We start from the raw sequence: 288,358 nt of genomic DNA, 5'->3' as shown, positions 1-288,358 counted from the left end.
GAGTACACCAATCAGAGCTGGCTTCATTCCATTCTTCACTCTGAAATGGTCAGAAATGGAGCTAACAAACTGCCCAGCCCAATGCTGGTTCCCATAAGATTATTGGACGTGACCATGGAGTTTTGTGTACCAACAATTTTTCACAATATTTCATACAACCCTACATTTCTGATGGCATTAAATGCATTAATAATGTCGACAAAAGTAAGATAAAGGGGGAAACCCTGCTCCTCGCACATCCCCCGCAACTGCCATAAGAAGAAGATCTGCCAGCACGGGGCCTGCACTGAGAGTCCACGTGCACTTCATTTGCAAATACATGGAGCGTTTTCTGTGTCACCCTTGTAAGGACTAATAAGGAGTGAAATGCTGCTGCTGTTGTTTTACTCTTCTCTATTGGCCTTGTTTTAGTACAGTGTAATAGTTTTGGCTTCATGAATCTCCTGTGGAATGGAGCCTTCCTTTACAGAAGAATAGAAGTCATAAAGATAAAAGTTGGTGGGTGGGATGTTCTAGTGTTCGAGCATTTGGATAGGCTTCATACCTTGCTGGGGGCCCTTCCATTTGTTAAGCGACCGATGACTTTTTTGTGTTCAAGCAATAGTAGTTGTATATCAAACTTATCCAAGACCGGAAGCTAGCAAGCACAACTGGGAGGCTTCCCAGGGGCACAGCTTACAGTCATGCCCAGCCTCATGGGTTACCTATTTGCTCCATTCGTGAGGACCTCACCATCTGCTGACTTCAGGGTTTTGGGCTTTGGTGATGGAAGGACAAATAACCTTTCAATCCCTTCGTACAGACCACATCAGTTTCCTTTGCCATTATTGATTCAGTGTTTATTTGCAAACTGTCTCCATGTCTTTTGTGTGGCTATTTTGTCTACTTTCAGACTTTTCAGTATTTTGCTGTTGGTTTAATATCACAAATCAAGTAAGCTTTGTTTGTTACATCAAGACAGGTGTCATCTGAAATGAGTAGAACTCAAACTAAACCTTGATGCAGGTGCCAACTTTATCAAATGGTCCTTCAACTACTTCATAGATGATTGAGCTGAGTGACTTCCAAATGCAATAGTTATTAACATTGGTACTTCCTTCTGGGCTGGGTAAGAATTGTTCTAACAAATTCCAAAGGGCTGGTATTTGGCTCACTTGCTACTGAACTGATCATCATTCCATGATATCAAACCTAACTATCACGAGCTATCCACCTTGAAGTCCCAGGGCATAAAAGTCTAATTTCTCAAGGCTCAATCAGGCAGTCAGCAAAGATTTTCTCCAGGAGAAACTCAAGATTCGACTACAGTCCAGCAATAAAGGACATTCATTGTAATGAGCATGACAGGGTGAACTTCAGGAATATGAAGGCTTCCACATCATTTGGTATTGATAAATTGAAACTGTTGTCTATTCTCTGAAATGCTAAACATTGGAATGTCTACTCCCGTCTTGGTGACATCAGCGACTTGGAGGTTCACTAGTTTTCTGTCCAGTTAATGAACTGTTGAATTTTCTGAGAATTCCAAACTGTCAAAAAAAATTGGAAGATTCTGGAAAGCTTCTAAATCAGTTCATATTTGCCAGAGATTTTAAGGTTAGTTATGCAGTTTGCCTGCGAACAACTCATTATCCAAGAAGTGCATGAAGACTTGGCATCCATCATTTGAAACTGTTCAATTGAACTGGCAGCATATAGTTCTTTTATTTTCCTTCTAGTTTATCGCTCAACTGAGTCTGTCTGTCTGTGAGTGGAGGGCTATGCTCAAAGAAGATTGGATTTAAATCATAGATATTAATTAGGCTATCTTCTTCTTTAGCATTGCTCTGCTAAATTTACAGTATTAACCATAAATGGTTAACTTTTTCTTTAAGTTCTAAGCTTGAATTCTAAGCTTTGTTATCCATAATGTCTGCTTAGGAACAATTGGGCAACTTTGAGGGTCATTGAATGTTGTACTTTTACTGTGCTACAAATCTAGTGACAGTGAAGCTGATTTGATTTGGTTTGCTATCCCTGGGCCATAACAGAGCATGATTCTGTAAATAAACCTGCTGACAATTTAAATGAAGAGAACTATTTTCACATTCATTCAAATGGCAGCATTAGAGCAAAGGCGCATTTCGACTTGAAGATAATCACCTGAACTTTGAGATACTCAGCCAGAAGGAGAATATGTGGGCTCCCTTTCTGACTGGTTTCTCACTGGGAGGTATGCGGATTCATTCACAGGTTTGGGCAATGCTTTCAAAGGAGCAATTGCTGAATTGTTGGAAGTGCACCTTTTATGTTGTATATGAATCTTAGTGTGCTCTAAAAATGTTTTCTTGGTTCTCGCTGAGATCAGGTGTCATTTTCAAATTTTAAAAGGAGGATCACTTTGGAAGTTATGTCTTAATTTTTACGCTTTTATTCTTTCATAGGATATTGGCATGGCTAGGTCAGCATTCTCTGCCTTTGAACTGAGTGACTTGCTATTTATGGTTAAGAATGAGAAACACTACAGTTCATTAGGAGTCATGGGGAGGCCAGAACAGCTAAGGATTAAAGACCATAAAACATCGGAGCAGAAGTAAGCAATTCAGCCCTTCCTCAAAAACATCATTGACCAGATGGGTTTTTATGTTAATTGATGGTCGTTTCATGGTTACCATCAGTAATTATTAGCTTTCAATCCCATTTTTATTCAATATTTCTCACCACCTTCCCAGGGAATAATTGAATCTACGTCCCAGAGCATTAGCCCATGCCCCTGGATTACTAGTCTAGGGAAACATAACATAACCTAAGCATTTTTTTCCCCACGTAGCTTCGAGTATCCTGTAGAGATCCCACTGGTGGAAATCCTGTTATTAACAAAACAATTATCAATGTAGAAACATTCTGGATGAGTCAGGAAGTGAAAATCCTGAAATCTTAAAATACCTGGATGTTTAAAGAGAACACATTCAAACCTTTCTGGATGAATGAACTAAAGTAGGTGGCTCATGTATCTTCTGTTACTAACTTAATGTGAAATCTGAAGTGGCAAAAAATGTAAAACATTCCCTGATATTCAAGAAGGACAACTTTAATTTATGCAGCACCCTTAACATAGTCAAAGATCTAAACATACTTTACAGAAGCCTTATCAAAGGAGATTTAACACTGAGCTACACAAACAGATATTAGATTCAATGATTGAAAACATGGCCTCAGATAATGTTGTAAGATATACCTTAAAGGTAGTATCATGGAGTGGTTCAGGAATGGAATTCTGGAGTGTAGAGCCCAGGAAATTTGAGCTTCTGGCATGACAGCACAATGATTAAAATTGGGTAGATGCAAGAAGCCAGAATTGGAGGAGAGTAGATACTTCAGACATTTGGACGCTGTAGGTTTTTAGAGTATTCAGTTAACCAATGACTATGAAGAATTTACAAACAAGGATGTTAGTGTCACATAGGAACAAATCACTGCAGATGCGGGAATCTGTACTGAAAACAAGAAAAAAATGCCGGAAATCACAGCAGGTCAGGCAGCTTCTGTAGAGAGAGCTTGCTAACTCTCTCTATGGGTGCTGCCTGATCTGCTGTGATTTCCAGAATATTTTGCATTTAGTATAGAATGCCCTATGTAAGCTCTCTCTGAGGTTTGTGATGAAGAGTCATCTAAACATGAAACATTAGCTTGCTCTCTCTCCATGGATGCAGCCCGACCCACTGTCATCTCCAGCGTTTTTTGTTTTCATGCGAATATTAAGATTGAGGTGTTGCTCAACCAAGAGCCGATGATCATCAGTAAGCACAGGAGTGATGGGCAAAGTAATTCAATACAGAGGATGAAGAAAAGCCTGATTCACAAATATCTTCTTCATTTACCAATACCTCGCTGGTTTGTGCTTAGCAGTGTAATACCATAATGAATGAATATAATAATGAAACAGGATTCTGACAGCTGGGTCTTTCCACAGGAATAATTTGTGCTGAATATTAAGCAATTACATTAATAACTTCTCATTTAATTTGTTAATTAAGTTATTAGGTTGTATAATTTTCATCATATTTTGTGTGGAGTGTCTAAGACCAATGTATAGTTTCTGATGTTAAAATGGAATGTTCAAACCACCAATACATCATTAATAATGTTTTCTGTATTTTACTGCTGTTTAAATGAAGCACAAATAGTGATAAGTTGAATACCGCTTGTTTTAGGGGTCTCTTTACTGTCCTCAAACTTGCCTGGGAGGCGACGTTGCTGTCAAAAGGCTGTTAAAAATAATATAAACTCAACTGGCACAATTATATCACCACTGTCAGAGTAGTTTAAACACAATGTCCTGTTTCATGGAATTTAAAAAGTCCCTTAAAGTGCCATTAAAATTTAATTTTGCTTTCATCATGTTTGCATGCTGGGAAATTGGATCACCCATTCTTCTTTGGTAGTCCTGATTCATTCACTTCTCCGCACCGATTTTAGTAGCTCCCATTAATTTACTCCCTACAGAAACAAAAGTCTGCTCCCAGGCCTTGGGAAATCTCACTTAGGAATTTGCAGATGGAATCATTCCTCTGCTTCTGCCTATTTCGACAAAGTGGCAAAATGTCAGGGGAATGCGCTCGAAGGTCTGTTTCAGGCAATTTTCTTCACAGTTTAGAATTTGATAAGCACCTTCTATTAGCTTTGTCAATTTTCCACACGTCTCTCCATTGAAAGCTTATGAATTAAACATTCCGTAAGAAATAGGAGCAGGGCTATTCTATTCAGACCACTGAACCTGGTCTGCCTTTCAAACTGACTGTAAGTAAGTTTCAGAGATAATGGGAACTGCAGATGCTGGAGAATTCCAAGATAATAAAATGTGAGGCTGGATGAACACAGCAGGCCAAGCAGCATCCCAGGAGCACAAAAGCTGATGTTTCAGGCCTAGACCCTTCATCAGATGATGAAGGGTCTAGGCCCGAAACGTCAGCTTTTGTGCTCCTGGGATGCTGCTTGGCCTGCTGTGTTCATCCAGCCTCACATTTTATTATCTTGTAAGTAAGTTTCTACTGCTATATAATTTTACCCTATGATCCCCACATTCCTTGTACCAATCTTTCCTTGGTGTCATCAATTGATGGCCATGGACAGGCCCTTTAGTTGAGTGTCCGTATGGTTGACTGTAGTCTAGCCTCTGAGGTAGATAATTCTAAATAGCCAACATCCTCTGAGTAAAGAACTTTCTACTTGCCTCAGTCTTTAAAAAATGGCACTCATCCTGAGACTGTGTCCTCTTATTCTAGACTTAGCAGCTGGGGGAAACACCCTATCCACACAGCGACCCTATCATGCCCTCTAAACATCTTGTTATTTTCAATTAGATCAGCTCTCTTTCTTCCCTCTGGAGATTACAAGCCCAGCCACCTCAATTTCTCTCGAGACCATAGTGCCACCTTCTCAGGGATATTTTTGGTTCAAGCCAACTGAGTTTTCAAATTTATTGAAGCATGTCATGTAATGGCAGAAAAGTAATTTTATTCAATTTTGTTTTTATTTATTCACAGGATGTGGGCATCACTGGCAAGGCCAACATTTATTGCCCATCTCTAATTGCTCAGAGGGCAGTTAAGAGACAATCACATTACTGTAGGTCTCAAATCACATATAGATCAGACCAGGTAAAGATGGCAATTTCCTTCCCTTCAATACATTAGTAAACCAAATGGGCTTTTGCCTGATAATTGACCAATGATCATTATTAGACACTTAATTCCAGATGCTTTTCTCGTTGAATTCAAACTCTGCTATCTGACATGTGGGATTCGAATCCAGGTCCCTGGACTATAATGTGGGTCTCTGGATTAACACTCCAGCAATAACACCATTAGGCTCTCACTTTCATTTAATAATCATTTATTACAAGTGATATGGTCCCCATTCTGCTGACGTGCAAGTCTGAATGAGCAACAATGCCTTCTCATACCTAATTGGCAGGATGGAATGATTATTTTCTCAACAAGGAAATTAGAGTTATTCTTGAGACTTTTGTTCTTATTCTTATTCTTGCAGTGATAATCCACGAGAACCATAGTGTTACACCATCGTTAGAGAGGGACAACCAGTGGTGAGCTTAATCTGAATGTCACCATACCTTAAACAATAGGTGAGATCAAGAAGGCAGGGTGACCTCAGCTGGTTTAAGCATTAAAACCATGGCTAACTGAGTTAGCCAACCTCCATGACACTAAAGAAATGGTGACATATTTCCAAGTCAGGATGGCAAGTGGCTCAGAGGAGAATTCGTAGATAGTGGTATTCCATAAATCTGCTGCCCTTGTCTTCGAGATTGACGTGTTTGCAGGTTTGGAAGGATCTCTCTCTGAAGCTGTGGTGATTTTCTGGTGTGCTTCTTGTAGATGATGCACTTTACTGCTGCTAAATGTCGGTGTTGGAGGGAGTAGATATTTGTAGACATGGTGCCAATTGAGCGGGCTGCTTTGTCCTCGATGGTGTCCAGCACGTTGAATGATGTTGGAGTTGCACTCATCCAGGCAAGTGGGGAGTATTCCTGCTTGTGTCTTGTAGATGGTGAAAAGATTTTGGGGAAACAGGAAATGATTAACTTGTCCAAGTCTCCAACCTGTTTTTATCAATTCCTTTGTGGTATGTGGGCTGCGCTGGCTGGCCAGCATTTCTTGCCCATCCCTAGTTGCCACAATGCCATTTGGGAAGGATTTCCAGCATTATGACTCAGTAACAGGATGGTGATACATTCCCAATTCAGGGTGGTGAGTGGCTTGGAGGGGAACCTGGAGGCAGTGGTGTTCCCATGTATCTGCTGCCATTGTCCTTCTAGATGGAAGTGATCATGGGTTTAGAAGGTGCTGTGTGAGGATCTTTGGTGAATTTCTACAGTGCATCTTGTAGATAGTACACACTGCTGCTACTGTGTGTTGGTGGTGTAGACAGTGGATATTTGTGGATGTAGTGCCAAACAAGCAGGCTGCTTTGTCATCATCATCATCATCATAGAATCTCTACAGTGTGGGAGCAGGCCTTTCGGCCCATCAAGTCCACACCGACCCTCCTAAGAGCATCCCACCCACTACCCTTTTTCTGCATTTCCCACCCTAGACACTATGGGAAATTTAGCATAGCCAATTCATCTAAACTGCACATCTTTGTACTGCGTGAGGAAACTGGAGCACCTGGAGGAAACCCATGCAGACACATGGAGAATGTGAAAAGTTCACTGGATGGTATCAAGCTTTTTGAGTATTGTTGGAGCTGCACGCATTTGGGCAAGTGGCAAGTATTCCATCACACTCCTGACTTGTGCATTGTAGAAGGTAGTGGTGAGCTGCTTTTGGGGATGTTGGAGAAATCAGGTGTTGAGTTACTTGCCACAGTACCTTTTGATCTCCTCTTGTAGCCACAGTGTTTATGTAGTGAGTCCAGTTGAGTTTCTAGTTAATGATAACTCCTAGGATGCTGATAGTGGGGTACTCAGTGATGGTAACACCATTGAATGTCAAGGGGCAGTGGTGAGATTGTCTCTTATTGGTGATGGTTATAGCCTGGCATGAGTGTGGCGTGAATGTTACTTGCCACTTGTTCGTGGAGTCATGGTATTTATATGGCAAAACCTGTCAGTTTCTGGTCAATTATAACACCTAGGATGCTGACAGTGAGGGATTTAATGACTTTAATACATTGAATGACAAGTGTCGATGGTCAGATGATCTGAAAATGGTCAATATCTGGCATTTGTGTGGCATTATTATCATTTGCCACTCATCAACCCAAGCCTGAACATTATCCATTTTATTGACCATGGGCTGTTTTAATATCTGAGAATTGAAAGGTGCTGAACTTTGTGCTTTCATCAGTGAACATCCCACTTCTAACTCTGTGATGGAGGGAATGGCATTGATGGAAGCAGCTGAAAATGGTTGGGCCTATGAGCCAATTATGGCTGAACAGGTGCTGGTTAATAGCACCATTGATGACACCTTCCATCACTTTACTGATGATCAAAGGTTGGAGCAGCAACTGCCTGGGTTGGATTTGTCCTGCTTTTTGTGTACAAGACATGCCTAGGCAATTGTCCACATTGTCAAGTAGATTCCAATATTATAGCTGTTTTGGAACAAGCTTAGCTGGGGGACTGGCAAATTCTGGAGACATAAGCCCCATTGTAGGAATGTTATCAAGGTCTATAGGCTTAGCAAAAATGCTGAATACTAGAGCTGAGGTGAGGCTGACAGTCCTTGATATCATTCAGTTGAGTTTGGCATCATGGAACCCAAAGAAAAGTGAAATCAATATGAATCAGAGGTCAAACTTTCCTATAGCTGAAATCATGCCTGGCACATAGAAAGATGGCTGTGGTTGTAGGAGGTCAGTCGTCTCAACTCCAGGACATCCTAGCAGGAGTCCTGCAGGGTAGTGTCCTATGCCCAGACATTTGCAGTTGAAGAACGCAGTTCATTACCACCTTGCCAAGGGCAACTGAGGATGGGCAATAAATGTTGGGCTAGCCACTGATGTCCATGTGGAATTAATCGAATTGGCTGAACACTGGCATCTGTAAGGTTGAGAACCTCTGGAAGTGCCTGAGATGGATTTTACACTTGGCACTTCTGACTGAAGACTGTAAATGTGTTTTACACTGAGGTTTTGGGCTCTCTCATCATCAAGGATGAGCATATTTGTAGACCCTCCCCTACCAGTGTGTCATTTAATTGTGGGCCACCATTCACAAGTAGATGAGGCAGGACTGCAGAACAATGTTCTCATTTGTTTTTCTGTGGAATCACTTAGCTATGTCTATCACAGATAACAAGGTGTACAGCTGGATGAACACAGCAGGCCAAGCAGCATCATAGGAGCAGGAAAGCTGACGTTTCAGGCCTGGACCCTTCTTCAGAAATGGCTTCACAGTGCTGTTAAAATTGTTTCAGAGATAGTAGGAACTGCAGATGCTGAAGAATCTGAGATAACAAGGTGTAGAGTTGGATGAACACAGCAAGCGAAGCAGCATCAGAGGAGCAGGAAAGCTGACGTTTTGGGCCTAGACCCTTCTTAAGAAGACCCTTTTTCTTGGTGTGCCCTCTTGTCCTCTCTGCTGAAAAAGAGTGAGGGAGTTCCAAACAACAAAATTGCAAGTAGTTGAAAAAGTCTGTGGTTCATGTTCAGGCAATGTGTAGATGCAAAGGAAGTGGTGAAGAAATTATTAGGAATTGAAGATGAGTCAGTCACTGTGGAATACCTACGTCATGGCCCACTCCAGACGTTTTGCACTCTGAAACACTGCTTTTACTGCTCTACAGGCTGTTCCAAGGTAAGCATCAACTTCAGCTGGACGATCATCAGCTCATTGAGAGTCTGCCTGCAATACATTAGCCTTCTAGTTTAAAGACCATGGCTGAGTGTTGCAGACCAGCATACTTTAAAGCCCAGGTTGAGATGTTGAGCAATGCACTATCATAGAAATGTGTGGAAACAGGCTATTTGGACCAACACGTCCACACCAACCCTCTCAAGAGCATCCCCCACGATCTCACATACCTAACATACACTTCTCTGCACACTATGGGCAATTTAGCATGGCCAATTCACTTAACCTGCGCATCTCTGGGCTGTGGGGGGAAACCGGAGTACCTGGCGCAAACCTCCACACAGACAGTCAGCCATGGGTAGAGCTGAGCTCAGGTTCCTGATGCTTGTGAAGCAGCAGTGCTAACCACTGAGCCATCATGCCAGCCCAAAACTAAAGCTTGTTGTGACCACTGCAAAATCTAACTGCAAAGACTACAATCTAATACCCCCACTATAGGACACTAAGTGGCTGGAACACCTGTAAAACCCTTCGGGGTGTATGTTTCACATGTATATTGTCAATATAATCAGTAATTTTTGGTTCATTTGTTCTTTGGAAATGCGCTTCTGTGGCTATGCCAGAATTGGCTACCCACCCCTAATTACCCAAAGACCAATTAAGAGTCAAACACATTATTGTGGGAATAGAATTATGTGTAGGCCAGACCAGGTGAGGACAGTAGATTTCCTTCCCTTATGGTCAATATAAACTAGATGGTTTTTAACAACAATGGTTACGAATAGCTTTTAATTTCAGATTTCCAGTGGGTATAACTTTCATCATTTGCCATAACGAGATTTTAACTCATGTCCCCAGACTGTTATCTTGGAGTTTTACGTTACTAGTATAGTGACGTTGTCACTATTCCACTGCACCCCAGTGGTGTAAGAACAGCGTTCCTTTAATTGCATACTTTTCTACAATTTATGTTACATTAAATTTGAGCTTATACACCATGCACTTTTACAAACAGTATAAATACACAGTCTAAGTTGGAGGAACAAAAACGGCTGATTCTGTCGTGTTCATATTTAATGGCGACCTAAGCATGGTGGCCTCAATGGAAGACTGTTTGCTGATTGTTGTCATTCCTCACTTAAATGAAGATGTTCATGGTTATTCATGGCTAAACATCCCAGGGCATCACTTTAGAAATGTCTCTTGGCAGTATCCTAACCTCATCGATCTTTAGCATTTTTATGACTGGCCCTTGTCTCATCACAAGGTCAGAAGTGGGGATGTTCTCTGTTGTTTACACAATGTTGAGCCTTGTTTATGACTCACCAGGAAGTGAAGCAGCACGAGTTCATATGCAACAGGTCCAGGCTTGGCCTACCAAGTGGTAAGTGACAGTTACAATAAAGAAGGTCCAGGCAGTAACTGTCTCCAACAACAGAGGATCTAACCAATGCCCCTTGATGACCAATGATATTACCAACACCAATCCTATACTATCAATGGCTTAGAGGTTACCATTGGCCAGAAACTGAATTTGACCAGCTATGAAAATACTGTGGTTACAAGAGCAGATCAGGGTCTGGAAAATCAGCAGTGAGATACTCACATCCTGACTATTCAAAGACTGCTAGCCATGTAATAGGTGCAAATCAAGAGTGTGCTAGAATACACCCCACTTTTTTGGATGGATGTGGTTCCAACAACACAGAGAAGCTCAGTGCTGCTGAGATGTAAGCAATCAATCTGTTTGGAAATCCATCCATCACCTTCAACATTCACTAACTGCACTGTCAAAACAATGGCAGTAATGTGTGTCATATACAGGATACACTATAGCTACCTTCCAAGGCTCTGTTGGCAGCACTGTACAAACCTGAGACCTCTATCAACTAAAAGGACAAGTGCAGCAACTGCATGGGAATGCTACCACTTACAAGTTCCCCTTCAAATCATACTCCACCCAGACTTGGAACTATATCACAGTTAATTCATTGTCACCTGTGCAAAATCATGACATCCTCTTCCTAATTCCCTTCCTGTACTCCATTGTCTGTAGTGGCTCAAAACGGCAGCTCACCACCACTTTCTGAAAGGCAATAAGAGATGAGTAACAAATGCTGGCCTGGGAAAGGAAACACATGTCGCATGGAAGAATAAATTGAAAGATGTTAGTAGTAGAAATTCAGAAGTATTCATAGCAGTGATCATCCTGAGATGTTTTTTATCTCTCTCATGGTATCTCTCTCTCCTGGTGTCTCTTGATCTCATCATTGTGCAGCACAGACATAATTTACCACATGGCAGGCCAGGCCTGGAAGTTGTCCAGATCTATCCACATGCAGGCACAGCCTTCCATATTAACTGATGAATTGTAAAATTTAGCAGCATGTCCCTTTGGTCACTGATCGTTCTTAAAATATGGCAATTGCCAAAAGGGCAACATTTTTCCACCTAATCAATAACAGATGTACCATATAATTATATAATTGATCAATTTAAAATATTTAAGACTCTTACAGCGTAAAATTCACCTCTTTGCACTTTTGCATTTTCTGTTTAAGTTTGCATCATTCCTGTTTGAGATATTCAAACCTCTGTTTGCAGGTTTCTTTCCCCGGAACACAACATTTTTAACCTAATTGTCATGAGGGTGAGGAATATTAACACTGTTCAGCAAGACTGATGTAACTGGAGAAGACAGATGGGACGTGGGAGTGTAACAGATTTATTCTCTGCGTTTGAAGGAGCTGTGATTTTTGGTTCAGCCAAATCCTTGCCAATCCTCTCACCTCTCCTCCTGTCGCAACAAATAGATAGAAAAGGGAGGAAAGAAATTCTGGGAAGCCAGTCTGAGCCAGAAATCTGTTGCTTCATATATACAGGTTGACAAAGGGAAGCTAAAACACAATAGCATTTTCAATGCATCATCTAAACTCTGCAACATTTGTTTTCATGACTTTATTTTAATCCTTGAGAAAACTTGATTAACCTTTCAAGAATGACAGCCAAGAAAAACTGTAGATGCTGAATATTAAGTGAAATTTAATTGGGAAATTGATTTACTGGTTTTAATCCTGTACGTTCCATGCTAGACATCGTAACGTTTTTTCAAATAAAATCCATGTGAGTTTTCTTTCTGTCCTTCAGAGGTATCAAAGCAGCAAGGTTCCCAAAGTTAAATCAGTTGCATTCAGTCACAGTCATCAATGCATACTCGTTTTAGCTTGTAAACACAATCATGATGGCACTGGAATAAGGAACAGGCTTTCAAAACGCGAGTTTGATCATTTAATCGTAGAATCATTGCAGCACACCCCATTGGGCTGAAGTCAGCTTTATGTAGAGCAATCCAGTCATCCCATTAACAAAGTGTGAAGCTGGATGAACACAGCAGGCCAAGCAGCATCTTAGGAGCACAAAATCATCAGATGAAGAGTCTAGGCCTGAAACGTCAGCTTTTGTGCTCCTGAGATGCTGCTTGGCCTGCTGTGTTCATCCAGCTTCACACTTTGTTATTTCGGATTCTCCAGCATCTGCAGTTCCCATTATCTCTCTCCAGTCATCCCATTACCCTGTTCCATCCATGCAGTCCTGCAATTTTATTATCCATAAGTGCCTTTTCAAACATTGATCATGCCCTCGTAGGCAGCAGACAATGGCCAGGCATTATATGAAAAGTTCTTCCTCACGTTCTCCCACTTCTCTTAACCAGAAGCTTATTCCTGTGTCCACTGCTTGTTCTAAATTGTTACTATTAAGAACAACTTTTCATTACCTACCTCTCACAAGAAGGATTCACCATCTCAACATCTCCCCTTGCCTGAGGCGTGGCAACTCTCAGGCTAAACCAGCTCATTTCTAATGAGAGAGCACCCCTATGGCCTGGTAAGATTTTACCTTTACACACCTGTAACAACTGTGTACAGCTCCATCTAAAGCTCCCTCAATTTCAAATAAAAACAAATCACTGCGGATGCTGAAAATCTGAAATAAAAACCAAAATGCTGGAGAACATTAGTATAATGGAGAGAGAAACAGAGTTAACATTACAAGTTCAAAGACTCTTCTTTGGAACTGATTTTCCAAACGAACCATTCTGAGCTCAAAATGTTAATTTTGTTTCTCTTGAACATACTTCAAAAGAAAATCTGTAAGTAAAAAGGTGGTGTCAGTAAAAATGAGTGTGGAGCAATCAGATTGCAATTAAAGCAAAAAGATTTTCACAGAGTCCTTCTAGAAAGGACAGCCGTAACTCTTACCTGCTCTGTCTTATATATGATTCCAACATAGATCCTAATTCTATTGAAATAGCTTCAGAGCCTGATCAACTTGATCAAACCCAGGGCAAGTAAGATTGGGCAATTTGTGCCATGTTTGTGGCATTATAACTTACTCGATGATGTGATGTGGACATCTCCAGCTTTGTTGCCCATCCCTGACTGTGTTTGAACTGAATGGTTGACTGGGCCACTTCAGAGCACAGTTAAGAGTTAACTACATTTCTGTGGTCTCGAGTCACATGTAGGCCAGACCAGGAAAGGATGGAAGATTTCCTTTCTTAACGGGTATTAGTGAACCAGATGACTTTCTATGACAGTTGACGATAGTTTTCATGGTCACCATTACTGCGAGTGGCTTTCGTTTCTAGATGTTTATTCATTTAATTTAAAGTCTACAATCTTACTGTAGTGTAAGGTTGATTCCATGTCTCTAGCTATTAGCCAGGGCCTCTTGATAACCATGCCATTACCACTGCTCAGTTGTCTCCAACTTTGTCAATGAATGCAGAAGAAACAAGGACAGTTGCGAAACTTTGCTTTTCGGATGTCATTTGTATAACAAATTACTGGACTGCTCAGCCATCACAATCTATTCCAACACATTACATGGAGTGGATGAGGAAGCATTACAATATTTTGGCTTGCAATTGGAATTCACTGTGACAGCTGTCATGAACTGCATCCAGCTCCACATCTGAAGCCATAAACATTTTGCTTTACAAATAAAGTTACATAACATCACCTGACATTGTGCTCATCACATTCCTCTCCTTATAAAACAAGATCACAAAAAGTTTCTGCTTCACCCTGTGACAATGCTGTGCCACTAAATTAATCTTCAATTGTGGGAGCTTGGTGTGTGCAATTTGGCAGCCACATTTCACAAATTACAATAAAGTCTACACATCAGATATTTATACTTATTGGTTATGAAGTGATTTGGATGTAATGTCATGTAAGATGTTATGTAAATGCAAATTTTTGATTTTGGCTAATAAATACAGAAAACATTCAGTGAATGAATGTAACAACTATACCTTACAGTAATGTGATTAACAGATAACCATAACATTATTCCCCAATAACATCCTTATAACTGTCTCCAGACTGAAGCAGTTGATAAGAAATTCAGCGACTGAGTTTCAACACTGCCAGAGCTTCTTCAGCATGGTATTGATTTTGCGATCGGTCAAGTAAGATCCTGAGAAGAAACCTAGACTAATGAATTCTAGAGATAACAAGGTGGAGAGCTGGTTGAACACAGCAGGCCAAGATGCATCAGAGGAGCAGGAAGGCTGATGCTTCAGATCTGGACTCTTCTTCACAAAATGAACTCTAACTTTTGACAGTGGAGGTAAAACGCTCCACACATCACCCAGTGCCTGCTGGTGTACTTTTAATGTAAAGAATAAAAGTTTATTAAACAGAGAGAAGAAGATTAATTATATTACAGTCGACAAAAAGACGGAAAAGATTACATTATAAACACATGAAAGCGATTCAAACTCACACCATTCCTTTCTATCCCAGAATCAACCTTAAAACCTCTAAAGTGTCAGTCATGGTTACTCAAACCCTACCCCAAGCCTTCTTGCCCAACTTGGCTTAGCTACAATCAGTTTCCTTCTGGTAAATATCTGTGCATTCGCTGGATACCTTTTCTTCAGCTGGAATCTCATCTTGAAACACTTAAAATAAACTGCAAAGAATATTCATTGCTTTCTTAACTTCAGAACAAGCACATAAGTTCCAGAAACTTAGTTTCTCGCAGTTTTTCTATGGCACGCACACCTACACTGATAACCTGTCTTCCACATTTTTATATTTCTCTGCAAGTGACTGTATCCCTGTCTCTAGGCAAGTACAGGTACTTTATTTTTGTATTCTTTCCCGTTTTGTCCCCATGTAGTCAACCACTAATCCTCATCTCTTGACTTCAACGGTTGTAAAATTTCAAAACTGCACGTAAAAGTTGAACTATCCAGGCTTCTCAGCAAGCTCCACAAGAACTTGTTCTCAGAAATGAAAGCAAAACCATGGAATCAATCTTAAATTTCATTGAGAAGGCCTCTTGGTCCAGAGAGTGGTTAAAGTGTGCAGTGCACCATCACAAGCATTAGTTGAGGTGAATAGCAAGGATGCAAAGGGAGGCTGTATAATATATGAGGGAGGAGGGAATCAAAGGGAATGATGAACAAGTAAGGTGAAGTGGGATAGGAAAATGCTCCCATGGATCAGATCTATTCGGCTGAATGGCCTACTTTCATCCTATCATTCCATGTCATGACCATTTAACAGTTACTATTAAACTCACCATTTTTTTCAGGAACTGCAAATATGATTTGTGATAAAGTGTTCAGTGATGAGGTGGATATTTTAATCAACCTGCTTGGACATGTTATAACACACCTCTAATGCAGGTGGAACTTTAATCCAGACCTTCTGGCTTAAAGGTAGGGGCATTACCACAGTGCCATAAGAGCCCTCAGGAGAAAACCATGCTAAATCAAAGAAATCCAACATTCAATCATTTTAACAAAGTGCAGTCCTCCACCATTGCCCCCACCACAGTCGGAGAATCATAGAATTGTACAGTATCGAATGGACCCTTCATTTCAACAAGTCTGCACTGTTGAAAACTGTCATAAGTCAACACTTTCCAGTGCTTTGCCCATGGCCTTGAATGTTATGCCATTTCATGTGCTCATTCACTTACTATTTAAAGATTGCAATGTTTCCCACCACGACAGTCCTTGAGGCAGTAGATTCCAGACCCATACCACCCTCTGGTTGAAAATAAACCTCCTGCTTTTCACCTTCAAATTATGCCTCCTCGCTCTCGGCCTTTCAACTATGGGCAATAGTTACTTCTATCCACCCTGCCCATGTCCCTCGTAATCTTGTACACCTCAAACATGTCTCCTGCCAACCCTCTTTGCAGTAAAGAAAACAACCCAAGCTTACCCAACCCCTCTTCATGACTGAAGTGCTCCATCCCAGGCATCATCCTGGTGAATCTCCTTTGCACTCTCTCTAGTGTAATCACATCCTTCCTTTGGTACGGTGACCAGAACTGCACACAGTACTATAGCCTAACCAAAACATTCAAATAAACACTGCATACTTTTCTTAACTTCCTTCAGCATCCCCCATGAAGTTATAACATTGAAAGATAAGAAAGAAGATAACAAAGTGTGAAGCTGGATGAACACAGCAGGCCAAGCAGCATCTCAGGAGCACAAGACGCTGCTTGGCCTGCTGTATTCATCCAGCTTCACACTTTGTTATCTTGGATTCTCCAGCATCTGCAGTTCCCATTATCTCGGATCACAAAGATAAGAAAGAATGTTGGATTCTGATTGCTACAAAGTGCTTACTACCATTATGGTGTAATCAAGTGCTCTGTTAACAGTATGGAGGTACCACATATGATTGTGACTTGAAACTTGTGGGAGTGACACTGGCGGATGTAGAGCTTCAAAAGTTACAGAAATTAACTTTTAGCAAACTGATGATTTTAGTTTCTTTCGTAACTGCCCCCAAAGCTATGTGGCCACAGCAGTTTTCAGCATTGTGTACTTATTAACAGGCCACTGACCAAATAATCTAGCAGAATTTATGGGAAGTGATTGTGGCCCGGTAGACAGTTCAATGACATGGACTGGTTGCCAGGATTCAGGGAAATGGACAGGGATGGAGTATTGGGTTGTTCATGCAGCAGAGAGCAGGGGAGTCCAGAGAAGGGGAAGCCTGGCCTCTCCCTGTGGGACTCTGAGAACTATCCTGACCTTCCAAAGCAAAATGCAAAAGCCTACCTGAAGGAGCCAGTTTTTCCAGCTTTTACGCGGAAATTAAAATGGTTGAGAGGGCCTATCATAGTCACTTGACCCCAGATGTAAATTAGGGTCCTGTTGGCCCTGCGTAGCTTTGCCATTTCTTGTCCAGAAATGCGTCTTGATCTTGCAGGTAGATTTCCTTTGGGTAAGAAACTAAGTGATTGAAGCTATCCATGTAACTAGTTCCCACTGGGCATAACAAATTGGAGAGGAATAGGTCTTTAGCCCTTTAAGTCTACTCTAATCAATAAGATCACCTTTTACCTTTCAGCTTTACTCCAACTCCCTTCACTTTCACCATTCACCTTGATTCCCTTAGAATCTAAAAAAAATTAACCTCTTTCTTGAATTTGAGGGAGAAAATTCCAAAGGTTAAATATGCCCTTATGTGAAGTAAATTTCTCGTCTCCATCTCACATTTAAATCAAAGATAGTCACTACAAGCAGCTATGGACTAAGTACCGAGTGTTGCAGAACTCCAATGGAAAGTGTCTTCCAGACATAAAGAACTGCCATCGGCCATAACCATCAACCATAGCCATCGACCATAGCCCGCTGCTTCCTGCCACAGAGCTGATATTGAACCAGTTAGTGACTTTCCCTTGGGCTGCATAATCTTTCCTTTTACACCAGTCTGCAACGTGAAAGGTGATTTTAAAAAAAAGACTTGTTAAAATCCATGCTACCCTCATCAACACTCCATGTAACCGACTTTTAAAAAATCTTAAACAAGTTAGTCAGATAACATCTTTCCTTAACCAAGCCATTCTATTGTAGTTCAATCTATTCCCTTCTAAATGACATTTTGTAATTCACTCCGATTGTTTTCCATGACTTAGTTCCTTCCTGAAGTTTGGCTGCTCAGCCCATTCTAGTGTTCACATTCTATCCCATCAGCCCGACCCAATCAATAGTATAGTTTTCAAAGCAACAAGTCTGTAACCATTTCTGAAGAAGGGTGTGACCCGAAGCATCAGCTTTCCTGCACCTCTGATGCTGCTTGGCCTGCTGTGTTCATCCGACTCTACACCTTGTTATCCAAAATCCAGCATCGGGAGTTCGTACTATCTGTAAGTCTATCACCAGAGTGGTGAAAATGATGATATAAGCCACAGTTATATCTCCCCTTAGTAGTCTGTGAATGATTTTCTCTGGGTCTATTGACTTCAAGGGTGTGAAACGCAGCAGTGTGTTTTTTTTTTGCATTATATTTATCACATTCAATCTTTCATATTCCTGCTTCTAACAACATCTGCTTAGTTCCTCTCCTCTTGTGAAAACCAACACAAAGCATCATTAAGAACCATGCCCACATTTTGTGCCTTTATCATTTGTAGCCTGTTATTCTCCCTAGTTTTTCCTTACTTACCTTCACCATTTTTATGCACTTATGATACATTATTGTAATTACCTTGTCAATATCTTTTTGTTCCCACTCTTTGCTTTCAATGTCATTCTTGCACCTTCAATACTCATTCACTACTGAGCTCCTGTTTGACATGCATAGGCAATTGCTGGGTATATAATTAGCTGTTTGGTGTGCTGTTAGTCAAGAGTAACCTAATGTAACACAAAAAAGTGATTTGACTTCCTACACTGGCTGTGATTATCATGTAGCTTCCTCCTACTCAGCCCCTTCCCTCACCTGAGGCAAGGTGACCCATGGTGTTCTCAGTTGTCACCCTCTAATAAGAGAGCCGCCCCACAGTCCTCTGAGACAATGGCAACTTCAATCAAGGCTCAGTGTTGTTACTGACAAAGTGGAGGAGGTGATGGCCTAGTGGTATTATTGCTGGACTATTAGTCCAGAGACCCAGATAATGTCCTGGGGACCTGGGTTTGAATCCTGTCTTGGCAGAGGATGGAATTTGAATTCACTAAATATCTGAAGTTAAGAGTCTGATGATGACCACAAATTCATTGTCAGGAAAAACCCATTTGGGCCACGAATGTCCTTCAAGGAAGGAATACTGGTCAGGCCTACATGTGACTCCAGACCCACAGCACTGTGATTGGATCCTTAACTGTCTTCTCGTCAGTAGGGGGTAGGCAAGTGATGTTGACTAGCCAGCCATGCTCGGAATCCCATGAATGAATAAAGGGGAAAAAGAACTTAAAATCAAGCAGTAGGCTTATGAGCTTTGACCCCAGACATTTTAAGGAGTATTTAATAAACTGCTAAAATAAAACTAATATAAACGCTGGAAATCTGAAACAAAAACCAAAATTGCTGGAGAAACCCAGCAGGTCTGGCATCATTTGTAAGAGAGAAAAAAGTTAATATTTCAAGTCCAGTGACCCTTCATCAGGACCTTCCAATCAAATATTTGGAATAACTTCGATCTCACCTATAAATGCCATCCTATAGGATTACAACTGCATGGTTGCAGAAGATTTTATTATCAAGAGAAAGAATGTAACTGAACAGCAGTTTTTTAAATAACAATCGAGATCCAGGTGGTGGGAACGAACGGGTCCTGTCACTCAACTGAAGAAACTTGAGTTAGAATCCCACTTAGATTGAATGACACGATGGCTCAGTGGTTAGCACTGCTACCTCACAGTGCTAGGGACCTGGGTTTGATCCCACCCTCGGGTAACTGTCTGTGCAGAGTTAGCACATTCTCCCCGTGGCTGTGTGAGTTTCCTCCGGGTGCTCGAGTTTCTTCCCACAGTCCAAAGATGTGCAGGCTAGGTGAACTGGCCATGTTAAATTGCCCCTAGTGTTCAGGGAGGTGTAGATTAGGTGGGTTATAGGGGGATAGGTCTGGGTGGAAAGCTCTGAGGTTCAGTGTGGACTTGTTGGACCAAAGGGCCTGTTTCCACACCGTAGGGATTCTATGATTCTATCATTTTCTTACCAGTAAATTGACAAAGAAATCCCTACAAAATGGCAAGTGAAACCACAAAATGCAGAGCACCACCTTGTCAATATCAACACCTATCTAGCGCTGTACATGAGACCCGATGACACAAGTCTTGTTATTCATAATTAAGCTTTCATGTGTGTCTTTTTAAATTAAAGCTGCATTCATTAATAAAGTAGCAGACATAAGCATAGACAGGATGACAAACAGATCTCCAGTACTTTCTTTTTAAATGAGAAAGTTCATTGTGTTGTTTTTTTCATTAGAGATTCTCAAATAGTTTTGGAGATTTGCCAACATAATGATACTCTTTGTGAGCATTTAAGCAGAATGCACATGCCCTCTTTAGGCTCTGTAATGAGCTCTAGTGAGGTTTGCACTTAGGTAATGTCTAGCTCTTTGTCTGTCTTGTTGAAAGCACCTTCACTAGAATACCGAGATTATTTACATCTTTCAAAACTGTTTCTCAATATGAAACAATTAGATCTGTGCTTCCGTGCTTTCATGTAGATGGCAGCAGAGTACAATGTTCCTGCCAGAGCTTCTCTGCTCCACCCGTGCTTTTTCTTTCTTTTTCCTCTTATTTCATTTTCTTTCTTCTTCTCTCCCCTTAGCACCGGAGGCGAATCCTAGAGGAGCAGCAGGCGCGGACAGCAGACCCCAGAGCTGTGAGCCCTGAAACAATGCTTGGGATGTGAGCGCTGGAACAGCATGAGCAGCGAGTCCTGGAACAGCGCTTGGGCTCAGTGCCCCACAATAGTGAGGGCAGCAGGTCCTGAAGGAGTGTTGTGTGCCCCAGATCAGTGCAGGGAAGTAACCATGGAGCAACATGTGAGGGCAGCGTGCAGGCTGCAATTCCTGGGTGGAGACTGGCGTGGGGACACAATCCTGGAGCTTACCTTGGTGCAGCTGAGTGCCTGGGGGCTTGGAGAAGATAAGGGACAGCTGTTGGACTGGAGTCTGACTTGGGAGGTCAGACCATGTGTTGAAGCCCTGTGCAGAGCTGCTACAATGTAATGTTTGTTTGGAATTTCCGACCTTACTGTAATTGTCAACACTCTAATGATGTCTGAAAGAGTTGCCGGTGCTGTAAATCAGGAACAAAAACAAAGTTGCTGGAAAAGTTCAGCGGGTCTGGCAGCATCTGTCAGCTAAAAACACAGTTAATGTTTCGAGTTGTGGGGAAGGGTCACCGGACCTGAAATGTTAACATTGTTTTCTCCTTCACAGATGCTGCCAGACCTGCTGAGCTTTTCCAGCAACTTTGTTTTGTTCCTTTAATGATGTCTTATTTTTAACTTATTTCTCAACTCTGTAAAATAATGCAACTACTTTTATTCCTCTGTTCAATCCACAATTTGTGACTAGGCATCTTTACCCAAGGGGTCGCTGTAAGAGGCAGACATTGTAAAAGTCTTTCACTGTACTCCGACAATAAAGTACACGTGACAATAAATGATATTCTATTCTAAAAGTATATTCTCTTCTATTCATTTGAGGCTAAATGGAATCATCCAATCTAATGGAAGACATACAGAACAAAGAACAAAACAGCACAGGAACAGGCCCTTCGGCCCTCCAAGCCTGCACTGGCACAATTTGCCCATCCATACTAAAACTGTCTGCTTACAGGATCATAAAATGTGAGGCTGGATGAACACAGCAGGCCAAGCAGCATCTCAGGAGCACAAAAGCTGATGTTTCGGGCCTAGACCCTTCATCAGAGAGGGGGATGGGGGGAGGGAACTGGAATAAATAGGGAGAGAGGGGGAGGCGGACCGAAGATGGAGAGTAAAGAAGATAGGTGGAGAGAGTGGAGGTGGGGAGGTAGGGAGGGGATAGGTCAGTCCAGGGAAGATGGACAGGTCAAGGAGGTGGGATGAGGTTAGTAGGTAGCGGGGGGTGCGGCTTGGGGTGGGAGGAAGGGATGGGTGAGAGGAAGAACCGGTTAGGGAGGCAGAGACAGGTTGGACTGGTTTTGGGATGCAGTGGGTGGGGGGGAAGAGCTGGGCTGGTTGTGTGGTGCAGTGGGGGGAGGGGACGAACTGGGCTGGTTGAGGGATGCAGTGGGGGAAGGGGAGATTTTGAAACTGGTGAAGTCCACATTGATGCCATATGGCTGCAGGGTTCCCAGGCGGAATATGAGTTGCTGTTCCTGCAACCTTCGGGTGGCATCATTGTGGCAGTGCAGGAGGCCCATGATGGACATGTCATCAAGAGAATGGGAGGGGGAGTGGAAATGGTTTGCGACTGGGAGGTGCAGTTGTTTTTTGCGAACTGAGCGGAGGTGTTCTGCAAAGCGGTCCCCAAGCCTCCGCTTGGTTTCCCCAATGTAGAGGAAGCCGCACCGGGTACAGAGGATGCAGTATACCACATTGGCAGATGTGCAGGTGAACCTCTGCTTGATGTGGAATGTCATCTTGGGGCCTGGGATGGGGGTGAGGGAGGAGGTGTGGGGACAAGTGTAGCATTTCCTGCGGTTGCAGGGGAAGGTGCTGGGTGTGGTGGGGTTGGAGGGCAGTGTGGAGCGAACAAGGGAGTCACGGAGAGAGTGGTCTCTCCGGAAAGCAGACAGGGGAGGGGATGGAAAAATGACTTGGGTGGTGGGGTCGGATTGTAAATGTGGACTTTACCAGTTTCAAATATGGCATCAATGTGGACTTCACCAGTTTCAAAAATGGCATCAATGTGGACTTCACCAGTTTCAAAATCTCCCCTTCCCCCACTGCATCCCTCAACCAGCCCAGTTCGTCCCCTTCCCCCACTGCACCACACAACCAGCCCAGCTCTTCCCCCCCACCCACTGCATCCCAAAACCAGTCCAACCTGTCTCTGCCTCCCTAACCGGTTCTTCCTCTCACCCATCCCTTCCTCCCACCCCAAGCCGCACCCCCCGCTACCTACTAACCTCATCCCACCTCCTTGACCTGTCCGTCTTCCCTGGACTGACCTATCCCCTCCCTACCTCCCCACCTCCACTCTCTCCACCTATCTTCTTTACTCTCCATCTTCGGTCCGCCTCCCCCTCTCTCCCTATTTATTCCAGTTCCCTCCCCCCATCCCCCTCTCTGATGAAGGGTCTAGGCCCGAAACGTCAGCTTTTGTGCTCCTGAGATGCTGCTTGGCCTGCTGTGTTCATCCAGCCTCACATTTTATTATCTTGGAATCTCCAGCATCTGCAGTTCCCATTATCTCTGCTTACAGGATCAGTTTCCCTCTGTTCCCTTCCTATTCATGTAATTGTGCTTACTGAATGCTGCTATTATGTCTGCTTCCATCACTTGCTCTGGCAGCGCATTCCAAGCACTCACCACCCTTTGTATCAAAAACTTGTCTCGCACATCTCTTTTAAACTTCCTCCCTTGCACCTTGAACCTGTACCCAGCTTCACACTTTGTTATCCCCCTAGTTATTGACACCTCTACCCTGGGAAAAAAAAAGCCTCATACTTTCCTCTCTATCCATGCTGTTCACAATCTTATAAACTTTTCTCAGTTCGCTCCTCAACCTCTTGCATTCCATTGAAAAAAGAACCCAGTCTATCCAAGAGATAATGGGAACTGCAGATGCTGGAGATTCCAAGATAATAAAATGTGAGGCTGGATGAACACAGCAGGCCAAGCAGCATCTCAGGAGCACAAAAGCTGACGTTTCGGGCCTAGACCCTTCATCAGAGAGGGGGATGGGGGGAGGGAACTGGAATAAATAGGGAGAGAGGGGGAGGCGGACCGAAGATGGAGAGTAAAGAAGATAGGTGGAGAGGGTGTAGGTGGGGAGGTAGGAAGGGGATAGGTCAGTCCAGGGAAGACGGACAGGTCAAGGAGGTGGGATGAGGTTAGTAGGTAGCTGGGGGTGCGGCTTGGGGTGGGAGGAAGGGATGGGTGAGAGGAAGAACCGGTTAGGGAGGCAGAGACAGGTTGGACTGGTTTTGGGATGCAGTGGGTGGGGGGGAAGAGCTGGGCTGGTTGTGTGGTGCAGTGGGGGGAGGGGATGCACTGGGCTGGTTTAGGGATGCAGTAGGGGAAGGGGAGATTTTGAAACTGGTGAAGTCCACATTGATACCATATGGCTGCAGGGTTCCCAGGCGGAATATGAGTTGCTGTTCCTGCAACCTTCGGGTGGCATCATTGTGGCAGTGCAGGAGGCCCATGATGGACATGTCATCAAGAGAATGGGAGGGGGAGTGGAACATTTCTTCATAGCTAAAATCCCCCGTACCAGACAACATCTTGGTAAACCTTTCCTGTACCCTCTCCAAAGCGTTCACATCCTTCTGATAGTGTGGTGACCAGAACTGTGTACAATATTCCAAGTGAAACCCTAACTAAGGTTCTGTAAAACTGTAGCATAACTTGTCTATCCCTTTAATCAATGCCCCTTCCAATGAAGGCAAACATGCCAAGGGTTCCATCGTTCACTGTATAATTTTCACCAGAACGTTACCTTCCAAAATTCATCACATCACATTGGTTCGGATTAAACTCAACCTGCCATTTTTCTGCCCATGCCTCCAACTGATCTACATCCTGCTCTATCCCCTGATAACCCTCCTCACTATCAGCAACTCTGCCAATTTTTGTATCATCCGCAAACTTACTAATTATACTAGCTACGTTTTCTCCCAAATCATTTAGATTAGATTAGATTCCCTCCAGTGTGGAAACAGGCCCTTTAGCCCAACAAGTCCACACCACCCCTTGAAGCATCCCACCCAGACCCATCCCCCATAACCCACACACCCCTGAACACTATGGGAAATTTAGCATGGCCAATCCACCTAACCTGCACATCTTTGGACTGTGGGAGGAAACCGGAGCACCCGAAGGAAACCCACACAGACACGGGGAGAATGTGCAAACTCTGCACAGTTACCCGAGGCTGGAATTGAACTCGGGTCCCTGGTGCTGTGAGGCTGCAGTGCTAACCACTGAGCCACTGTGCCACCCCTTACAAAGATCACAAACAGTAGAAACCCCAGCACCGATCCCTGTGGAACACCACTAGTCACAGCCCTCCATTTCAAAAAGGATCCTTCTACCGCGACCCATTTGATCTGATCCATTTAGTCACTGAGGAGTCTTTTTCTAACTGCAAGTCTATGCAATCCTGCCAATCTTGTTCACTTCTAGATCAGTGTCTTCAAGGATGGAGTCAATCATGTCAAATGCATAGCCATTTGTAGATTACATTTGTACTTTCAATGTCAATAAAAACAAGATTAATATTGCATTATTTTGTTGTGAATCCATAACAGGATAAAATGTTCAGTATCAGTCAAAAACTAACAGAATTTGGAGATTATCTCACTTGAGATTAAATGTGAAAGAGCTAAATGAGCTTCAATCTAACCAAAAGGATTTATGAAATTTTTTGTTCAAAAGAACAAAATACTGTTTGGATTCTAATTTGCTACATTTCCTACTTACAAACATAAAAACAACAGTGGAAAGACCATCTGGTTCATTGCACTCGTCCCAAACAGTGATGCAACACAGCATTGCATCTGTGAGTCGTCACTCCAACTGCTCATCATCATCTTCCTGTATACTCTTATGATGAGGAAAGGTAAAGGCTGCACCAAATTAAGGGTGGGAATGCAAGAAATTACTCTCTGTTTTGCTAAGGTGGTTGAAAATATATCCCAAGATATTACAATGACCGTGAGAGCAAGCTTTGGTCAAACCCCTCCACGTGCACTCACTGATATCAGTCACTGTGAGGAGCCTGGCCAGTTATTTTGTGAATTGGTAATTCACCATTTTACCTGACACTTTGTTCCAAATATCAATAACAGAGTCTAATCTAATCCAAGAATACAGGCATGACATTGCTGTCTCTAAACTAACTAACCCCCGTTAGTCAATGCACGCCAGCTCAATCTTTTCCCATCAAATGTTTCACTTTAATCTTTGCGAATGAGCAGATTTAGTGCAAAAAGGCTTTGGTTTTCCAAGTCCATCATGATAACCAATGATAGTTAGACTTGAGGTTATGACAGTAACCATCCTTTAAAAGCTTCTTGGGGTCTCAATATAGCGTAATGGGATTGTCGGACAATAATGTAAGATTGGCGCTGACAAAGTAAATAGAGAATTTAAGAGAAAAATCGTTATATATAAATTGGTGGGAATTTGAAACTTATTGCAGTTTTGAGTGGCTGAAGCATTGATGCCTACAGAAGCAAGAAGGAAATAGATACAGGAGGAGGATAGGTAATAGGAGTGACAGGAGTCCCATATCGAGCATAAACATAAACACATTGAGCTCAGTGCTCTCCTTTTGTGCAGTATCCTTCAAAATCACAGCACCAACAACTTAGAAGGATAAGGTCAGCCAGTCGCATCTCCAAAATTCCCCTCCAAATTACATTGCATCCTTCAATGTCACTGGACCAAAATTCTAGAACTCCTGAGCAAGAAACATTATGCCAGCACCTTCATCACATGAATTGCAGTCAGTCAATAAGAAAGCCTACCCTCACTTTCTCCGGGCCAACTAGGAATGGACAATAAATACTGCATTACAAACTATTAACTCTGCAATGTACAACTTAACCTCACCTAATCTTCAGCTCACCATTGGCATTTTGAAACTTAAATGGGCATGCACTGGCACTGTGAAAAGAAAATTCTAATAGAGGTAGGTTTTAACAAGGAGATACTGGTACAGAAGCAGTGAGGTTTAGCAAGTTTAGAGTACAAGAAGCTAAAATTGGACTTGATTGATTGATTGTCAATTGTACCATAATACAGTGAAAAGCTTTGTTTACGTGTGGTACAGGCAGATCATTGTAAGCAACGGATGTACAGATTAAAAAGACAGAGGCATACAGGTTACATTGCACAGAGTATGCACCAGGCAAGATCCACTTTAGCAAGATCAGTGTTATTTGAGACCAGAGAGTCCATTCATCAGTCTCATTATGACTGGGAAGAAGCTGTTCCTGAACCTGCTCGTGTGTGTGTGTTCAGACTTCTGTATCTTCTGCCTGGTGGAAGAACTTGCAGGCAATGCCTCTTTGATGATGTTGGCAGCCTTTCCACAGCAACAAGCCATGTAAATGGAGTCCATGGATGGAAGGTTGGCTTCTGTGATGGTCTGGGTTGTGCACACCACCTTCTGTAGTTTCTTACGGTCCTGGGTAGAGTAGCTGCCATACCAGGCCATTATGCAGCCAGACAGCATGCTTTCAGTGGTGCATCTGTAGAAGTTGGTAAGTGTTGTAATGGACATGCCAAATTTCCGGAGCTGCCTGAGGAAGAAAACATGTTGTTGTGCCTTCTTGACTGATGCATTTTCATGGGAAGCCCAAGACAGGTTGTCAGTTATCATTGCTCCGAGGAACTTGGTGCCCTTCACCCTCTTATCTTCAGTTCCATTTGTGAAGTATGCAAGAAATGGAGAAGAATAATGGCTTCAAAGGTTTGCAGGGCTAAAGAAGGCTACAGTGATTGAGAGGGGAGAGGACCTGGAGGAATCTTATAACATTAATATTTAAAACTTTACTGAGGACCAAGGTTGGTCAAAAATGTGTGGTTTAAGGAACAATTTGAAAGGAGTGAGAAGTGAAGAGGTTTTGCAAGGGTATTTCGGAGCTTTGGAGGCTGCAAGACCGGTCACCCATGGTAAACAATAAAAATTGAGGACGTTCAAGAAGCCAGAAGCGAATGAGTGAAGTTAACCCAGAGAATTCTGGAGCTGCCTGTAGTTGTCCATTTTATGGTGATAGGTACACAGGCCACAAAGTGGGGTAAGTGGCCGCATCTGTAAATCTGACTGCTGGATACTCACAGCGACGCAGAGTAAATATAAAGCGATTGAATGTTATTCTCTTACAAAGACAACAGCAGAACAGGGCTTAGTGTTTTATCTGTCCCAAAACAATGCTGCAATTTGTGACCAATAAGCCCCAGAGATGTGCTTCCAGGGTGTAATCATTTTGCAAGATCTCCTGAACATTCGCTGATATCAACAAGAGAGGATCACAGTGGGTGAATGCCCACATTCATTTCAGAGGAGGATATCTTATCCCAGTCTTTGCAGCCCGAACTGGCAGATATAATAATTGCTGAAAAGAAAAAGGTCCACAGAAAAAGAAAATAGAAATGTACATTTCCAAAACATCTTTCACTACCTCAAGACAACCTACATTGTTTCACAGCTCAAGAAATGTAGACACCGTTATAATGTTGGCAAACACAACAGCATAGGCAACAACATGATAAAGTGACTGAGTAAAATGTTCTTAACAGTGCTAGTTCCTTATTCCTTTAGAAACAGTCCTGGTCATGCACCAGTAGATAGCATAATTGCCTCCAAGTCAGAAAATGATTTGAGTTCAGAATCCAGCCCGTCACTGAAATGCAGCAAGCCAGTTGGCACTGTTGGAAGATCCAACTTCCTGATGAATCAGCGCTCTTTGCTGGATCTCATTGGTTGCATGACAATATGAGAAAGAAGGATGTTTTGCCTGGTACCAGCTCTTCAGAATAATCTGAAGTTGGGAAGGATCCTATGTAAATGCAAACCCATTCTTTGTTCCTCTTGCTTTTTTCAGTAGTCAACTGAACAGGCTTCAGTATTCACTCTCTCCACCACTGCTGACCATAGGACTGCTGTCTCATTAGAGTGGAGTGACTGAAACTCAGGTTTAGGCTGAGGGTCATTACTCCTCAGGCAAGGGTATAGGTTGAGAAAGATGATCCTTTGTGGTAGCTTCAGTCAGTGTGGGAATTGAGTCCATGTTGTTAACATTTGCTCTGCATTGCAAAACCATCTGTCCAGCCAACTGAGCTAGGCAGCCCCTGGGTAGCGAACACTATGTGGCATTGTGTGTTTGCTTAATTATCATGGATCCAGGTCAAAAATTAATTATCATTTTAAAATTCTCATCACTCTTTTAAAATTTCTTCCATGTCCTAGCATCTCCTTAACTCTGTAATCTCACTGAACACTACAACCTTTGGAGATGTCATCCCTCATCATAGAATCCTTGCAGTGTGGAAGCAGTCCATTCAGCCCAGCCACACTGACCCTCTGAAGAGCATCCCAGCCATACCCAACCCTCTACCCTCTCCCTGTAACCCCATATCTAGCATGGCCAATCCTATGCATCTTTGCTCTGTGAGAGGAAACCAGAGCACCCGGAGGAAACCCAAACAGACACTGGGTAATGTGAAAACTCTACACAAACAGTCACCTGAGGTTGGAATCGAACCTGGTTCCCTGGCACTATGAGGTAGCAGTGCTAACCACTGAGTCACTATGCTGCCCCAATTTAGGCTTTTCATGCGTTCCCAATTTTCTGTTCTATGTGGGAGACAGAGGAGTCGTGTTATTGTCACTAGATAAATGATGCAGGCTAATACTTGGTGGCTATAGATTTAACACTTTTTTAAAAAATTCACTTTTGGGATTTGGACATCACTGGCTGGGACAGCATTTGCCCATCCTGAGTTGAAATTGAGAACCAATGTGCAGGTAATGTCTTGTAGCTACAACCACAATTCTGTTATGGAGGGAGTTCCAGGATTTTAACCTAGCAACACTGCAGGAATTGTGATACAAAGTCAAAATAGTCAGTGGCTTCCAGAGGAACTTGCAGGTGATGATGTTCCCATGGATCTGATGTTCTCGTTCTTCTAGGTTGTAGCGGTCATGGGTTTCGAAGAAGCTGCCAAAGCAGCCTTCGTGAATTTCTGCAGTGCATCTTATAGATGGTACACTCTGCTGATATTGATCATTGGTAATGGAGGTAGTGGATGGCTGTGGATGTGGTGCCAATCCAGCTGCTGCTTTGTACTAGTTGGTGTCAAGCTACTAGAGTGTTGAAGCTACACCCATGCAGGCAAGTGGGGAGCATTCCATCACACTCCTGGTCTTGTGCCTTATAGATGGTGGACAGGCTATGAGGAGTCAGGAGGTGAGATACTCACCCTCTCCCATACAACATTTTGGCGGGAAACAAGGACCCATCTTTAAAGTTTGAGGTGTTGCCAGCCTGGCAACTAATCAATAATTAGAGAGTGAAGGGTGAACAGCAATGGAGAAAGAGAAGAATTACTGCATTTAATGGAGCAGGAAGAAACCTTGTATATTTTTGAGTGTTTGTGGCACTGTGGGGCTCATTTCCAGTTTCACAGCAGAGCCTGCTCTCTGTGCTGCTCAGCTGTTCATTAACACAGCTCTGTAGAACTTGCCAGTTTCAGCTTGATAACTAGATACCTTGCAGTTTGCCTCAGGATCTTCACCTTCTTTGCTAGAATTGGCACCTTCTGGTCTGAATTTTTAACACAAACCAATCAGCCTGACTGAACTGGATTCCGCCAAGATGGATCTGTTAGCTGCATCACTTTAATTGCTGATAGCTACGGGTGGACTTCATCTCAAACTGTGGAGCCAGTCCTGATACCTACAGTAACCCTTTCAACTTCTCTGCCATCTCCTTTCATCCCCGGAACTGAGCTCCCTTACTTCCACATTGTCCATCGGCCTGTAGGTTGAGCCAGGAACTCCTGTAACTGAACATCAGCAAAGTGCCATTACCAGCTCCCAGTGAAAAGCTCTGTGTCTATCCCACGGACACCGTTCTAGGCTGGCATGGTAGTTCAGCGGTTAGCACTGCTGCCTCACAGTGCCAAGGACTTGGGTTCAATTCCACCCTTGGGTGACTGTGTGGAGTTTGTGTTTGTGAAGATTTCCTCCGGGTGCTCTGGTTTCCTCCCACAGCCCAAAGCAGTGCAGGTTAGGTAGACTGGTCATGCTAAATTGCCTGCAGTGTGCAGTTTATGTGGATTGACCATGGCAAATACGTGGTTACAGTGATGGGGTTGGGGGGTGGGATCTGGGTGGAGTGCTTTTTGGAAGGTTGGTATGGACTGGATGGGAGGAATGGCCTGTTTTCACACTTTAGGGAATCTATGGGCATCTGCTCATTCAGTCTGAAGCAGGCCTTACTGAACACAAAATCCAGATGCTATAGGTACAGAAATCTGAAATTAAATACTTGGCATTCTTTTTGGGTCAAGCAACTTCTATGAGGGAGAGTGATAATGGCAACTGCAGATGTTGGAGAATTCAAGATGCAAAGTGTGAAGCTGGATGAACACAGCAGGCCAAGCAGCATCTCAGGAGCGCAAAAGCTTTTGTGCTCCTGAGACGCTGCTTGGCCTGCTGTGTTCATCCAGCTTCACACTTTGTTATCTATGAGGGAGAGTGGTTGCTTTTGTGCTCCCTGATTCTGTGAGGCAGCAGTGATAACCTCTGAGCCACCAAGCCAGCGTAAAATGATATCAATGGGATGTACACAGAGTTTTTCACTGGGAGCTGGGTAACAGCACTTTTCCGACACTTGGTTGCAAGATACCTGGCTCAACCTTTGATCTTCATTCTGAAAACAGTTGGAGACCTCAGATGTAAATCGCATTTCCCCATAGCTACTGCAGACCTGCTGAACACTTCCAACACTTTCTGCTGTTATTTTTTATTTAAACCCCTTGCAATATTTTACTTCAGTATTTATCCTTCAATCCGAAGAAGAGGCATGACATACTTGAGTCATTAACTCTGCCTCCCTCTCTTCAGATGCAGCCAGACCTGCTGAGTTTCACTAGCACTCTCAGTGTTGGTTTCAGATTTCTAGCATCCATAGTATGAAATGTTGAAGTATTTGGTCAGCAGCCCTCAGAATTCCTTATGTGGTTGGTGTTTTCATCACATATAAGGGTTAAAGAAAATCTGATGCAGTAGCACGTTCAAACATTTCCCTTTGTACTCTATTGTTCCCACTCCACAAAAACTGTATGTCACAATACGAGGTTCCTCCAGCAATATTAACAGAAATAAAAATCGTAAGTGAATATAAGTTTATTCTTGCTAGTAGTTATATCCCTTTTAATCAAAAAAATTTGCTGATAATCTGACTGGCTGTAATTACTGTATATATTAATTATTCAATCATTATCTACAATTTCAGCGCCCCTTGTGCTTTGAAATGGATGGAACCTAGCTTTTAATAACTCCAGTTTAGGCAGACAGTGTGAGCTGATGAATGATTTAATCACGCAGTCTAAATAGTTTCAACTGTCATTACTAATTCAACAATTGCTGATGTTCCAAATATTGACTTTGATAGATTCAATCGGAGGGATTTTCACTTAAAGCTCCACTTAAATATTAACAATTAGCAAGACGTTTGCCACTAACATTGAGACTTGCTTTCTTTGGAAAGGGAAAATGGAGAGCACTCCGCATTGTCATACCAAACTGCCTCCGTCCGTGATAACTTGTATAATTTAATCTGTCCTGCAGCCTGTAGAGTCATTAACAGAATAGCCACTAGCTCTTTGTGAGGAGCAGCAACTGTTTAACACTGCAGGCAAACAATGTACAAATGAGCAGACATTATGAGCAGTTCTATTGCATTACTTGCAATATTTGGGGCATTCTGTTTCTGATGTACAACTAGCAGAAATAACTGCAAACACTAATTTATTTTTAAAGGCTGTCTTGTATCGAGAATCATTCACAATGTCAAGACATCCCAAGATGCTCTACAGCCAACTGAACACTTCAGAATTACCATGTCCATTGTGCCAGAAACCAAATTGTCCACTGCAAGCTCTCATTAATAGCCAGGATCTGATCACTGATTTATCGGCATTAATCAACATAAACTATGGTAGATTTCAAGTAACATTATGACTTAGCATTTGAAATGTGGAAAAATGTTGTCTTTTTGGATTCTGAGCGTACTCGTCAGTGAGAACAAAACTTGTGTTGTGCTCCATCTAGTGACTCAGCAGAGAAATTGTAAACATTGTGAAATCATAAAATTCAGTCAACTGAAGAAAGGAAACACAGTTGAGACGTACGAGTTCAGTTTTGCCCTTCCCTTGAAGAGTTTTAGCTTGTTGTTTTGGTTGACACAGATTCCATTGCCCTCTGCATCTCATCCAGGTTGCCACCATTTTCAACGTGTAACAGAACGAAAACGTCTCATGTTTACACAACAATTTGTATTTATATTTAGATTGACATGGCATCTTTAATGGAATGAGACATCCCAAGCTGCACAAGACTACATGTACTTAACGTGAAATTTTATATAGCTCAGAATGTCCTTACAATTAATGAGTTAATTTTGAAGTGCCTTCGCTGCCTTAATGTAGGAAATGTAGCTGGCAACTTGTGTACAGCAAGATCCCACAAACAGTGAAAATGGTGATCAGATGTGAGCCCTGAATTTGAGCTGTAAGCAATGGCTTTATTTGACTGTGCCTATTCCTTACTTGAGGACAACGCTGAAATAAAGTTCGCGTGTTACAGTTCACTCACAAGAGTGTGAATTATCATGGCAACTTGCACATTTATTTGTACATTGTAACTGAGAGCTATGGGTAGCAGTTCTGTCAATATTATCATTATAGGGCTGGCCATACAGGACAAAGCAGCCCGCTTGATTAGCACCACATCCACAAGTATCCACTCCCTCCACTACACGCAATTGGTAGCAGCAGTGTGCACTATCTACAAATTGCACTGCAGAAATTCACCCAAGATCCTGAGACAACACCTTCCAAACGCTCAATCACTTTCATCTAGAAGGACAAGGGCAGCAGATAAATGGGAACACCACCACCTTCAAGGTCCCCTCCAAGCCACTTACCATCCTGACTTGGAATTATATTGCTGTTCCTTCAGTGTCACTGGTTTGAAATCCTGCAATTCCCGCCCCAACAGTGTTGCGGCTTGACCCATAGCACATGAACTGCAATGGTTCAAGAAGGCAGCTCAAAGGGCAATGTGGGACGGGCAATAAATGCAGGCCCAGTCAGTGATGTCTATGTCCCATGGGTGAATAAAAACAAAGTCATCTCTCTGTCCTGCCACTAGCATGAGTTAGAAGATTAAATAGAGCCAAAGGCCCACACAGATGTACAGCATGAACACAGACCCTTCGGTCCATGCTAACCAGATATCCTAGATAAATCTAGTCCCATTTGCCAGCATTTAGCCCATATCCTTCTAAACATTTCCTACTCATGTGCCCATCCAGACACTGTAGGTAATATAATGGCAGCATCCTGCGCTATGTTCCTCTGGCAGCTCGTTCCATACACACACCACCCTGTGCATGAAGAAGTTACCCCTTAGGTCCCTTTTAAACCTATTCCCTCTCACCTTAAACCAATATTCTCTAGTTTTAGATGCCCTTACCCAGGAGAAAAGACCTTGGCTATTCCAGATCCTAGTCCTTAATCTCTGCCACATACTGCTCGTACCCACCACAACCCCTGTTCTCTCCCCCTTTGTAATCGCAGTCTTCTACTTTCAATGAAAACACATCAAAGCCACACTTCCATTGCTGAGGGTTTCGTTTTATTACAGATGAAAATTTATGGAATTGTATAAAAATGACAAACATGTTTTTATATGTGGAAATGTGAATGGCTATTCACATTGTGTTCACTGTGTATTCCTGTGCGTTTATATGTGCAATGGATTGCTGCTCTTCAAAACAGTAAAGGCTTCCTGCATTCACGATTTTGATCTCAGATTTTGATCTCAGATAGTTCAATCTTATGGATTTACATTCTCCCTCTTACCCTCCAGATATTTTGTGCTAAGTCACAAGAGCTGGGGAAGGATCTGGCTTTATACACTGGCAAGTCAGTTTAAAATCTCCCACATTTGCAAATGTAGATCAATGACAAATACAGTTTAGCATAAAGCCACATAACTTGGGAACAATGCATTTCTTATACCTGTGAGGTCCATTTTTATAGAAGTGGCTGCTGTTTCTTCAACAGACAACACATAAGCAAGAAAGAGATAAAATGTCTCTACATTTCTCAGTTTTTCTTCTGCCCAGCCTACCTATCTCAATTCCCTACTCACGTATCCTCTCCAAATAAGTTTGGGTCCATAGTTTAATTCCTGAGAATATTATGGACCTGAACAGAGCAATGAAGATCGGTCCTTGGCAAACCAGCCCAAGTTGTCGTGAGGAGGTGGCAGAGTGTGTATATTCTGATGCAGGGTCACTAGACCCAAAACATTAACTTTGCTTTCTGTCTACAGATGCTGCAGACCTGCTGAGCTTCTCCAGCAATTTCTATATATCATTTCAGATCTCCAACATCCACAGCTCTTTGTTTTATTTTATATTAATGTGTGTGCATTGTTCCTTTTGCTTGTTTGACAAGTGTTGCTCTTTATATAAAGCCTGTCTAATTGTGTGATTTCGGTTTACAACAAAATGACTTTCAAATTCTTAAATGAGTAATTAGCATTGCCGTTGCATCCTTATTTTTCTTAGTTGCCCAAAAGCCTACCCTCTCCCCCCAGAAAAGCTTTTATATTGAGTTCCTTTCATTCGTCCTGGGAAAATGTGGAAAATCTCTCTGGAAAAGCAGCATCACCAGCCAGTCCATGCAGACTGGTGCCATTATGCCACAGGATCAAAGTAAAGAGATGAAAATTGAAGTGTTTTGTTTTGGCAGCTTCGGCCATTCACATCAAGTCCTCCCAGCAATCAAAATGGTCAGAGGAGAAGTGGGAGAACAGTTAGACTGTGGTCTCAAAACTACTTTCCAGCCATATCTCTCATGACCACTGACTCTCTCACCAGTCCAGGATCAATCTACTATCCACACAAAGAATAGAAAAGAACAGAATAGAACAGAACTGAATAGAATAACTTAGAATAGAATGGCATAGCATAGAATAGAACGGAATAGAATAGAATAGCATAGAAGAGTAGAATCGAATAGCATATAGTAGAGCAAAATAGAATAGCATAGAATAGTATAGAATACAATAGAATTGAATGGAAATTTATTGTCACATATACTTCGATGTAAAGAAAGCTAAATGTTTAAGTCGCCCCACTGCAGCACCAAGAAGTCATATCTAATAATTTTCAGAAAAGTAAAATTAAGACAAAGTTCATCACAGTTCAGTTAACGGCTTCTGGGCTCCAGTCTTGAGTAACGATGGAATATTGTGAAGATGCAGATGGGCCAAGATTGCCTGCCAGGCTGCTAGAATACGTGGAAGCTGAAGACAAAGAAGATATCCACATCAAGGCAAGGCTGCAGCACCAGGACAGGACTGCCACACCGTCAGATTGACACATGGGGAAGAGCCCCATACCGGGCTGAGGACCCATTTCTCCTCGTTCCGGCGCCTAGGCCTAGCCGCGGACCTGGAGCCTAAGCTTATCCCGCGAGTCTGGGCTGGAAAAGTCAGCCTGTGAACTGCTCCTTGCTCGCCAGGAGTCTCTGGGCTGGGGTGGAGCTGTATCTGGCTCATCTCAGTTTTGCAACTGCCACTGGAAGCCTCCTCCCTCAACTACCACTCTCCAAGCCCAAAGGGAAAGAATATGAAGAGAAATGAAAAAGACGCAAAGGACAAAAGTGAAATAGCCGATGAGCCACAGGCTCAGCCCTCTGGAAATCTGAAATGGAACACAGTGCTGGAGGAGCTCAGCAACCTCTCTCTTGACAGACAAAAACAGAGTCAAAATATGAACTGTTTTTCTTTCAACAGATGCTGCAAAACCCCCTACATTTCTCCAGCATTCTCTGTGTTTGTTAAGCATCTATGTACCTCGTCCTTATAATTATGAAATGACTGCATTCACCACATTCCAATTTGTTAAGCTCATGTATCAATAGTGCATAAGAGGAGACTGTGATGCAGTAGCACTGTCACGAACAAGTTATCCAGAACTACAGGCTAATCTTCTGGTTTAAATCCCACTATGAGTTTTTTAACAATGGGTAAAGAAAATTTCCCTTTCATAAAACCCTGTTGAATCTGTTTCATTAATTCCAGAACCCAGGGTCATAGTTTAAAGAAAGAAAAACAGAAGTGGCTGGCAAAACTCAGCAGGTCTGGAAGCATCTGTGAAGAAAATATCAGTGTTAACATTTCGGGTCTGCGGACACTTCCTCAGAACTGGAAACGTTAACTCTGATCTTTTCTTAACAGATGTTTCCAGACCTGTGATAATGGGAACTGCAGATGCTGGAGAATCCAAGATAACAAAGTATGAAGCTGGAGAAACAGCAGGCCAAGCAGCACCTCAGGAGCACAAAAGCTGACGTTTCGGGCCTAGACCCTTCATCAGAGAGGGGAATGGGGAGAGGGGTCTGGAATAAATAGGGAGAGAAGGGGGAGGCGGACTGAAGATGGAGAGAAAAGAAGATAGGTGGAGAGGAGAGTATAGGTGGGAAGGTAGGGAGGGGATAGGTCAGTCCAGGGAAGACGGGCAGGTCAAGGAGGCGGGATGAGGTAGTAGGTAGGAAATGGACTTGCTGCTTGAGGTGGGAGGAAGGGATGGGTGAGAGGAAAAACAGGTTAGGGAAGCGGAGACAGGCTGGGCTGGTTTTGGGATGCAGTGGGGGAAGGGGAGATTTTGAAGTTTGTGAAGTCCACATTGATACCATTGGGCTGCAGGGTTCCTAAGCAGAATATGAGTTGCTGTTCTTGCAGCCTTCGGGTGGCATCATTGTGGCACTGCAGGAGGCCCATGATGGACATGTCGTCTGAGGAATGGGAGGGGGAGTTAAAATGGTTCGCGACTGGGAGGTGCAGTTGTTTACTGCGAACCGAGCTGAGGTGTTCTGCAAAGTGGTCCCCAACCCTCCGCTTGGTTTCCCCAATGTAGAGGAAGCCACACCGGGTACAGTGGATGCAGTATACCACATTGGCAGATGTGCAGGTGAACATCTGCTTAATATAGAACGTCATCTTGGGGCCTGGGATGGGGGTGAGGGAGGAGGTGTGGGGGCAAGTGTAGCATTTCCTGCGGTTGTAGGGGAAGGTGCCGGGTGTGGTGGGGTTGGAGGGGAGTGAGGAGTGGACAAGGGAGTCGCGGAGATGGTGGTCTCTCTGGAAGGCAGACAAGGGTGGGGATGGAAAAATGGCTTGGGTGGTGGGGTCGGATTGAAAATGGCGGAAGTGTCGGAGGATGATGAGTTGTATCCGGAGGTTGGTGGGGTGGTATGTGAGAACAAGGCGGATCTTCTTGGGGCGATTATGGCGGGGGCGGGGTGTGAGGGATGTGTTGCGGGAAATGCGGGAGACACGGTCAAGGGTGTTCTCGACCACTGTGGGGGAAAAGTTGCGGTCCTTGAAGAACGTGGACATCTGGGATATGCGGAAGTGGAATGCCTCATCCTTGGAGCAGATGCGGCAGAGGCAGAGGAATTGGGAATAGGGGATGGAATTTTTGCAGGAGGGTGGTTGGGAGAAGGTGTATTCTAGGTAGTTGTGGGAGTCGGTGGGCTTGAAATGGACGTCAGTTTCTAACTGGTTACCTGAGATGGAGACTGAGAGGTCCAGGAAGGTGAGGGATGTGCTGGAGATGGCCCAGGTGAACCTGCAGTTGGGGTGGAAGGTGTCGGTGAAGTGGATGAACTGTTCGAGCACCTCTGGGGAGCAAGAGGTGGTTCCGATACAGTCAAAAAATGTGACGGAGGAAGAGGTGGAGTTTGGGGCCCATGTAGGTGCGGAAGAGGGAACTGTTCCACGTAACCTACAAAGAGGCAGGCATAGCTTGGGCCCATGCGGGTACCCATGGCCACCCCCTTTGTCTGTAGGAAGTGGGAGGAATCGAAAGAGAAGTTGTTGAGGGTGAGGATGAGTTCGGCTAGGCGGATGAGGGTGTTTGTGCAGGGGGATTGGTCTGGCCTGTGGGACAGGAGGAAGAGGAGGGCCTTGAGGCCATCTGCATGAGGAATACAGGCGTATGGGGACTGGACGTCCATGGTGAAAATGAGGTGTTGGGGGCCAGGGAATTGGAAGTTCTGGAGGAGGTGGAGGGCGTGGGTGGTGTCACGGACGTAGGAGGGGAGTTCCTGGACCAAAGGGGAGAAAATGGAGTCCATATAGGTGGAGATGAGTTCGGTGGGGCAGGAATAGGCTGAGACAATAGGTCGGCCAGGGCAGGTGGGTTTGTGGATTTTGGGAAGGAGATAGAAATGGGCCATGCAGGGTTGGGGAATAATGAGGTTGGAGGCAGTGGGTGGGAGGTCCCCTGAGGTGATGAGGTCACGGATGGTGTTGGAGATGATGGTTTGGTGCTCAAGGTGGGGTCATGATCAAGGGGGCGGTAGGAGGAGGTGTCGGAGAGTTAGCGTTTGGACTTAGCAATGTAGAGGTCAGTGCGCCATACTACCACTGTGCCTCCAGGCCTGCTCGCCTTTTCCAGCAACTTCTGTTTTTGTTCCTGATTTATAGCATCTGCAGTTCTTTTGGTTTTCATTCAAAGTTTAAAAGTAAGGAGTAAACCTTTTAGGGCAGAGGTGAGGGGCAATGTCTTAATCCAGAGAGTGATGAGCCTGTAAAATTCTGGAAAGTGCTTGAGGCTGAAACATTATGTATTTTTTCAGGAAGAAGATAGATACAGCTCTTGTGGCTGGAGGTTTAAAGGGATATGGGGGGAAGGGGAGGATTAGGGTTTTGAGCTTGATGATCAGCCATGATCATAATGAATGACAGAACAAGCTCCACAGATTAAATGGCCTACTTCAGTCCCTATCTTCTATATTTCTATGTTTTCACCCAACATTAGCAATTTTGTTTGTAGAAAATGAGCAAATCCTCTCAGAATGTCCTTTATTATACTGAGGACAGCCATTAGGTGGAGACAGTGCACTAAACTTGACACAAATCTATGTACAATGATGAAAAAACTGCACCTATTACAGAAGTGGAATTCATTCTAACATTACAATAGTGTGCTTTCTCATATTCCCCAAATTCCTCTTCCTCACACCAGTGTTTCCAAGCATATTCCACCTGTTAAGAATGTGAATAAGCTTGTGTCACCTTATTTTTCAGTATCGGCTATCAGAGGAAAAGATCGACTCGCAACCCACCCATCATTAACCTCACTGCCATTTCCGAGCCGATACCACCACTCATGCATAGTGGCTGTAACCTATACCATTTACCTGCACAGAGGGAGCTCAGTCAGACTCCTTTGGCATTGTCTTCCAAACCAATATTAACAAAGGGCAGTAGAACATCAAGTTTCCCTCCAAGTCACAAACTACCCTGACTTGGAGCTTTATTATCATTGCTGGGTTAAAATTTTAGAACACCCTAATATCACTACAGTTACACCAGAAGAACACAAACTGCTGCAGTTTAAGAATGTGGCTCACCGTCTTCTGAATGGCAATTATCGACAAGCAGTAAATGTAATCAACATGACAAAAAGGTACAGTTTTAAAGCGACTGCAGGGTTCAGAGGAATCTGGGTGTAGATTTTCCTAAGCATTAAAAATGACAGAACAAGTTGAGGATATCGTTAGTAAAACATACAGTACCTAAACTTTAATAGGCTAATAATAGCACTGGTACGCTAGCACTGGAGGGTATGTACAGGAGATTCGCTCGGTTGATTCCAGAGTTGACAGGATTGGATTATGAGGAGAGACTGAGTAGGCTGGGATTATACTCATTGGAATTCAGAAGAATGAGGGGAGATCTTACAGAAGCATATCAGATTATGCAGGGAATAGATAAGGTGGAGGCAGGGAGGTTGTTTCCATGAGCAGGTGAAACTAGGACTAGAGGGCATCGCCTCAAAGTAAAGGGAAGCAGATGTTGGACTGAGGTCCGGAGGAACTTCTTTGTGAATCTGTGGAATTCCCTGCCCAGTGAAGTGGTTGAAGCTACCTCACTGAATGTGTTAATGCAAGGTGAGATAAATTTTTGAACAGTAAATGAGTTAAGGGTTATGGGGAGATGAGGGGTAAGTGGTGCTGAGTCTCAAAAAGATCAACCACGATTTTATTAAATGGCGGGACAGGCTCGAGGGGCCAGATGGCCTACTCCTGCTCCCAGCTCTTATGTTCTTATAATGTACTGAAGCAAGGAGATTATTTGAAAATTGTATAAGACACTCATGCTCATTTGCAGCATTATTTAGAGTCCTGGAAGCTGAACTTTCAGAAGGATGTGAAGGTATTGAAGAGGGTGCATTAGAGGTTTACGAGAATGATTCTAGGGAGGAGGAATTTCAGTTAGAACTTGGAATGGATAGCTGGGGATGTTTCACTCAGGCAAAGATCAAGAATGAGACAGCAAAAAATTAAAGTAAACAGATAAAGATAAGAAAATGATGTGAGGAAATACTTGTTTCACACAGCAAATAAGAGAATGCCTGTAAATATGGTATACCTGCCTTTATCAGTTGAGGCATTGAGTTTAAGAGCAGGATGGTTATGCTGGAATTGTACTAAACATCAGTTAGGCCACTGCTAGAGCATTGTGTGCATTATAGAGGGATGAGATAGCACTGGAGAGAGTTCAGAGGAGATTTACCAGGATGTTGCTTGGCCTGAAAAGTTTCAGTTTTGAAAGGCAATTGGACAGAGTTTTCCTTAAAGCACAAGAGGTTGAAAAGGGGCATGATTGAGGTGTGTAAATGATGAGGAACATAGATAGGATAGACAGGAAGAAACCTTTCACCTTGGTGGAAGGATCAATGACCAGAGGCACAGATTTAAGATAAGGAGTGGAACATTTAGAGATGTGAGGAAACATTTTTTTACCCAAAGTGTGTTGAACATCTGGAACTCACTGTAAGGGTGGTAGAGGCGGAAACTCTTGTAAATTTAGGAAGTATTTAAATGTGCAGTTGTAATGTCAGGACATACAAAGCCATTGGCCAAGTGATGGAAAATGGGATGAGAATAGTTCTTACTATTCTAAGAATAGTCAGGTGGCTGTTTCTGACCAGCATGGAAACAGTGGACCAGAAATCCTTTTTCAATGCTGCAGATCTCCAGCTCTATGAGACTATGGTGGTTTAATTGAGACATTCAAAACAAAATTAGATGTTTATTTGCAAAAGAAGGACGTGCAGTGTTATGGCAAGAAGGCTGAAGAATCATATTAAACCTTCCCACAGCCATGAGGGGCCAAAAGGTCTCCTCCTGCCCTGCCATGAATTTGTGATGAGCTGTGAAAGGAGGCCAGGGACCCTCATGGGTGCACAACCCACCTCACTCCCCTACCCCCAAAATCAGTCAAAATTGGTGCATTGCAGCCACCTTTCCGTCCCTTCCACCAGCAAGCACAGTAACGTACAGAGGAGATCTCCCAGTCCAAGTTTGCAGCCGGCGTAGACACACAGAGGCATCTGCCAGTCGGCCCTCACTCTCCCTCCCAAAGGGACTGATTGTTGTTGCAGAGAACCAGTCAACCGAACTTGAAACGGGCTCGCCGCCGATGGACGGCACCCTCAACCAATGGGAGCCGGCGTCCCGCTGCCCCGCTGCCGGGCGGACCAATCGGTGCGGCGGATAAACAGGTTTGCACCGCCCTTCCGCCAGGCAGGAGTGGTTGGCCCTTGCAAGCTTTCAGCACCACTCGCTGTCCAGTTTTAGCAAGTAAGTGAGACACGCACACACTTCCCGCTGCGTCCGTCTGACATGCTTTTAAAATGACAGCAATGTTCCCTTCGACAGAGGCAGCAGCAGGAACCACCCTTCTTGCTAATGCAATGTTGGCTTGTGTGCTTACTTAACTTTGTCGCTGCTGTGCACTGGGAATAAGCAAATGACAAGTTAACAGGAAGAGACCCTGAATGTGAATGCAGAAAAGGGATGGGAAAGAGGGAAGGGGTGGAGAAGAGGGAAGGGGAAAGAGGGAAAGGGTGGCTAGGGAGGGGTTCTGAAATGTCAATACGTTTGAGTGGAGGGAACACACAGTCGTTGTCTGCTCTAGTCGACATGTCATTTCTGACTTCACAGCAGCACTTACTCTGAACTGCCCTCTGAAATGGCCCAACAAACTGCTGAGTTCAGGGGCAGTTAGGGTTGAGCAACAAATGCCAACTTTGTTTTCCTTTATTCATTCACAAGATGAGGGTGTTGCTGGCCAGGCGATATTTATAGCCCATCCCTAATTGTCCAGAGGGCAGTTAAGAGTCAACCACATTGCTGTGGGTCAGGGGTCACATGTAGGCCAGACCAGGTAAGGATGGCATTTTCCATCCCTAAAGGACATCAGTGAGCCAGATAGGTTTTTCCTGGCAATTGACAATGGATTTACGGTCATCATTAAACTCTTAATTCCAGATATTTATTGAATTCAAATTCCACCAACTGCCATGGTGGGATTCGAACCTGGGTCTGCAGAACATTATCTGCGTCTCTGGATTAACAGTCCAGTCCTTTGGCAGCAACGTGAAAGAATAAATAAAAGAGAATGTCGACTGACACCACCACCCCCTCCAGAGAATTCTCAATATGCGTGAATCTGTATCCCACCAGTGCTGCCAGTGACATCATTCCACCCCATTCACTCACATTTGTCGTGTATATTTGGGCGACGCCATGTTTTTTACTGGCAAAACCTTACAGCAAAGTGGGCACATGCAGAAATCTTTGGGGCTCAGGAGACACATCCGAAAGAGTCATAAAGCTGGAAATGCTCAGCAACATTAGAACTGATGAAAAGAGTGATGAGAGGCAAGTAGTTTTTTTAAACACAGAAGGTGTTAGATGCCTGGAATACACTGCCAGACGAGGTGGTAGAAGCAGACACAAAACAAAATTTGAGAGGTATTAACACAAACACTTGAATGCAGAGAATGGAGGGATGCAAACAATGTGCAGCAGATGGGCTCAGCTTGGTCGACTCAGAAATGGTGGGCTAAAGTGCCTGTTCCTGCATTGTGCAGTTTTAATTTCTATGTAACTGAAGCATTAACTTTGTTTGTGTCTCCACAGATGCTACTTGTACCCATCGAATACTTGCAGGCATTTTCTGTTTTGGCTTCAGATTTCCTGTAAGTGACCGCACTTAAATTACATTGATTAGTTTTTTTTAATGCCCAAGTAAAGATAGATTATTGTATTTCATTAGGCTGGTGATTGTGCTGGTTCAGGGAAGATTTTGTGTTTGCAGGTATACAAATGCGTTGTAGGGGAAACCCGAATCTTAACCTGACCAGCAAAATTTCAAGCAGAATTTGTTCACTATTTCTTGATTGCACCCAAAGAGGCTATTCTATTCCCAGATTACAGAAGGAAGTTATGTCATAATGTTTCCTGAAATGTGGCTGTGCCTCAGTATAAAATTTTAAGGAGGGATACAGAAGAGAGAAAGTGAGGAATGACAGCCAATATAAGTGCCCCAAACTAAATTATTTTGGATGGACTGATACATTTCAAGGTGCTGGTTGGATTTCTTTGAACTTATTGTAGATCCCTTGGACGTAGAAGCTTTCTGCGTTTGGTGATGTACAATGCAGACGAAACTCTTTTGTTCCTGTTTCTGCAATCACTTTCTCTTTGAACAAGTCACCAGAGACTGTATTTCAATTGATGCCATACCGTATCAAGCCTGGTTGACCAGGAGACAATCCTATAGTTAACACCAACTCACGAGAACATTGGAAGATTTTTGAGGTTAATAACCAACAGATTATTAGGAACATATAGACCTTAAACTCTTGCTATCATGCTTTTAAAGGCTCCCCACTTGCCAGAGTTCCCTTTGCCTGCAAACAAACAACTCGAATTAACCCCTGCAAGCTCCTCGCTACTTCCATCAAAATTTTTCTTTCCTCAATTTAGAACTTGAACCTGTGGACCAGTCTTGTCCCTCTCCAAAACTATTTCAAAATTAATAGAACTATAGTCACTGTGCTCCCCCACTGTCACCTCAGTCACTTGTCCTGCTTTATTTTCCAAGAGTAGTCAAGTTTTGCCCCTTCCCGAGTATAGGGTCCTCTGTATACTGTTTGTGGAAACCTTCCTGAACATATTTAACAAATTCCACCCCATCTAAGCCTTTAACACTTTGGCAGTCCCAGTGTTTGTTAGGAAGATTAAAATCCCCTACTATGACAACACTTTTGCTCCTGCAAGTCTCCCCAGTCTCCCCACATATTTGCTCCTCTAATTCTCGTTGACTGTTTGAGGGCCTATAGCACCATTTGGAGAGCCTATATACCACAGTTAGTGCACTTTTTATGGTGTACCATAAGTCAGAGAATTCAGGTCTTTCTGTCATTTGTCTCTTTTGTGTACTTTTTTTTGGTCTCCCTTTCTCTTCTGCCACATTCCTCCTCTACCTAGCTTCCTATGCTTTGTCACCTTTTCCTTCACTCTTTTTTTTCCAGGGAGCAGAATACGTGGCAGGAAAGGATCTGCCAAGGACTGTACTTCCTGGTTAGAAATTTAAGATTAATGAGGTCTGCAGTTCTCGGTGGTTGGATGCTCACCATCAAATACAAAAATGATTGGAATGTAAGCTTGCAACTAAGTTGAAATAACTCCACAGAGACAAGTATCCTGTCACCTTTTATTTACCCGTGGAGAGTCCTTGACGCTGATCCAGCTCCATCAGAGCCAGCTCTCAGAATGAATAGGATGTCTGACACTCCTGTTCTTACCTTTCAGCCGGGCTCCCTGATTGGACCAGGTTAACTCCTAATCAAACCCTGTCTTTCCAAATGCATTTATGTCTTATCCCTCGGAATCTTTTCAAATAACTTACCTACCACAGTTGTTACTGGTCTTTACTTCCCAGATTTTTCTTTGCAACCCTTCTTAATTGAAGCTCAATATTCGCTGCCCTCCAGTCTTCTGGGACCTTACCAGTGGCTAACAATGATGCAACTATATCAGCCAGGGCCCCCATAATTTCTTCTCAAACCTCGTGCTGGGTTCTTGGATATATCTGGTCAGGACCAGGAGATTTATCCACCTTCATGCATTCAAGTACTTGCAACACTTCCTCTACTGTGATATGGACTGCCCCAAGATATCGCTACTAACTTCCCCAAGTTCTCAATTCTTCATGTTTTCCTCCATGGTAAACATAGAGGAGAAATATTCATTGAGGACCTCGCCCATCTCCTGCGGTTCCACACATACCTGTCCACTTTGATCCTTGAAGGGGCCTATTCTCTCTAGTTATTCTTCTTCCTTTAATATATTTAAAGAATTTCTTTGGATTCACCCTAATCTTCACAGCCAAAGCTATCTCATGCCCCCTTTTTGCCTTCCTGATTTCCTTCTTCAGTAAACTCTTGTATCCCCTATATACCTCCAGGGATCCCAGCTGCTGTACCTGAGCCATGCTTCCTTCTCTTTTCTGGTCAATGCTGCAATATTTCTTGTCATCCAGGGTTTCCTATACCTGCCAACATTACCCTTAGTACATAGAACATAGAACAACACAGTGCTGTACAGGCCCTTCGGCCCTCGATGTTGCACGGACCTGTGAACCAATCTAAGCCCCTCCCCCTACACTATCCCATCAATATCCATATACCAACCTCTACCACTTCCTCTGGCAGCTCATTCCATACACACACCACCCTCTGCAAGAAGATCTTTCCCCTTAGGTCCCTTTTAAATCTTTCCCCTCTCACCTTAAGCCGATGCCCTCTGGTTTTAGACTCCCAAATCCTGGGGAAAAAGCCTTGACTGTTCTTTCCATTCATTGAGAACTCATTGAGGGCAATTCTGGAATTCTGCTGGCAACTCGTGGGTTGGTTATATCAAGTCTACTGAGATGACAACACAGCAGGGAACTCACTAGGCTAAAGCTTCAACTCAGCACAGCCCCCAGCAGGCAGCACAGCCAAGAGAGACAAACTGACTGGCAGCCCCATCATCGCAGAGACATATGGTGTTAGTATGTAATAGATTCTGTTGATGGATGTTGAATACCTGGTAGACGAAGGTAGTGTGTGTATTGACTAGTTAAGCAGGGATGTACTGCTGAGGCAGTGTAAGGCTATGGTCAGATCACATTTGGAATATTGTGAGCAGTTTTGGGTTCCATATCAAAGGAAAGATGCAGTGGAGTTTGAGGGGGCCCAGTGGAGGTTCGTAAGAATGATCCTGAGGAGAAAGGGCTTGTCGTATGAAGCATAGTTGTGGACTCTAGTCCTGTCCTCGATGGAGTTTAGAAAGTTGAGGGGGGATCTGATTGAAACTTGCAGAATACTGAGAGACCTGGATACAATGGACGTGGAGAAAATGTTTCAACTTGTAGGAGAAGCTTGGACCCAAGGGCACTGCCGCATAGCAAAGGGAAACCCTTTAGAACTGAGATGGAGAGGAATTTCTTCAGCCAGAGGGTGGCGAATCTGAGGAACTCATTGTCATAGAGGGCTGTGGAGACCAAGTCATTGACTGTCTTTAAGACAGACATAGATGGTTTCTTGATTTGTAAAAGGATCAAGAATTTCATGGAGAAGGGAGGAGCATGGGCTTTGTAAACGTATTAGCCATGATTGAATGACAGAGCAGACTTGATAGACTGAATAGCCTAATTCTGCTCCTGTATCTCATGGTCTTCTGGTCTTAATGGTATGGAGACATAGATGGGAGCACATGGTTCCCCATGTGAGCTGAAAGCTTTCTCTGGCTGGTAGGCAGCAGAGGGGCTGGGGTCCATTGTTTTCCCATCCAGTAATTTGATTCAGTTTGTTTTTGTGAAAGAGTTCAGAGATCTGAGAATAAAGATGAGCCAACTGGTACTGATGGGGATCATTTAAAGTGTTAGCTCTGTGGCAACCAATAAACAGTTTCTACCAAAACTCAGTATATTCCTCCCAGGTTGGAGGATCCCTAGCACAATGGGAGATGGTAAGGTGTCCATACCTAATAAGGAATCGAATTGAGCACAAGGAAGGCAATAAATTGTCAGTGAGAGCGTTGCTCCCAGGTTTCTGATGTAGTGAGCTTGAAGAAGGTAGCAATGAGAGACGAGGGGTGGGAAGGCTATGGAAAGTGCACTGCGATGTGAGTCTCCTACTGCTGAAGACAGAGCTAGCTGGATCTGTTGGAGATTCTGTGCCAAGCCAACCAGGCACTTTCTGAGATTCATGCCAGAAGCCAACAAAATCTCTATGACCTTTAACCACTTCATTACTGGCGGATCATCTGTGGACCATTGCATCTCACAGATCACTCATACCCTTTTGGAAGAGCTAGACACTACACTTTAACTCAGACAGCTCATTGCTAGCCTTACATCTGTTATGGAGGGCAAACAATGCTGTGATAGAAGTCCCTGCCTCTCACCAGAACTTCTGAGGCTAAGTTTCACTCTAAGATCTGACATGCATTGATACCATGTTCGAGCAAATTAAGTACCAATGTGCAACACATGCCAGTGGCAGGCAGCAAGAGGGGAGGAGATTGCTGGTTAGCCCGATGATGGAATGAAAATTGGAACTTCTTCCAACGCTAATCCAGGGCTTCAAGATACATGCAAAACGTGCATGTTAGCACAGTGACCCCGACTCCTCAGGGTTGAGTAGGTGACTCATTTGGCTGAATGACTAATGTGAATCAGACTGGTGCCGACAACACAAGATTGAATCCCCGCAGGGTAACTGTGGAGCCTGTCCCCTTTTGCTGCTCGGCTGTTTTGAAGGATAGAGACCGTGACACCGTAGATCATACCTGCCTTCCAGCAAAGGACTCAAGAAGAAGAAAGAAATGTCTACGATGAGCTTAGTTCATATCCATACCATGCAATCACAACATCTCCCATAACAGTAGATGCAGTTCAGTCATGAGGAGATATGAGGCAGATAGCAGAAAACATTTTTGTAAAGCTAACAGCAGAACAACACTAATAGTATCTCATAATTGTTTGAGTTGATTACCTGATGCCCTGTTTGGAACAACTGGCCACAACAATGAAATTTTGTTTGGAATTGCCTAACATGAGCCTGCTGTGCCATTGAAATATAACACTACAGGCCTCAGCCTTACTCTGACAGTGAAATCTTGCACCATTGCAAAACTGTGCTCACAGCAGCACGCACAGCCCTAGCAAAGCAAACAAGTATAGATCATATAGATTATACTGTCCCTGTTTTTTACCATCCAATTTACATTCATTAAAAAACTATCAAATGCAGCCACCACCAAATTATTATGGTATAAATAGAGATGAACAAGATATGCAGTGTAAATAGTACCATTGATGTAAGCCACCTGAGCCATGCTGCTTTTGTATCATTCAGATCTAAATTGACAAGTGTGTAACTATTCATCTCAGCCAAGCAAGGAAAGAAGTGCTGTAGGATCACTTTCTGCATCAATCAGAAACATTTTTTTAGTTTTCTAGGATGGTGCTGAAATTGTCGTTGCAAATGTTGGCACTGGTGCTGTGAATGACAAGTATGGTTTTTGACTCCAGTCTGCTGGTGGAGAGACAATTTGAATAGAAATTGTCCTGAAACATGACTGACTGACTGACTGCTTCATAGGAAATAAATTAAAAAAGAAAGTTTTGTATTTTCATAGTGTTTTTTATGACCTCTGGAAATCTCAAAGCTTTAGCCAATGAGGTGCTTTGTGAAGTGTAACTACTAACATTGCACAGGAATGCAGCAATTAATTTGTGCTCACTAAATTCACAAAACAGTATTTGAAATGAAACCAAAGTTTTCAACACAACAGAAATGTAGATCACAGGGAATAAACCAAAGTATTTATGTGTAAAACAAATTCAAAGATTTGCCAACTCACAGTAAAGATAGAAACTCATTAACGTCAAAAGCTCCACTTTGCATAACTTACACTGGCCAGTATTCCCCATGAACATGAAATTGGTGGGTTAAAAGGTGGTTTGGTGTAACAACCATGTAGATGTATATTTAAGGAACAGAAATCAATAAGTGTGATATAAAGTGTGTAATTTATATGTTATATATCTTATATATACTGTATAACATCTTTATTGCCTAATTTGAACCAGTGTCATAAGTGTGTCTGTGTGCCTGAAGAGGTTTGATGATTAACTTGGAAGTATTTCTGTAGCTATGGTGATTTCTTTTAAAGCAGAGTAAGAGAAAAAGACTTCTTGGAGAGCAATGCACTTTTGCTTAAATTTACAAAAGTGAATAAGGAAGCCAGGTGTTCATTAGCTTCCAGTATGAAACATTAGGGATGATTTGTTTTTCTTTTTAATGAGACAGAAGTGTTTTACTAAAACCTGAATGAGTTATTTGAAGCTGAGAACATTTAAGCTTAGTTATACAAAAGTTCCATGAAGAGGGTGTGAGATTTGTAAAACTGATAGAAGGCACTATTGAATTCAGTGACATTGTGGATCAGCAAATCTCATTGAAAGTTCACAAGCAATTCCAAGTATTCACTTTTGATTATTTGATCTTAAAACACACTCAAAAGCTCCTCACATTCTGGAGGCTCACCTTCCTTTCCTGGGACTGAGCTCTTCTGGACCAGGCGCTTAGTCACAGGTACAATGCTAGATTTATTTCCACAGTTTGATAGCTTCACTAAGTTAGTTCTGCCCCTGGATTTTATTTTCCTTGAGCCTAATCTTGCTGAGTTGCACAAGGCAAATACTGCTTGTGAATTTCCTTCACTCTTGCTCAGTGCTGCACCCAATTATAATGCCTCATGTCTTCTGTTTAGCTCCCAGAGCTAAATAGAATCTCCCTCAGTCCGAATTCCTATACTTCACTTGTCCTGATCGTAAAAACGTTTTCATGAGTACTGACTGTATGGAGCTATGCAACTTCTCTTGATTTCTCACTGAGTCCTGACTTAATTATGCACCTACTAATGCCTCAAACCTCTTTCTGAGTTCTGTCTGTACAGAGCTTTAGGCTTATCTTTCCACCTCAGCAGTGCAGCTTAATAGCCATTTTTAAAAATCTGTCTTAATCCATCTTTTGACACGGTTTTTGACTTGCTTGCCAAACTGGTAAGTTTGCAGGCATTTCATCACCATACTAGGGAACATCATCAGTCTACCTCCGGTGAAGTGTCGGTGTTCTGTCCTGCTTGTTATTTATGTGTCTCAGTTTTCTGGGGTGGGTGGAATTACTTGCAGGTTTGTTTCTTAGTGGTTGGTATACAGGGTCCAGCTCTATGTGTTTGTAAATGGATTTCCCGTTCGAGTGCCAGGCCTCCAAGAATTCTTGTGCATGCCTTTGGTTGGCTTATCCTAGGTTCGCTACATTGTCCCAATCGAATTGGTGTCCCCCTTTGTCCATGTGTATTGAAATGAGTGGTAGTTGGCCGTGTCTCTTGGCAGCTAGTTGGTGCTTGTGAATCCTGTTGGCTAGTTTCCTTCCAGTTTGCGGTATGTAATGTTTTTGGAAATCTTTGCATGGTATCTTATAAGTGACATTGTACCACAGCAACTGATGAAAATATAGGATCCAACAACCACAACTAACAGAACTAATGTTATTTACAAGACATAATTTGTCAACTCGAAGAATGAAGATAAAGATCATCATGATCTAACTAAATAGATCTGAATGGACTCTTGCGACATTTTTACTTTTTTCTCCGCAAGCATAGCACAGCTTGGCCCAAACATTGAAGCATGACTTTAGCCGAGAAATGGCAGTGTGCACCAGTGATATTGTGAAAGCAGTTGCCCTGACATCTTGGTCAAGCGACAACGTATAGTTCATGCCCAAAAATGACATCTTGCTCCAGCTGTAGTCACATCTGGGCTTCATTATCGACTCTTTTGGAGTACAGAGCTTTCATCTTATCTTTCCGCCTCAGCAGTGCAGCTTAGTAGTTATTTTCTGTATCTATCTTAATCTATCTTTTGACATGTTCTTTGACTTTCTTGCCAAGCTGGTAAGTTTGCAGACATTTCGTCACCATACTAGGTAACATCGTCCGTTTACCTCTGGCACTCTTTCTTTTATAGAGAATCAGAATAATTGAATTTTAGGAACAATCTTTGCATGGGAATTACTTCAAAGTTACCAAGGCTGCTGAAGAAGTGGTATCTGCACAGTTTTACGTCAAATTTGATAACCACAACTGCTGCTGTTTGTGTTCTAGGGCTCTTCTATAACATCATGTGCAAGAGCATACGTTTCTATTTTCTGAGTCTGGTTTTCCTGAGGGGTGGAAATGACTGCTTTGAACTGTCTTAGAGCATATATTCCAGTGCAACATGAGTGTTTGTACTGTATAAAGCATTGCTCAGTACTGTGTTAGAATTCAGTATCAACAAATTCAAATTTTCATGCAACCTGGTGAGTAATTTTTTATCCAGATATTAAAGATCATTGTGTGGGTGTGTTTTAATGGCAAGCTTAAAGTGTAAGTAAGCTAGAGTGATTAATTTTCCATGGAACAAAAGATAAACAAATGCATTCCAAAGAAGCAGAATACATTTTAAAATTCAAAGCTGAAAGGTCATGAGATTTAGTGGAAGCTCTGTTGTGTTTTTGCCAGGATTCCAGCCCAGACATCTACCTTCAGTCACCCTTTATGTATAGTGGAGCAAGTGTAGTCATTCAGCTATGTATGCAATATACCATAGCATAAGGAAGTTCAGACTGGTGAGGCGATGGCCTACGGGTATTATTGCTGGATTGTTAATCCAGAGACCCAGGTGATGTCCTGGGAACCTAGGTTCAAATCCCACCACAGCAGATGGTAGAATTTGAATTCAATAAATATCTGGAATTAAGAACCTAATGATGACCAAGAATCTATTGCTGATAGTCAGAAAAACCCATCTGGTTCACCAATGTCCTTTGAAGGAAACTGCCATCCTTACCTGATCTGGCCTACATGTGACTCCAGACCTACAGCAATGTGGTTGACTCTTAACTGCCCTCTGGGCAATTAGGGACGGACAATAAATGCTGCCTAGCCAGCGACATCCTCATCCCATGAATGAATAAAGGAAAAAAAACCCAGACCAAGTGTTAAGTGCTTCATATTGTTGCATTGTAAATAGTTAATGTCGCAAGTGAGCTTCAAGCTACCTTACTCAATAGAACCCGACTATCTGAATTATGTTTTATGTGGGCTAACATATACAGAAAACTATAATAGGCATCAAATACTACTGTAGATATAAATCAGAGTTGAGTTAATTACTGCTGTCAAACCTTTATTCCAAGCACTTGTGTAGGATTCCTCCCTTTGATACCTGCAATAGTACTGAGAAAGTGCTGCACTGACGGAGGTGCCAGCTTTCAGATTTGATGTTAAACTGATGACATAACTTTCCTCTCAAACAAAAATAAAATTAACCAAGGCTCAATTTCAAAAGAAGCACAGACTGGTTATTGTGATGGTCCTGGCCAACATTTGTTCCTAAATCAGCAACCTAAAAACAGACCATCTGATCGTTGTAATGTTTGTCAGAGCCTTTTGCACACAAATTGTTTGCCATTTCTAAAGAAAAATATTTTCTGTGGTGTGGGTATCACTGGGAAGGCTTGCATTCATTCTTCATTGTCAGTTGCATTGGAGAAGTTGGTGGGAGGGCACTTTCTTGAATTGTTGTGTCCCACGTGCTAAAGCTGCACCCACAGTGCTGTTCAGAAAGGAATTCCAGCTAGGATAAGACCCAATGAAGGAACAGGAATCATAGTGTGGTTCCAAATCAGGATGGTGTATGACTCCATTACAATGGTGACATCATTTCAGTATTACTTCATTGGTCGTTTTGGGACATCCTTGAAACAGTAGGCTTTTATTCAGTTGGAGATATTGGGAAAGGATCATGTGGGGAAGATTGAGTAAATTAACTGGCAACAGCAAAATAGTGATAAAGATAATTATACTCAGAGTCTGGCAGGAAGGGACAATGATTGCACAGTTTAAGATTGCGCCAGCAGATAGGGCCAGAGTTTACAAAAGTAGTGAAAAAAATGTGAATAAGTATTCTGCACCTAAATGGATCTAAATCTCATTTACAATAAAGTGGACAAATTTTCGGCTCAAGTGTAACTTCATCTATATGGTTCGGTATCCATCAGACTGGTTACAGGGAAACCAAAGATGAGACCTGATGATCAGAAATTTGATATTCAGGAAGGCTAGGAAGGTGAGAAGAGGAGGTCGGAACAGTTCAGTTAATTAAAGAGTAAAGTGCTGCAGTGAGAAATGATCATTGTTGTAAAGTTCAAAATGAATGCTCAGTTTGGGTGGAACTAAAACACAGTACAGGCTAAAAAAACTCGGTGGGTAGCCACCAATCAGCAGTGATAATACTGTGCAAATTAAGACTTTGGAAGTGCATGTAATAAGGCTAATATGTTAATGATAGATTACTTCAATTTATGTATAGGCTAGGTAAACCTCAAGTGAACTAATGCTGTGAAGGATTAATTGTTGGAATGTACACAAGAGTGTTTACCTGAGGTGTACATTCAGGAACAAACAGTGGAATGGTCAATTATTGATCACGTATTGTGAACTGAAAAAGGGCTAATTGACGATTGTGCTGTAAAGGACCCTTCAGGAAAGAGTGATCAGAGTGTAATAGCAATTCATCTTGAATTCATCTTTGGAATTATATTCAGGAAGATCACAAAAAAGATTAAGAAAGGGAAAATGGAACATGCGATGAAACAAGAAAGAAAGAAAAAAATACTGTAGAAGCTTCTGTAGATACTTAAAATGAAAAAATTAACAAAAACAAAAGTAGATCCATTACAAGCAAGGTTGAAACAATTTACAATGGGAAATAATGAATCGGCAGAGAAATTTAGAAAATACTTCACTCAGAAAAATACTTCCAAAAATCTTCTCAGAGATATCGGAGCATCTAGGGACAAGTAGAATTGAGGCAATACAAGCTATTAAAATTGTTAGTAAAGTGACACACAGGAAATTAATGGATCTTAAAACAGATAAATCTCCTGGAACCGATGTTCTGCACTCAATAGACAGTAGGGATTCTATATCATTGATAAGGATAGAATTATGTCACTGCAGTACTGCCATGCATATAAGCAAAAGTTACAGTTCAGTGAATTAAAAAGGGCAGTAGCAAAGTGGGAACAAAATTGGCTGAGTGATAGGAGACAAAGAGTAACAGCCAAGAGATATCTTTTCAGGTTGGAGGCATGTGAAATAACTCCATAGAGGCTAGCATCCCATCAGCAAGTCACCTTTTATTTATATACGATCAGACCTTCACTTTAGTACTACCTCTAAAGTTAGCTGTCAGAGTGGCAGCCAGGGCTTCCTGATTGGCCCAAATTAACAGCCCCAATCAGGGAATTCATATTCTATGATGTCCAGCTGGCTGACCTCACTGTAATATCTGCAGAAGGTTTGAAGTGAAGTTCCCCAGGAGCCAGTAATGGGACCTTGGGTTTTCTTGATTCACACAAATGATCTAGATCTTGGTGGACAGGAGACAATTTCAAAGTTTGTAGACAATATGAAGCATGGAATCATTGTAAACTGTGAAGACAATATGTAGAACACTAAAAAGACAAACATTGAAGCACAGAAACATAGAAAATGGAAGCAGGAGAAAGGGTGAGTCAGCCCTTCAAGCATGCTAAATATGATCATGAATGATCAACCAACTCAGTCCCCTCTTTCTGTTTTTTTCCCCATACCCTTTTATCCTTTTAAACTGAAGCTACATCAAACTTCTTCTCGAAAACATTCAATGTTTTGACCTCAGTTAAATTCTGTGGCAGAGAATTCCACAGTTTGACCACTCTCAGAGGGCAAAATTTCCCCTTAATTCAGACCCACATGGCTAAAGTCTTATCCTCAGACTATGGCCCCTGGTTGCAGAAGAACATAAGAACCAGGAGTGGGAGTAGGCCATCTGGCCCCTCGAGCCTGCTCTGCCATTCAATAAGATCATGGCTGATCTTTTCATGGATACTGCTCCACTTGCCCGCAGTCTCACCATAACCCTTAATTTGTTCACTGTTCAAAAATCTATCCATCCGTACCTGAAAATCATTCAAGGAGGAAGCCTCAACTGCTTCATTGGGCAGAGAATTCCACAGATTCACAAGCTTTGAGTGAAGAAGTTCCTCCTCAGTCCTGAGTCTACTCCAACTCGTTTTGAGGCTATGCCCCTAGTTCTAGTTTCACCAGTAGAAACAACCTCCCTGCTTCTATCTTAATTATTCCCTTCATAATTTTATGTTTTTATTAGACCCCCCCTCATTTTTCTAAATTCCAATGAGTTTAGTCCCAGTCTTCTCAATCTCTCCTCAAAAGCCAATATCCTCAACTCCGGAATCAAGCTAGGAAACCTCATTCTGGAATCATAAGGACATAAGAACTAGGAGCAGGAGTAGGCCATCCGGCCCCTCGAGCCTGCCCCGCTGTTTATAAGATCATGGCTGATCTTTTTGAGACTCAGCTCCATTTAGCCGCCCACTCCCTATAACCCTTAATTCCTTTTTTGTTCAAAAATTTATCTAGCCTTGCCTTAAAAACATTCAGCGAGGTAGCTTCAACCACTTCACTGGGCAGGGAATTCCACAGATTCACAACCCTTTGGGTGAAGAAGTTCCTCCTGACCTCAGTCCTACATCTGCTTCCCTTTATTCTGAGGCAATGCCCTCTAGTCCTAGTTTCACCTGCTAGCCGAAATAACCTCCTTGCCTCCACCTTTTCTATTCCCTTCATAATCTTACACGTTTCTATAAGATCCCCCCTCATTCTTCTGAATTCCAATGAGTATAATCCCAGCCTACTCAGTCTATCCTCATAATCCAACCCTCTCAACTCTGGAATCAACCAAGTGAATCTCCTCTGTACTCCCTCCAGTGCTAGTATATTTCTTCTCAAGTAAGGAGACCAAAACTGCACAAGGTACTCCAGGTGTGGCCTCACCAGGACCCAATACAGCTGTTGAATAGCCTCCCTGTTTTTAAACTCCATCCCTTGAGCAATGGCAGACAAAATTCCATTTGCCTTTTTAATTAACTGCTGCACCTGAAATCCTACTTTTAGCGATTCATGCACAAGGACATCCGCGTCCCTCTGCACAGCAGTGTGCTACATTTTTTTACCGTTTAAAAAAAATGCCTATTTTGCAGCTATTCCTACCAAAGTAGATGACCTCACACTTATCAACATTGTACTCCATCTGCCAGACCTTTTCCCACTCACTTGGACTATCTATATCCCTCTGCAAACTTTCAGTGTCTTCTGCACACTTTGTTATACCACTCACTTTGGTGTCATTTGCAAATTTTGACATACCACACTTTGTCCCCGACTCCAAATCATCTGTGTAAATTGTAAACAACTGCGGTCCCAACACTGATCCCTGAGGCACACCACTAACCACTGACCGCCAACCAGAAAAACGCCCATTTGCCTCTACTCTCTGCTTTCTACTGGCCTACCAATCCTCTATCCATGCCAATACATAACCTGTAATATCGTGCAACTTTATCTGATGTAGCAGCCTTTGGTGTGGCACCTTGCCAAATGCCTTCTGGAAATCCAGATACACCACATCCACAAGTTCCCCATTGTTCACCATGCAAGTAATGTCCTCAAAGAATTCCACCAAATTATTTAAACATGACTTACCCTTCATGAACCCATACTGGGTGTTCCCAATGGGACAATTTATATCCGGATGTCTTGCTATTTCTTCCTTAATGATAGATTCAAGCATTTTCCCCACTTAGTGAAGTTCAGCAAAATAGCCTATAGTTACCTGTTTTTTGTCTACTTCCTTTTTAAACAGTGGTGTCACATTGGCTGTTTTCCAGTCTGCGGGAACCACCCTAGAGTCCGGTGAATTTTGGTAAATAATTACTAGTGCATTTGCTATTTCTCCCATCACCTCTTTTAGTACCCTGGGATGCATTTCATCAGGGCCAGGAGACTTGCCTACCTTTAGCCCTCATTAGTTTGCCCAGCACTGCCTCCATAGTGATAATGATAGTTTCTAGGTCCTCACCTGCTATAACCTTCTTGCCATTAGTTTTAGGCATGTTATTTGTGTCTTCCACAGAGAAGACCGACGTGAAATAACTGTTTAATGTCTTGGCTATTTCCTCATTCCCAGTTATTAAATTGGCCTTCTCATCCTCTGAAGGACCAATATTTACCTTCACCACTCTTTTACGATTTACATATTTATAGAAAATTTTGCAGCCTATTTATGTATTCTGAGCTAGTTTACTCTCATAATCTATCTTACTTTTCTTTGCAACTGTTTTTGTGGCTTTTTGTTGGCCTTTAAAGATTTCCCAATCTACTAGTTTCCCACTACTCTTTGCTTTTTTGTAATGTGTTTTTTTTAACTGATACTTTCCTTCATTTCCTTAGACATCCCTGGCTGGCTCTCTCTTTTCCTAAAGTTCTTCCTTATCACTGGAATATACTTCTGCTCAGCACTATGAAGCATCGTTTTAAAAGTCCTCCACTGCTCCTCAATTGACCCACCATAAAGTTTTTGCTCCCATTCTACCTGAGCTAACTCCTTTCTCATTCCTTCATAGTTTCCTTTGTTTAAGCGCAGGACATAGTACTGGATTTAACCTTCTCACGCTCCATCTGTATTTTAAATTCGACCATAATCTGTTCGCTCCTCCTGAGAGGATCCCTAACTGTGAGATCATTATTAACCCTGTCTCATTACACAGGACTAGATCTAGGATAGCTTGCTCCCTCGTAGGTTCCATTACATATTGGTCAAAGAAATTATCGCAGACGCATTCTCTGAACCCTCCTCAAGGCTGCCACGACCGACCTGGTTTGACCAATTGATATGTAGATTAAAATCCCTCATGATAATTTCTGTACCATTTTTACATGCATTAGCTATTTCTATGTTTATTGCCTGCCCCACCACGATGTCATTATTTGGTGGCCTACAGACCACACCTGTCAGTGACTTCTTCTCCCGGCTATTCCTAATTTCCACCCAAACGGATTCAACGTTTTGTTCAGTTGAACCTATATCATCTCTCACTACCGCCCTGATATCATCCTTAAAAATCAGAGCAACACCACGTCCCTTACCTTCCTGAAGGATCTCGGCCTGAAACATCAGCTTTTCTGCTCCTAAGATGCTGCTTGGCCTTCTGTGTTCATCCAGCTTCACACTTTGTTATCTCTGTCCTTCCGAACAGTTTGATACCCCTGGATATTTAACCCCCAGTCATGACCATCCTGTAACCGTGTCTCTGTAATGGCCACGAAATCATACCCATTTGCCATGATTTGCACCGTCAACTCATCCACCTTGTTTCGAATGCTCCGAGCATTCAGATAAAGTGCCCTTATGCCAGTTTTTGCACCTTCTTTTTGGGTCCTATCACCATTACTAACAGCTCTTGAGTTCTCCTTCCCTTTAACTTTTTTCCTAATTTTCAGTGGAGTTGGAACTTCCTCGTCACCTGCTATTCTGCTGCCTTGCCTTTCATTAATTGTTATTCTCTCTCTAAGCTCACTTCTCCCTTCCCCTCTACTGTCCTTAGCCATCAAGAACATCATCCTGCATTTAGTCCAGTCTTGTTAGAATTGTACAGGTTTCTAAGAGATCCTACCTCATTCTTTGAAACTCCAGTAAATATAGTCCTAACCAATCTGTCTCACTTCATACGTCATTCCTCCCATCTAAGGAACCGGTCTAATAAACCCTCATTGCAGTCCCTCCATAACCGGATCATCCTTCCTCGGATAAGGAGACTAAAACTGTGCACGATATTGAGGTATGGTCTCACCGCGGTAGGACAACCCTGTTCCTGTACTCAAATCTTGTCACTATGAAGGCCAAAATACTGTTTGCCTTCCTCACTGCCTGCTGCACCTAGGGTCATAGAGTCGTAGCATAGAGTCAATAGCATCAAACCAGACCCTTCGGTCCAACTTGTCCATCCGACCAGATAGCCCAGATAAATCTAGTCCCATTTGCCAGCATGTGGCCCATAATCCTCCAAACCTTTCTTAATCATATCCCAATCCAGATGCCTCTTAAATTTTGTAATTGTACCACCTCCACCTCTTCCTCTGGCAGCTCATTCCATACACGGCATCACCCTCTGTATGAAAAAGTTGCCCCTTAGGTCCCTTTTAAATCTTTCTGGTCTCACCTTAAACCTGCACCGTCTAGTTTTGTACTGTACCCCCCCAGGGAAAAGACCTTGGCTATTTCCCTCGTCCATGACTCTCATGATTTTATAAACCTCTCGGACATCACCCATCAGGCCCCGATACTTCAGAGAAAATAGCCCCAGCCTATTTATCTGCTTCCTATGCATTCTTACTTTCAGTGAGTGGTGTACAGTGACACCCATGGCTCCTTGCACGAACCCCCACCCTGGACAATCTATAATCATTTGGGTAATATTCCACCTTTCTGTTTTTGCTATCTATATGAATAACCTCACATTTGTCTACTTGATACTTCATCTGCCATGCATTTGCTCAATCATTTACTTAACTTGTCCAAATCATATGGAAACACCTCTGCATCCTCTTCATAGTTAACCCTCACACTCAGATGGGTGGATGGGTGGAAGATAGGATTCAATATGTAAAGAATGAGATGAGGGACTTTGTAAGGAGCATGTGGACAAACGTAATAAATTAAAGCGTACTATTCTCAATGGTGTGCAGGAACATAGAGATCAGTGTGAAAGTGTGCATAAGTCAGTAGAAGTGTCAGGGCAAGTGGAGAGAATATTTAATAAACCTGACAGCATCCTAGGCTTCATCAATGATTGTTTTAAGTACAAGAGTAGGGAGGTTACGCTGAAAGTATGGAAGACACTTGTTATACAAGTATATAAGCCTCAGCTGGAATATTATGTACAGTTCTATGTGCCACATTGTTAAAAAGATGTGAACTCATGGAGAATGTGCAGAAGTGCTTTATAAGAATGTTTCCATGGCTGAGAAATCACAGGAAAGATTTCTTATTTGTTATGGGATGTCATAGTGGCTTGGTGGTCAGCACTGCTGCCCCACAGTGCCAGGGATCTCGGTTTGATTCCACCCATGGGTTACTCTTTATATGGAGTTTGCACATTCTTCATGTCTGGGTGTTCCAGTTTCTCCCCACTGTCCAACGATGTGCAGGTTAGGCGGATTGGCCATGATAAATTGCTTGTAGTTCTTAAGGATGTGCAAGTTAGGTGGATTAGCCGTGGGAAATGCAGGGTTACAGAGTAGGTGGGGTGGGTCTGGGTGGGATGTTGTTCAGAGAGTGGGCTCAATGTGCCTGATGGCCTGCTCCACACTGTAGGGATCCTATGATTTGGTATTCCTTATCAGGAAAGATTGACTAAGTAGTGATTGTTTACCTTAGATGGCTAAGAAGAAATTTGATAGATGTTTGCAAAATCATGATGGGGTTGGTGGGAGGGTAACCTGTTCCCTCTCATAAAAGGATCAAGAACAAATGGGCACAGATTTAAAGGGATTTGTGGAAAAAAATTAAATGCGATTTGGAAAAAACTTTTCCCCACAGTAAGTGGTTCATTTCTGGAATGCACTGCCTGGGAGTGTGGGAAAAATTGGCTCGATCGAGGCATTCAAGAAGGTATTTAATGATTATTGAAATAAGAAGCAATGTGCCGGGGTTGGGTGGGGCAATGGTACAAAGTCATTTTTTTAATTTGGAGAGACAGTACAGACTCAATATTTCTTCTATGGCATGACAATTCTGGGATTTAAAGATCTTAATCTGAGTAAATGTCTCTGTGAAAATCAAAGTTTGTGATAGTCATGAGTTGATCTTAACCTTTCCAACCTAGAGCAAGGACTAGTGTTTTTAAAATGACATTGCTATTTATGTTCATTTTTTTAGCCCCTGGAGGGCTATGGGATTGAATAGAGGACTGGGACTGACGGGGCCAGCCCTAGTCTGCAGTAAATGACTTTGTGACTCTGATTTACATACTAAGTGCAGTGGTTCAGCAATTACCGAATCCTGTGAGCACTAATGTGAAACAACAAAATCATTTACTTTCCAGCTGGACAGTAAATGAAGAGGCACTCTAACACTTAGAGTCACAGTGCTACAGTCAGCTAGAGGAATACAATTTTTACCAAACTAACTGCTGAGTACTGTCTACCTAATGGAGTTCCACAGGGATCTGTGCTGGGACCACTGTTGTTTGTGATATATGTAAATGATCTGGAGGAAGGCGTAGGTGGTCTGATCAGCAAGTTTGTAGATGACACTAAGATTGGTGGAGTAGCTGATAGTGAAGGGGACTGTCAGAGATTACAGCAGAATATAGACAGACTGGAGAGTTGGGCAGATAAATGGCAGATGGAGTTCAATCCGGGCAAATGCGAGGTGATGCATTTTGGAAGATCAAATTCAAGGGCGAACTATACAGTAAATGGAAAAGTCCTAGGGAAAATTGATGAACAGAGAGATCTGGGTGTTCAGGTCCATTGTTCCCTGAAGGTGACAACGCAGGTCAATAGCGTGGTCAAAAAGGCATATGGCATGCTTTCCTTCATTGGGCGGGGTGTTGAGTACAAGAGTTGTCAGGTCATGTTGCAGTTGTATAGGACTTTAGTTCGGCCACATTTGGAGTACTGTGTACAGTTCTGGTCGCCACATTACCAAAAGGACGTGGATGCTTTGGAGAGGGTGCAGAGGAGGTTCACCAGGATGTTGCCTGGTATGGAGGGTGCTAGCTATGAAGAGAGGTTGAGTAGATTAGGATTATTTTCATTAGAAAGACGGAGATTGAGGGGGGGCCTGATTGAGGCCTACAAAATCATGAGGGGTATAGACAGGGTGGATAGCAAAAAGCTTTTTCCCAGAGTGGGGGACTCAGTTACTAGGGTTCATGAGTTCAAAGTGAGAGGAGGAAAGTTTGAGGGAGATATGAGTGGAAAGTTCTTTACACAGAGGGTGGTGGGCGCCTGGAACGCGTTGCCAGCGGAGGTGGTAGACGCAGACACGTTAACGTCTTTTAAGATATATCTGGACAGGTACATGGATGGGCGGGGAGCAAATGGACACAGACCCTTAGAAAATAGATGATAGGCTTAGACAGAGGATCTTGATCGGCGCAGGCTTGGAGGGCCGAAGTGCCTGTTCCTGTGCAGTAGGTTTCTTTGTTCTTTTGTTCTTTGTAATGGTCTGCTGTGAATGACTTGAGCAATAATTTCTCTGTCCATGGGCAGCACGGTGGCACAGTAGTTAGCACTGCTGCCTCACAGTGCCAGGCAGCCGGGTCTGATTTCAGCCTTAACTGGAGTTTGCACATTCATAACAACCCAACAGTGTGGAAATAGGACATTCGGCCCAACAAGTCCATGCAGCCCCTCCAAAAAGCATCCCATCCAGACCCATTCCCCTACCTCTGCATTTCCCATGTCTAACCCTCTGCACCTAAACATCCCTGGACACTATGGGAAATTTAGTGTGGCCAATCCACCTACCCAACACATCTTTGGACTGTGGGAGGAAACCAGAGCACCTGGAGGTAACTCCCACAGACACAGGGAGAATGTGCAAACTGCACTCAGTTACTTGCCTGAGGGTGGGATTGAACCTGGGTCCTTAGTACTGTCAGGCGGCAGTGCTAACCTCTGAGCCACTGTGCTGCAATGCCCTGCCCATCCACTGAGTATGCATGGGTTTCCACAGGGTGCTCTGGATTCCTCCCACAGTCCAAAGATGTGCAGGTTAGGTGGATTAGCCATGCTAAATGCAGGATTACAGGGATAGCGTAAGGGCCTGGGTGGAATGCTGTTTGGAGGGTTGGTGCAGATTGGATAGACCGAATGGTCTCTTTCCTCACGTCTGGGATTTAAAGATATATCCTTCCTGACCTTGTCCTATGCTGATCTCATGGTAGGCTGTTGACACCCTGCTGTCAGCCCTTTATAATGGGCATTCATTTACCTTGGCCCTAACTGGGCTTAGATAATACAAACCATTTGATTACGAGGGAGTGCAGCCTGTTTCTGTCATCCAGATGTAATATTTATAAAGACAAACAGGAGGAGCATGATAGCGATCAGAAGCAGGAAGTTGGACAGATTCCTGCCTCACCCTTGCAAGTTAAAGGCTGTTAGGGCCATTTTTTAGTAGCTACAATGTTTTCAGGGTCAGTTTAGCATCAGTGACTGGGCAGGAAATCCATAGTATCAGTGGCATTGCCAGATATGCACCAGTCACACCATCATCAGTCTGTATGGGCTCCCTTGTGTTCTCCCAATAGTTTCCCAGGCACTTTGCTAACAAACCGTTCGCACAGAGATCAGGAAGGATACGTTTAAGTCCAGTGAATGAGCTATAGCCGGGCCTTGATAAGTTGTTTCCATAAGTGGTAAGGAATGTATTGTTTGTAAACCTCTTCATGGTTGAGTTATGACAAACCATTTCCTTCTGCGGGTTTAAATTTGATGCTATTTGGAAGACATGTTTAAAGTAGTTCTCCTACGTAGAGATAAACGAGGGACTACAGCCTGACAAGCCGAAGGAATAGGGACTGTTGATTCATAGAGCTGGGGTATTACAGAGAGGTAAGAGATTTAAAGACAAGGGTATGTGGAAGTAATTGAGGTTTTTGTAAATGTTATTTGTCCCACATTTTGGTGAGAGAGCTGAATATTGAACCCTCTTTGAGATCTAGTGACTCTAACAAATACTCCCAGGTCATGAGTCTCCTTTTCCCGTTTGAGCTTTGATTTGAAAACTTTGTCTTCAAAAAACTGAGTATTGGCAGAGAAGTTTAAATAAGATGTCTTCAAATTACGATTGTTAAACTTGATTTAGGTAAATATTATTCTTTATTTTTCACTCAGAAAATTTAATAGTGTTGTTTGATTTTATGTATTGATTTAACTCGATGTTCTTTACTATCCACATGATGTGGATGCAGAATGGCCATGATATCTGCTGTGCCCAACCAAAATCGATTGCATGAGATTCGAACTAGTTTGAGGGACAGGTCTTATTTCCGTTGGAGCAGCATTCAGCCTTCCTTGAGCTTGTAATTGGCTTTCCCATTGAGGCTCTGCAGTCTGCTGCCAGTCAATAATCACAGAATTGTACAGGAAAGAAGTGGCCCTTTGGCCCATCAAGTCTGTTTCAACGCTGGTTTCGCCAGTCATATATCACTCCTGCCCTCACCATCTCAGGTGGCGTTGTAGAGGGTCTTTTGGAGTACTCTGTATGATAGAAGAGTGGGCTCATCCCTATTATCAGACACATACTTCAATAAAAGACAGAGATGGGAATGCCTGTGGCCTATGTGGCATGGTGGCTCACTGGTTAGGGACCTAGATTTGATTCCAGCTGAGTGGAGTTTTCATATTCAATTCGTATCAAAGAACAAGGAACAAAGGAAACTACAGCACAGGAACAGGCCCTTCGGCCCTGCAAGTCTGCACCGATCAAGATCCTCTGTCTAAAACTGTCATCTGTTTTCTAAGGGTCTGTATCCCTTTCCTCCCTGCCCATCCATGTACTTGTCGAGATACATCTGAAAGACACTATCTTGTCTGCATCTACCGCCTCCACTGGCAACGCGTTCCAGGCACCACCACCCTCTGTGTAAAGAATTTGCCATGCATATCTCCCTTAAACCTTCCTCTTCTCACTTTGAACTCATGACCCCTAGTAACTGAGTCCCCCGTTCTGCGAAAAAGCTTCTTGCTATCCACCCTGTCTGTACCACTCATGATTTTGTAGACCTCAATCAGGTCCACCCTCAATCTCTGTCTTTCTAATGAAAAATCCTAATCTACTCAACCTCTCTTCATAGCTAGCACCCTCCATACCAGGCAACATCCTGGTGAGCCTCCTCTGCACTCTCTCCAAAGCATCCACATCCTTTTGGTAATGTGGCGACCAGAACTGTACACAGTACTCCAAATGTGGCCGAGCCAAAGTCTTATACAACTGTAACATGACCTGCCAACTCTTGTACTCGATACCCCGTCTGATGAAGGAAAGCATGCCATATGCCTTCTTGACCACCCGGTTGACCTGCGTTGCCACCTTCAGAGAACAATGGACCTGAACACCAAGATCTTTCTGTTCATCAAATTTCCCAGGACTTTTCCATTTACTGTATAGTTCGCCCTTGAATTAGATCTTCCAAAATGCATCACCTCGCATTTGCCCGGATTGAACTCCATCTGCCATTTATCTGCCCAACTCTCCAGTCTATCTATATTCTGCTGTAATCTCTGACAGTCCCCTTCACTATCAGCTACTCCACCAATCTTAGTGTCATCTGCAAACTTGCTGATCAGACCACCGACACCTTCCTCCAGATCATTTACATATATCACAAACAACAGTGATCCCAGCACAGATCCCAGTGGAACACCAGTGGTCACACGTCTCCAATTTGAGACACCCCTTCCACTACTACCCTCTGTCTCCTGTTTCCTAGCCAGTTTTTTATCCATCTAGCTAGCACAACCTGGACCCCATGTGGCTTCACTTACTCCATCAGCCTGCCATGGGGAACCTTATCAAATGCCTTACTGAAGTCCATGTATATGACATCTACAACCTTTCCCTTGTCAATCAACTTTGTCACGTCCTCAAAGAATTCCAATAAGTTGGTAAGACATGACCTTCCCTGCACAAAATCATATTACCTCTCACTGATAAGCCTATTTTCTTCCAACTGGGAATAGATCCTATCCCTCAGTATCTTCTCCAGCAGCTTCCCTACCATTGACATCAGGCTCACCTGTTGATAATTACCTGGATTATCCTTGCTACCCTTCTTCAGCAAGGGGACAACATTAGTAAGTCTCCAGTCCTCCGGGACCTCACCCATGTCTGAGGATGCTGCAAAGATATCTGTTAAGGCCCCAGCTATTTCCTTTCTCACTCCCCTCAAAACCTGGGATAGATCCTATCCGGACCTGGGGACTTGTCCACCTTAATGTCTTTTAGGATACCCAATACTTCCTCCCTCCTTATGCCAACATGATCTAGAGTAAGAAAACATCTATCCCTAACCTCAAAATCTGTCATGTTCCTCTCCTTGGTGAAGTTCTGAGGAAGGCTCACCAGACCCGAAACGTTAACTCTGATTTTTTCATCACAGACATTGCAAGACCTGCTGAGCTTTTCCAGTAACTTCTGTTTTTGTTCCTGATTGACAGCATCCCCAGCTCTTCCGATTTTTATTGATTCATTGCTCAAACCCAGTTTTCTGCAGAAAGTAACAATAAGTCACTTTCTTAAACAGTTGCATCCTAAGCAGTGAATATACTTCCTCCAGCACCGTTATTTAAGGCATTCCAAAATATTGTTCCATTCACCCTGAAGAAACAGTGACAAACATGTCCAAATCAGGATGATTTGTGATTTAACGTGATGATGTTCCCATAACATTGCTGCCTTTGTTCTTGCAAGCTGTGACTTTCCCAGCTCTGGGAGGTCCTACCAATGGAACCCTCAGCAGTCACATTCATCCAGTGCAGAGTACATAATTAAGCTGTAGTCTGCCGCTGATGGAGAGAATTTTTTTTTTAAGCCTGATGGATGCAGAATATCCCATGGTAAAAGATAGAAATAACAAACTTGCATTTAAATAGCACCTTTCACGACTTCAGGATTTTAAAGCAGTTTGTAATCAACTAAATGTAGTTGAAAGAACAAAGAACAAAGAAAGTTGTAGCACAGGAACAGGCCCTTCAGCCTTGCAAGCCTGCACTGATCCAGATCCTGTATCTAAACCTGTAGACTATCTGTATCCCTCTGCTCCCTGCCCGTTCATGTATCTGTCTACGTACATCAGAACTGTGCTATCATGCCCGCTTCTACCACATCCGCTGGCAACGCGTTCCAGGCACCCACCACCTTCTGCGTAAAGAATTTTCCATGCATATCTCCCTTCAACTTTTCCTCTCTCACCCTGAATTCGTGATCCCTAGTAATTGAGTCCCCGACTCCGGGAAAAAGCTTCTTGCTATCCACCCTGTTTTTGATTTTGTAGACCTCAGTCAAGTCCCCCCTCAACCTCTGTCTTTCTAATGTACATTATCCTAATCTACTCAACCTCTCTTCATAGCTAGCACCCTCCATACTGGTGAAATCCTGGTGAACCTCCTCTGCACCCACTCCAAGGCATCCACGTCCTTTTGGTAATGTGGTCACCAGGATGGTACACAGTATTCCAAATGTAATCGAACCAAAGTCCTATACAGTTATAAGTTACAGCTATAAAGTCCGATAGTTATTGTAGGAAAGGCAACAGACAATTCGCAAACAGCAAACTTCCTCAAAAATCAATACAGTTATGACCAGACCATCTGTACAGTGGAATTGTTATTGATCATAGCAGCTGAGATAACTGTACTTCAGAAGATTGCCATTGGATTTGTTTTTCCATTTACTGGAGGCATCAGGCAGAGCTTTAAATCAATATCTTATTTGGAAGATGATATCAGCAACCGTGCAACCTATCTTCAGAACTACACTGGCGTGTTATTCTCTATTTGAGTTACTGAGTAAGATTTGAGCTTCCAGCCATGGTAAAGTAGACCTGAATCAGCATGCCTTCCACAAGAGAAGGTTATACTTGACAAATCTGTGAGAATTGTGAGGAAGTAATGAACAGGTTAGACAAAGGTGAGCCAGTGGACGTGATCTATTTGGATTCCCAGTGGTTCTTTGACAAGGTGATGCACAGGAGGCTGCTATATAAGATCAGAGCCCATGGTGTTAAGGGCAATCTATTGGCATGGATGGAGGATTGGTCAATGGAGGACAGTGGGAATAAAGTGGTCTTTTTCAGGATAGCAGCTGGTGACTAGTGGAGCTCTGCAGGCATAAGTATTGGGACCACAACTATTCACATCATACATTAATAATCTAGTCAAAGGAACTGGGAGCATTGTTGCTCAGTTTGCAGGTGATACAATGACAGGTGGGGTGACAGGTAGTGTTGGGGATGCGGGAGGCTGCAGAAGGACTTGAACAGGGTAGGAGAGTGCACATTGCAGTGGCAGATGGAACACAATGTGCGAAAGTGTTAAGTACTCTGGTAGAAGAATAGAGATGCAGGCTATTTTCTGAACAGGGAAAGGCTTCAGAAGTTGGAAACACAAAGGGATTTGGGAGCCCTGGTTCAGGATTGCCTGGTTCAGGATTGCCTTAAGATTAACAGTGCTAGCATTCATTAACAGAAGACTACAAGACAAGGGCAGAGATGTACTGCTGATCTCCATAAAGCTCGCGTCATTTATGACATCGTGAGCAGTTTGGGGCATGTACCTAAGGAAGGATGTGCTGGCTTTGGTGGTGTTCGAGAGCAGGTTCACAAGAATGATCCTGGGGATGAAGTACGAGTGGCTGAGATCTCTGCATCTTTACTCGATGGCGTTAGAAGGGAGAGGGGGCATCTGATTGAAACTTGCAGAATACTGAGAAGCCTGGATAGAGTGGACATGGAGAAGATGTTTCCACTGGTAGGACAGACTACGACAGAGAACAGAGACTCAGAGTGAAAGGACAACCCTTCAGAACTAAGATGGGCTTGGGAACTTTCCTTCCTACTTACTTAAGTTTTTGTAACTTTTGATGCTGGAATTGTTTCGTTTTCGGCAAGTTGGCCGCAGGGTCCATCACTCCATTCGGAGCTTTCTTTCTCTTTCTCTTCTTCTTCTCTCGCCTCTTTCCTGTCTGTTGTAATTCTACCCCACCACCCCACAGCACCCGCCATTGCACTTACCTACCTGAGGAGTTGAGAAGGAGTCGGTACATGACCAGGAGCCTCATGACGGGAGCTGAATGCACAGGCCATGTCCTGCAGCGATGGCAGATCGAGCGTGGGGTGGAGCGCTGTCGGCAGTGAGAGCAGGGCCGGTGTCGCAGTTACGGTGAGAGTGGGGACAGTGAGGTAGTGACGGTGAGAGCGAGGATGGTGAGGCAGTGACAGTGAGACCGGAGACGGTGAGGCAGTGATGGTGAGCATGAGGACGGTGAGGCAGTGACAGTGAGAGCGACGACAGTAAGGCAGTGACAGTGAGAGCGACGACAGTAAGGCAGTAACAGTGAGAGCGGGGACTGTGAGGCAGTGACAGTGAGAGTGGGGACGGTGAGGCAGTGACGGTGAGAGCGGAGATGGTGAGGCAGTGACGGTGAGAGCGAGGATGGTGAGGCAGTGACTGTGAGAGTGGGGACGGTGAGTCAGTAACAGTGAGAGCGGGGCCAGTGAGGCAGTAACAGTGAGAGTGGGGATGGTGAGTCGGTGACAGTGAGAGCGGGGCCAGTGAGGCAGTGACAGTGAGAGCGGGGCCAGTGAGGCAGTAACAGTGAGAGCGGGGATGGCGAGGCAGTGACAGTGAGAGCGGGGTCGGTGAGGCTTGGAGCGGAGCCTGCATAGTTGTGGAGATGGGACTTGGGACACTGAGATCTTGATGTTTTGTTTTCATGCTTACCCTTTGGCTGTGTTCAATCTTTTAATTCTGGTTTTTGTAACCAAATGGATGTCTGTGAGTGGCGATGTTGTACACTTTTTGCTGTAATTATATATTCCTATACTTTGTGCATGTGACATATAAAAAAATCTAAATTTAATTCCCAATGCCTTTGGTCACAATTCGTATTGTTCAAAGATGTCTGTGTAAATTTGTACTCTCATTGAAAGACAACATTCTACAGCAAGTGAAATTTTGGGAAAAGCAAAATAAGGTCTAATGTGGCTTTTGGAAAGTTTAGTCAGGAGCTCCTTTAGCATCTGAAATGAGATATGCGATACTTCTGTTTTAACCTTCCTGACTGAATTTATTTATCATCCTATGTTCAGGAGTTCCAGTTGAAACCACTGAATGTTGAGGCAAAAAGAAACCCTACTGCATGATGAGTTTTTGAAGCTCATTCAGTAATAATGTGCAGATATTAATCTCATCTTGAGCTGTAGGTTAGTTCACGTTTCACTTATGCTGGCCTTCAACTCCAAAAAGACGCTTCTGTCTTGCGGTTGTTTAACCACATCAAAAAAGAAAAGACAGAAGAGAAAGTTTTGAAAGGCACACGCAATGAAATCTAAGCTCTGATGAAAATGAGTGCCTTTGCTCGGTAACATTACACCATGATGGGATGTAAAGATTGGGTCGCACAAAGGTGTTGAGGTTGTTGATCAGCCATGATCTAGAATTGTGAGACAGGATTCTTGGGCTGAGTAGCTTGCTCCTGTGCCTACACTGGTAGGAAATATTCCTCGTAGTGGCTGTTTGGATTTCCGATGCCATGCGGAGGTTTGAACTGATGGACAGGGGATGTGTCGACGAGCTGTCATTAGCATTGAGGAGGAAAAGAAAAATAATCCTACGCGGCCAGCCTTCACCTTTAATCATGTTGATCCTGTTTAGTCCTCTTAATGCATTGCAGGTCAGCAGAAAGGGTTGGTAATAGTTGAGGACATTACACTAACGTTTGCTCATGTCTCACTGCAGCTTGACAACATTCGTGATTTTTCTTATCATTATGGAATAATGGGCGGTGAGGATTCAGATGCTCCACACTCTGCCAGCACCAAGATATATTCAGCAAAGTTTCCAAACTTAGCCAAGCTGCGTTGCTGTGGCAAAGGTAAAATTGTTTCTTCTTTTAGTATTCCCGTCATTGTAATTCAGGTCTGAACAGCTCAGTGGTTTGCTTGTTAACACAAAGCATTGCAGATTCATTTCAATGCGGTTCGCTTAGTATCCTGAATGTTTCCTGCTCAAGTTCGCTGTACAGGTATGTGTGCAATTAAAAACCAGTACAGGGAAGCTTTTGTGCTCCTGAGATGCTGCTGGGCCTGCTGTGTTCATCCAGCCTCACATTTTATTATCTTGGATTCTCCAGCATCTGCAGCTCCCATTATCACAGGGAAGTGCTACACTGATGGAGTAACTGAGCTCAATGTGAGAGATTAAAGTGATATCTTTCCTGTTTTTAAGGCGGGGATCAAAGCACCAGGACACTATTTTTAAGTAAAGAAGCTTTGAGCCTTGTTGTCCTGGCAGGTACAAAAGTGTAGTGAATGTTGAACTGGGCTAACAAGCCAAAGGCCTGGACCAATCCAACTTCGGGGGTTGCTGTGTTTGAACTGAGTGAATTAACTAATCAGAAATAAAACTGTTTTCTCAGTTATGGTGAACATGAAATGATTGGATTATCATTAAAACCCACCTGGTTTACAAATCCTCTTTGGGACCGGGAATCTGCCCGGTCTACAGATTCACGTCAGTATGCTTGACTTTTAATTGGCCTTTAAAATGGCACAGTATTAACACTCAGTTCCCACATCCTTTGAATGATTGAAATCAGCAGCACACCACTAAACTATTTGGTTATTGCCATATTTTCCACGCATATCTCCCTTCAACTTTTCCCCTCTCACCCTGAATTCGTGATCCCTAGTAATTGAGTCCCCGACTCTGGGAAAAAGCTTCTTGCTATCCACCCTGTTTTTGATTTTGTAGACCTCAATCAAGTCCCCCCTCAACCTCTGTCTTTCTAATGTACATTATCCTAATCTACTCAACCTCTCTTCATAGCTAGCACCCTCCATACTGGTGAACATCCTGGTGAACCTCCTCTGCACCCTGTCCAAGGCATCCACGTCCTTTTAGTAATGTGGTCACCAGGACGGTACACAGTATTCCAAATGTAATCGAACCAAAGTCCTATACAGTTATGTTACAGCTATAAAGTCCGATAGTTATTGTAGGAAAGGCAACAGACAATTCGCAAACAGCAAACTTCCTCAAAAATCAATACAGTTATTATTAGCAGTGAGATCTTGCTGTGAACATGCCGATTGCTATGTTTCCTGACCACAGTTCCAAAGCGTTTTGCCAGATTTAAAGCAGCTTGGGGCACCCCAAGGCCATGAAAGATGGTCTACAGTCTCTGATTTGCCCATGGACAACGCTATTTTTCTTAACACTGACTGTGGTGTCTTGCAGGACATTATGAAGACATCACCCAGCAGTGACACATAAATCAGAGAATTGTTCTGATGCAGAAGGAGGGCATTCAGCTCATTGTGCCTGCACCAGTTCTTCAAATAAGCATTACCTAGTTACAACCTCCTGTCTTTCCCCCAACCCCCTGGTGTGATATTTCTGTCCAAATAATCATTCAGGGCCCCTCTTGAATACCTCAATTGAACCTGCCTCCACTACACTGCCATATAGTGCATTCCATACCCTAACTACTCACTGAGTGAAAAATTTTTTATCACATCGCCCTTGTTTCTTTAGCACATTGCTTTAAATTTATACCCTCTTGTTCTTGCCCCTTTGGTGAAGGGGAGCAGCTTCTCACTATCATGGGACTGTTCTTGGAGAGAAGAGATCTCGGAGGAGAACTGATTAAGGTTTTCAAAATTATAAGTGGCCGGGACAGAGGAGAAATGGAAAAGCTGTCCCCAAAAACAGAATGAGATGATTGTTTTGACAAACGCATGACAGGGTAGATGTGGAAAAAAATGTTTCCCGGAATTGAAAAGACTAGAAGCGGAGTGAATAATCTCAGAGCAAGAGTTTGGACATAGATGAGAAGAAATTTCTTCTCTCAGAGGATATTAATCTGCACAATTCATTGCCACAGAGGGCTGTTGGGGTTGGGTCATTGATAATGTTCAAGGCTGAGATAGATAGATTTTAATCGGTAAGAGAATCAAGGGTTTTGGGGAAAAGGCAGGAAAGTGGACGCGAGGATTATTAGATCAGCCATGATCTCATTGACTGGTGGTTGGTGATCTCTGACCAGTTTGGCACAATCTGGTGGTGTGACCTCCTCTCCCAGTCCTCTAAGTCCTGTCCTCTTCACTACCCAATGGACAAGGTGCTTCAGAGCCCTTTTTGAGAACTGTGATGCCAGTTTCCCCTTCTGTGCCATATCTCCTGAAGTCCTAACAAAGCCAAAATGCACAGCTTGGAGACCACAGCAGTTCTGGGAAGGAAATAGCCTGGTGGTGTTATCATTAGACTATTAATCCGGACACTCAGCTGACATCCTGGGGACCTGGGTTCAAATGCCACTAAAAATAAAGAATATGGAATTAAGGCTCTAATGATGACCATGAAACCCTTGTCAATTGTCAGGAAAAGCCCATATGGTTCACGAATGTCATGCTTACCTGGTCTGGCCTACATGTCACTCCAGATCCACAGCAACGTAATTAACTCTTAACTGCCCTCTGGGAAATTAGGATGGGTAATAAATGTAGGCCTAGCCAGTGATACCCACATTCCCGAACAAATTTATAAAAAAAAGTTGTCTGGCCAGTTTCAAAAGCTCCTGCAGACTTATGCTGGTTTTCCAGAGTGACCCTGCTGAGTGGCCTGCTGTGTTCATCCAGCCTCACATTTTGTTGTCTTGGATTCTCCAGCATCTGCAGTTCCCATTATCTCTGCTGCATGGTGACTTCTTCTGTGCATGCCACAGGGCGAGATGGAATGGAGACAGGATATGATGCATACCGCGAGGGCTGGAACAGCAATGAACGTGACAGGCTTGGTAAGATCATTCTTGCAGCATGAATTACTCTACAAGACTCAATGTGATTTGCACATAGCCAAAAAATTTCAGTGTTTAACACTCAGTCTCTCTTCACCATTGTGCCGTGGACTCTGAAATCCCATCCCATCATCATGTTCAAGAGAGGGCACTGAGTGTATACCGCACATTGAAGACTGTCGCTCAAACTGGACAAGCACTAACAGCACATCGTAATAGCAAAGCAGAGCTCTGTGCCTGCTATCTGGCAATTGGTACATTTGGTAATATCCGCCCTGGCAAAGATCGTTCAATTCAATCAGGAGATCAAAGGCCAATCTCCAATGGTGGACAAAGTGATGAATTCAACATTCAGAGAGCAAATGATTCGGGTCAGGGTGCAGTACGTCTTGAGGTGCAGTGGTAATGTCCCTGCCTCTGAGTCAGGAGGGCCGTGTTCTAGCCTCACCTCCCTAAACTTGTTTCGGACCATCCCTGAGCATTTGCATTCGATGGGTTGACCTTTGGATGCTGATTGAGTGGAGCGAGCTGGCCCAGGCACTCAGTAAACCCCCGCTGGAGACCCGGGCACTCCAAACCACAGACCTCATTGCATTTTGGCAGGTGTCAAGACATTGAGCTTGATGGTTCTTGGTAAAACAATCTTAGGGGTTCTAGCCGGAGCAGGGCTTAGTCTCTAAGCTGGAGGCGGATCAGCCCAAAGGGCTGGAGTAGGAAGATGTGGAGGAGAGGGAGATGGGAGGAGATGTTGGATCAGCAGAAACAGGATGTGGCAGGAGAGTTTGGAGGTTCCAGATCACAATCCCGACCTGTCAGTTTCGCGTTCGATGGACTGTCAGCTGATGCTTCTTCGAATGGGCATAGCCCATCCGGTGCTCTCCTTAAATGGCGAACAGCGCTCCCACATGCGATCATCAAATAAAACAATTCACCGAGGCTAACCCTCTCACCCGATGCCCCAGCTTGCGCTGGTGCAGTGCTCAATTCATGGTCAGCCTGGCGAATGATTGTGTCTGCCTTGGTGAGAGTGGTAAAGGGACTTGAAGTCGATCCCCTTGTGATTGGCACACTGTCGAACAATTTCCACTCGGCAGGAGGCTTCCAGATCACCTGCAGGAGCAGAGCATGAAAGTTTGTAACTTTTTTGGCAGACCAAACATTAATCTGTGTCATAAATGCATGAGACCAAAATTGCCATCTATTTAACCTTCGTTGAGATGCCTTCTTCTGCAAATGAATTGCTGCAGCTGTGTATATTTTATATACATATAATATCCATATATGCAGCACTTTCTGAGTTTACTCCTGAATTTTCTGCACTTTTTACCTTTTAAACCTTACTTATGTTGGCCCATTTAAGAACATGAAAATATTGGTAAGAATCTCGCCTCTGGATTTGACCACTTCCAGCGTGAGCCAGAAGGTCAAGTGTTCAAACCCCACTCCTGGACAAGGAATACACGAAGCAGGCTTGCCCTACCAATGTAGACCCGAGGGAGGTCTAGGCTGCTGAGTCATCAGGGGAATGAGTGAACTGAAGCTGTTTGGATGGTTGTAAAATGTTTCAGAACGCTACACAAGGAAGACTGGGAATTTCCTTCAAGGAGAAGAAGGGCATTGGATGATTATACATTGGATGATTATACCCATTGGGTAGAAATGGCTCTTGATAGTAGAACTGTACAAGCATGATGGGCTGAATGGCATCTATCTACACCCTAATGGGTCTGTGTCCCAACTCATGTATCTCATTACAAAAATACAGTGAAAATAAGCCGCGAGGTAATCAAATTCACCACAACGCCACCACCACGAGTCCACACTGTTGGGCCTACTTGAGTCTGCACGCTGTGCCTACTTGCGTCCAGACTGCTGGGCCTACTCGAGTCCACATCGCTAGGCCTACTCAAGTCTACACCGCTAGGCCTACTAGAGTCCGTGCTGCTGAGCCTACTGCGTCCACACTGCTAGGCCTACTTGAGTCCATGCTGCTAGGCCTACTCGAGTCTGCACTGCTGGGCCTGCCGGGGTCCACACTCCTGGGCCTACTTGGGTCGTGCTGCTGGGCCCACAGGTCGCCCCTCTCTGATGATGTTGCAGCGTCCAAGCTCTTCACCAAGGAGTAAGTAAAATTAAATAGAAGGGAAGGGATTAAAAAAATGGGAGAAGAGAGAAAAAGAAGAAAAGAAACAAAAAGTGGATGGAGCGGGCTCTGAAGCCCTACTCTACCACCATCTTACCGGAATTAAAAATTAGTGTGGGTGAAATAGATTATCACACTGCTGTGTGTGGGGGCTGGCTCTGTTCAAATTCTCTGCCTCATTTTCGACAATACAGCAGTCAGTACCCTTCAAAAGTACTTCACCGGCTGTAAATATCGCACTGGGGGTGGATCTGCAGCCATAAGAGGCAACACATTTTTGAAAGCCTCCCTTCCTCCCCTGCTTCCTCAACTTGGACTGGAGCCTGTGAGGGTTGAGTTTCAAATGACCGCCTCCTCTAGGCAGGAGACAGGAAGTTAACTCGCCGGTGGGCAGCTCAGCAATCAGAAGCAGCAAGGAAACCAGCGACTGCACCATGAAGCCCAGTCTGTCACAGTGAGTAAAATGGAAATGAGCAGGATGATTATGCGGGAGACATAAGTCAAGAACGCTGCTCCACCTAGCTGCACAAGAATCATCCACATTTTTCTGCCCACAAGTGTCTTCCCGTAAATGTACATGTGCTAGCTCCCTGCACCGCGGGGAAGCTAATACAAATGCCTGAAGTCTAGTTAGTTATTCAGTCGTCAGCTGGCGATTGGGAACAGCAGGATTCCCTGACTAAGCCACCTATTGTATGTGCAATTTGATACACCTTACACAGTCTTGACGAAGCCAATGCAGTTGAACTATTGTTCCTGTTATTTTTGCAGCCACTAGTTAAACCGGAATTATAATCGGCTGCTGTAATTCTTGATGTTAGGTCAGTTAAGAATTAGCTACTGAACTTCAATCTCCTCATGCACAAGCAATCTGTAAACGCTGGATAATTGTTACTGAGCTGCATTACATTAACTAGCTGCAGCCTTGTTACATTCAGCAACTTTTGCTTCCTGCTCGTGTTTCTCAGGGACAGCTGCAAACATCCTCAATGCTTCACCAAATAGTGTTTCTTCAGTTCAGGCCCAATTCCTGACACATTTAGATGTGTGAATTGGGGAAGAAGTCGGCCACTTGGCCCTTTGAGCTTGTTCCATTATTCAATAAGATCATGGCTGCTCTGTTTATGTTTCAAATCCAACATTCTGTTCTACCCTTGATAATCTTTGATTCCTTTGCCTATCTTATAGAGTCATAGGACTGTGCGTTATAGAAACAGACCCTTTGATCCAACTCTTCCATGCTGACCAGATATCTGAAATTAATCTAGTTCCATTTGCTAGCCTTTGGTGCACATCCATACAAACTCTTCCTCTTCATATACCCATCCAGATGCCTTTCAAATGTTGTAATTGTACCAGCCTCCACCACCTCCTCCTCCGGCTCATTCCATACATGCAGCACCCTCTGTGTGAAAATCTTGCCCCATAGATCCCTTTTAAATCTTTCCCCTCTCATCTTAAACCTTTGCCCTGTACTTCTGGTCTCCCCCACCCTGGGGGAAAAGACCTTGACTATTCATTCTATCCATGCCCTTCATGATTGTATAAACCTCGATAACATCACCCCTCAGGAAAAATAGTCCCAGCCTATTCAGCCTCTACCTATATCTCAAGCCCTCCAACCCTGACAATGTCCTTGTAAATCTTTTCTGCATGTTTTCAAGTTTCGCAACATCTTTCCTATAGCAGAGACACCAGAATTGAATGCAACATTCAAAACGTGGTCTAACAGATATCATGTACAACTGCAGCATGACCTCCCAACGTCTGTACGCAATGCACTGACCAAACACCTTCTTCACTACTCTGTCTACCCACGACTCCACATTCAAGGAGCAATGAACCTTCAACCTAAGGTCAACATCTGCCTTAAAAATGTATAAGGACTCCACTTTGACCATTTTCTGAGCCAAAGAGTCGCAGCTGTCTATAAAACATCCTCATTTCTGTCTTAAATAGGTAATTCTTCATTTGGAAACAATGGATTTATGCATAAGAGTAAATATTGTTTATATATATATATATATATATACCTTATCAAGACCCCTCAGGATCTAGTCACGCCTCATCTTTGTAAATTTCCAGCTGGATAAACCCAGTCTGCCCAACCTCTTGTAATAAAAACATAAGATGTAGGAGCAGCCCATTCGCCCCATGTATGGACGGAAGGAATCCTTGCAAAATTCAAATAAATGAGAATCGGGGGCAAGTTTGTTGATGGTTGGAGTCATTCAGGGCAGCAAGATGGCTCAGTGTTTGGCATTGCTGCCTCATAGTGCCAGGGACCTGGGTTCGATTCCAGCCTTCGGGGACTGTCTGTGTAGAGTTTGCACACTCTCCTTGCTTGAGCACATAGGTTTCCTCCAGGTGCCCCAGTTTTGTCACACAGTCCGAAGATGGTCAAGACAGGTAGATGGGCCATGCTAAATTACCCAGTAGTGTTGAGGGATGTGTATTCTTGGTGGATTAGACATGGTCTTAGGGCTAAATAGATCAAAGGATAAAGGGAGAAAGTGGAAACAGGGGACTGAATTGGATGATTATCATGTAGAATGGTAGACTAGGCTCAAAGATTTATGGATGTATACAGAACAGAAAAGGCTCTTCAACCCATCGAGCCTACACCAACATAACTACCACTTACAACTAACAATTTCCATCTCTTGTCTTATATCCTTCAATGTTATTAGTATTTAAGTGCTCGCCCAAATACAGTTTAAAGATTGTAAGGTTTCCAGCCTCCACTACCTTCCCAGGCAGTGCATTCTAGGTTCCAGAATCCCACCACCCACTGAGTGAAAAGGTGTTTTTTTTTCTCAAATCCCCTCTGAATCTCCAGCCCTTTACTCTAAAACTGTGCATCCTCATGATCGACCCCTCAGCTAAGGGAACAGCTGCTCCCTACTCATGCTATCCATACCTGTCATAATCTTATACACCTCAATCATGTCCCCCCTCAGTCATCTCTGCTTGAAGGAAAACAATCCCAGTCTCTCCTTACAGCTCAATTTCTCCATCCCAGGCAGCATCCTGGTGAATGTCCTCTGTACTCCCTCTAGTGCTATCACATCCTCCCTGTAATGAGGCTACCAGAACTACACTCAGTACTCCAGCTCTAGCCTGACCAATGCTCTGTACAACTCCAACGTTAATTCCTTGCTCTTACTGTCTGTAACACGACTGATATAAGCAAGTATCCCATATGCCTTCTTTGCATGCTCTGCTGGCTTCAGGGATCTTTGTGTAGTTACCCCAAGATCCCTCCATTCCTTGAAGCTACCCAGTGCCCTGCCATTCATTAAATACTCCCTCATCTTGATTCTTCTTTCAAAGTGCATCACCTTGCACTTATCAGGGTTATAGACCATCTGCCACTAGTCTGCCCATCTGACCAACCCATCCATATCTTCCTGTAACCTACGTCCATCTTCTTCGTTATTAATCACTCAAACAATCTTGGTGTCATCTGCAAACTTGCTTAACAAGGGCCAACATCCAACTGGCCAACTCCTGTTCCTATTTTCTGTGTTTTTTTGTTAAAATAGCGCCTTAAGTGGCTTAGGACTAAGTTGCATGAAAATTCTCATTTGAACCATCTTGGGCTGCTATCTTAATATAAGCTGTTGTTGATTAAATCCATCACTTTCTGAATCAGTATGCCTGATTTGCCCACCTAGATGCGTGGAGAATCTATTTCTTGGCATTACGGTGTGAATTTGGATTTTCATTTGGAGTCTATGTGATGGGTTCCATCCCAGACTTTAGTACCACAAAAATGCATGAGTTAAATAAGTGACTTGGCTAAGCAAATTCCATTTAATCAGGAAACAACAACTGAAATTGCTGGAAAATCTCATCAGGTCTGGTGGCATCTATGGAGAGAAATAAGAGTTAATGTTTCAGATTCCGAAACGTTAACTGATTTCTCTCCACAGCAGCTGCCGAACCTGCTGAAACTTTCCAGCAATTTCTGTTGTTGTTTCAGATTTCCAGCAACCGCAGTTCTTTTGGGTTTTTTTAATTTAAATGAGTAATAAAGCTGAATTATTCAAATCCAAACCACTTCTATTGCAGATAATTACTTCCAAGTTTGCAAATTTTGACACAGAATTTTGAAACAAGCTTTGGTGAGTTATAGGAGGAATAAAACACACTTTGCAGCAGAAGTTCTGCTTCTAATTTACAAAGACTGTTGGTGATCAATTCTGTGGCTAAATTAGGATCACAGCTAATTTGACATTGAAAGTTATGGATGAGCAGTTTATAATGCAGCAATGCACATTTCTATGTGTGCAGGTCTAGCTCCCAACTTCATGCACTCTGTAAACATGATTTATAAACATCATCTAGTTCTACTAAAAAAGGATTGTTCTCTTTCACACACCCTCCCAAAATCCAGCACAGTGTCTCTATTTCTGGATCAAAATTAGTTCTCAATTAATGTAGCTAACAATATTGAAACAATACAGACTGTAGCACACACAGACATTAAGCAACCTCTCACTCGTCTACACTCCACTGAAGCTAGTTTATTCAGCCAATCCTCATAGACAACACACTTCGCAGGAACCAACCTACTCTAAGGGTGGCAGATTGAAAGCAGACATGAGGAGTAATTACTGCTCTCAAATGGTTGTGAATCTGTAGAATTTATTACCTTGGAATGTGATGGATGCTGGGATGCTGTGTAAATTTTGGGAGGATATGGACAGATTTTTAATTAATAATGGGGTGAAAGGGTTTGGGGAATGGCCAGGAGTTGAGGCATGATTACATTGAATGGCGAGGCAGGCTCAATTGCCTACTCCTGCTGCAGGTACCTTTGATCAAAGACCAAGACTGTGCTCTTACATGTATGACTTGAAATGTTTCCTTGTGGCTACAAAGAGCAGAAGCTGAAGAATGATAAATTAACAGGCACTTCTTTAACAACATTCACTTCCCAACAGACTTCTGGCCTCAGTCATGTCTGACGCTGTTTGCACTTTGAAAAGAATGAACTCCCAATCCGTGAATATTTCCTTTTTTGGGAGGGGAGATCGAGACAGTATGAATATTGTTTGTAAATATTTCAATGTGGATTCTTACAGGGCCAGAGCAACACATCAAAAATAAAGTGAGATAGGTACAATAAAGCCTTGATAGCATCTACAAGGGATTTGTTATTGACCTGATCCATACAGAGGATGCGCAGTCCAAAAATTCTTCACAGTTGTCCTCCTCATGCAACAAATTGGAAATGGGTTAAATTCTTGAGGGAAGAAAACAATGTACCATGGGCAGGACTGGGAATAATTAGCTTGATTATGCGCAAAGCTAGCATTGGAGCAACAGGCCAAATAGCCACAAGTGGCACTGTCGCCACGGTAAGATTCTATAATTCTAATGATAAGCATTAAGTAGAAAAAATATGGGATTTATTTTGTAAAATGAACATGCCAATAATAAATAGCAGAGCAGGCTCAAAGGGCCAAATGACTTACTCCTGCTCCTAATTTCTATGAAAAGATGAATGGTAATGCATTGGTGATGTAGATATATAAAAGGAGTGAGGTAATGGGAGAACATTTTGGTGTCAAGTGAGTGGTGTCTCTGCCTGACAGTTGCCATTATAGAGCAGACTGCACTGTTTCAAGACTCAGGCCTCACTTGCATCAATGCATCAAGCTGTGTGTGCCAAAACAATGCTTTTCTACAAATTAGGGAGCGCAGGAAACTGAGTGAACCCTGCAGTTGCTGGTTGTACAAAACAAAAGGGTGAGAATGATTTGAGTTCCTGTTGGAGGATTACTGATTAGGTTGGTACAATTAGGAACATCCCAAGACCAATCACTTCCTGCTTTCCCTCAAAATTTTCTGCACAGTGCATTAATTCAGAGTGAGTGTAAAACTGTTTCATCATTGATTTTGTATACATTTTCGATTCACTGCAGCTTTTCACAGTTGAACCATTTGCTGTGTTGTTGTTTACACAATAATTACTCAGTTTACATGCAAACTTTCATAGAAAGTTGAACATTACAGCATTTGTCTGAAGTATTGTTCTGCTGGAATCATTTTAGAGCTTATCTATGCAGGGATTGGATTTCCTGATTGACACCAGCCTGAGGTATTAAACCTTTCCCCATTTTCTGACCTGTAGCAAAATTTCCCAGGTGTTACCTTTATAAAGTGTGATGCTGCATAGGTCTTGGGACAATTAAGAATTTATTTTCTGCTGAGTGTAATCTTGGTAACCTGAGATACTAGGTTATAATCCAACAGGTTTATTTGAAAACACAAGCTCTCAGAGTCTCACTCCTTCTTCAGGCATCAGTGAGACGGGTGGCATCAGATACAGAATTTATAAGCAAAAGATCAAATGGTCATAGAATTGATGCAAATGTACTAAAAAAAAACCTAAGATAGCTGTTAAATCTTTAATCAGTTAGAAAAGAGATGCAGGTTTCAATCGATTAATATGCAAATCCAAGAATTTCTTTCAAGTCACTACCCTGAGATAACTACAGGTTTTATTTGTATACCAGAGGTGACATCTCAGGTCAGGCAATGCATTTCAGGTGTGAGGCCTTGTTTAGAACCTGACCATGATTTAACTTGGAGTCAGGCTGGTTTTATTTCAAAAGCAGGAATTTATAAAATGTCAAATTGACTGTTTATTAGTGGTGTGCTTTTTGAACAAAATAGCTGGGTAACCGCTTAGGTGTACCGTTGATCTGTTGGTATATTTGAACATTAAAGACAAAGTGTGTGGTGAGGCCGAGGTCTGGTAAATTAAGTATGTTGCCCCTGCTGATGGAGTTGCTGGTCTGCATTGCTGTTTCCTCTAGTAATATGGTCACTGTTTCTTTGTCTCGTGGGATGTCAGTTGATTTGAATAAAGTTGTGACGTCAAAGGATACCATAATCTTGTTGTCGCTGATTTTTACGTTCGTAAGGGTATCAAGGAAATCTTGGGTTGAGTGTATAGAATAGGGTGACCTGTCTCCTAGGTGTTTCAAGCTCTGTAGTAGGTCCTTGATCAGTTTATGTGAAGATGTGCCTGGTAGTGAAACAATAGGCCTGAGGTGGCTCAGTGGTTAGCACTGATGCCTCACTGAGCCAGGCATCCTGGTTCATTTCAGCCTCTAGCAACTGTCTGTGTGGAGTTTGCACATTCTCTCCGTGTCTACATGGGTTTCCTCCAGGTGCTGCTGCCCAAAGGTGTGCAGGGGAGGTGGATCAGCCATGCTAAAGTGACCCATAGTGCCCGGGAATGTTTAGGTCAGGTCGGTTAGACATGGGAAACGTAGGGGTATGGGAATGGGTCTGGATGGAATGCTCTTCGGAGGGGCAGTCTGGGCTTGTTGGGCCGAATGGCCTGTTTCCACATTGAGGGATTCTATTCTATGAAATGTCCCAAATATCACTTTGATGTATTCAAGAGATCTGGTATGAAAGACAAAAAGGACTGTGTATGACTTTTCATTAATATTTACTTAAATTTTGGAGAAGCAATGTAGTAGATTGTAAGAGAGAAAATATTAATATGTCTAATGCTTTGCACAATCTGGCAATGGATTTACATTTCTTCATTTGGAAAAACGCTTCATCTTCCACTTCATGAGAAAACCAGGCTGTGCGTGGAGATAAACTTGAAAAAAACCAAGAAACTTTGACTTGTAATTATGCTTAATTGAATTTAATGCCGACTCAACATGTGTACTGTCTAGACAGTGAGAATCAATGAATATTGTTACATTACTATAATCTACCAGCAGATGAAGTAGAAACAAAATGCCTATTTTTTTCAGCAGTGTTACCTGTGGACACGATTGATCAGGTGTGGAAAAACTGCAGGGAGGGAAAGAATGTAGGAGTGTTTGTCGACTCACCACCCCCCCCACCCCGCCAGATTTCAGTTTTATTCTCTATATCCATAAAGTGTTTGTTTGTGTTCCTAATACCTTTCTTTTGAATGTGCTGATAATTTGCATCTGTGTTAACTTTGTGCAGTTTATTTGACAAGCAATTTATTCGGGCTCAATACAGTTTGGAGCTGGAGGAACACAGCAGGTCAGGCAGCATCAGAGGAGCAGGACAGTCGACTTGACAAAGGATCTAGGCCCGATATGTCGGCTCTCCTGCTCCTCTGATGCTGCCTGACCTGTTGTGCTCCTCCCACTCCACACTATTGACTCTGACTCCAGCATCTGCAGTTCTTGCTCTCTCTAAATTTATTAGACCTTAGCTGAATACAATAACAAATGTTGAAACAAGCTCCCTTAATTCTCCCTTCTTCTACTGTCAAAAATTCCAGCTTTCTTCATCTTTCTGTGCTGTCTAGAAGCTAAATCACCATGAGGCATTTCATTTTTCTACATTGTGGCTTATTGTTAAACCAGGAGTATCCATTGTAGAACAGTGACCAGAATTTCCCACAGTCCCTCAGGTAGTACTAAGCCTACCTTATAAAAGAATGATCCGGTTGATGTTGAGATTTATAATCTTACACTCTGCTTACATATTTTAAACTGTTCAAGATCTTGCTAGGTTTTCTGTTAATCAGTGTTGAATTAAACTGTAATATTTTCAGCAAACTCTGCACCAGATTTCTCACAATGCTTATGTGTGTTTTGCCTGTCATTCATACTGTCCTTTATTTCATATTATTCTCTGTTCCCAGGCACACACTGCACTTGTTCACTTATTTATTCATTTATCCATCAAATCTCTCGGTCCATCCAAATTTTTCTGTATTTCATAGATCATTGGATCCCTACAAATATGGAAGCAAGCTGGCCTATCAAGTCCACGTTAACCTTTTGAAGAACATCCCACCCACATCCATTCCCGCCTACCCTATGCCAGTAACCCTGCATTTTCCATGGCTAATCCACCTAGCCTGAACATCCCTGAAGACTATGGTCAATTTAAAATGGCCAATCCACCTAACCTGCGCATGTTTGGACTGATTTGATTTGCATGTTCTCTTCTCCTTCTTCCAGTTTTGTGTATCAGCAGTCCACTTGGTTACTTTCTCCAAAAAAAATCAAATCAGCATATTATCTGCTTCATGTCTTTGAAAAATGGGCCAAACACCTTATGTTTTGGTTCAATGCCAACAAAAGGAACAGGCACACCAACCTTTGTTCCGAAACCACACTTCATCGATGAAAACTGAGCCCTATGTTCTGTAAGTTTTAGCTTTTCAGAGCCCATCAAGTTGTGGTTTTACTGGTGAATCATCTGTCAATTCGTTCAAACTCTTTGGTGTATATCTGGCTTACTATGTTTTAAAAACAGCTGGAAAATAACTGATTGAGCTCATGGGCCCTCAAGAGAAGAGGGTAATTTTTGTGAAACTCACAGTCACATTACAGTTGGTGTTTTAGGTCTTAAGCCTCATTTGGGTCCTGTTAGTTCCAGTTCAAAAGAGACAGCATATATTCCAGGTGACAGGAAATTTTGGGCAGACTGGAACCACCAATGTTAGCCAATTATCTGGGGATAAATCAAATTAAACTCAGTCGTTCTGCACATTTCAATTGAGCAAGAGGCCATGCAGAAATAATCCACATCAGAAGGAAAGAACTGATGTTTACCAAGCACCTTTATCCTCAGGATGCTCTATAGTACCTTACAGTCATTGAAATAATTTTGTAATAGAATCACTGTTGTAACGTAAGGATCATGGTACCTAATTTGTGTATAGCAAGCTCCCATGTAAACAGCAATGTGATAATGATGAGATACTGTTTTATGAGTGAAATTAATTAACAGCAATGTGATAATGGTGAAATTTGGTTTTATCAGTGAAATTAATTAACAGATAAATAAATGCCCAGATACAGGGGAAACTTCAGTTGTGCCATGGGATATTTTGTGTCCATTTGAGTTGCAGAAAGAGACATTAGCTTAAAGCGTCATCTGAAAGGAGCTTGATCTATGTCGGACTTCCTCAGCACTGAATTGTCAGCCTGGTCTTTTCTAAAAAAAATTGTTCAGGGGATGTGGATGTCTTTGGCTAGTATAGCATTTAGTCCCTATCCCTAAATATCCTTGGGAAGCCTTCTTGACCTTCTGCTGTTGGTAAACCCACAATACTCTAAAGAATGAGCTCCAGGATTCTGACCCAGTGACAGTGAAGGAACGGCAATATATTTCCAAGTCAGTATGGTGACTGGCTTGGAGGAGAACTTGCTGGTGTTCCCATGTATCTACTGCCTTTGTCCTTCTAGATGGCAAGAGTTGCGGCTTTGAAAGGTGCTGTCTGAGGATCTTTAGTGAATTCCTAAAGTATACTTTGTAAATGTTACACACTGCTGCTACTGAGTGTTCATGCTGAAGGGGGTAAATGTTTCTGGATGTGGTACCATTCAAGCGGGCTACTTTGAACAGGATAGTATTGAGTTTCTCAAGTGTTGTTGGGGCTGCACCCATCCAGGCAAATGGGGAGTATTCCATCACACTCCTGACTTGTAGATCGTGGATAGTCTTCAGAAAGCCAGAGGCAAAGTACACCTCCCAGCACCCTTCCTGATTCTGGCTCCTTCAAGCAATCATGGAGTTTCTAACTACCAGGGACACCCTGGAAGCATACTGGAATATCTAACATAGTTTGCAAGCTGTGTCCCAAGGAAAACCAAGCATGGAGCTTTGTTAACTATCTGAGCCACCACTGAATTTCATGAATATTGGTTGTCACCTGGTTCATGAAAGAGCCTGATTAACACTGCCTGTGGCAGGCAGGGAATCCTACATCAACCTCGTCTATCCTCCTGTCTCTGTCTTCTTCCTTGCTACCTCTGGGAGATTGATGCAGGACCTCTCTCCTGGTTAACTCAGCCCAGTCCCTGTGGATCCCACCATGCTGGTCTGCATTAAGTCTAGCCTCTCACCTTTCATTTGAAGCTGCTTTTTCCCCCTACATGATCTATTCCCTGAGCCTCTCTTATCTCTTAGAGGCACAGAATAGGGTAGTAGGAGTAGGCTGTTCGGACCTTCAACAGTGCTTCTTTATTCAACATGATCAGAGCTGATCATCCAATGCATTGAGAACTCCTTTCCTTTGTTTACTTTGTCTAGTTCAATTAGAATTTTATAGGTTTCTATGGGATTCCGCTCTCATTTTTATAAATCCCAGTGAATACAGTCCTAAGTGACATAATCTTTCTCTAAACATCATTGCTGCTATCTCTCTCTCTTGCTCGCTCTGGCTAGAGGTAGTTTTCACTACTACCTGCCTGACCACCAAAATAAAAAAGGAATTGGACTGCATGGAATGATTGTATAACAAATGTAATACACATTACACGATGCATTGCGCTGTTTACTGAAGCAGAATAAATACTATATTCGTTTAGTAAACAATATAGCACTTGCCAGAAAGAGAGACTGTTACTGCAGAGAGAAGCTTTCTTTACACAAAATGGATTGTAACCAGAATATCTGGTCCTGCATCATCAGGAATTTTTCCTTTGGTCATGTCTTTGTTGGACTGTGATTGTTCTGAGAGACATCATGAAAATTACTGCACAGATTGTTCCACAAATCATGTTGGTGTTGTTATTCACTGTTCAACAACAGTTAATGCAAAGGAAATATTTTAAATAAACAGAAAATACTGGAAATACTAAGTAGGCTAGGCAGTAACTGGAGGGAGAAGCAGAATCTAAGATTTCAGGTTGACAAAAGTACCCTGACTACAGGATACTCCCAGGATTTTTCTGTTCTGTCTTCAACAAGGTCTACCTGTCCTAAACCCATTGCCATTCTCTGGAGAGTTGGGTCCTCAGCCAATTACAAAGTTTGAACATTTCTGCCAACTACATTCAGGAGTTGAAGATCAGGCCGGGTGATCGCTTTGCAGAATATTTACATTCTGTTCACAAAAACGATCCTGAGCTTCCAGTTGCCTGCCATTTCATCATACCACCCTGTTCCCCAGCCAACATCTCTGTCCCAGACTTGCTGCAGTGCTCCAGCGAAGCTCAGCACAAGCTGAAATAGCAGCATAGATAACAAAGTGTGGAGCTGGATGAACACAGCAGGCCAAGCAGCATCTTAGGAGCACAAAAGCTCACATTCGGGCCTAGACCCTTCATCAGAAAAGGGGTATGGGGAGAGGGTTCTGAAATAAATAGGGAGAGAGGGGGAGGCAGACTGAAGATGGATAGGGGAGAAGATAGGTGGAGAGGAGAATATAGGTGGGGAGGTGGGGAGGGGATAGGTCAGTCCAGGGAGGATAGGTCAAGGGATGAGGTTAGTAGGCAGGAAATGGAGGTGCGGCTTGAGGTGGGAGGAGGGGATAGGTGAGAGGAAGAACAGGTGAGGGAGGCGGGGACGAGCTGGGCTGATTTTGGGATACAGTGGTGGAAGGGGAGATTTTGAAGCTGGTGAAATCCACATTGATGCCATTGGGCTGCAGGGTTCCCAAGCAGAATATGAGTTGCGATTCCTGCAACCTTCGGGTGGCATCATTGTGGCACAACAGGAGGCCCAGGATGGATATGTCGTCTAAGGAATGGGAGGGGGAGTTGAAATGGTTCATGACTGGGAGGTGCAGTTGTTTATTGCGAACTGAGCATAGGTGTTCTGCAAAGCAGTCTCCTAGGCGTCCGCTTGGTTGCCCCAATGTAGAGGAAGCCACAACGGGTACAATGGATACAATATACCAATTGGTAGGTGTGCTTGATGTGGAAAGTCAACTTGGGGCCTGGGATGTGGGTTAGGGAGGAGGTGTGGGGGCAAGTGTAGCACCTCCTCCGGTTGCAGGGGAAGATGCCAGGTGTGGTGGGGTTGGGAGGGAGTGTGGAGCGGACAAGGCAGTCTCGGAGAGAGTGGTCTCTCCGGAAGGTAGACAAGGGTGGTGATGGAAAAATGTCTTTTGTGGTGGGCTCGGATTGTATATGGCGGAAGTGTCGGAGGATGATGCGTTGTATCCAGAGGTTGATGGGGTGGTATGTGAGAACGAGGGGGATTCTCTTTTGGCGGTTATTGCGGGGACGGGGTGTGAGGGATGAGTTGCGGGAAATGCGGGAGACACAGTCGAGGGTGTTCTCGACCACTGCCGGGGCGGGGGAAGAGTGGTTTTGGGGGAGTGTCAAGCCGCACCTCCATTTCCTACCTACTAACCTCATCCCACGCCCTTGAACTGTCCGTCGCCCCCGGACTGACCTATCCCCTCCCTCCCTCCCCACCTATACTCTCCTCTCCACCTATCTTCTCCTCTATCCATCTTCGATCTGATTCCCCCTCTCTCCCTATTTATTTCAGAACCCTCTCCCTGCCCCCCTTTTCTGATAAAGGGTCTAGGCCTGAAACGTCAGCTTTTGTGCTCCTAAGATGCTGCTTGGCCTGCTGTGTTCATCCAGCTCCACACTTTGTTATCTCGGATTCTCTAGCATCTGCAGTTCCCATTATTTCGGAAATAACAGCACCTTATTTTCCACTTGGGAGCTCTGCAATCATTTTTAGGATCAGAGCACCTTCCCCCATGTCCTTGCACCAACCTTATACCTAAAATGGCAGCATAAGTGGTGACTTGTAATCTTTCCACTATACTCATTTGAGTATGTGACAATAAAGCCAACTCAATTCAATTCAACCCCCACACACCAGGCCTTGACATTACATGGACTACTTCTGACATACAACCCATTGTCATCCATTACTGGCTCCATTACAGCTATTGATTCTCCCCAGCTGACCTTTACGAACTTCTTTCTCTGCCCAACAGTTTTTCTCTCTCTCTTTCTTTGGGCTCCATCTCCACCCATTGTTTATTCAACTTCCTACCCCCACCCCATTCTCAGCATATAAAATAACCTTTTTCCAGCTACAATCAATTCTGAAGAAGGGCCACTGGACCTGAAACATTAACTCTGCTTTCTCCCTACGATGCTGTCAGATCCATTGAGTTTTTCGAGCATATCCTGTTTTTGTCACAGGTTTAAGATGATTGGGGAAAGAACCAGTGGGCACAGGAAGAGAATTTTGAGTAACACAAGAAGTTATTATTGGCAGAGCAGGCTCAAAAGGCCAAGCAGCTCACTCTTGTCCCTTCCGAAACATCAGCCTTCCTGCTCCTCTGATGCTGCCTGGCCTGCTGTGTTCACTCAGCTCTACACCTTGTTATTTCAGATTGTCCAGCAACTGCAGCTCCCACTATCTCTGGCTGTTTGAAGATCTGCTTTTAGCACAGACTGAATTGCTGCTACTGCAACGATGTAAAAATCTCTTCGAGATTCCTATCTTAAAGGCAAAACAGAATCAGTTTACTTCACAGTCCAGGTGCCCAGCTCTATTTGTAACGGCTGCAATTGTAAAATTATTAATTCCCCCTCCAATGTAGTGAATTTTCTCCAGCAAAGCACCTCAAACTCATAAACTAATCTTGCTATTTGTATTCCAGAATATGTTACAAAATGTTCCATCTCAGTTTCAATCAGTTTGATCACAGCAGTACTGTCCAGCCTTTGCTATGTGTTTGAGAGAGCAGGGCCTGAAACTGTTCATCTCTTGTACAACAGTAAGATTCTGTTTTGATCCCTGCTGTTGACCAATGATCTGACATCCTCTTTATGATCTGTGTCACATCACACATACATTACAGCAAACATTACCTAAGGATAATTTGCAGTAAATGAGTAATAAATGCCACTGTTTGCCTGTTTGCAACATTTGTGTGTATGAGGCAAAAGAAAAGCATTCAGTTGATTAATAATTTCCCTCATTTCCTCTTTTGTATGTCACATTTCCATTGTCCTCTTGGGAGTCTCCTGCCACCTCTGAGTTGTAAGTAGAGCAGGAGCTTCGAGAGTTTGGTTTTACACATTAAAATTCTGCACCCTGCCCCAGTGGAGATGGTTTTGCATGATCAGCTCATCAATATTGGATATATTGACCTGGAAGAGGATGTTGCAGCAGTGCCTTGAAAAACCTGCTGTAGGTTGCCCAAGTCACCAAAGCATATGTGAGTGATGGAACCATTATTACCCTGTAAAGCAAGCCTGAAATCTCAGGTTTGATATACCAGTCCTCAAATACACTTTCCATCAGTCAGCTGATTTGGCCTATTTTTGTGTAAAATTCTATGTCTACAAAACCCAGTTGTCTGGTATGTGTCTCTTCAGCGCCGGGATTCTGTTCAGACTGGTTTTGGGGCCATATATACATACACACACACACACACACACACACACACACACACACACACACACTCTTGTGGTGTGGCCAAGATTTAGGGAGGTTATTACTGCAGGGCTGTGAGGGTTTGCTGGACTTCTGCAGGTTCCACAGCTTGTAACCAGCTTAAAAGCCTTTTGTTCTCAATAGATCACTTAGGCCAGTGTGTTAAAATCCTTGGGCTTACACTGTTGGCATGGGCAATGGTTATTTATCTTTGCAACGAATGTGGGCATTTGGAGCGCTCTCCTCTGACTCATCAGATCCCTGTTGCAGAAAAACTCCTGATGTTTGGTCTTTTATTTTATATGCAGAGGTGCTGGATGTTTGGTCTTACATTCAAGACTGAGATATACAGACTTTTAAACAGGAAGGGAATCGGGGATTATCCGGAAAAGGCAGGAATGTGGATGTGAGGTTTAGCAATGATCTCATTGAACAAAGAACAAAGAACAAGAACAAAGAAAATTATAGCACAGGAACAGGCCCTTCAGCCCTCCAAGCCTGTGCCGATCGAGATCCTCTGTCTAAGCATGTCATCTATTTTCTAAGGGTCTGTATCCATTTGCTCCATGCCCATCCATGTACCTGTCCAGATACATCTTAAAAGACACTAATGTGTCTGCGTCCACCACCTCCACTGGCAACGCGTTCCAGGCGCCCACCACCCTCTGCGTAAAGAACTTTCCGCGCATATCCCTCTTAAACTTTCCTCCTCTCACTTTGAACTCATGACCCCTAGTAACTGAGTCCCCCACTCTGGGAAAAAGCTTCTTGCTATACACCCTGTCTATACCACTCATGATTTTGTAGACCTCAATCAGGTCCCCCCTAAATCTCTGTCTTTCTAATGAAAATAATCTTAATCTACTCAACTTCTCTTCGTAGTTAGCACCCTCCATACCAGGCAACATCCTGGTGAACCTTCTTTGCACCTTCTCCAAAGCATCCACATCCTTTTGGTAATGTGGCGACCTCAGAACTATACACAGTACTCTAAATGTGGCCGAACCAAAGTCCTATACAACTGCAACATAACCTGCCAACTCTTGTACTCAATACCCCGTACGATAAAGGAAAGCATGCCGTATGCCTTCTTGACCACCCGATTGACCTGCGTTGCAACCTTCAGGGAACAATGGACCTGAACATCCAGATCTCTCTGTTCATCAATTTTCCCTAGGACTTTTCCATTTACTGTATAGTTCGCTCTTGAATTAGATCTTCCAAAATGCATCACCTCACATTTGCCCAGATTGAACTCCATCTGCCATTTATCTGCCCAACTCGCCAATCTATCTATATTCTGCTGTAATCTCTGACAGTTCCCTTCACTGTCTGGTACTCCATCAATCTTAGTGTCATCTGCAAACTTGCTGATCAGACCACTTACACCTTCCTCCAGATCATTTACGTATATCACAAACAACAGTGGTCCCAGCACAGATCCCTGTGGAACACCAGTGGTCACACGTCTCCAATTTGAGAAACTCCCTTCTACTACTACCCTCTGTCTCCTGTTACCTAGCCAGGCTTTTTATCCATCTAGCTAGCACACCCTGGACCCCATGTGACTTCACTTTCTCCATCAGCCTGCCTTGGGGAACCTTATCAAACGCCTTACTGAAGTCCATGCATATGTCTATAGCCTTTCCCTCATCAATCAACTTTGTCAGGTCCTCAAAGAATTCTATTAAGTTGGTAAGACATGATGCTCCCTGCACAAAACCATGCTGCCTATCACTGATAACCCCATTTTCTTCCAAATGGGAATAGATCCTATCCCTCAGTATCTTCTCCAGCAGCTTCCCTACCACTGACGTCAGGCTCACCTGTTGATAATTACCTGGATTATCCTTGCTACCCTTCTTCAGCAAGGGGACAACATTAGCAATTGAATAGTGGGGTGGACCCGGTGGGTTGAATAGCCTACTTCTTGTGGTTTTGTATGAGTCCCTTGCAATTAGGCCACCATGTTCCTAATTCCTTATTGTACCACCGCTCAAATGTTTTGATACATTTTCATACAAATCTTCAGCACTCTGTCACCTCAGCACCTCAACAATACTTTGCTATTCTCTCCACCCAGGTGGGCACTGTCACATTTCCCATGCTAGACTCTGCCTGTTAAAGTTGAGTTGGGTAAATTTGGAACTTTAAACTGAAGAGAAGCTGCCCCTTTAAACTCATAAATGGAGCTAGAGTTTGACACTCACTTCCCAGACAGTATTTGAATCTGAAGAAGACGTGTGCTGGCAGATAGCCAGGGACCTTAGAAGTTCATATCTGGATGGGACATTCAAAGCACACTTTGTCTTTGCAACATGAGGAGGCTGATTATCATACAAAACACTATAGGATTGGATTTTTTTAATCGTCCATTTTAAAGTGGCAGATGAACTACAACAGTGGTCATATGACCAGAAGCTCTGAGGCTGGCATGACATTGCACCAATGGACTAATGGTGCGAGTGGAAGAATAGGTACATCATTGAAGACGAGGGAAACACAAGAAAGATTATTTAAATAAAGAAATCTCCGGTTGCTAGGCTATTGACAGTCCCGTTCTATGAACAGCGTGACCGGCTCCCTGGCTTCTCTCTCTGTCTCTCTCTCTCTCTGTAGTATCATTTGGTAAAAGAGGCTCCACTGCTTTTATGGTCAGCTCAGCTCAGGCAGGCTAGCAGGTAGGGGAAGGCAGGTAGAGTCGTTCTGTTGCTCCTTCTCTGCTGATGGATCCCGAAATGGATGCTGCAGTCCTCAAGTGGTTCACAGGAAACGAGGACGAGTTGAAGGTAGGAGAGTTAAATGTTCAGGAGGGATGAAATGACTGCACTGCATAGCCACATTTCTGCTGGAGACCGACATTAGCCTCTTGTGGGAAAGGACTGAGGCAGCAGAAATGTGTGTGTGTTTTAATTAATTTGGTTGTGTATGTGGGTCGGGATTTGATGAGGAAAAATTTGAATTCTGTTAAGTATGCTACATTACACCTGCGTGCGAGGAACAGTAGGATCGAAAGGTCCTTTGATATTATTTTATTTTCCTCCTCCAGCATCTCCGTGGTAACCTAAGACCTGCTTTTAGCTCAGACTAAATTGCTGCTGCTGTGGCGGTGTTAAAATCTATTTCAGGGGCAAAACAGAAGCGGGCTCCCTTACACTCTGTAAGTCCCACTCTATTTAGAACGGCTGCAATTGCTAAGCCGTCGAGTCTCGTGAATTTTCTCCAGGGAGAAAAAAAAACCCACCTCAAACTCATGAACTAATCTTGCTATTTGTATTTCAGAATGTGTTGTAAAATGTTCCCTCGCTATTTCAGTCAGGTTGATCACAGCAGTACAGTCTCCAGCCTTTGCTGTGTGTTTGAGAGAGCAGGGCCTAAAACTGTTGATCTCTTGTACAACAGTAAGATTCTGTTTTGATCCCTGCTGTTGGCCAATGATCTAACATTTTTTTTATGATCTGTAGCACACATACATATAAACAAACACTACCAAGGGATAACTTGCAGGAAACAAGTCATAAATGTCACTGGTTGCCTGATGGCAGTGCTTGTGTGTTTGAGGCAAAAAAAATTCAGGCGATTAATAATTTCCTTCTTCTGTATGTCGTCTCCTATCTGTGCTGTTCCTGCCCAAGAGGGTAGGTGGGGATCCATACATTAATATGGCTGTAGCTGTGAGCAACCTTGCTATAGCAAAAGAAAACTAACATTTGCAGAGTAGGTGAAATAACATTGGCACAGCACAGTGACTGCCCACAGCAGATGTATTCACTCACAGTCTGCATCAGTGTCCAAACATCACCAAGCGACACAAGATCCAGCTGAAGTTTGGCCACTTTTTCATTTGAGTAAAGGTTGACCTGTTCTACCACCTACCAATCAGGTCAGGGAGAAGTGGTTATGGTAATGTTCGCTCTAACTTTCCTTCTCTCTTTTGATACTAGTGGGAAGGTGGATGTTAGGAATGGCTTCCTGGCTCCCTGAAGTATCAGCCATGACTCAGCAGGTTATGCTTGGACCTATGAGTCACAAGGTTTTATGTTTCAATCCCACTCTGAGTTGGGGTACAGATGACCTGTGCTGACAGCCAGTGTGATGCTAAGGGATTGCCTCACTGTTGCTTGTAAATGCTGTCATTCAGAGGAAATATTAAACAGTAACCCACTTGCTTATTTGGAGGAATGTGAAAGGTCTGATGGCGCTATTTTTATGAAGTCTGAGAAGTTATCTGCAGTATCCTAGCCAATGTTTATCTCTTAATCAACAACAGATAGAGGGGAAAAAAAACACACACAAATGATCTGGACAGTGTCATCTTGCTGTCGGTGGCAGTTGCTGGGGGCTTATTATCTGCAGCAGTTACCACATCAAACAGTCACTTTTGTTTGACTCGCTCATGGAATGTGGCTGATGCTGGCTGGCCAAGCATTGATTGCCTGTTCCATGTCGAGAATGTGGCGCTGAGCTGCTGCCTTGATTTGCGACAAACGTGCTTGATTGGCTGTTTTCAGAAACCCCATCTGTGCTTGGCTTGGGAGTAGATCAAATCCTGAAGAACAAAGCTGCCAAATTTAAATCTACGACAGGCCCTGAGGTACCAATAAAAGGGAAAAGCATAACTATGCTCGATCTCAACTTTACCCGTCTACTTATTGCAGACGTGTGCATCCTTGACCACATTCGTCAGCGAAATCACTGCACAGCTATTGTGGAGAGGAGACCCCCCCCTCACATTGAGGATACCCTGCATCATATTGTGTGCACTGCCACTGAGCTGAATAGGATGGATGTTGAACAAATCTAGCAACCCAGTGCTGGGCAATTATGAAGTTCTGTGGTCCATCAGCAGCAACAGAACTGTACTCCAACACGATCTGTAACCTGATGGAACAGCATATTCCCCATTCTACCATTACCATTAAGCCAGGGGATGAATTCTGGTTTAATAAAGAGTGAAAGAAAATTCACCTGGAGCAGCACCAGGAAAACCTAAAAATGAGGTGTCAACTGATATGGCTACAATGCAAGACTACTTGCATGCCAAATAGCATATGCAGCATGCAATCAACAGGACTAAGCAACCCCACGTCTAACAGATCGGATTTCAGCACTGCAGCCCTATCACCATCCAATTGAGAATGGTGATAGGCAATTAAATAACAAAAAAAAGAGGAGGCTACATAAGTTATTTTTATAGAACATAGAACATAGAACATAGAAGAGTACAGCACAGAACAGGCCCTTCAGCCCACAATGTTGTGCCGACCATTGATCCTCATGTATGCACCCTCAAATTTCTGTGACCATATACATGTCCAGCAGTCTCTTAAATGACCCCAATGACCTTGCTTCCACAACTGCTGCTGGCAACGCATTCCATGCTCTCACAACTCTCTGCGTAAAGAACCTGCCTCTGACATCCCCTCGATACTTTCCACCAACCAGCTTAAAACTATGACCCCTCGTGCTAGCCATTATCTTCAACAATGGGTTGACCAGCAAATTGGTGCAAAATTGAGGGTACATATTTGTATCTGCTTTCAGCCAGAAGTGATAAATGGATGATCTATCTCAGCCTCCTCCACAGATACTAGTTGTCAACCAATTGATTCACTCGAAGTGATATAAAGAAACAGCTGGAGGCACTGGATACTGCAAAGGATATGGGCTGTGATAACATTGTGGCAGTAATAGTGAAGATTTGTTGTTCAGATCTAGCCTGATCCTGACCAAACTGTTCCAGTGCAGCTACAACTCTCTGGCAATGCTCAGGCCTATCCCACAAAAATCAGAACAAAGCCTTTCTGGCCAATTTCCACCCCACCAATCTACTCTCAACACTAACAAAATAGAAATTGCTGGAAATGCTCAGCAGATCTGGCAGCATCTGTGGAGAGAAATCAGAGTTAATGTTTTGGGTTGAGTGACCCTTCCTCAGAGCCCCGACCTGAAACGTTAACTCTGATTTCTCTCCACAGATGCAGTCAAACCTGCTGAGTTTTTCCAACAATCTCTATTTCTAGTTCTGATTGACAGCATCCTCAGGTCTTTCGGCTTTTACTTTCAACACTAGTTAAGTGACAGAAAGGGTCATCAACAGTGCTATCTTGAGCGCATGCTTGGCAATAATCTGCTTAGTGATGCTTGATTTGGGTTCCAACTGAGCTCATTACAGCCATAATCCAAACATGGACAGAAGACCCGAACATCAGCGAGGACGGGAAAGCTGTCTGCTGGGTAGAGTCATATCGAACATGAAAAATAATGTTTAATGATTTTGGAGGCAAAACTCCTCAATCCCAAGGTATCTTTGCATGAGCACCTCAGGGTAGTGCCCAAGGCCCAATCAACTCCAGTTGCTTCCTTAATGATTTTCCTGCTGTTTTTGGTTGGACATGGGCATGTTTGTTCATAATTATTATTGTGACTGAGGCTGGAAGAGTGCATGGGTCACAATGTAAAATAAAAATAGATTTCCCTCCTATGAGGTCACCAGTTACATACCATATTTACATTAGGTTTTGAATAAAGTTGTCACCTAGCTTTTTTAAAATAATCACAATTATTTGATTATTACCATAACAAAACTTATTGCATCATGTTGCACTAATTAGTTAACATGAAATGTCATTAATTTAGGAATATAAATTCATATATTTCTAAATATTTGCAAAACATCTAAATATTGCCAAAACATACTAGGGTCATTACCACACAAAACTTATTCAATAATAGTGTAATAATTAGTTAACATTCATAGTTAGTAATAGAGGAATATGAATGCTTATCTGTCTAAATATTGCCAAACCATATCATCAGAAATAGAAGAAGAAAACTCTTTTTTTGCAGAGATTGGCTTTCTGGTGAAAAGAAAATGCCCAATGAATTATTCTTGACGTCAAATGTATAAAGTGTAAAATAAGGGACCCCTGTGATGCAGTGGTAGTGACCCGACTTCTGAGATAGGAGACCTGGGTTCAAGTCCCACCTGCACCAGCAGTGTCAGTGTGTAATAACACCTCTGATCAGGTTGATTAGAAAATGTCTAAACTCATTCTAAAGTTTATTGCTATGATGTTTTGGTATGTCTGCACAACTTATTATTCATGCATAATTGTCTCTAAAGCTTTTGCAGACATAGTCTGCTCAGGACACACAAAAATGTGATGCTCATTCAATCACTCTGTCAGAAGAACAGATCGTTTTCACCCTGAATTCAACAAGCAGATTTTCTTTTCAGAAATGGCAGAAATCAGCTGGGCAGTTCATCCTCACAGTTTCCGCAACTGAAGGCTAGTTAAACAAGAAATCCTTTAAATCATTCACTATTCAGACTGCCTCATCAGGCTGTACAGCAGAATAAGCAGTCATCCCAAGTCATGTGATTTCAGGAAGCCTCTAAATATAAACATCCACTGTTTACAGTAGTTTTTCATTGATATATTTTAAAGAAACTACTCCACAGGTATCTGTTCAAAACTTGGAATAATTCCAAAATTTCACAAGCTTTCAAAATGCAAATCCTTCAAGAGATATTAAATATGAAGCACCTTTGTAATATTCGCAGCGTTGGAGGAAAGAATTGCTGCTTTAAAATACATTTCATTGTAATATATGGACAAAACCAAATACTTTTTTAAAAACATTAAGACTCATTCAAATCCTCATTCACTTTGCACGTTATAGTTATCTCTCATAACTTTTTGGTACTTAGATAATTCAAACCAAGTTACATTCTTGACAAAGCATTAGTGATTGAATTGCTTTTTGCCACAGCACGAACATATTTAACAGACAAGGCTACAATAGCAAGCTCTATTGAAAAGGGTTAGCATTTTGGTTTTTATTTTTTTTCACAAAGCTTAGGGGGTTATGATCTATAATAAATTCTCTCAGTATCTGTGATGGATACATATTTTGAAATGTTTAGTAGCTAGTAGCAATTTAGAAGTTCCACCGTAGTGTGTCTCTTCTGTGTCAAGTCAGTGTATTACCCCCACAGTGGGACCCTGAGTCTGAATGGACGGACGGGGAAGGGGACGCTCCACCTCCGAAGCCGTCCTCAGAGAAGGGACTAATAGGCACGACCCCTAAAAACAAATAAGGCATAACAGGTAGAAGGACAGAACCCACAAAACGTAAGAACAGTGAGAGATTACTCCATGCTTGAATTGTCAGATCTGGGGTCAGGCTTTAAGTAGAAGCCCGGCGAACCCTTAGCTGACGCGGCCGTAGGAGCAGGGTGCTGCCCATGTTACGCTGAGTGCCACAGGGCAAAGGAATCCAGGAGCACTAAGTGTTGACCCACACGTGAACAGTGTCTTTACAAACACAAGACACACTGGATCGTTGTGGAATGCACTGACACTAGCAGTAGGAAGCAAGTACCTTCCCTGGTAGATTGTGAAGGTGATATTGAAAAATGAGAGAGCATACCAGAAGGTATAAAATGGTTGAGGGATGTGGCTACGCGAGCAGTTATGTATCCGAGATAACAAAGTGTGAAGCTGGATGAACACAGCAGGCCAAGCAGCATCTTAGGAGCACAAAAGCTGACGTTCCGGGCCTAGACCCTTCATCAGAAAAGAGGGATGGTGTAAGGGTTCTGAAATAAATAGGGAGAGAGGGGGAGGCGGACCGAAGATGGATAGAGGAGAAGATAGGTGGAGAGGAGAATATAGGTGGGGAGGCGGGGAGGGGATAGGTCAGTCTGGGGAGGACGGACAGGTCAAGGAGGCGGGATGAGGTTAGTAGGAAGGAAATGGAGGTGCAGCTTGAGGTGGGAGGAGGGAATAGGTGAGAGGAAGAACAGGTTAGGGAGGCGGGGACGAGACGGGGTATCCACCACAGTTTCAGGGTCTAGACCAGGAAGCTTTCACAGCTGGAATGTGGGGCCGGCTAATGCAAGGTGGTCCGGGCCGGATAAGAGGTGCCCTGTTAGCCCTAGTAGGGCCAACCCCGGGACAGGTAGTGGGGCAGGTATGTTTGTTGTTGGGACAGTTAGGGGATGTAGGGGCTGGGTAAGCGAAGAGGGAGCCCCCATCCCCCCGCCGAGCGTGTGACAAACAGGGACAACAAGGTGCAGTTGGGGTGGGTTTAAAGTTGAAACAAAAGATAGCTGGAAGGGAAATAAATCGCAGCTTTACTGATAACAGGAATAGAGCGGAGTAAAATACACAGAATACCCATGGGAGGCACACACAACACGTGGAGGACGCACTGCTCTCCTATGTGTAAGGAATGAAAAGAGACCAAATCAACCATGAAGGGAGGGAAGGAAAACCGACATAAGACAGGCTTTGTACTCCACTCCAATGGAAATGTTGAAAACATGATAATATATAAGGAAGCTAAAGCTGTTCCAAATCGCAATTCGTTCATTAAAGGTGTGTATTCCTTTCCTACTGGCAAGCAATGTCCCACTGCAAATAGGGACATTGCTTGTCAGTAGGAAAGGAATACACATCTTTAATGAATGATTTCTGATTTGGAACAGCTTTAGCAGGCTAGGTGGATCGGCCATGCTAAATTGCCCATAGTGTTCAGGGGTGTGTGGCTTATAGGGGGATGGGTCTGGGTGGGATGCTCCAAGAGGCACTCGTTGGGCCGAAGGGCCTGTTTCCACACTGTAGGGAATCTAATCTAATTCCACCAAGTAAAATGCATTCACCTTGTATGAAAGATGTTGTGATTTCCGGTGCTCCATGTGAACAGTCAGTTAACCTTTGAAATCAATCCAAATTCAGCTTTACTTTCAGATTCTTTTAGCAGGCATGTTACTGCAATGAATCAAGGCGAATGTATCTCACATAATATATGCACGTCAAACCTGCCTACAATATCTACTGTATCCTGTCCAGTTACCAAAACAGTACTTGTGATGCAGTCAGAACCTTTGCCTCCCTTTCACATAGGTTGCTTCAGTATCAAACCCAATATCAACAAGGAACAAAAACAGAAGTTGCTGGAAAAGCTCAGCAGGTCTGGTAGCATCTGTAAAGAAAGAATCAGAGTTAACATTTTGGATCTGGTGACCTTTCCTCAGAACCAACAGCTTCTGTGCTCCTAAGATACTGCTTGGCCTGCTGTGTTCATCCAGCTCTACACTTTGTTATCTTGGATTCTCCAGCATCTACAGTTCCCATTATCTCTAACATGTTTGGGTCTGTCAAGAAATTCAAGCCTGTCCTTCAGAAGCCTGTACAGAAAGATGAGTGCTTACTTAGTTCTCTAAAGGAAGCTACCCATTTTGGACAAAGCAAAGTACAGCTTAGAAAGATTTCTGATACAGTGATAAATGGTAACTTTAAAAAAGATGAAATTATTGCACCAGAGAATTAACACTTTTGGCATCTAGTGGAACACACAGTGGAATTACAAAACTGAAGCAGACAACTTCTACAGTATCAAAAGTGCTACAGGATAAAGGGATACAGGAGAACCAGCCACTGCATCTTGTGCTCATCCTCCTCCTCCTCCAGATTTTCCAAAAACTGAGAAATTTACCACCAAAACTGTTGCGAATATAGATCCTGCTTTCTCCCCATGACCTTTGATCCCATTTGCCTCAAGTGCTACATCTGGTAACCTTGAATACATTCAATATTTTAGCATCAACTACTTTCTGTGGTAATGAATTCCACAGGCTCACCACTTGTAGGGTGAAGAAATGTCTCCTCATCTCTGTACTAAATCCCCTACGTAGAATCTTCATTCTGTGACCAGAGAAATTTACCACCAAAACTCTTGCGAATATAGAAGAGGCACAAACTGCATTGTTAGAAGCGATTCAGTGGGGCACCTGTGCAGCTCACTTTCGACACCCTGACAGGATGGGAGACAGTTATAAGTGGGACAAAAGGGAAAACTGGAGGCCAGGCTTCTGTGCTGTGCAAGTGCACCGAACCTTGTCGAAGTGTTAACTCTTTATCATCTGGTATGAATGCGGCTTTGTTTGTTGGCTGCTAAATGTCACCCTGTATAATTTGTATCTTTTTATTCCTTGGAACTCGAGATCTGGGGATACTTTGAAGTTTTGGTTAGCATTTTGGAAATGTGTGGTGAGTTGAGAGTGTGTGGTGTGCCTGTATCTGTGTGGACCGTGTATGGTTTTAAGAAACCATCAGCGATTGTGTAAATTGAAAATTTGCAAAATGTTGATTCAAAAATTTGGTTCGTAAAGCCTGGTAAAATTCCAGGGATGGCTGGTCTGACATATGAGGAGAGATTGACTAGGTTGGGATTGTTTTCACTGGAGTTCAGATGAATAAATGGGGGATCTCATGGAGGCTAAGAAAGTTCTAACAGGACTGGACAGGGTAGAGACAGGGAGGATGTTCCCGATGTTGGGTGTGTCCAGAACCAGGGGTCACAGAATGAAGATTCTAGGTAGACAATTTAGGATGGAGGTGAGGAGACATTTCTTCACCCTACAAGTGGTGAGCCTGTGGAATTCATTATCACAGAAAGTAGTTGATGCTAAAATATTGAATGTATTCAAGAGGTGACCAGATGTAGCACTTGAGGCAAATGGGATCAAAGGTTATGGGGAGAAAGCAGGATCAGGCTATTGGGTTGGGCAATCAGGCATGATCATGAAGAATGGTGGAGCAGGCTCGAAGGGCCAAATAGCCTGCTCCTGTTCCCCTATCTGCTATGTTTCTGTGTATCTGTGAACTGACTCCGTGTTGTGTTTGCAGTGGGTGAACTTTAATCCCAGAAATTACCATGTTTGGAATTTCATTTACTGGCCAGAATGAACTTCCAAATGTTGTTTTGACACGAGTGAATCTTTAATTCCCGATGATAAGATATTCAAGCAATAGGGACATTGGAATGTTGAAAATGCAATTCCTTGCATGTGAGGGGTTTAGGCAAGGCAAATTTAACAATGCGGTGGGCTTTTCCTTCCTTCAAGGAAGAGAAAAGATGGATGATGTGATTATGTGAAAGAGTTTGCACTCCACCCCTTTTTGAATCCTTAGTAGATTCATGCTAATTAACCCATTCTGCTTGACATGGAATGGATGGAGCTTGTTTTATTTAGAAATTGGAAACACTGAAGGCTGAACCTATTTGCAGAATTCTTTTGCAATATAGTGATGGATGAGGTATCCTCGATCCATCAAGCAATTCAGCAATAACACATTCCAGTGTTGAGGAAGTACTGTGGAAATATCAATTATAATGAGTGCCAGGAATCTTGAAACCATTGAGTCTGGGTACGCTTAAGCATATCATGACAAAAACTATATTAAGACTCACATGACCTGGTATTCTAAAACATTTAAATGGAATAGTTACCTGATGATTTAGAGGAATTCGAGAAAATGATAAAGTGCATTCAGACACAGTCCTCTGATGAATGGTCTAGGCCCGAAACGTCAGCTTTTGCGCTCCTAAGATGCTGCTTGGCCTGCTGTGTTCATCCAGCTCCACACTTTGTTATCTTACATACACAGTCTCAATGGTTCAATACATTAAAATATGGTTAGCAACTTCACAAGAGTAAACAGAATGTTGAATTTGGACAAATTTACATAGCGATAGATCAAATCTCTAGAATAAGTTATCAAGTAGCTTTAAAAAATGTGGGTCATCTTAGAAAAAGAACAAACAAAGTATGTTGTGCCTGAATCAAACAGAAATGATTGAGAAGATTTGTAGCTCAGGTTGAGGTTCTGGATGTGAGTTTGCTCGCTGAGCTGGAAGGTTAGCTTTCAGATGTTTCGTCACCTTTTTTTTCATTTGAAAAAATATACTTTATTCATAAGATGTACAAAAAATAAAACATATTTATACACCTACCCAGTCATGCAAGCTGCTCTGGGTTACCCAGGGGGTACGTACACCAACTCAAGGAAAAAAACAAAACAAAGAAGAAAAACAAAGCAAAGAAAATACCCCGGCAGTCGTCTCCCCGCACAGTCCCAGTTGGCCCCCTGACCAGTTGGGGAAGGCGCCAGCTGGGCCCAGTTACCAGATAGGGCCCTTTTTTCTATTCTGGACGAGGGGTTTCATACGGTGGTCTTTCCCCACCGTGCCTTGGCGGCGGCTGCTCCAAGCTTTAGTGCGTCCCTCAGCACGTAGTCCTGGACCTTGGAGTGCGCAAGTCTGCAACACTCGGTCGGGGTCAGTTCTTTCAGCTGGCAGACCAGCAAGTTGCGGGCAGACCAAAGAGCGTCTTTCACCGCATTGATGGTCCTCCAGGTGCAGTTGATGTTGGTCTCAGTGTGCATCCCGGGAAACAGGCCGTAGAGCACGGAGTCCTGCGTCACAGAGCTGCTCGGGACGAACCTCGACAAATACCACTGTATCCCCTTCCAGACCTCCTGCACATAGGCACACTCCAGAAGGAGGTGATCGACAGTCTCATCCCCTCCGCAGCCGCCTCGAGGGCAGCGTGCAGTGGCGCAGAGATTCCGGGCATGCATAAAGGATCTCACTGGCAGACCCCCGCTCACCACCAGCCAAGCAATGTCCTTGTGCTTGTTTGAAAGTTCTGGCGATGAGGCATTCTGCCAAACGACTTTGGCAGTCTGCGTGGGGAACGACACAACAGGATCCACCCTTTCCATTTCCTGAAGGGTCTCGAGGATACTACGTGCTGACCACTGCCTGATGGCCTTGTGGTCAAAGGTGTTTCCCTTCAAAAATTTCTCCACGAAGGACAGGTGGTACGGGACGGTCCAACTACTCGGAGCGTTCCGCGCAACGAGGCCAGGCCCATCCTTCGCAACACCGGGGACAGGTAGAACCTCAGTAAGTAGTGACACTTAGTGTTTGCGTTCTGAGGATCTACGCACAGCTTGATGCAGCCGCACACAAAGGTAGCTATCAGGGCGAGGGTGGCATTCGGTACGCCCTTTTCCCCATTTTCCAGGTCTTTGTACATGGTGTCCCTGCGGACCCGGTCCATCCTCGACCCCCAAATGAAGTGGAAGATGGCCCGGGTGACCGCAGCGGCGCAGGTCCAGGGAATAGGCCAGGTCTGCGCCACGTACAACAGTACCGAAAGCCCCTCGCACCTGACAACCAGGTTCTTACCCGCGATGGAGAGGGACTGGAGCATCCACCTGCCCAGCTTCTGCTTCAGTTTGATGATACGCTCCTCCCAAGTCTTAGTGTACGCCCCAGCTCCACCGAACCAAACGCCCAGCACCTTCAGGTAGTCTGTCCTGACGGTGAAGGGGATGAAGGAGCGGTCGTCCCAGTTCCCGAAGAACATGACCTCGCTCTTACCCCGACTGACTTTGGCACCCGAGGCCAGTTCAAACCGGCCGCAGATGTCCAACAGCCTACTCACCGACCGATGATCGGTGCAGAAGACGGCGACGTCGTCCATGTACAGGGAGGTCTTGACCTGAAGGCCTCCGCTGCCTGGGATAGTCACGCCCTTCAGGCTCATGTCCTTCCTGATGGATGCGTCGAAGGGCTCCACACAGCACATGAACAAGGCAGGAGAGAGCGGGCAGCCCTGCTTGACTCCAGATCTGACGGGAAAACTGTCCAATTCCCAACTGTTGATCAAGACTGCGCTAACAATGTTGGTGTAGAGCAGCCGGATCCAATTGCGGATGCCCTCCCCGAACCCCAATTTGGAGAGGACGTCCCTCACGTAAGCATGAGAGACCCTGTCGAAGGCCTTCTCCTGGTCCAGGCTGACGAGGCAGGTGTCCACTCATCTGTCCTGCATGTAGGCGATCGTATCCCTGATGAGCGCGAGGCTCTCAGCGATCTTCCTGCCCAGCACAGCACAGGTTTGGCCAGGGTGAATCACCGACTCCAGGACAGACCTGACCCGGTTGGCTATGATCTTGGCCAAGATTTTGTAGTCCATATTCAATAGTGAAATGGGACGCCAATTCTTAATTTCTTCCCTCTCCCTCTTGTAAATGAGGGTGATGATGCCCTTCCTCATGGACTTGCACATTTCCCCTGCCCGAAGCGCACTATCGTACACTTCCAGCAGGTCCTGGCTGACCAGGTCCCACAGAGCGGAATACAGCTCGACCAGTAAGCCGTCGCTCCCGGGAGTCTTATTCCTCTCCAAGGACTTGAGGGCTCTGGTCAGCTCGTCCAGGGATATCGGCCGGTCCAGCCACTCCCTCGTGGCGTCGTCTAAGGCCTCCGTGATAGACGACAGGAACAACTCAGAGGCCGTGCTGTCCGTGGGCTTCATGTCGTACAGTCCGGCATAGAAGGATCTGTTGATCTTCAAAATGTCGGGCCGAGACGACGTCACCGAGCCGTCGTCCTCCTTCAGCCGACGAAGCACAGAGCTCTCTTTGTGCACCTTCTGAAAGAAGAAACGCGAGCACGTGTCGTCCTGCTCCACGGAGCGGACCCTGGACCGGAAGATTATCCTGGAGGCCTCCGCGGCGAAGAGCGAGGCTTGCTGGCCCCTCACCTTGCGGATGTCCTCTGTGACATCGACCCCCATCAACTGCAGAAGGAGCAGGTTCTGCACCCTTGTCTGGAGTCGCAACAGCTTTCCACGCCTCTCTCTCGCCTTCCGAACACCCTTGAGGACAAAGAACCTCTTGATGTTCTCCTTCACCGTCTCCCACCAGTTGCCCGGAGACTCAAAGAGGGGTTTCACGGTTCTCCAACCGGCGTACTCCCTCTTAAGCTCCTCGACGTTCTCTGGGGTCAACAGAGTCGTGTTGAGCTTCCACGTCCCCTTGCCGGCCGGCTGGTCGTCCTGTAAGTGACAGTCGGCCAGCAGGAGGCAGTGGTCAGAGAAGAACACCGGCTCGACGCCAGTGGACGTGACCGAGAACGTCCGTGACACAAACAGGAAGTCTACCCTTGAGCGAATAGACCCGTCTGGCCACGACCAGGTGTACCTACGCTGCGCTCCGTCTGCAGGGGTGCTGAAGACGTCGAGCAGCTTGGCGTCCTTCACCGTGCCCATCAGGAATCTGGACATCACATCCAGTTGACTCCCCCCACCCGCTGTCTCCACACCAGATCTTCCATCTGCATCGATGATGCAGTTGAAGTCTCCGCCTAGGATGACTAGCCTGGACGTAGCCAGCAGGGGTGGAAGCCGCTGCAGGATGGCCAACCGCTCACTCCGTACCGCTGGGGCGAACACATTGATCAGCCTCAGGGGAGCGTTCCTGTAGGTGACGTCAGCCACTAGGAGGCCCCCCCCACCACCTCCTGAACTTGAGAGATGGTGAAGTTGCGCCCCTGCAGCAGAATAGCCAGGCCTGAGGAGCGACAGTCATTACCCCCCCAACCAGTTTGAAGGCCCACAGGTCCAGGCGCCGGACCATTTCCCGTACCTGCTGAGGTACGGTATCCCGCACTCCTGCAGAAACAGGAGGTCCGCCTTGATGGTGGTCAGGTAGGCCAACGTGGACACACATCTCGCGGTTGACTTGACGCTGTGCACATTAATGCTCGCAATTCGTACCCCCATTGTGGGCAGTGACCGCAGTACCCTCCCCAAGTCCAAGGTCCAGCCCCTCCATCTGTCCCTTCATGCCCATTGCCCGGGCTAACTGCTGGATGCTCTCCGGGCTCAGGAAACCGTCCGTGCTGCCTTCCAGGTGGCATCCCCCCATCGGGGATACGGAGGCAGCAGAGTCCGGCTCTGGGTCAGGCTGAGGACGCGCTGTTTCCTCCTTCCTGCCTGGAAGTTCCGGGGGGCCCTCCAGGGCCCCAGCGGCACGTGACTGGGTGTCGGAGGGAGCCTCAGGACACCTCCCCTCACCTGGAAGCGGGGTGCCGCTTTCCTTCTCCCTTGAGATCTCTAGCTTCTGCTTTGGGCGGGCCCTCTCCGAATCCCCCTCGTCAGAGGAGCTCTTATAGCCCCCCTGTAGCTGCCTCTTCCTGCCTGATGGCTGCGGTTCCTGGGCCCACCGACGCACCTTCCTCCTCGCTTTCCGGACCATCGCCCACTCCCCTGGGTCACCTGTCGCCGCCTCCATCGACTCCGGGTTGTCGGAGGGGGAGCGGAGCCTGGAGGGGCGCTTTGCTGGCCTCGGGCCCATCCTGCGGGGCTGGGCCCTCCTGCAAGACCTGGCCCTTCTGCACATTAGTGGGGTCCTTGCAGGGCGCTGGTGCCTTCCTCTCCTCCGGGGGGGCAGGCCCCGCATTGCCCCTACCAGCAACCTGGGCATAGGTGGTCCTCCGCCGCGGGCATGCCCTATAGTGGTGGCTCACTTCCCCGCAAAGGTTGCAGCTTTTCTCTTGTGGGCAATCCTTTGCAAGGTGTCCCTCCTCCCTGCAGTTCCTGCAGATGGTGACTTTGCAGTCAGCCGCCATGTGACCTGACCTACCACAGGCATGGAAGACTTTAGGTTGCCCTGCGTAGGTCAGGTAGCCCTTGCTCCCGCCGATCGCGAAGCTGGACGGTGGGTGTACGATGTTCCCGTCCGCGCCCATCGTCAGCATCACCTTGACCTGCCTCTTACTAGTCCAGATGCCAAAGGGGTCCACGATGTCAGTTAGGTCCCCTTCCACCTTCACGTACCTTCCAAGGAAGTCAGGACATCAACTGCTGGCACATGAGGGTTGTACATGTGTACAGTCACCGTACGGCTCCTCTGCGCTGGCATCACGAACAGCGGGACAGCGGTCAATACAGAGAGGGGGCCCTCACCTCCTTTCTCCTTGAAAACCTCCAGGAAGCGCTCGCAAACCTTGGCACTCCTGAAGATTACATCGTAAAAACCTCCTCTGGCGAAATCCTGCAGGCAGTAAATGTCCGCAGCAGCGAACCCACAACAGTCCAACAGGACCCTCTTCACGAAGAAAGTGCAGTCCACAGGTGCACCTTCATCTACCTTCTTCACGGAAACACGGATGGTGTTCCGGACCCCCTGACCTGGGGCGCGAGCACTTGCCGCAGTCATCGTTGCAGGTTGGCTGCACCCCTGAACCAGCGTTAGGCTGAAGCCAGCATTAAGATCCACCGGTTGCAAGGATGCACAGCCAACCCGACGTCTTCCTTCCACCTCCAACACAGCGCTGTCCTCCTCTCGGTCCACCGAAGAGTGGGTCTTTATTTTGTTCCAGATGTAAGCTAGTTCACTGAGCTGGAAGGTTTTTTCCCAGATATTTTGTCACCATTCTAGGTAACATCAACAGTGAGCCTCCGATGAAGTGCTGGTGTTATGTCCCGCTTTCTGTTTATCTGTTGGGTTGGTGATGTCATTTCCTGTTCTTTTTCTCAGTGGATGGTAGATTGGCTCCAAATCAATGTGTTTGTTGATGGAGTTCCGGTTGGAATACCATGCTTCTAGGAATTCTTGTGCGTGTCTCTGTTTGGCTTGTCCTAGGATGGATGTATTGTCCCAATGGTATCAATGTCGACTTCACAAGCTTCAAAATCTCCCCTCCCCCTACCGCATCCCAAAACCAGCCCAGCTTGTCTCCACCTCCCTAACCTGTCGTTCCTCACACCTCAAGCCCCATCCCCATCTCCTCCCTACTGACCATCCCTCCCCCTTGACCTATCCGCCCTCCCTGGACTGACCTATCCCCTCCCTAACTCCCCACCTACATTCACCTTTACTGGCTCCATCCCCACCTCTTTGACCTGTCTGTCTCTTCTCTGCCTATCTTCTCCTCTGTCCGTCTTCTATTTGCCTCCCCCACTCTCCCTATTTATTTCAGAACCCCCTGCCCCTCCCCATTTCTGAAGAAGGGCCTAGGCCTGAAACGTCAGCTTTCTTGCGCCTCCGATGCTGATTGGCCCGCTGTGTTCATCCAGCTCTAACCCTTGTTATCTCAGCTTTCTTTTGGTGATGTTTATGTCCTTGTCTTTGTGTTTAAGAAGGATTGAATTGTTCATCAAGCCACTACCCAAGGCATTGAGACCATAGGTGGAGACACTAGTAAGATCTCATAGAATATTTGATAAAATCACCTGGGAGTCAAGAATGCATGCCATGGTCTTAGGGCACCGAAGCAAGTGTGTAAAAGTGAATATTACCTCAGAGGTAACAAACATGCCACTGAAGAACGGGTCTCAGACACGTACACCTACTTGACAAAAGGATTAATGTGGCTTGGAAGAGCATGAAAACCTAGCTTAAACAATCAGATATGGACACAAAATCCATAAAGAAACTAACTTTTAAAACAATGAAAGTAATATTTGTGAAAGGGATGTAAAAAGAATTCCAATAAAACTGAACAGTGTGATTGGCTATTGTGCCAAAATGTTACAGAAATGAAAGAGTACAGATTCTGGGAGGAGTAATAGTGGACTGAGAGAAAGGGGTTATCAGATGACACACAGATGTCCCACCTTGAGCATTTGTATGTCTAAACTTTCAGGTGAATCTGTGATGTGTTGGGGCACTTAGCGTATGTGAAAAAAGGCTGAGCTAACTCTCAGGTGGTGTAGAAAGCTGTGAAAGGGAATTGAAAACAAAAACAAATCAAGGAACCTGAATCTAGAAAATGCTGAATTTTCGAGCAAATTATGTAAATAGATTAACTGAAAACAAATGTGTGTGATAGTCTTGTCACCTCAGTCAGATGACTTGACTTGGTTCGGGGGTGATATGTATACCTGTGTGTGTGTGTGTGTGTGTGTGTGTGTGTGTGTATATAAGAGCCATCCCCCAAAGGCCACTACAATCATTAATTTGATGATACATCCTATTATTGTATTCTTTGTATTGATGCTAGCTATTTTCATTGTAGTTTTAATCTTCTAGCGTAGGTTACATTGTCTTCTTATACATTCTTGTACGGCTGTCGCTGATTTGTGTCTGCGTCTGCAATTGTATTTTGCGCTGTCAAATATCATTGGGGTGGATTGTATAGGATGGGCTGAATGTTAATGATGGTATTCGGCAGCTGCATGAGAAGATAGGATGTACAGGATGGGCTGAAGGGCTCAGACTCAATAAGCTGTATGAACTTGGATGAGTCCTGTGAGCATTCCTGTACGTGCAGCAAACAGCACAATTAAAAAAGACCTGTTTCCTGTACAAGCCAGCAGTTTTGCATGTTGTTTCAGTTGTTTTCTGTACTGGTTGTTTGTGATACCGTGTAACAGAGAGAGAGAGCTTCGTTCCAAGTTACTGCTACTGCTAGACTTCTCCACAGCTCGGAATTGCGAGCAGTGCCAGGAATGAACCTAAGCCGCCAGACTAGCCATCGATCAAGGGGTCCCTGAAGGACAGAAGGATTTGAGATTTGTTGCTTGTTTTTATTTCTTTTTCTCTTCCATTTATTATTATTTGGGGCGGCACAGTGTTTCAGTGGTTAGCACTGCAGCCTCACAGCGCCAGGGAGCCAGGTTTGATTTCAGCCTCAGGCAACTGTCTGTGTGGAGTTTGCACATTCTCCCCGTGTCTGCGTGGGTTTCCTCCGGGTGCTCCGGTTTCCTCCCACAGTCCAAAGATGTGCAGGTTAGGTGGATTAGCTGTGCTAAATTGCCCATAGTGTTCAGGGGTGTGTGGATTATAGGAGGATAGGTCTGGGTGGACTCAAGGGGCAGTGTGGACTTGTTGGGCCGAAGGGCCTGTTTCCACACTGTAGGGAACCCAGTCTAATCTAATTACCACTATAATCATTTATCTGACTCTCATGATCATTTATTCTTACTTAATGAATATTCATATTTAAGCAAATTGCTGTTGACAAACCTTCTCTTACTTACATTTAACCAAATCTGAAAAGAACTGCTTAGATACACACTATGATCCAAGACAGGTCCCCAAGTGGAAAATGAGGTACTGATGAATTTTATCAGAGATAATGGGAACTGCAGATGCTGGAGAATTCCAAGATAATAAAATGTGAGGCTGGATGAACACAGCAGGCCAAGCAGCATCTCAGGAGCACAAAAGCTGACGTTTCGGGCCTAGACCCTTCATCAGAGAGGGGGATGGGGAGAGGGAACTGGAATAAATAGGGAGAGAGGGGGAGGCGGACCGAAGATGGAGAGTAAAGAAGATAGGTGGAGAGAGTGTAGGTGGGGAGGTAGGGAGGGGATAGGTCAGTCAAGGAGGTGGGATGAGGTTAGTAGGTAGATGGGGGTGCGGCTTGGGGTGGGAGGAAGGGATGGGTGAGAGGAAGAACCGGTTAGGGAGGCAGAGACAGGTTGGACTGGTTTTGGGATGCAGTGGGTGGGGGGGAAGAGCTGGGCTGGTTGTGTGGTGCAGTGGGGGGAGGGGACGAACTGGGCTGGTTTAGGGATGCAGTAGGAGAAGGGGAGATTTTGAAACTGGTGAAGTCCACATTGATACCATATGGTTGCAGGGTTCCCAGGCGGAATATGAGTTGCTGTTCCTGCAACCTTCGGGTGGCATCATTGTGGCACTGCAGGATGCCCATGATGGACATGTCATCTAGAGAATGGGAGGGGTAGTGGAAATGGTTTGCGACTGGGAGGTGCAGTTGTTTGTTGCGGACTGAGCGGAGGTGTTCTGCAAAGCGGTCCCCAAGCCTCCGCTTGGTTTCCCCAATGTAGAGGAAGCCGCACCGGGTACAGTGGATGCAGTATACCACATTGGCAGATGTGCAGGTGAACCTCTGCTTAATGTGGAATGTCATCTTGGGGCCTGGGATGGGGGTGAGGGAAGAGGTGTGGGGACAAGTGTAGCATTTCCTGCGGTTGCAGGGGAAGGTGCCGGGTGTGGTGGGGTTGGAGGGCAGTGTCGAGCGAACAAGGGAGTCACGGAGAGAGTGGTCTCTCCGGAAAGCTGACAGGGGAGGGGATGGAAAAATGTCTTGGGTCGTGGGGTCGGATTGTAAATGGCGGAAGTGTCGGAGGATAATGCGTTGTATCCGGAGGTTGGTAGGGTGGTGTGTGAGAACGAGGGGGATCCTCTTGGGGCGGTTGTGGCGGGGGCGGGGTGTGAGGGATGTGTTGCGGGAAATACGGGAGACGCGGTCAAGGGCGTTCTCGATCACTGTGGGGGGAAAGTTGCGGTCCTTGAAGAACTTGGACATCTGGGATGTGCGGGAGTGGAATGTCTTATCGTGGGAGCAGATGCGGCGGAGGCGGAGGAATTGGGAATAGGGGATGGAATTTTTGCAGGAGGGTGGGTGGGAGGAGGTGTATTCCAGGTAGCTGTGGGAGTCGGTGGGCTTGAAATGGACATCAGTTACAAGCTGGTTGCCTGAGATGGAGACTGAGAGGTCCAGGAAGGTGAGGGAAGTGCTGGAGATGGCCCAATTTTGCCGAGCACTGCAGCAAGCCTGAGACAAGGATATTGGCCAGGGAACAAGGTGGTCTGTTGAAGTTGAAGTGACAGGCAACCAGAAGCGCAAGATCATTTTTGAACTAGAATGTAGGTGTTCTGCAAAACAGCCACTCAGTCTACGTTTCATTTCCCCAGTGTAGAGGAGACCACATTGTGAGCAGCACTTTTTATACATCTTTCTCATTTCCCTGTCCTTGGAGGCCATTCCACATGGTTGATGAAGCGTGAACTGAGTTGGCGTTCCTGATTTCCTTTGATCCTGTTCAATAAACATCGCACACACTGTGGGAATTATTTTTCAATCCGATGGCCAACGTCAGATATTTGCCACCAATTACCGAGTAAGATATTCTAATCTTTGTTAACACTTGAATCATGTGTTGCACGGTGTTATGTGTTCACAGGTGAAGATGTCTCAGGTTAAACAAGTTGGACTTCTTGTTGCTGGCTGTCAACCTTGGAACAAAGATGTTTGTGTTGCCAGTGGAGACAGATTTGCATATTGTGCTACACTGGCGATATATGTTTATCAGGTAAGCCAAATGCTATGAGTAAGCAGGCAAGGAAACATACCCATCAATCAGCTTGTACAGATTTCTTTACACTACTAAGAAGAGAATATTTTTGAGGGTTTTAAGGATTTGTCCTTAATTTTCCAGTTGGAATTCACACATCTGGAACTTCAAACTGGGCAGACACGAAGTAAAGTAACATAGAGTTATGAATTCTTGAAAGAAGGTTGGCCCTGACATTTTTCACATTTATTGGCTTATTATGACCACACCGTATATGAAGGATAACTTTGTTTAATAAATGAGGATTTGGTCACTGCAGAGGTAGTTTATTTTCCAGCTTCCAAATCAGATCCATGATAGGATCCTCCTACATATCATGCCCTGGGAACGAGCGTCTCGAACAGGAGGGGTATATGTTATTCCTCTTCGACTTTTCGGCCTGTTGCATTACAGTTCAGTGACAGGTAAAGATTACAGAGAAGCTCGTAAGCTTTTGGAGCTTCTGTGAAGAGAGAAACAGAGTTAATATTTTGTGGTGATTCGCAAGTTTAGCAACCAAATGTTCCACCTCTTCATCCAAGCCATTTATATAAATTGTAAAAGTGGTCCCTGTGACGTGCTATAACTTGCCAGCCAGAAATAGAGCCATTTATACCTACACTTTTTAGGTTTGCTTTTCAGAGACCCCCGACGGACTTGACACAAGAGTAAGACACTGACCTGGTTACAGAAACACAATCCTTTATTATTAAGCAAGTACAAACTGCGGAGGATCACTGTACGCAACCCGGCACAGAATGCTGAGTATCATGAGCGATTCTCCCTGAACAGTGGACAGTCCCTGCTTTTACACCCTTGGAATTGGCAGATACATAAAACAAGTACTACATCTGAGAACAGGATACAGCTTTGATCGTCACGAAGTGTATGATAGCGACAGGATGCGATTTCAAGTGGTGACAACTGCCTGGCTTGATCAAAGGTCACTGACCTGCCATCTCTGCAGAAACAGGGGTAGGCAGCAGTGTAGGTAGAGCCATAAAGATTACAGAGCTTAATGCCATTTGTTTTTGCAAATGTCTCACACCCCTCCAGATGTTTCACACTCAGTCCTATTCAGGCAGGAAATTGAGACAGTGTTCACATACCCCTGTATGAGGAGCATAAAAATTCATGGGATGTTAACCCATTAACACTGTTTCTTGTTTGTTTTATTTATATTACCCGACATCATGAGCCTTTTATTTTCTGAAGTGAACTTCGGAAGGCAAATTATCAGATGCTTGCTGGAAATCTAAGTACAGTACATCCAGCAGTTCCCCTTTATCTCTTTCACAGATTGTGTTGACACTGCCTGATTACCTGAAACTTTTGTAAGTGCCCTTGCTATAACTTCTCCAATAATAGCAACTAACACATTCCCTTTGACAGATGTTAAAATAACTGCCCGGTAATACCGTGTTTACTTATTCTGTTCATTTGTTTGAAGAAAGTAATTACATCAACCATTGTCCAATCAAATGGAAGTTTCCTGTGTGTCTAGGTAATTTTAGAAAACTAAAAATGATACACCAACTATCTCATTAGTCATTCCTTTTAAGACCCTAGGATAAAATCCATTAGGACCAGTCTGTGAGCCAACTGATTTGCTGGAATTGAGACAGCGGTTCTTCAGTTGCAACCCTTTCATTGCTGGATCCAAAGTTTGCCTTTACCTAAGTATTTACTCTGCAAAAAATAAACAACAAAATGAGATTGTGAAATTCTAAATGAGGTCACAATAGCGAACTATTAAAAATTGCATTCTAATTTTCCCTTGTTGCCTGACTCAGCTTGATCACAGGTACAGTGAATTCAAACTTTATGCAATTATGTCTGAACACAAGAAGACCATCACAGCTATCTCCTGGTGTCCTCACAACCCTGACATGTTTGCCAGCGCAAGTGCTGACAACCTCATTATCATCTGGAATGTGGCTGAACAAAAGGTGATAGCAAGACTGGACAACACAAAAGGTACAGTCCCGTTTAGGCACTGCTTATACTTGCTGGTGATTGATAGGTACAGTCCTTGTCCTTACCTTGCCAGGATACTGAATAATATTTGGAGAAATGAAGTGAAGATTTCGAGGTTAACGTTTTAATCTGACCCTACACTGTAAACTGCCTTTTGCCACAGGTTGACAAACATCAGCATATAAATGTATGAGCAAGTGATTAAAGAACAGGCGTAAGCCATTTAGCTCCTTGAACCTGCTTGCCATTTTTAATTGCTGGAAAAGCTCACAGGGTCCGGCAGCATCTGCTGAGAGAATTCAGAGTTAATGTTTCAGGTTGAATGCTCCTTCCTCAGAGCTGATGGTAGCTAAGACAATGTTGGTTTATATGCAGAAGGTAGTGGGGTAAGGTATAAACATTAAGTGGGTATACAGCCCAAAGAGAGAGGAGAACAGTTATACTGACAAAGTTCTGAGTAAGGGGCATTTGACCTGAAACATTAACCCTGATTTCTCTCCTGGGATGCTGCCAGACCTGCTGAGCTTTTCCAGTAATCTCTATTTTGTTTTGTCATTGCCAGTAATGTGTGCAGTGACCTCCAGCCGCTCACACTTCCCTTTGAGAATTTGCTGCAACTACTTCAAGGCAGGTAGGTACCACACCGTTCTGACTCTCACTTGTGGCTGCAGAAACTTCTGTCTATACCACTGACTAGAGAGCCCCCTATCAGAATTGCTCGCTTGGACTTTGCTAGACCCTACTTTACAGGAGAGCCACTCGTGGTACCATAGACCTGGCTACCATTGCTATTTTCTCCTGAGAAGCTATTCCCCCCAACAGTATGCAAAACATTGTAGTTGTCTGAGAGGCGCATAGCCACAAAAGACTTATGCAGTACCTGCCGACCTTACCGCGCATTCACCCATCTACCTGACTGATGGGTTTTTACAACTGTCAACAGTTACAGAGTCGTCATTAGCCTAAACTTTTATTCCGTATCTTTTTAAATGCAAATTACACCATTTCCCATTGTGGCACATGATCCCATGTATCATACTCTGTATGATCTATAAATTTCACAACAGTACCTTTCATCCCCATTTATATAAATTGAAAATAGCTAAGCTCCCATTATGGATCCCTGTGGCACATGACTTCTTACATCCAGCCAAACTGAAAAAGGCCAATTTATGCCTGCACTCTGTTTCTTGTTGGCCAGGTAATCTACTATCCAAACCAGATGCTATCATTTCCACAATAAATATTGATGTGGCAATGCCTTCTAGAAATCCAAGTACAGTACTTCTACTGGTTCCCCTTTATCTAAAGCACATGTCAGTTCATCAAAGTACTCTGGTAGATCAGTTAAATCTGACTTCTCTTTCACAAAACCACTTTGACTCTGCCTGATTATTTTGAATTTATCAAGTGCCCTGAGCTTCTTCAACAATGTTTAGTAACATTTTCTCTCTGACATATGTTATGCCAGTACGCTTGTAGTTTTTGTCTCCCTTTTTGGCTAATTTTGTATTTTCTAAGCTTATGGGGCCTTCTGTAAAATCTGGGCAGTTTTAGAAAGTTAAAGCCAACTCATCAACAGTCAGACCCTACAGCCATCCAACCACCTGATGATTTTCTGTACCCCTCCTCACCCTTTCAGGGATTCCTGCTTCACTCAGTTGGTGCTGGAATTCTGGTGAGGCAGTGGCATTTGTCTCTCATCGGGGCCCACTCTACATCTGGACAATCTCAGGAGCAGACTGCGGGGTAGCAGTACACAAGGAAGCACACAGTTTCCTCTCAGACATCTGCCTATTCAGATGGCATCCGAGGAAGAAAGGCAAGGTGGTCTTTGGACACACAGATGGCAGCCTGTCCATCTTCCAGCCTGGTAAGTCTCTATGATTCTTCAAAGTTGAAGAGGTATCGTTACATCTGGGTTAATAAGATAACTAGGTTGCTAATTGGTAGTATTAAAATGTGAGAACTGGTCTTTCCTTTTATGGAAGTCCATCTGAACCAAATCCATAGACGTTGCCGTGAGAACTATCTTAGTTACTTAAGAAGTGTACATTGATTTGTTCCCAGGGGTCCATTGCTGCCATCACCATGGAGACCGGCGTCCCTGTGCCAACGAAAGCATCTCAAGATACACGTGTAGCACTGGGTAGAGATAGGGACCAGCAGCCAGGCAGCATTGTGTTGGGTGGACAGGGTGACAGTTCCTGTCAGAATCGAGAGACACCGGCATTTCTCACTTTGATCGTATTGTTGTTCATCAATAACCTGTCCAATCTCAGTGTGGATAAAAGGGGGAAAAGATATCACCCTGATATTGCTATGTAGAAGTAGACATTAACAAAGAGGTGGGTGAGTATGTTTACCTTTCCATGTGTGCTTGAGAGACGTGCGGAATAACATGCATCAGAGGATTTTTACCATTGAGACGTTTTGGCACATACCTTTCAGCCTGTAGCGGTCATGCTGCCTTTCCAAAGAGTAATTCAATCAGCTACACAGCCCCTGCTTCATCCTCGAGCAGAGCAAGTTTATTCCTCACATAATGTACGCAATTTCCTTTTCAGATCAGTGCCAGGGTTATTAACAGTCACCGTGTTAAAGCACTTTTCCTCCCTCCTTACCAGCAACCATGCAATACTTTTTGCCCAAAGTCTTCAATCTGTGTCCGCTAATTCTGTTTTATCAGCCAGTAATAGGTCCGACAGTGGCATAAGGATAATGCCACTGATTTAGGTGTCTGGAGACCCAGTGAAAGACTCAGGGGATATAGAGTCAACTCTCACTACAGTAACTCATGGAATTGCAATTCAGTTAATAAAAGCCTGGAATGAAAATTTAGTCTTAGTAATTGTTACAAAGTTGTGTTGAGTAATTCCAAATTGGAAGGCAGGAAACGAGAATTTGTTCATAGAAAAATGATAAGGGTGAGAGAGTGTGACCACTTTAAGAGTTAATGTGCTTTTCTCAGCTGAGAGATTTATACAAAAAATGTGTCAAAGCAGCTGAAGGGCAACAGACAGTTCTGAAATTGAAGCATGGATGAATCAGCTGTGCAATTGGATACCTTAGGCTTGTTTTGATGTTTTGGCAATGGGCTGGAATCTGACAAATAATTTAAACCATGCACTTAGCGATTGGAAGCCAATTCATTTTATATCTGTCGGTTTTGACAACCTCAGACCCAATGCCATTGTAAGAAAATTGGTATGTCATCCAAGGTCTGTAAGGAGACAGTTTTTGAAAATTGGTGTGAGAACGAACTGCCATCTGAGAAATAAGTATTTAGCTCTCACAAGAAATTACTAAGTTCTTTAAGAAAGCACCGTCTATCCATAAAATGTACCACAGCACTTATAGCTAGGTGTCCTTATAGAAGACTTAACAGAAAAAACACCCCTGGCCGCCAGATCAGCGCAAGAAAGGTGTTTATGACTTGAGAACAATAGAAGAAAGGCATATGGACTTTGAGAGACTAAGTTTTAATTTATATTCATATTACTTGAGTTTATATAATTGGGACTTGTGTTTATTGGAACAGCATGCAAGTAGAATTTAGAATATTAGTAGTTAAGGGGGAATTATTCAGTTTGTTCATAATTCTGTTCACTGTTAGGGTTAAATAAATAATTTGTTGCTTGTAACTTATAAAGTGAATTGCAGGGATTTTCTTTCATTTAACCTCCCCTTCTCTAACAATTTAACAGATTAGGTAAGGTGAGGTGAGCTTCTCTGGGTGTTTGGGGTTTAATTATTAGAAGGGAACCTCAACTCCCACCATAACAGATTGGGGGCTGGTGTTTCTTTTTTAATTATCAGTGGAGTTCGGCCTCGCCTTCCTAATATAGTGGTGATCCTGAAGCTACCATTGACTGTTGTAAAATTCTCGTCTGATTTCACTAATGTTCTTCAGAGAAGAAAGTCTGCTGCCCTCAGCTGGTCTGGCCCACATATCACTCCAGATCTGCAGCAGTGTGGTTGCCTCTTAAATGACCCAATAAGCCACTCAGTTCAGAGGCAATTAGGGATGGGCAGTAAATGTTGGCTTTGCCGGTGACACGTATGTCCCAGAAAAGAATAAATAGTATTTTTTACTTTTGTCTAACCCTGTCATAATCTTGTGCATCTCTATTAAATCAAACACCTTTGCTTTGTGGACAACAATCCAATTTCTCCAACCTCTCCTTGTTGCTAAAATCCATTGTTCCAGGGACCATGCTAGGCAATAAACTCTCAAGGACCCTCACCTCCTCCCTTAGGTGCTGACAGTCTTTTTGTGACATTGAAATTATATAAAGAAAATGTCAACCTCAAGCTAATTAATCTAGTTGAAATGGCCGTTGGTCAATGTTAGGAGTAATTACTTAGACTTTCTCTGTGATATGTACGCAGGTGCCAAGGGTCAGAAGCATGTTCTGAGACCAGAATCATTGGAAGGAACAGATGAAGAAGATCCAATCACAGCCCTGGAATGGGATCCACTCTCCACTGACTACCTTCTGGTGGCCAACCTACACAATGGAATTCGATTAGTTGATTCCGAATCACTTTCCTGTATCACAACCTTCAGTTTTCCCAGCGCTGCAGCATCGGTACAGTGCCTGGCCTGGGTCGCCAGTGCTCCAGGGATGTTCATAACTGGAGGTAAGGCTAACATCATCAGCAGCTAAAACAGAAACCCCAAACGGCACTTGTTTTCTCATTTATAGCAAGGGCGTGTCATGATTTACTTATTTTTGAAAAGAGAAACATCTAGCTGAAGCATTTTATCTCACACACATCAGGACGATTGCAAGAATGCCAAATTTCAAAGAGATGCAACAATTTACATTATAAGAGTCTCGCTGCTAAGGGGACTCTGACTGGATGAGGCAGAGTCATGGGGATAGCAAAGGGAACTGTAGGCTCCCAATTTTTATTTTGCACCATTTTTCCATTACCCAGGCGGAGAGATAGAAATTCCAGGCAAGATTTTCTCTCAAGTCTTTTTTTCTAAAGTTACACTTGAATTGCGTTTTGTGCAAATAAGAGCTCACCACTGCACTTCAGAACAAACCGAGAACAGAAATAAATGTTTTAAATGAGGAAATCAGCAAGGGAGTGGTTCGATTAGACATGTGGGGCTTGAGATTTCAAAATGCAGCTAGGCAAATAACAACAACAACTTGCGTTTGTAAAGTGCATCTAACTTAACGTGCTCCAAGGCATTTAACAGGAGCGTTATCAAAGAAATTTGACACCAAGGTAATATAGATGGCTGGCCGAAAAGGTAGTTTTTGAGGAGCGTTTTAAAGAAGGAAAGAGGTGAGGATGTTAAGGAAGCAGATTTGCGACATGAGAATCTAGACAGCAAAAGCCCTGGTCAGTAGTCGTGAATTGACCAATATAGGGATGTACAAGATCCAGAAATTTTAGCAGCACGAAGACCATTAATTTTTGTAGACCTCCAAATGATCACAGAAGTAAGGAGAGGCAAGGCTATGGCAAACAACAACAACAACTTGCATTTGTGGAGTATAGGCCATGGAGGAATTTCAAACCAAAGATGAGAAGTTTACAATTGAGATGTCACCAGGCTAGGGAACAACATAGGTCAGTGGACACAGGGCTAGGGGGGAATAGGACTTGGTGTGTATTTAGATATAGGCTACAGAGGCTTGGTTGAGCTTAAGTTTATGCAGGGTGGAACAGAGAAAGCAGACCAAGAGGTCATTGGATCGTCAAGCATCCAAGTAATAAAATCACCAGTGAGGGATTCAACAGCAGACAAGCTGTGCAAAGGTGGAGTCAGGTGATGTTGTGCTGGAAAAAGTAGGCGGTTTTGGCAGGAGGGAGAAAATGAGGTCTTGAACCCATCTTGGCAAAGTAGTTTTGTAAGAGTGTACCAGAAGAAAGAGCAAAGTAGCTCTTGTAGTCTTAGCATCATACATGAAATATGCTGTTTGATCAAGTGCTATCGGCTTATATTCCTGGTTCTCCCTGTTTAATTATGCAGATATTTACATCCCTTTCAAGTAAATAAGCATTAGTTAAGCATTAGAAAAGCGAAAACCATGAGGACCGCGTGTCAGTTACCAGATGTCAACCATGACTTGATCATCTGAGAGTTCAAAGATTGCGAGTCCCAGTCACAATACAAAACCTTGATCATGGGATCTCAGCTGAATCTCCAGTGTATTACTGAAGCAGTACTGGTTTGTGAGAGACGCTGTCTTTCAGATATGTAATGCCACTGCAGTAGTAACCCAAAGGCTCAAGCTAATGCTCTGGGATCAGCATTTCAAATTCCTCCACAGCAGCTGGTGAAATATATATTCCATGACTAAACCTGGACTTGAAAGTGAGTTGATCTCAGTGATGGGAATTATTGATTGTTTGAAGGACCCATCTGGTTGATAACGCCCTTTAAGAGAAGCAACTCTGCCGTCTTTATCTGGCCTGGCCTACATGTGTTTGCAGACCCACAGTCATGAAATTGATACTTAATAATGCTCTGAGATGACCTAGCAAGCACTCGCTGAAGGACATTTAGGGATAGGCAACAAATGCTGACTTTGCAATCCATCAGTTCAGAAAATGCATCACTGTAAAACCTTTTGAGATGCCCTGAGGTTGTGAAAGGTGCTAAATAAATACAAGCTTTTTGTCGATTCAGAGATAGTACGAACTGCTGATGCTGGAGAACCTGAGATAACAAGGTAAAGAGCTGGATGAACACAGCAGGCCAAATTTGTCCTTTGTTCAGACTCTCAGCTATTTTGTATGAAGGATATCAGTAGGATTATATCAGCAGTCCCTTGCATTTGTCTTGCTCCTTTCTAGTCGAGAGGTTTCTTTGAAACTAAAGCTGGTAGAAGCGAATACTACATTGGTAACTGGCTCATTGTCTAAACATCGTGGTTTACTGGTGGGCTGACCCTGCTGCCTGCTTGCTATTTTTCTTATATTCCAATACCCTTCACCTAATTTTCAGATTCTCAAGTTGGTGTTTTGCGTGTTTGGAATGTTTCAAGAACAACACCGATTGATAACTTCAAGTTGAAGAAGACAGGATTTCATGCTTTACATGTACTGAATTCGTCACCAAAGGAAAAATGTGGGTAGCCCATTTGAAATAAAATCTCACAGTCGGGCTTGATTAGTTAGTCGATAAGCACTGTACAGCTTATTCATGTCCAAAATATTACTGGGTCAAACTTCTGTATTTTTTTCGATACTTGTATCAGAGAAAGAGAGAGAGAGAATGGCCGGCAAGTGATTAAAACCCTCATAATTCAGATTCTGAGAAATTCAATCAAGAAAATTTCGACATTTTGCTTGAGGGCCTTATTTCAGATGTCAGACAAGAGCAAAGAAAATCAACTTGAGCCTATGGGAGTAAGGCCCCAGTGAACACATTCCAAAAGATCAAGATTAGACACGCGGATGCCCAAATGGCCTGCAATTCAATAGGCCTCAGAGCCAATAATTAATGCTATTATTGACAGGATCTTCAATTCTTGCAAGGCAGCAGAAGAAATGACCATCACCTAGTTGTCAGGGTTGTTTCAAAGTAAAGCCAATAATTTGTCAATATTTTGGTTCCTCTTTTTTAGACAAGTTACATCCTCAGTGAACCAGAATTTTTCTCTGCATATATATTGCAGAATACTGCAATGGATACTTCTGAGAACAAAACTCTCTGAAACCGTTAATGAACGCCCATCAGTATCTGTTGATGGGGATGAGATGATTGATTAAGCTGGCAAGTTGATCAGGGGTTGTAGGGTAAATAGAGGTAGGTGGAAATGTGCGAAAATGTTAGAAGTGAACTTCAGTGCTGACTTTTTCAGGCTATTCAACACATTCCCCATCTAAGAACCACCATACATCGTCGACCAGTGAAGCCATCCCCCCTCCAACCCTCTCTCAAAATCAAGCATTTTCTCTTCCGCCTGGACATGCTGTGTGTTGTTTCATGGATGGTGGAGTTGGGCTGTATGACATGGGAGAGAAGAAGTGGAACTTCCTGCGAGATTTGGTAGGTTCCATTCTTTCCCTGTTTTGCCTCTCTAGTTGTATTTCAAGCTCTGCCTTTACTATCACTGTATCCTTTATGCTGTCTGAATTGAAGAGCAAATAGTTATGGATGCGACATCATTAGAAAAAGGCGAACAGCAGATCCAAAAGTGTGTCTTGTTTTCCTTCTGTATTCTAGGGCCACGTAGAAACAATCTTTGACTGTAAATTTAAACCAGATGATCCCAACCTCCTAGCCACGGCATCATTTGATGGGACAATAAAGGTGTGGGATATAAACACATTGACAGCAGTCTTCACATCCCCGGGAAATGAGGGAGTAATCTACTCCTTGTCCTGGGCTCCAGGTAAGCTATCACTGAGCAGGTTCTCAGTCAGTACTGCTAAATAATGAATGCACACCATCCCAATGTGTCGGTGGGCAACACCTTTGAAGCTTCATCATTTTGTCCTCACTTGGAGTGCTCCCTGAAAAACTCAGGTGAATTGTTTAAGCGATGAGGGCATAACTCTTATGTCATGATAACAAAGTGTGAAGCTGGATGAACACAGCAGGCCAAGCAGCATCTCAGGAGCACAAAAGCTGACGTTTCGGAAGGGTCTAGGCCTAAAACGGCAGCTTTTGTGCTCCTGAGATACTGCTTGGCCTGCTGTGTTCATCCAGCTCCATACCTTGTTATCTCGGATTCTGCAGCATCTGCAGTTCCCATTATCTCTTATTTCATGAGTTTCACTGGTAAGGCCAGAATTTGTTAACCCTCTTTCATTGCTGTCAGGAAAGTGGTGCTTCTAACTGAAAGGCTCACCAAACCATTTCAGATGCAGTTAAGAAGTCATCTAAGAGTCAACCACATCAGGGAGGAGATTTACCGGGATATTGCCTGATTTAGTTACGAAGACAGATTGGACAGACCAGGGTTGCTTTCCTTGGCACAGAGGAGACTGAGTGGGGATATGACTGAGATGTGTAAAATAATGGGGTGTATGGATAGTGTAGAAAGGAAGAAGCTTTTCTGTTTGGTAGGGGATCGGTGACCAGAGGCATAGATTTAAGGTAGGGAGCAGGAGGTTTAGAAAAGATATGAGGATCAGTTTTGTGTTTGTGTCGGAGCCTGGAACTCACTGCCTGAAAGGCTGGTAGAGCTAGAAATCCTCATAACGTTGAAGAAGTATTTAGACATGGACTTGCGATGCCAAGGTATACAGGAACAAGTGCTGGAAAATGGGATTATAGTTTTGACTGGCACAGACTTGATGGACTGAAGGGGCCTTTTCAGGGCTTTGTGCCTCAGTGACTCTATTGATGTGGGTCTGGTTTCACATGTTGGCCAGATGAAACCAGGAAGGCAGATTTCCTCCAGTGAGGGACATTAGTGAACCTGCCACCAGATGCCATTGTAGAATTTGAGCTGATGTCCAAGGCTTCTGGATTACGAGCCCAATAACATTATCACTGTACAACAAACCATGCCCTCGCTCTCTCCTGCACCTCCTCAGGAAAGACAAGCCAAGTTCAGGAAATTGTGAGTCAGTGATATCTGGGCCCTCAGCAGCTGTAAAGGAGGAGATCAGGAGTTGTTGCAAAAATAAGCAGAGATCAAGGGAAAATGACACTCAGCCCCCTTCAAATAAATCAAAGGTGGCCCTTCTGGTGTCATGGAGATAGTAGAGATACTCAGGTGGCACTCCTTAGGACTCCAATAGAAGTGTTCAAGATCACTGCAGCAAATAAAGGGAAGCCCCCTCCAGGGGCAGAGAATGTATACCTGGAGAATACAGATTTAAAGTGATTGGCAGAAGAACCAAAAGTGACAGGAGGGAAGAAAATAAAAAGCATTGACTCGTTGTGATCTGAAATGTATTGCCCAATAAATGTAAGCAGAGTCAATAGATGGACCGAGGAATGCACCTGCTTAATTCTTTGACGTTTGCATCACATATACACAGCGTGGTTAAAAATATGTTTGACATGCTTGTCTTCATCGCTCAGTTCTTTGAGTACAGGAGTTGGGAAATTATGTTGAGGTGGTACAGGACATTGGTGAGGCCTTTTCTGGAGTACTGTGTATAGTTCTGGTCACCCTGTTATAGGAAGGATGTTATTAAGCTGGAAAAGGTTCAGAAGAGATTATCAGGATGTTGCCAATTATGGAAGGTTTGAGTTGAGGGAAAGGTTGGATAGGCTGGGACATTTTAAGTGTAGGAGGTTTAGCAGTGACCTGATTGAAGTGTATAAAATAATGAGGGGTTTTGATACAGTTAATGGTAGTTGTCTTTCCCCTAGGATTGGTGCTTTCAAGACTTGGGGGTATACATTTAAGATGAGAGGAGAATGATTTTAAAAAGACGTGGGGCATTTTTTTTTATACAGTTGATGTGTGGAATGAGGAAGTGATAGATTTTGGCACAATTACAATGTTTAAAAGACACTTATACAAGTACATGAGTAGGAAAGGTTAAGAGAGATGTGGGCCAGGAGCAGGCAGGTGGGACTAGTTTACTTTGTGATTATATGTGGCATGGACTGGTTGGAGTAAAGGGTCTGTTTCCGTTCTGTATGAATCTATAACATGCACATGGGAAAAACAAGTTTGAGGAATAGTTCAAGTGAGGAGGACTCCTTGGGTAGATCTTTCAAAGCACGAGCATGGGAATTGACGGGCTGCCAATGTAGCACCGTTCTAACTTGTCCTACTGACTGTCTAGTGCTGTGCTGGCAATGGCTGAATTTTAATCGATCAAAAATAATGCTCAACTTGTTCCAGTGTACAATCTGCTAAGCATGCAGTGCAATTTTAATTTACGCGTTTTTGTTTTGCATCCCCCAAAATAAACCTGACCTGTGCCCCTTCAGTACATCCTCACAGCCATGTCAGATTCAGTCTTAATACTACGTTACCATATTTGCACTTTGCAGAAAATGTGGTTTCTTTATGTCTGCAGTTACTAGAACAAGAGCAGTTTCCTCATTTAAGTGCCGAAATGTGTAGGTGTTCAACACTTCATAATGCATATTAATGTCCTTATTACTTGAAGGTGACCTAAACTGTATCGCAGGTGCAACCTCACGCAATGGAGCCTTTATATGGGATGTAAAAAAAGGCAAAACAGTTACTAGGTTTAATGAGGTAAGTTACATTTCAACAACATTTCCATAAAGCATACAAGAAGCTAACTTTGTTGTAACTGGAGAGTCAGGACTTATATGAGGTTAAAAACTGAAAAAGCGGTACGCACCCAGCATATCAAACAACAACTAAAGAAAGAAGGACTGAACTAATGTTTCAGGTCAATGATCTTACATCCAAATTGGAAGAGATGAATGACAAACTATTTGCTTCCTCATAAGTGCTTTAGATGTTTCATTATGATTGTCATTCAGGGAACTACAGTAGAAAATTTGTACACTGCAAGATGCCAAGGAACCAGCTAATGTATATATAATAGTCACTTGGTAGTACGGAACTTGAATGTTTGTGCAAAAATACATTTCATCGAAGTTTTTTATCTTGCACGTATCAAGACAATTCACAAATACCAAAGTAAAGGGCCAGCAGAATTTATACCATGTAAGAGGACACTGCTGATTGGTTGGCAAGTGGACAGTGTTTGATAAAGCAGTTGCCATAGAATGTGAAGCAGCTGATGATGATTGACAGCTAACTGCCAAGCTTTGTTCAAATTTTAAACCAGGCAAGTTGATCCTAGTTAATCAGAAAAGCGACCTGAGAATTGAACCACAGATTGGCTGTCATTTGTTATATTGAGGTGGAATATGTGTACATGTCCTTTCTGTAATACTTCTTTTTATTATCAGTTAGAGTTCTTAAGCATGAAGGATTGTAGAAAACAGAAATTTGTGGACATACCTGGAATGTTTTTTTCTAAAGGAGATCATTGATAGTTCAATGTGGACACTGGAGAACGGTTTTTAACAAGGCTTCCTAAAAATTACATAACCGAAGGTCGCACGACACCAGGTCATGGTCCAACAGGTTTATTTGGAACCACAAGCTTTTAGGCCATAGGGTGCAATGCTCCTAAGGTTTGTGATTCTCAATAAACCTGTTGGACACTCAAGCTGGTGTCGTGTGACTTCTGCCTTTGTCCACCCCAGCCCAAATCAGGCACTTCCACATATAGAAATTACAGAACTGGCTTGACCAATTCTTCCACCATGCAATATAAATGTTACTTTACCTTTTTATTTCTTGAAAGTGCCCTGATGAGTCCAAGTACAATTATAAAACGTTTTGACTGGATGCATCTTCATATGGCAGTAATTGCTACAGTGCAATTGATTGTAGGACAAATGCTGATTAGGAGAATACTAGAGAATCTTTTGTATCTATCTGAAGTAGTAGCGGATACAAATTACCTGAAATCAGTATCAAAAATGCAGCATTTCTGGTGAATGATGTTCAAGGGTTGGCTGAGTTTTCATGCTCAAAATCTGTAATGTTGAACTTGAACCCTCTTTTTTGGCCACACGGATGCTCCCTGTCAAGCTGAAGTTCAAACAAATTTAGTGCTGGCTTGTCTTTCATGGAGGAACATCTCACCCCCAAGCCACAGATATTCAACTAATGGTGGGCAGGGACTGGACTTCTGAGGAGGCCATTCATATAACAAGGTTGGCTTAGCCAGCTGTGGGAGTGTCTCTCATTAGCAAGCATTCAGTCTCCGATCAAGAGTCTTTGCATTAGGGAACCACTCCGTTATCATCTCCCACTTCCTCCCCAGTAAACCCTTCCTTCCCTCCCTGTGAACCTCCACCCAGCCCACACTCATGCCCTGCTATGAATCCAATAGGGATCATCGTGGTAGTTACAGCTGTAGTACCAGATATGGCCAATGCTGCTCATGGTGTTGCTGGCCTCTGACTGCTTTGGGGAGAGGTAGCTGCGTTATTGGCAGTTATCAGATAGAAGGACCTGATTGAAATGATGTGTTGGGCCTCCTGACAGAAAGTACCCAGAGAACTTCCAGCAGATCTGCACCCCGTGGGGAAGTCCCACATTAAGTAATGCTTCTCAAGGTCTCTGATTTCCCTCATGCCTTTGCACATTTCCTCAGCTCCTTTCATCTCTTCTAATCAAAACCAGAGGCCAGTTATGCGTTTAATGCCAACACCGAAATTTCTGGGAAAAAAATCAGCTGGTGTGGCAGCATCTGTGGAGAGAAAACAGTGATAACGTTTCAAGTCCAGTGACCCTTCTTCAGAACTGATTGTAGGTAAGAAAAGGCGGGATTTATGCTGATGAAAGTGGGTGGAGTGTCGGGTGAGAGGGTCGAGTCAGCGAATAGGGGGAGAATGCCCATCAAGAGAAAGGAGGATAGGCATACAAAAGGATTGTTGATAGTCAGCCAGGGAAGAAAAAAAAAGGCTGATAATGGTGACCAAGAGTAGGTGAAAATGGGTTGGCTTTTATGTGATGACAGGGCCTGTGATGTAGGGGTTGGGGTAAGGATATGAAGGATGTGGTCAGGCTCTAAAATTATGATTCTTGATATTGAGTTGTGAAAGCTGCTGAGTTCTCAAGTAGAAAATGAGGTGTTGTTCTTCCAGCTTGTGCTGAGCTTCACTGGAGCAATGCTGCAAGCTTAAGGTGGAGATGCTGGTCAGGGAACATGGTGGTGTGTTGAAGTGGCAGCTCACAGAAAGTTCAGTCATTTTTACAGACTGAACATAGGTGTTCTGCGAGTGGGTCCCCAGTGCAGAGGAGATTATAGCGAGCAGCGATTATATTAGACTCACGTCTTCCACAGCCTTATGGGATATTTTCCTTTCTGACCCCTCCACAGCTTCTGCTTCTCACGTTTTCATCTAAACAATTCAGTCTTTCTACACCCTACCCATTGCCCTCGCTGATTTGGAGACTGCTACTGACCGATCCTTTGCTGTTCTGGAGCTCTCCGAATGAAACTTGGTTCTGTGCTCTGTCACTCAGAGTTGCAAAATTCAAATTGGCAAATATCATAGCAATTATCTCCCAGGGGCAGAGGAGCTGCTCATCGGCCATTTAACTGGAATTACGCGATGACTTGGAAGTGCTGTTTTTTAACACATTGTTCAAAATGCTGTTTAATCTTTTAAAAATACAAATCAGATCTTCATGGAACTGGGAACTAAAATCAATTATTCCTCAACTTTAACCCCAAACGATAATATAATCCTTCATCTAACAGCCCAATGTAAAAAGAAAGAAGTACTCATTGAGTATCATCCACTTACCATTCCTTGACTGTTCTGTGCAACAGAGAGTTGACAAAAACTGTACAACCGAGGATAAAAATTAGCCTCTGTATAAAATTTGATCTACAAAAGATATTGCCATTGTTCTAAATTGCCGAGTCAGAGTGAAGAGTTTCATTGAATGATAGAAAGTTGAGATGAAAAAATGGCTTTATAGAAGTTTTTTTTAAGGAAAGGAAAGAAGTAGAAAATAGATATGTCGTGAGTGAGAGAGTTCAAGAAAGTAGGGTCCAGAGATCTCAATCACTGCACTAATCTCAGAACAAAGTGAAAAGGAGATGCTCAGGGGACCAAAGATGGAAAATCAACAGGTATTGAGAATGATATGTAAACTGTTAAGAATCCAGCTAGTGTTATCTGATTAAGTCAGATCCTAGACTGAAACCTCGTTAGATTGATAGGTTCTAATTTTGTTTCTTTATAAGGAGGAGGAGGCCAGTTACTAAACGCATTTGTAAACATCTGTCAATGTACTTTTAATGAAAAAATGTTTATCAAACAAGAAAAATGTGAACTGTATCACACTAAATGTTGTAAAGTCTTAATTACAAGCATTAGAAAAGGTTTCTAACTCACACTGTTTCTTTTATTCCAGTAATACCCATAAAAAACCATTAAAAAAACTCTTCAAAAACTTGTCATCGACTCCAAGCAAAAGCTCTTTGCTAAGGCTGGCACGGTTATAACCAGGGACTTGCTTTGCATTCACTGTACACTTTCTTCCCTTAAACAGATATCTTTCCTTAAAATTTGCCGATGAATAATCTAACGCTTATGCCTCCACACACCGACTAACAGCTGTCTGGATTTCTCTGCATCTCTTAACATGCAACAGCACAATTTTTTTCTATTTTCTTGAATGCACTAAACTGTTAACCCCATCTCTTCATTTCAAGGGTTAGAAAATCTAATTAAAATGCAAGTAAACAAATTAAGAAGCCTTCAAACTTTTTCCATAAGACTAAGCAACAACAAGAACAGAGAACCTTGGTATAGCAGCAGAATTAGGCCATTCAGCTAATCAAGTCTGCTCTGCCATTCAATCATGGCCGAAATGATTCTCAGTGCCATTCCCCTGCTTTCTCCCCATAACCTTTCATTCCCTTACTGATGAAGAATTTATCTACCTCTGCCTTAAATACACTCAATGACTTGACCTCCACAGCCTTCTGTGATAAGGAATTCAACAGATTAACCACCCTCTGGCTGAAGAAATTCCCTCTCACCTCAGGCCGTTCCCTTCATTCTGAGGCTGAGCCCTTGGATCCCAATCTATCCGACTAGTGGAAAAATCTCCTGCACACCCACTCTAGTCCAACCTCAATACACCCGTATGGGCCCCAGCTATGCCTGCCTCTTTGTAGGTTACGTGGAACAGTCCCTCTTCCGCACCTACACAGGCCCCAATCCCCACCTCTTCCTCCGGTACATTGATGACTGTATCGGCGCCGCTTCTTGCTCCCCAGAGGAGCTTGAACAGTTCATCCACTTCACCAACACCTTCCACCCCAACCTTCAGTTCACCTGGGCCATCTCCAGCACATCCCTCACCTTCCTGGACCTCTCAGTCTCCATCTCAGGCAACCAGCTTGTAACTGATGTCCATTTCAAGCCCACCGACTCCCACAGCTACCTAGAATACACCTCCTCCCACCCTCCTGCAAAAATTCCATCCCCTATTCCCAATTCCTCCGCCTCCGCCGCATCTGCTCCCACGATGAGGCATTCCACTCCCGCACATCCCAGATGTCCAAGTTCTTCAAGGACCGCAACTTTCCCCCCACAGTGATCGAGAACGCCCGTGATCGCGTCTCCCGCATTTCCTGCAACACATCCCTCACACCCCGCCCCCGCCACAACCGCCCCAAGAGGATCTCCCTCGTTCTCACACACCACCCCAACAACCTCCGGATACAACGCATCATCCTCCGACACTTCCGCCATCTACAATCCGACCCCACCACCCAAGACATTTTTCCATCCCCACCCTTGTCTGCCTTCTGGAGAGACCACTCTCTCCGTGACTCCCTTGTTCGCTCGACACTGCCCTCCAACCCCACCATTCCCGGCACCTTCCCCTGCAACCGCAGGAAGTGCTACACCTGCCCCCACACCTCCTCCCTCACCCCTATCCCAGGCCCCAAGATGACTTTCCATATTAAGCAGAGGTTCACCTGCACATCTGCCAATGTGGTATACTGTATCCATTGTACCCGGTGTGTCTTCCTTTACATTGGGGAAACTAAGCGGAGGCTTGGGGACTGCTTTGCAGAACACCTCCGCTCGGTTCGCAATAAACAACTGCACCTCCCAGTGGCAAACCATTTCCGCTCCCCCTCCCATTCTTTAGATGACATGTCCATCATGGGCCTCCTGCAGTGCCACAATGATGCCACCCGAAGGTTGCAGGATCAGCAACTGATATTCCGCTTGGGAACCCTGCAGCCCAATGGTATCAATGTGGACTTCACCAGCTTCAAAATCTCCCCTTCCCGCACCGCACCACACAACCAGCCCAGCTCTTCCCCTCCACCCACTGCATCCCAAAACCAGTCCAACCTGTCTCTGTCTCCCTAACCTGTTCTTCCTCTCATCCATCCCTTCTTCCCACCCCAAGCCGCACCTCCATCTCCTACCTACTAACCTCATCCCACCTCGTTGACCTGTCTGTCTTCCCTGGACTGACCTATCCTCTCCCTACCCCCCCCACCTATACTCTCCTCTCCACCTACCTTCTTTCCTCTCCATCTTTGGCCCGTCTCCCCCTCTCTCCCTATTTATTCCAGAACCCTCACCCCATCCCCCTCTCTGATGAAGGGTCTAGGCCCGAAACATCAGCTTTTGTGCTCCTGAGATGCTGCTGGGCCTGCTGTGTTCATCCATCCTCACATTTTATTATCTCGGATTCTCCAGCATCTGCAGTTCCCATTATCACTATCACCTCTCAATATCCTGTAAGTTTCAATCAAGTCAGCTGTGATTCTTCTAAACTCTGTTGAATTCAGACTCAGAGTCATCAACTGTTTCTCATATGACAAGCTCATCATTTCCAGGATCAGTGTTGTAAACTTCCTCAAGAACCCTCCCCCCCACCCCCAACATAATCTGATCTTCCCTAGGTACAGGGCTCAAAACTGCTCAAAATATTTTGACTGCGTTCTGACCTGACCCATAGACAGCTTCAGCAGTACCTCCATGCTCATGTATTTTAGCCCTTTTGAAATGAATGCTAACATTGCATTTGCTTTCCTAACTGCCAACTCTACCTCCTATGTTAAACTTAAGAGTGTCCTAAATTAGGATTCCTAAACTGCTGTCTGCTTCAGATTTCCAAAGCCTTTTCATATTTAGAAATAGCCTTCTCACCTTGTATTCCATTTGCCACTTCTTTGCCCACTTTCCTAGCCTGTCCAAGTCTTTCAGAAGGCTCCCTGGTTCCTCAACACTCTCCATCTGCCAACTACCTTTGTGTCTGTCATCTGCAAACTTTATCAACAATGCCCTCAGTTCTTTCATCCACATTCTTCATGGAGAACATGAACAGCTGTGGTCCGAAAACTCCTGCAGAATTCTCTAGTCACTGGCTGTCATCCTGAAAAAGACCCTTCAATTCTTACTGTATGCCTTTGCCAGTCAGCCAATCCTCAGTCTTAGCCAGTGCCTTGCCCTGAACACCATGGGCTCTTAACTAACTTCACAGCCTCTTGAATGACATCTTGTCAAAGGCCTTCTGGGAATTAAAATAGATCGTGTCCATTGGTTTGTCTTTGCCTAACTTGCTCATTACCTCCTCAAGGAATTCTAACAGATTTTTCCAGGCATGGCCTCCCCATAATGAAGCCTTGCTGACTCAGCCATATTTTGCCATGCATTACTCAGCAAACCTATTTTTAAGAATGGACTTCAAATCTTACCAACGACCAAGATCAGTCTTCCTGGCTTGCAGTTTTCCCTCTTTTGCCTCCTTCCCTTCTTAAACAGGGTTGATACATTCACCACTTTCCAGTCCTCTGGGAGTATCCTTGACTCCAGTCATTCATGTAAGATCTCCACCAATGTCTCTATAACCTGCTCAGCTATCCCCTTCAGAATTCTGGGGTGTGTTCCATCTGGTCCATGAGATTTTTTCCACTATAAGACCTCTCAGCTTTCCAGAAGCTTCTCCTTCGTGATGATTTGTGCACTCACTTCTGCCTCTGACTCTTAAAATTCTGCTATGCTGCTAGAGTCTTCCATTGTGAAACTGATGCAGAGTACCTATTCAGTTCCTCACTTTCCAGCAGTCCAATGTCCATTCTTGCCTTTCTCTTACCTTTTAGATATCTGTATCAACTCTTGATTTTTTTTTAATATTACTCACCGGCTTACTCTCCTATTTCATCTCGTCACCCTATTGTTTTTTTTAAGTTATCTTCTGCTGGTAATCAAAGACTTTCTAATCTTCTGGCTTCCCACTAATGTTCACTACATTGCATGTTTTTCTATTGTACTGTCTCTGACTTCCCTTGTCAGCCATGGTTGCCTTATCCTCCCCTTAATATGTTGTTTCTTCCTTGCATTGAATTTCTGCTGTGCCTCCCAAATTACCCCCAGCAACTCCTGCCATTGCTCCTCTACTGCCTTCCCTGCCAGGCTCCCCTTCCAGTCAACTCTGGCCAGGTCCTCCTTCATGTCTTTGTAATTACCTTAATTCCATCGTGATACCATTCCATCTGATTCCAGGTTCTCCTTCTCAAACTGCAGGCCGAATTCTATCGTATTATGGCCACTGCCCCCCGCAGGGTGCTTCACCTTTGGCTCCCTAATCAAGTCTGCCTCATTACACATCACCAAATCCAGAATTTTCTGTTGCGTAGTGGAGTCTACCACATTTTGCTTCAAAAAAAACACTTCTCAAGTTTCTTTTCTTGAGATTGGCTATCAACCTGATTTTCCCAGTCTGCCTGCATACTGAAGTCCCCTATCATTATTTTAAAGTTGCTTTCTGTCATGACTTTTCTATAGCCTGAGTTTTTTTCTTCACTACATGCTAACTATTGTTAGGAGGCCTGTTCACAATTCCCAACAGGATCTTTCTTCCCTTGCAGTTCCATAACATTACCCACACAAATTCTACACCTTCTCTCTGTATCCTCTTCTTGTTATTGATTTAATTTCTTTTTTTTACTGACAATGTCCCAGGAATTTGAACCCATTTCTCCCACAACAATCCTCAAACCACATGTTTGCCTATTTAATCTTGTTGGCCCTCTGCCAATTTACCTGTGACTCATGTAGCAATCCAGAGATTATGACCTTTCTCGTCCTGCTTTTTCATTGAGCCCCAAGCTGCTTATATTCCTTCAGCAGAACCTGTTTCCCCTTTCTACCTAACTCAGCCCAACTTACAATAAAAACTGGCCTCTGTCTAAAATGTAAATGTATAAAAGATATCAGAGCACTGTCCAGCACTGCCAAATCAGAGGTGCAAATGGGTAACTGAAGGTTTAAATAAAAAGATCAATTTTGAGAAAACTCCCAGAATCCTTGGCACCAGACTCAGGAGCACAACTATAGAAATGAAGTTAAAACCGTGTATCACACAAAATATAGAATAAGAATTAAACTTAAAGCTGTACTTTGTGCTAGATAATAGGTGGAAGTGGTTGCAGGGCTCGGCTGCAGTAAGGCCGCTGAGTGATTTGAAGATAAGTCTGAGTGCTGTAGATTTATGGGACTGAAGGTCAGGAACGGCTGGGAGAAATGGGTGAGAGCAGCATAAGCGATGGGTGGCTTTGAACAAGTTACAGCTGTAGACAATGGAGAAAGGCATGCAGAAGTGACTTACTCTCATTGTGGTGACCTACATCAGGTCCGTCATATAGGAAGGACAGGCCTGTCTGCTTGTCAGGAAAATGGTCTCCTTGTTTGAGGCCCTTTGCCTCGTTTCTGATAGCATCAGTTTGTGGACGTCATCCACTCACAGTGTCAAAGGGTACTTTATTGTTTGGCACAGCCTTGCATCAGTAATTTCACATGAAGTTCACAGTGTCTGCCAAAGTTGTTTGAACACTCCAGAAAGTCATTGAAATAGGACAATGAAAGATTAAAGTGGATATGACTCACTCTGCATGTGTTTTTTGAGCACATGCCAAGAAAATGGGAAAATAAATCTGAGCCATTATGTGGATCAGTTGTTTGGAGAGTAAAGTGTAGAGCACCCTTAAATAGCCTGCGGGATACTTTATCGTGAGCACCGAATTTGTCCTCGTTGTTTGTTTATCCGAAAATGAATAATAAATCTAATTCAGTGACACCAACCAAATTATAAGTTAATGTAGAGACAATATTTATAAGTTGAAGATTTTTGGCTGTTGAGGGCATCAAATTCAACTCCCAAGATAGCCTGCCTAAGCCTTGGACGAAGAGATAACCTGACATGGAATGTTTTCCTTGCAGGTTACATAATAATGTACTGGTGACACTCTAGAAAGGATTATAAACCAACACATCAAGGGATTTCGATGATACAAATCTATGACAACGGGTGCAAGCAATTTGTCAACCTCAACATTTCCTTGCTTCTTCCAAGAAATACAGTAGCAATATGAATGAAATGTAAGGACTTAAACATCTCTGAGATATTCTCCCTCAACCTGGACCCCTCCCTCTAGCCTCACAGTTCCCCAAATATATTCACTTACGAAAGGAAGGCATAACATCAACCTTCTGAATTTCACTTGCTGTCGCCTGATTCTTTTTCTGAACTTGCTGCAGTCCATTCTCCCAGGTCCAGCTCAAGTGTTGATATCAAACAAGCTGATAAGGGAGGAGCTGTTGTCAGATAAACTAGCCTCGATCCAGCTCAGGTCAATTATCAAATTTCTAACAATTTTACTTGCTTCTCTTTGACCATGTGCTTGCTGCGGAACATCGAGAAATGTTTTCTGTAGATCTTCTTCATGTATAATCCAAATTCTTGGCCCCCGCCACCCCATTCCTACCTCCTGCCAAGATCCAAAAATAGCACTGTCCTTGTAGACTTATTGTTTCAGTCTGTTCCTGCCCACCTAAGGTGATTTCATCCGATCTCAACTCTGTTTCTTTTCCCACATCCAGTGTCTTCCAAGTCTACATCCATGATTCTTCTGATGGCGTCCATCACTTTGAGCTTCCGAATTTCTGGCCGTAACGGTCTCCTCTTCAGGTGAATCCCAATCTCCCTACACTCATTCACCACTCCGAAGAGTATCCCAACCACACTCGCACCACCACCCTATCCTAGTAAACCTGCATTTCCCATGGCTAATCCACCTAATCTGCGCAACCTTGCATACTACAGTACAATTTTGCACAGTCAATCCACCTAAACAGCACATCTTTGGACTGTGCCGAGGAAACCAGGGCAACCAGAGAGAAACCACACAGACACAGAGAGAATGTGCAAACTCCACACAGAGAGCTTCCAAACGTAGGGAATGAATGTGGGCCCCTGGCACTGTGAGGCAGCAGTGCTAACTGTTGAGCCTCCATGCCACCTGACATTCATTCCCTCCAAATGGAAGGTGCCACTACAAGTGCCTATATGGCTAATTGCTTCACTTTGCCAGCCTTTTTTATGGAGTTACTTTGCTCTGGTGCCACTCAGGCTCCTTGCCTCATTTCTAGAACACAGTTCACTGAACTGGTAATAATTACCACTCAGGATCTTTGCCTCTTTTCTGGAACACCAATCACTGAGCTGGTGATAATTTCTGCTGTCAGCCTGAACTGGAAAATTTCATTCATATTGCTTCCCCCTACCCTCCTCTACATGCACCATAGTCTATTTCTAACCTTTCAGTTCCCTCCCTTGTCCTCACTGTTTCCATTTCTGGAGCTAGGCTGTAAAATAATATCTACTATAAGCCCACGATCAACCATAGCTACCTTGACTTTATTTCCTTCCATGCTGTTTCCTATAAGGACTCCATTCTATTCTCCCAGTTTCTCCATCTCCATTGCATCTATTCAAATGAAGCTGCCTTCGACACCATTTTTTCCATTGTACAACCATCCAAATTAGAAACCAGTGGGGGCAACTCAACTCTTCAAACTTCTTCCGCCATTCAATTAAATCATTGTTGATCTGAAACGTATCCCGATAAATTTTCATGTCCCTTGTTTATCAAGAATCTGTCTAATCCCACCCTAAAAACGTCCTGTATGTCTGTCTTTCTCCTCAACCTGAGATTGCACTGTGCCTCTGTTCTGTCTGTTCGCTCCAATTCTGTTCTCAGCTCTTCCCCGCACTCTCTGAGCCACAGTAAGTTTCCCCTGACCTCGCCATCCTCTCACACTGCAGTGCTTTTATGATGATAAAATCTGAGGCTGGATGAACACAGCAGGCCCAGCAGCATCTCAGGAGCACAAAAGCTGACGTTTCGGGCCTAGACCCTTCATCAGAGAATTTATGATGATTGTCTGCAATTTGCAGCAATGTGCCTTCCACAGATGTACCCTTCCCTTTCTGCATTCCAAAGTGGCTGCTTCCTCCATGACACCCTGGTCCACTTCTCAGTCACCTCTTCCCTCCTTTGCACTGAATCACCTTTCCTTGCAAGCACAGGAATGCAACATTCTTGAGCTCTTCCCTTCTCACCATTCAAGGCCCCAACCCCTACCATCCAGGTCAAACAGCACTTCTCTCAGACTTTCATTTCCGTATTCACTGGTTATGATGTGATGCTCTTATGTGATCGTGGTGTGAAATCCTTCCATTCCATCTGTGAGTGTGATCTTGAGTTACCGTCTCTGTCTTTTTAATGCCCCACCTTGCTCCCATTTTGACCTGTCTGTCCTCTATCTCTTGCCGTATTCCAATGAGATGCAACATGAAGATGTGGAACGGCAGCACATCTTTTGATTTGGTACCTTATAGCTTATTGAGCATTCAAAATTACGTGTGAAACTTTTAAACCATAACCTCTGCCTCCACATTGTTACATTATTCCCTGATGCATTTCATTCTCCCTCTCTCAATCCTATTCTTTTGCTTTTGGAAGGCTTTTTTTTTAATTCGTTCATGGGATGTGGGCATTACTGACTAGACCAGCATTTATTGTCCATCCCTACTTGCCCAGACGGCAGTCAAGAGCCAAACACAATGTTGTGGCCCTGCAGTCACATGTAGGTCAGATCTGGTAAGGATGGCAGATTTCCTTTTACCAGATGGGATTCTCCAATAAATCAACAGTGTTCTCATGGTCATCATTAGACTCTAAGTTCCAGATTCGTTATTGAATTCAACTTCCGCCATCTGCAAGGGCAGTTTCGAACCTATGTCCCCAGGAGTTTAAAAACCAAAAGAACTATGGATGCAGTAAATCAGCAACAAAAACTGAAGTTGCTGGAAAATCTCAGAAGGCCTGGCAGCATCTGTGAAGAAAATGTCAGAGTTAACATTTCAGGTCCGGTGACCCTTCAGTTCTGAGGAAGGGTCACCAGACCCAAAATGGTAACTGATTTTTTTCTTCATGTGCTGCCAGACCTGCTGAGCTTTTCCAGCAACTTCAGTTTTTGCCCCAGAACATTAGCGGGGTCTCTCAATTAACAGTCCAGTGGTAATACCACGAGGTAATCACCTGCTTTTCTAGACCCATCTTGTGTTTCTTTTGTTGTCCTTTCCATCATATCATATGAAACATTTTGTCATTCCATCTTTCCTATACTTTCCACCTTATCAGAGATCCTTCATTTTGTTCTTACCTTACCTCTCCGCCTCTTCTTCCACATGCCCCAGCCCCCGCCCGCCGGCCCAGTGTTCCATTTGCTCATAAGCTGATATGTTTCTAACTTCTCCCAGTTCTGAAAAAGAAAGTCAACCAAACATTGACTGAGACAGAGGCAGGTTTGGAAGTAGGTGATCCAGTGAAGTGTGGCCATTGGGTGGCCTGGAAATTTTCCACTGGTTTCCAACTGTGGCCCATCATCAGGGGTGCAGCTCGTGAGGGGGATGATCATGAATCCCCACCCACCAATCGTGGGTAGTCATTTGGACCAATTAGGGTGCCAGTGGACAGCATTCTTTACAGACCGTCTGGATGCCATGGAACATGGGGTGGCACATTGACCAAAAACTCAACTGGACTCACCACATAAACACAGAGGCAGTAAGAGCAGGTCAGAGGATAGGAATACTGTGGTGAGTAACTTATCTCCTGACTCCTCAAAGCCTTTCCACCAGCTACAAGGCACAAGCCAGGAGTGTGTTGGAATATTTCCCATTTGCCTGGATGGGTGCAGCCCCAACAACACTCGAAGCTTGACACCATCCAAGACAAAGCAGCCCACTTGATTAACCCTACATCCACAAGCATGCAGTCCCCCCACTGCAGCTGTGTGTACTATCTACAACTTGCACTGCAGAAATTCACCAAAGGTCCTCAGACAACAACTTCCAAACCCACAACCACTTCCATCTAGAAGGACAAGGGCAGCAGATATAGGGGAATGCCATCTCCTCAAGAGATAACGGGGTGTAGAGCTGGATGAACACAGCAGGCCAAGCAGTGTCGGAGGAGCAGGAAAGTTGACTTTTCCAGCCTAGACTCTTCTTCAGAAATCCCTACAGGGGATTGAATCACCTTCAAGTTCCCCTCCAAGCCACTCACCATCCTGACCTGAAAATCTGTCATTGTTCCTTCACCGCGTCCGGGTCAAAATCCTGGAATTCCCTCCCTAAATGGCATTGTGGGTCAACCCACAGCAGGAAAAATGCAGCGGTTCAAGAAGGCAGCTCACCACCTTCTCAAGGACAACTAGGGATGGCCAGTAAACTCTGGCCAGCAAGCGAAGCCCACATCCCATAAAGAAAGATGAAAAAAAGTCCCACAAAGTGATGTGGTATGAATCTGCTCAGTTCCCAAGGCCATAGCATTGCAGATTGTAAGGAGGATCTGCCCCTCTGCGATAGTTGCCTGGCTGTGGTTGCCACAGTCTATGTAATAATACCTTGTACAAGTCTTCAGAGAGCACTTCCATCTTGAGATGCCCTCCTCATGGTTGTCCACCGTGTACAGCATCAGCTGTCACTCCAGGTGTGAGTGCTAACTACCCAGGGCCTTGGCCATTTTCACTGGCCCTCTCATTGAAAGAAGCCTTTCAGTTTCCTGATTTAGCCAAGTCTCCCTGAGGTAACTGGCCACTTTCTTGAAATCCTCACCCATTTATCGATGAGAATTCAGCCTAGGATTGAGATCAGAACACCGGATCTAATGTTAAGCCATTAACTCTGTTTTGTCTCCATGGATGTTGTCAAACCTGCTGAGATTCTCCAGCACCTTCAGTTTTTAATGATTTTACATTCTTGCCAAAATGAAGCAGTCAGCATGTTTAATGTAATGGAGTTTATAATCAGTGTTTATTTTATTTCTCCTTGAAGCATGGTAAAAATGGAATCTTCTGCATTGCTTGGAGCCATAAGGATTCCAAAAGGATAGCGACATGTGGTGGTGACGGATTTTGGTGAGTTGCTTTTGCATCATTTTTCTCACCCTTCAGCATTGCTGCGAGTAACCAAGAATATTAGGAGGCATGCATATTTTCCAGATGTTTGCATGCTTTGCATTGACTGGAGCAATCCATTTTCCATCTTCCCATAGTCAGCAAATCTCCTGCTTTCTCAATCTCTCCATCACTGCTCCCTTGCTTTCGGACTTCGCTGGTTTTTGGCATTTTACCTCCTGTCTACTTTGCTGTTATCAGATTTTTGAACTGACCTCTCAAATGTTAATGTTGCCATCTCTCTGTGAACCTTCTCTGTGGCTGTAACACCAGAGTCTGCACTCGGTCACCCAGATTCACTTTGTCTGGCACGATCTGCCTGTATCACACGCAAAACAATGCTTTTCGCTGTATTTTGGAACATGTGACAGCAGTAAATCAATGAATTAATCAATCCTTTTCTTCTGGTCGCCTCCAATCAAAGAGAGTGCAGGAATGCTTTTTGGAGACATGCACGAATGACACCAAAGGCATAAAGGACTTCCAGTAGACAATGCTAGGGCAGAGGGGTTATGTCTGACAGTAAAGACCAAACAGACATTTTTCTCTTGGAAAGGGAAGGTTGAGGTCTGACTAAATGAAACGATAAAAGATTTGTCTGGGGGGCAATCGAGAATGAGAGAGCATAGTTTTAGGATATGGGGTGACAGATTTAAAACAGTGACAAGGAGGAATTACTATTCTGAACCTGTGAAATTGACTACCCCAGAGTGTGGTTCATACCAGGACACTGAATAAATGTAACAAGGAGATAGATGTTTTGAATTAGTAACGCGTTAACAGGTTATGAGGAGTTGGAAGCCAAGATGTGATCTGTCATAATGGTAAGGAATGGTGGAGAAAGCTTGAAAGGCTGAATTGCTACTTCTGACCCTCATTCTTATGAAAAGGATCTCCGATAGCAGGAGTTCACTCTCTTGTTTTTCGTAGATTTGTGCGATGTGGATGTTGCTGGCTAGGCCAGTATTTATTGCCCAAACCATATTGCAAGCAATGGTTTGTCATAAGACCATAAGAGGAGCAGAATCAGGCCATTTAGCCCATCTAGTCTGCTCCGCCATGCAACAAGGTCATGACCTTGGATAGCCATAGTCTCAATTTGAGCTGCAGTCCTTGTACCATGAGGGCAGCGCATTGTCCAAAGGTCATTCCCAAGTGGTTGAAGGTTGTGCAGATCCTCTGTGGAAGGCTGAAACCTCAGAGTTGCTGCTCGATTGCAGTTGGTGCAGTTTGCAGTGAACTAGGAGAAGTGCCATTGAGAGGTAGAGCTGTTACCTGTTTGTAGTGTTTGGAGTGTAGTCCAGTAGGAACCACAGGGTTTTTGATGCATGTCTGCATTGATCCTGAGGCCCTGTGCTGAGCAGAATGGCTCATTAGATGCCCACCAGTCATGTTCTTTGAGGAGGATGTCTACCCTGTAGACATCAGGAGGTTAAAAGGGTGCTACTTGGGATGTGTTAATCTGGATAATCCAGAAATGATCCTCATTATATTCCTGAGATGGATACCTGTTTTTGTGTGATAGCTCCTGAGCCAGGTTGAATAGCAGTATTCTACTGCTAGGTGGACCACCATAAGTGGAGCAGAGCCAAGTGTGTCACCCCAGATGGTACCCACTGGTTTGCATCCAGAATTCAGTCTTATCTTGAGCTTGGCTGCAGTATTCTGGCGCTATCAGCAATTCAGCAATATACGAGCGCCATGTCAAGATATTTTAGTATTGCATTGTGGGTAAGTGGCCAGGCCTCAGAGCTGTTCGGGTGGAGAGCTGAAACAACAATCTAGAAAATGGAGGTTTGAACCAAATACCGCATTTAAAGTCAAGGACAGTAAAGTAGATGTAGAGCAGATATTTCCTTTTAGGGGAGTTTGAAATGAGAACATAAGACAGTCACTAACAAACAAAATTAGAAATTCAAGGAAAACGTTTTTACCAAGACGGTGATTAGAATGTGCGACGTGCTTACATAGATGATTTGGAGTTGGGGATTAAGTGTGGTATGTCAAAATTTGCAGATGATGCTAAGGTGAGTGGTAGAGCAAAGTGTGCAGAAGACACTGAAAGTCTGCAGTGGGATGTAGATAGTCCAAGTGAGTGGGCAAAGGTCTGGCAGATGGAGTACAAGGTTGATAAGTGTGAGGTCATCCATTTTGGTAGGAATAACAGCAAAATGGAATGTTTTAAATAGTAAAAACTTGCAGCATGCTGCAGTGCAGAGGGACTTGGGTGTCCTTGTGCATGAATCACTAAAAGTAGGATTGCGGGTGCAGCAGGTAATTGAAAAGGAAAATGGAGCTTTGCCTGCTGTTGCTCGAGGGATGGAGTTTAAAAACAGGGAAACCATGCTGCAGCTGTACAGGGTCCTGGTGAGGCCACAGCTGGAGTACTGTGTGCAGTTTTGGTCTCCTTACTTGAGAAGAAATATACTAGCACTGGAGGGGGTGCAGAGGAGATTCACTCGGTTGATTCCAGAGTTGAGAGGGTTGGATTATGAGGAGAGACTGAGTAGGCTGGGATTATACTCATTGGAATTCAGAAGAATGAGGGGAGATCTTATAGAAACATATAAGATTATGAAGGGAATAGATAAGGTGGAGGCAGGAAGGTTGTCTCCGCTAGCAGGTGAAACTAGGACTAGAGGGCATTGCCTCAGAATAAAGGGAAGCAGATGTAGGACTGAGGTCAGGAGGAACTTCTTCACCCAAAGGGTTGTGAATCTGTGGAATTCCCTGCCCAGTGAAGCATTTGAAGCTACCTCACTGAATGTTTTTAAGGCAACGCTAGATGAATTTTAGAACAGTAAAGGAATTAAGGGTTATGGGGATGGGCGGGTAAGTGGAGCTGAGTCTCAAAAAGATCAGCCATGATCTTAAGTAGCGGGGCAGGCTCGAGGGGCCAGATGGCCAACTCCGGCTCCTAATTCTTATGTTCTTGTGTTTATGTTCTTATGCTACTCTAACTTTTATTTGGGGCATTTAGTTTAGATGCCTTTAAAGGGAGTCTCGGTAACTGCATAGGGAGAGAAGAAAGTAATTGAATGTAATAATGATAGTGTGAGAGAAGTGGGAGGAGACAGCAAAGAAATCAGCTTGGATCAATTTAATTGAATGGCGTGCTTCTCTATTGTACTCCCTACGTAACAGGCTATGCTTTCTGACATTGGGGATATTGGAATAGCCCAACTTCACAATGATGTTTTTCTTTGGAGGAGAATGAGAGAATTAGTAGTCCTGCCATTTGTGTTTTCTGTACGTTAGCCCAAGTAGCACATACCATAAAGAGTAAGTTTCCTGTGACGTATTTATTTACAATGCTAGCTATTTGCTTGGTTATGATATCATAGACTGACACATGTCGGTTGCATTCTGTGTTTGCTGACATTACTGTGCATTACATATACATATACATAACTGATTGCGAGTACAACACTGACTCCATTGCATAGATAGAATGACTAAGGTGAGACAGAAACCTTTGTACCAGAATATTGCATGGCGTGGTATAATCTAACTGCCTTATAGATGCAGACCTGTCCATTCTGGAATATATACCATAATACAGCAGCATTGTTCTTGGTCGACTGCAGTAGGAGCAGGGTTTCTGGTCAAAGACTGGTCAACTATCTGATGTCAAAATAAATTTTGCATCCTGACCTTACACTTTAGATGCCTTAGTAGTGAAACATAAAGATGCTAATTGGTTTGAGTATCCCCGAGTTGCCACTTGGTGGTAAACCTCAGACAGCAGACATGTTGGGGCGTGCTGCTGCTTTGCCAATTCAGGGCAATTTCTTTTTAATTTGTTCAGGAGATGCAGGCGTTGCCGGCTCAGCCAGAGTTTATTGCCCATCCCTAATTGCTCAGAGGGCAATTGAGACTCAACCACATTGGGCGTGGGGACATATGTAAAGAAAGCTTCGCTAAAACTATTCACCCTCAAAGCCTGCTCATTGTTGACTGTGCAGCTGTACTTCTCTCTCTTTGGGCTCTATCTCAAACTATCATTTACTCCTTAATCCTTCCACCACCCTATCTTCTGCACAAAAACCAACATTTTCCTACCTGCCATCATGGATGATAGTAAAGTAGTAAACTGCAGGGTATGCAGGGTAAATGATAATGGGAACTGCAGATGCTGGAGAATCTGAGATAACAAAGTGTGGAGCTGGATGAACACAGCAGGCCAAGCAGCATCTCAGGAGCACAAAAGCTGACGTTTCGGGCCTAGACCCTTCATCAGAGGTATGCAGGGTAGTTTGATCTTAAAGTTAATAGGTTGGCCCAAAATCGTCGGTTGAAGGGCCTGTACTGTTCTATGTTCAGTTCCGAGGAAAGGTCACTGGCCCTGAAACACGAACTCTGATTTCTCTCCGCAGCTGCTGCCAGACCTGCTGAGCTTTTCCAGCAATTTCTGTTTTTGCTACTGAGTTCTAGCATCGACAGTACTTTCGGTTTTTTAACTTACTGTTTGTTTGCAGTATTATCCGAACAATCGATGGAAAACTCCTGCACAAGTACAAGCATCCGGCTGCTGTCTTTGGCTGCGATTGGAGCCAGAACAATAAGTGAGTCAGCTCATTCTCTGACCCGTTTGGAATTGCACCTGTAGAATCTGAGGCAACATATTTGTTGTGCTTCTCTCTTGTTCAACTGGGTCAAAGTTGGTCCATCACAAACAAAAGCTGAAGTTCCTTTTCAGGTCTTGCTTTCCTTCAGTGGAGAATGAGAGAATTAGAGTAAAGTCACTCATGGTTCACTATATGTAGCCCATGGAACATGAAACATAAAGAGTCAGGTTCCAATGAGAGAGCAAGAACCCCTCACACCTCTAATATCTACATCACAATATTGATCACGAAGGTGTAGATGTTGAAACAACCTCATATATTTTCTCTGAATGCAGTTCTTTGATTATTCCACTGTCAGATTTTTGGGCATTGGAGTCAAAAGGAGGGAGAAAGCAAGAGAAAAGGACTTAAGTTAATACAGTTGACTATCGCCATTTATGGGACTCATGTTCAAAATGAGTCCAGCCAGAGGACATTCCCTCTGCTACTCGTGAGACATAGTTCTTCAAGAAGCAACCACAATGCACTTGCTAGTTGACATAGGTTCAGTCACAGCACTAACACTGATCGTCACAAAACAGGACTCTCACCTATTGACCCTATCCCATCAGTGTTGGCCAGAAAATAAAAACCAGGGTGAACCTGACCAAGTGGTTCATTGGAATATCACTGGGTGTGTACAGATAGGATACCTGGTATCACAGGGCTAGCTGTAGTCTACTGTGCCTTTCTCTGCCACACCATCATGCCCTGTCAATCATGAACAACATTGCCCTTTCCATTCTTGAAGACTTGAGGAGGCTGCCCTGAAAGTATTTCCAAATGCACCAGCATTTCAAAAAACCAGCAGCTTCACAGAGCTAGTGGTAACCTATTGTCCACATAGATAAGTAATTGGATTGTGAAATCATGCAGCATAAAAATCAATGTCTCCTCACTGAACCAACACCAGAGGACTTTGTCCATGAGGACAATGTGTCCACCTACTCCATAATTTGGAGGTGCTAGTGTTGGACTGGGATGGACAAGGCGGATTTCGGGATACACAACAGCGCAGAGTCGCTGAGAAGAGACTGATAGCCAAGTTCCGTACCCATGAGAATGGTCTTAAATAGGATCTTGGGTTCGTGTCACACTACAGGTGACTCCACCCAGAATGCACCCTCACACATGCTCACACACACACACACACACACACACACACGCATAGTCTGTCTCTTGCTCCCACACACACTCACACACACGTGAATCTATGGGGTGAATTTGTATTTGCAGATACATTCTATTTTGTTCAAAAAGCACACAGTTTATAGATAGTTAGTCAATGTGCCATTTTATAAATTCCTACTTTAGAAACAAAACCGGTCTGATTCCAAACCAAAACACAAACAGGTTCTAAACAAGGCCTCACACCTAACATTCATTATCTGACCTAAAATGTCACCTCTTCTGTACACTGATAAAACCTTCAGTTTTCTCAGGACAGTGACTTGAAAGGAATTTGGGAATTTACATATACATATTAATCAATTAAAACCTAATTGATTGAAGATTTAACAGCATCTCGGGTTTGTATCATATATCCTCATCAGTGGTGTGACTCTTTGATCTTTTACTTATAATGTCTGCCTCTCTCACTAACACCTGAAGAAGGAGTGATGCTCCAAAAGCTTGTGTTTTCACATAAACCTGTTGGTCCACAACCTGTGGCGTTGTGTGATTTCTGACCTGCTCCATAATTGGAAGAATTCTTCCAAAGTGCAGTTGAGACCATGAATCACAGGCCATGGACCTTGTTACATCAACCTGCCCATTCAGATCTGCTATAGGAAGCACACTGATCCTCCACAAAGTACCTCATTGAATGGATGGACAATTCAGCCATCCCATTGTAAACTTTTCCTCAACACCGTAGCCATAGTACTAAGCTGATAGTGTCTCTTAGCGGTTCAAGAACTCAAGAGCCTTAGATTTGAGGTAATGCACATTTTTTCAGGCAAAATTGAAGGAAATCTCTTCAGTACTTTACCTGAACTGAGGGTCTTCATTATATCCCTGGATATCACCTGTGTAAAGTCTTCCACTCTCACACTGTACCTTCTGCTACTATGAAGAGAACACATCAAACAAATCTCAATAAGATAATTTTTAAAAATGTTTCTTCATGTCTGTTGCATATGAATTTAGTTAAATGTCCTCTTTGCTTTGCAGGGATATGATTGCTACTGGCTGTGAGGATAAGAGTGTTCGAGTTTACTATTTAGCAACCAGCTCTGACCAGCCCCTCAAAGTTTTCACTGGGCACACTGCCAAAGTGTTCCACGTTAGATGGTCTCCCCTGAGAGAAGGCATCCTTTGTAGTGGTTCTGATGACAGGTACTGTTTCTTCAGCACAATGAAATAATTGGTGACAAAAGGTTTTCTTCCACTGAGTCAATGCACAAAACTACTTTGAAAGGTCATTACAGAAGATTAAATAAAACTGCCTCTCCACTTGCAATCATCGTGTATTTAAGTGGTGCTATTAGTCATCCAAGATTAGAATCTCAACCTTACTAATGTGGCGAATGTTTACAATACATTCTTATCCTGTACAGAACATTTGGTAAGGCCGCTTTTGGAAAATTGCATTCAATTTTCATCTCCCTGCTGTAGGAAAGCTGTTGTGAAACTTGAAAGGGTTCAGAAAAGATCTATAAGCATGTTGCAAGGGTTGGAGGCTTTGAACCATAGGGAGAGGCTGGATAAGCTGGGGCTATTTTCCCTGGAGCATCAGAGGCAGGGTGGTGACCTTATAGAGATTTATAAAATCATAAGGGACATTGATAGGGTGAACAGCCAAGGCCTTTTCCCCAGGGTGGGGAAGTCAAAAACTAGAGGTCATAAGTTTAAGGTGACAGGGGAAAGATTTAAAAGGGACCTAGGGGACAACATTTTCACTCGGGGGTGGTGCATGTATGCAATGAGCTGCCAGAGGAAGTAGTGAAGTCTGGTACAATTACAATATTTCAAAGGCATCTGGATGGGTACATTAATAGGAAGGGTTTAGAGGATCATGGGCCAAACATTGGCAAATGGGACCAGATTTATTTAGAGTATCTGGTCGGCATGGACACGTTGGACCGAAGGGTCTATTTCCATGCTGTACACCTCTATAACTATGACTTTATTATTATTTAGGAACTTAGGTGTTAAAATAGAGGTGTGCAGATTTTTGGTTTCAGTGCTGTATTCTACATAGCTATGGAGAAGGAGAGGATTAGGCAAAATGGGAGGACATTTAATTGGGGAAGAGGAAACTATGACGCGATTAGACATGAGTTAGGAAGCATGGACTGGGAGCAATTGTTCCATGGTAAGGGAACTATACACATGTGGAGACTGTTTAAGGAACAGTTGTTGTGAGTGATGAGTAAATATGTCCCTCTGAGACAGGCAAGAAGCGGTAAGATAAAGGAACCTTGGATGACGAGAGCGGTGGAGCTTCTTGTGAAAAGGAAGAAGGTAGCTTACATAAGGTGGAGGAAGCTAGGGTCAAGTTCAGCTAGAGAGGATTACATGCAGGCAAGGAAGGAGCTCAAAAATGATCTGAGGAGAGCCAAGAGGGGGCACGAGAAAGGCTTGGCAGAAGGAATCAGGGAAAACACAAAGGCATTTTACACTTACGTGAGGAATAAGAGAATGGTCAAAGAAAGAATAGGGCCGATCAGGGATAGCATAGGGAACTTGTGTGTGGAGTCTGAGGAGGTAGGGGAAGCCCTAAATGAGTTTTTTGCTTCTGTCTTTACGAAAGAAACGAACTTTGTAGTGAATGAAACCTTTGAAGAGCAGGTGTGCATGCTGGAATGGATAGGGATAGAGGAAGCTGATGTGCTGAAAATTTTGTCAAACATTAAGATTGACAAGTCGCCAGGCCCGGACCAGATTTGTCCTCAGCTGCTTTGGGAAGCGAGAAATGAAATTGCTTCGCCACTTGCAAAGATCTTTGCATCCTCGCTCTCCACTGGAGTCGTACCTGAGGACTGGAGAGAGGCAAATGTAATTCCTCTCTTCAAGAAAGGAAATAGGGAAATCCCCGGCAATTATAGACCAGTAAGTCTCACGTCTGTCGTCTGCAAGGTGTTAGAAAGGATTCTGAGGGATAAGATTTATGACCATCTGGAAGAGCATGGCTAGATCAAATACAGTCAACACGGCTTTGTGAGGGGTAGGTCATGCCTCACAAACCTTATCGAGTCTTTTGAGGATGTGACTAGAAACGTTGATGAGGGTCGAGCTGTGGATGTGGTGTATATGGACTTCAGCAAGGCATTTGATAAGGTTCCCCATGGTAGGCTCATTCAGAAGGTCAGGAGGAATGGGATACAGGGGAACTTAGCTGCTTGGATACAGAATTGGCTGGCCAACAGAAGACAGCGAGTGGTAGTAGAAGGAAAATATTCTGCCTGGAAGTCAGTGGTGAGTGGGGTTCCACAGGGCTCTGTCCTTGGGCCTCTACTGTTTGTAATTTTTATTAATGACTTGGATGAGGGGATTGAAGGATGGGTCAGCAAGTTTGCAGACGACACAAAGGTCGGAGATGTCGTTGACAGTATAGAGGGCTGTTGTAGGCTGCAGCGGGACATTGACAGGATGCAGAGATGGGCTGAGAGGTGGCAGATGGAGTTCAACCTGGATAAATGCGAGGTGATGCATTTTGGAAGGTCGAATTTGAAACCTGAGTACAGGATTAAGGATAGGATTCTTGGCAGTGTGGAGGAACAGAGGGATCTTGGTGTGCAGATACATTGATCCCTTAAAATGGCCACCCAAGTGGACAGGGTTGTTAAGAAAGCATATAGTGTTTTGGCTTTCATTAACAGGGGGATTGAGTTTAAGAGTCGTGAGAACTTGTTGCAGCTCTATAAAACTTTGGTTAGACCGCACTTGGAATACTGCGTCCAGTTCTGGTCGCCGTATTATAGGAAAGATGTGGATGCTTTGGAGAGGGTTCAGAGGAGGTTTACCAGGATGCTGCCTGGACTGGAGGGCTTATCTTATGAAGAGAGGTTGACTGAGCTCGGTCTCTTTTCATTGGAGAAAAGGAGGAGGAGAGGGGACCTAATTGAGGTATACAAGATAATGAGAGGCATAGATAGAGTTGATAGCCAGAGACTATTTCCCAGGGCTGAAATGGCTAGCACGAGGGGTCATAGTTTTAAGCTGGTTGGTGGAAAGTATAGAGGGGATGTCAGAGGCGGGTTCTTCACACAGAGAGTTGTGAGAGCATGGAATGCGTTGCCAGCAGCAATTGTGGAAGCAAGGTCATTGGGGTCATTTAAGAGACTGCTGGACATGCATATGGTCACAAATTTGAGGGTGCATACATGAGGATCAATGGTCGGCACAACATTGTGGGCTGAAGGGCCTGTTCTGTGCTGTACTGTTCTATGTTCTATGTTCTAAGGTCTGATGTGTGTTTTTAAAGAAAGGGTCAGAAGGTAATTTGGAATAATTGGCTAAAAACATGTTTCCAAAAATGTGCATGCAACTTAAGCTAAATGACTCAACATACATGTGTAAGATGCGAAAGGAGATTGACAAAGTAGATGTAGAAAGAATGTTTCCTCGTGGGGCAATCTAGAATGAGAAGTTGTAGTTTCATGATAAGGAATAGCATATTTAAAACAGGGATTAGAGGAAATTACTTCCCTCAAAGTGTCATGAATCTGTGGACTTCTTACACCTGAGTGCAGTAAATGCTGGGACATTGAGTAAGTTTGAAGAGGAGATTGACTAGGATAATAAAATGTGAGGCTGGATGAACACAGCAGGCCAAGCAGCATCTCAGGAGCACAAAAGCTGACGTTTCGGGCCTAGACCCTTCATCAGAGAGAGGAGATTGACTGACAGGTTTTTAATTAGTAACAGCTTGAAGGGTTTTGGCTCGTGGGCAGGAAAGTGGAGTTGAGGGGCTGAACTGCCTACTCCTCCTTCTAGCTCTTGCACTATGTTCTTATGTTGACAAGCTACTCAGTGAGGTCATTACTGCCAGTAGTTGGGCTGAGCTTTTATGACTTATGAAAGGGGAGGCCAGGAGTAGGTGGAGTTCAGCAGAAAAGCTCAATATCAGCAGATGTGCTGTTTAGCAACTTCAGAGCAGTCTAAATCTGGAGTTTATATTCAGTCTGAAGATTTCAGTCAGAAAAACTGTTGAGTTAGCTTGGACAGCTGTATGTCTCAGGGCAAGAAAGTAATTGAGAGAATCACTTCTGGTGAATGTGTAGAAAGTTGCCCTAACAAAGTTGTTGCAACCTCTTCAGTTTAAAGTTGAAACTGGAGTTGACTGGAAAGGATGTTGCTGAGAAAATTGGTTCAATCTTTCATATTGTCTTCTATATATACAGATATATGTCTTTCATTTTTTGCATTTCTTCTATAGCCTGAGGCTTTTCTGTCGAAAGTACATTGACAGAATTACACAGATATGTTCAGTGATTGACCAACAAGGTAACCATACTGCATAAGCCAGTCATCACTCCGGAATATGAGTTGTCCCATATAGCTATCAACGGGGACCACAGCACAAATTACAATTCCCGTCACTCGTAGCTAGCACACTAATGTCAACACAACATGCCATGCATGCAGGTGGACTGGAAAATCAAACATAACCAACATATTTTGTTAAACGGAGCAAAAATACAATAATCACGGACAGTTGTGCCACATTGTAGCAAAGCCTCAGAAACAAACTGAGCACCAGTGTTTTTTTTATCAGAGGGATGGAATTGAACTACAGGTCAGTTAGGCTAACCAGTATCATAAAAAGGGTATAGAGGTGTTGAAGATGGTGCAGAGAAGGTGGTTTTATTTTGATTCATTTAGGGGATGTGAGTTTTGTCAGGTAGGCCAGCATTTATTGCCCATCCCTAGTCGTCCTTGAAAAGGTAGTGGCAAGCTGCATTCTTGAACCGTTGCATGTGCTAGGGGTGTAGGGAATCCCAGGATTTTGACGCAGCAACAGTGAAGGAAAGGCGATATATTTCCAAATTTGGATTTTAAGAGGCGTGGAGGGGAATTTGCAAGTGATGGTGTTCTCCTTAATCCCGGCAAGTGGAAAATAATCCATCACACGCTTTGAAGATGATTGACAGGCTTTGGGGAGTCAGGGGATGAGTTACTCACTGAAGTATCCCTAGCCTCTGCCCTTCTCTTGCAGCCATTGTTTTTATATGGCAAGTCCAGCTCTGTTTCTGGTCACCGGTAACCCCTCGGATGTTGAAAGTTGGGGACTCAGTGAAAGTAGTGCCACTGAATGTCAATGGCCGATGGTTAGATTTTCTCTTGTTGGAGATATATCTGTCTAGTGCAAATGTATTTTATGACAACTTTGAATTTCTGACATCAGAAATCGTTCGCCGCTTTCTGTAATCTCTCTGCAGTACTGTGAGGATATGGGATTACACACAGGACGCCTGTATCAATATTCTAAGTGGACACAAAGCGCCAGTACGAGGTTTACTGTGGAACACAGAAGTCCCCTACCTCTTGATATCGGGCAGTTGGGATTACACTATTCGTGTCTGGGACACTAGGGATGGAACCTGCCTGGACACAGTGTATGACCATGGTGCTGATGTCTATGGTAATGGTACACCTTACTATTAATTGATAAGAACACTCTAAAGGAATATAACTTGCAACAAATAATGAGATTGGAAAACTGTGGTTGGGGTGGGGGTGTTATTAATCATGTTGACACACCTGCTGCAGTCTATTGCTATCTTGATCCAGACCCAGTTGGTAAATGTCGAAAGTGGACACAGGTACTTTTGTAAATAGAGAGAATGGGAACTGCAGATGCTGGAGAATCCAAGATAACAAAGTGTGGAGCTGGATGAACACAGCAGGCCAAGCAGCATCTTAGGAGCACAAAAGCTGACGTTTCGGGCCTAGACCTTTCAACAGAGAGGGGAATGGGGAGAGGGTTCTGGAATAAATAGGGAGAGAGGGGGAGGTGGACCGAAGATGGAGAGAAAAGAAGATAGGTGGAGAGGAGAGTATAGGTGAGGAGGTAGGGAGGGGATAGATCAGTCCAGGGAAGACAGACAGGTCAAGGAGGTGGGATGAGGTTAGTAGGTAGGAAATGGAGGTGCGGCTTGAGGTGGGAGGAAGGGATAGGTGAGAGGAAGAACAGGTTAGGGAGGCGGTGACCAGCTGGGCTGGTTTTGGGATGCAGTGGGGGGGGGAGACGAGCTGGGCTGGTTTTGGGATACAGTGGCGGGAGGGGAGATTTTGTAAATAGTTTTCTTTCAAAGTTGAATGCTTTCCACTGACCAACACATTGTAAATTTTTAAAGAGAAGTAGTTATTCATGTTTTAAATATTTACCTTAGATAATAATCATTGTCAGTGGCTGCAATGTTAAAAAAAGTGTTAAATACTCAAAGCTTATGAATAATGTTGAGAGCCTAGCATTGAGAGAAAAGATATAGTTGTTTTAAAACTAGATGTATATTGACCAATTAACCAAGTAAAACTAAGTTAATAAGTGATTGTTCCTGAATGGGGCACTGTAGCTAATTTCAAAATATCAAAGAAAACTTATAATTTAAGTCTAATTGTTAAGTAATCACCCTCTCAATTAAAGTGGTTGCGTCAGGAAACTGACGGGTGCAGACAAAAATCACCAAACAAAATCTTCAATTGGTCCTAGATTATTGTGGTATCAAACTGAATGAAGGACAGGGGAGGGGTGGAATTTTATTGTGAAAGGATGAAAACTTTATGATTCAAGACAATTTTTTTTCTCTGCTTCAGAATATCACTAAAAACTTTACATGACTTCAAGTTCGGTCACATAGCAATTACCTGGCATTTTTGCTATTACTAAATATTCCTATGTGTTTTATAAAAGTCATATTTATTTCACTTTCTGAACATTTGGTAAATAGAAAGCACAAAATCTTGCTCTCTGAAATCTATGACCTCTTGCAAAGTACTTTGAAACACCAACATTAAAATGATCCGTCTCTCTTAAAATTCCCATCCTATATTTTGAATTCAACTTATTCTTGTTCCCCCATGAAAGACATTTTAAATTCATTGCCACAGTTTGTTTCCTGAAGATGTTGCTCATGGGATCAGTTTAAAGAGCTGATTATTTATTTATTTGCTGAATTCATTCAATTAATCTAAAATTGACAGGATTCAATTGAGACCTTTACCCAATGAAATAATCTAGGAGTACATTTATTTAGTGAAAAGCAAGTGACATATGCACTTTAATTGTCAGATTCAAGTAAATTATTAATAATATGCATATACGCACAGAGCAAACATATTCTGGAGCACTGTTTGCTGACTGCTTCCCTTAAATGGTTGAAGTGATAAGTGTTGTTCGTTACCATGTTCTCATAGCTTTAATGATACTAACTATTAGTTCCACCAAGATAATGTAAAACTCTTAATAAGTGCTGACAGTGTCAATTTGGAAACAGCTGTTAAAAGTCCTATGAATGTTTCATTCAAAAGAGATTAGAGCTGTAACAGCAAAGTGTCAAATGTTTAACAAAGGCTGGTCATCAATCAGTCAACATCCGAAAGTAGTGTCACAATTTGTTGTCAGCTTTCCCCTCTTTGCCATGTATTACCCGATACGAGGGCAAAGCAAGATCAGACAAATGGAGAAAGTGAGCCTATGAATCACTTAAACTGCACCTGGATAAATATTGTATCTCATACAATCCCTTTGGATTATTTTTCATCAAACGTCCTCTATCTGTCATGCTCCCAAGACTGTTTTTTAAATGAAGGCTTTTACCTCAGTTTCTATTGGCCATCTTTGGATTTATTTTCTCCAGTTTATCTCATTTGAAGATCCTCTTTGGAGTATCTTGAGCATTCCCGATTTTCGCCAGTGGTGGCTTTTCCTTCAGTTGTCTAAGTCCTAAACTCTGGAATTTTCACTCTCTGTCTCTCTGCTTCTATGCCTGCCTTTCCTCCTTTAAGACATGTTTCAAAGCTTTTGGTCATCTATCCTAACACTGTGATATACAAATATATAAATTAGGTTAGGAGTCTTAAGTACAGCACATTCACAAGCTCCCTTTTATCCTTGTTGCTCATCACTTCCCCAGAAACCTCTAATAAGTAAGCCAAACACAAATTTCTGATCACAAACTCATGTTGACTGTCCCTGACTACGTTTAGACTTTCTAATTATCCCACTATATCTTAACAAAAGATTCCAGCAATTTTGCCAATGATAGATGTTAAGTGGCCTGAAATATCGCTGTTTGTCTCTTTCTTGAAGAGAAAAGTCAAATTTGGTATTGTCCAAACTAGTAGAAACTTGCATTCAGGTTTCAAACTCAGATAAATCCTAAATCATAAGCCATTTCTCTTAAAACCTCGGATGAAATCCTTTGGGACCTGGGGGCTTGTCAACTTTCAATGCTAATAATTTTCCAAGTCCCTTCTCTGTTGTGACTGTAATAAGTTAACGGTTTCAAATGGCACTCTTTCTTTCACCAGTTGACTTACACATTTTTAGATGTAATTTATATTCTGTACAGTTGAAGATGGACAGGGAATATCTAAACATCCGTCAGCTCCTTATTTTCTGTTGTTAATTCTGGAGGCTCACTCTATAAAAGACCAAGACTCGCTTTTTCTGTTTTCCTTTTTAAGTATCATTACTGTTTTAACTTTATTTTGGATTTCTTTGAAAAAGGTCGTTCAACTCAGCGTACTTGATAGTAGGCTATGATTTTTTTTCTCGGTGTATAATGCTCGACCCTTGCCTTTTTGAATTTTACAGTAAATAACAGGAACTTAATTCCATCACCCCAGGTTTGACCTGTCATCCCAACAGGCCCTTCACCATGGCATCGTGTTCGAGAGACTCCACTGTGAGGCTCTGGTCATTAACACCTCTGATTTCTCCTCTCCAAATGAACATTCTGGCTGAGCAACAGTGGGAGGAAATAATTGGAAATACAGGTAGGTGAGTCACTTGATCACATCCTGATTCACCCCAGTGACCTTAGGGGTTTTAAATAAAAATTCAAGGGTGTCCTCCTTGAGCTGTTTTCATGAGAAACCAAGCTCTGGGTCTGTACTTGATGGAGTTTAAAGGATGAGGGGGTGTGGGGGGATATGATTGGAACTTACTGAATACCCAAAGGTCTGGATAGATTGAGGTAGATGTTTCTGCGAGTGGCCACCCCAGGGCACAGCCTCAGAGGGAGGCGATGACCCTTTAGAACTGAAATGAGGAAGACTTTCTTCAGCCAGAGAGTGGCAAGTCTGTGGATCTCGTTGCTGCAGAAGGCTGTGGAGGCCAGATCATTGAGAGTATTTAAGTCAGAGATAGAGAGATTCTTATTTAGGAAGGCGATCAAGTGTAGGAGAATGTGTTTCAGAAACCTGTCAGCCATGACTGAATGGCAGAATGGACTGAAAAGGTTTACAGAGGCCGGAAGGTTTGAGCTAGACAGGGAGGCTGGATAGACTGGAACTTTTTTCCCTGGAGTGTAGGAGGCTGAGGGGTGACCTTATAGAGGTTTATAGAACTGTGAGGCGAGTGGATTAGGTAAATTACCAAGCTGTTCTCCCCAGGGTAGGGTAGTCCAAAAACTAGAGGGCATAGGTTTAAGCTGAGAGGGTATATATTTAAAAGGGACCTAAGGGACAACTTTTTCGCGCAGCGGGTAGTGTGTGTTAACTACCAGAGGAAGTGGTAGAGGCAGGTACAATTGCAACATATAAAAAACAGTTGGACAAGTACATGGACAGGAAAGGCTTAGAGAGGTATGGGCCAAACGCAGGCAAATGGGACTAATTCAGTTTAGGAATTGGTTGGCATGGACTAGTTGGGCTGAAGGGCCTTTTCCATGCTGTATGACTCTGCAAATGCACTAATTCTGCTCCTGTATCTTGTGGTCTTATTGTCTAAATACATTCAGATCCATCAGCTGCTATATCTTGTTCAGACAACATAGAATCACACAGTACAACTTCCAAGTAGCACATTGGAACTTAGTAAAATCGAATAGGGATCCTGCTTGGAACTCTGGGATTCACTTGCTCAGTCCAGCTAAGGATTGCAATGAATGATTTTCATAACAGCATAAGACATAAGAGCTGGAGCAGGCCATTCAGCCTTTCGAGTCTGGTTTGTCTGAGGTCTCTACCACAGCCACACCTACCCACAGTATTCCACTTACCCCTTAGTTATTCTTCTAGAGAGGTCGATTGACCTCTGTTGTGAAAAAAAATACAGCTCCAGAGCAAACTAGTGTCCTTTGGGGTACAGAAATGTAAGGAATCCCAACCCTTCAATGTAATGAATTTCTCCTTATCCTAGTTCTAAATGGCCAGTGTCTTGTTCTGAGACTCTGACGCATGTTCTATCCCTAACCATTGGAAACCTAATCTCAGCCACTAGCACGTAAGAACCTTTTATGCTTCAATCTGTTTGAAAGATATTGGATCTATTGCCCCCAGATGGTCATCCTATTGCTGGGAGTGGAGGGTTTGAGTTATAAGGAGAGACTGGATAGGTTGGGACATTTTTCACTGGAGCATAGGAGGTTGAGTGGTGACTTTATAGAGGTTTACAAGAACATGAGAGGTATAGATAGGGTGAATGGTAGGTGTTTTTTCTCTAGAGTGGGGGAGATTTCAAGACACGGGGCATATTTTTAAATATAGAGAAGGAAGATTTATAAAAGGGCAACTGTTTTACACAGAGCAGTTGGTGTGTTGAATACACTTCTACGGGACGTGGTGGATGGGGGTATAGTTACAATGTTTAACAGGCATTTGGTTAAATACATGAATAAGAAACATTTCAAGGTAAATGGGCCAAGTGCAAATGGAGTGGGACTAGTTTAGTTTAGGATAATGGTTGGCATGGACTGGTTGGACTGAAGGGTCTGTTTCCATGCTGTATGACTCTCTGAGCTCTTCTGAAACATGCTAACAGTGGTTTTCCATGTTTATCCCCATCACCTGACCTCCATCCTTAAAGGATGCTCTTAAACTGTTGAACATAGAAGCACAGAATGTCAACCCCAGATCTCTGTAAGAAAACAAAAATGCTTCTATCACTGAAAGCCATAATGAGCACAAATTAATCAATTAATTAAGAAATAATCATGACAATAAATTTTAAGTGGAGATGCTGTCGGGGATGGCTCCTGAACATGTTCATGTGCCTGGAGCACTTTCCCAAGGGCAAGCTGCTTTACACCATGAGGCTGTGTATCAATTAGGGTAATACAGATGCCACTTCATGGCCATTTTGTGGCGATAGTGGTATTTTTGCATTTTTGAAGCAGCACCTCGCCTTGTAGGCCTTAGAAAGTAGGAGAAGAGGAGGAGTAGGTCATTCATCCTTGCAGGCCTCCATCTCAATGGAGATGGCACATCAATACCTCCACTAAATCTCCCCTACCTCTCCCAGAGCTGTGACGATCATCAACCCACACTTCCTTATGTGAAGAGGCCTGATCAGAAAGATGGCCTGACGAGAGCAGTGTGGAGAATGGGAATGCAATGGGAATGTATGAATGAGTCTGACTAGTGGGGCGTATCACAGAGGGAGACCTGGCCTCACCTTCACTATCACTTGTTCTTCAACCAGCTTTGAAAATCTGACCCTCCACATACATTAATGTCACTTTTGGACTGATAGCTAGCATATTGGTGCCTGTATGAGAATGGTGGCAAGCTAGGAGAAAATTTGCTGGGTTAATTCACACTGAAATTCCTTTACTGTGTTTCAGATCGTGCAATGTCCCCAGGTGCTCCCCCTTTGCTGTGTGGGAAAGTGTCCCGGGATATCAAGCAGGAGCTGGATAAGCTCACCAGTAATGTGCGGATTAAGAAGCTGAGATGGTTCTCAGAGTGTTTATCAGTAAGTCTTTCTGTTGTCACCATTTGATAACATGATGGCGCAGAATTAATGTCTAATTCAGCAGTTTGACCTGTTCTTTAATTCATTGAATCCTGAACACCTTGATTTCAAAATTCTGGTCCTTGATTTCAAATCATCTTGCCCCTCCATATTTTGTAAATCCAATATCCAAAATATTTGTACTCCTCCAATTCAAGTAACCTTCCTGCTTTTCTGCACATTCAGTGGACGTGTCTTCAGTTGCATGGTCCCTAACCTCAGGATTTCCCTCTATTCCTTGCTTTAGGTCCTTTTGACTGGCATGGTGCCTTTAAAACACGAGCTGATTTGTGATCGTAAAGGGGCTATATAAATCCAGGTTCTTGTTGTCCCAACTTACTGAGGACGATGCTAAGCTGTTACTTGTGAGTGATCAAATGCCAACTGCCCACACAACTCAATATATTTCTGACCAATGCCTGTCTCTCCAATGGATACAGCCATAGCGGGGTTTCACCTCACTATGCACTCTCCTCACAGAGAAATGGAGGAGAAACAAATGCACCAGGAAGCCCAGAAACAACTGCAACCTGCAGTGGCTACCAAACAGCCTTCAGACAAAGGGGTTGCAGTGGAGAGTTTGTGTCAGGACGTGGAGGAGGTACAGAAGGCCCAGGGTCTATTGTCCCCTCTGCTGTTTCCTGAGTACCATTACAAACTCTGGATGTCCTGGGACACTGTCACCGGGAACAGTGCCACCCGCTGGACTGAGGGTTTGTGACATGAAAGAGCAGATGGGCATCAACGTTCTCTGTGTGAGCTGTACAGCCCCCAAGCTTTCCGGGAGCTCTCTGTGCTCCGATGCTCACAGAAGCTGCTGCTGCAGCTCATCAAGGGCCGCGCAGCAGTGGGAAATATTCCAAGGAATGTGGGTGGCCATCCTATATCGGTGACAACTGCATTGAATTTCACCCAGCTGGCCGTTTTCAGGGATTCACTGGGGAGTTGTTACTGAGACAGTGTGTGCCAGCTCATGGTAAGCAAACAAAAGGCTGGAAAAAAAAAAGCAGCAAGCGAGGCAGCATCTGGAGGAAAGGAGAAGTCAACATTTTGGTTCGGTTCGGCTCTCCGTGACTCCCTTGTTCGCTCCACACTGCCCTCCAAACCCACCACACCCGGCACCTTCCCCTGCAACCGCAGGAAATGCTACACTTGCCCCCACACCTCCTCCCTCACCCCTATCGCAGGCCCCAAGATGACTTTCCACATTAAGCAGAGGTTCACCTGCACATCTGCCAATGTGGTATACTGCATCCACTGTACCCGGTGTGGCTTCCTCTACATTGGGGAAACTAAGCAGAGGCTTGGGGACCGCTTTGCAGAACACCTCCGCTCGGTTCGCAATAAACAACTGCACCTCCCAGTGGCAAACCATTTCCACTCCCCCTCCCATTCTTTAGATGACATGTCCATCATGGGCCTCCTGCACTGCCACAATGATGCCACCCGTAGGTTGCAGGAACAGCAACTCATATTCCGCTTTGGAACCCTGCAGCCCAATGGTATCAATGTGGACTTCACCAGCTTCAAAATCTCCCCTTCCCCCACCGCATCCCAAAACCAGCCCAGCTCGTCCCCTCCCCCCACTGCATCCCCAAACCAGTCCAACCTGTCTCTGCCTCCCTAACCTGTTCTTCCTCTCACCCATCCCTTCCTCCCACCCCAGGCCGCACCTCCATCTCCTACCTACTAACCTCATCCACCTCGTTGACCTGTCCGTCTTCCCTGGACTGACCTATCCCCTCCCTACCTCCCCACCTATACTCTCCTCTCCACCTACCTTCTTTTCTCTCCATCTTCGGTCCGCCTCCCCCTCTCTCCCTATTTATTCCAGAACCCTCACCCCATCCCCCTCTCTGATGAAGGGTCTAGGCCCGAAACATCAGCTTTTGTGCTCCTGAGATGCTGCTGGGCCTGCTGTGTTCATCCAGCCTCACATTTCATTATCAACATTTTGGTTATTATTTGGAGTAGAGGGAGCTGCAGATAAAAAGGGGTTAGGGGTAGGGGTAGTGGAAGGTGGTGATAGGTGGACACCAATAGTAGGTGCGATCTGGTCAGTCAATGGGAGGGATAAATCCGGTTGGAAGCTGGGATAGAAGGGAGGAAGCAGGGCTGGAATGGGAGCTGGGGATTGGGTGGGAAGATTATTGGAAATTAGAGTTCAGTTCACACTGTTTTGTCTTGTTTCTTTGTGCCATGATGCAGCCAGATAGTAGGTGTTGCCCACTTAACTGGTTTGCCCCCGGGGGCTATATATTGTACGTGTGTTACACTGAGAGCACCTTGTCTTAATGCTGGCTGTCATCATCAAAGCAGCCCGTATCCTTTCCATCAACGTACAAGCCCACTTGATCTTTGGGTACCATATTTTAAAAGTTTATTTTATTCATTCATGAGATGCAGGCGTCGCTGGCTGGCCAGAATTTCTTGCTCATCCCTAGGTGCCCTTGAGAAGGTGGTGGTGAGCTGCCTTTTTGAACCGCTACAGTCCTCCTGCTGTGTGTTGACTCATAATGCCCTTAGGGAGGGAATTCCCAGTCTTGATCCAGTGACAGGTAAAGAACAACAATATACTTCCAAGCCAGGATATTGAGTGGCTACGAGGAGAACTTGCAGTTGGTGGTGTTCCCATCTGCCTTCTGCCCTTGTCCTTTCAGACAGAAGTGGTTTGAAAGATGTAAGGGTAGTTGGTGAATGTCTGCAGTACATCTTGTAGAATTTACACACTGCTGCTACTGAGTCTAGGTGGTAGGGGGAGTGGATCTTCTTGGATGTGGTGCTAATCCAGCGGCTGCTTTGTCCTGGATGGTATCACGCTTCTTGAGTGCTGTTGGAGCTGCACCCATGCAGGAAAGTGAAGAGCATTTCATCACACTCTTGACTTATGCATTGTAGATGGTGGACAGGCTTTGGGAGAGTCAGGAGGTGAGTTACTCACTGCGGTATTCCTAGCCCCTGACCTGCTGTTGTAGCCATTGTGTTTATGCGGTGAGCCCAGTTGAATTTCTGAGCAATAGACAATAGACAATAGGTGCTGGAGTAGACCATTCGGCCCTTCGAGCCAGCACCACCATTCATTATGATCATGGCTGATCATCCACAATCAGTATCTTGTTCCTGCCTTATCCCCGTAACCCTTGATTCCACTACCTTTAAGAGCAATAATAATTCCCAGATGTTGATGGTGGTGGGTTCAATGATGGTAACACCATTCAATGTCAATGGGCAGTGGTTAAATTGTTTCTCATTAGAGGTGGTCATTGCCTGAAATTTGTGCGCCACTCATCAGCCCAAGCCTGGAAATTGTCCGGATCTTGTCGCATTTGAACATGCACCGCTTCAGTACCTGAGCTCTGGAGTTCTTGGGAGCTCACAGAGAGAAACTGTCTGTGAAACTCTCCCCAAAATTGACATGGCCCATTTTTGGCAAAAATGATGCCCGAGCTTTGGCTTTTATTAAAATTAATCTGTCCTTGGAGTTATGGACTCACAGGCTATTACAAGGTGGAGGATGTGGGACAGATTAATACCTTTCATACCGTGAAAATATACCACAATGTCATTTTTGTGTTGGCATTTAGAACATTACCAAACATGTTTCAATTTTGTTGTCAGCTTTTCTCCCCAGCATCAGTTTGCATTTGAGACAAGAAAAGTTAAGGGACTTAAAATTGTAGTCCTGTTACTATATGTTGTTGGTTTGGGATGTGTTTAGTAGTCTATTTAACATTTATCCTCTACTGCAGAATAACCTCTGTTTTCATTTTGAGTTTCTGTACTTTGATCCATAACTAATGTGTGATTGGTCCATAAAAGGTCAGAGCAGATACAGAACGTAGTACATTAGAGCGTAGTACAGGCCTTTCGGCCCTCGATGTTGCGCCGACCTGTGAATCCAATCTGAAACCCATCTAACCTACACTATTCCATTATCATCTTAGGATACTGCAGGAAATCCTGTTCTGTTCCGGGGGTTACACTCAAGGGAGACTCAAGGAAGTGGCCTGGGGGATTTCAAGCTCACTGAACGACCAGAAAAGCTCAGGTTTAAGTTTGGGAGGCAATTTGAAGGAGGTCTGCCAAGTTGAGGCAAACATTATGGAAGCATTCAGGAGATTTGGTTGGGGGGGGCACGTGTGTGGGGTGTGGGTGAAAGTTAGATTGTCATTTTACGGGGCAAGGGAAGTGAGAATTATCATCAAAGGATTTAGATGAGAAAAGAGGGTCAAGCAGAATGTAAAGACCAGCAGGGACTAGTAGGGTTGAATGGCCGGCTCCTGGTCTGTTTCTCGATTTGGATGAGAATATACGAAGCATGGTTCGTAAGTTTGTGGATGACACCAAAATAGATGGTATAGTAGACAGTGAAGAAGTTTACCTAAGAATACAATGGAATCTTGATCAGCTGGGCCAATGGGCAGAGGAGTGGTAGATGGAGTTGAATTGAGATAAATGTGACATGTTGCATTTTGTTAAGACAAACCGGGGCAGGACTTATACGCTTAACAGCAAGGTCCTGGGGAGTGTTGCCGAACAGAGACCTGGGGTATAGATACATATTCCTCAAAATTGGCATCACAGGTAGACAACATTGTGAAGTGCTTGGCACGCTTGCCTTCATTGGTCAGAGCCCTGAGCATGGGATTTGGGATGTCATGTTGCAGCTGTGCAGGACATTGGTGAGGCCACTTTTGGAATACTGTGTACAGTTCTGGTCACCCTGCTTTGGAAGGACGTTATAAAATTGAGTCCGGATGAAGGGTGTAAACCCGACACATCGACTTTACTGCTCCTCTGATGCTGCCTGACCTGCTGTGTTCCTCTAGCTCCACACTATATTGACCTATTATAAATTTGGAAAAGATGCAGAAAAGATTTTCAAGGATGTTGCGAAGGCTGGAGAATTTGAGCTAATAGGAGAGCCTGGAACAAAAAATGGAGTGGATGATCTTGAGACCGACATGGGCCTCACTGGACATGTTCCCCAATTCTGCCACAACATATTGCAACAGCCCATATCACTTAGAGTTCTATAAGATTCCACCCAATAGTTTTGCCCAATTAAACTTCCAAGAATAATAACAACTTAATTACTCAAGGAGTGATTACAAACCAGGGATAAGTACTGCTAGACCCTGTTAGGAAGCCACAAATCAAAACAACTAAATTTACCAAACAGCACTCACTTGAAGAATTAACCAGCAAGATTTCACTTTTGTAATATTTTACAAATCACACCAAGTGTAAAATTAAACATCAATTAATAAATGATACTTGAAATAAAAAGGTAAATTTCAAGTCACATTGTCAGCCCAACAATGTTATATCTTGTACAACTGCAAGGAGCTGCAAAAGTGAAAAAGTTTTGAATTCCATCTGCTCTAATGTCGTCTTTGGGTTTCTATCCTTTAAGATGCATGACCAACATTGAATTAGGAGCAGACGTAGGCTGCTCAGCATGTCAGGTTTGATTTAATGAGAACAGGCTGATCTGCTAACTCCACATTTCCATCCCTCCCTCCCCACAAACACTTTCACTGGCATACTTTTCAAAAATCTATCTCCCACAGCCTAAACGTGTTCAAAGGCTCTGCTTCCAACATCTTCCAACAACTTTCCCCCCACAGTGGTCGAGAACGCCCTTGACCACGTCTCCCGCATTTCCCGCAACACATCCCTCACACCCCGCCCTCGCCACAACCGCCCAAAGAGGATCCCCCTCGTTCTCACACACCACCCCACCAACCTCCGGATACAACGCATCATCCACCGACACTTCCGCCATCTACAATCCGACCGCACCACCCAAGACATTTTTCCATCCCCACCCCTGTCTGCTTTCCGGAGAGACCACTCTCTCCGTGACTCCCTTGTTCGCTCCACACTGCCCTCCAACTCCACCACACCCGGCACCTTCCCCTGCAACCGCAGGAAATGCTACACTTGCCCCCACACCTCCTCCCTCACCCCTATCCCAGGCCCCAAGATGACTTTCCATATTAAGCAGAGGTTCACCTGCACATCTGCCAATGTGGTATACTGCATCCATTGTACCCAGTGTGGCTTCCTCTACATTGGGGAAATCAAGCGGAGGCTTGGGGACTGCTTTGCAGAACACCTCCGCTCGGTTCGCAATAAACAACTGCACCTCCCAGTGGCAAACCATTTCCACTCCCCCTCCCATTCTTTAGATGACATGTCCATCATGGGCCTCCTGCAGTGCCACAATGATGCCACCCGAAGATTGCAGGAACAGCAACTCATATTCGGCTTGGGAACCCTGCAGCCCAATGGTATCAATGTGGACTTCAACAGCTTCAAAATCTCCCCTTCCCCCACCACATCCCAAAACCAGCCCAGTTCGTCCCCTTCCCCCACTGCACCACACAACCAACCCAACTCTTCCCCTCCACCCACTGCATCCCAAAACCAGTCCAACCTGTCTCTGCCTCCCTAACCTGTTCTTCCTCTCACCCATCCCTTCCTCCCACCCCAAGCCGCACCTCCATTTTCTACCTACTAACCTCATCCCACCTCCTTGACCTGTCCGTCTTCCCTAGACTGACCTATCCCCTCCCTACCTCCCCACCTATACTCTCCTCTCCACCTATCTTCTTTTCTCTCCATCTTCGGTCCGCCTCCCCCTCTCTCCCTATTTATTCCAGAACCCTCTCCCCATCTCCCTCTGTGATGAAGGGTCTAGGCCTGAAACATCAGCTTTTGTGCTCCTGAGATGCTGCTTGGCCTGCTGTGTTCATCCAGCTTCACACTTTATTATCTTGGATTCTCTAGCATCTGCAGTTCCCATTATCGCTTCCAACATCTATTGTGCAGAAAAGTTCCAAAAACTCTCTGCGAACTTTAGTTGTGATGTAGTCCATAAATAGCCCCTGTTTTTCAATCTTTTACAACTTGCTCTTTGTCTGCAGATCTGATTTGTCTCTGACCACACAACAATTGAATCTTAATATGTAACATGTTGATACTGCTTCCTTGTCAAGGGCTGCTATGTCACATTTCATTAGTCTTATTAATCAAGAAAATACAGTTGATCAATTTTGCAGTTTATGTAGAATCTTATGCAAAAAGGCTTTCCATTTGCAAACAATACTGATTTTACAAATACATTAAAGAAATTCCATTTCTTTTCTTGCTATGCTGCATCCAAGTTATTGCAGTGTAAATTCCAACTGTTCAAAATATGAGCAGAACAGACAGAACAGACTTGGTTTAAGGGAAATAATTCAAAAGTTAGAACCAGAAAGTTCAGATGTAAGATTAGAAAGTAAATCTGGACACAAAGGATAATAGTAATCTAGAACTTGATCCAAAGATGGTAACCGATGCTGGATACATTGGGAGTTTTAAATAACTGACAGTCTTTTGACAACCAGAGCTATTAAGCAATATGGACTAAAAGTGGTTATATGGAGCCAGGTCGCAGGTCAGTCACAATCTTATTAAATGATGAAACAGGCTCCAGGGGACAGATAACTCTCATTTTACTAATTCCCTAAATGCTTACCTGTGTTCTTTGTAGCCCCCAGGCGGCAGTAAAAATCTCTGGGACTTGGTGGCCGTTTTAAAAGACCAGGATGACAGTCTGCTTCCACAGAACTACTGCAAAGGGATAATGCACATTAAACATCTGGTCAGGTTCAAAACTGTAAGTAACGAAGGTTTGTCACACAAGTCTCAAATGAAACTTGGTATCTTGAATTGGTAAAATATGTTCCTTTATGAAACTATGTAAAAGTGGTTTCACGATGAAAGGATATTGAACTGTGACTCAAATATCAGCAATGTCAAATGTCACATGGATAATGGGAACTGCAGATGCTGGAGAATCCGAGATAACAGAGTGAGGAGCTGGATGAACACAGAGGGCCTAGGCCCGAAACATCAGCTTTTGTGCTCCTAAGATGCTGCTTGGCCTACTGTGTTCATCCAGCTCCACACTTTGTTATCTCAAATGTAACACATGTGGGCTGATGCTATCCTGCCTTCTTACTAATAATGAACAGTCTGTCGAAGGTTTACAACATACCATTTGGGAATTTGGATTATTAATTAGTGATAAATGGACTTTGATTATCAGTTTTATTAAGATGACTTTTTCTTCTTCGAGAGTCAGAAATTGTTTTCTAACTGTGAGTCAGAACAGCATTTAAAATTAACCATATGAATTAAGTTAATGTCTGGATAATCTATTTAATGAGATAATTGCTGAAGTGCTTAATAATTTAAGTGTTATAACCCAGAGAGAGATAGATAGAGGGGCCATAAGCAGGTTCATTTCAGGAGAAAGGATCCATGCCAGCAGACGTATGTTTAGTGGCCTTAAAGTCATGAAAATCAGTGAAAAGTGCGTTTGCCTGTGGTTTTGGGGAGAGACGGAGAGAATCAATTCCAATGGATACACAGAAAGTTGCTATAAATTTACAACCTCATCCATTGCCATTTGTCTTCTCATTGTGATTGCAAAGCTATCAGCTTTGACGGTGGGAGAGAAGCAATCTATGCTTGGAATTGCTGGGTGACCTTCAGAGGCACCAGAAAGCCTTGAGACTCCATCTTAACACCTGAACCACTTCTGAATTGTGCTGAGCTCAGAGATAGTGTGTATCAACTGGTTTATGAATAGGTGTAAATGCCATTCTCCCACTGGTGGTAACCAGCAATCCCACTTCATCCCCTTCACACCCTGCTACTTAATCAAAGAAGGCTTTTTTTGCCACTGCCAGATGGTTGACCGCAGGAGCCTTTCCCATAATGGCATGGCTGTGGCCAACATAGTTGCCACTACACTGGGCTGCTTTAAAATCCATGCCAATTCTCATTGATCCCCCTTGCTTTTCTTAAGTGAATCACTACTTAGTGAAGCCATCCAAAGCTCACACAGAATCCTCAACTCCATCCTCCTGCTTGACCTGAAACCTTTTCAGTCATCCCATAGAGTGGGCCTGAGGGAGCTCAGGGGAACCTCCAATGCAGATGACAACAGTTCTCCTACACAGAGGTTTGTCAAATGTGACATTGGTGGGAATAAATGAAGAGCAGAATGTCTAAAACAAGCTTGTTCTTTAGAATCAGTTCAGGGGAAGGTCACCTTTGCCTTACGAGACCACAGGTCTGTTCTGTCATTGGAGAGAGACAGCTGGTGGTTTAACCTGGGGGCTACCATGATCCAAGTGATGGGAAAGATTGAGAAAATGGGATTTCCAAGGGTAACTCCAGCTGGTAAGAAAAATGAACCCAAACTGTCACTCTGCATCACAAACCAGCCATCCAACCAGCTGAGCTAACCCACTCAATTAAAGAGGTACATGAAAAGAAAGTTAAAATATTAAAAGTGGAATTTTATATAAAACCATCCCTCTTCTTACATTTAGCCTTGACTCACAAACAAACATTGACTGGCATGTATAAATTGTTCAACACTGAATTTGTTTTTGGTTAGTCCAAAGCTCAAGAGTTAACAACTGTGAAGATGTCCAAGTTTGGAGGTGGAATCGGTGCACCGACAAAAGAGGAGAGACTGAAGGAGGCGGCTGGGATTCATCTGCGACTGGGTCAGATCCAGAGATACTGCGAGCTAATGGTGGAACTTGGAGAGGTTAAGTATTTAATAGTGATAATCAGTCAGGCATGTAAAGAATAGAATAGTGGCAAAACTCATTTTTTTTGCTCTTTCTGTCGTTTAAGAGTCAAAAAGTCAGGGAACCTTTGTGCCATCTATACCGTGTAGCCTGCATGTCTGTGGTGCTTGAGTTTACATTCATCCAGTAGGTGCAAGATAAATGTGCCCTTTGTCTGCAAAGCTGGGTTTGAATATAACTGACGTGGACCATTTATTATTGGTCCCTATGGATCCAAATCACAAACTACTCATCATTTGGCACAAATTGACATGAATTACATCACATTAATGCAATTAATGCAGATCATGTAACTAAATGCCAGTGTCATGTTTAATGCAGTAGGAGCACCCTACTAGGATTGAAACAATTCTCTAATTGTACATTAGCGGATTTGATTCCATTTAAAACTTCCTTGACTGTGTGTCATGTTCTCTGTGGCTGCGACGATAAGTTCTTTTCTATTTTTGACATCCAGTGGGTTCTGATTCACTCAGAATGTCTTAACAGTCAATGGTAGGAAGGTCCATTTGGCAAATGCAGTGAACTGAATCCAGAACTGTATATCAACAGGTCCAATAGCGGCTAAGTTTACAAGCAATGTTTGAATTGCCTTGATCTTGGGGAGGAGAGAATCAGCCACCAAGTGAGGTGGCAGGCGAAACTGTGTAGATTCAGGGTCATGACACTGTTGTCTTTCACAATCAAATCGCAACACCACATGAATTAGCTTGGCACTGGCTTACAGAATAGCCTCTTGGTTCAGTTAATACAGATTGCCAGGCAGGAGCCAGTTGAACAACATGGAACATAACGAAAAGGGATAGAGGCATTTTCAGATGGAGATAAATCTTACATTAGATAAAAATGATCCCATCTGCTGCCCTTCAGGCTTCACACCTTTTTGTGACAGATGCAAACAAATCTTCTGGAAAATTATTGTATTTTTTTTAAAGTGGAACATATCCTGGTGCTGCTGTATCAGTGCCTTCGGTGGGGATAGCACCTTGATTTATCTCATCGCTGTAATGATTGCCTTCTCCTCCCTTAATACGTACAGGATTTCTGAGCCAACCCCTTCATAGAATCCCTATTGTGCAGAAAGAGACCATTTGGCCCGTCAAGCCTGCACTGACCTTCTGAAGAGCATCCCATCCAGATCCATCTTTCCCCCACCCCAATCCCTATAACCCCACATTTCCCATGGCCAATCCACCTAACCTGCACATCTTTGGACAATGGGAGGAAACCGGAGTACCTGGAGGAAACCCACACAGACACGGGGAGAATGTGCAAACTCCACACAGCCAGTTACCCGAGGCTGAACTGAACCCCAGTGCTAACTATTGAGCTATCATGCTGCAGTTGGGGAAGCTGTAGTTTGAGCAGAGACCTTAATGTGCATCCATTTCCTGAGGAAGGTGCTTTCAAAAGAAAGTGTTTTCTGAGGAACGATGTGGAAAATCTGACCTAGCTTTGCAGTTTACCTACCAAAGTCAACTTTTCTGAATTTTGTGAACCATTCTTAATGAAGGAAACATTGTCATCACGAAGGATATGTTTGGCAAGTGCTTTTCAAGTGCCATCTGAGTGATATTTTGGGCAAGTGAGAGTATAATAGGATTCTCTGTGTATGTGCTTGTAAACCCAACAAAGAAAAGCTGGCCAAATTGCTTTCCATGCACAAGGTCCCCTCTTCTGTTTATATCGATGTAACAAAAGGAGGTGTCTTTAGCACGAAACACCAGTCTGAAAGTTCTCAAGTTGGGGTTCAAAGGCCAAAGAGAGCGGGACAACAGGAGAATGAACTGACAGTTTCCCCATGTGACCTTCAGTCAGATTGATCAAAAGATTCCTTCTTTGCAATAAAAGATAATGTGCCTTCAGTGCAAAAAGACCAATGTATTTTTTTTATGTGAGTGTTTGGAAGTAGGATATAAATAGCCAAAAATAGCATGACTTCTTTAAATTATGCATGAGGCTGTTTTTGTAGGGAGATGAACCAAAGGGTAGTAACACAGCAGTGCAGAATTGCCATGGCTACCGCTAAACGTAGTACTTTACCTTGACTTCTTCTGACATTGTAATCACAACTGAAGTAGATGACAGTGAGCCAAGGCTGTTAACTTTCATTGGTGTTTCAGTGGGATAAAGCACTTTCGGTGGCACCTGGGGTATCAATGAAGTACTGGAAGAAGCTGATGCAACGGTGAGGAACCTCTTATTTTGGTGAGATGCGCAATGATTTAAAACGCTGCCACATGACCGAATGTCTCACTCATCTGTTGCCTCAGTGTCCTGGCCAACACTCCTCCCTCATTCAAGCACAGAGCAGACATCCTATTTGCTGAAACTAACAGCAGTTGCTAGAATTTATGGTGCAAAGTACAGTTTGGGCCTATGATGCAAATCCACTCCTCTGAGACCTTTTGATGCGACAAGGCAACAGATAGATAGAGTCATTGAGTAATACAGAATGGTAACAGGCCCTTTGGGTCAAACTGGTCCATGCTGGTTACGGACCACTCAACTAGTTATAATTGCCTGCATTTGGTCCGTATCATTCTAAACACTTCCAAACCATGAACCTGTCCAAATGTTTTTTAAATGTTGCTAATTTACCTGCTTCAACCACTTTCTCTGGCAGCCCATTCAATATACACACCACCCTCTGTGTGAAACAGTTACAACTCAGGTTATAGTCCAGCAGGTTTATTTGAAGACACAAGCTTTCGGAGTCTTGCTCCTTCTTCAGGTGTCAGTGAGACAGATGGCATCAGACACAACTTATAAGCCAAAGATCAAAGGGTCATAGAACTGCTGCAAATGTGTTGAGCAAACCTAAGATGGCTGACAAATCTTTAATCAGTTAAAAAGGATTAATATGCAAATCCCAGAATTTGTTTCAAGCCACTGCCCCATGATAGCTAAAGGTTTTATCAGTGTACCAGAGGTGAGATCCCAGGTCAGACAATGCATTTTAAGTGTGAGAATCTGGATTCAGACTGACAATTAAAACTCAAACAGATTCTAAACAAGGCCTCACACCTAAAATGCATTGTCTGAACCGGGATCTCACCTCTGGCACACTGATAAAACCTTCAGTTATCTCGGGACCGTGGCTTGAAAGAAATTTTGAAATTTGCAAATTAATCCTTTCGAAATGATTAAAGATTTGTCAGCCATCTTAGGTTTGTTCAACGCATTCATATTCATTCTATAACCCTTTGATCTTTAGCTTATAAGTTCTGTATCTGATGCCACCCCTCTCAGTGACACCTGAAGAAAGAGCAAGACTCCAAAAGCTTGTGTTTTCAAATAAACCTGTTGGACAATAATCTGGTGTTATGTGATTTTTGACCTTGTCCACCCCAGCCTAGCATCGGCACCTCCACATCATGAAGAAGTTGCCCCTCAGCTCCTTCTTAAACTTTTCCCCTCTCACCTTAAACCTGTACATTGTGTTTTCAATTCCCCATCCCTGGGAAAAAGACTTTATGCATTCATCCTATCTATGCCACTCATGATTTTATACACCTCAAAAAGGCCACCCCTTATCCTCCTACATTCCAAGGAATAAAGTCCTATCCTGGCCAACCTGTCCCTATAACTCAGGCCTACTAGCTCTGGCAACATTGTTGTAAACCTTCTTTGCACACTTTCCAGTTTAACTATGTCTCTCCTATAATAGGGTGACCAAAACTGCACACAATATTGCCAAGTGCGGCCTCATCAGTGGCTTATACAGCTGTGACAAAGAATTCCTACAGTGTGGAGACAGGCCCTTTGGCCCAACAAGTCCATACTGACCCTTGGAGCATCCCACCCAGACCCATCCCCTATAACCCACCGAATCTACACATCCCTGAACACTACGGGAAATTTAGCACAGCCAATCCACCTAGCCCACTCATCTTTGGACTGTGGGAGGAAGCTGGAGTACCCAGAGGAAACCCACACAATCATGGGAAAAAAATGCAAACTCCACACAGACCGTCACCTGAGGGTGAATTCGAACCCAGGTTGCTGGCTCTGTGAAGCAGTACTGAGCCACCGTGCCGTCCCTATACAAAGCTATATTCTTAGGGATCACTTCTATAGTAATATAACATCCCGACTCCTATATTCAATGTCTCCACTGATGAGGGCCAGCATGCAAAATGCCTTCTTCAACACCCTGTCCACCTGCAAGGATTCATGCCAACAATTTGCACATTTCCAACTAAAAACAAGTAGATTGATCGTTCATGCATAATGAAGGTCTTTAACTTGTGATGGTTCATGCTGGTTGGTGAGTTTAGAACCACAGGGCCTAAGAGGGAAGTAATTTAGGAGTGAAATTAAGAGAATTTTTTTTGCAAAATGGGGTGAATCTTTGGAATGCTGTATCCTATGGTGCTGTCAAAACCCAGTGGTGAATGTGGGTACGAACACAATGTTTAAAAGACATTTAGATAAATAAATGAATATAAAAATTTTGGAGGGATATGGGCTAGGAGTATGGTCCTAGTCTAGTTTTGGGATTATGGTCGACATGGACTGATTGGATCAAAGGGCTGTTTCCATGCTTTATGACTATATGACTATCTGACTCAATTACTAGCATCTTTGAAATAGGGATTAACAATGGTGGTAAGGGATTGGGGGTAGTTGTATGGGGAAAAAGGCATTGAAGAAGGACTGATCATGGTGAATAGCAGAGCAATCTCACTGAGCTGAATTGCCTTCTCCTGCGCTTGTGTTCCTGTGAAACGTCTTAAAGATGAACTGCATAATGTAATTGTAGGAATTCCTTTTGCTTACGGGTAAACATATTGTCAAATCTACTTGTACTGAATATATTATTGATCTGTTGACACAGAACCTTGTTGCAATGCAATTAGCAATCAATAGTTGCTTGCTGTGAACCTTAGTTTGATACTTAACTCCATTGCATATTCTCTTTAAGCTACCCAAGTGTTCTTCCATTCAATACACTACCACCATCAAGGTGAGAATAATGAAAGCGAAATTAGTGAGACAAGAACCCCATTGTAAATTTCTTTGCCATTCTGCAAACAGCATTAAATAATATTCCCAGAGTATTCCAATACAGTTGTATCAGAGATGCAATTTTCTTTTTCATGTCAGTAAACAGGTCACCCTGTAATATCCCAGAGACAGAAAATAAATTCACATGATTAATTAAAATGTTACGGAACATGAGAAATATTTAAAGCCACTTTCTCTCAGGTCCAAAATGGCTCAATCAAAAGGCTACAAATTGTTAAAATACTTCACCAGGTTTAGAAATTGGAACAGTAATGAAGTAGCAAAAGAACAAATTGAAGAAAAATAATTTGGCACGGTGGAAGAGAGGGAACAGAGTCCAAAGGTGCTCAGGTTAGGTGGTTTGGCCATGCTGAATTGCCCTGTGGTGTCCAGTGATGTGCAGGCTACGTGGGATGGCCATTGGGAAATGTGGGATTGCAGGGATAGGGTGTGTGTCTGCGTTTGGATGGGAGCCTGTTTGGAGAATCGATATGGACTCATTGGGCCAAATGGCATGCTTCCACACTGTTGGGATTCTACAATTCTATGATTCTAAAGCTTTAATATTTCCCACTCTGTGGAGTTTCCGAACTCCACTTTGTTTCCAGGGTATAGGTCAGAGGAGGATAACATAAATCTAAATGCTTGTTCATCAGTTGTACAATTACCCATGCATCTTAGTCTGTGTCCTACTTACATCTCCCAATAAAGGACCAGAAAATAGGGGGAAATTTGGCCTCAAAGGAAACAAATTGCAACTTCAATATTGGATTAGTCCATCAGAGTCATCAATGACAGGAAAGTGTTGAGTGTTGTGAAGCATTCAGGATGTTACTGTTTCCTCAGGAGAACTGACCAGCTGATTCAGGAAGGGAATGATGAAGTGATTCCATACTGTGTTGCCACCGGGGATGTGAGGAAACTGGTAACCTTCTTCACCTCTCGAGGCCAGCTGAATGAAGCACTCCTAGTTACTCAGGTAAGCTATAGTTGCCAGTTGCTGGTCTTCTTACTCGTGAGCGTTAATCTTGCCATTTTAGCAGGGAAGCCAGTTTCAAAGGGATCTGATTCACTGACCCTCTGTCCATAACGGTTCCACAATCCTGCCTTCACAGTATCTGAAGAAGAGATCTATAAAACTGATTCTCCAAGTTAAGCTAGAAAGGAGCCTGGCTTCCTGCTAAAGATGAATTTGGTGTGTATTGATCAGGAGCAGAAATCTTCAGTAATTGCGTTCTGGTTCCCCAACACAGGGGAGCTGAGGCCAATTATGAGGTCCTATCGTTAGCCTTGCTTACCCTTCAGACCAGAAACTGAAACACGGCCATCCACCCTTGGTTTTCCTTTGCTGCCAGCTCATGTGTGATCTCCTGGCTGCTGATGGGAAACAACTGAAAAAGATACTCAGTTACTAGACAGTCAACCTTTCTAAGATATTAAAATGCGGTCAGAATAAATTGTGATCCAACAAGACTGCCAGCGAGCGTTATCAACCACAAAGTGCATCCCGTCAGTTCAAGTGGAATGACATCAGCTTTTCTTTCAGTCTGTGTAAAGCACAGTTTGTTCCTGTATCTACAGAAGTGTTTTTAAAATCGAACAAGTTTGGTCAATTTCCTCTGTGATGTAAACGTTGGGATTTGCATGTATAGTTTTTAATGTTCTTTGGAGTGAGATTGTGTTCCTGATTTTTGAATTCAGGCAGCACAGTTGTTTTGCACTGCTGCCTCACAGCGCCAGGGACGCAGGCTCAATTCCTGCCTTGGGTGGAGTTTGCTTGTTTTTGCTGTGCCTGTGTGGATTTCCTCCGGGTGCTCAGGTTTCCTCCCACAGTCCAAAGATGTGCAGGTTGGGCAGATTGGCTGTACTAAATCGTCCCGTAGTGACCAGGGATGTACAGACAAAGTGGATTGGCCATTGGAAATGCAGGGTTATGGAGACAGAATGGGGTGCTCTCCAGAAAGTCATTGCAGACTCAATAGGCTGAATGGCCTGTATCTGCACTGTGGGGATTCTATGACTTAGTAACCAGTGGGTTTTTCTGTGTGGTCTTAAGTTAACAATTAACTTGTAAGTATTTCTGTAACCATGATTTGCTTTCAGAACGGTTTCTGACTCTGAAGCTGTCGACTGAATAGATGTGCATTGCTCATGTACCTTTGTTCATTTTCGAGTGCTTGAGACCTGGCATGGTAAATAATGGGCTGTCACAAATTTGTTAGAGAATTTTATAGTTTTTTTTTATTAGAATTAAAGGAAATCTCTATAAGTAAGAGAGAGATGTTTAGTTTCATTTTGACTTTGTACAGGGAAGTCCTGTGAAATCCTTGAAAAAGGACAACTGTATAGAGCAGTGTTCCTGAGAAAGGTATGATAATACAGTGAATTCAATTAAAAAGGAAAGTCACCATCAATCCAGAAGGAAAGTCTCCCATTTGGGAGACAACTGATGGTGAGTTTAATCTGAGGGTCACCATGCCTCAGATGAGGGGCAGGATTGAGAAGGCAGGGTCTTCATGGAACAGTCAGAGGTCATTGTGCACTTCAGTACAAATGACATAAGTAGACAAAGGAATGGGGTCCTGCGAAATGAGTGCAGGGAGTTCGGTAAGAAGTTAAAAATCAGGACCTGAAATGTAGAGATAAACCGGATTATTCTCAGTGACGCACGCCGTGAGGATGTAAATTGAAAGATAGGCCAGATGAATACGTGGCTGAGGAACTGGTGTAGGGGGCAGGGTTCTCAGTTCTTGGATCATTGGGATCTCTTCTGGGGGAGAGGTGACCTGTACAGGAGGAATGTATTGCACTTGAACTGGAGAGGGTCCAGCATCATTGTGGGGAGATTTGCTCATGTTGCTTGGGAGGGTTTAAACTATTTTGGCAGGGGTTGGGACTCTGAATAAGAAAGGCTGTCAAAAAGTCAGGGGAAAATACATTGAGAGCAAGTTAACTATTCAGGATAACCAGGGGCACAGTGAAGGGAGGGAAAAGATTTCTGGTTTAAAGTCCATTAGTTCAATGCACAAGGCTTGACCGGTAAGGCAGATGAGCTCAGAGCATGGATTGTTTGTGGGGACTGGGATATTATAGCCATAACAGAAACATGGCTAAGAGAAGGGCTGGACTGGCAGCTGGATATTGCAGGATACAGAAGCTATGGGCGTGACAGAAGTACAAGAACGTGAGGACAGGGAGTTGCTCTTTTGATAAGGGAAAGACCTAACAACAGTGCTTACAGAGGATGTTCTTAAGAGGTCATCAAATGAAGGCATATGGTTAGAATCTAGAATCAAGAACGGGATGGCCACTCTTTTGGGACTGCATTGTAGACCCCCAAAATGGCCAGCGGGTACTACAGGAGCAGATGTATAAAGAGATTGCAGACACCTGGGAATAATAGACTAGTAATGGTTGGAGGTTTTAGTTTCCCCTGTATTGACTGGGCCACCCAGAGTGTAAAGGCCCTGGATGAGGTTGAATTTGTCAAATAGGTCCAAGAAAGTTTCCTAAATCAATATGTAGAGGGCCCTACTTGGGAGGGTGCAACACTGGACGTCCTGTTAGGAAACGAGGTCGGGGAAGTGACTGAAGTGTCACTCAGAGAGCACTTTGGGTCCATTGACCTGAACTCCATTTTAACATAGTTATGGAAAAAGATAAGACAGGTCCACAGGTTAAGGTGCTGAACTGGAGCAGGGCCAATTTTGAGGCCATTAGGCAGGATCTAGCAGGTTGGCTGGTTGGGTCAGTTTGAAGGAAAAGGAATGATTGGCAAATGAGAGGCTTTAAAAAGTGTGATATCAAGAGTCCTGGGACCGTATGTCCCTGTTAGGAAGAACAGAAAAGCTGGCAGGTTTAGGGATCCCTGGCTGACGAGGGATATTGAGGCTCTAATCAGAAAAAGGAAGAAGGCACACATTAGGATTAAGCTCTCAGGCTCAAGTGAATCCCTAGGTGACAATAAAAAGTGTAGGAACACACTTAAGTGTGAAATCAGAAGGGCAAACAGAGTGTCTGAGATGGATCTGGGAGATAACGTTAGAGAAAATCTCAGAGGTTCTATAGCTATATTGAGATTAAGAGGGTGGTGAGGTAGAGAACAGCTGTCTATAAAGATCTGCGTGGCTGTCTATATGTGGAGCCACAGGAGATTCGGGAGATTTTTAATAAAGATTTCTCCTCAGTGTTTACTGAGGAGAGAATCATGGATGCTAAGGAAATTCGGTAAACAAGCGGGGATGTTTTGGACTGCACACATATTACCAGAGAGGAGTTTGCAGCCTTAGAACACATTAGGGTGGATAAGCCCCCTGGGCCTGATCACATCCATCCTTGGATGTTGTGGGGGGCTAGGGAAAAAATTGCAGAGGCCCTTTGCAGATATTTTTACTTCAGTTTAGCTACTGGTGAAGTTCCAGAAGACTGGAGGGTGGCTAATGTTGTTACATTATTTAAGAAAGGTAGCAAAGACACAGCAGGGAGCTACAGGCCAGTGAGCCTGACATCAGTGGGAGTCAAGTTAACAGAGAGGATACTGATAGACAGGATCAAACAACACTTGGATAGTCAAGTGACAATGGGAACTGCAGATGCTGGAGAATCCAAGATAATAAAATGTGAGGCTGGATGAACACAGCAGGCCCAGCAACATCTCAGGAGCACAAAAGCTGACGTTTCGGGCGTAGACCCTTCATCAGAGAGGGGGATGGGATGAGGGTTCTGGAATAAATAGGGAGAGAGGGGGAGGCGGACCGAAGATGGAGAGAAAAGAAGATAGGTGGAGAGAGTATAGGTGGGGAGGTAGGGAGGGGATAAGTCAGTCCAGGGAAGATGGACAGGTCAAGGAGGTTGGATGAGGTTAGTAGGTAGGAGATGGAGGTGCGGCTTGGGGTGGGAGGAAGGAATGGGTGAGAGGAAGAACAGGTTAGGGAGGCAGAGACAGGTTGGACTGGTTTTGGGATGCAGTGGGTGGAGGGGAAGAGCTGGGCTGGTTGTGTGGTGCAGTGGGGGGAGGGGACGAACTGGGCTGGTTTTGGGATGCGGTGGGGGAAGGGGAGATTTTGAAGCTGTTGAAGTCCACATTGATACCATTGGGCTTCAGGGTTCCCAAGCGGAATAAGAGTTGCTGTTCCTGCAACCTTCGGGTGGCATCCCAAAACCAGCCCAGTTCGTCCCCTCCCCCCACTGCATCACACAACCAGCGCAGCTCTTCCCCTCCACCCACTGCATCCCAAAACCAGTCCAACCTGTCTCTGCCTCCCTAACCTGTTCTTCCTCTCACCCATCCCTTCCTCCCACCCCAAGCCACACCTCCATCTCCTACCTACTAGCCTCATCCCACCTCCTTGACCTGTCCGTCTTCCCTGGACTGACCTATCCCCTCCCTACCTCCCCACCTATACTCTCTCCACCTATCTTCTTTACTCTCCATCTTTGGTCTGCCTCCCCCTCTCTCCCTATTTATTCCAGTTCCCTCTCCCCATCCCCCTCTCTGATGAAGGGTCTAGGCCCGAAACGTCAGCTTTTGTGCTCCTGAGATGCTGCTGGGCCTGCTGTGTTCATCCAGCCTCACATTTTATTAACTTGGATAGTCAAGGCCTGATTAGGGATAGTCATTAGGGATTTGTGCATAGGAAGTCATGTCTGATAAATCTTTTAGAGTTTTTCAAAGAGATTACCAAGAGGATACATGTGAGTAGGGCAGTGGATGTTGTCTGTATTGACTTTAGTAAGACCTTTGACAAGTTCCCGCGCAACAGGCTAGTTATAAAAGTTAGGTTGCATGGGATCCTCATTGGATTCAAAATTGGTTCATCTGTCGGAAATAGAAGGTGACAGTTGAAGGTTGTTTCTCGGACCAGAGGCCTGTGACTGTGGGTGTGCCAAAGGGGTTGTGCTGGGACCTTTGTAGTTTACAGAAATGATCTAGATGTGAATGTACAAGGCATGATTAGTAAGTTTGTGGACATTACAAAATTAAGAAGTATCATTGATTTTGAGGAAGGTTATCAAAAATCACAGAGGGAACAGATGGGGATGTGGACTGAGGATTGACAAATGCCATTCAATGCAGATAAGTGTGAGGTGTTGCTCTTTGGAAAGTCAAACCAAAGTAGGACTTATATACAGTAAATGGCAAGGTCCTGAGGAGTGTTGTGGAACAGAGGGACCTAGGAGTATAAGTCAGTCATTCATTGAAAGCAGCATCACAGGTGGACAGGGTAATGCAGAAGGCAGTTAGTATGCTGGTCTTCATCGGTCAAGATGTTGAGTATCGGAGTTGGGATGTTACATCATAATTGTATGGTGAGGCCGCAGTTGGAGTATTAGGTGCAGTTTTGGTCACCTTGTTATGGGAAAGACATAGTTAAATTGTAAAGTGTGCAAAGAAAATTTATGAGAATGTTGCCAGGACTACTAGGCCTGAGCTACAGAGAGAAATTGGCCAGGATAGGACTTTATTCCTTGGAACATGGGAGAATGAGGGGTGACCTTACTGAGGTGTATAAAATCATGAGTGGTATAGATAGGATGAGGACTAGAGGACATATGAAAGATTGAAGAAGGACCTGAGGGCAACTTTTTCACACAGAGAGTGGTGCGTACATGGAATGGACTAGAAGAAAAAGTGGTTGAGGCAGGTACAATAGCAACATTTTAAAAAACTTCTGGATAGGTACATGGATGGGAAGGGTTTAGAGGGATATGGACCAAATGTGGGCAATTGGATTGAGCTGAGTGGGCACTATGGTCTGCATGGACCAGTTTGGACCGAAGGCCCTGTTTCCCTGCTGTAGTACTCGATTACTCAGTGACTGTGTAACCTCAGCTGGCACAGCAATAGAACCAGCCATATTGCTGTCACCCTATATGATGAACCAGCCTTCCAGCCACTGAGCTGACTAATGCCCACGTTGTGAATCAAATCACCTTGGATTGATAGGTAGTGTTAGTTCCACACAAGGAGTGTTAGGAAAACACCTAAAGGGGTTTTCTACTTAAAGCACAGTGTTGTGAATTTTGGGCGTATTGTAACCCAAGGTAAATATTATCACAATTCCAGTCTAAAGTTAGGAGCTGGAAATAATTTAAACATATTGAGGTGTTACGTACAGGCACTCTGGTTTATCATATATGTGGATTGATTAGTAAATGTACCAGGGGTACAGTGTTTTTGGCTACTATACAAAAGCTGTCTTGTTTCTTTTTAATTTATAAAAAGAGTGTTTTGGGATTAATGGGATTATACTTCCATTATGTATTGAAAATCTTTGAGTTTAAAAATAGACATTTTGAATAATTCTATTTTTGTTCTTTTTCCTTTCATAAAAATAAAAGCTTTGTATAGCTTCTGCTGCATTGTGTGCAGGAGGAGACTATCCATTTTTATTCATTCAAGGGAACGAGGGTGCCCTTGGCTAAGTCAGCATTTATTGCCCATCCCAGAGGGCAGTTAATCTTGCTGTGGGTCTGGAGTCATACGTAGGCCAGACCTGGTAACATTGGCAGTTTCCTGCCAAAGGACATTGGTGAACAAGATGGGTTTTTCTGACAATTGACAATGGATTCATGGTCATCATTAGACTCTTAATTCCGGATTTCTATTGCATTCAATTCCACTAAGTGCCGTAGCGGGATTCAAACCCAGGATCCCAGCACTTTACCTGGGTCTCTGGATTAATAGTCCAACAATAATGCCACGAGACCAGCCCCTTCCCAAATTGCTAACACCAAAACTAATCAAAACACAATCTATCAAGCCAGGTTCCTGCCTGGAACCAAAATTGCCTGGTAATGAAATTAAAGATAACAAGGTGTGGAGCTGGATGAACACAGCAGGCCACGCAGCATCAGAGGAGGAAGAAAGCTGACATTTTGGGCCTAGACCCTTCATCAGAAATGGGAGAGGGGAAGGGGCTTCTGTAATAAATAGGGAGAGAGGAGGAGGTGGATAGAAGATGGATTGAGGAGAACATAGGTGGCGAGGAGACAGACAAGTCAAAGAGGTGGGGATGGAGCCAGTAAAGGTGAGTGTAGGTGGGAAGGTAGGGAGGAGATAAGTCCGTCCAGTCCAGACACCGCAATAATAACCAAAACAGAATCCCCCTTGTCCTCACGTACCACCCCCCCAAACTCTGGATCCAATGCATCATCCTCCGACACTTACGCCATTTGCAATCCGACCCCACCACCAACGGCATCTTTCCCTCCCCACCCTTGTCTGCTTTCCAGAAGGACCGCGCTCTCTGTGATTCCCTTGTCCGCTCCACATTCCCCTCCAGCCCCACCACACCCAGCACTTTTCCCTGCAACTGCGGGAAGTGCTACATCTGCCCCCACACCTCCTCCCTCACCCCCATCCCAGGCCCCAAGAAGACTTTCCACATCATGCAGATGTTCACCCGCACATCTGCTAATGTGGTATACTGCATTCGCTGTACCCATAGTGGCCTCCTTTACATTGGGGAAACCAAGCGGGGGCTTTGCAGAAGACCTTCACTAGGTTTACAACAAACAACTGCACCTCCCAGTCGCGAACCATTTCAACTCCCCCTCACATTCCTCAGACGACATGTCCATCCTGGACCTCCTGCAGTGCCACAACGATGCCACCCGAAGGTTGCAGGAACAGCAACTCATTTTCCGCTTGGGAACCCTGCAGCCCAATGGTATCAATGTGGATTTCACAAGCTTCAAAATCTCCCCTCCCCCCACCGCATCCCAAAACTCATCCCCGCTTCCCTAACCTGTTCTTCATCTTGCCTATCCCTTCTTCCCACCTCAAGCCATACTTCCATTTCCTACCTCCTAACCTCATCCCGCCCCCTTAACCTGTCCGCCCTCTCTGGACTGACCTATCTCCTCCCTACCTCCCCATCAACACTCACCTTTACTGGCTCCATCCCTGCTTCCTTGACCTGTCTGCCTCTTCTCCACCTATCTTCTCCTCTATCCATCTTCTCTCTGCCTCCCCCTCTCTCCCTATTTATTTCAGAACCCCCTTCCCCTCCGCCATTTCTGATGAAGGTTCTTTGCCCACAACGTCAGCTTTCCTGCTCCTACGATGCTGCTTGGCCTGCTCTGTTCATCCAGCTCTGCACCTTGTTACCTCGGATTCTTCAGCATCTGCAGTTCCTATTCTCCCTGGTAATGAAATTAGCTGGGATTGCACCTTCAAGTGGGCACATACCACCATCACAATACTGTTGATATCAGAGACATCATATAGATGATTCCTATGGATAAATCTTGGGCTTTTCTGAAGGCAGAATTGAAACAGAGATTTTTGTCTGCAGCTAACCTGAACTGGGAATACTTAATGCTGACTCCAAGTGAATGGAAATTTTGACATTAACAACATGGTTCTTATTTCTCCTTCCAAAATTGAGCACCTCGTCTGTAACCGGGGTGTCATATGTAGCCCTGGGAGGTACTGCTGTGTGAAGGAACCAGACACTCAAGTCATTGAGAAGCCGTGACTTGCCAGTTTTCAGCGATCACAGTCGGTGCTCAAGAAGCCTGACGCAAAGTGAACAGATCATTAGCGCACAAAAATTTGAGGTAGCTCAGTTCCCAGCATCTGTTTTGCATGGAGGAGAGTGTCCTTTTAATCCTAGTGGGAAGAAGAAATCTGATAGCTATCCCATTTTCAATCATTTGGAGACTTAGGCCTGTCGCACCTTTTCCTACTTTTAAATTATAGGCGGCCTGTGAAGGAAACATTCAAGGACCACAGATCTCAGCACCAAATGGAGCAGCATGTGGAGATGGGAATAACAAATCAGAAGATTACAATGAGTAAGTTACTACCTGTTCCAACCAGAATAATCAGGGAGCAGCTAAGAATGGAATTTGGTGAACTGCATGCGTAAATATAGGCAGGTCTTGTTCTTTAACTTATCATTATTAGACTTGGGGTCAGTCAACATAGAATGAGGCCATTCAACCCTTCATAGCAAGACCAACACCTTGGGTAGAGCTATTCAAATAACGCCACTCCCCTTGCCCTGTATCTGGTTCACCTCCCAACTATATTCAGTTTTCTTATTTAAGTTATCCTTGAATCCATTTTCACCGGACAATGCTTTCCAGGTCACTGTGTTAAAATAAGCATTTCATCATGTTGCCCCAGGTTTTTGACACTGTGTCCTCTGTTACTGACCCTGGTTTTTGACACTGTATCCTCTGGTTACTGATTTGACATTGTGTCCTCCAAATATGGACCCTTCTGCAATTGAAAAGACACTCCTCTCTATGTCTACCACCAAAAACTTTTAACATTTTGAATGTCACTTTCAAACCTCTCTGATTTAATATCAGGAACAAAAACAGAAGTTGCTGGAAAAGCTCAGCAGGTCTGGTAGGATCTGTGAAGTAAAAGTCAGAGTTAATGTTTTGGATCCAGTGACCCTTCCTCAGAATGCCTGAGGAAGTTCTGAAGAAAGGTCACCGGACCTGAAACGTTAACTCTGATTTTTTTCTTCACAGATACTGCCAGACCTGTTGAACTTTTCCAGCAACTTTGATTTGTTTCTTCTCTAACTTTATCCGCTGTAATCAGAGAACATTCTAAGGACCCAACATCTGAAGACTGTTGATACCTAATATGAGCACAAGATTAGAATATTTTGGAAATAGGAAGTGAAAGGATTAAAAGATTGAATACTGCGGCGAGTAACTCAACTCCTGACTCCCCCATTTACAAGGCACAAGTCAGGAGTGTGATGGAATATTCCCCACCTGCCTGGATGAGTGCAGCCCCAACAGCACTCAAGAAGCTTGACACCATCCAGGACAAAGCAGCCTAGTTGATTGGCACCACATTCACAAACATCCACTCCCTCCACCACTGACGCTCAGTAGCAGCAGTGTGTACTATCTACAAGACGCACTGCAGAAATTCACCAAAGATCCTCAGATAGCACCTTCCAAACCCACAACCATTTCCATCTAGAAGGACAAGGGCAGCAGGGATATGGGAACACCACCGCCTTCATATTTCCCTACAAGTCACTCACCACCCTGACTTGGAACTATATCGCCGTTCCCTCACTGTCGCTGGGTCAAAATGCAGGAATTCCCTCCCTAACTGCACAGTGGGTCCATCCACAACAGTGGAGTGTAGTGGTTCAAGAAGGCAGCTCACCACCACCTTCTCAAGGCCAAGTAGGGATGGGCAAGAAATGCTGGCCAACCACCCAGAGATGCCTACTACGCATAAATGATTAAAATAAACTTTACTGACTGGCCCTTCAAGGAAGGACCTGCTAACACCTAATAGACCTGGCCTGCTCTTGAACTCTCTCCTACCTTGAGTGGTTGACCCCTGGGGCTCTCTACACAACTAAAGGCCAATATCACCAATGTCATGGAAGAAATAAAACAGGATAAGTTGTTGTCATGCAACGTCTCAAACGTTGAAATTAAACGTCATGTCATTGAAAAGAATTTCCATTCCTTGGAATTCACATTACTCAAAATTTATTGTGTGTTTCATTCATTGATGGATTGTGGGCACTGTGGATGAGATTAGCATTTCTGATTGCCTTTGAGCAGATCAGAGTGAGTTGCCTCCTTGAACCATTACAGTCTGTGCGGTGTAGGTACATCCACAGTGTTGTTGGGGAGGAATTCCAGGATTTTGACCCAGAAGAGGAATCCCAAGTCTGGATGGTGGTTGGCTTGGATGGGAAATCACAGTGGTGGTGCTCCAAAGCATCTGCTGCCCTCGTCCTTCCAAAGTATAGAGGTTGGGGATTTGGCAGGTGCTGAGAAAGGAGCTGAGTGCATCTTGTTGATGGTATACACTGATACCAGTGTAAGGTTGCATATTAAATCACATCATATCCCTTGCTGTTTAATTCTTTACTGTCGAGCAGTTTGCCCTAACTTACTGGTGGCATGTTGTGCGGATCTCAATGAATGGGTACTGAGAGCTGTGTTTTGTTTGCAGTTTGTTACACAGGGTGAGTAAGGAGCTGGCAGAATGGTACTTCCAGGACGGGCGAGCAGTATTGGCTGCATGTTGCCACCTTGCAGTGAATGACGTTGAGGTACTGCGTCTCCATTTAATCACCTACTTGTCTCCCTGCTCCCAAATGGACCCTGCCCTGTGTTTGTCTCTTCCTTAGCCATTCACTGCTAAAATTGTAATCAAAGATTTTGCGCAGAGAAGTATGCTGCAGCCAGATCAGTCAGCTGAGTTAATTGGCAGTGTCCTTCTAGGTGTGCAGCCAAATGACCATTCATTCAACCGTCATCCCCACTCACTAATCAAACAGTTGCTGAGTCCTCCAGATACTTTAATACGGCTTGCTGCCTCCGTTTTTTTTCACGTGTGAATGAATGCTGAGGAACTGAGAGTGCACAATTCAACAGCTATGTAAGCAAGAGGCTAGCTGGGTTAAGTCATCCATCACAAACAGGTAGTTCTTTAGAAACAGGACAGACTAGAATAGAGTGAAAATGAGGTCTCATCAGCTCATCATGTCTGCACCAGATGACTGCAAAAGCAATCTAATCTCATTCCCTCGTTGATTCTCCATAGCGGGAAAATTTTACATTTCCCTTCAAATCCATGCCCAATTCCCAACTGAAAAGCCATTATCGAACCTGCCATCACCACATTCTCAGGCTCTGCATTCCAAACCTTATCTACTCTCTGCTTTAAAAAGATGAAATTGCTCACCTTACCTCTGATTCTTTTACCATTCACCTTGAGTCGAAGTCTGATCATTCTTTACCTTTCTGCCAATATGTGCAGTTTCATGCAGCCTACTCTGCTGAGACCTCTCATGATTTGAAGCACTGCACTTAAATCTAAATAACGTTCAAAGAAAACACAAAAGTGCCACCAAGGATTTTTTCTGAGAAAAAGAAATCAATGATGCACTTGAGGCTGATTATCTTCCTGCAGCAAAAACTTTTATTCCAGGTCTCTACAAATTTAAATAATTATCAGGCAATCACAATTTCTGATCATTTTTAAAATTATTATTTTCAATTGGCAATACCTCCACTGGTGAGTTTGCTTGATTATTTCAATATGTATTGTATTCATCCACTCTGTTTTCAGGCATCTAAAGACATTTGTTTGATGGCTAACACAACAAAACAACACTACATTTACTTTCAAAAATAGATACAGATAATTTCATACATGCTTTTGTAGTGAGCACCATATTAATTTAGCCAAGAAATGACAAAAATTTTAAAATAAAATGAATGAAATGCTTCATGTAAGTCGACAAAAATGGTTTACTTTTCAACACTGATTTAACACTGCTTGCATCATATTATATTGTGTGCTTATGAAAACAATAGACTACAAGTCAATGTGGATCATACTTAACCTGTACAAGCCCATACGTTGAATGTTATATCTCAGACTAATGGTCAAGAGACATTCGAGTACAGAGAAGAGTTATAAGAGCTTAGGCCTCAAAGGTAATAAGGAAAGACTGGAATAAAATGAGCTTTTCATCCTGAATAAGGGCTGTGTGCCACTTGATTTTATGGAGATGAAAGGGCAGACGTAGGAACATGTAAAAGATAACTCAGTATTGAATTGTGAGGGAACACCGATTCAAATTAATAAAGTATAACTTTAAGATTAAAGCCAGGAAATTTATCTTCACAAGAAGTGTGGAATAACCTTTCACAGTAGTGAAGGTTTCAATCGTGGAATGGTTTAGAGACCAAGGTGTGTTGCAAAGTAGTATTTTATGATCCCATTAGGGACCTATGTTAATACTTAAGGAGAAATCTGAATACCCATTGGATTACCCCTTGGATAAGCATATGGATAATGATGGGATAGTGTAGGGGGATAGGCTTAAATTAGTTCACAGGCTGGCACAACATCGAGGGCTGAAGGCGCTGTATTGTTCTATGTTCTACCCGGCCATTAACATGAATTACTACTCCACCAGGTTTCATGTCTTTGAATCACAGAACTTTCACGTCATACTAAAAATTAAACAAAGCAACTATAACTAACTTAACACTATAGTTTATAACTCAGTATGCAACCAATCAGGCATTCTTTTTACTGAGATCTTTATTTGTTGAAATTTTGAAGCTTCCTTCGCTTTTTCAGTGACTAATCCAGATATATGCCAAAGTCCTCCAGAATTCACTTCAATTTCCCTTCAGGTTCTCAATCTGGCAGTTAGACTTCCAGAGGTGTACCCTCTTTGAAGTTTCCACTGCTTCTTTGATAATCTTTTTCTTCCCAGTCTGCCCCCACAGCTTCTTTCGATGTCAACTGTTCAAGTTGACTGGGTTCAACCACAAGGCTTGATTCCTTTCACTGTATGATCACTGGAGATTTCTTCCTCCAACTACAAGCCAGTCAGTTTTTTTTCATGATAATAAAATGTGAAGCTGGATGAACACAGCAGGCCAAGCAGCATCTCAGGATCACAAAAGCTGACGTTTCGGGCCTAGACACTTCAGCAGAGAGGGGGATAGGGAGAGGGTTCTGGAATAAATAGGGAGAGGGGGGAGGCAGACCGAAGATGGGGAGAAAAGAAGATAGGTGGAGAGGAGAGTATAGGTGGGGAGGTAGGGAGGGGATAGGTCAGTCCAGGGAAGATGGACAGGTCAGGGAGGTGGGATGAGGATAGTAGGTAGGAGATGGAGGAGCGGCTTGAGGTGGGAGGACAGACCAGTCCCCCTCCACCGACACCCTCATCCGCCTAGCCGAACTCGTCCTCACCCTCAGCAACTTATGCCCCTCGTTCTAACACACCACCCCACCAATTTCCGGATACAACGCATCATCCTCCGACACTTCCGCCATCTACAATCCAACCCCACCACCCAAAACATTTTTCCATCCCCACCCTTGTCTACCTTCTGGAGAGACCACTATCTCTGTGACTCCCTTGTTCGCTCCACATTCCTCTCCAACCCCACCACTTTCCCCTGCAACTGCAGGAAGTGCTACACTTGCCCCCACACCTCCTCCCTCACCCCCATCCCAGGCCCCAAGATGACTTTCCATATTAAGCAGATGTTCACCTGCACATATGCCAATGTGGTATACTGTATCCATTGTACCCGGTGTGGCTTCCTCTACATTGGAGAAACCAAGCGGAGGCTTGGGGACCGCTTTGCAGAACACTTCCGCTCGGTTCGCAATAAACAACTGCACCTCCCAGTCGCAAACTATTTCCACTCCCCCTCCCATTCTTTAGATGACATGTCCATCATGGGCCTCCTGCAGTGCCACAATGATGCCACCCGGAGGTTGCAAGAACAGCAACTCATATTCGGCTTGGGAACCCTGCAGCTCAATGGTATCAATGTGGACTTCACAAGCTTCAAAATCTCCCCTTCCCCCACTGCATCCCAAAACCAGCCCAGTTCGTCCACTCCCCCCACTGCATCACACAACCAGCCCAGCTCTTCCCCTCCCCCCAACTACATCCCAAAACCAGTCCAGCCTGTCTCTGCCACCCGAACCTATTCTTCCTCTCACCCATCCCTTCCTCCCAACTCAAGCCGCACCTCCATTTCCTACCTACTAACCTCATCCCACCTCCTTGACCTGTCCGTCTTCCCTAGACTGACCTATCCCCTCCCTACCTCCCCACCTATACTCTCTCCACCTATCTTCTTTTCTCTCCATCTTCGGTCCGCCTCCCCCTCTCTCCCTATTTATTCCAGAACCCTCACCCCATCCCCCTCTCTGATGAAGGGTCTAGGCCCGAAACGTCAGCTTTTGTGCTCCTAAGATGCTGCTTGGCCTGCTGTGTTCATCCAGCTTCACACTTTGTTATCTCGGATTCTCCAGCATCTGCAGTTCCCATTATCACAGTTTTTTTTTCATGCTTCTTTTCCCATTATGAATTCCAAATGATATGAACCTTCTCCTGAAGGTAATGTTAAGGACCGAGGATGTTGATAATGTTCGTGGCTTTCAATTTGAACGCAGCTTGCAATGTCGAACTTGGTCCGTGGCAATGAGCTGGAGCTGGCGGTTTGCGTGGGGACTGTGCTGGGGGATAGTGCCATGCCTGTGACAAACTATGCCCTCGAATTATTGGCCCGGAAGTGCATGGCATCAACAACATGGTGAGTGCAGAGAGCGGCTTTAAAATGGTGACTTGGATAAAATTGTATCCCAAGGATCATTGAATCTCATTGATGTTACGTCACTGACTGTTATATCATTGAATAAGATGATTTAACATGTCTTTCCTATCCAATTATCCCTCTCCAGTTTTTCCTTGATAGCTCTGTAAATGTCTTCAATTCAAGTTTATATCAAATGCCTTTGTAGATGCTAGATAATAACAAGTTACTGCGCAAGAAAATGCCCCTTTTTTCCCCTTTATTTTGGCCACGGAACGTTCAATGGTGATAGAATTCAGTAGTTATACAGATGTCCAAAATTTCTGAATATACCTGCAGTAACTCTGTCAGTGTTCTGAATGAACTATTTGCACATAATTAGAAACAGCAATGCAGTTTCTTCCATCCTCATCTCAAGAACTTCCATCAGACTCACTCATGCTTGGTTTGAAGCTCAGGTGTGAAGCTGGTCTATGACAGCTTGACCTCAACGGAAAATTGAGCCAAGTGTAGAATGAAGCATGGTTTCACTGTTAGTCTAAATGGACCGCTGCCAGGATCATTTTCTCCCTCTCCATTGAAAAGGTCTGCAGCACTAACAGTGCACAACCTCTCTGCGTTGGAATATCAACTCAGTTACAAGAATGGCATGAAACTAAAATTAAACTGATTAAAAGTGATTGAGGGGATTGATTTATGATGAGAGATTGAGTAGACTAGGACTACTCATTGAAATTTAGAAGACTTGGAGGGGGGGAAGGGGTTGCATCTTATAGAAACCTATAAAATTATGAAGGGAATAAATAAAATAGAAGCAGGGAAGTTGTTTCCACTGGCAGGTGAAACTAGAACTGTGGGGAATTCTCTCAAAACAAGGCGCAGCAGATTTAGGACTGAGCTAAGGAGGAACTTCTTCACCCAAGGAGTTGTGAATCTGTGGAATTCCCTGCCCAGTGAAGCAGTTGAGGCTGCCTCATTGAATGTTTTTAAGGTGAAGGTCGATAGATTTTTGAGCAGTGAAAGAATTAAAGGTTATAGTGAGTGGGCAGGTAGGTGGGGCTGAGTCTGCGAAAAGATCTACCATAACCTTATTGAATGGTGGAGCAGGCTCCGATGCCCCACTCCTTGTTCTTATGTTGAATACTGAGTCTCGAGACTCGGGATACACAAGTACCACCCACTAGGCGCAACCAAAATTTTGATACTTATCATTAACTATCAAACCTTTGTTTTCCTGTGATATGAGTTCATCTGACCCGTTTGGTTAGATCACCTTCTGTAATCACTCTTGGTATCTTAACATCCTCCAGAATCACAATGTGGCCGAATCTTCACTGTCCTCTTTGATGGGCAATAAATGATGCCTTAGCCAGCAACTGTGAAGAATTTTGTTTCAAATCCTCCAAAATTCCAGAGAGAGCTTTAGAGATTTTTAGTCACATTTGATAGGTCGCTGTTCCAACTACATGCAACAGGAGTAGGAATTACAGATGAGATGTTAGTCCAACTCAGTAGGCATAGCCTTAGCTCAAGTTGGAAGGTTGTGGATTCAAGCCCCACTGTAGATGTTTATGTATGTAATTCATGTTGGCACTTCAGTGCACCATTGAGGAAGTGCTGTATTGTCAGAGGCACTTCACATGGGATGTTGAGATCTGTCTTACCCTACAGGAGGATCGTCGTGGTATAATTTCAAGAGTGGGGCATCTTACTGGTGTGCTGTTCATAATTCTTTTCTTTATTCATTCACTCATGATTTGTGGGCCTCACCAGCTGGAATGGCATTTGTTGTCCATTTCAGAATCCACTTAAAAGTTAACCATACTGCCGTGAGGCTGAACAAACAAGTAAGGGACAAAGGTTTCCTTCCCTAAAGGTCATTCGTGCAAGAGGTGGGTTTTTGTGACAATGGTCATCATTAAACTTTTTAATTCCAGATTATTATTAAATTTAAGTTCCACTATTTGCCTCTCGAGCTCAGGTCTCCAGAATATTACCTGGATTTGTGGGATGAAAGTCAACTAACAATGCCACTAGGCCATCGCCTCCCTCCATCTATTAAAAAGCTGAGGATTTTATCCTAATGCTGTTTTTGTGCTCTTACTGTACACAGCTAGCTGTTATAGTTGCTTATATTACAATATTTCAAAAACGTTCATAATGGGTAAAGTGCCCTGGAACATTCGGGGGATGTGAGAAGCACAATAGAAATTATTTCTTTTGATGAGAGAATGACTTCACCTCTGATTGCACTGCATTCCCTGCCTCAGAGGTCTCATCCCAATTGCTCAGCCAAGACCAGGAGCTCAGAGAACCAAGAACTTACTGTCAATGTAATGCGTTTTGTATAAATTTGTCCTTTCACAGCCAGTGAGACACTTTTTGAAATAGAATCACTCACTTGACATAGCAGAACTATGTAAGTAACACATGAACAGCAAAGTCCCAGTGAACATCAATAGCAATGAAACAAATGACCAGATCGCATGTGTAGAGCTGGATGAAGACAGCAGGCCAAACAGCCTCAGAGGAGCAGGAAAGCTGACATTCCAGGTCTAGACCCTTCTGAGGAAGGGTTCAGACCTGAAACATCAGCTTTCCTGCACCTCTGATGCTGCTTGGCCTGCTGTCTTCATCCACCTCTACACCTTGTGTCAGATTCTCTAGCATCGGCATTTCCTTCTATCTCTGCACTAGATCGTATATGTTTGATTATCCTGGAAGGTGCTGTCCTAAGAAACTACACGTTATTTATTATTTTTTGAAGTGTGTTTGCGGTTGTTACTTAGAGCAAAACTTAGGAAGGTTCACTATCATCCTGTCTCAATGGTTTTGCCATCATTAGGCCAATGCATGACTATATGCATGACTATAATTTGGTTATCTCTTTTTGACTTCATTTGTGCTGACTCTTTTGGAAAGAGTGACTATTTTTTATTTACTTTTGTTTTTAACCTTCTGATTTTAGCTTTCCGTGTACTGGATACAGGTACTCCCACTATTGGCAAAAGCATAAATATTGGCTGCTGTGCGTGTAACAACACGTGGACTCCCAGTTCTCCCATTGCTGTAAAGATTGCCGCTTTTGTTTGGTTCTGTTTTGGGTTTGCTGTGTTTTTGTATGTTTCACACGTCCATTTGGTCATACAAATTTCTGCTCCCAAAGCAAAGTCCCACGTGATTAGAATGAATATTGGGAACTACAGTGAGCAATAGATCCTGGCTGATTGTCTATCTGTTGAACCCGTGAGTGGTTAATCACGAAGAGTGGGTGAAGCAAATGGAACGCACTTGCTAATTTTTCAGTCAACCCCATGTGGTAACAATGCATGACTGTTCATCTACATGTGCTGTTAACCAATGCTGATATAAGTCATTGAAGGAATTGGGTCCTCATATGTGGAATGAAGCAATTTCCAGTGATATCCACATTCATTGTTGTAACTGTACAGAATTCCTTGGCTAAGAATTTTTGACACATTTGCTACACTTTTCTTAAAATAAAGTGAATAAAATTGAAGAATTTTAAATCAATAAAAAGTGCGTTCATTGCAAGTAACGTTGAACCAAATAGCATTTGCAGTGTGTAATTGGTTTTGGATTGTGACAGAAGGCAGCACAGAAATGGCTGTACTCACAATTTTTGTAAACAGTACAGGGCTGGTGAACCTAGGCCAAGAATGTATTAATAAAATGTGAGGCTGGATGAACACAGCAGGCCAAGCAGCATCTCAGGAGTGCTCCTGAGAAGCTGCTTGGCCTGCTGTGTTCATCCAGCCTCACATTTTATTATCTTGGAATCTCCAGCATCTGCAGTTCCCATTATCTCCAAGAATGTATTATGTTACTTTGACTTGAATTTGTGCAAAGCTGCTTGGTTTATATCTTAAATGTAAAACCATTTATCAGTATTGCTTGACAGCATTGAAGATGAGTCGGTAACATGAATTCAGTGCCACAATCAATGATTATCTTGTGTTTTTTTTATTTTCATGATTTTCATTTAAATTAAGAATGAGAGTACCTGTATCCTTTTGAACCCGTATGAAAATCAAACTGGTTTAAACTTCAATTTATTTTTTAAGTTGCGACCATTACTTTCCATTCAGTCAATGAAACATAATGCTTGACTATTCCCGCATCGATTAGCAATGAATATTAACATGATCAAAATTCTAAAGTAATCACCAGCTATATTCAAAAAATGCACTTCAATTTCCCCAAGTATTGCAGAAATACAGCAGTTCGTCAAGAATAGGGAATCAAATTAGGCAATGTAAAGATTGTGACAATCTTTCCTAGTGATAAGCACAACTGTTAAATCATGAGGTTGGTTATCGATACTTAATGTTGACAAAGCAGCAGGACCAAATGAGATACATCCAAAGATATTGAAAGAAGTGAGATTGGAAATTACAAGTACACTACCCATTGTCTTTATACCTTCCCTGAAGTCAGGGGAGGTGCCTTGGCTCTGGCGAATTACTGACATCAAATTTCCTGTTAGCTTACTTCTCTCCAAGGAGATGAGCTCCGACCTCTCCAAGGAGAAGAATTCCAGCCTTTCCAGTCTATCTTCATAACTGAAGCTTCCGATTTCCAGAACTATTCTTGTAAACTTTGCTAGCACGAGGGGTCATAGTTTTAAGCTGTTTGGAGGAAAGTATAGAGGGGATGTCAGAGGCAGGTTCTTTACGCAGAGAGTTGTGGGAGCATGGAATGCGTTGCCAGCAGCAGTTGTGGAAGCAAGGTCATTGGGGTCATTTAAGAGACTGCTGGACATGTATATGGTCACAGAAATTTGAGGGTGCATACATGAGGATCAATGGTCGGCACAACATTGTGGGCTGAAGGGCCTGTTCTGTGCTGTACTGTTCTATGTTCTATGTTCTATGTTCTAAACCTCTTCTGCGGTTTCTCCAATGCCTTCACACCCTTTCTATGGCGTAGCATCTAGAATTGTACACAGTATGCTAGCTAAGGTCTAAGTGTCTTGTATAAGTTTGCGATCACCTCCTAGCCTTTTGCGCTCAATGCATTATTAGTAAAGCCCAGGATACATTAAGCTTTATGAACTGCTGTGTCCATCTGTCCTTCCATCTTCAGTAACCTATGCTTATTCATGGCAACGTTTCTCTGTTCCTACACCTCCTAAGTATTGGACCCCTTTATTTTGTATTGTATGTTTATGTTCATCGTATTAAAATGCAGCATCTCACATTTTTCCACCATCTGGCCACTCGACCAACTTGTCAATGGCCTTTTGAAGATCTACACTGATCTCCTCACAGTTTTCAAGTTTTATATCATGGGCAAACTTTGAAATGGCCCCCTGCACAACACTACCTCGATTATTAATATGCCTCAGGAGAAGGAAGAGTGTTAATACTGACACCTGAGGAACTCCATTGCAAACCATCCTTCAGCAGGAACAATATCCAATGACAATTTCTGTCTGCTTCTGATTATTTAGACAGGTTTTCTTTTATTCCACCTCTCTTCTCCAGTCCCCTTTCTTCCATGGGTGAAATTTTTCCTCACAAGCCTGTTGTGTGGCACTGTATTGAACAGGAGAGGAATTGTGACTGGAAACAGTGGACTTTGACGAAAATGTGAGGATTGATGAATATCCCTGAGTTTTGCTTGCTTACTCTTGGGTAGTCAGATAGAATTTTATTTCACCATGTTAAATGGGAATGGTGTAACCTATCACAGACCCATTGGTTTATGGTCTGGCTTCATGAGATTTCCCCAAACCATGCTTGGCTTATGACCTTCAATGTAGATTTTGAAAATTGTGAACAAGCGTTGTTACTTGGCAAGGTAAACACAGAGAATGCTGGAGAAACTCAGCAGGAGGCTGGCATTGTCTGTGGGGAGAGAAACTAGTCAATGGTTCAAGTCTGAAATGACTCCTCTTCAGAACACAGGAACTCTGAACCTAAAAGCCTCACTCTCAACCCCAACCCATCGGATTTGCCACCAATAAAAAGCTTTTACTTACCTTACCCACTTAACTTTCCTCAGTAGCTGTCAAAAATGGCTCCAAAGTGGACCCTTAAATAGTTTAGCTCCTAAATGTCTTGGTGGTGTCTTGGCCTGTCATGCTACTCTTGCACAAAGTGGATTTCTCCCTTGCTGTCTCCAATAGACACATTCAAAACAGACCAGACTTGGAAATCAAGCCGGAAAAATCACTATCAGTTAAGTGAGTCACCCTTAAATACCTGTCAATCAAATGCGTTCCAATTGTGAGGTGAAAATCTGAGACATTGTTCATTTTTATCATGCGGCTATACCTGATGTTAACTGGAACACTGAAATAGCTTCCCCAGCCCAGGCGCTGACACGTTCAGGCTGGAGACCCCTTTCTGATGCCCAAATCAGCGTCCCGAGACCTGTCCAAAAGGTCCACCCAGACCTCTGTCTCCATAGATATTGCCTGACCATTCGAGAATTTCCAACATTTTACGTGTTTCTGTTTCATAAATTTCAGACTGCCAGCATGTGCAGCATTCTGTTCTTGCTTTGCTCCTGGTGTTCGAAAAGGACCGGGGACTGGTTAGCTCAGTTGACTGGCTGGCTGTTCTACAATGCGGAGTGATGCCAACAGCATGGATTTATTTCCCTGCACTGGCTGAGGACTCATCACGCACCCTCTCCCTTTGCCTGAGATGTAGCGACCCTCGGATTAAGCCACCACCAATTGTCTCTTTAATGGTGACCTATGGCCTGGTAGGGCTATGATGACTTTGCCTTTACTCTATGATTATACTGAGCTGGTGACCCTGGGAAGGTGATTGTCTAGCAGTATTATCACTTGCCTATTAATCCAGTGATCTAAGTAATGTTCAGGGATCCTGGGTTTGGATCCCTCCATGGCAAATGTTGGAATTTGAACTCAGAAAAAAGATCTGGAACTAAGAATCTAATAATGAACATGAAACCATTGTCAATTATTGGAAAAATCCAACTTTTTTGCTAATGTCCTTCAGGGAAAGAAATTACAGTCCTTACCTGGTCTGGCTTACATGTGACTCCAGACCCACAGTGATATGATTAACATTTACCTGCCCTCTGGGCAATTAAGGATGGGCAATAAATGCTGGCTAGATCAGCGATGCCTATGACCCATGAAGGATTAAAAAAAGACCCCCCCTGGGGAAAGAAACATAGGGAATGCTGGAGAAATTCATAGGGTCTGGCAGTACTTCCCAACCCTGCCACCCCAGTTGTAATCTCTTCCAACACCTTCCTTAAGGCAGAAGCTTAAACACCCGCACCAATAGATTGAAGAACAGCTTCTTCCCCACTGTTATTATACTTCCGAATGGACCTCCCAAAGTTCAAATCTAATGTTGATCTCTGATTTTGTTTACCTTCTTAGCAGCTGTGACATTGTATTACTCACTCTATTCTGTCACCCTATGATCTTTGTATGGTGTGATCTGCCTGTAATGCACACAAAACAAAACTCCTCACTGTACCGAGGTGCATGTGACAACAATAAATCAAGTCATCTGTGGAAGGACAATAAACAGGGTTAATATCTCAAGTCCGGCACAGCTCTACATGGGTTCAAATCCCACCAAATTCTGGATTTGAAAGTTAGTCTATAAAGCGGTGAGCATCAGCTATCATAAAAGCCCAAAAGACTCACTGATGTCCTTTCTATTTCTCTAAGTTAAGCAGTGTTCAATTATTGTTGTATGTTTGGTTTTTTGCAGGGATCTAGCAGCTGACTTGTTGTCTATGATACCTGACAGTGAGCTACTTTTGGTCAAACTGTGTGCGTTCTACCCAGGAAGCACTGCAGAGGTTAATGATCTTCATGAGAAGGTAAAGCTGGGGAGCTGTAGGAACCGTCATACTGTTTTCCAGAAGAGTTCATGTGACAGGGAAGAGCATTGTTTTTGTTACAGCTGCCGCCGTAAAACTCTTTGAATGACATTCTTGTGACCGGGTGCCTGTGTCCAGTGGTGAATCACAGGGTTTGGTGCTGGGCCCTTATTTGTTTGCTGTATGATTTAATGATCTATGTAGCAATATCAGAGATCTGATCAGTAAATTCACAGATTCACAAAAATTGGTGGTGGTCACTTGCAAAGAGGAAAGCCTCATCCTGTAGGATGATATAGATAGGCTGGTCAAATGGGTTGAATAGTGGCAAATTGAATTTCATCCTGAAAAGTGTTTGAGGTGATATATTTTGTGAGGACTGCCTGTAGATCCCTGAAATCAGCAGGATAGGTCAAAAGAAGACACATGAGATACTTTCGATTATTACTCAAAGCATTGTACACAAGAGCATGAAGTTTCTAATGGAACTGTATATAACTTCAGAGGGAGTATTGTGCGGTAGCGATCGCCACATGACTGAAAGGGTGTGATTGAATTAGAGAGGGTACCGAGGAGGTTCACCAGGAGGTTGTTTGGATGGATCCGTTCAGCTTTGAAGAGAGAAGAGATAAGCTGGCATTGTTTTCCTTAGAGCAGAGAAGGCTGGAGGGCATCTGATTGAACTGTATCACGTGTTGAGTGGTGTTAGACAGAGCTGATAGGGAGAAACTTTTCCCCTCTCTAGAAGAGTCAGTAACAAGGGGGCACAGTTTTAAGGTAAAGACCAGGAGGTTTAGAGGGAATCTGAGGACAAAGGTGTTGACCCAGAGGTTTTTGGATATGTAGAACTCTCTGCATATAAGGGGTGGTAGAGACATGAACTTTCTCAACATTTAATTTGGATTTAGATCAGCACTCGAAAAATCACAGCATTTGGACCAAGTGCTGGAAAAGGGGATTAGAATAGATGGTTGACAACTGGCACAGACATGATGGGCCAAAGGGCCTATTTTTGTGCTTTAAGAACTCGAGGACTTGATGGTGGCACCAGTTGTGCTGTTTGCACTACTGAGACAGAAAACACACAAGGAATGAATTCACCCGTTTCTTTGCAGAACATGCTATAGTGTTCCAGAACCCACACCCCATCCCCCTCTCTGATGAAGGGTCTAGGCCCGAAACGTCAGCTTTTGTGCTCCTGAGATGCTGCTTGGCCTGCTGTGTTCATCCAGCCTCACATTTTATTATCTTGGATTCTCCAGCATCTGCAGTTCCCATTATCACTAATGCTATCCTGTCGTGTAAGCTGTAAATGGAAAAGTTTCCATTTTATTCCTTCCTGAATCTTTTCAGCAGTCTTCCAACACATAAATAAATTGGCAGTTTTGGACAGCCACTATTCTAATGGAGGGCATGGTAATGGTTGTAGGATGGAATGGTGAAGGTGAATACTGTTGTGCTGTGGCAGACAGCTGCCCTCTGGTTTCAGGAAAAGGTAATTGCTTTAGTTTTTAAATTATTTTCCAGGCAGAAGCTGAGGCACTGCTTGGGAATCCTGTATTCTTAGTTCTCTGGGAGTGTAGAAATGTCAGATATTGCATGCACTGTTCTTCACTTCATGGGCTGTTAACCTCATTGTGGGGGAGCTTTATGAGGTCACCCATGACAAGAAGGACAGAAAGAGGTACAGTGGCAACCAGCTTCCAGGTGGATTTGAGAGGGAGCTGTGTGCAGACATTCAACCATCCACTTGTTGTGTGACACAAGGGAACCCAAAGGAAGATCTGTTTGAAAATGAGGGGTTTTCTTCCTTCGGTAGCATAAACATTAGTGTCGGCCTGGGAGCGGCAGTGGCTAGCACTGCTACCTCACAGCAACAGGGTCCTGGGTCTGATTCCGCCCTTGGGTGACTGTCTGTGTGGAGTTTGCACATTCTCCCTGTGTCAGCGTGGGTTTCCTCTGGGTGCTCTGGTTTCCTCCCACAGTAAGAACATGAGCAGGTAAGGTGGATTGGCCGTTCCGAATTGCCTGTAGCGGCCAGGGATGTGCAGGTTAATTGGATTAGCCATGGAAAATGTGGGGTTACAGGGATAAGGCAGGAGGGTGAGTCTGAGTGGGATGTTCTTTGGAGGATCAGTGTGTATTCAATGGGTCCAATGGCCTGCTTTCACACGGTAGGGATTCCATGACCACTGAGACCTGTGGCCATCCCAAAATATTCACTTGAGGCCCTGACCTCATCAGCATGTTCTGGGTGAGGATGGCGTGGGGCCACCAGTTAGATTAGATGAAGCACTTTTGCTCCACCTTGACCCAAAAAATGGGGTTAACAGCCTATCATCTGCAGTGGCCTGTGGGTGTCGGGTTGGAGGTGGGGCCGACGAAGATGGCAGTGTAGACTGCTAAATAATCTTGAACTTTTTTTTTAAAAATCGAGATGGATGAAATGAATCTTGAGCAAAGAATTTCAAGTTGATTGACTAGTGTTGAAAATCAGAGAGTATCTTACGTTAATCCAACTCATGCAGGAGACAGGTAAGAGGGACAAAGTAACCAACAAAGGATGAAGACACTGACTATAATGCTTCCATGCCTGCAGAGAACACAGAACTTGGTAGGAATGTAAAATGTAATGTCTGCCAAGTGATACAGGCATTTTAACTGAGTGGACTGAAGAAGCAGGAAACTTCATGAAGGATTGAAAAGCATAACACTTTAAAGGCTAGAATATAGTCGTTATTAGTTTTTAGAAAGATTTTGATGTGCTTTTACGTTAAAGTCATGCCTGGATGTTTAACATAAAGACACAGGTAAAGCAAACAGTTAGATGGCAAATTTTATTTTGATTGATGGAGAAAAGTACAGTGATTGTAATGAGGTCAGCTAGGTGGACCTCATAGAATATGAGTCCCCTGATTGGGGCTCTTAACTTGGTCTAGCCAGGGAGCCCTGGCTGACAGATACAAACAGGAATGTCAGAGGTTCTGCTCAATCTGAGAGTTGGGTCTAAAGAAGCTGAGTCAGTGTCAAGGACTCTCCACATATAAATAAAGAGTGACTTGGGGATACTAACCTCTGTGGAGTTATTTCAGAATGCTGTCAGGATAAAGAATATTTTTCTGCAATTCAATATAGGTTTATCACCTTTGCAAATGAAGAAGGAGGTGTAAAAAACTCTTCATTAGATTGAATCCTGGGAGGAGAGAGCTGTCCTGGGAGGAGAGATAGAAAAGAAGTAACCTCAATTCCCTAGAGTTTAAAATGCATTCTGTTCACTGAAGAGTCTGGAACTGGAAGTCATAATGAATTATAAGGGATGAGACATTTAGCATCATGATGAGGAGATTCTTCACTTCAGGATAGTGGAACTTTGGAATTTTTTACCTTTTGGATGCTGAGGTGCTGATTCTATTCAAGATTGAAATGATTAATTTTTGAGCACTCAGTTACTCAAGCGCTACTGGGAAGCCGAGGAGGAGAGGTCAGGTGGCATGCTTATTGATAAGCAGAGCAGGATGAAGGTGCTGTATAGTTCACTCGAACTCCTGTTGCGTATGTTCTTTGTTAAGTATTTATGCTGATGGTTTGATTGCTCTGTTATAAAAGAAATCTTTTCACAGTGTCATTTACCAACCTGTGAAGAATGTTTGCAAATTGCGGAAACATCTCAAAGTGAAGGGGAGACGTTCCATGCAGTAAAATATTATTTACTGAGTCCAGCGCCAGAAAAAGCACTTCCAATTGGCCTTCTTTATGTTAAAGGTAATCTTCCTGGTTCTTGTTATCTCATTGATTGCTCTTTAATTAAGCTACCTTGTATTATACAATGTATGGAGATGCAGCATTTTCCTGATTTTTCGTAAGCAATTACTTTTAGTTTATGCTTTTGATGCTGCTTATATTGACAAGGATACTGTCATGTTCAATCATTCTGTGTTTGATAATGTGAGTGTGTTTACTGTCAATGTCTGATTGGTTAACTTTGTGTTTAGACTGAACAAAAAGTAAACCAAGTTATCGTACAGCTCAAAGCCAGAGCTCAAACCTGAAATAGACGTTTTAAAGCTGTTATTAAAAATTGTTACACACGCAGAATCAAATGTTGCCCTTTCATTTGTTTGAGGTTTGAGATATAACATGAACAGGACCCATGCTTATTCACCATTGTTGAGGCATTGATAAAGTGAGGAGATCCTTTCCATGTTTAAAGCTCACTGGGCCAGTCAATACAAACCACAGATAGTCTTAGAGTCATAGAGTTGCACAGCATAGAAACAGACCCTTTGGTTCAACATGTCCATGCCAACCACATATCCTAATTCCATTTGCCAGCATTTGGCCCTTATCCCTCTACACCCTTTCTATTCATGTACCTATTCAGGTGCTTTTAAATGTTGTAATTGTACCAGCCTCCACCACTTCCTCTGGCAGCTCATTCCATACACGCACCACCCGCTGTGTGAAAAAGTTGCCCCTTAGATCTCTTTTAAATCTTTCCCCTCTCACCTTAAACCTCTGCCACCTGGTTTTGGACTCCCCCATCCCAGGGAAAAAAACCTTGTCCAATCACCCTATCCATGCCCATCATAATTCTACAAACCTCTACAAGGTCACATCAACCTCTGATAATCCAGGGAAGATTGCTCCTCCCTATTTCAGCCTCTCCCTATACCTCAAACCCTCCTGGCAACATCCTTGTAAATCTTTTCTGAACCCTTTCCAGTTCCATAACATCCTTCCTATAGCAGGGAGACCAGATTGCACGCAGTATTCCAAAAGTCGCCTAACCAATGTCCTGTACAGCTACAACATGACCTCCCAACTCCAATACTTAATGCACTGACCAATAAAGGCAAGCGTTTCAAGCACCTTCATCACTAACCTGTCTACCTGCAACCCCACTTTCAAGGAACTATGAACCTGCACTCCAAGGTCTCTTTATTTGGCAACACTCCCCGGGACCTCACCATCAAGTGTATGAGGGGAAGCCTGGGTGGTATTATCGTTGAACTATTAATCCAGAGACCCAGATAATGTTCTGGGGGCCTGGGTTTGAATCCTGCCATGGCAGAGGGTGGAATTTGAATTCAATAAATATCTGGAATTAAGAACCTAATGATGACCATGAATCCGTTGTCGATTGTCAGAAAAACTCATCTGTTCCACTAATGCCCTTGAGGAAAGGAAACTGCCATCCTTACCTGGTCTGGCCTACATGTGACTCCAGATCCACAGCAATGTGGGTGACTCTTAACTGCCCTCTAAGCAATTATGGATGGGCAATAAATGCTGCCTAGCCAGTGATGTCCTCATCCCATGAATGAATTAATAAAAAAGAAGGCCTACCCTGATTTACCTTCCCAAAATGCTGTGGGTGCACACCAGAGAGAGAGGAGGCATTGGGTAATTATTTGGATGGAAATGGGATAAAGGCAGGGGCATAGCGCTAGGCATCAGAACCGGTTACAGGCAAGATGGGCTGAATGGCCTTCTTTAGATCTGAAATAAAAACAGAAAATGTTGGAAAAATGCAACAGGAATGGCTGGACTATAGGGAGAGGGACAGAGCTCAGGTTTAAATTTCAGAATGACTCTTCTTCACAACTCACTTCTTCAGATCTGTTGAGTTTCCCCAGCTGCCTTATTTCTGTTTTTATTTCATTTCCTATCATTAGTTTTCTAGTGTATTGCTCTACTGTTTGAAAAAATACAATGCACCTGGTTATAAATCTGTTGTTACCACGCTAACACTTTTTAAGAACATGGTCAATGGTTGGAATAATGTTTACTATTTCGAAGTACAGCTCTATGTTGGTTATTCTGGGCAGAAATTGCCTTTGGTCACCCAACTCTGGCATTAACATTGATTTCAATCAGAAACCATGCTTCACTTAAACTTGTTTCACTTAAAGTCATTTCACTTAAATTTGGTATTGTAACAAATGTTTGAAATTCCTATTGATGATTTGTCTGCAGTTTGGAAAAATGGCCCAAAATCCAGCAACTGATTAACTATTTGCTTCTTCTAACTGAGCAGAGCAGCTAAGTAGCTCTGATTGGACTTTGGACTCTGTCTCCGGGATCCTGGACCTGCTCAGCTATATTCGCACTGACCGGCTGATGCTACACAAGTGTAGTGAGTAAGTTAGATCACAAATATTGCCGCCCATTTAAATAAAAGTATACAATTTTGGCTTGAAGGTTATTAGATTGAATATGCTGTGTTGAATGTTGCTCGTTGGTCCATCACAGTTCCTGGGCAGGGTTGTAAGCTGACATGCTGTATCACAATTTCTGTTCTCAAATATAGCTGCACAAGAACAGTGCTCCATTGTGCTCACATACGTACTGATGTGCTGTCCTTCAGTGCTAACATACACAGTTGTGGGTAGGGTGGGGTAATGGTGTTGGGTACATATGTCTTGTGCAACCAGCCTTGTGTTTCACCAGGTTCAATCAGCTGCAACCTGGACAAGCATGGCTGTGCCAGAAAAAAGACATGTTGTGGCGCCATTCCACGTGAGCAGTACCACAGCGCCTGTCCAGGAATTGGGCGGACGTAGCTACAACTTTTATTTATGAAGCACCTTCAACGTAACAAAATGTACCACAGCAAATGACACATGACACACTGAGCCACATAAAGAGATGTCAGAAAGACAATCAAAAGCTTTGTTTAAAGAGATGAGGTTTAAGGCACACATTAAAGGAAGAAAGAGAGGCCAAGGGCTTAAGGACAAATTCCAAACAGCTTAAGGCCTGGTCAGCTGAAGAGACAGTCACCCAAGGTGTAATGTTTAAAATTAGAGATGGTCGAAAATGACAAATCTAGAGAGGTATGGATATCTCGGATAGCTGTGAGACATGAATTGGATGCTTATTTACGTTTAGATGCCGTACAAGAACAAGCCAACAGGTGGTTAGATGTTTGCTAACGTGTTTGACAACAAGAATTGAATGTGTGTGAGATCAGGCATTGGCTTTCTACTTTTCACCAGCTGTAAACTAGCTTCAGTCTGAATCAATCATTTGGTATGTACTTGGAAAGAAATAAAACAAGTCCCAGGACATGACTAAAGAGTATGGGAACGTGGTAAATTGAATAGCACTTTCCCAAAAGCCAGCACCATAAAGTGAGCCAAGACGACCCAACCACGTGATTGTAGGAGTCTCATGATAGTGTGACAGAGATTCACCTCAGGGTACAGACACATGGACGATCTACATGTATAAAATTATGGAAGACATAAATAATGTGGACAAGAAGGATAATAAAAATGTGAGGCTGGATGAACACAGCAGGCCAAGCAGCATCTCAGGAGCACAAAAGCTGACGTTTCGGGCCTAGACCCTTCATCAGATGAAGGGTCTAGGCCCGAAACGTCAGCTTTTGTGCTCCTGAGATGCTGCTTGGCCTGCTGTGTTCATCCAGCCTCACATTTTTATTATCTTGGATTCTGCAGCATCTGCAGTTCCCATTCTCTCTGGACAAGAAGGAGTAGAGTTAATGAATGGTTTGGGTTGAGCAGTTATTGGGAAACATACATAGAGTCATAAAGTCATAGAGCTGTACTGCATGGAAACGGAACTTCAGTCCAGGTCAACCAGATACCCTAAATTAATCTAGTCCAATTTGGCTTATAACATTCTAAACCCTTCCTGTCCATATAATCATTCAGATGCCTTTTAACTGTTGTAATTGTACCAGCCTCCAACACTTCCTCTGGCAGCTCGATCCATACACACACACCGCACTCTAAGTTAAAAAAGTTGCCCCTCAGGTCCCTTTTAAATCTTTCCCCTCTCACCTTAAACCTATGCACTCTAGTGTTGTACCCCCTACCCGAGGGAAGAGACCTTGACCATTCACCCTACCCATGCCGCTCATGATTTTATAAACCTTTATAAAGTCACCCCACAGCCTCTGACACTCCAGGGGAAAATAGCTCCAGCCTATTCAGCCTCTACCTGTAGCTCAAACCCTCCAACCCTGGCAACATCCTTGTATTTGCTGAGTGGTTTTGAGAAAGAAGTTTTATTTTATGCAGTGGGCTGGCGTTTTGAGACTCACTGCCTGAAAGATTGAGAAAGACAGAAAACTTCAAAAGAAATTACTTGAATATGCATTTGGAAGGTATTTTAAAGTATTTATATCCAATCAGAATACAAACCAAGAGCTGTGACTTGTTTCAAACAGTTATACAAACAGACAGATGGTTGTTTGTTGAAAAATCCTCATGGCTATAATAATGATACAAATAAAACAAGTAATTACTGGCAAGCATTACAATAGAAATATTGCATTGCACAATAAAAGGATTGCACAAATATGAACATTTCAGTTCACTATTAATTAGAATACATTTCAAAAGGCAGATCTCCTTAATTCACTCAATAAAAATAAAAGCTGCAGTAGAACTCCATATTTTGTGCCAAAACCTATGGATCATATCATACTGGGATTATTAAATTCTCAATAATCTGCTTTATAGTGTATGGGATTGCACTGCCTCATTGTCTTTTCAATCTGTATCTTATCTCTGCAATGGGGACTTTTCTTCTCCTCAAATTAACTTTCATGTATGAAAGAAAGTGGCAACGGCAGATAGGATTCAAGAGTTGTCCAGTGAAGGTCATCAAAAACAAAAACAAAATGACTTGTTTTTATTATATATAGTTCTACTCTTCCCTAACATAAACAAATGAAAATGCAACACCTCATTCTTGGCCTGTGACAGAATTGGGAACTCTTGTCTTTCAGATTTCGGAATGAGCTGCTTATATTTTGCGGCTACATTGCCACGTTACTGGCCATGAGGAGACAGTACAACAGCATTGTGCCTGCGCTTTATGAGTACACCAGGTGAGGGCAGTACAAACTGAAACATTTTTGCTCAAATTAAGACAGTCAGCCTTGTAAATCTTTCAATACAACAGGTTTTTGTGGAGCGTGTTAACAAAGTTTGGTTTTGCATAGGTTGGAGTAGATCCTTGTGAGATGGGAACTTGAGATCATTGAAACGTCAATGAACTACTTTGCTTGCTTGAAATGCTGTGAAGGTTCAAAATGTGTTCCAGAGCTATAGATGAGGTTCTCTGAACGGTAGAGTTAATGTTCTGGTCCACATAAAATGACAAAGACCAGGTTGAGCTCCCACTAACTACTGACTTAATGGGGCTGCAATGAAATGGCCCAGTATTCTTCAATACTGGGAGAGGCCTATGGAGGCAAATTCAGGGAAGTTTTAGAAACAGTGGAAACAGAATAGTTTGCAGAATTATGGGGGAGGGGCAGGACGGTAGAACTTTTGTTTTTAATACATTCGCAGGATGTGGGCTTCAGTGGCTAGGCCAGCATTTATTGTCCACCACTAACTGCCCCAGAGGGCAGTTAAGAGTCAAACAAATTGCTATAGGCCTGGAGTCACATGTAAGCCAGACCAGGTAAGGATCGCAGATTCCTTCCCTAAAGGACATGAGTGAACCAGATGGGTGTTTTCAACAATCGACTCATGGTCATCATTGAGCTAATTATAGAAATTTATTGAATTTAAATTCCCCTATCTGCCATGGCGGGATTCACCCCAACACTAGAAGATTACCTGGGTCTCTGATTTAACGATCCAGCGACAATACCACTGCCTCCCCACAAAGAGCTAATCAGAAAACTATCGTGAAGAGCCAGTGTAGAGATCGCGATCCAAGTGACCCCCACCCTGTGCTGATATTATTACAGAAGGCACTGTGTTACAGCTGGTCAGCAGTGGAACGTATCAACCAGATCCGCTTCGGTCTTGGCTGACGAGCTTAATTCCTGGGACACTGGGGTCCAAAATTTCCATTTCTAATAACCACCTTGTGAAACAAAGGCTGTAAAAATGTAGGAACTGCTCAGTAGCACGTGCTTGTGTACATTGAAATCTACGATAAATAGATTCTTGATCAGCTGGGGAATAAAGGGTGATGGGGAAAGGGTGGAAAAGTGAATCTGAGGAATGTCGGATGAGCCATGATGCAATTGAAAGGTCAAAAGGCTCAAAGGGCCAAACAGTCTGTTCCTGTTCCTGTTTCTTATGGTGTTACAGTAACTTGGAGTAAATACTAACGCTGTTTATGTACCACTTTAAGTTTGTCAGACTGCAAAACTGGTGTTGTAAAGGATTTCCTCTTTGAAGAGGTTAAAAGTGTATGCCGAATTGAACAACAGTGTAGGCGCCAGGGGCTAAGTGGCCACCTCTTAGTGTTCCTTCTGACAGAGAGAGCTCAAAGCTACTTGAGAAGGACAGTAAATGATGACCCTGTCAGTGTTTCCCACATACTCCTGAACGCAGTGTCTAAAAGATCAAAATGATCCAGCTATTAAACAGTGTGATGCTGGAGACAACAAACTCAAGCAGTCACCTGGTTACGGTCTGGTCGGTGAGTGTTCTGCCATTTTTAGAATAGCTGTCGAGCTCTGTGTGAGGCCAGAGGTGTCTCAGTTAGAGTCAGGAACCCAGGCCTTGAGCCTCGCACCAGCTCGCACTTTGAAATTTCCGCTTGTGCCTCAAAGGTCCGCCCTCTTTGTTACAGCCAGCTCTTGAAGCGTAGAGAGGTGACAGTCCCGATACGGATTGAGCAGCTATCGGCCGAGCTGGATGGGTGGCGAGCCTGCACTCAGTCAACCAGCAAGTGAGTATGCAGCTAGCCGATAGAACAAACTCACTATACTTCCATAATGACAGGTTGCCAAATAACTCCTGAGCTTCTCCCTCTTTTAGCTGCTACACTTAATTTTATGATGAGGTTACGATGGAGCCACAACAATGTATTTATTGTGTCTTTTGTTGCAAACTAGAGGAACTAATTCCCAAGTCATTCAGAGATAGTAGGAGCTGCCAATGCTGGAGTCAGACACAACAAGGTGTGGAGCTAGATGAACACAGCAGGCCAAGCAGCATCTTAGGAGCAGGAAAGCTGACGTTTTGGGTAGGACCCTTCTTCAGACCATTTCAATGTCAACTTTCCTGCCTCTCTGATTCTGCCTGGCCTGCTGTCTTCCTCCAGCTCCACACTATTATCCTTAATTCCCAAGTCATCATGCCTGTGTAGGTATCGACTTTGGAGGAGGGGAATGTGGGGAAGGACATTGCTTGGTCACCTCTCCTTGCTTCACCAAAAAGAACAGCCACACCTCATTTACCTTCCAGCTCTAAAATTGTGGGACTACTGCCTATAATAAGGATAAAGTCACCATAATCCCACCCATTACAGACTGAGATCGAGTGGTGAGTTTAATTTGAGGGTTGCCATGCATCAGGGAAGGAAAGTGGTACCTTTGCCAGTGTGGGCATTCAACCTAGGCAGTTGGCATCACGCTGTAATGCAAACCAGCCATCTCGCCAACTGAGCTAGCTGAACCTCATACCCCAGTAGATGTACACCAAGCTATTAGATTGGAACAGGACTACAAAAACAACCAAATAGCCTCGTGATTAGTGTCTAACATTTGTTGCCTTGCTGGGAACAGTAAGTGTGCTATGAGCAGGTACCAATGGACCAGTATTATTCCATATCTACTTGAGCTGGTAGTGAAATGAATGTGGAAACGGGAGGAGGCCATTCAAGCCTGTTCCACCATTCCCTGAGATCAGGGTGGCATGGTAGAGGCTGCACTGCTGCCTTACAGCACAAGGAATCCAGGTTCAATGCCAGCCTTGGTGACTGTGTGGAGTTTGCATATGCTCCCTTCATCTGTCCGAGTTTCCACCCACAGCCCAAAGCTGTGCAGGCTGGATGGATTAACTAAGGAAAATGCAGAGGTACAGGAATAGACTTTGGGCTGGGTCTGTTTGGGATGTTCTTTGGGAGGGGCTGAATGGCCTGCTTCTGCAATGGAAAATTTTACTTTTCTGTAAAACATGATGCCTAGCCACATTAGGCAACATTAACCAAAAACTTTAACAAAGAAGTTACTTTTAGGGAATGTTTTAGAGACAGAAACTGATGTAGAGACAGAGAGGTGCAAGGAGGGACTCCTGGGGCCTGGTGTTAGTCAACAGAAGGCATGGCCACCATAGAGGAGCAGTGGAAAACAGGGACGCTCAAGAAGGTGGAATTTGAGGAACCCAGACAGCTCAGAGTTTATGGGGCAGAGCAGAAGAACGAGATCACAGAGAGTCCAGCAATCAAGGATGAGAGTTTTTAATTCAAAGCATTGTTTGACTGGGGGCCAATGTGAGTCAGTGAGCACAGGGTGATGGAATCAGAACTTGGGGCAGGTTAGGACATACAGAGTTTTGGATGACTTATGGTTCACTGAGAGTAGAATATAGAAGGTCAGCCGACAGTGCATTGAAATAGTCAAGTCAAATTAATATAGGGGCAGAGTCAGTAGCATCCCTATCTCTGGCAAACCACTGCAGTACTTTTGCTGAACATTATCAAGAATCATTACAAAGGGCTTCTGACCTGACGAGGTAATGAAAGCATGAATGAGGGCTTCAAAGCAAAGGACAAGCAAAGTCAACCAATATTTTGAAGGAAATCTTGGTGATAGCATGAACAGTGGACAGACATTCATCTCAGTACAACTCCCAACATTGCAAATCATTTGGGTCAATCTCAGTTGCCAGGGAGAGGGATAAAATCAATAATAGGGAACAGAGTTTAGTGCAGGGATTAAAATCTTCAATCTTCGCAAGGTTTAATCAATGCAAACGTCTATTTCTCCAGCACCCCAGGTGACAGATGGGCACCCTGATCATTTAGCAACAGTGGAGCAGTAAAGCGAAATGATGGTGAAGTAGAGCTGAGTGTTGCTAGTGTATTTATGAAAATCAACACTGAGGGCATCGAGAGACAGCATGTGGATGAGTAATCGAAGGAGCCAGGGACAGATCCCTGGAGGAGAAAAAAAAAGAGCTGCAGATGCTGGAAATCAGAAACAAAAATAGAAATTGCTAAAAGAACAAAGCATCTGTGGAAAGAAAGCAAAGTTAACATTTCGGGTCCAGTGGCCCTTCTTCAGAACTGATTGTAGCTGAGAAAAGGTTGGCACACACGCTGAAGAAGGGATGAGGAAGGGAAGGATTAAACGATGGGTGGAGATGAGGCCCAGAGATAGAGAAGAACAGTTGGGCAGACAAAGGAATGGGTACATGTCAGTCTGGGATAATGACTAGCTGCTAATGGGGACCATTGATGGTTGATGATGCGTTGTTTGTGGTAATAGTGATGACAGGGCTTGGTGTGAGAGTCACCACAGGTCATTATACAGAAGCAGGAAAGGAAGTCATTGCCAATAATACTCAGACTACAATTAGAAAAGTAAGAATGGAATGCTGTGAGAGCATTCCCACACAGCGGAGTGACAGTGGAGTGATACCTGGAGGAGGATGGCGTGATTGACCATCCCAAGAGGGATGAAGGAGGAGAGTGTACCATGGTGACAGTCACATAGTTGTTTCATTTTGGGATTATGGCTGAGGTGAATAACCGATTGAAAGGCTTCAAACATCTGGAGTTCCAGGAAAGACAGGATTGAGTGGGGGCAGCACTTACAACAATTTCAGCAACGGCTATAGATGGTGGTAATGTCACCGGGAGACTGTTCACTACACACCACACTAACTTCAAAACTCGGACTGTTCTTGGTTTACCGGTCACGTACTTGTAAAGGGCACATGCTGTGGGTTCAGTGATTCAGGCCCAATCTTCAAGGTCGCACACCAAATACGTGTACCCCTCAAACTGAACTAATTCCTATTAAAACAACTGGACATCTGAACCTCATCAATCTGTTCTCCCAGGCTCCTGTCGGACACTGGTAGTGTCCCCCACCTCTGAACCAGGGAGGTCCATGTTCAGTTCCCCCCCCCCCCCCCCCACCCCCCCGACTCCAGAGGTGTGTGTAAGAACAGGTTGGTTAGAAAATATCTGTAAAATCTGTTTCTTTCACCTGATGGTGATCTAAATTTCAATGATGTTGTTTCATAACTGTGAGAATGATGAACATGTCAGTGTTATTCTCTTTCAAACGCATTCTAAGTTATCTATCGATTTCCCTCCCACTGTTGGTCATAAATCTGATTAATAATTTGGATCTATATTGTTTGTTGCAGTCCTTCAAAGTACACATGTCTCGCACGAGTTGGTTTCCCAGTCCTTATGCATGGAAAGTTCTTTACACAGAGGGTGGTGGGTGCCTGGAACGCGTTGCCAGCGGAGGTGGTAGACGCAGACACGTTAGCGTCTTTTAAGATATATTTGGACAGGTACATGGATGGGCAGGGAGCAAATGGACACAGACCGTTAGAAAATAGATGACAGGTTAGACAGAGGGTCTTGTTCAGCGCCGGCTTGGAGGGCCGAAGGACCTGTTCCTGTGCTGTAATTTTCTTTGTTCTGCCAGGTCACTCGAGGACTTGCCATTTATGCCTCCTTCTGAATCTCAGAGAGAAGTGTACAGCATTTTGCTAAACAGGATTAAGGAGGAGCCCATCAAAGGACTGATTGGCCCTGATTATGTCACAGGTTCTAACCTTCCCAGTCACTCAGACGTCCATACGTCCTGCCTCTCAGGTTTGCGGATACAGGTAAGCAGAGCACATTTATTTTTATTTATTGCATGAAGCAGTTGATATTGACTTTCAGTTGCTGTAACGTCTATTTTATTTGTACTCATAATAAGCTGTTTGAATGTGAATATTATTAGAGTCCTTCCGTGAGTGCTTAATTTGTATAGTCAATGGATGTAGAGCTTCATAAACGCATAAAAGTAACAGCTTAGAAACAGGCCATCTTTCCCTGTACTTTAGAAGATAGGGAATGGGAGGATGAGTTGACCATGCAATCTATTCTCCGGTGATCAGTGTGATTGTGGGTCATCTTCAGTTTCAACTCCACTTTCCCGGCCATTCTCCATATCCGTTGGCTTCCTGAGAGACTAACGTATCGGCTATCACAGCTTTAAAGAAATTCAGCAAGGTATCGTGCATAGCCCTGTATGATACAGCATCCAATGTTTCATAGTCCTATGAATGAGGAACTTTTTGTTTCTTTCAGTCCCCTTCACCTGAGCTAGTGCCCCGGCTTTTACAACAGCCCAGCCAGAAGAAACAGGCTCTCGATGTCTTTCCTGTAATGCCTCTTCAAAATTCAGTAGTTTCAAGGAAGTAACCTGTCATCCAATGTATATAGGCCCAATTTACTCAGCCTTGTATGATAGGACAACCCTGTCATCCCAACGACTAACTTATTCGTGAACCTCCACTATACTGTCTCCAGCGCAAGTTGTACAAGATGTTTATGAACCTCCCATATATGCGAACAGTTTCCGTTTCTTTATCTGAGGAAAGATATACTGGCCTTGGAGGCAGTTCAGAAAAGATTCACTAGAAAGATAGAGGGATTTTCTTATGAGAGCTTGTGTAGGATGGGTCTGTACTCATTGGAGTTTAGAAGAGACCTGATTGAAACGTAAAAGATTCTTAAAAGCTAGCCTATTGGCGATCGTGTCGATTGCCATAAAAATCCATCTGGTTCATGAGTACACCTTTAGGAAAGGAAATCTGTCATGCTTACCTGGTCAACCCTACAAATGACTCCAGACTCCACTGAAATGCAGTTGATTCTTAACTGCCCTCTGAAATGGTCGACTCAAGCATGATAATAAGTGTTGGCCTTGTCAATGTTGGCCACTCCCCAAGAAGAGCTGAAGTGTAATGCGTAAGTGACAGAGAGTGAGAGACAGTTGTGCAAGAGAACAGAAGGCAATGGAGGTGAGTGACAGAATTAACCAAGAAAGAAGCAAGTTGTGTGTAGGCACAAGACCTCAGCCTGTTCCAGAGGGCTCTCAGTTCATGGAAGTGTTGTAACTATGGTAATTCAGGGAAACATGACAAGCTCTAGTTAAGAGCAGTTCCACCAGGTTGACAAATAGTCACGTTGATAAATAATTAAATATCAGCCAGGAGAAAGAGAGATAAGAAGAGAAGCCAAAACTAAAGTGAATAACTTAACTCCTCGGCCACTGTTTTGAACCAAAGCAATACTATTTAGTTTCTAGAAATTGCATTTTAATCTGAATTTTAAATTGCAATATGCACATGCTCCAAATACACAAAAATGTTAGTGTAATAAAACATTTCAACCTCTGAGCACCGTAAAATGCAATCACATCAGCATAATGACTGAATTATAATGTAACAGTTAAACGTTTTGTTTTTAATCTTCCCTTTAGGGACCAGTTTATTTCCTTGAGGATGGAAGGTCAACGATCTCTCTGAATGATGCATTAATGTGGGCCAAGGTCAACCCATTCTCCCCCTTAGGAACAGGAATGCGCCTGAATCCATTCTGATAGGAGTGTTGTTATGAAGAGATTACTTTTTTAGTACTTTCACATGGATGACTATTGCTAAGGTTGGTGCTGTGCAGACTTCAGAGCATGAAGACCAGAGTGTGGCATCATGCTGTAATACTGTACGTCTTGCAATGAATTAGCTGCAATAGGATAATGACAGGGAACTGCCTTTCCCTTGCCTGACTTTCTGAAGCGCAGTTGATTCATGTATAGAGCAGCTGACATAATAAGTTCTCCCTGGTTTCGGGAAAAGACTTTTCTTTTACACACCCAAACAGAGAGATTTTTTTTTTCTGGATACTGGAGGAGCTAGCAACCTGACATGCCTCCTGTCACAGCAAACAAATTCCAGATCGAGCTCTGTGTACATTCTGTCATCTCTTGCAATTTCAACACCTCAATTTCTTCACCTGCAGATCCAATTCTGGAAACAGTTGCAGATATTTTATCATCCACTAGTTGATGGAAATAAAAACATGCATGGTGATTACTGAAGCAGTTGACAAAATAACTAACACTCACTTGCAAATATGATGTCTAAATTTTTTTGGTCAGCTCTTCGCAGCCAATACAGGAATACTACTCCACAGCTCTTGATCAGCTGGCCAATGATAAAAGTTTAAAATTGCAGAATCATTTAGATCTGATGAGGTAGATTTTGAAAGATTTTGCTATGTACTACTTAACACTATACACACGAACACACACACACACATACACATGCTTCAAAATGGGAAGAAAAGCTTTAATATTGTAGACTTTTTTTAAAAACTGAGGATTGTAAATGTTGTTTGATCAGCATGATCCTGAATTACACTGAATTAATTAAACTGCAGAAAGTGCAACACATCTTTACTGAAAACACCAGAACAGTCCATTGTCAAATACCTCTTTTATCTTTAAGTTTACACCGGCAGATTTATTTTTTTAAAATAACTGCAGAATGCAGTTCACACTGGGGAAGTAACTGTCCTACTGCTTCTCGGAGTAATTTTGGAGTTATATCACAATACAAAGACCTGAATTTACTGTGTCTCCCAGTGTGATATTGTTTGTCTTGTAACAGTTAGTGGACTAATTTATGGAATCCGTGCCTTAGTATAGGTGAAATATATCCATTTCCTTCCTTAAAATGGCATGGTTCTTTTGTTTTGTAGAGTTGCATTTGCTCTTCCCTGATGTTCTGAGTAATACTTATTGACACGAGCCGTCAAAATTGAATGCCACCCTAATTAATGGATTAAATAATCTAGTTATTAATTGGACGACTTGCAAATCCAAGAGCTAACGCCATGGTCTGAGTCACAAACGTGCATACTCAGCTACTTTCATACGTTAAGATCAATGAAGGAATGAAAGTTCACTTGTAATACTCTCTATCTTGGGCACCAGCGCACTGGGAGCAATCAATCATTCAATCATCTCTCCAGCTTCCTAGCCTTCTGGGTTCAAATCAGTGGGGACTTAGCTACAAATATGTGCACATATTTACAGTGTTCATCTGTCATTACCTCCCTCAGCCCTCCCCAGATTGTTATTTGTTTTGTATTGTCATGCACACTGTCCATCTTGTGAAATAATGAGGAAGCCGTGGATGAATTATGCAGGCTGCTTAGCAACTTGTTGAACAGAATCATGGCCACTCTTTCTGTGGACAATGAGTCCCGTACTGGAATCTGAAGCCGGAACTTCTAGTTTCAGAGCCAGTTCCTCTACCTCCTGGACCACAAGAACCCCTGTAGACCACAAAGGAATAGATGAACAAAAGAACCTGAGGGGCACGCGTTTGCAATTCATTTACCAATATAAACTAACACGGCCATAAAGAAACCAAAACAAACACTGGGGCCCATTTAGAGGACCAGAGTCAAAAAGAAAAGACCTGAATTTGAATTTATATTGGCCCTCGATTAGATCGCACCTCAAAAACTAGGTACAGTACTGGTCTCCACATCATAAAAACAGTGTAAGTTATTCGATATATTCAAGTTCTAGAAATTTGGATGGACAAGATCATGGAAGCTCTGAAATCTGGAATGACTGTGCAGTCTGGGGTTTTTTTATTCTATAGAAAAGACTGATTGGGGACCAAATAGTGGTCTTTTAAACGATGAAGTGAGTTCAGGCTAGACATAGAAAAGATGCTTCCACTTAATGGTTCATATCTATATATGTAATATATATATCATACATATGTAAATGTACATTTTACATACATGTAAAAGAAGCCATTTGGCCCATTGAGTCTGTACTGACCCTCCAGAGAGAATCCCAGCCAGATTGAACCCTCACTCAATCCCACGAACCCTTCATTTCTTATGGGTCACCCACCTAGCCTGCACATCACTGGGCACTATGGGCAGTTTAGCATGGCCAACCCACCTAACCTGTAAATGTTTGAACTGTGGGAGGAAACCGGAGCACTCAAAGGAAAACCACATAGATACAGGGAGAATGTGTAAACTCCACAGAGAAAGTCACCCAAGGCTAGAATTGAACATGGGCCTCTGGTACTGTGAGGCAGTAATGCTAACTATTAATAATTGATAATAAATCTAAGAAGGAAATCATAAAACACAACAGCTTTACCCAGAACATTTCTAAGAATATGTAATTTGTTTTTACATGGAGTCATTGAAGTTCTTCTTTACATATATTTACGCAATTGCATTTCCCTTTGAAGAGTAGCAGGGATGCGATGGAAGGATTTGCAGGTTGGTCAGCCTAGGGAATCATATCACAAACACACTCATCCTGTGGAGTATAGAACCCTAAGCTGGTGACCCAGAATCTGGGATAACTAACCACTGCACCAGACAGCACCTCCCAATAGAACAATAGATTAGATATGTTTAAGAGGAAGCTAGATGGGTACATGAGCGAAGAAAGGGATAAAAGGGTTTGATAAAGTGGAAGGAGGCTCACGTGAAGCCTAAACACTGGAACAAACTGACGTCTGTTACTCTGTCCTAAATGCTGTGAAAATTATATAAAATATTACATAAAATTATATAGTTCACTGGTTCACAACAAATGGTGCAACTCTCCTCCTAATATCATAGATATAAATGAATGACAGGCAAAGCATGACACATTCAAACATCTATTGTGTAATTTCAGCGGCGAGGTTCATTTCTTTTAGGAGCCATTTAGAATTGGTGATTTATGATTTCTTTTACTCATATAACAGGCCAGAAGGATGCTGTTTTTGAGGTGTTCCCACCCAATGGAATGAGGAAGGGTGTGTGTGTCCCGAACAAGGGAAAAAATCTTTGCTTATTCCTTGAGTTCTCACATCATATGCAACATAAGGTGGGTATACTAGAGGAGCCCTGAGAGGTTTCTATATCCCCACAACCACCCCTCTCCCCCACATAAACATTTTTCCTTTGTAGAACAGAAATAAGGAAGACAATGATCATTAGAGAGCCTCTCATGGTGTCTGGAGAGACCTGAATCTCCAAACATTTGGGTTTCTTCAGAATCTTCAAAATTTTCTTTAGAGGGCACTATTTCCTGATCAGAGTGATCAAGGTCAAATCTGGCACATTATTTACTCAAGATAACAAAGTGTGGAGCTGGATGAACACAGCAGGCCAAGCAGCATCTCAGGAGCACAAAAGCTGACGTTTCAGGCCTAGACCCTCTGATGAAGGGTCTAGGCCCGAAACGTCAGCTTTTGTGCTCCTGAGATGCTGCTTGGCCTGCTGTGTTCATCCAGCTCCACACTTTGTTATCTTGGATTCTCCAGCATCTGCAGTTCCCATTATCATTGTTTACTCAAGTTATAATTGACTGTGATCACTTTTGAATGGCTTGACCACAGAAACCACATTTCTGGGAGCTATGACAGTACTTGGGGACTTCTGAAAGGCTTTTAGTGAATGAAAGAAGAACTTCTTCAGTAGCATGGCTGTCATCAAATGTCCAGCTCCCAAATAATTCTCTGCTCATCACACTTACTGTTGGATAAAAGGCTGCCACAGGGCTTTCAAGAGTGATTTTTTAAAATAAGAAATTATGACTTCCCTTCCAATTTATTGAGAACATTTTATATAACCTTAGTTTACAGAAAATTCCCAGAAGTGGGGTCTACATTCAAAAAGCCCACCTTCCATGGCTGACTTAAGGGACAATGGCCATCAGAATGGTCTTCATGAATCAAATTGCTTTCTTTTCAAGTTCTTAGATTTGAGATTTTTTTAAATAAAACTGTCTTAGTCCTTGGCAATTTAGTGGCATTTGCCCCAACAAACATAGTTATTTTTTTAAAAAGACATTTGAAAAGGACTCTACTAATTACAATTAAAATATGGTTCATCAGTGCTTGATGCTAGAACCACACAACGTCCTCTCCCCTTTTCTTGAAATCCCTCTCAGTTAGAACAAAAATTATTTATTTCTTTTTGGCACACGGCTATTGCTGTTCAATTAAAATATAGCTCACTAGAAAACAAAAAGAGCTTAATTGCCAAGTTTTTTTTGAGTAAAAGACAAAGTTTATGTACAGAGCCTGAGAAAACAATAATGAAATGCAACATCAAACGTACACAACAAACACAGGTAATAAGTTTATAAACAAGAGTTCTGGTATAGACATAGAAAATGAAGGTAAAGCAATTAAATAGCTCTTCCAATCGTAAAGATAGTAGCTGAGATCACAGATGTTTAATGGTTGATTCGTATCCTCAGCAGGAATGGAATTTGTAGATATCTTTGGGTTCTTGGTTGCATTCCAATCTGCTTTCTCACCAGGCATGGATTCTAATTTGAGAAACAGGCAGAAAGATTAGAGAGTTCCAGCTCTTGGCACAAATTCATCTTTCCTTCTCTCTGCTATGCTGCTCAAAAGCAACTTCTGATGTATAGATTTTTTGTGTATTCTAGAGTCTAGTTTTGTCTCTTCAAACTGGCAGCCAAACTTTTCATTTCCCATGTGAAAAGATCATAGACGTGTAAATTAAACAGGAGATGTGAATTTCTTGATGCTGACTCAGTTGCCTGATTTTCATGTCTTCAGATAAAAATGGTAATTTCAGTGGAGACAGTTTTGTTTATTCCAGATGGAGATGTATGTAACATCATATTGGTAGTCAATGGAGTCTTAGCTAAATTGATTCTGACCTTTAGCAAAGGACAAAATGAAGACATAAAATTAGGATTATGAGTCATTTGGGCAGATGCAAATGGTGATGATTGTATGCTGTGATCATAGTGCAGAGACTACAGAGAAATATAACAGCAAGAAAGGCAACCAATTACAGATGGAAAGTAAGGTTAGATTGATACTTTGTTCTTTTTAAATCTTGGGGATTAATTAGTTACATTGCTTAACTGTCCAAGGTTTGTGAAAAAAAAACTAGAGGGGATTAATTTATTTTCCTCATTCCATGTGCTTGTCTGCTGTTATCGTGTTTCTATGTACAGAGAATGGAGAAGAGGTTAAAAAAAAGAAAGACTTATGATCCATCTAATCTACCAGCAAGGGTGTCCCTTCCAAAGAATAGTTCCAAGGAATCAGATAGTCCATTCTGTTCCACTTTCTAGACCTATTGAATTTCTCCAGCACCTGCTGTTTTTACTTTAATCAAGATATCTCTGGTGAGATTATTCTAGCACCACCTTAATGTCATTCTGGACTATTTTCAAGCTAAGAGTAAATCACATGGTATGCAATCACACAGGATTTCATCAAAATGAGGTTTAAAGGCATTTATTATAACTTGTCACCTCCAACTTCCACCCTCCAACTCTCATGCAAACAAATAGTCTCATCAATGTTAATAATCTGATTCATGTAATTTCATGGTGCATTGATGATTATTGCTCTAGTTTTTCTCCCAGTCGTTTCAAATCTTGGGGAAAAGATTGAGAATAAGGCGAAAGCTGCTTGCAAGTATTTGTATTCTTATTTGCAAATGTTTACAAGCCCATTTGAGAGGAACAATCGTAGTGCTGAAATGTCATTGTGTTAAGTTAATGTAATCTTACAAGATCGTGTTGTACTGCAAACTATGTAATGATGCATTAAATTGTTTCAAGTCCCAGTGATTGTTTCTTGAGTCGAAGTGTCTTTGTACAATGTGATGTTTTACATCTATTTCAATCATCTCTCCATGCAAATTAAGAGTATGAAATGCTGTACTTTATTCTGTTTGTGTGTTGTACAATAAACTCATTTCAGAACACCACTGCTGCTTCATTAAATAGAGGAACTTTTCTCAGACGGAATAGTTTTAAAAAACAGCACATTGTGAAGAAATAAAATCTCAGATGTAAAATGGGAAAATTTTTAAAAGATGGAGTTATAAATATTACAAGATGATTGTTTAATATTTTGCAGGACATTCCTTTGTTGTGCAGAAAACCTGCTGTGTTTTAGTCCATTAGTATTTTTCGAAGAGTAACACATCTTCAAATGAAGTTTCCTCTCCATGAGAACATAGTACCATGGGTTCCCATTAAAAACTGCAGTGAGTCAGTTATACTCAATGTCCTGTCTGCTGGATAAATGACATTCAGTCTTTATTAAATTGAGTGAACTGCTGCATAAAATCATTATATAATGGTCAGTTTTCCTTTCACAATCTCAGTACATTCTAAAGAATTTAACAGTAGTGAAGCACTTTTGAAGTGTGGTCACTACTGAAATATAGGAAAGATGTCAGCCAATTTGTGCACTGTAACAGCCCAAAAACAGAAGAATGATAATGACCAGATCACTGTTTTTGTGATGTTGCATCTTCATCAAATATTTGGTCTCAGTGTGCCAATATTTACATTGAAACTTGTGTAAATGAGGAAATTATAGCTGAGCTGCCCTTCTTGAGAATTCAGAGAAGTGAGCAACAGTGTGATGAAAGGTAATCAATTTTGAGGGGACTCAGACATAGAGGGTGAGGTTTATAAAGGGCAGTCATTGGGATGACAGTACATTTCAACAGTGTCACTGTCACTTCCTTATTTCAAAAATGTACTTCATTCATTAAAAAAATCTGTGCACAAATACAGTTCAGGTTCTGTACAGTAGCATATCAAGGAAGGAGACAAACATTTGAGTTTGACACTAAACAAACTAAGGACACCTCTTTATATAAAAAAAGTCAGAGTCAAAAAGCACAGAAATAAACCCTTCAGTCCAACTCATCCATGCCAACTAAGTTTCACAAAGTAATCTAGTCTCAGTTGCCTGCATTTGGTCCATATCTCTTGAAACCTTTCCGATTCATGTACCTGTCCAAATGTCTTTTAAATGTCATACTGTACCTGCACCTACCACTTCCTCTGCCAGTTCATTCCATATATGAACCACGCTCTGTGTGAGAACGTTGCCCCTCAGGTTGCTTTTAAATCTTTCTCTTCTCACTTGCGCCTTAGTTCTGAACTTGCCCACCCTATGGAAAAGACCTTTACTATTCACCTTCTATATGCCTCTCATGATTTTATAGACCTCAATGAGGTCACACCTCAACTTGCTACACTCCAGTGGAAAAATCTATCCCAGCCTATCCAGTCTTATAATTCAAACCCTCCTGTCCCAGCAACATCCTGGTGAATCTTTTTTGAACTCTCTACAATTTAATAATACCCAGGGTGACCAGAGTACACAGTACTCCAAAAGTGGTCTCACCAATGTCCTGCACAACCTCAATGTGATGTCCCAACTACTATACTCAACAATCTGAGTAATGAAGGCAAGTGTGCTAAACACCTTCTTAATCACCCTGTCTAGATGAGACGCAGCTTTCAAAGGACTATGTACCTGGAACCCTAGGTCTCTCTGTCCAACAACAGTACTAATGGCCTTACCATTAACCGTTTATGTCCTGCCCTTGTTTGTTTTTCCAAAATGCAATACCTCACACTTATCGAAATGAAATTCTATCTGCCACTCTTCAGCCCATTCGTCCAATTGATCAAGATCCCTTTGCAATCTTAGATACCCTTCTTAATTGTCAACCATACCACCAATTTTGGTGTCATCCGCAAACTTACTAACAATGCCTCCTAAATTCTCATCCAAATTGTTATGTAAATAACAAACAAAAGTGGGCACAACATCAAGATAACACAGTGTGAAGCTGGATGAACACTGAGGGCCAAGCAGCATCAGAGGAGCAGGAAAGCTTGACGTTTCGGGTTGGGATCCTTCTTCAGAAATGGGGGAAGGGAAGGGGATTCTGAAATAAATAGGGAGAAAGGGGGGCGCAGATAGATGATGGATAAAGGAGGGCGCGGATAGATGATGGATAAAGGAGAAGATAGGGTGAGAGGAGACAGACAGGTCAAAGAGGTGGGGTTACAGCCAGTGAAGATGAATGTGGGTGGGGAGCTAGGGAGGGGATAGGTCAGTCCAGGGAGGACGGACAGGTCGGGGGGAGCGGGATGAGATTCGTGGGCAGGGGATGGGATGGGGCTTGAGGTGGGAGGAATGGTTAGGGAGGCGGGGACTAGCTGGGCTGGTTTTGGGATGTGGTCGGGAGAGGGGATATTTTGAAGCTTGTGAAGCCCACAAACTGCAGGGCTTCAGGGTTCTCAAACGAAATATGAGATGCTGCTCCTGCATCTTTCAGGCGTCATGTGGCACTGCAGGAGGCCCAGGATGGACATGTCATTCGGGGGAGGTGTAGTTAATGGTTGTGAACTGAGTGTAGGTGTTCCATAAAACAGTCCCCAAGCCTCCATTTGGTTTCCCTGATGCAGAGGAGGCCAAAACCAGCCCAGCTAGTCTCCGCCTCCCTAAACATTCCTCCTACGTCAAGCCCCACCCCCATCTCCTACCTACTAACCTCATCCTGACCCCCTGACCTCTCCATCCTCCCTGGACTGACCGGTCCCCTCCCTAAATCCCCACCTACATTCACCTTCACTGGCTCTAACCCCACCTCTTTGACCTGTCTGTCTCCTCTCACCCTCCCTTCTCCTTTATCCATCTTCTATCCACTTCCCCCTGTCTCCCTATTTATTTCAGAATTCCCTTCGCCTCCCCCATTTCCGAAGAAGGATCCCGACCCGAAATGTCAAGCTTTCCTGCTCCTCCGAGGCTGCTTGGCCTGCTGTGTTCATCCAGTTTCACACCGTGTTATCTCAGATTCTCCAGCATCGGCAGTTCCTATTATCTCTGGATACAGCACCAATCCCTGTGGAATATCGCTGGTCACAGGCCTCCATTTTGAACAACATCCACCACCACCATCTGTCTCCTACATCAAGCCAATTTTGTATTCAGTTGGCAAGCTGCCCCTGCAACCCATTTGATTAGTTAGTTCACTATGCAGAACCTTGCCAAGGCTTCACAAAAGTTCATGTGGACAACTTCTACTGCTCTGCCCTCATCAATTATTTTCATCACATCTTTGCCCCTGATAGGAGAGTCCTCTTCAACAATTACTCTTCTGAATCTTGACAAATCCTGCTTCAGATTCATTCTTGTTTCCCAAGATCTGGATGCCCTTCATCTTTTCTCTGAGATACTAGCTCCTCAGGTTTTTCTGTTTAAGAGAGGAATAGCAACAGGAGATTCCTGAACTACCTTCCTACCTTTCCTGACAATCATCCCTCCATCTGATTGAAACTGCGCTCTACTTAATCTGAGATAACACGGTGTGAAACTGGATGACCACAGCGGGCCAAGCAGCCTCGGAGGAGCAGGAAAGCTTGACATTTCGGGTCAGGATCCTTCTTCAGAAATGGGGGAGGCGAAGGGGATTCTGAAATAAATAGGGAGACAGGGGGAGGTGGATAGAAGATGGATAAAGGAGAAGGGAGGGTGAGAGGAGACAGACAGGTCAAAGAGGTGGGGTTAGAGCCAGTTAATCTACTTACCACCACACTCTCTAGCTCGTCATTGTCTACAGGAATAGTGCCAGACGACTGGAGGATAGCAAATGTGGTTCCCCTGTTCAAGGGGAGTAGAGACAACCCTGGTAATTATAGACCAGTGAGCCTTACCTCAGTTAAAGTGTTGGAAAAGGTTATAAGGAATAGGATTTATAATCATCTAGAAAAGAATAAATTGATTAGGGATAGTAAGCACGGTTTTGTGAAGCGAAGGTCGTGCCTCACAAACCTGATTGAGTTCTTTGAGAAGGTGACCAAACAGGTAGATGAGAGTAAACCGGTTGATGTTGTGTATATGGATTTCAGCAAGGTGTTCGATAAGGTTCCCAACAATAGGCTATTGTACAAAATGCAGAGGAATGGGATTGTGGGAGATATAGCAGTTTGGATCGGAAATTGGCTTGCTGAAAGAAGACAGAGGGTGGTAGTTGATGGGAAATGTTCATCCTGGAGACCAGTTACTAGTGGTGTACCGCAAAGGTCGGTGTTGGGTCCACTGCTGTTTGTCATTTTTATAAATGACCTGGATGGGGGCGTAGAAGGATGGGTTAGTAAATTTGCAGACAACACTAATGTCGGTGGAGTTGTGGATAGTGACGAAGGATGCTGTAGGTTGCAAAGAGACATAGATAAGCTGCAGAGCTGGGCTGAGAGGTGGCAAATGGAGTTTAATGCAGACAAGTGTGAGGTGATGCACTTTGGTAGGAGTAACCAGAAGGCAAAGTACTGTGCTAATGGTAAGACTCTTGGTAGTGTAGATGAGCAGAGAGATCTCGCTGTCCATGTACACAGATCCTTGAAAGTTGCCACCCAGGTTGACAGGGCTGTTAAGAAGGCATGCAGTGTTTTAGCTTTTATTAATAGAGGAATCGAGTTCCGGAACGAAGAGGTTATGCTGCAGCTGTACAAAACTCTGGTGTGGCCGCACTTGGAGTATTGCGTACAGTTCTGGTCACCGCATTATAAGGATGTGGAAGCTTTAGAAAGGGTGCAGAGGAGATTTACTAGGATGTTGCCTGGTATGGAGAGAAGGTCTTACGAGGAAAGGCTGAGGGACTTGAGGCTGTTTTCGTTGGAGAGAAGAAGGTTGAGAGATGACTTAATTGAGACATATAAGATAATCAGAGGGTTAGATAGGGTGGATAGGGAGAGCCTTTTTCCTCAGATGGTGACGGCGAGCACGAGGTGGCATAGCTTTAAATTGAGTGATGAAAGATATAGGACAGATGTCAGAGGTAGCTTCTTTACTCAGAGAGCAGTAAGGGAATGGAATGCTGCAATGGTAGTAGATTCGCCAACTTTAATTACATTTAAGTCATCATTGGATAAGCATATGGATATACATGGAATAGTGTTGGTTAGATGGGCTTCAGATCAGTATGACAGGTTGGCACAACATCGAGGGCTAAGGGCCTGTACTGTGCTGTAATGTTCTATGTTCTATGTTCCTGTATGATCCTCAGTGACTCTAACTGCCTCTCCAACCAATCCAAATGGTCTGACATGAGATGGATGCAAACACGGCTGCTGCAAATAGTCTCCAGGGGCAATCAACTGTTCCCTAATTTCCTGCATCTGGCAGGAGTATACCACTCCATTGACTGTGATAATTGCCCCTTAAAATTTGCTCACATAGATTTGCCTAAAAAGACTCGCACTTCTCTCAGATCCAGCGTTTGTAGACTGATTAGTGCTGATACACTGCTTGAAGAACTGAAAAAAAAATTGTACGTTATAAAGCCCAAAGAGAAAGTTCTGAAAGAACCTTTATTTTAACAAGTACAAACTACCCTTCCCTTACCCATAAGTCTTAACTTTATGCATACAAAAGAGATATTAATGTTTAAAATCATAATACTGCTCAGGAATATGGTTTTAGACCCTACCAATGAGTGGATGGAATTTGAATTTGATTAATAAAATCGAGAATTGCAAGATAATCTCAGTAACGGTGATTGTGAAACTATAATTAATTTCCCCAAAACCCATCTGTTCCACTAACGTCTTTTGGCAAGGTGATCTACTATCTTTATGTGTTCAACCGTTCTCTATAATGACCTAGCAACCGGTCCTTTGCATTTTAGGAAGCATATGAGGATCACTGACTGAATTTACCAGAATTGTACCAGGAGATGAAGAATTTTATCCACAACTTCAGTTGGGTTCAGTGACAGTAGGGTGTTCTCCTGGGGTAAAGGAAATTGAGATGACATCCAGTAGGAGTATACAAGATTATGGCAGGTATGGACAAGGTAGACAAAGAAGAATTCTTCTCGGCTGATGGAACATGAGCCAACAGGCACAGGCTTAATATTCTGGGGAAGAGATACTGGATGAATGCAAGGAAGAATTTATTTTTCATGTGGCAAAGGCTACTCGTCTGGAATGTGTCTACAAGGGTGTTGAAAACTGGGAAGCTTCACAATTTCAAAGACAACCAGAAGTAGGAACGTAAAGGAAATAAACTTGTTGGATTGCAGAAATGGCATGGCTATGCGTAACTTGCCTGTTCAATAAACAGTCAGTATGGACTCAACGGGCCAAATGGTCTTCACTGCTATAAATGACTATCTCCAAATGGTTTTGCACCAAGATTCTGCGGATCTAAAAGTCTGTAACAGCAAAATTCAAGTAGTTCCAGCAAACAAAGAATATTCTCTCACTTAGGACTCCTCTACACATCCCACAAACCAATCAGCTGCTTTCTCTGTGGGATGTGGGTGTCCCTGGCTGGTCAGTATTTACTGCCCATTCCTAATTACTCCTTGAGCAGATGGTGGAGAACTGCCATGAACCACAGCAATTCATGTAAATGTACGTACATCACAGAGCTGTTGGAAAAGGAATTCTGCAGGGACAGGACTCATTGCCACATGACTCCTGACCTCTCCAGAGCGAGTAATCATAGTTTCAAGCTATAGCATGGCAGATTTAAAACAAAGGTTAGGAGGAATAACATCTTGCAAAGGGTCACGAATTTGTGGAATTCATTAATCCCGAGTGTTGTGGGCATGAGGACAGTGAATAAGTTTAAGGAAGAGATAGATATTCAGTTAGTAATGGATTAAAGGGTTATGGTGAAAGTGGGTAAGAAAGTGGAGTTGAAGCAAAGATGATAATTGGATTGAATTGTGGAGCAGGCTCAGGGGGCTGAATTGCCTACTCTACTACGAGTTTGTATGACCACTAAACTGACTTTGCTGGAAAGCGTGTGCAGGGTTGGGGTACCGATATTGAATGAGAATAAATCATGTCCTTTTGCTTAAGTGCCCAACTGATTCTAGGTTCAAGCACAAAAGCTGCTGACTTGCGGTGAGGTACTGAAGATGAATTGTGCATTGACAAAGTACACATGAAAATTGCAGCTTTTCAAGCGAGAGGGAAAGAACTCAAAGACACTTTTAAACAGTTGCCTGACATCAAAGGCTGTAAAGAATTTTATTTCATATAAAATGACAGCAAAGATCCATCTTTATTAATGCCTGAATTCAAGAGAACACTACCATGTCAGGCTTAGTCAAATTATTCAAAAAATTTAATTGAGCAAAGTACTATTCCATATTAATATGTTTCACATAGATCTTTTAAAATAAGACAGTTCAGTTTTATCACTGAACCATCTACGACAATCATTAACTCTATTTCAGACACACTTTACTGTCCAAAGTTGCAATTTTGACGATTTGCAGACAGTGACTGTGAGTCTCTAACCACTTGTTTCACATTGATCTCCTTGAACAGAACATTACTCTTACTCCGAATTTCTGAGGTGGTAGTTTCTGAAACAGGAGAGAACAAAGTAAATAGGAAATCAACGTAAAACCCACCAAAACTAAAACACATTATTAGATTTTAAATCTGGCTATGACTGTTCAAGAATAAAGGTGTTCAGTCACAGATTGACAGAGTGGTTAAGGAGTTTAGCGTACTTGGCTTCATTGCTCAGACCATTGAGTGAAGGAGTTGGGATGTCCTGTTGAGGTTGTACAGGGCATTGTTGAGCCCACCTTTGGAGTACCATTACAGTTTGAATCACCCTGCTAAAGGAAGAATATAATTAAATTGGGGAGTGTTCAGAAGAGATTTCCAATGATGTTGCTGGGAATGGAGGGCTTCAGTTATAAGGAGAGGCTGGAAAGGGTATTATTAAATTGAACAGGGTTCAGAAAAGATTTACCAGGATGTTGCCAAGAATGGAGGGTTTGAGTTATAAAAATAGGTTGGGAGTTTTTTCACTGGAGAGTAGGAGGTTGAGGGTGACCTTACAGAGGTTTATAAAGTCATGAGGGGCATAGATAAGGTAAATAGTGAAGTTCTCTTCCCACAGGAGGAAGATTACAAAACTAGGGGACATATTTTTAAGGTGAGGAGAAAGATTTTAAAAACAATGAAGGACAACTTTTTCACACAGAGGGTGGCTCATATATGGAATGAACTGCCAGAGGAAGTGATAGATGCAGGTACAGTTACAACACTTAAAAGACATTTGGACAGGTACATATATAGGCAGGGTTTAGAGGAATATGGGCCAAATGTGGGCAATTGGGACTAGTTTAGTTGAGAAACTTGGTCAGCATTGGACCAATTTGACCAAAGGATCTGTTTCCATGATGTATGACTCTCTTACTAACAGTATGAGGTTAGAGAAGTATGTTCAATGTTTTACTGTCAGAAAATAAACTTAAAACAACTGGAGAAATTTTCTTCATTGAGCAAAGAGGGAAGAAACGTGTTCAAATTGAAATCATATTCACTATTTGTTTTTAATCTAGGTTGCAGGGTTGTATCTCTCTTTCAGGATGTCAAATTTAGAATTCCTTCCAACAAAACATACCATTTATATTCCCATCCGGAATTAGAAAGACAAATCAGAAGTGCTTAGAAAGTATCAGAGGACAGGTATCTTGTTAGGATCCTTGTTGTCTTTTCATTAATTGTGTTTTTACTCTTTTATCTTTTGGCTTGGAGCTGTCAATGGAGAACTGTGAGCTGAAGATGACTGTTGGACTGTGAGCAGCAGCTTGTGTTAAAAACAGAATAAATAAGCCTGGAAGTTAATTGCAAGTTGGTTCTTGATCAAAGAGATTCCAAAGAATCTGTCACCTGGGAAAGCAGCATACTTAAACAGATAACAGATGTTTGGCCATCAGGAACATAGCAACAGGATTAGGCCATTCAATCCATCAAATTCTGCCATTCAATGAGATCATGGTTGATCTGTGGCCCCAACTCCATATACATTTATTTAAGCGACTGCTGGACATGCACATGGACAGCAGTGAATTGAGGGGAATGTAGGTTAGGTTATTTTATTTTTGGATTAGGAATATTCCACAGCACAACATCGTGGGCCAAAGGGCCTGTACTGTGCAGTGCTCTGCTTTTCTATGTTCTATGTCCTTAGCACAATTTCTTTAATGCCTTAGAGAAAAGCTTAGAACACAGAACATAGAAAAGTACAGCACAGTCCAGGCCCTTCAGCCCACGATGTTGTGCCGTAGAATAATCCTTATCCAAAAATAACCTAACCTGCATTCCCCTCAATTCACTGCTGTCCATGTGCATGTACAGCAGTTGCTTAAATGTCACTAATGACTCCGCTTCCACGACTACCACTGGTAAACTATTCCATGCGCTCACAACTCTCTGGGTGAAGAACCTCCCTCTGACGTCTCCTCTATACTTTCCTCCTAACACCTTAAAACTATGACCCCTCGTGTCAATCCTGCCCCGGGGAAAAGTCTCTGGCTATCGACTCTATCAATGCCTCTCACTACCTTGTACACCTCGATCAGGTCACCTCCCTTCCTCCTTCTCTCCAGAGAGAAAAGTCCGAGCTCAGTCAACCTCTCCTCGTAAGACAAGCCCTCCAGTCCAGGCAGCATCCTGGTAAACTTCCTTTGCACCCTCTCCAAAGCCTCCACATCTTTCCTATAATAGGGCGACCAGAACTGGACACAATATTCCAAGTGTGGTCTCACCAAGGTTTTGTAGAGCTGCAGCATAACCTCACGGCTCTTAAAATCGATCCCACTGTTAACGAAAGCTAAAACACCATATGCTTTCTTAACAACTTTATCCACCTGGGTGGCAACTTTGAGGGAGCTATGCACTTGAACACCAAGATCCTGCTGTTCTTCCACACTGCCGAGAATCCTGCCTTTAATCCTATATTCAGCATTTAAGTTTGACCTTCCAAAATGCATCACTTCGCATTTATCCAGGTTGAACTCCATCTGACATTTCTCAGCCCAGCTCTGCATTCTGTCAACCTCCTCATCCAAGTCATTTATAAAAACTACGAAGAGCAGAGGCCCAAAAACAGAGCCCTGTGGGACACCACTCAGCACTGACGTCCAGGCAGAATATTTACCATCTACAACCACTCCCTGCCTCCTGTCAGCCAACCAATTCTGAATCCAGACAGCCAAATCACCCTGTATCCCATACTTCCTGACTTTATGAATGAGCCTGCCATGGGGAACCTTATCAAATGCCTTGCTGAAGGCCATTGTACACCACATCCACTCCTCGACCCTGTCTCGTGACTTCCTCAAAGAACTCAATAAGATTTGTAAGGCATGACCTGCCCCTCACAAAGCCATGCTGACTCCCTTTAATTACGCTATGCTTCTCCAAATAGTCATAAATCCTATCCCTCAGAATTCTTTCCAAAACCTTGCTGACCACAGACGTAAAACTGACTGGTCTGTAATTTCCAGGGATTTCCCTATTCCCTTTCTTGAGAAGAGGAACAACATTTGCCTCCCTCCAATCTTCCGGTACGACTCCCGTGGAGAGCGAGGAAGCAAAGATCTTCGCCAGCAGCTTAGCAACCTCCTTTCTCGCTTCCCGGAGTAACCTAGGATAAATCTGGTCTGGCCCTGGGGACTTATCAATCTTAACGTTTGCTAAACATTAGCTTGTTAAGCAATCTCAGATTTAAAATTAACAACTGATCTAGAATTGCCTACAATTTGTGGAAGGCAGTTCCAAATATTTACAAACCTTTTTGTATAGAAGTTCTTCCTAATAACCCTCTCAAATGGTCTGACCCGAATTCTCAGACGAGGCCCCCTTAGTTCAAGAATCTCCAACCAGTGAAAATATTTGATCTTTATCTACTCTGTTGTCTCTTATTAATTTTTTGAAAACTTTGATTAGATCGCCCTTAGCCTTCTAAACTCCAGAGAAAACAGGTCTAATTTGTTTAATCTCTCTTCATAACTTCTGAAGTCCAGGCAACCTTCTTTTAAACCTACGTCGTATTCCTTCCAAGGCCAATATATCCTTCCTGAGGTGTGGTGTCCGGATCTACTCTCAGTAGTCCAAGTGGGGGTTATCCAGGGATTTGTATAACAGCAGCATTCCTATGCTCTAAATAAACCTCTAAAGGCCACCTTTCTTGATTATTTCCTGTACTTGTTCAGGACATTTTAAAGATCTGTGCACCTGAGCCTCAAGTCTCTTTTGACAGCCACTGTATTTAACTGCACCCCAGCGAGATGTATTCTGTTTCGGCTCAAAATGGATATCTTCACATTTGCTTACATTGAGCTTCATCTGCCCAACTTTGTGTCATCTGCAAATTTGGATACATGATTTTCTATCCAATTAGCCAAAGTCACTAATAAATAATATGAATAATTGAGACCCATCACAGGTCCTGGTGGGACACTACTGGTCTCATCCTGCCAAATTGAGTGCCTACCAATTATCCTTATTTTGACATCTGCCAGTCAGTAATACATTAATAAGGTCGGTACCTAGGAATTGGTACCAGCAAGTCTGGAAGGGAAAATGATGGTCAAACAGTTTGAACTGGTTTTTAGAAAGTGTTTCTGTGAGGAGGAGTTTGGCTGCTGATGTTACAGCATTAAGGTCTGGAAGCTACACATTCAACCTTCCATTATCAGCTACTGGAAGTTCAGAGAAGGGAAGCTCAGTTAACAGTATCTCCAAAACTTCCAAACAGTGAACTGAAAAGGTGACACCGATCAATGTCTTCAGAAAATCAATCAAGAAAGAATCATCTATGCCCGTGTATCACGAGAAGCATCTCAGCAATCTAGCCAGTTTTGTTTTATTTAAATATTTATCCCTTTACTGTTTTTTTTTCTGTCTGCCTTGTGAGAATGGGGTTAAAAACAAAGATTATTAGACATCATAGACATCAATTAGATGACTTGGTTTTTTTAAATTTTCCTCTGCTAAAGTTACCATATTGCTCATAAATTGCAAAATCTTTTGTTTAGGCTACAGGATTTTATTCACAGAGTCTGGGATCATTTGTTCAAAAAGTCTGGTTTTGAACCATTGGGATTCAATTTTGAGGGGCTTTGAAGTATTTAAGTTTACTGTATTACAAACAGAGAGGTAGGAAGGCTGATTTGATTCAGCTGTCTGTTTCCATGTCAAAATAATCTTCGTAAAAGTGGGACATGGATCACTAATCCAGCAAGAAACCCTAATAGATGCCAAAAAAAAATTCTGCAAGTAGCCATTTGACACAACAAGTAAAGCAGTAACAATGATAAGTTACAGGCTGTTTGGATTTCAGAGCACATTTGCTCAGGACTGCTTTGAATGTTCCTCAAAAGCGAACAATCTGCTGACAGAACATTTTCAGCTCACTCGGGAAGAACAGAAATATGAAACAACTGAGTTCAGAACAAACAGGGAAAAACTGGAGGGAATCAAGTCTTCTATTAAAAATAACAAAAACATGAAAAGAAAGTAGGAAATGATTTTACAACCTCAAGAGAGCGGGAAACAATTTTAAGAGTGAAAGAGAATTAGGAGAGTGTGGTCTTACTTGATTCAGCCATTTCTGTTCTTTTGCTGTCAGGATACAAACAGTCATACTGATATTGAGGGATTGGAAGTCTGGTTGCTCGCTCTCCCAGTGTGGGCTTCATCTTATAGCGCTCTTTTAAAAGAATTGATACTTTGAATCAATAAAGATGTACACTAAACTCAGGTAAGCTGTACTATCAAAAAGTTGATAATAAGGATTACAGTTTTTGGGTTTATAGCGAGAAAACCAGTTGAAAGGAATTTAGATATTCTTTGCTAAAAAGCAATCTCAGCCAAAGATACCACCTGTTCTATCAAAATGTAAATGAAGTGATGTTGCTTAATTAGGGTTTATTTAGCATAAAGTGGCATGTATTTAGAAAAAGGAAAAAGCAGTCTGAACTTTGCTCCAGATTGTGTAGGCCAAATCCAATGACAATGACACATAGGAATGTAGTAGACCAGAAATCTAAACCACCACAACCCATAAGTCAGTTTACAGAGTCTAGAAAAGGATCCCAAAAACATCTCAAGCAATTAGTGACTATATGTACCAACCCATTGGTCACAATGACCAGCTTATCAATAAATCAGCATACAGCAAAGCTCAGTGTTCTAACATTGGCTCTGATTTTTACAAAGAATACAATCAGATTGTGCAATGGGTGAAGTCGTATGTTAAGGCCTGGAAAGGTTTTAATCCATAGGATTAACTACTGATTCTTGTCTGGATGGTAAAGTAGTCTTCATGAAAAAGAACCATATGTGCTGAGGAAGGGTCACAGGACCCGAAACATTAACTCTGTTTTCTCCTTCACAGATGCTGCCAGACCTGCTGAACTTTTCCAGCAACTTTGTTTTTGTTCCTGATTTACAGCATCCGCAGTTCTTTTGGTTTTCATGACCAAGATGTTTGGCAATTTTTTTATGATTGAAAACCACATACAAATAGCACTGAACCAAATCATTTGTAGTTGATATCACTGTTCAAGTATAATAAAAGTACTGGTGTGATTTTTTAAAGGAAGTGTCCTTCAAATAGAGCTCATCGTTAATTAGTTTGCATTGATCCAGCAATTCTAAACAAGTCAAGTCTCTGCTAAAAAGGAATATCATGTGACTATTCTAAGCATTTGCTCTGCTAATGTAAGATTTCTAAAGCTTAATTTGTTTCTGGTACCTATATTCTTGCAAATCATATTTTCTGATTCAAGTCTTAACAATAGACAGGTTAATAGCTAGAGGTAAACAATACTGACAAGACCTTAACTGGCAACTTCATTTTTTTTATATCACTCATGGAATGTGGGCATCATGGCATGGACCAGCATTTTTTTGCCTATCCCTAGCTGCTCTTAAAAAGATGGTGGTGAGCTACCTCCTTGACCCACTGCAGTCCATGTGCTTTATACTGACCCACAATGCCATGGGGGGGGGGGGGAGGAGTTCCAGGATTTGACCCAACACTGCCGAAGGAATGATAACAGATTTCCAAATCAAGATTCTGACTGGATCACAGACGAACTTGCAGGTGCTGGTGTTCCAATGTATTTGGTGCCCTTACTGTTCTAGACGGTAGAGCTTGTGAACTGGAAGGTGCTACCTAAGGAGCCTTGGTGAATTTCTATAGTGGGTCTTGTATATGGTACACAGCTTCTACTAAACATCAGTGGTGGAAGGAGCGAATGTTTATGGATGTAGTGCTGGAAACTGTCAAGTTTTTTGAGCATTGTAGGAGTGGCACTCATCTGAGTAAGTGGAGAGTATTTCATCACACTCATAGCTTGTGCCTTGTGGAGGACAGACAAGCTTTGAGAGGTCAGCTGGTAAGTTGTTTTGACCTGCTCTTGTAACCACACTATACATATATATATATATATACACACACACACACACACACACACACACACGATAGGTTCAGGATAGCTTCTGGTCAATGGTAGCCCCTCGGATGTTGATAGTGGGTGATTCAGTGATGGTAATACCATTAATCAAGTGACAATAGTTAAGATTCTCTCTTATTGAGGATGCTACTTGCCTAGCATTTTTGTAGCACAAATATCACATGTCCATCGAAGTCTAGTTGTTGTACAGATCTTGCTATAGTTAGACATGCTTATTGTTTAACAAGTTGTGAATGATTCTGAACATTTGCAATTATTGAAGAACATCCAAACTTATGACAGAGGAAATGTAACGATGAAGCAACTGATAATGGCTGGGTCAAGGACACTACCCTGAGGAAATCCTGCAGAAAGGTCCTGGGCCAGAGACAATTGATCTATAATTACAATAACCATCTTCCCATGTGCCAGGTAGGACTAAAACCAGCAGAAAATTTTCATTCGTATTGCCATTAAGTCCAGTTTTGCTAAAGTCTCCATGATATCAGTCAAATGGAGCTTTGATGTCAAGAGCAATCACTGTCACCTTATCTCTGAATTCAGCTCTTTTTCCAGGCTTGAACTCAGGCTGTAAAGGTCAGGTACTGAGTGTCCTTGGCAGAACCCAAACTGGGTGTGAATGAGCAGATCATTCTTAAGCAAGTGCTGCTTCATAGCACGGTTGGTGACCCCAGACGTCACTTTAGTGATGATTGAAAGTAGACTGATGGGATGGAAAATGACAAGATTGGACATATCCTTCCTTTTGTGCACAGGTATATCTATGCAAATTTCCACATTGCTAAGTCAATGACAATGTTGTAGATGTGTTGGAACAACTTGGCTAGGTTAGCAGGAAGTTCTGAAGCACAAGTCTTCAGTATTGCCAGAATTTTGTCAGACCAATTGCTTTTTCAGTATCTGGCTCTATGTAAAACAGAGTTAATTAATTTGCCTAAAGACTGGCATTTGTGATTCTGGAGGAGGCTGAGATGGATTACGCACTTGAAGCTTGTAGCCAAAGATTGTCGCAAATGCTTCAGTCTTATCTTTTGCATTCAGGTCCCGGGATGCCCCATTATTGAGGATTGGTAGTCTGGATTCTGGAAAGGTTCCAGTAGATTGAATAAACATGAATGTGACACTTGTTTGAGAAGGAAGGTAAACTGTAAGCAGGAAACTATAAATTAGCCTAACATCTGATACAGGGAAAAGGCTAGAGTCCATTATTAAGGAACAATCAGCAACATAGTGAAAGGGAAATTATATGTGACAAATTATGGAACATACTGCTGAGATGGTAGTGGAGACAGGTACTCTCATAACACTGAAGAAGCATTGCCATAGGCTTGGAGGTCCTAAGTGGCTGTTGCAATGCATTATGACTCTATGACTCTAAATTTGCTAGAATTCTTTGAGGATGCATCAGCAAAGTTTATAAAGGAAAAAGGCATTAAAGGAGCCACATAAAACGTTTTGTACAAGATAGGAACTCATGGTATTGGGGGTAACATATTAGCATGAAAATAACACACAGAAGATAAAGAGTCAGAGGTAATGGGTCTTTTCAGGTTACAATGATGTTACTAGTGGAGTGCCACAAGAAACAGTAATAATGCTTCAATAATTTACTATTTATGTCAATAACTGGAGGAGGGGGCAGAATGTAAAGTATTAATATTTGCTGTTGATATACGCGTAGGTGGGACGGCATGTTATGATGAAGACATAGAGAATTTGCCAGGGAATAGAGATAGGTTATGAAAGACAGCAAAAACTTGGCAGATACACCCTGAAGAAGGAAGTGTGAGGTCACGCATTTTGGTAAGAAGAAAAAAAAGACAGATTAAGAGACAGACTGCAGAAAATGTGCAATAGAGGAGGATCTAGATGTTCTTGTACATGAAGCACAAAAAAGCGAAAAAGTGCAGCAAGTAATTAAGAAAGCAAATGGAATTTTACCTTTCATTATAAGGGGCTGAAGTCTTGTTACAACTGTACAGGGAGTGGGGTTGCCTTATGAGTGAGAAATGAAATTAAATCAATAGGAAGAAACAAAGTGGGGTCAGCTAGTGTAGAATCTGTGTGGGTAGAACTGATGAACCGCAGAGGTAGAAAAACTATAGTTGGCCTTGTGTATAGGCCTCCAAACAGTAGTCAGGAGCTGGGGTGCACGATACACCAAGAGATACAAAAGGCATGTAAGAAAGGCAAAGTCAGTGATCATGGGGGATTTTTGCAGCGGAGAGCGGTGCGAGCCGGGCCGACGTGAGGTCAGGGCAGAGAGGCAGTTGGGAAGGTAAGTGAGTGCTATTTAAGTACTTACCTCGAAGCCAGCGGGTCCTTTTTGCCGCGGAGTGCTATTTAAGTAGGTGTGTTCTTACAGCAAACACACAAGGGCTGAGGGAAGTGCCTGGTGAGTAAAGTGCGAGTTTTCAGTGAAGAGGCTCAGTGAGGAGATTACGCCACTGTTAAAGAGGGTGAAGACATGACTGCCAAGCTGATTCAGTGTGCTGCATGCATGATGTGGGAGGTCAGGGACACTGATGATGTTTCTGGCTCCTATAGCTGTGGTAAGTGTGTACACATTCAGCTTCTGAAGGAGGTTGCTACAGCACTGAAGAAAGAACTAGAAGACCTCAGGCTCATCCAAGAGAATCAGAATTTTTTGGACAGGACCTTCAGCAAGGTCACTACACCGAGGATACCTGAAGAGAGAAGGGGGATGTCGATGACAAAGGAAGACATGAATGAAGTACAAGAGACCCCAGGGGAAGCACCTATTGTAAACAGGCTGACTGTCTTGAAAGCTGCCGAGACAGACGACACTGCCAGTCCGAGAGGTGGACAGGTCTGCGAGTCAAAAATTGCTGTAGAGGCAGAGCCGAGAAGTCAGACATCACGGAGAGCTGTGGTAATAGGGGACTCCATTGTGAGAGGGACTGACAGGGGTTTCTGCGGCGACAGGCGAGATTTGAGGATGGTGTGTTGCCTTCCTGGTGCCAGGATCCAGGACGTCACTGATAGAGTGCAGAGAATCCTCGAGGGTGAAGGTGAAGACCCAGAGATGGTGGTGCATGTCGGCACTAATGACGTCGGGAAGAAAAGGAGGAGCATTCTACAGCGGGACTTCAGAGAACGTGGAAGAAGGCTGAAAAGCAGGACTTCCAGGGTGGTTATCTCTGGTTTGCTTCCAGTTCCTCGGGCTGGAGAGGGCAGGAACAGAGAGATAATGGACCTGAACGTGTGGCTGAGGGAATGGTGTCGGAAGCAAGGATTTAAATTCTTGGATCACTGGGGTATGTTTTGGGGTAAGAATAAATTGTACAGGAGGTACGGTTTGCATCTTAATAGTCGGGGGACCAGTTTTCTGGCAGGCAGGTTTGCCACTGCAACACAGGTGTGTTTAAACTAAGTAATCGGGGGGGAGGGGCCAAACTGGAGATTTAAGAATCAAGTTAAAGGGAAAGTGAGAATAAGAGAGGTTAAGAAGGACAACAGAATCAACAGAGCAGAAAACTCAAGAAGGGATTGTACAGTATGGGCAAGTGAAATAGGGATTGATAGGAAGGGTGAGGGGAGGAACAAATTAAAAATAATATATATGAATGCATGAAGCATAAGAAATAAGGTGGATGAGCATGAGGCTCAGTTGGAAGTTGGCAAATATGATGTTGTGGGGATAACTGAGACGTGGCTTCAAGTGGACAGGGTCTGGGAAATGAATATTCAAGGCTATACATGCTATCGAAAGGACAGACTGGTGGGCAGAGGGGGTGGGGTAGCCCTGTTGGTGAGGAATGATATTCGGTCCCTTGCGAGGGGGGACATAGAGTCAGGAGATGTAGAGTCAGTATGGATACAGCTGAGAAATTCTCAGGGTAGAAAGACCCTAATGGGAGTTATCTACAGGCCCCCAAACAGTAGTCAGGAGGTAGGGTGCAGGTTGAATCAAGAGTTGAAATTGGCCTGTCACAAAGGTATCACTACAGTTGTTATGGGAGATTTCAACATGCGGGTAGACTAGGAGAATCAGGATGGTACTGGACCCCAAGAAAGGGAGTTTGTAGAGTGCCTCCGAGATGGATTTTTAGAATAGCTTGCACTGAAGCCTACCAGGGAGGAGGTAATTCTGGATCTGGTGTTGTGCAACGAACCGGATTTGATCAGGGACCTCAAAGTAAAGGAGCCATTAGGAGGTAGTGACCATAATATGATAAGTTTTAATCTGCAGTTTGAGAGAGAGAAGGGAGAATCGGAAGTGTCAGTACTGCAGTTGAATAAAGGGAACTATGTAGCTATGAGGGAGGAGCTGGCCAAAGTTCAGTGGTACAATACCCGAGCAGAGATGTCAGTGGAACAACAATGGCAGGTATTTCTGGATCTAATGCAGAAGGTGCAGGATCAGTTCATACCAAAGAGGAAGAAAGACCCTAAGGGGAGGCGGGGGCAGCCATGGCTGATGAGGGAAGTTAAGGGCTGTATAAAAATAAAAGAGGAGTATAACATAGCAGAGATGAGCAGGAAGCCGGAGGACTGGGAAGCTTTTGAAGAGCAACAGCGGATAACTAAAAAGGCAATACACAGAGAAAAAAATGAGCTATGAAGGAAAACTGGCCAAAAATATCAAGGAGGATAGTAAAAGCCTTTTTAGGTATGTGAAAAGAAAAAAAATGGTTACGACTAAAATTGGGCCCTTGAAGTCAGAAACGGGTGAATTTATTATGGGGAACAAGGAAATGGCAGAAGAGTTGAATAGGTACTTTGGATCTGTCTTCACTCGGGAAGACACAAGCAATCTCCCAGATGCAGTAGTGGCTGAAGGACCGAGGGTAACAGATGAACTGAAGGGTATTTATATTAGGCAGGAAATGGTGTTAGAGAGGCTGTTAGGTCTGAAGGCTGATAAGTCCCCGGGACCTGATGGTCTGCATCCCAGGTTACTTAAGGAGGTGGCTCTAGAAATTGTGGATGCATTGGTAATTATTTTCCAAGGTTCTATAGATTCAGGATCAGTTCCTGCGGATTGGAGGGTGGCAAATGTTGTCCCACTTTTCAAGAAAGGAGGGAGAGAGAAAACAGGAAATTACAGACTGGTTAGCCTGACGTCAGTGGTGGGAAAGATGCTGGAGTCAATTCTAAAAGATGAAATTACGACTCATTTGGATAGCAGTAACAGAATAGGTCAGAGTCAGCATGGATTTACGAAGGGGAAATCGTGCTTGACTAATCTTCTGGAATTTTTTGAGGATGTATCTATGAAGATAGATAAGGGAGAACCAGTGGATGTCATGTACCTGGACTTTCAGAAAGCCTTTGATAAAGTCCCGCATAGGAGATTGGTGAACAAAATTAGGGCACATGGTATTGGGGGCAAAATACTGAGTTGGATTGAAAATTGGCTGGCTGACAGGAAGCAAAGAGTTGTGATAAACGAGTCCCTTTCGGAATGGCAGGCAGTGACCAGTGGGGTACCATAAGGTTCGGTGCTGAGACCGCAGCTGTTTACGATATATATTAATGATATAGACGAAGGCATTAGAAGTAATATTAGCAAATTTGCTGATGACACAAAGTTGGGTGGCAGTGTGAAATGTGAGGAGGATGTTATTAGAATACAGGGTGACTTGGACAGGCTAAGTGAGTGGACGGATGCATGGCAGATGCAGTTTAATGTGGATAAATGTGTGGTTATACACTTTGGTGGCAAGAACAGGAAGGCAGATTACTATCTCAATGGAGTCAAGTTAGGTAAAGGGGAAGCACAACGAGATCTGGGTGTTCTTGTACATCAGTCAATGAAAGCAAGCATGCAGGTACAGCAGGTAGTGAAGAAAGCTAATAGCATGCTGGCCTTCATCACAAGAGGAATTGACCATAGGAGCAAAGAGGTCCTTCTGCAGATGTACAGGACCCTGGTGAGACCGTACCTGGAATATTGTGTGCAGTTTTGGTCTCCCAATTTGAGGAAGGACATTCTTGCTATTGAGGGAGTGCAGCGTGGGTTCATAAGGTCAATTCCCGGAATGGCGGGACTATCATATGTTGAAAGATTGGAGCGACTGGGCTTGTATAGTCTTGAGTTTAGAAGGATGAGAGGGGATCTGATTGAGACGTATAAGATTATTAAGGGATTGGACACTGTGGAGGCAGGAAGCATGTTTCCACTGATGGGCGAGTCCAGGCCCAGAGGACACAGTTTAAAAATAAGGGGTAGGCCATTTAGAACAGAGTTGAGGAAAAACTTCTTCACCCAGAGAGTGGTGGATATATGGAATGCTCTGCCCCAGAAGGCAGTGGAGGCCAACTCTCTGGATGCTTTCAAGAAAGAGATAGACAGAGCTCTTAAAGATAGTGGAATCAAGAGTTATGGGGATAAGGCAGGAACAGGATACTGATTGTGGATGATCAGCCATGATCATAATGAATGGTGGTGCTGGCTCGAAGGGCCAAATGGCCTACTCCAGCACCTATTGTCTATTGATTTCAATATACAGGTAGACTGGGAAAATCATACTGGTAGTGGGTTGCAAGGAAAGGAGTTTGTGGAATGTCTACAAGATGGCTTTTTGGAACAGTTCGTGGTGGACACCACAAGGGAACAGGCAATACTGGATTTAGTGTTGTGCAATGAGGCAGACTTGATAAGGGAGCTTAAGGTAAAAGAGCCTTTAGGAGACAGTGATCATAAGATGATAGAATTTACTCTGCACTTTAAGAGGGAGAAGGTAGAATCAGAGCTAACAGTATTACAGCTGAATAAAGGTAACTGTAGAGGTATGAGGGAGGAGCTGGGCAGAATTGACTAGAAGAGGAGCCTAGCAGGAAAGACAGTGGAACAGCAACGACAGGAGTTTCTGGGAGTGATTCAGGAGACACAGCAAAAATTCATCCCTAGGAAAAAGCAGATGGTACAGGGAGGATGAGGCAACCATAGCTGACTAAGGAAGTCAGGGATAGCATAAAAGCAGAAGAGAAAGCATATAATGTGGCGAAGAGCAGTGGGAAACCACAGGACTGGGAAGCTTACAAAGACTAACAGAGGGCAACAAATAAAGGAAATAAAGAAGGAGAAGATTAAATATGTGGGTAAACAGACAGTAATAGCAGTGAAGACTGTAAGAGTTTCTTTAGGTATACAAAGGGCAAAAGAGGACATTAAACCACTGGAAGATAATGGTGGAGATTCAGTAGTGAGGAACAAGGAAATGGCTCAGGAACTGAATAATTACTCCGCATCAGTCTTCACAGTAGAAGGCACAAGTAATATCCCAAAAATTCAAGAGAGTCAGGGGGCAGAGCTGAGTATGGTGGCCATCACCAAGGAAAAGGTGCTAGTAAAACTGATGGGCCTAAACACCTGGACCAACTGGACTACACCCCAGAGTTTGAAAGGAAATAGCTGAAAAGATAGTGGAAACATTAATGGTGATCTTGCAGGAACTACTACAGTCGGGGAGGGTCCCAGAGGACTGGAAAATTGCGAACGTGACACCCCTGTTTAAAAAGAGAGTAAGGCAAAAGAAGGAACATTACAGGCCGATTAACCTAACCTCGGACATGGGCAAGATTTTGGAGTCTGTTGTAAAGGATGAGATGTCTAAATATTTAGGAGTGTATAGTAAAATAGGGCAAAGTCAGCATGGTTTCGTCAAGGGGAGGTCATGCCTGACAAATCTGCTAGAATTCTTTGAGGAAGTAATGTGTTGGGAAGACCAAGGAGAGCCAATGGTTGTTATCTACCTGGACTTCAAGAAGGCCTTTGATAAGTGCCACACAGGAGGCTGCTGAGTAAGCTAAGGGCTCACGGTGTTAGAGGCAAGGTGCTCGCATGGATAGAAGATTGGCTATCTAGCAGAAAGCAGTGAGTGGGGATAAAGGGGTCTTTCTCAGCATGGCAGCCAGTGACGAGTGGTGTTCCGCAAGGGTAGGTGCTGGGAACACAACTCTTCACTTTGTACATTAATGATCTAGATGTAGGAACTGTGGGCATTCTGGCTACGTTTGCAGACAATACAAAGATAGACGGAAGGACAGGTAGTACTGAGGAGGTGGTGAGGCTGCAGAAGGACTTGGGCAGTTTAGCAGAGTGGGAAAAGAAGTGGCAGATGGAGTACAATGTGGGAAAGTGAGAGGTCATGCACTTTGGTAAGAAGAACAAATGCATGGACTATTTTCTAAATGGGGAGAAAATTCAGAAGTCTGAGATGCAAAGAGATTTGGGAGCTCTAGTCCTGGATTCTCTGAAGGTAAACTTGCAGGTTGAGTCAGTAGTCAGGAAGGCAAATGTAATGTTGGCATTTATTTTGAGGGCTTGAACATAAAAGCAGGGATGTACTACTGAGACTTTACAAGGCACTTCATAGGAGGTTCACGAGAATGGTCCCAGAAATGGAAAGGTCCCAGAAATGGAAAGTTTAACATAGGAGGAACATTTGAAGACTCTGGGACTATACTCATCAGTGCTTAGAAGGATGAGGGGAGATCTAATTGAAACTTTCAACATAGTGAATGGCCTGGACAGAGTGGATGTTGGGAAAATGCTTCCATTGGTAGGAGAGTCTAGGACCCGAGGGCACAGCCTTAGAGTAAAGGGAAGACCTTTAAGAATGGAGATAAGGGGCAAGTACCTCAGCCAGAGAGTGGTGAATCTATGGAATTCACTGTCACAGAAGGCTGTGGAGACCAGGTCATTGAGTACATTTAAGATTGAGATAGATAGGTTCTTGGTTATCAAGGGGATCAAACGTTACAGGGAGAAAGCAGGAGAATGGGGATGAGGAACTTATCAGCCATGATTAACGGCGGAACAGGCTCAATGGGCTGAATGGCCTAATTTCTGCTCCTATGTCTTATGGTCTTATGGATTGGTGAGGCTGCACCCAGAGTACTGTGCATGGTTCAAGTTGTCTTAGTTAAGAAAAGGTATATTAGTATTGGAGGTCATTCAAAAAGGATTCATTAGATTGATTCCTCAGATGAACATAGAACATAGAACATTACAGCACAGTACAGGCCCTTCGGCCCTCAATGTTGTGCCGACCTGTCATACCGATCTCAAGCCCATATAACTTACACTATTCCATGTACGTCCATATGCTTATCCAATGACGACTTAAATGTACCTAAAGTTGGCGAATCTACTACCGTTGCAGGGAAAGCGTTCCATTCCCTCACTACTCTGAGTGAAGAGTGGACTTATAAAAATCAGCTAAATACCCTTGATTTATCAGACTTTAAAAGAAAGAATGAGGGTGATCTTATTGAAACATACAAGATTCTGAGGACTTTACAAAGTGGATATTGTACAGACGTTTTTACGAGTGGGGAATCTCAAACTTCAGGACTTGGTCACAAAATATGAGGTACTCACTTAAAACTGAGAAGCAAAGGAATTTTTTCTCTCAGAGGGAAATGAACATCTGGAATTCTTTTATTTTAGACAGCTGAGGAGGCTGGATAGATTTTTGAATTATCGAGAAGTTGAAGACTTTAACAAGCTGAAACTAAAGAGGAATTGAGGTCTGGGACAGATCGGCCATGGTCTCATAGAATTGCAGGACAGGCCTGAGGGTCTAAATAACCCACTCTTGCTTCAATTTATTATGTTCTTTCTGAGCCCTATGTTCTGGAATTCCCCCGTTCAACCTCAAACTTTCCAACATTGCACCCACCTAACCCCCTACAAAGTGTATACATGCAGGCACACACACACCCAATGTCGTCATTGGCAATCACTTGCTAATGTGTCCAACTGTCCACTTAGGAAATTCTGTGTCAGTGGTCATTGGTCCTATGAGTCGTTGTGTGGCTGATGAGCCTGATCCTGCAACCACATCCCCAAACACACGTGTTTCTAGGTGGAAGAACTGGTCCTTGGCCTTGAGGTTGTTGGCATTCCTTTCCCCAGTTCTTTTTCCATACATCCTCTTGCCACAGTGTCTTCTCAAAGAACCATTCATACAGGAGACACACAACACACATACATATACACACAGAATAAAATGTTCCTTAAAATCAAACTCTTAACACCTCCCTTTTTTGGGTTTTATGCCAGTTTTTATATGATAATGCTCCTGTGATGCATTTTGTTACATGTGTAATGGACCAGACCAAACTCCTGTAAATATATCAAGCAGGTAGCTTAGACCCTATTTTTTTCTTATTTAAAGGCAATTGTAAGGTGCGGTGTTCCTGAGGTAATTTGAATGGTTATACTCTGCTTCAAGCAAAACACAGTTTATTCTTTTGAGAAGATTTTGAGTCAGATGGCATTGGTTTCTCGATCATTAAAATACTAACAAAAGATTGAAGAATTAGTCTAATTTTAAATCTATTGGAAGACTTAACAGAATAGTAGGTTATTTAACTACTAAACAGCAACCTTTCTAATATAGTAACATCCCATAGCCCACCCTTGGCAAAGGCAAATTCATTAAAATAGATTGTCTCATGTGCAATGTCTCTCTAGTCCAGAAGGAATGAACATCAAGAGAAAATTCTGCTAAAGAGAAAGAACTCCAGTTTTTGCTGTGGCAGAAAGACAGCTTTCATAGCCAGCTTCAAATCCCCAGCAACCACTGAAAGCTAAACTAAAACCCTGGTTTTGTGTGAGTCTGACTCCACCCATTCGTGCTGCTCCTATTGTTCCGACTTTTTTTTAAAAAGAGCCCAAGGCTTCACAAGCTGTTTATTGAGTGAAACATGCCACTTGCTACCTCCATCTCAACCTCTCTTCATTTAAAAAAGGATAAAACTACATCTCTTAAAGTCACAGCATCATCACACATGACATTAAAGGTATGATAAAACTGTTGTTAAACATCAGCAAAGAGATAGTTCCAATGTATCCGTAATGTTAATGAATACTTCCTGTTATGAGATGCACAGAGGTGATTAACCAAATGACACCCTATGGAGCCAGACACCTCTCCATTTTTTTTTATTATTGGTGCACCTAGTTACTTTTCACCCTTTCTGTGTTAACTGATAACTTATGATTAGTTGGCCTGACAAACTGAATTGTGCATGGTAGGGAATCCACACCAAATGAAGATTCACCTTAAGCTGTATTGCAACAAATGAAATAAGTTATGACAAATACTGACAGTAAGTTAAACTAGGAAATTAAATGTTGTAATTTCTTATTATGTACGTTAGGCTATTTATCACTTTAAATATTTTGAACAATTTAAACAGATAGATTTAGGTTTTGTCTGCTTACTCACTTGGATGTTCTAGCCTTGCCAGTTGTCTGTGTTGCACATGCATGTTAATAATAGCCAAAGCCCTCTGACTGCTTGTGAAGATGTCAGGGTTTTCCAACACCTCAGTTAACGTCAGGTTGGTGCGAATAGCACTGGTGGCAGTTGTCCGGGCAACCAAAGGCAGCTTTAGCTGGTAGCTATAGTCCATAAAGTTCATTTCATCATCAAGGATAAGCTTTGCTCTAAAAGCAAATGAAATTACATTGTCAGGAAATAGTGAGGTATTTGGAAAGTGAAGTAGTGCTTGTTAGCCCTAATGGCCATTTTATCATCTTACCCCCATGTTAGAAATATCAGAATTATTTTTTGCCCCACTTTTTTTAAAATTCCAATCTCATCAGTTAATACCAGATAGTCAACATGGCATTGCCAAGGACAGGTCACGTCTGACAAATTTAGTTGAGCTTTTTGGTGAGGTGACACAAGGCAATGGATGAAGGTAATGCTATGGATCTTGTGTATTTGGACTTCCAGAAAGCATTTGACAAGGTTCAAACTGGAGGTTGGTTAGCACATCAGAAATGTTTGGGATTGACGGATTCCTGGCAACATGAATTAGAAGTTGGCTAAAAAAAGGAAACAGAGGCTAAGTATATAGATGGGCATTTCGCAGATTGGAGTTCAGTTGAAACTCGTGTTTCCAAGGGATCAGTATGTTTTTATTTCTGATTTATATAAATTATTTGGAGATAGATGTTGACGAAAAAATCTCTAAGCTTGTAGATGATACTAAACTAAGGAGAATAGTGAATTGGGATGTTGCCAAGAGGCTTCAGAGGGACATTGACAAGTTAGCCAATTGGCAGACACCTGGCAAATGAATTTCAATGCAGAGAAATGTGAGGTCATGCATTTTGGTAAAAGAAACACAAAGAGAGAATACAGACTCAATGTTACAACTTTGAGGGGAGTACAGGAGCAAAGGGACCTTGGGGGCCATGTGTATGATTCTCTGAAAGTGGTCAGGCAAGTTGAAACAATTGTTAAGCTGGTTTATCAGACTTATAAATAGAGACAAAGCATATAAAAGCAAGGAAGTGATGTTTACACTGCTACAAATCACTGGGCAGACCACAATTGCAGTATTGTGGCCAGTTCCAGGCACCTTATATAAGATGTTAAACCCCGGAGTGAGTTCAAAGGAGCTTTACTAGAATGATACCAGTAATGACGGTTTTAAATATAAAGAAAGATTAGAGAAATTGGGCTTATTCTCCTTGGAGTAAAGATTAAGAGGTGACCTTATTGACATGTTCAAAACTATGAATAATTTTGACAAGGTAAAGAAGGGTATGCTGATTCCACTAGTTAGTGTGGCAGTAACTAGGGGACCACAATTTCAAGATTATCAACAAAAGAAGTGGGACTGAGATGAGGAGAAATGTCTTTATTCAGAGTTGTTAAGATTTGGAATGTTCTGCCTGGGAGAGTAGCAGGGACGGATTCCATACGAATTCTCAAAAGAGCCCTGGATAGATATTTGAAAGTGAAGAAGTTAAAGGGCTACAGAAATAGGGCTGGAGAGTGGGACTAGATGGGCAGCTATTTTAGGAGCCAGTACAGGCACAAAGGATCAAATGGTCTTCTGTACTGTAAAATCAATGATTCTACTTTTCCCTCCCCCTACTCTTTCTCTACCATTTGGAAGAGAGGGGAGGTGGGGAAAACCTCTAATGTCTGCTGTGTTGGTAGCACCACACACATTGAGGAAAGATTTCTTCCAAAACATTTCCAGTAAAAATCATGATTTTTGCTTTTAGAACAATTTTATAATTTCACCGGACATAATGAATACAGGGAATTTTCTGGACACTTATAAAATTGAACCATTATACAACAATTGAAAGTCTCTCCTCTAAATTCCTTGTCACAAACTTGTCCAGTTATTTCATGGGCCTTCTCTGCTATTTAGTTTAATGGCCTCCTTTAGCAGCTTATTCACATTTATGCTTCCAAACCTACTTCTTCAGCCAAATGTTCAGCTTTCAAATCTACTTTTCTTCTCAGCTTTCAAACACTAAAAGCAAAGCTGAAGGGAAAGCTGTGCAATTACAACACAGGCATCTACCTAACAATATGGAAAGTTGTCCAGGATAACAAAGTGTGAAGCTGGATGATCACAGCAGGCCAAGCAGCATCTCAGGAGCACAAAAGCTGACATTTCGGGCCTAGACCCTTCATCAGAGAGGGGGATGGGGAGAGGGTTCTGGGATAAATAGGGAGAGAAGGGGAGCCAGACCGAAGATGGAGAGAAAAGAAGATAGATGGAGAAGAGAGTATAGGTGAGGAGGTAGGGAGGGGATAGATCAGTCCAGGGAAGGTGGACAGGTCAAGGAGGTGGGATGAGGTTAGTAGGTAGGAAATGGAGGTGCGGCTTGAGGTGGGAGGAAGGGATAGGTGAGAGGAAGAACAGGTTAGGGAGGCAGAGACAGGCTGGGCTGGTTTTGGGATGCAGTGGAGGGAGGGGACGAGCTGGGCTGGTTTTGGGATGCAGTGGGAGAAGGGGAGATTTTGAAGCTGGTGAAGTCCACATTGATACCATTGCGCTGCAGGGTTCCCAAGCAGAATATGAGTTGCTGTTCTTGCAACCTTTGGGTGGCATCATTGTGGCACTGCAGTAGGCCCATGATGGACTTGTCGTCTGAGGAATGGGAGGGAGGGTTAAAATGGTTTGCAACTGGGAGGTGCAGTTGTTTATTGCGAACCAAGCGGAGGTGTTCTGCAAAGCGGTCCCCAAGCCTCCGCTTGGTTTTCCCAATGTAGAGGAAGCCACTCTGGGTGCAGTGGATACAATATACCACATTGGCAGATGTGCAGGTGAACATCTGCTTAATATGGAAAGTCATCTTGGGGCCTGGGATAGGGGTGGGGGAGGAGGTGTGGGGGCAAGTGTAGCACTTCCTGCGGTTGCAGGGGAAGGTGGCGGGTGTGGTGGGGTTGGAGGGCAGTGTGGAGCGAACAAGGGAGTCACGGAGAGAGTGGTCTCTCCGGAAAGCAGACAGGGGTGGGGATGGAAAAATGTCTTGGGTGGTGGGGTCGGATTGTAGATGGCGGAAGTGTCGGAGGATGATGCGTTGTATCCGGAGGTTGGTGGAGTGGTATGTAAGAACGATGGGGATCCTCTCGGGGCAGTTGTGGCGGGGGCAGGGTGTGAGGGACGTGTTGCAGGAAATGTGGGAGACGGGGTCAAGGGCGTTCTCGACCACTGCAGGGGGAAAGTCGCTGTCCTTGAAGAACGTGGACATCTGGGATGTGCGGGAGTAGAATGCCTCATCCTGGGAGCAGATGCGGCGGAGGCGGAGGAATTGGGAATAGGGGATGGAATTTTTGCGGGAGGGTGCATTATTTGGAAAATTGTCCAGGTTTGTCTTGTCCACGAAAATCAGTTTAAGTTCCACCAGGGCCTGACTTAACTGTAGCCTCAGCTCAAACATAAAGAGCTGATTTCCAAATGAGGTGACAGTGATTGCTCTTGGCATCAAGACCATATTTAATTGACCGTGGCATTAGGGAGCTGTTGCAATATTGAAATCAATGGGAATAAGGGGAAAAACTGTTCAGTGGTTGGAGCTGTATCAAGCACAAAGGAAGATCATTCTTAATTCACTCATGGAACATAGGTCTTGTTGGCTGATCAGCATTTATTTCCTGTCCCTCGTCATGACTGAGAAGATGTGGGGAACTGCCATCTTTAACCTCTATGGTTCATGTGCTCTCCGTAGACTCACACTGCCCTTAGGAAAGGAATTCCAGCATTTAGACCCAGCTACAGTGAAGGAATGGTGAAATACTTCCAAGTCAGGATGGTCAGTGGCTTGGAGGGGAACTTGCAGGTGGTGACATTCCCATATATTTGCCCCTGTACTTCTAAATGGAAGCAGTTGTGAGTGTGTAAGGAGCTGTCTAAAGATCTTTGGTGAATTTAGTGTTAGCTGTGGCTTTTGGAGGGTAATCATATCAGCTGCAGCACATGTCTAGAGGAATTTTTCAGGTTAGTGTTCCAGGCCCAACCCCTTCAGCTGCGTCATCAATGACCTAATGATGGAAGGCAGGTCAAAGATGGGAATATCTTCTTACCACTGCTTAATATTCACTCCCATTCCTGACTCCACAGATACCAAAGCAGTCCACGTCCTCATGCACAGAGACCAGAAAATATCCAGGCTTAGGCAAATAAAATATGCCACATACAAGTGCAAGTAAGAAGTAAATCAACTCCCCTTGATATTCAACAGTGATGCTATTATGGAATTGCTCACCATGAACATCATGGAGGTTATCATTTAAAAGAAAATGATCCAATCATAAAAACAGTGTGGCTGTTTGAGCAGATGGAAGGCTGGAAATTCAGCAGTAACTCAGGTTCTAAGTCCCCAAAGCTTATAAGGTGTCTACAGAGTACGTAAGGAGTATAAAGAAATGCTCTGCGCTTGCTGTATAGGGTTGGCTGCAACAACACTCAAAGAGCAACCTGTTTGTTTGGTAACTAACCACCATCAAACATTCTCTCCCTTCACCACAAACTCAAACTAACAGCGGTGTGCACTATATACAAAACGCACTACAGCAACTCATTAAGGATCCTTCAGTAGCACCCTTGCAGCCTAAAATCCCAACCAACTAGAAGAACAAGAGCAACAGCAGTTCACTGCCATACTAAGGGAAAGTAGGGATGAGCAATGAATGCTGGCCTTGTCAATGCCATTTAAATACCATGAAAGAATACTTTGAAAGTATCTCTTTCCTTTGACAATATCATTTCTCTATGAAGTATTTTTTGGAGACAAAGCAAATATCCTGAGGTTGGTTGACTCGCCAACCTGGTTTCTTGTTTCGCAGACGTTTCATTACCATGTTGGGTAACATCCTCAGTGCAGCCTCTGAAGAAGCACCGGTGTGTTCTCCTACCAGGTTTTTAAACTCTGGGGTCCGTTGAGATGGATTGCCTCACTTCCGGTTTTCCTTCGTAGTGGAATGTATATGGGGTCGAATTCAATATGTTTATTAATAACATGACTCGTGGAGTGCCACCTTCTAGGAATTCCCATGCCTTTCTCTGCCTAGCTTGTCCCAGGAATTTGGTGTTATCCCAATCGAAATGGTGGTTCTCCTTGTCCATGTGGATTGAGATGAGTGAGTACTGGTCATGCCTTTTTGTAGCCAGTTGGTGTTCATGTATTCTTGTTGTTAGTTTCCTTCCTGTCTGTCTGTCCGATGTAGCGTTTTTCATAGTCACTTCAGGGGATCTTGTAGATGACACTGGTCCCTTCCATGGCGGGGAGTGGGTCTTTAGTTTGGGTGAGCAATTGTCGTAGGGTTGACGTGGGCTTGTGTGCCACTCTGATGCCCAGCAGTCATAGGTGTCTTGTGGTGAGTTCTGATGTGTTTCTGATGTAGGGCAGTGTGACGTAGGGTAGTGTCAGGGTGTGTAGTATCTTTCTGATGCTGTTCCTGTAGGCATCTTCTGATCCTTTTTTTTTGTATATCCATTATCCTTGAAAACCTGGAAGAGGTATTCTTCTTTCTCTTGGCATAGTTCCGTGTTGTTGCAGTGTGTCGTTGCCCTTTTAAATAGTACACCGAAAAGCCATACACACAAACCAGATACGTTCAACAGTATCCATCCCAGGACACACAAACGAAGCTGTGTGTGAACACTATTTAAAAGGACAACAATGCACTGCGAGAACACGGAACTTTGCTGACAGGAAGAAGAATAACTCTTCCAGGTTTTCAAGGATAATGGAAATCCACAGAACACAAACATCAGAAAGATACTACACACCCATCATACAACCCGACATCAGGAACACGTCAGAACTCACCACAAGATTCCTACAACCATTGGGCATCACAATAGCACACAAGCCCACATCAACCCTACAACTGCTCACGTGAACTAAAGAGCCGTTCCCTGCCATGGACAGGACCAATATCATCTACAAGATTCCCTGCAGTGGCTGTGAGAAACACTACATTGGAAAAACAAGAAGGAAACTAATAACACGAGTACATGAGGGTCTAGGCCCGAAACGTCAGCTTTTGTGCTCCTAAGATGCTGCTTGGCTTGCTGTGTTCATCCAGCTCCACACTTTGTTGTCTTACATGAACACCAACTGGCTACAAAAAGGCACAACTAGTACTCACTCATCTCAATCCAGATGGACAAGGAGAACCACCATTTTGACTGGGACAACACCAAAATCCTGGGACAAGCTAGGCAGAGACAAGTGCGAGAATTCCTAGAAACCTGGCACTCCACAAAGTATGCCATTAATAAACATATTGAACTTGACCCCATATACATTCCAATACGAAGGAAAACCAGAAGTGAGGCAAGCCATCTCAACGGACCCTAGAGTTTAAAAACCAGGTGGGAGAACACAGCAATGCTGCATTGCAGACTACACTGAGGATGCATGGTAACGAAACGTCTGCGAAACAAGGAACCAGTTCGGTGAGCCAACCAACCTCAACACCCACAACCCGAGCGATAAATCTACTCCGAAACCTTAAAAATATCTGCTGAGAAAAGGGCATTATTTCCAATTTCAATCAAAAATTGAGATCAGGAACTGACAGGAAGTAATTTAAAATAAAACAAAGGTTAAAGCAGGGGTGTGTGGGTTATAGGGGATGGGTCTGGGTGGGATGCTTCAAGGGGCGGTGTGGACTTGTTGGGCCAAAAGGCCAGTTTCCACACTGTAGGGAATCTAATCAATACAAGTCCATGAAGAGTGTTATGGTAATTTATGCTATTTTTGTGGAAGTGGCTCCGATGAGATCAGAGAAGTGCTAAAAATGTTCTTTTCCCGTCAGGCCTCCATTCTCACCTTGTGAGTCCGATAAAAACATCCATCCTTACCTCTCCACCCTCTACAATTTCTCCGTTCCATCACTGTGCTCACTCTTGGAGACATTATTCACAAATACAAACAGTTTGAGATTCCAATGGAAAGAGTCAGGAGTCGCTAGGGGCACAGAGGGGCTGTTGTATTTAAAGTACAAAAGGAATGGTGATAAAACACCAAGCACAGCATTTCCAAAATGTCTAGTCCACCATCGTTCAGAAACATGAGGCCTGTTTCCACACAAACATTTATGCTGCCAGGCTCTGAGTCTATTATCTTTCAGCCTTATCCCACTTGTACGCTTTCAGACTGCTTGTCCAACACCCAGAGCTGGATGAACTCAAACTTCTTCCAGATAAACATCATGCAGACTGCAGTTTTGAATTTTTGGCCACAAAAGTCCACATCATTCCAGGGCAATGATTCTGACTAAACTAGACAATTCTCAACCCTTGCGTCCTGGTTCATTGGGAAGTATTTGTGACTTCATATTTCCTCCAAATAAGATAGCACATATTTCTATTACTTTGTTATCATCCATCTGCAATTGAACCTCAATCTATCTGCCATTAAAAACCCTCACTCATAATTTTGTTATTTCAAGGCTCAATTACACTAAAGATCTCCTGCCCAGCTCCTTATTGTCCAGCTTCGGTATGCAGCACCTTCCAGAACGTTGCTTCCTGTATCCTGCAAGCATCAATTACATTCACTCAGTCTCGTTTTTGCTCAGCCACATCCAACACACGCAGGGATAAATTTTTTCGCAAAGGCACCCAATCCGCTGGCAGGATTAAAAGCAAGAGGGGAACCACTTCAGCAATCAGCAAGGCCCAGGCTTGGATCTCGTCAGCAGTAGTGAATTAATTGGTTGTTTCTGGAGTCACTAAACAATAAAGGATGGCTTTATGAGCTGGTAAACCAGCAGAATCACTATGAAAGGTAGCCATTTACATTTATTTAACACCTTTAATGTATTAAAACATCCAAAGGCACTTGACAGGAGCACTATGAAAAATAAGCATGACATACAGCCTCATAGAGGTATTAGGTCAGATTTCATCAATTGGATTCTCTCCAGGATGACCCTCAGTGCAGGCTGTGATGCAGCAGTGAATGCCAGAATGTAATTTCAGGTTTTATGCATTAATTTGGCCAAATGCTACATCTTGAATTTACAGCCAGCTTCAGAGGCTTAATGGTGGTAAAAGCCAACGATTCAATCTCAGCTAATCTCCATAAAATTCAGACTTATGTGATGCAGGTTGGTTGTGTTGAGCACATGAAGAAAGATGTTTTGGTTATTGTGCAAGACAAGCTACTTTTGTTTTATCTTCTTTTATTCATACAAAGCATATTACAAGGAAGTAATTGTAACCCCATGATTGTTCAATGGTGTTCATTATGCCATGAAACTCTGACAGACTGAGAGCCAATCTCAAAAATAAGAGAAGCATCAAGCTGGAGTCCAAAGGAAGGAGAGAAAACATCTTGTGCACTTGTCAGCCAAATGGCTTTAGAAGCAACCTAAGACCAGATGGTTTCACTGCATCTTACCCAGCTGTTCAATAAACTAAGCAAAATAAAATCTTAAGTCTATAAAAGGACATTAAACAATTGGTAATAGTGGTTTAAGTTTACAAACTGGCATGGGTATTCAACTTCATCACTTTTGCAATTGAAGGAGATCCCACCGAAATTAGTCATTTTATAAGATTCATACATTGTTGTCAGCCATGGATATGGAGTTACGGAGTGGATGAAGGTATGACACAGGTCAATCATCATCTCACGGAATAGATTAGATTCCCTACAGTGTGGAAACAGGCCCATCGGCCCAACAAGTCCATACCGCCCCTTGAAGCATCCCACCCAGACCCATCCCCCAATAACCCACACACCCTTGAACACTAAGCGCAATTTAGCATGGCCAATCCACCTTGCCTGCACATCTTTGGACTGTGGGAGGAAACCAGAACACCCAGAGGAAACCCACATAGACAGGGGAGAATGTGCAAATGCCACACAGACAGTCGTCCAAAGCTGGAATTGAACCTGGGTCCCTGGTGCTGTGAGGCTGCAGTGCTAACCACTGAGCCACCATGCCACCCCAAACACTTGACTAATTGAACGGCCTACTCATTTTCCTTTGTGCAGAACAATGTAAGGCACTTACCAATTTGCCTTAGTTGTAGTAACTGTAACAATGTCAGCCAGGTGGTCCTCATAGAATGAGTTCTCTAATTGGGGTTGTTAATCTGGTGGAATCAGGGAGCCCTGGCTGACACTCAGAGAATTGGATCATTGTCAATGACTTTCCACATGTAAATAACAGGTGATTTGGTGATGGGATACCATCCTCTGTGAAGGGATTTCATTCATAAGTTACAATACAAGTCTAGAATGAAAATACTTACTGCCTGTTGGTCAGTAAGGTATATATATGTTGTATCAGATACTCGGCTCCGCCAGGCTTAGAATGCATTGTAGCATAAATTAGTTCCTTGGGAATGTTCAACTTTTTCTTGAAAAAAAACTTAGAAGGAAAAGTTAAGTAATAGCTGTTCACTGTTAACACAAACCTCCAAAAATTATACAATTCTGAATATAAAGATTTAAGTATTTAGTTGTCATGCAAACTGCGCTGTGATTTGAAATATTTAATTAAGGTCAGTTCCCCTATTCTGAAAGGGTATTTTCTTTAGAACATGGGAACAGATGTAGATTTACCTATTATTTTGTGGCCTATGATATTATTTTAATCTCACTTTCTGCTTTCTCTTAACATCTATCTAACCGAAATTTATTTATTATTTATGTTACAGAAGACAGCTATTTGGAACAAGTAATCCACGGTGATTCTCTGTAAAACAGTCTAGTCAGTGCCACACTCCTGCTCCATTCCTCCAGCACCATAAATCTTTTTTCTTTTAAGTATCCAACCTGTTGCCTTTTGATATCACTGATCATTCCAGCATGCATCATGTTAATAGGCTGAGCATTCTGGGTTAATGACAATTTATGTAAAATTACCTTCATAATCCACCTGCAACTTATGCCCAGTATCTTAGATCTGTGTGCCTTTGTACTTCCAGCTAATAGGAAGAGTGCTTTTTCCTGTCAACTACCTTTTTCAAGTTTGCATGCTCACGAATTTTCTTCTATCAAATTTTCCTCAACCTTCTTTCCTCCAAGAAGGTCTACTCCAAGTTATCTCCTTTTTGCTAAACTCCCTCTTCCCTGGAATGTCTCAATAAATTTCTTCTGCAGTTTCTCACGGTTTCAAAAATCTTTAACAATGTGATCAGAACCTGACTCAATATTTTAGCATGGCTTAATCAGAACATTATACAGCTTCAGCATAACTTTGCTTCTTTTGTATACAACAACTCTATTTATGATGCCTAACATGCCAAAGGTATTATTAACCACTCACTCAATGTGTTCTACCTCCTTCAAAGATTAATGCACATACATTCCCAGTCTTTCTGCTCCTATACATTTTTCAGAAATGTGTCATTAAGCCTATACTGCCTGTCAATCCTTTATGCCAAAATGCATCACCTCATTTATCATGTCACTTTACTGTGCATCCTGCTAGCTCATCCATGTCCTGTTGCAGGTAATTTGTATCATCATTGTTTGCCACTCCTTGAATTTTGTTGCAAATTATATATTTTGAAATTTGCTCTGTATTTCAAGGGCAAAATTATTTACATATAGAAAACATAATGTAATGATCCAAGCACCAACCCTTGACTTGAAAACCACCAGTCTGCCACCGTCCAGTCTGGAAAACAACTAGCCACTACGACTCACTGCTTTCTGTCCTTGAGTCATTTTCTTTAAATCAAATTGCATAATGACCTTCCTGTGCACAATTTTGTTATCCTGCCTTCCATGCGGTACCTTCTCAAACATTTTTTAAAATCCATACGGATAGCAACATCCACCACATCCCCTTCATTAACCTTCTCTGTAATTCCACCAAAAATCAATTAGGTTACTCAAGCACTAGTTTGTACTGAATTCTCCTTCTACAGGTATTAACCATTGGGAAATAAAAGGTTCTATTTTTAAAAGAATTTATAAATCATGTTAATTCAAGTTTGCAAGAAAAATCTGCCATTGCCATTTGGTGTTACATACATGATAAAACAACCTCAGATACAAGCTGTTTAGTGGATAAAGAGCTAGCCTCTAATTATATAATGTAAAATCTTCTCCTTGTTAGAAACAGGGTTTACTGAAAGGATCTGAACATTTAAAGGTTTAACGATTTCATTGTCATGTCTTTTAAATAAAGGGGACAAATTGCAACCTGAGCCTGAAACAATTTCTGTATCAAACTGATCTTCACAGTCATTTTATTTTTACTGAGTGTATCTCAGTTCAAGTGCAAGCATTGTCATTTGTGCAGTTGTGGAGATTATGTCCACCTTTTGTCCAAGATGGTTTGGAAGAATGCATCTTAAATTCCTCCTTTCACTATGTAAAAAGAATACATATCTACACAGAGGAGGAATTGTTTAACCTGATGCAGGCTCACTCGAATAGAAAAACTCAGAAGACTATTTACTCACATGCTCCAACTGAGACCAGTTTTTTAGCTTAGAAGGGAATGAGACTCCATTGTTGAAGACTTTAATGTCAATATCTTGAGGATAGTACCAGGAGAAGATTTCAGCCACAAGATAACCATTAGAAAAGGCTCTGAGAAATACAATGGACAAGGAAATTCCAACAAGGATAAACACTAGAGGCATCATTTTTCACACAATAACAAAACAATGGTGTCGGCAAGTATAGGCTCCAATTACATATTTGAGATGAGTTTCATTGTCTGTGCCTAACATAGTACAATTTGCCTCATGGACAAACAAAGTCAGATGCAGAATGTCCCAGCCCATCTGCCATTGTCATTTGGAGATGGTACAAACAGCAAAGCCTTGATAGATTAATTTAACCTAAGGAATAATTTAACTCCAAGACTCAATTCCATATTGCATCATTTTGAAATGCCCTGCAAAACTCACCAAGGCTTCGTTGACAGCATCTCCGAAACCCACAAGGGCAGCAGAGATCTTGAGTTGTACGTATATTATAATTTCTCCATCGTTGTGGTCTCAGGATTTCCTACCTAACTCTGCTGATGGGAAAATCCTTACCAGATGCAACAGTTCAAAACTGCAATTCACCACAAATGAGAAGGTGGACAATGAGGGCCAATCTAGCCAGTTGCAGCCACAACTCAAGAACAAGTAGTAAAATATTGCAGCAGTACAGTCACAGGACATGCCGGAGACATCTATTTCCCTTCTCATAATCTGCACTTGTCAGGCCCAATGCACAGTAGTTTCATCCTCAGGAAACAGCATTTCTTGATGCTTAGTTTACACTTGTTACATCTGGGTCTCATCTCTGAAATTTCTAATGCAACATCAGATGCAAATGGATCTTGGTGTTCTCATGCATGAGTCACCAAACAAGTACAGCACATAATTGAAAAGACTAATGGGATGCTATCCCTTATTCCAAGAGGGACCAAACATAAAAGTAAGGATGGTATGCTTCAGTTATACCAAGCACTGGGGAGACCACATCTTGAATACTCACTGTAGACTTGGTGTACTCATTTTAAAAATTGTGCAAATGCTTTGGATATGATTCAGAGGAGGTTTACTAGATTGATATCTGGAATGTATTGGTTGTTCTACGAGGAAAGGTTGGACAACTGGACTTGTTTCTTCTGGGATTTTGGACAGAAAGGAAGGCCTTGAAAAGTCTATTAGATCTTGAGTGGACTGACAAGGTAGACATGGAATGGGTGTTTCCACTAGCGGTCAAATCCAAACCAGGGGCCATTGTTTTAGAGTCACAGGTCTGCAGCTTTGGAAATCTGCCTCAGAAGACAGTGCAGGTGAGATCATTAAGCACTTTTAAGAAAGAAATCGATAGATGCCTGTTACACAGGAGAATTACCGATTATCAGAGTAGATGAACAGATCATCCATGATCTGACTGAAAGGCGGAACAGACTCAGGTACAAAATAGACTACTTCTGTTCCTACTTTGTACGCTTACGGCATAAAAACCAAGTTGTGGTAATTTAAATATACATAACTACATTCCAAAATCATTAGTAACGCTAATCCTTTGTTACTACAACTATACTTATCATAGCTGAATACAGAACCTGAGATTGTATAACACAAAATGAATAGTAAAGATATCAGTTAATAATTCCAGCAATCAATTCATTTCTGAAAGCTTTGCTGCAGGTAATTCAGATAAAGCTGAGGGGTGACCTTGTAGAAGTTTAGAAAATCGTGAGTGGTAAGCATAGGGTGAACTGCTGAGGTCGTTTACCCAGGGTAGCGGAGTCCAATAGCTATTCAGTTATGTTAACCGAATAATAACACTCAGCTTTCATTGTCCAGAAGATACATCTGGCCACTTTAGGGGATGCATCAAATGGTAGGTTTATTAGAGATAATGGGAACTGCAGATGCTGGAGAATCCAAGATAATAAAATGTGAGGCTGGATGAACAGCAGGCCAAGCAGCATCTCAAGAGCACAAAAGCTGACGTTTCGGGCCCAGACCCTTCATCAGAGAGCATCAGAGGCCTGGTAGGTTTATTAAATAGGTCCTGCACATGGCATGCAAGGTGATGGCAACATGTGACACATAAGAGGTTGCCAATATTTGGTGACAGCAGTGAAGGGGACAGGGTATCAGTGGAGAACAAAAACTAATGGAATGTTTGGCAACCTTATACTAATATTACCTTGGCTAGAAAGACTGTTTCCTTGAGGTGTGGGACTGATGCTCATAATCGTGGCCAAAGAGGTTCAATGGGCTGAATGAACTCCTCCTGTTCCTATTTTCCATGTTTACTATCGTTCTATCTTTCAAACACAGGCAGCCTTGCACATCCACTCCAAGGCAACAGTGCTATCTACTGAGCCACAGCTGACACTACAATAATGGAATTGTTTAAATGGGACGAAATGACTGCAGACGTGTATTTGATACAACATAACCATTCTTTGTGAAAAAAAAGATTCACTCAATACAAATGAAAAATTTTAGACAAGTTGTCAGGGGAATTCGACAAGTATATCAATGTTGATTTTACTGATATCAGTTTGCCCCCTCTAGTTCTAGCACAGTTCAACTCCATTGGGCATGCACCATGCAAACTTCGGCTAAAGGAAGAAACAGTTAAAATGTTGTTATGGAACTTGAATCTTAAACAAAGAGTTAACAATGGAACAAAATTCACAGTTCGGAAGCAATTAAAGAGGTGATAGATAATAAATTATAGACAGTTTTCAAAGAAATAGTGTGCTTATTTATTGAGTAAACATTTGTCAATCTGCCATTGTAAACTCAAGAGAAAACAGTTCCAAATTAAACTTATAGAATTTGTGTCTAAACATACATCTCGCGGTCAGTCCTTTTTTTTACATTTTATAAGAAGTACTGATTTTCTCTAATTAATTCACAAGATGACTGAGTTACTGACTAAGGCAGCATTTATTTATTGCCCATCTATAACTGACCCTGAGAAGGTGATGAGAGATAATGGGAACTGCAGATGCTGGAGAATCCGAGATAACGAATTGTGAAGCTGGATGAACACAGCAGGCCAAGCAGCATCTTAGGAGCACAAAAGCTCTCGACAGCAGTTAGAGATGAAGAGGTCAAGGGAGGGTAGGAGGCCTGGGGGTGGTGTCCAGGAGGAGGACTTGTTTTGGAGGTGGGTGAAGGGGTCAATGGAGGGAGGGTTGGACTCACCGTTGGAGAAGAAAGTGTGGAGGCGAAGGCGGCAGAAAAACTGTTCTATGTCCAAACGTGACTGGTATTCGTTGATGTGTGGGTGGAGGGGGACAAAGATGAGCCCCTTGCTAAGGACTGACCGTTCATCCTCAGTCAGGGGGAGGTCTGGGGGGATGGTGAAAATTCGGCAGGGCTCAGTGTGGCTGTCTTCTCTGGGGTTACTGGCTGTGGGCAGAGCGATATCAGCGTCAGGTGTGAGCTTTTGTGCCCCTAAGATGCTGCTTGGCCTGCTGTGTTCATCCAGCTTCACAGTTTGTTACCTGAGAAGGTGGTAGTGAGGTGCCTTCTCAAATCACCAGGTTTTTGACTGCAGGGACACCCCTAGCACCTTTAGGAAGGAGGTTCCAATATTTTGGAACAGCAACAGTAAAGAACAGTGATATATTTTCAAGGGTGTTGCCACGGTTGGAGGGTTTGAGCTATAGGGAGAGGCTGAATAGGCTGGGTCTATTTTCCCTGGAGTGTCAAGAGGCTGAGGGGTGACCTTGTAGAAGTTTAGAAAATCGCGAATGGTAAGTATAGGGTGAACTGCTGAGGTAGCGGAGTCCAAAACTAGACAGCATAGGTTTGAGGTGAGAAGGGAAAGATTTAAGAGGGTTCTAAGGGGTAACATTTTCACACAGAGGGCAGTGTGTTTATGGAAAGAGCTACCAGAGGAACAGGTGGAATTGTCAGAGGTGCAGGCAAACATTTCTACAGTTGACAATGAGACATCAGAAATGGTGTGTTGCCTTCCTGGTGCCAGGATTAAGGATATCTTGAAGAGGGTGCAGAATATTCTCAAAGGGGAGAAGGACCTGTGGAGGCTGTTGTACACATTGAAACTAGCAACACAGGAAGAGAAAGGAAATGATTCCGAAGAGACAATATAGGAAGTTAGGCGGGAATTTAAAAGGCAGGTCCTCAAGGGTAGAAATATCTGGATTACTCCAGGTGCCAAAGGTTAGGGAGGGTAGGAATAGGAGAGTGGATGAATGTGGATGATAGCAATTGAATGTGTGGCTAAGGAACTGGCGCAGGGAAGAAAAGTTCACATTTTTGGATCATCGGAATCTATTCTGGAGCAGAAGTGAGCTGTATATGAAGCGCGAGCGGGAGCTTGGAGCATGAGTCTGTCGGGAAGCCGGTGAGTCACTGTTTATTGAATCTATAAAAGAGCTTACCTCAGAGCAGAGGTTTCTGGGAAGGGAGTGACTTATTTTTCATCCCTCTGCTATATAACTTTCTGTTTAGGGGATTAGCAGGGATGGCAGTACATGCAGAGGAATGTTCCTCCTGCATGATGCATGAGGTGAGGGACGCCATTAGTGTCCCATCCAAATACGTCTGCAGGAAGTGCACCCAACTCTTGCTCCTCCAAGACTGCGTTAGGGAACTGGAGCGGGAGCTGGATGAACTTCGGATCATTCGGGAGGCAGAGTCAGTGATAGACAAGAGTTTCAGGGAAGTAGTACCTCCTAAGCATGAAGAAAGCTGGGTAACTGTTAGAAGGGGGAAAAAGCAGTCAGTGCAGGGATCCCCTGTGGTCGTTCCCCTGAAAAACAAGTATATCGTTCTGGATACTGTTCGGGGGACGGGGGGGGGTGGCTTACCAGGGGCATGCAGTAGGGTGGAGGTCTCTGGCACAGAGTCTGTCTCCCTTGTACAGAAGGGAAGGGGGGATATGAAGAGAGTGATAGCCATTGGGGACTCAATAGTTAGAGGGACTGATAGAAGGTTTGCCGGGAACGAAAGAGACTCACGATTGGTGTGTTGCCTCCCAGGTGCCAGGGTCCGTGATGTCTCGGATCGTGTCTTTGGGGTCCTGAGGGGAGAGGGTGACCAGCCCCAAGTCATGGTCCATGTAGGCACCAACAACATAGGGAGAAAGAGGGATAGGGATGTCAGGCAGGATTTCAGGGAGCTAGGGTGGAAGTTGAGAGCTAGAACAAACAGAGTGGTCATCTCTGGTTTGTTACCCATGCCACCTGAAAGCGAGGCAAAGAACAGGGAGAGATTTCAGCTGAACACGTGGCTGCAGGGATGGTGCAGGAGGGAGGGCTTCAGGTACATGGACAGTTGGGGCTCACGGTCTCCGCTTGAACCAGAGGGGCACTAATATCCTGGGTGGGAAATTCACTAGTGCTATTCGGGTGGATTTAAACTAGCTCAGAAGGGGGATGGGAAACTGAGGTGTAGTCCTAGTACACAGGACGATGAGCGTCGGGAGGACACCTCACTGTCACAGGAGTGTGTTGGCAGACAGCAAGATGGATTGAAGTGTGTCTACTTTAATGCCAGGAGTATGCAGAATAAGGTAGGTGAGCTTGCAGCTTGGATAGGTACCTGGGACTTCGATGTTGTGGCCATTTCAGAGACATGGATAGAGCAGGGTCAGGAATGGATGTTGCAGGTTCCAGGGTTTAGATCTTTCATTTACGTCAGAGAAGGTGGTAAAAGAGGGGGAGGTGTAGCTTTGTTAGTCAAGGACAGTATAACGGTGGCTGAAAGAACCTTTGAGGACTCATCTACTGAGGTGGTATGGGCTGAGGTTGCCAAGCAAGGTTTGTCAACTGAGTCACTATGGGTGCAAGTTAGGAACACCAAGGGAGCAGTCACTTCACTGGGGGTTTTCTACAGACCCTCAAATAGCAGTAGGGAGATCGAAGAACTCATTGGCTGGCAGATTGTTGAAAAGTGCAAACGTAGCAGGGTTGTTGTTATGGGTGACTTCAACTTTCCCAATATAGATTGGAACCTCCTTAGTGCACATGGTTTGGATGGAGCCATTTTTGTCAGGTGTGTTCAGGAGGGTTTCCTGACTCAGTATGTGGACAGGCTGACGAGGGGGGAGGCCATTTTGGATTTGGTGCTTGGCAATGAGCCAGGACAGGTGTCAGATCTTGTGGTAGGAGAACACTTTGGCGACAGTGACCACAACAGCCTCACATTTACCATAGCCATGGAAAGGGAAAGGAGCAGTTACCAGGGGAAGATATTTAACTGGAGTAAAGGAAACTATGACGCTATCAGACAGGAGTTGGGAAGTACAGATTGGGAGCACTTGTTCCACAGAAAGGGCACAGCAGACATGTGGAGGCTGTTTAAGGAGCAGTTGTTGCAAGTGATGTATAAATTTGTTCCTCTGAGATGGGTAAGATTAAGGAGCCTTGGATGACGGGTACAGAGGTGCTTCTTGTCAAAAAGAAAAAGGCAGCGTACGTAAGGTGGAGGAAGCAAGGGCCTAGCACAGCTTTAGAGGATTACAGGCTTGCTCGGAAGGAGCTCAAAAGTGGACTGAGGACGGCCAAGAGGGGGCATGAAAAAGGCTTGGCAGGAAGGATTAGGGAGAACCCGAAGGCATTTTACTCATACGTGAGGAATAAGAGAATGATCAGGGAGAAGGTAGGGCCAATCAGGGATAGCATAGGGAACTTGTGTGTGGAGTCTGAGCAGATAGGGGAAGCCCTAAATGAGTTTTTTGCTTCAGTTTTCGCTAAGGAAAGGGACCTTGTTGTGAATGAGAACTTTGAGGAATAGGAAAACAGCCTTGAACAGATCAAGATTGAGGAAGTTGATGTGCTGGAAATTTTGGCAAACATTAAGATTGATAAGTCCCCAGGGCCAGACCAGATTTATCCTAGGTTGCTCCAGGAAGCGAGAAAGGAGGTTGCTAAGCCGCTGGCGAAGATCTTTGCTTCCTCACTCTCCACGGGAGTCGTACCGGAAAATTGGAGGAAGGCAAATGTTGTTCCTCTTTTCAAGAAAGGGAATAGGGAAATCCCTGGAAATTACAGACCAGTCAGTCTTATGTCCGTGGTCAGCAAGGTTTTGGAAAGAATTTTGAGGGATAGGATTTATAACTATTTGGAAAAGCATAGCGTGATTAAAGGGAGTCAGCATGGCTTTGTGAGGGGCAGGTTATGCCTTACAAATCTTATTGAGTTCTTTGAGGAAGTCACAAGACAGGTTGACGAGGGTTGAGCAGTGGATGTGGTGTACATGGACTTCAGCAAGGCATTTGATAAGGTTCCCCACAGCGGGCTCATTCATAAAGTCAGGAAGTATGGGATACAGGGTGATTTGGCTGTCTGGATTCAGAATTGGTTGGCTGACAGGAGGCAGAAAGTGGTTGTAGATGGTAAATATTCTGCCTGGAGGTCAGTGCTGAGTGGTGTCCCACAGGGCTCTGTTCTTGGGCCTCTGCTCTTCGTAGTTTTTATAAATGACTTGGATGAGGAGGTTGAGGGGTAGGTTAGTATGTTTGCTGATGACACAAAGGTTGGAGGTGCTGTTGATAGTATCGAGGGCTATTGCAGGCTTCAGCGAGACATTGACAGAATGCAGAGCTGGGCTGAGAAACGGCAGATGGAGTTCAACCTGGATAAATGCAAAGTGATGCATTTTGGAAGGTCAAACTTAAATGCTGAATATAGGATTAAAGGCAGGATTCTCGGCAGTGTAGAAGAACAGCGGGATCTTGGTGTTCAAGTGCATAGCTCCCTCAAAGTTGCCACCCAGGTGGATAAGGTTGTTAAGAAAGCATATGGTGTTTTGGCTTTCATTAACGGGGGGATCGAGTTTAAGAGCCGTGAGGTTATGCTGCAGCTCCACAAAACCCTGGTGAGACCACACTTGGAATATTGTGTCCAGTTCTGGTCGCCCTATTATAGGAAAGATGTGGAGGCTTTGGGGAGGGTGCAAAGGAGGTTTACCAGGATGCTGCCTGGACTGGAGGGCTTGTCTTATGAGGAGAGGTTGACTGAGCTTGGACTTTTCTCTCTGGAGAGAAGGAGGAAGAGAGGTGACCTGATCGAGGTGTACAAGGTAATGAGAGGCATGGATAGAGTCGATAGCCAGAGACTGTTCCCCAGGGCACGATTGACTGCCATGAGGGGTCATAGTTTTAAGGTGTTAGGAGGAAGGTATAGAGGAGATGTCAGTGGGAGGTTCTTCACCCAGAGAATTGTGAGCGCATGGAATAGCTTACCAGTGGTAGTCATGGAAGCAGAGTCATTAGTGACATTTAAGCGACTGCTGGACATGCACATGGACAGCAATGAATTGAGGGGAATGTAGGTTAGATTATTTTATTTTTGGATTAGGATTATTCCACGGCACAACATCGTGGGCCGAAGGGCCTGTACTGTGCTGTACTTTTCTATGTTCTATGATAGATTGCACCTGAATTGGAAGGGGCTCATATAATAGTGGGGAGATTTGCTAGAGCTGCTCAAGAGGATTTAACCTAGTAAACAGGGACCCATGGAGATACTGAGGAAGTCTGAAACTGGAACAGTTGGGAGAAGGAGCAATTTGAACAGTCAGGACAGGCAGCAAGAAAGCCGAGAACAAGGTAGGATTGATAAATCAAACTGCATTTATTTCACTGCAAGATGCCTAAACAGGTAAGGCAGATGAACTCAGGTGATGATTGGGAACATGGGACTCAGATATCGTAGAGATTACAGAAACATGGCTCAAGGATGGACTGGACTGGCAGCATAATGTTCCAGGATATAGATGCAATAGGAATCACAGAAAAGAGGAGAGAGTGAGTTGGGAGATTTGGCATTTTTGATGAAAGGATAACACTATGGCTGTAATTAGGGAGCATATTCCTGGGAATACGTCGAGGGAAGTTAGATTCATGGTGCTCAAGGGACGTTTAACGCCTTGGGTTAAGTGGGAAGCACGCTGGGTCAGTGATAAACATTGCTGCCTCACAGCGCCAGGGACCCGGGTTTGATTCCACCCCTGGGCAACTGTCTGTGTGGAGCTTGCACATTCTCCCCATGTCTGCATGGGTTTCCTCTGGGTGGTCCGGTTTCCTCCCACAATCCAAAGATGTGCAAGGTAGATGGATTGGCCATGCTAAATTGCCTGTAGTGTCTGGGGATGGGTCCAGGTGGGATACTGTGAGGTTCAGTGTGGGCTTGTTGGGTCAAAGGGCCTGTTTCAATACTGTAGGGATTCTATGATTTGGATGAAACTGAGAAACAAGAAAGGGACAGTCACTATATACACCCCAACAGTCAGCAAGAAATTGAAAAACAAATTTGTGAGATCTCACTTATCTGTAAGAATAATAGGGTGGTTCTTGTCGGGGATTTTAACTAATCAAATATAGACCAATACTGCCATCATGTTCAGGGCTTGGATGAAGAGGAATACAAGGAAGTTTTCGGATTCACTACATAGGTGTACCTACTAGAGAAGGTGCAAAACTTGACCTACTCTTGGGAAATAAGGCAGGGCAGGTAACTGAGGTGCCAGTGAGGGAGCACTTTGGGTTGTAATGATAATTCTATTCGTTTTTAAGTAGCGGAGGAAAAGGATAGACTGGATCTAAAAGTTAAAATTCTAAATTGAAGGAATGCTAACTTCTGACAGTATTAGGCAAGAAATTTCAAAAGTTGATTGGGGGCAGATATTTGCAGGTAATGGGACAGCTGAAAAATGGGAAGCATTCAAAAATGAGATTACATAAATCCAGAGACAGTATGTTCCTGTTAGTGTGAAGGGCATGGCTGTTAGGTGTAGGGAATGCTGGTTGACTAGAGATATTGAGGTTTTGATCAAGTATAAGAAGGAAGCATTTGTAAGGTATAGACCGTAGGGTTTGAGTGAAACCCTACAAGAGCGTAAAGGCAGCAGGGAGTATACTCAAGAGGGAAATCAGGAGGGCAAAAAGAGGACACAAAATAGCTTTGGTAAATAGGTTTAAGGAGAATCCAAAGGATTCTACAAATACATTAAGAACAAAAGAGTAACTAGGGAGAGAAGAGGGCCTTTAAAGACCAGCAAGGCCGGCTATGTGTGGAGCTGCAGGCGACGGGGGAGATACTAAATGAGTATTTTACATCAGTGTTTACTCTGGAGAAGGATATAGAAGACAGAGAACTTGGGCAAATAAATAGCAACATCTTGAAAAAAGTTTATTATACAGGAGGTGGTGCTGGAGGTTTTAAAATGCATAAAGTTCAACAAATCCCCACTACCTGATCAGGTGTACCCTGGAATTCTGTGAGAAGCTAGGAAAGTGACTGCTGGGCATCTTGCTGAGATATTCGTATCATTGATAGACTTAGGTGAGATGCCAGAAGACCAGAGGATGGCTAATGTGGTGACACTATTTAAGAAAGGCGATGAAGAAAAGCCAGGGAACCATGTAGGCAAATAAGCCTGACATCAGCAGTGGGCAGATTGTTGGAGGGAATCCCGAGGCAGAGGATTTTTTGGAAAGGCAAGGACTGATTAGGCATAGTCGACATGGCTTTGTGCTTGAGAAATTGTGTCTCACTAACTTGATTGAGTTTTCTGAATAAGTAACAAAGTGGATTGATGAGGGCCGAACAGTGGGCGTGATCTATATGGACTTCAGCAAGGCGTTCAACAACCTTTCTCACGGCAGACTGATTAGTACGGTTAGATCACATGGAATACGGGGAGAACTCGCCATTTGGATACAGAACTGGTTTGAAGTTAGAAGACAGAGGGTGGTGGTGGAGGGTTGCTTTTCAGACTGGAGGTGTGTGACCAGCAGTATGCCACAAGAATCAGTGCTAGGTCCACCGCTTTAATGCTTTGCCTGCAACGGTAGTAGATTCGCCAACTTTAAGTACATTTAAGTCATCATTGGACAAGCATATGGACGTACATGGAATAGTGTAGTTAGATGGGCTTCAAATCGGTATGACAGGTCAGCACAACATCGAGGGCTGGAGGGCCTGTACTGTGCTGTAATGTTCTATATTCTATATCTATATCAATGATTCCGTTGTGAACACGGGAGATATGCTTAGTATGTTCACAAATGATACCAACATGGGAGGTGTAGTGGATAGCAAAGAATGTTACTTCGGGGTACAAAGGGACCTTGACTAGATGGGCCCCTGGGCCGAGGAGTGGCAGGTGGAGTTTAATTTAAATAAATGTGAGGTACAACATTTTGAAATGGCAAATCAGGGAAGGAGCGATGTACTTACTGGAAAGGCCCCAGAGAGTGTTGCTGAACAGAGACCTTGGGGTGCAGGTTCATAATTCCTTGAAAGTGGAGTCACAGGTAGACAGGATAGTGAAGAAGGCATTTGATATGCTTGCCTTTATTGGTCAGTGCATTGAGTACAAGAGTTGGGAGATCAGGTTGAGGTTGTCCAGGCCATTGTTTAGGCCACTTTTGAAATACTGCATGCAGTTATGGCCTCTCTGCTGTAGGAAGGATGTTGTGGAACTTGAAAGGGTTCAGAAAAGATTTACAAGGATGTTGCCAGGGTTGGATAGTTGAGCTGATAGGAAGAGGGTGAATATTCTACGGCTATTTTCCCCGGAGCATTGATAGGTTGAGTCTTTATCTTCGCCACCAGCCCCAACCCCCCACGCAGAACTACAGGGCATAGATTTCAGTTGAGAGGGGAAAAATTTAAAAAGGACCTACAAGTTTTTCATGCAGAGAGTGGTGCATATATGGAATGAGCTACCAGAGGAAGGGGTGAAGGCTGGTTTAATTACAACATTTAACGGCATCTGGATGAGTATGTGAATATGGAGGGTTCAAATGGACTTGGGCCAAATGCTGGCTAATGGGACTGAATTTATGTAGGATATCTGGTTAGTATGGATGAGTTGGACCAAAGGGTCTGTATCCATGTTGTACGGCTTTATGACTATGACTTTTTGGTCCATGTTTGGCATCAAGTAACCTGACAAGAAACCAAACAGTGCATCAATGAGCAGGTTATTGCTAAATAAGTGCATCTTTATGACTGAGATAATAAGGTGTAGAGCTGGATGAACACAGCAGGCCAAGCAGCATTAGAGGAGCAGGAAAGCTGACGTTTTGGGTCTTGACTCTTCTTCAGAAATGGGGGAGGAGAAAGGGATTCTGAAATAAATAGGGAGAGACGGGGAGGCAAATAGAAGCTGGATAAAGGAGCAGATAGGAGGAGAGGAGAGAGACCGGTCAATGAAGCGGGGATGACTCCTCTCTTCACTTCACTGACTATCAAGAGTAGACTTATCAATTAACAATAGGCTGGGTTGGTTTTGTCCTTTTTGTTGTACAGGATGTAGCTGTGCAAATTTCCTCATTGTTGAATGATGTGACTGCATTGGAATACTTGGTTAGGCAACAACTAGTTCTGTCGCACAAGTCTTCAGTATTACTGCTGAAATACAGTCAAGGCCTATAGTCCCTTGACTTCTTCCTCCCACTCCCCAACCACGTTGTGTACAATCAATTGTCCTTTTTCCAGACGATGGGCCAGCTGCCAGACCATTGTCCAAGTCCCCATATCCCCAATCCTGTTCCTTCAATCTCTGCTTCCAGCTAAGTTTCCAGTTTTCCCCCACCCTCCCTCCAGACTCCAATCACCACCCTCGACTCAAAGCCTTCCACTGGCCCTACACTACTCCCCCATCCAACTTCTGGCCAGTCATCACCACTGTCCCCCCTCAGTCTCACTTTCCCCGACTCTCTTGCACCCCGTCTTCCCCCCGCATAAGGTCCCTTTGCCCACTTGCCCTGCTCAGTCTCTCTCCACACGCATTCTCCTGCCTCAACTTCCCTTGACCCTGTCTCCATTGCCACCACTGTCCTCGAGGCCCCCACCCCACCTCTCTCCCCACAGATTCACTATCCTCACTCACCCCTTCAGACACCCAATCCTTTCTTCACCCACCCCACATCCAACACTCACCCACCCCTTCCCAAGCTCCCCTACCCACACAATTTCCTCTCAGACTCCCTAACGCTCATTCTTGACCCCAATCACCACAGAGTCTGCCTCCCCTGAATCTCTTACCCTCATACTCCCCCCTCAGACAGCCTACCCTTATTCTGGGCCCTCACTCTACCCCCAACAATTCATACCTCATACACCCTTGACATCAGATTCTCTTCAGACTCCCTACCCTTACTCTTTCCTCCTCTCAGATTGTCCTCTCCACACTCTCTCCCCGATCATTCTCACCCCTGCTCTCCACACTCTCTACTCCCTTCATTGTTCACACTCTCTTCTCCCATATCCTACCATTCACATTCTCACTGACCCCCCCACCAAGTGTCCCCTCCCTTCATTCACCCGCCCCACTCTCCCCTCACCCCCCACTCTCCCCTCCCTTCATTCACCCGCCCCACTCTCCCCTCACCCCCCACTCTCCCCTCCCTTCATTCACCCGCCCCACTCTCCCCTCACCCCCCACTCTCCCCTCCCTTCATTCACCCGCCCCACTCTCCCCTCACCCCCCACTCTCCCCTCCCTTCATTCACCCGCCCCACTCTCCCCTCACCCCCCACTCTCCCCTCCCTTCATTCACCCGCCCCACTCTCCCCTCACCCCCCACTCTCCCCTCCCTTCATTCACCCGCCCCACTCTCCCCTCACCCCCCACTCTCCCCTCCCTTCATTCACCCGCCCCACTCTCCCCTCACCCCCCACTCTCCCCTCCCTTCATTCACCCGCCCCACTCTCCCCTCACCCCCCACTCTCCCCTCCCTTCATTCACCCGCCCCACTCTCCCCTCACCCCCCACTCTCCCCTCCCTTCATTCACCCGCCCCACTCTCCCCTCACCCCCCACTCTCCCCTCCCTTCATTCACCCGCCCCACTCTCCCCTCACCCCCCACTCTCCCCTCCCTTCATTCACCCGCCCCACTCTCCCCTCACCCCCCACTCTCCCCTCCCTTCATTCACCCGCCCCACTCTCCCCTCACCCCCCACTCTCCCCTCCCTTCATTCACCCGCCCCACTCTCCCCTCACCCCCCACTCTCCCCTCCCTTCATTCACCCGCCCCACTCTCCCCTCACCCCCCACTCTCCCCTCCCTTCATTCACCCGCCCCACTCTCCCCTCACCCCCCACTCTCCCCTCCCTTCATTCACCCGCCCCACTCTCCCCTCACCCCCCACTCTCCCCTCACCCCCCACTCTCCCCTCCCTTCATTCACCCGCCCCACTCTCCCCTCACCCCCCACTCTCCCCTCCCTTCATTCACCCGCCCCACTCTCCCCTCACCCCCCACTCTCCCCTCCCTTCATTCACCCGCCCCACTCTCCCCTCACCCCCCACTCTCCCCTCCCTTCATTCACCCGCCCCACTCTCCCCTCACCCCCCACTCTCCCCTCCCTTCATTCACCCGCCCCACTCTCCCCTCACCCCCCACTCTCCCCTCCCTTCATTCACCCGCCCCACTCTCCCCTCACCCCCCACTCTCCCCTCCCTTCATTCACCCGCCCCACTCTCCCCTCACCCCCCACTCTCCCCTCCCTTCATTCACCCGCCCCACTCTCCCCTCACCCCCCACTCTCCCCTCCCTTCATTCACCCGCCCCACTCTCCCCTCACCCCCCACTCTCCCCTCCCTTCATTCACCCGCCCCACTCTCCCCTCACCCCCCACTCTCCCCTCCCTTCATTCACCCGCCCCACTCTCCCCTCACCCCCCACTCTCCCCTCCCTTCATTCACCCGCCCCACTCTCCCCTCACCCCCCACTCTCCCCTCCCTTCATTCACCCGCCCCACTCTCCCCTCCCTTCATTCACCCGCCCCACTCTCCCCTCACCCCCCACTCTCCCCTCCCTTCATTCACCCGCCCCACTCTCCCCTCCCTTCATTCACCCGCCCCACTCTCCCCTCACCCCCCACTCTCCCCTCCCTTCATTCACCCGCCCCACTCTCCCCTCACCCCCCACTCTCCCCTCCCTTCATTCACCCGCCCCACTCTCCCCTCACCCCCCACTCTCCCCTCCCTTCATTCACCCGCCCCACTCTCCCCTCACCCCCCACTCTCCCCTCACCCCCCACTCTCCCCTCCCTTCATTCACCCGCCCCACTCTCCCCTCACCCCCCACTCTCCCCTCACCCCCCACTCTCCCCTCCCTTCATTCACCCGCCCCACTCTCCCCTCACCCCCCACTCTCCCCTCACCCCCCACTCTCCCCTCCCTTCATTCACCCGCCCCACTCTCCCCTCACCCCCCACTCTCCCCTCACCCCCCACTCTCCCCTCCCTTCATTCACCCGCCCCACTCTCCCCTCACCCCCCACTCTCCCCTCACCCCCCACTCTCCCCTCACCCCCCACTCTCCCCTCCCTTCATTCACCCGCCCCACTCTCCCCTCCCTTCATTCACCCGCCCCACTCTCCCCTCACCCCCCACTCTCCCCTCCCTTCATTCACCCGCCCCACTCTCCCCTCACCCCCCACTCTCCCCTCCCTTCATTCACCCGCCCCACTCTCCCCTCACCCCCCACTCTCTTCCCCCTTCATTCACCCGTCCCACTCTCCCCTCACCCCCCACTCTCCCCTCCCTTCATTCACCCGCCCCACTCTCCCCTCACCCCCCCACTCTCTTCCCCCTTCATTCACCCGCCCCACTCTCCCCTCACCCCCCACTCTCTTCCCCCTTCATTCACCCGCCCCACTCTCCCCTCACCCCCCACTCTCTTCCCCCTTCATTCACCCGCCCCACTCTCCCCTCACCCCCCACTCTCTTCCCCCTTCATTCACCCGCCCCACTCTCCCCTCACCCCCCACTCTCTTCCCCCTTCATTCACCCGCCCCACTCTCCCCTCACCCCCCACTCTCTTCCCCCTTCATTCACCCGCCCCACTCTCCCCTCACCCCCCACTCTCTTCCCCCTTCATTCACCCGCCCCACTCTCCCCTCACCCCCCACTCTCTTCCCCCTTCATTCACCCGCCCCACTCTCCCCTCACTCTCCCCTCACCCCCCACTCTCTTCCCCCTTCATTCACCCGCCCCACTCTCCCCTCACCCCCCACTCTCTTCCCCCTTCATTCACCCGCCCCACTCTCCCCTCACCCCCCACTCTCTTCCCCCTTCATTCACCCGCCCCACTCTCCCCTCACCCCCCACTCTCTTCCCCCTTCATTCACCCGCCCCACTCTCCCCTCACCCCCCCACTCTCCCCTCACCCCCCACTCTCTTCCCCCTTCATTCACCCGCCCCACTCTCCCCTCACCCCCCCACTCTCCCCTCACCCCCCACTCTCTTCCCCCTTCATTCACCCGCCCCACTCTCCCCTCACCCCCCCACTCTCCCCTCACCCCCCACTCTCTTCCCCCTTCATTCACCCGCCCCACTCTCCATTCACCCGCCCCACTCTCCCCTCACCCCCCCCACTCTCCCCTCACCCCCCCCACTCTCCCCTCACCCCCCCCACTCTCCCCTCACCCCCCCCCACTCTCCCCTCACCCCCCCCACTCTCCCCTCACCCCCCACTCTCTCCTCACCCCCCCACTCTCTTCCCCCTTCATTCACCCGCCCCACTCTCCCCTCACCCCCCACTCTCTTCCCCCTTCATTCACCTGCCCCACTCTCCCCTCACCCCCCACTCTCTTCCCCCTTCATTCGTCCCCCCACACTCACTGCCGCCCTCACTCGCCAGCCCCACTCCCTCTGAACCACCCCCATACTGTCTCCCCTCCCTCTCTTCCCCCTTGACTCGCAACCCCACCTCCCTCACTCTCCCGGACCCCAGTACCCCCCCTGGCCCCGCACTCACTTCCTGACGTGTTTGAACGGGAACTTCAGGTCGAGGCTCTGCAGCCACTTGATGACCTCCCGGGCGAGTCCGGCTCGGGCCTGCAACGGAGCGAAGGCGGCTCCGGTTTCAGCGACAGGCCAGGGAACCGGAGCGCGGGAGGAGGGCCCTCCTCCAGGCTGGGGGATCCAGCACTGCGAGGTTCCGGGGCTCAGCTGGGGGAGTGCGATCATCCCGGGGCCTGAGCCGGAGGCCGCTTTGCCTGTCTCCATGGCGACAGGGCGGAGAGCGAAGCGTAGTATCTACTTGGCGACGGAGCGGGGCACAGAGCCTGGTGTCACCATGGCGACGGAGCGGTGGGCGGGGCATGGAAACACACGGCGAACAGGTGGGCGTGACTAGGGGATTAAGAGGCGGGGAAAGGTGTCCCCAAGGCGACTGTACACCGTCACGCGTTTGATTGACATGCATGTTCGAAGAATGGGAGGAGTTACGAATAGGCCATTCAGGCCCTGGTCCACATATGCTCTTCAATGGAGCATCATTATCTTATACCAATCTCCTGATCTCTCCGCATACCCCTGCTCACCATTAACATCCTAAAGTGATAGGAACCAAGTGGCCCTGGTTAACTATGAGGTTCTTGATTGGGTCTGGGCCAATCTGAAAGTCTTGGATCACCAATATAACCAGAGAAAGGACGAACTGTGGATGCTGGAGTCTGACATAGCAAGGTGTAGAGCTGGATGAACACAGCAGGCCAAGCAGCATCTTATGAGCACAAAAGCTGACATTTTGGGCCTTGACCCTTCATCAGAAAAGGGGGATGGGGAGAGGATTCTGAAATAAATAGGGAGAGACGGGGAGGTGGATAGAAGATGGAGAGAGGAGAAGATAGGTGGGGAGGAGAGTATAGGTGGGGAGGGGATAGGTCAGTCCAGGGAAGACGGACAGGTCAAGGGGGTGGGATGAGGTTAGTAGTAGGAAATGGGTGTGTGGCTTGAGGTGGGAGGAGGGGATAGGTGATAGGAAGAACAGGTTAGGGAGTGGGGATGAGCTGGGCTGGTTTTGGAATGCACTGGGGGGAGGGTAGATTTTGAAGCTGGTGAATTCCACATTGATACCATTAGGCTGCAGGGTTCCCAAGTGGAATGTGAGTTGCTGTTCCTGCAACCTACGGGTGGCATCATTATGGCACTGCAGGAGGCCCAGGATGGACATGCCGTCTAAGGAATGGGAGGGGGAGACAGGAAATGTCAGCCTTCCTGCTCCTCTGATGCTACCTGGCCTGCTGTGTTCATCCAGCTCTACACCTTGTTATCACCAATAAAACCAGTTGTGCCTGGCGGTGGCGTGTTAATAAAAATATAATCAAGAAATGACACAGGTTCTGGGAAAATAAACACGACTGTTGTTTGGCAGTCATGTCTGGAAAGGGAGATCATATATATGTAAACAAGAGGAAAAATAAACAGAAAAAGTATAACCAAGAGATTAGAATCTCGTCAGTGAAGACTGACCCCCCGAGCTGGCTGGGCCACAGCCAGAATGCCAGTAAAACAGAGTGACTTGGTGATGGAACTCTGGCCTCCGAGAAGCTATTTCATATCCAAATACTCATCCAATGCCCTCTTGAATGCTTAAACCTGCACCCACCAGACTTTCAGACCATGTATTTCATATTACTCACCTTGTGGACAAGTTTTATTTTAATCACATGACCTCTGCTTCATTAGCACATCTCTTTGATTTTACATCCTGTTGATCCTGTTCTTGTTACAAGTGGAAACGGCTTCTGCCTACCTGCTACACACATTCCACACATGATTTTGCAAACCTTTTTCAAAACTCCACTCAGCCTCCATCTCTCTCAGGATCATAGTTCTAATTTCTTTGGTCTATCCTGGTAATTGAAGTTTTTTGCACCTAGAATCATTCTTGTAAATCACTTCTGCACTCGCTCCAATGTGTTCACATTTTTCAACAATGTGTTGCCCACAACTGTAGACTATACTCCAGCTGAGGGCTAACAATATCCCATACAAGAATGACATCATCTCCTTTTACACTTTTACTCTTCACCCCTGTTAATAAGACTGAAGGCACTGTATGTTTCTTACTTCTCTCCACATTTGTTCTATCACATTCAATGATCTGTGCCTGTATTCACCCAAGGCCCTCTTTAGAATTGTACTCCTATTGTGTATTGTCTTTCAACGTTCTTCGAACCAAATTGCATCACTTCATTCATTTCTGCATTGAACCTCACTTGTGCATTTTTTTCACCTTCTATACAGCCTTCAGCATGGCACCCTCAGGGGCCTCTCATGGCAAGACAACGTCACAGATACAGTGGAGCCTTCCCAAAGGCAAAGCTCCTGAAAATATGGACTCTCATCGCTCACAGATCTATTCACTAGTTCAGGCAGGTCATAACATGGAAGCCGAATGCAGAGAAGGATTTTCTGTTTGTTGAGGTGAAGCCAGACGAACAGCTTCTCTGATCATTTTTGACATCACTTCAAGGCTGCCTGCAGACATGCAACAAAGATCCTAAGCGTGGATTGTTCACCCATGAGACACAATGTACAACAGAGGAATTTTGACAACACCTTACGAGGGCCTGCTTTGGCTGCTATGACAATCACTGGATTCATGGCACAAAAATTGGCAACGCTGTGATAAATAGCAAGGATAAAATCTTTAGACTATAGGACAATTTAGACAAGCTGATCAATTAGGTCTAACAAAGCAAGGAAGTCCACATTGCATTGTCAGATATGAGGAAGCCCGGACAATCAGCGAGACCTTGGAGTGCATATCCATAGACCATTGAAGGCAACAGGCCAGGGTAGTAATATGTGGATTACTCCTGATGCCACGAGCTAGTGACAGTGGGGATAGGGGGACAGAGTAGATGAATGTGTCGCCGAGGAGTTGGTGCAGGAGAGCAGGATTCACATTTTTGGATCATTGGAATCTCTTGGGGTTAGAAGTGACCTGTATTAGAATGCAGATTGCATCTGAATTGGAAGGGGACTCATATACAGGCAGGGAGATTTGTTGGAGTTGCTCAGGAGGATTTAGCTAGTAATGAGGGTGGGGTGAAGGGTGAATGAGGTGGGACCCAGGGAGATGGTGAGAAAAGAGACCAGTCTGAGACTGGCGCAGTTGGGAAAAGGAGCAAGTCAAACATTCAAGGCAGGCAGGACCAAAGCAGAGAATGAAGTAGGGCTGATAATTACAATGCATTTATTTCACTGCAAGATGCCTGACAGGTAAGGCAGATGAACTCAGGGCATGGTCGGGAACATGGAACTGGGATATCATAGCAATTACAGAGATGTGACTCGGCGCAGACAGGTCTGGCAGCTTAATGTTCCAAGGTAAAGGTGAAATAGGAAGGATAGAACACCGAGCAAGAGAGGATGGGGGTGGCATTTTTGATTAAGGACAACATTAGGGGCAGCACGGTGGTTCAATGGTTAGCACTGCTGCCTCACAGCGCCAGGGACCCGGGCTAAATTCCCACTCAGGTCAATGTGGAATTTGCACATTCTCCTTGTGTCTGCGTGGGTTTACTCCAGGTGCCCTGGTTTCCTCCCACAGTCAAAAGAAGTGCAAGGTAGGTGGATTGGCCATGCTAAATTGCCCATAGTGTGCTGGATGTGAGTTTGCTCGCTGAGCTGGAAGGTTAGTTTTCAGATGTTTCGTAACCATTCTAGGTAACATCAAACTAACCTTCCAGCTCAGCGAGCAAACTCACATCCAGAACCTCAACCTGAGCTACAAATCTTCTCAAAACTCACTTGCCCATAGTGTGTTCAGGGAGGTGTAGATTAGGTGGATTACAGGGGCATGGGTCTGGGTGGGATTCTCTGAGTGTCAGTGTGGACTTGTTGGGCCAAAGGGACTGTTTATTATACAGTGTAGGATTCTGTGATTCTATGATTACAGCTATATTTAGGGAGGATGTTCCAGGGAGTACATCCTGGGAAGCTATTTATGTGGAACTGATAAACAAGAAAGGGATGGTCACTTCATTGGGATTGTACTGCAGACACCCAATAGCCAGCAGGAAATTAAGAATCAAATGTATAAGGAGATCTCAGTTATCTGAAGAATTATAGGGTGGTTGTTGTAGGGGATTTTAACTTACCAAGTACAGACTGGGACTACCATAGTGTTAAGGACTTAAATGGTGAGGAATTTGTTAAGCGTGTACAAGAAAATTTTCTGATTCAGTCTGTGGATGTACCTACAAGAGAAGGAGAAAAATTTGACCTGTTTGTGAGAAATAAAGCAAGGCAGGTGATTGAGGTGTCAGTGGGGGAACACTTTGGGACTGGTGACCACAAGTCTATTAATTTTAACAGAGTGATGAAAGAGGATAGACTGGATCTAAAAGTTAAAGTTCTAAATTGGAGGAAGGCCAAATTTGATGGTATCAGGCAAGAACTTTCAAAAGTTGACTGTGGGCAGATATTTGCAGATAATGGGACAGCTGGAAAATGGGAAACCTTCAAAAATGAGATCATGAAGGCCCAGAGACAGCATGTTTCTGTTAGGGTGAAGGCAAGGCTGGTAGGTGTAGGGAATGCCAGATAACTAGAGAAATTGAGGTTTTGGTTAAGGAAAAAAAGGAAGCTTATGTCAAGTATATACATCAGGGATCAAGTGAAACCCTATAAAAGGCAGTAGAAGTTTACTTAAAAGGGAAAGCAGGAAGGCAAAAAGAGGGCATGAAATAGCTTTAGTAAAAACGGTTAAGGAGAATCCAAAACGATTCCACAAACACAATAAGGACAAAAAAGTAGCTAAGGAAAGGATATGACCCCCTCTTGGTCAGCAAAGTCACTTCGATTGGAACTGCAGGAGATGGGAGAGATACTGTATGAGTATTTTGCATCAGTGTTTACTGTGAAGAAAGACGTGGAAGATAGAGAACTTGGGGAAATAAATAGTGACATCTTGAAAAATGTCCATATTACAGAGGAGGTGGTGCTGGACCTCTTAAAATGTATAAAGATGGGTGTATCCCCTGGACCTGGTGAGGCGTACCCATGGTAGTATCCATGTCTTGCAAGACATGTCAGATCATCGACAGGATACTATCATCACACATGGGAACACCACCCACCATGTGCATAGCAGATACACAAGTGACTTGATCAATGATGTCTATTTCATACGCTGCAGGCAAGGATGCCCTGAGGCATGGTATATGACGAAACCACACAGATGCTATAACAATGGATGAATGGATGCTGCACAACAATCGCGAGACAGGGATGTTCCCTCCCAATGGGGGAGCACTTCAGCGATCAAGGACATTCGACCTCAGATCTTTGGATAAATGTCCTCCAACTGGGACTTTGGGATACACGACAACACACAGTCACAGAGGAGAGGCTGATAGTCAAATTCAGCACCCGTGAGGAGTGCCTCAACTGGCATCTTGGGTTCATGTCACACTGCAGGTGACCCCACCATACTATACACTCACTCACACACACTCGCACACACACACATATATATATACAAACATTAATGCAGACACACTCACACATACACGCTCACACAGAACTTCTTTCATACTCACACTCACACTCATGCCCTCACATACTGACACACTCTCTCTTTCTCAAGTATACACACACACAGTCTCACATATACAGTCTCTCTCTCACACCCTTTCTCTCTCTTTCTCTCATATGCACACACTCTCCCTCCCCTTCTCTTTCGCACAAACATGCTCACACTCACACACACACACACACACACACACTCATGCACTCACGCACACACACACACAAATCTATGGGGTGAATTTGCATTTGCAGATTATTAATTGCAGATACATTCTATTGTGTTCAAACAGCACACAATTTGTAGAGAATGTGGCATTTTATAAATTCTTAGTTTGGAAATAACACCAGTCTGACTCCCAGATAAATCACAGACAGATTCTAAACAAGGCCTCACACCTAAATTGCATTGTCTGGCCTGAGATGTCACCTCTGGTATACTGATAAAACCTTTAGTTATCACAGAGCAGTGACTTGAAAGAGGTTTTGGGATTTGCATATTAATCAATCAAAACCTGCATCTCCTTTCTAACTGATTAAAGATTTAACGGCCGTCTTAGGTTTGTTCAATACATTTGCATCAGTTCTATGACCCTTTGATCTTTTGGATATAAATTCTGCGTCTGACGCCTCTTCTCTCACCGACACTTGGAGAAGGGGCGAGACTCTGAAAGTTTGCGTTTTCAAACAAACGTGTTGAACTATAATCTGGTGTTGTGTGATTTTTGACTTGTCCACCCCAGTCCAACACCCACACTTCCACATCTCAGTCAGCAGGCAGCTTTTGTGCAATCTTAGTTCTCTGCTAAAGTCCTAAGTGATACCTTCTTATGAACCCTATGCACCATCCAGCATTCGCCTTAAAAATCCAAAAGTCCATCCTTTTTTAATTTGTTTCGTGCATGGATTCAGATGGCTCCATGACTAACACATTTTCAATTTTGATGATTTTCAAGTGCCCACTCAGCAACGTTTCTTCTCTGAAACACAAAACTCTCTTGCTGCTCCACAACTATTTGTTTTCTCTGCAATTTCAGAATTTTCAGTTTAAACGCTGCTGTATATTTTATGGGGTTTTTTTCTGGAGGGCATTTTTATACAAAATGATGAAGAAATTTCAAAATCTCAACTAGCTACATGACTGCATTCCATGAGTGCTACAGGGAAACTGAGCTCAGCTGAGCTGCTCAGAAAGAGAGGGTGTCACCTGACTCTGACCTGATGCATCTTAAACTTCCATGCCAAAGGTCAGGAGGAATGGGATACAGGGGAACTTAGCTGCTTGGATACAGAATTGGCTGGCCAACAGAAGACAGCGAGTGGTAGTAGAAGGAAAATATTCTGCCTGGAAGTCAGTGGTGAGTGGGGTTCCACAGGGCTCTGTCCTTGGGCCTCTACTGTTTGTAATTTTTATTAATGACTTGGACGAGGGAATTGAAGGATGGGTCAGCAAGTTTGCAGACGACACAAAGGTCGGAGGTGTCGTTGACAGTGTAGAGGGCTGTTGTAGGCTGCAGCGGGACATTGACAGGATGCAGAGATGGGCTGAGAGGTGGCAGATGGAGTTCAACCTGGATAAATGCGAGGTGATGCATTTTGGAAGGTCGAATTTGAAAGCTGAGTACAGGATTAAGGATAGGATTCTTGGCAGCGTGGAGGTACAGAGGGATCTTGGTGTGCAGATACATAGATCCCTTAAAATGGCCACCCAAGTGGACAGGGTTGTTAAGAAAGCATATGGTGTTTTGGCTTTCATTAACAGGGGGATTGAGTTTAAGAGTCGTGAGATCTTGTTGCAGCTCTATAAAATTTTGGTTAGACCGCACTTGGAATACTGCGTCCAGTTCTGGGCGCCCTATTATAGGAAAGATGTGGATGCTTTGGAGAGGGTTCAGAGGAGGTTTACCAGGATGCTGCCTGGACTGGAGGGCTTATCTTATGAAGAGAGGTTGACTGAGCTCGGTCTCTTTTCATTGGAGAAAAGGAGGAGGAGAGGGGACCTAATTGAGGTATACAAGATAATGAGAGGCATAGATAGAGTCGATAGCCAGAGACTATTTCCCAGGGCAGAAATGGCTAGCACGAGGGGTCATAGTTTTAAGCTGGTTGGTGGAAAGTATAGAGGGGATGTCAGAGGCAGGTTCTTTACGCAGAGAGTTGTGAGAGCATGGAATGCGTTGCCAGCAGCAGTTGTGGAAGCAAGGTCATTGGGGTCATTTAAGAGACTGCTGGACATGCATATGGTCACAGAAATTTGAGGGTGCATCCATGAGGATCAATGGTCGGCACAACATTGTGGGCTGAAGGGCCTGTTCTGTGCTGTACTGTTCTATGTTCTATGTTCTATGTTCTAAATTGGTGTGAATTGTACATCAAAACACAAAATAGCATAAAAAAGATTCATTTCCTCATTGTAACATTTATCTATAGGATAATACTTTGACTCATAAATGTTGTTGTGTTATCTGTGAAGAGCTAGGATTGATATTTACATGAGATATATGGAAAATTCCTGTTATTTTGGCCAAAAATAGGGGTTCATCTTTTACAAGATTGACTTTTACTCAAGTATAAATCGTAAATGTGGCCCAGAACTGATTCCTGTGGCATTCTACTCATTACAGGTTCTCAGTCTGAAAATGCCCCCTTTATCTGACTTTCTGTCTTCTATTAGTTGGCTAATCCTCTATTCTACTCGTATAATACCTCAAACACTATGTGCTCTTTTCTTGTTAAGCCTAATGTGTGGTGCCTTTTCAAATGCCTTCCAGGATTCTAGATATATTAGATCCACTGCTTCCCCTTTATCTCTCCTGCCTCTTACTTTCTCAAAGAAGTCTAGTAAATTTGTCAGGCAAGATTTCCCCTCATGAAGTCATGCTGACTCTGTTTGGTCATATTACATGTTTCTAAATGCTCTGGCATTACATGCTTTATAATAGACTCGAACATTTTATGAATAAACAGACATTAACCTCACCGGTGTTTAGTTACCTGTTTTTGTCTTGTTCCCATTTAAAATAGTGGTGTTACATTGGAAGTTTCTCAATTTTCTGAGTCTTTTCCAGAACGTACTACTTCTGTGGGATTTGAGCCCACAACTTCAGATCTGGAGCACATGTTTGTACTTACACATACTAATGTAGCAAAAACAGATACACTCCCAAAGATGCTTCACTTCAGCGCATCTTCTACATGCTTCATATTTATTGTTAAAGCCGTTGGATTTTGAATGAGCAGCAATAAAACTTTATTCCATTATTTTGTAAGAAATTTTAACCCATTTAAGTTAAAGGTCTGTATTAAAACAGAAGAAGAATTGTATGAAAATGTGTTTTATACAAAATTATAATGTGTTTTACTTAAGCTAATTTCTTGTGATGCATATTGTAGTAGGACTTTAAAAAAAACCTAAAAATTGAGAATGCTGGAAATCTGAAACAAAAATGGAAATTACTGGAGAAACTCAGTAGGTCTGGCAACATTTTTGGAGAGTAAGTGTAGGACAATAGTCATTAGACCTGAAACGTTAACTCTGCTTTTTCTCCACAGATACTGCCAGACCTGCGATTGGGTTAAGGTTAGTTTCTCCATCAATTTTTGTTTTATTACAGTAGGACCTGTCTTATAAATGATCAGGTCACCATGTTGGGATAAATGCTTTAATGTTACACTGGGGTCAAGGTGAATTGATGTAACATTGATGACCTTTTTTCATATACATTAGTATATCACATTTGTGTCTACCTGCTTTGAAGTATGTGGGGCTGAGGTTTGGTGTTGGGGATCTGTTGTTAGAGTCCTTTATTCTTAACAGGATGATGGCATCGTAGACCAGGTAGCATTTATTGTCCATTCCTAATTGCCCAGAAGGCAGCTCAGCATCAACTGTATTGCTGTAGGTCTGGGCACACATGTAGTCCAGACCAGGTGAGGATGGCAGTTTCCTTCCCTAAAGGATATTAGTGAACCACACTGGTTTTTCCATGGTCATCATTAGACTCTTAATTCCAGATATTTTATTGAACTCAAATTCCACCATCTGCCAAGGCAGGATTTGAACCTGGGTCCCCAGAATATTATCTGGGTCTCTGGATTAACAGTCTACTAGACAATCGCCTCCCCTGTGCTAATGTGATTGGCTCCTACTGCCTGGAAATGTTCAGTTCTAAATTCATCACACAGAGAGTTCAAGTTCATCCTGGCCTGATCCAGTAATGTGCTGAGAGAGCAGGAGAAGATGTTACCTTCCACAGGAAGGGGAAGGTGAGGAGGTTGGGTAATAGAATTGGAAGTAGGAGTTAACTCCCACCATCCTTTATACAGACCAATTAGAAAGCAGCGGACTGCAAACAACACTTGCTAACACACAATGCGCAAAGAACAGTTCAAATCGACCAGGCTGTAAGAGTTCCCAGGAAGGAGGTGGGCTATATGGTAATACGCGTGGGATTGGTCTTATCGTGTAATCCTGCCATGTGTCATAGTTGGTGATATTCTGAATCGATTTATTATTAAAGGGCTATAAGATTGAAATGGATCAAAAGAATCATCCAGCTCAAACCTAAATTGCTGACACAGTAAAATGAAACAGAATGTCGATTCTTACAGGCCCCACTCTCTCTGTACGAGGCAGAGGAGATGGGCGCAAGGAAAATGCTCTATCTAGGTTTCATTGCATACATGATTACCCAACCCCACCAAGCTAACAGAAAGCTTACCAGGAACCCATTATTGGTCACTGACTTCTGCTAGTCTTGTATTTATGAGATTGGCAGGAGGAGGTAAGACCTCAAAATCTAAGGACAGAAGTAATTCCAAAGAAGGGTTCCAAATCTGGAATTAAGAATCCACTAATGACCATGAAATCATTGTCGATTGTCGGAAAAAACCCATCTGTTTCACTTATGCCCTTCAGGGAAGGAAATCTGCCTTTCTCACTTGGTCTGGCCTACATGTGAGTCCAGACCCACAGCAATGTGGTTGACTCTCAATTGCTCTCTGAAATGGCCTAGCAAGTCATTTGTTGTACCAATTGTTACAGAGGCTCAAAGGAATGAAACCGAATGGATCACCTGGCATCTCCCTAGGACCCAGAAAATGCAACGGCAGAACAGCCCAGCCAATCTGGGGGTTGGTGCCAAAGCTGGGAGCGCTGTGTCACAGACTAATTAAGCAACAGCCTGTGATCTGTAATCTCATGGCCTTGAACATCCCCCACTCAACCATTACCATCAAGCCAGGGGTTCAATACTGGTTCAATGGAGAGTGCAGGAGGACATGCCAGGAGCAGCCCCAGCCACATCTAAAGATAAGGTGTCAAGCTGGTGAAGTCACCAAACGGGACTACTTGCATGCCAACAAGCATAAACAGAAAGTGATAGACAGATCTAAGTGATCCCACAACCAATGAATCCAATCTAGGCTCTGCAGTCCTGTCACATCAAGTCATGAATAGTGGGAGATGATTAAACAACTCACTGGAGGAGGAGGCTCTACAAATATCCCCATCAACAATGATGGAACAGGCCAACACATCAGTGCAAAAGATAAGGCTGAAGCATTCACAGCAATCTTGAAGTGCTGAGTGGTTGGTCCATTTTGGCTTCCACCGGCATTTCAGATACCAGTCATTAGCTAATTTGATTCACTCCACATGATAGCAAGAAACAACTGGAGGCAGTAGATGCTGGAAATCCCACAGGCCCTGACAACATTCTGGCAATAGTCCTCAAGATTAGTGCTCCAGAACTTGCTGCTCCTTTAGCCAAACTGTTCCAGTACAGTTACAACACTGGCATCTCCTCAACAATGTGGAAAATTGCCCAAGTACGTTCTGTATGTAAAAAGCAGAACAAATCCGAGCCAGCCAATTACTGTCCCATCCGTGTCCTCTCAATCATCAGTAAAGTGATGGAAGGTGTCATCAATAGTACTATCAAGCAGGACCTGCTCAGCAATAACCTGCTCATTGATACCCAGTTCAGGTTCTGCCAGGGCCACTCAGATCTAGACTTCATTACAGCCTTGATTCAAACATGGACAAAAGAGTTGAATTCCAGAGGTGAGGTGAGAGTGACAGCCCTTGACGTCAAGGCTTCATTTAACCATGAATGGCGTCATGGAGACAAAACAAAACTGGAATCAATAGGTTTCGTGGGAAATGTCTCTGTTGATTAGCGTTATACCTGACACATAGGAAGATGGAAAAAAGACAAAGTTGCTGGAAAAGCTCAGCAAATCTGGCAGCTTATGTGAAGAAAACATCAGTGTTAACATTTTTACACAGGAAAATGGTCATAGTAGTTGGGGGTCAGTCATCTCAGCTTCAAGCATCACTGCAGGAATTCCTCAGGGTAGTGTCTGAGACCCAACCAAGTTCAACTGCTTCATCAATGATTTTCCCTCCATCATAAGGTCACATGTGGAAACAGAAATGCTCAGACACAGCAACAACTAAAGTTCAAATGCAACAAGATCTGGACAATATCTAGGCTTGGGCTGACAAGTGGACGGGAACATTTGCCCACTCAAATGCCAGGCTATGACTATCACCAATGAGAGACAACCTAGCAACTGCCCTTTGATGGTCAATGTTGTTACCGTCACTGAATCGCCCACTATCAACATCCTGGGGGTTGTCATTGATCAGAAACTCAACTGGACTCACCACATTAACACTATGGCTACAAGAGCTGGTCAGAGGCTAGGAATACTGTGGCGAGTAACTCACCTCCTGTCTCCTCAAAGCCTGTCCTCGATCTACAAGGCACAAGCCAGGAGTGTGATGGAATACTCCCCACTTGCCTGGATGGGTGCAGCCCCAACAATACTCTTGGAACTTGACACCATCCAGGACAAAGCAGCCCACTTGAGTGACCCTACATCCACAAACATTCACTCCCCCCACCACTGATATTCAGTAGCAGCAGTGTGTAATTTCTACAAGATGCACTGCAGAAATTCACGAATGATCCTCAGGCAATATCTTCCAAACCCACATCCACTGGGCTGGTGAGGGAGGGCAGCAG

The 288,358-nt window shown here is 43.8% G+C and overlaps 2 protein-coding genes and 2 long non-coding RNA genes across 5 annotated transcripts; 2 read left to right on the top strand and 2 right to left on the bottom strand.

The window, feature by feature from the left end:
• The first annotated feature begins 20,620 nt into the window (after positions 1 to 20,620).
• LOC132209515 (uncharacterized) lies at positions 20,621 to 21,758 on the top strand. The gene is made up of 2 exons (XR_009445643.1): positions 20,621 to 20,668; positions 20,899 to 21,758. It is a non-coding gene; the product is annotated as an uncharacterized LOC132209515 (long non-coding RNA).
• A 55,284-nt stretch (positions 21,759 to 77,042) lies between these two features.
• Positions 77,043 to 219,355, top strand: wdr17 (WD repeat domain 17). 2 transcript variants are annotated; one of them, XM_059644862.1, is made up of 29 exons: positions 77,043 to 77,097; positions 114,403 to 114,531; positions 116,346 to 116,529; positions 118,172 to 118,402; positions 120,922 to 121,173; positions 123,503 to 123,625; positions 124,362 to 124,549; positions 124,727 to 124,895; positions 127,585 to 127,676; positions 142,206 to 142,288; positions 146,806 to 146,892; positions 149,107 to 149,271; positions 154,320 to 154,522; positions 157,732 to 157,881; positions 160,671 to 160,801; positions 168,384 to 168,509; positions 170,304 to 170,459; positions 172,626 to 172,690; positions 176,359 to 176,491; positions 185,219 to 185,313; positions 187,469 to 187,568; positions 191,456 to 191,595; positions 199,323 to 199,434; positions 203,055 to 203,196; positions 205,472 to 205,574; positions 208,196 to 208,297; positions 210,007 to 210,105; positions 213,827 to 214,010; positions 215,657 to 219,355. In XM_059644862.1, exons 2-29 carry the CDS (start codon positions 114,409 to 114,411, stop codon positions 215,774 to 215,776), a joined length of 3,858 nt encoding a protein of 1,285 aa, XP_059500845.1. In that variant the 5' UTR covers positions 77,043 to 77,097; positions 114,403 to 114,408; the 3' UTR covers positions 215,777 to 219,355. The 2 variants fall into 2 exon arrangements, with proteins under 2 accessions (XP_059500845.1, XP_059500844.1); XM_059644861.1 differs by lacking the exon at positions 77,043 to 77,097 and adding an exon at positions 94,284 to 94,606.
• On the bottom strand, positions 114,868 to 136,724 carry LOC132209497 (uncharacterized). The gene is made up of 3 exons (XR_009445611.1): positions 136,632 to 136,724; positions 128,927 to 129,056; positions 114,868 to 115,015 (listed from the first exon to the last, which is right to left on the bottom strand). It is a non-coding gene; the product is annotated as an uncharacterized LOC132209497 (long non-coding RNA).
• A 9,682-nt stretch (positions 219,356 to 229,037) lies between the features above and the next one.
• spata4 (spermatogenesis associated 4) lies at positions 229,038 to 276,112 on the bottom strand. The gene is made up of 6 exons (XM_048526208.2): positions 275,761 to 276,112; positions 259,000 to 259,129; positions 256,834 to 256,952; positions 247,527 to 247,747; positions 234,435 to 234,548; positions 229,038 to 229,398 (listed from the first exon to the last, which is right to left on the bottom strand). The coding sequence occupies exons 1-6, from the start codon at positions 276,009 to 276,011 to the stop codon at positions 229,274 to 229,276; spliced, it is 960 nt and encodes a 319-aa protein (XP_048382165.1). The 5' UTR covers positions 276,012 to 276,112; the 3' UTR covers positions 229,038 to 229,273.
• Positions 276,113 to 288,358: the final 12,246 nt, after the last annotated feature.

This window comes from Stegostoma tigrinum, chromosome 3, assembly GCF_030684315.1.
Source record: "Stegostoma tigrinum isolate sSteTig4 chromosome 3, sSteTig4.hap1, whole genome shotgun sequence".
Taxonomy (NCBI): Eukaryota; Metazoa; Chordata; class Chondrichthyes; order Orectolobiformes; family Stegostomatidae; genus Stegostoma; species Stegostoma tigrinum.
Note: the sequence above shows the minus strand (reverse complement) of the source record. Positions and strands in the feature narration are given on the sequence as shown.

Bases quoted from the DNA above. Each gene is read 5' to 3' on its own strand.
- wdr17 (XM_059644861.1), top strand. From the start codon at position 94,544: ATGGATCCCGAAATGGATGCTGCAGTCCTCAAGTGGTTCACAGGAAAC. The intron at 123,626-124,361 runs GTGGGTAGCCCA...TGACTTTTTCAG, and splicing joins TTCGTCACCAAAGGAAAAAT to GCTATTCAACACATTCCCCA. The intron at 160,802-168,383 runs GTAAGTCTTTCT...TGTTCTTTGTAG, and splicing joins GGTTCTCAGAGTGTTTATCA to CCCCCAGGCGGCAGTAAAAA.
- spata4 (XM_048526208.2), bottom strand. From the start codon at position 276,011: ATGGAGACAGGCAAAGCGGCCTCCGGCTCAGGCCCCGGGATGATCGCA. The intron at 256,953-258,999 runs GTGAGTAAATAG...TTTCCTTCTAAG, and splicing joins ACTGGTCTCAGTTGGAGCAT to TTTTTTTTCAAGAAAAAGTT. The intron at 234,549-247,526 runs GTGAGTAAGCAG...TTCTTTTAAAAG, and splicing joins GGCAAGGCTAGAACATCCAA to AGCGCTATAAGATGAAGCCC.